Here is a 265,819-nt window from a genome sequence, read left to right as displayed (position 1 = left end):
TGTACGGTTGTGAAGGTAGCTTATTACCTGACTATCAAGTTAACTTTAGCTCGCTAGCTACCAACAAGGCAAAACCCCGGCATCTGAATTCTCGTCCACTTACCGTTATATTACAGTGAATAATTAATAGCTTTTCCCCAGTTACATTAAACTGGCAACTCAGTTCGTCAGGTTTCCAGTCAATTATCCTGAATCGTTCGTGGTTTGGATCAAAAATGGACTCCAAAAACTTCAGTTCGGCCTTCAGCCCCGACACCGACATCTTCCACGCATCTCCGGCTGGGCCGCTGGGGAGGGGGAGAAGTCGGGACTTAGCGTTCAGCTAGCTAAAGAAACAGCGTAAACTGTAGTAAAAGAAAATGCCTATAAAAAGTGGCAAAGAGATGGCGGTCTGCCCCAGCGGATTTAGCTGGATACGCAGTGCCAGCTATAAGTCCCCTCCGGTCAAATTTCACCACAAACGGAGGTATTTGCTAATGAAGCAGCTAGTTAGCTCCTAGCTTTAGTCAACGCCTGAAAACAGCGCAGTGCTTGGCAAGCTGCTAGCGAACGAGTTAGCGAGCTAGTCCGTTGTTGTCTTTCCGTCTATTGTTGTTGTCTGCCTATGATAACAACATTTTAAGGCTCTCGCGGTGTTCTGAGACCGTCTCCTTACAGTCCCATCGTGGTGTTCTTTATTATTTACTTAATCGGAAATCAACTATACACTCTGTACGATCTGACCTAGTATCGAGCTACAGGGGTAGTGTTTTTCATCCCGGTGCACAACTGTAGCTGGCCTCTTGTGGGGTTTAAAGATGGCGTTCCGCAACCTCCCCGCTCCTGCAGAATCCCAGCATTCAGTGCGTCTTTAATTTATTTTCGGTGTGAGAAAATAAAGGTAAGTTCATGATAATAATGTCATTTAGTCAGGCATTTATTTGAGGACAAAACGTTCACTCTGATGTTCATTTCTTTGCAAGTAAAGCTAATTAATTTCCTAATTTTACATATTTTATACAGAGTAAAATTCCATGCACAGAACTTAGAATTTAGTTATTTCTAGTGCTTTGAGCATAATTGCTCAAAAAACACAGTGTTGTACAAGTGTGGGTGTGCAATAATGATTAATGTTGTCTTACAGGGGGTCACATGTTGTTCTTGTTATGTTTCATAGGGGAGCAGTGCCACCCTGTGCCACCCTTTAGACATGCCCCTGGCCAGGGAATGATATCAGCACAGATAAAATGAGGCTTATCTATTTATTTATTTTAAACAGCTAGTAATTGATGTCTGATAAAGCAGTAAGTTATCATTTATGAGGTGAATCCATTTGTTAATATTATATGATGAGTTCTGGCTAGCCTTGAATATGAGCAACCAAACAATTTAACGAAAACGTTTTTTAAATATATCTTCCAAAAGCTAATTATTTATTTGAATTTTCAGTAGCAAGCATGTCAATCTGAACTAAAATGGTCATTAGAGTGTAATACCATGTTTTGATAATATTGACTTGCTGCTTTATTTAAAGTAAAGCAATTGGCCACATTTAGCCTAAGCAAAATATCTGTGTGTGTCTATGTATATAAATCAATGTTTAATTAAAAAATGTGCAGATGAAGCTTCATGAAGCACTGAAGCACTGAAGCTTTTCATCCAATTGGTTCATCCCAGCGCAAAGCTTCTTGAAGCTTCATTTGCTCTAGTAGGACACCTACTGGACGTAAAAATATTAGTTGGCATGAATTTGAAGAGTGTGGCCTTTTGCACACAGCCTGTAAATGTCAACAACAAAAGGAGGGTGTAAAACACGTAGTGATGCAGTATACTGTGTATATTTATACTGGCAGTATGGAAAATGATTATTTGGAAATGCTTAAAATGGAAATGATCATTTACTGTGAGGTGAGGTGTGGTTGGGGTGTGGACAGTAGTTGTGCTTTTGTAACGTTGAGGTATGGACAGCTACACACTGAGGCTTTGAGCCTCAGTCCTGCCTGTTCACATTTTATTCTGTAAAAACTAAATTTTCACTGCTTTTATGACCTTTTTAGTGGGGAGAACATAGCTAGGATTTAATGATTTAACAAATCTTTTGAATCCTTTGTCCTCCACAATGCTAAATGGCTGGGAGTCCTCAATCATCATGCTAACCAGGTCTTCATCTATTTGAGATTGTTCTCCTGAGGAAAGACAATAAAGACAAAGCACAAATATAAATATCACTCACATAACTTATAACAGTTATATAATATTGTTATATCATTTAGTAACATTACTGCATGCTATATTATCATGGCATTTGATGGCTCACCTGGTCTTGCTCTACAATCGGTGTTCCCCTTATTCTCATGCAAAGCTGTAGTGCCTAAGCATGGATGAGGTGTTGTTGTTATATCCCAGCTCCCTGGCACATAGCAAACACTTCACATTGTACAAAAGTAAAGACAGCTTAACATAAATTGTATTGCACCATCAGTATTATGAAAATACATCTTCTGTAGAAATTTACATACCTTGTTGGGAGGAATAAGATCAAAATTAGGGCTGGGTATCGTCACTGATTTCTAGAATCGATTCAATTCCGATTCACAAGGTCCCAAATCGATTCGATCCACGATTCGATTTAATTCGATTCGATTCGATTTAAATCTGGGAAATTTTGACAGTCAGAAGTATAATTCAGATCAGAACATTTACATATTTTTGTATCTATAAAAAGGAAGCTGACACTCGCAAGACTTTATCCAAGGTGTGAGCATCACAGCAGATGCCTTTGTGTCAAAGTAGCTGAGGATAAAACACAGAAAAACATGAAGGTTTTCCTGGCCTGGGATTTTATAAAAATATTCTGCAGTACATCAAAAACGAAAGAAAACCATTAATTAATGAACATTACCTCTGACGTTACAGCGGTTTTATTAGACACACGGCTAAGCATTTTGCATTTTGAATAATATTAAAAAGTTTAAATTTGTTCAGTATTGAACAGCAGAAATGAGGTTTTCTTTTCGGAAGAATGTAAAAGGGAAAAAAACAGCGGCCGACAGCGCTGTAAACAACAGTAGACTTGTGCGTAACAAGCAAGCGAATAATGAAGAAAGCGAAACTGTTCGAGAGAGAGGGGGGGGGAGGGAGAGAGGGAGAGAGAGAGAGCTGCGCATCGCAATGGAAGCAAAACAGAGTGAATTCATGACGATGTTTATGTGAAGCGTTTGGATCTTCTTTTGCTGCTGGTTCGGTCAATATTGTTTGGAGAGAGATCAAACTAACAGCTTTAGAATCAGCGCATAAAGGGCGTGAACACAAAGCGTGGACCCGGATCAGCGAGCTGTGAGAAAGGCTACATCTAACTGATTCTGATCCGCGGGTTGCGCTGTGTGTTTAAGTCTATGTGCAGAATCCCTGTACCTGCTCTCATTTACTGTTTGGTGGTTCTTGAAATTTTGTGAGATGTCACCAGAGATTCTGGCATTTCGGACAAAATAAATTTATATTAAAAAATCGATTCAGGATTTTAATGAATCGATTTTACGTTATCCAAGCCAGAATCGATTTTAATCGATGAATCGATTATAAAAACCCACCCCTAATCAAAATGTTCCCACACAGGGGAGGACATCCTCCTCTTCTTAGCTGGCTCCCTTCTCTCCTGACTTTCTCTCCTCACTCTCATAAACCTCCAAACTGTCTCCAAACTCTCACTAACCGCAACTCTCCATCAAACACCTACATTTTGAATGAAGTCTGAGGGGTTTATATCGCTGTCATATCTCGCGGCAAAGTTCGAACCACTTCATGAACCAGTCACGTGGTACAGCCGGGCAGCGAGGCTTCGGACGTCATCATTTTCAGCTCCTCCCATAAACGAAGCAAGCCTCGATACGCGCATCGCGGAAACGCTCCCTCTATCCGGTTGTTCAGTCTGACGTCACTAGCCGTGTCTGGGTCTAAACTCCGCTGCAGGTCCATATATCAAACGATCACTGTGGCATTACTGAGAGTTGAAAAACTGTCTAAAGTCTTTCATCTTTAATAAAATGATCAGCGTTCTGCTCTACCAGGTGTAACAATTGAGTTTAACATCCAGGCATCCATGAAAACGGAATTTATGACATTTAACGGAGTTAGAAGTTAGCAGGGAGTTAGCTCGCTAGCTTCTATCTAAATACAATATAGCATGTCCTGACTGCGGGGTTTTGGAAACAAATTAAAACATACAGCTTTCTTATCACTTCCAGCATAAATGAAGACAGAAAACTAAACAGCAGTGACGTTTGTAGGGTTACTGAAGTTTGGCTAGCTGGTATATAATGATGTGCTACGTGACCGCTAGCGACATAGCTATGTTAGCATAATATAAACAAGCTAACTTTTTTTCCACTCGATAAAGGTTAACGTGAGTTTTCTCGGTGGTCAGAAACAAATGTAATCGCATGGCAGGATGCTGTAAAAGGACCAAACTTCAGCCAGGAGAACAACTGAGATAATTCATCTACAATACAAAGTTAGTCATTCATATACTGCTGCATGGGCTGGGCTGTAGTTACATCCTAAGGTTTTAAAAACTGAGCTTAAATAAATGATTAGCGGTAATAAAAGCCGAGGGAGGTCAACAGGGATCACTGACTGTTTTAGGAGCTTTTTGAGATCAAATAGAAGAAAATACATAGCATTAAACATGTTAACAACATAAAAGCCATATTAAACGCAGACTACTTTAGACCCGGAAGTAGGATTCGTCGCGTCATCACTGAACAACCGGATTACTCGACACAAGCTTCGAAGCCTCGACATCACTACTGGTCATGTCCATGTTGCTTACGTGTATACGTTTAATAGTTCTTTGTTGTTCAAGTACAGAGTCCTGTTTGTAGTTGTCCCCGTCATATGTATCATTGTCACCCTGTCTTCGCTTTCCCTGCTGTCTGAGTTAAGTGTCAGTTCTTAGTTTTCCCAGTTCAGCTTCTAGTTTAGTTTTGCCTCTGTGCTTTCTGTTGTTTGCCACGTTAATCAGCCCAAATAAAGGCTCGCTTTTCGTTTCAAGTTCAGTACTGTCTCCTCGTCTATGTCTGCACCTGGAACCTCACACTCCCACACACGACCCGCCTGCCGCAGACCGTGACAGGCAAAACATCAGCTGAACTGTAAGCCCAGACTGACCGCACTTCCTGCACTCACTACAAGAAAATTCCCAAAAAAAGAAAAAAAGAAAAACTCAACACGTGGATTTTTGAATGCCTAGAACTGCACAAGATTAATTGGACCCTAAGCTGGACTGAAAGACAGCACAGAGGCACTATGGCAGCACAGGAACAAATTCTAAGTTTAAGTTCCATAGAGACTGACTGGGGTCTACCACACCAGGCAAGACTCCAGGTGCAAGCTGTGCAAAGATGCAGCAGGGTGCAGATGTTAGCAGGCAGGGCATATATGGAACGACATAATCAAGTGGCTGGCAGGAACTCTACAGGAACATCTGTGCCAAGTATCACTTTGAAATCCCGAGGTCAAAATGGGATATGCTCCCCAGCAACGTTCCCTCTAATTTTTCATGTGTCTGAACAAACACACAAACTCCCTGAGTGGTCTCTTGGACCACTGTGAGCAACAGCAGACGTGTGCACTTTGGTCACGCCAGCATCGAATCCATCCAAGTTACATGGTTTATTAAAATAATCAAATTACAGCATTTAGACTACCTTTAATTAACTGCTTTAGCCCACTTACAATTAAAATAAAATAAAAAATTTTGTTCATGACCTGTGTAGTATGTTAACACTATTGGAAGTAAAAATAACTTGAACTCCAATTTTGAAAACACAACTTTCTTTCTTTCTCTGACTTGTATTATGAGTATGAGTCAGTGGTCTGGGAGAGAGTCCTGTAACTCTCTGTCTGCAAAATATAGTATGTAATGACCATTGTTGGGCAATTAATTATATAGTTACTTCCTCAAAAAAGTAACTGAGTTTTGCAAACAATGAAGTTTTTTTGCAGCTGTTTACCTAAAAATGCAGCCAAGGCGTTTTAAAAAAAAAAAACAACAAAAAAACATTTCAAACTATTTACAGAACAATCAGCTGTTTTGCATTAAATTTGATGCCATACAAATTATTTCTGCCACTCCAAAAAATAATTTCTGTCCACTATGAGATAAAGGAGAACATCACAAGCCTGATACCTGCAGGCCTAACAACGAGATGTATCACTCCTGTAACACCTCTGACATTCAGTAGTCGCCTCATTGTTCTGACACACAACAAAACTATAGACTACACTACACACTAACTACACAAGATTTGCGCTAAACGTGGCAAATCTCTCACATCTCAAAACACCGCCATCACTCCTAAAACTTCCCCCTTTCCTAAACAACTAAATGCCATGTTACCATATCATTTTTTGATTGGTCGACATGGTACATTTTTCCACCAATAGGAAAGGGTGGGGTTTTTTTTGGTTTTGTTTTTGCTCACAGGTGGAGAGTGCTTTCAAGCGTTTTCCTTATAAAACGCCATTTTTACTGTTTCTTCCTGCTGTAAATATAAACAACGGTAGTATTCAGGAAGAAAACCAAACATTGCATATATTTTTATCATAACTCTGGTTTTACGTGGCCTATCAACACAATTTAAAAACTGGTATAAAGTCCACACTTTTTACATCAATTGTTCTGTCTGTCCTGCTCACATCTCCAATGGTTGTACACCTTGTCATTAAGTGGCTTCACTCCACATCAGCCACGCCGCTTTGCTAGCTAAAACACCGGTGTCGGCACATAAGGACACTGGTCGTGTCCAAATTCATGGGCTGCATCCTCCTGAGGACCCGGCCTTCGCGGTCTACGTGGGCCGGGTCCTCAGAAGGTCGGGTAGGCCGGAAGTAAACGGCCGTGAAATTGGACGGTCTAGCCTTCAGATTAGCGTCGCCGCTGTCTCGGTGGAGTTTAATAAACTCAGCCGTCTGCTCCTTGCTATCTAAAATATAACAGGACACTGGCGTAAATTCTCGACTGTCTCATACTTATGTTTAATCAGGTTTCTGTTTGACGTTTAGTCAGCTGTGTAAAAACCAAGGAGGAGGGGGATTAATAAAGTTTTATTTTATCTAATCTAATCTAATAACTTTAATCTCAGCCAAACCGATTTACTCACGAACAAACAAAACACTGAAAAAAGCCCAACAATAACATTTTTAGGTTGTCTAAGTGACTTATATATTACGTTTAACCCGAGTAGCGAAAGTCCGCGATGATCTGAAAATGATGTGCCGGGAGTTGTGCCGTTCTTGGCCGCATCAGTAACCCTCGAGCTCCCGGCTAGCTGTCGAGCTGGTGGGTAGCAGACGTCTCCGAAAACGTCGAAGCACTTTGGCAAATATGCGATGTCTTGATAAACCGAGCAGATATTTGATGTTTACACAGCTACTTTCTCGCCTGAAAATATGTTAAACGTTTATTTTGTGACCCAGAAAGATTAGTAAGAGTAATTTTAAAACTTAGTAGCGGCTGCCATTGCTGGAAACTGGAGTTTGGCTGGGCCGCGCTATGAATTCTGGGATATGGTGGGCCACGAAGGACACACCCGACCCATCCTTCAAATTCGGGGAAAAGGAGGACGCATTTGTCGGCTGCATTCGGAACAGTCTATGAATTTGAACAGCCTTCGGCGTGTTGCTGTGACGTAATCGGTCTACAAATGCGGCCTCAGGAGGATGCAGCCCATGAATTTGGACACGACCGCTGTCATAGCCTGTCAACGACGTTGATTAGCTGCGTATATACGAATGTGAATCGCATTATTGGCTGGACTATGGGATAAGGTGACATCGTTCTAATCCCATACGGGAGCAGCCTGTCACTTACTGACTAACACTGCAAGACAGAATTGTTAAAGTATTAATTTTAATTTTAATTCAGACGATGTTTTTTTGTGCGCAACGCAGATTTTCTGTGCGCTGAGACCGTGCCAGCAGGGCGCAATTACGCACGCAGCTTAGAGGGAACATTGCTCCCCAGGGTGGTGGAGAATGACCAAAATAAGGTCCTGTGGGACTTTCTGTTACAGGTGGACAAACTAGTGATGGCTAATCAAGTGGACATAGTATGATAGACAAGCAGAGGAAGGAGAGGGGCCTGAGAAGATGTGGAGTGGGAAGGCAACAATGGTTACTGTGGTAATTGTAGAACCCTGGGCAGTGACCCCCAAACTGGGTGAGTGGCTCCAGCAGATCCCAAGACAGAATGACATCTGAGATCTCTGTCCAGAAGAGCGCAGCCCTAGGAACAGCAAAGATACTGCGTAGGTCCCTCAAGCTCCCAGTCATCTGGCAGAGGTCCTGACCTTGAAGGATAAAGACCACCCACAGGGCAAGGGGGGTTATTAATTTTATATGACTGGTCACAATACACATCAGAATCAGAATCAGAAAGGGTTTTATTGCCAAATGTTGAGCAGGTTTACAACATTAGGAAATTGCTGCGGTGCTTCAGTGCAAACATACTGTCATAAATTACGCTTAAATAGACATGAAAATAAAAATAAGAATAAGAATTAAAAGTGCTAAGTAGATAGATATATACACATGTCTTTACCATTCTATTTTTAGTAACAATAACCTATGAATAGGGAAAATGCACTGACTACACATACAGTCTATCATCAAAATAATCAGAATGCAACAAAGTTTAACCTACATTTTTATCTATTTATATAAAATGAGGTTAGTGGCAGAAAATGGATGGCTTGTTTCATTTATTTATTTGGAAACGTTACTGTTTAATCTACATACAATATGATAATGCCATACTGAAAACTTTGATTGCACATATGTATTTTAATTGTTACTTACAGTTACTTACAGTTTCAAGCACTATATGATACCCACTAGGGTGCAGTGTTGACTCAACATTTGAAAAACAAGGGTTTACGTTTGGAAGGGGCTAAGCTTAAAAACATACCTGCACTTTTGGATATACTTTCTACTAAATGTTTGTTGCTCTGTTACAGATTTACGGTTTAACTAATGGAAGTGCTGTGTTTAAATCTGTCGGTGTGCTGTGTTTAGACTGTACACGCACCTGCAATGCCTTTGATCACATTCTCAAGGAAAATGTAGAGGCTAAAAATATTTTTATCTTTTCGATTTTAGGAAGCAGTCCCTGTAGATCTTGAATTTAATTAGACTAGATAGAGTTGGTTTTGGGGAGCATGCTTAACCTTAAAAGCAAGCTATAAAACCTATTCTCTTTGTAAGTTTCTTATCAGGAGAGATTTGGAAGCAGCAGACTGGCAAACAATAGTGCTGTGCTGTCACCTTTAATTATGCTATCATAAGGTCTTTCTTTCAACAGGGATGACCTTAATTTTGTTTAGCCTTCTTAAAATTAGTATTCCATGATATAGACAGTAGAGGACACAGACAGCTCACACAAACATTACTGACAGAAACTCAGTGGCTAGTATTAATTGTAGCCATATGTGCATATCTCAGTCACCCCAACACTTAAGCCAAGAAATTACTGTGAGCTGTGTTGCATTTTGAGGTTTTATTAGTCTAGAACAACATATGAACAACATATCGCAGACAGCTTGTCCAAACCTGCGTAAGCCACTGGCGATGTGTATGGACCTACAGCAGGATAAGCTTCTGTATCACAAGTTATCCTGACATTAACTTTTTTAATAACGCGTTACTGTACTAAATTTACTAATTACATAAATATATTCTTCCTGCTGCAGTCAGCTGAGCAGAGCTCTCTACACCTTTTCAGGAGTGAAGATATGAAAATTACTTTTTTTGCATAAAAGGACATGAGCGTGATGGTATAGTGCAAAATGCACCCAGGACAAAGACAATAATATTATACTGCTAACACAACTTCAACTCTTTGCAAACGTCTACACAGTCAGCATGCTAACAAAAGGTTTGTTAAGAACCCAGAATGATATTAAAGCCAAGTGTATGTTGAGCCCAGTCCACCAGCCAGATCCTGAATTTTACAGCAGTGGCATGTGGGGACATTTACAGAAATGCGAGCAGAAAAAGTTGCAATAAAGACTATGAAATCCTTAATACAGATAGAACTCTAATATTGGAAAATTGTGCAGAAAATATCAAAAGTAAAAATAATTACTCTACCCCCATCAGTGTTAAATGGATTATCCAGCATAAGATAAATAAATTAATCAGATGCAGCTGATTGAATGTATTACATTTAGTCAACCAGTTATTTCTTAGCAGCTATAGTCCTTTCAGATCTGAAAGGTCTGACTGGGCCTATACCTGGTCAATAAGGCAGTTTTATTAGCCGAGACATGGTCAGATCTGCCATGACCTCTCCGTCATTGCTAATGTACTGAAGAAGTTATTAAGAGTTTTTTTTCTCTCTCGCATGTTATCTTCTCTATGCCACACATGTTGGCTAAGGTGTTCAGCAAGAGGAAACTTATTTTACACTCATTTTACAGCAATGCTAATTGTGATTGCACACACAGCATAGACTGTAACTGATCTCAGAGCAGCTAAAGATAGAACTAGTGGCAATTTGCCTGGCATGCTGATTTTCCATCTGTTTGTTGTTAAAGGGTAGAAGTCAAAGGAGTTTGCAAAGAAAAGCGTCTGGACTTCTTTAAGTTACTTGAGGATGTTTCACCTCTCATCCGAGAAGCTTCTTCAGTTCTAAGGTCAAATGGTGGATCAGAGTCTTCTTTAAGTAACTTAAAGAAGTCCAGACGCTTTTCTTTGCAAGCTCCTTTGACTACGATGACCTGGATGACTGAGAACCTTCACAGACATTTTAAAGGGTAGAAGTTTATTCATGATGTGCATGTGCAAACATGTCTTGATAATGGGTGTTGGACACGTCCCTAAAATGGAGACAGCTGCAGTTTCCTATGAATACATTCCACAGAATACTCCGAGGGATGCAGTCGAACTCAGGACCAACCTCAACCTCGTCCCCAGACTCTGATTCCATTTCAGTGGAATTAAAGAGGTCCTTGAAGCTTCCCTTCCACTGCCTGACAATAGCCTCAGATGAAGCGAAGCATCAGCCTACGGCCCAGGGTGTCCTGGTGCCACGGGCACTTATGGACCCCCTTATGATCGAAGGTGGTGTTTGTTATGGACAACTGTGAAAACTGTGGTTTGCACAGAGTCCAGTAACAGAACACTGCTCGGGTTAAGATCAGGCAGGCCATTCCTCCCAACCACTCCCCTCCAGGTCTCACCTTTGTTGCCCACATAAGCATTGAGGTCTCTCACTAGAACGACGGAGTCCCCAGGTGAAGCACCCTCAAGAATCCTATGAGGGACTCCAAGAAGCACAAGTACTCTGAACAGTAATTCGACAGTTCCCCAATCCGAAGGTGCAGGGAAAACACCCTCTTGTCTCTTGTCCACTCTTGAAAAACTCTGATGTACAGGCTGCAAGTTGAAGGGTAACCAAAATACCCACTCCAGCCCGACACCTCTCACCGGGGCAGAGTCCAGCCCCTCGCCAGGTACCTGGTTCCAGAACTCAAACCACACACTGAGGTAAGCCCGAGTATATCTAGTCAGTGCCTCTCAACCTCACACATTAGCTCAGGCTCCTTCCCCACCAGAAAGGTGATGATCCATATCCCAATAGCCAGCCTCGCTAAATGTGGATTGTCTGCCAGGGTCTTCGCCCTTGGCTGCCACCTGCCGCTCATTGCATCCGACCTCTACAATGTGTCCTGTGGGTGGTGGGCCTACAGAAGGTTCTTTAAAGTTACAGTGTACAAAATCTCACTACTAGATGTCAATAGATTGCATATTTCAGTTATCTGAACTCTATTTTCTTTCTCCCTTTCAATTTAAGTGGATAAACCTGGCTGTGGTGCCCACTGTAGGACAAACAACTTTAACTGCTGTTAACCGAACTTTTCTTTTGGCAAGGTTTTTGGTTGCTTTGTTAGCTACTGTTAGTTGGCATTAGTGAAATGGATGTAACATTATTGGACTCTGACACAATGAATAAACTACCATATAATATGGAAATGTAATCAAACTGTTTATTAGCTGACATTAGTGGGCATAATTTTAGCTTATAACCAGCTGTTGGCCAGTCATTGTCAACTGTCCAAAGTCTGGCCTGCTAACAATAAATAACTATGACAACATTGGAAGTAAATAAGCATGTTTATGCATGTTTTTGTGTGTTAGAGCCCTGACTTCAGTCCAGGCAATGAGGCTTGAGGTGAAGAGGATGAAGTTTTTTTCAGATCCTGGTCACGTTTTCTCTTTCTTTCTCATTTTTGCTTCTTGTGAAGGGGACCCCTTCTCAGATAATACTGCTGGGCCTGAAGGTGCAAACATGAATTAAAACTTGTATGGAAACACTTATAAGTTATTTTCTCCTACACCTTTGGAATATTAGGTATGTGGCTGGTTTCTAACTGCAGACATAAAATGCTATTAGACATAAAGGTAATGTTGATCTCAGCAACGGTATTCAAACTGGTATCCACTCATGTATTTTCAATGAATTAAATCGAAGTTTATTAGAATGCATCAGTTTGGTGGAGTACATTATTACTCAATAATCAGTGTATATTTATGAGTACAATATTCAATAAAACAATAAAAAAATGACTGACTGTACCTTTATTTTTTTCTGTTCTACCCTCACTTGTCTAAATGTCAACATCTTTGTGTGGGTGGCAATTCTTAATTTCATTTTGTAGATTATTGCAAGTGGATGTAATATACTCTCACAATTTACCTGAACTCACTGAGTGTGCAGTGAGGTCAGGGCAATGTTAATGCAATGGTTCCTCAGGAAAGGTCAAGGTTCCACTCTAGCAAACATAATTTATTTTGCAGGTTTTGTGGCAGCTAGACTGGAGGTACTACTTTATGGGCAGGTGTTAGGAACATTCTGACGCCACTCTTTCTTGTTTTGTTTTGTTATTAAAGCACAGGCATTAAAGAGTAATTGTGTGAATAAGTCAGGGGAAATGGCCACCTCCCTTTTGTTCTGTTTGTGCTGCTTTGTTTTTTGAGAAATGATATGATTCTGATGGTAGGGTACTGTTGTAAACCACATTATATAAAAAGCTTCAGGCAAAAAGGGTAGTAAGCTCAGTTTTACCTGCAAATACATTTTTAAAACACATTTTATAATATCTATACCCATTTATATGTCTTAAAAGGTGTAATTTATTTCCATTAAGTATGCGATGAAAGTGTTGTTTTAAAGGTTACTTCTCAACATGTCTTAAACTTAGACCTAGTCAAATGACTTAATTTTTCTAAGTTAATTTTGAAATTATCTAACCTATGCTAACTAAACTCATAACATCAGCATTGGAGAGATTGAACATCACGCATTGTTCAAAAGGAGTATATGAATATAGCCAACAAAGTTGCAAAGTTTATTGAATACTAATAACTTACCCTTAATATAGGAGCAAAAACACTTAAGACAAATAATTCCAAACACAGCAGCCAGAATGGACACAGGTGACCATGATGTGGAGCACACTGACTGGTAAACAGAGTGAGAGACAAGATTTAATAGAGAGATAGATTTATATACAGGGTTAATTAGGCACAGGTGATAAAAAACAGAACCTGAACACATAACAAAACAAAAAGCAAGTCATTAACAAAATGAAACAAGATTTAACTATAAAGAAAAGTTAAATGGGGGAGACACAGGGAGAGAAGCACAGGACATATACACACAAAGCTCCAACTAGAAACATGAAAAGTAAACCAGAGAAAAATTATAAATATGGCAGATCCAAATATTGAATCCAAGCTTTTAGATAAATTACAGTAATTTTTTTCTTCTGTTAAATTTTTATGAATACTAAATTAAAATTTATAGTAAAAGATACAATGCTGTCAATTATTTCAATCGAAAAACATCATGTTTCTGTCTGTTTTTCATGGGTGCAGGGTATTACATCCATTTCACTGGTAAAGAGGACAAACAACTGAAGGAAAAGGTGATGGTCAAATAAGACATGAAATGTTGACCACAGTGTTGTTTAGAAATTGGGCCGAGTGCACATAAAAACAATTTTGGCGGAGCATGCAGTCAAAAAAAAGTCACAAACCAAACACTAAGATTGTCAGGGGTAAACAAACGAAAAAAAAAATGTTTAGCTTAATCCTGATTGTCTTTTCAGCCTTGTTTTATGACTGAGCAGCTGATGTGTGGTTAGTCTGAGCTCGTCTGTGTACGCTCTAATAAAGGGGCAGATTGCTGTTGTCCTCTGTGATTTATCCCACTCTTCTGTCCTCCATCTGCACAAGACGAAAGTTAATTAAAAGCATGCCTTGTCACCTCATTCCACCCCGGACAGCAAAAACAAATCATCTCCCACCATTCACATTTTTTATTATTTCTGTATGAGCAAAACAAGAACTGGTGTCAAAAAGGGCAGCATGAAGTGTCAAAAAATCTACTTTTTTTTAGCTTGGCCTCAGACTTCATTACAAGATGTCAATTAATGACTGTTACCATTTGTTTCCATTTGTTCTCTTACAAATTGTTTTGTGTTGTCAGTTTGTAACATCTTTTTCATTCAAATTTAAATGCCTGGCTTGTCAATAGAACTTCACACAGATTTAAATTGTATATTAAATTGTATATTGTGACATATAATTTAACGTCATTTGTAATCTACATCGTTGCTGAAAGCAGACATCTGCGTCTAAGCCACCATGCTGTTAAAAAGTGTATTGTGGGAAATTGGTGGCGTTTGGATGTTCAGCTTTGGATCACTGATGCAATTCCTCAACCACTTCTGCTGCTGATTCACCACATACGGCAGGGCTGTTTGTCAGAGGAGACAGCACCATTCTCACTGAGGAGGAGCAATATACAATTTTTCTCTGGGGAGCAGAGACTATATGAGCAGGGACTGAGATGGAAGTTCACATCCAGGACGCAGAGTCCTCATAAGTGTTTGTATGTCCTTGCATTATCCTCGCAACTTAGAGACATTCCAATTTAATTGCAGAGAATGATTATTTTTTCCATTCAGTGCTGGACAGCAGCCACCACTGGATTCACTCAGAACGCACATGTCTGATCTCTTTTGCTGGCTTATAGATGTTTCAGAGATTTTATGAAAAAGGGAAGGGTGCTGCTTGTGATTGGCTAAAGAGTATTGTTTTCTATGTCTCAGGTATTGCTCCCTTTGAAGAATTTAATTTCTTGTAGAAGTTTGTATAGTCTAAGTTTAATTAAGGTCAGCATGTTGATGGTAGTCCTGTACAGTGGACTCCTAATAACAACTTTTTCATTTTACAGTCTATATTTTCTGAGATCAACCTGATAGCAGACATTGCTATCTTCTTAATACCTGTTTACACTTCACTTCATTGCTTTTCAATGTTTGTTTAAGTAGAGAAATGTATTTGGAGCACTTAATCATTAGGTTATAACAAGGAACTAGATGGAAGTAGGAATTTAGATTTAGTTTACTGAGGATGTATAGAAAGTACATTCTTAAGAATTCAACAGTAGACCCTGCATTTTATGTACGTAGAATACAGGGCATACTGAAATAGCTCGATCAAACAGCTGCTAACCAAAACATCAAATTAAAAAAAAAGAGGATAAGAACATCAGCTAATTCTCTTTAATAACAGAAGTGATTTGTACTAAAGGCAGGAACTTGTGCAACGCCCTCTAACTTTATTTCCAGTATTTAAAGGAAGTTTTTCTCTGAATCGTGGCAAGTATCTTGAGAAATTGTCCTCTAAGAGGATCATGATAAATTTTCGCAGAGGTTTTTGTAAGACCCTGCAAGAGCACTGCAAAGACTTCCTGTAAAAAAAATTGAAATACTGATTCAAGGAGACAGCAATAAATGTGATATAATATATACTGTAATGCACAAAGGAGAACACTAGAAATCATTTTGGTGAAAAAGCTAAACTCCTTTATTCCATGTTGCACTGAACATCTACTCAACAGTTTTAGCCATGGGGAGAAAGATGAACCACACCTTAAAGAGCATTTCTCCCATGTGATTTTTCTTTTATTGATATGAGGAAATAAAGAAATAAAGATATGTTAGAAGAGGAATTTTGTGTATTTTGTAGATTAACTGTGAAATGTATTATACTAACTCTATCGATTTAAGTTTTACACCAGTATCCTCCAAAACATAATTACTTCCATAGGTCTTAGTCAGTTTAAGTGTCTCTCCAATGAGTCTAGAGAGGGCCATTACTCCCAAATAGTAATGAATAAAGAGCAAATGTCACCTTGAACTGCAGCGGTATCAACAAACGCCTCTGAACAATTCATCAGTGAAAAAGTTTCACCTGTAGTTTACATCGCATGTACAGGTTTGACACAGTAAATGTAATAAAATCAAATGTGGTAATTCATTGATTATGATCACATTTACAAAAAAGGTCACTTTCAAGGAAATTAACAAATATGGTAACAGCATTATCACTGTTTCAATAATATGGCACATAGCAGCTATAATAGTTTGGTGTTCATTTTGAAATCAGGAGAAAAGCTTTCTGTTTTGCATAAATTATTGCAGGGTAAAGCATAATGTGTATGACGTGCCATATGGTTAAGAATTAAAGAGCTTTTTTGAGGTAAACATTGTTGTCAGTCCAGCTAATGCAAAGAAAACTGTTGGCTTTCCTAACATTTTGTAAAGTCAGTTTTACAATGTAATGGATAAATGGAGTGGGTTGTACCAGTCTAATTTGATAAAAACGATCTGTGGAGCATTGCTGCTCAGTGGGGTCTGTTGTTCCTCACATGGTCTAACTAAGTAAACAGCAGCATAATCACATTCAGGCCAAAGTCTGTTTACTTTCTTGGGTACTGCTGCTTTGGCAAGAAGCAAAGGGGTTAGGTGACAGGGGTCTCATGAATGAGTGCACCATTGCTAATTTATCGATCCTAATGCTAATATAGTTTACAAGGCCAGTGAAAGGCCCTATAGATTGACAATGGGGGAAAGAAGCCCAGCTTAAATCAATTAGCTAAGAGTACAAATATCATGTAAATCATATCTCGTCTGGCCCTGGGCAACAGGCCTAAAATGGAAGGCACATGCAGCCAGAGAGCAGCACTTACTTACCAGAGTTGTCCCTCAGGTTCAGTTAAGCCACACTTGCTGTTTCAACTATCCTTCAGCTGAACTGTTACTGAAAAGAGGTCAAAAGTTAAATATCTGGTTATGTCAGTCAGGATGCCTTATTTATTCTGTATTACCAAGAGTGTGATGTTAATCCACCAAGCCTTTCTGATCTTTGTGGAACTAAACCAGGAGTTTTCACTTTTATCTGGATAACATGTCATTGTCTAAACCAGGGGTGGCCAACCAGTCAGAGACCAAGAGCCACTTTTTTTTTACTGTGTTACCGCAAAGAGCCACATCCTACACATGGGCACACATGAACATCACCCATCCTTTCCTCCCTCTCTCTCTCTCTCTCTCTCTCTCTCTCTCTCTCTCTCTCTCTCTCTCTCTCACACACACACACACACACACACACACACACACACACACACACACACACACACACACACACACACACACACACACACACACACACCAATATGATAATGACTCCTACAGTACTAAAACCACAGGCCAGTCATTTTCAACAATGAACATTGTGTGCACTGTCTCACACACACAAACTCTCAGTTCAACCAAGTCCACAAACAAAAATATAATAATCTACAATAGCATTTACTTTTACAATGCATGTTGTTTAATGGGACTTCTGGCATTCCTTGCCTTGTATGTTGACCCAAACATTGACAGTATCTTAAGCGCAGCCCGTTTGACATTGGGGTATTTTTCCATTGGCATACTTTTCCAGAACTCAATGGTCCCTTCCCTTAAAGCAGGTTTCAATTGGTCCTCCTCACAAAGATCGATCATCTCCAACTCAGCCGCAGCTTTATCTGTGACTAGCGAGACTTTCAAACAGCCGGTCTCTGCATTCAATGGGTCGATGAGGAACGTAATCTGTGGCCTTTTCAATTGTAGATCATGGAACCCAGTCACAAAGCTTTCGTGCAAGTTTTCAATCAGCGTTGCATATCTGGCTCTTTGCTTACTCAGGGCAGCGCTGGTGACTTGCCCGCTTGGCTTTTAGCAGAGTGGGAAAATGCGTTAAATCTCCCTTTTGAATATGTGTCTTGAACAGCTTCAGTTTGTTGACAAACGCAAACACACTTTGCACCAGGTCAGGCAGCATTTTTAACTTACCCTGCAGGGTCAGGTTATGTCTGTCCAAGTGACACAGCATGTCGACCAAAAAGGCCAGATCCATAATCCACTTGAGGTCCGAGAGCACGGGATAGTCCTTGTCCTTCTCTTCCATAAACAGTTTCATGGCATCCAAAAGCTCAAAGAAGTGAGAGAGTACCTGGCCTTTTGACAGCCACCTCGCAGTGCAGCGGCAGGTCACCTGGAAGCCCTTGGTCCAGCTCAGCAATGAGATTCTTGAATTGACTGTGGTTAAGCACATGTGTGCGGATATAGTTGACGATTTCCATCACAGGCTTCATGACGTTATCTAAATTCAATGATTTAGACACGAGTTGCTCCATGTGGATGATGCAGTGGAAATTCCAAAAGTCAGGAATAGTTTGGTCAGCTTTGCACAGCCCCACAAGCCCGTTCACAGATCCCATCATGGCTGGTGCTCCATCCGTGGCTATTGCAGTTCATTTCGTTATGGGCAGATTTGCTTTTTCTAATGCAGCCATCATGGTTTCTTTCACATCTGTGCCACGGGTTCTGTCTTTTAATGGCACAATATCCAGGAGTTCTTTGATCACACAATCGTTTGACACAGACTGTGCAAATATTGCCCACTGAGGCTTGTCTTGTATATCACAACTCTCATCCAATGCGACACTAAAATACTCACATGCTTGAAGGTCAGAGTGCAACTGTGTTTCAATAGCCGTGTTAATGTCCGATATTCTGTGTTCAACAGTGTGGCGGGACAGTTGGACGTCTGATACCATGCGTTTTAATTTGTCGTTTTCAGGAGACAAGATTTCAACAACATCACTGAGGCATTTTTTAACGAACTCCCCTTCATCGTATGGCTTTTTAGCCCGTGCAATGTTCCAAGCCAGCTGATAGGATGCGAGTGTTAAGGTCTCTGACCGCTTCGTAAATTTTTGGAAAAACTGTATGTGCTGACTTTTCAAAGTGGCCAACTCGTGCTTGCGAAGTTCAGTCCCTTTTGGGTCGATGGTTCTGGTCGATGTTAGCATGGAGTGAGCTGAAGTGGCGCTGAAGATTTGAAGCTTTGAAATGCGCTAATGACGTCTGACATATAAGGCAGAATGGCTTACCATTGCGTTCAACAAAAAAATATAAACTCTCCCACTCTGTTAAAAACGTCCTGTGTTCATCTTCATATTTTCTTTTTGCTGTGTATTTTTTCCTTGCCATTTTAAGGGCAAACTTGCTCCTACTGGGAAACTTTGCGGTATTTTCATCTCACACACATGGCCATTTAATGAAAATACCGTATTGAACTCAAGCGAAGCGAACGTGCACATTTTAAAACAACAACACAAAAAAACCCCAAAACACAAACTTTGATATGAACGTAAGAGCCGCATGAAACCAGGCAAAGAGCCGCATGCGGCTCGAGAGCCGCGGGTTGGCCACCCCTGGTCTAAACCTTCCTCTCTGAATTGCAGAATTGCAGAACCTTCTGAACCAGATAATCTAGCAGCCACGACCACTTTACTCATAGATTTACCAGCAATGAGGAAATGTATTTATGGGTCTCTTTCAGCATCACATTTGATTTGTCACCTCACCATTTCTACTAATTTTCTTTTCTTCAGCTAGATGCAGCACTTTGAGTGCCTTATTTTATGATGACATTACTTTTCCTTTTGTCACATTGTGTGGATGTGGTTTTGGTCACTTTATATTATTTGTTGTTTCTTTATGCTCTCATTTTTTGTCTTTCCTTTTCCATCATCCCCACCAGTTGAGGCAGATGACCATCTTCTAGGACCTGGCTTCTGATCCAGTTTTCTTACTGCTAAAATTGACTTTTGCTCTTCTCACCATCACCAAATGGAGAATTCCTGGGTTTCCAATTATAATCAGATGTTAAAATGTTGAGATGATTATGGTTATGAATCATTAAATTTATCTAACTAAATTTAAATTGATTTATATCTCACTGAGACAAATAACATCTCACCTTAGAGTCGATTGGCCTCAGTCACCCGTTCATTCCATGCTTGGCTGCTGTAACTGAACAGTGGCACATAACACTGCAATGAGCTATTTAGGCAAAACACTGCAGTTACATTTATTTGGAATCCTAAACTAAACAGTTTACTGGCACAGCTGCCAGTACTATTTACCCACTGGGAGCGAGTGCAATGAGACACAAAACTTATAACTAATGATTTGTGGAAAACACAAACACACAGTGACTGATGGCATAAACCCTGTTGCAACCATATTTTTTTTAAATCTTACTCGGCATGTACAGTATTTCTGCCAGCTTAACTCTGTATGAATAAAGATATGGAGTTTAGTTTTGCAGACTAAAGTAGTATAACTAAAGAACAGTTCAATCTAAAAAGTTTCTATGTATTCCATCTGCTTGCCTATCCTGTGAGTATGGCAGGAGTCATATCATACAATGAGAAAAGGCGGAGACATATGGTGGCTGTGCTGAGAAGCTGTATGTGGCAGATAACATTTTCCACCAATGATTCTGATCACAGTGGAATCCTGAAGAAGTAGAGGGTCTCAAGGGGAGCAACATACCATCTGGATTCTTGTGAGCTGTGACATCCAATTTACCTCTACCTGTGGCCCAGTCAGTAACCTCTCTGTAGTGCTCACCAGTGCAGAGACAATAGCCTGAGAGATTAGATGGAGTCAAAACGGACAAGACCAACTTTTCAGCATTGTCAGGTTGTGTTTGGGTGCACAGAAGATTTTATAGTAAATAAAGAAACCGCTGTAGCTGACTGTATCTAATGTGTATGGAAAACCACAGGACAGTTAACCTATCAAAAATGTTCATTTAATCTGCTTCCACAAATCAACTACCATATTGTACATGAGGAGAAATAAATTATTTAAATTATTACAAATAATTTAAATGTAATTTTAATATTAAGATGCAATGATAGGCTTAAAATGATCAAACTAAGGATAATGTATCTTTGTGCTAAGCTTGCTGGCTTGTGTCTGTAGCCTTATGACGTCCACAGTATGTCTTTTATCCTGTCTTCCTTCTCTCATCCCAACTTTTCTTGGCAGATGGCCCCGCCCCTCCCTGAGCCTGGTTCTGCTGGAGGTTTCTTCCTGTTAAAAGGGAGTTTTTCCTTCCCACTGTCGCCAAAGTGTTTGCTCATATGATTGTTGGGTTTTTCTCTGTTTGTATTATAGTAAGGTCTACCTTACAATATAAAGCTCCTTGAGGCCACTGTTGTTGTGATTTGGTGGTGTATTTGGTGCACTCTGCTGTAAAAAAGATATTGAATTGAATTGAATTATACAATGGTTATCTAATGCAGTAGAAGTTTATAAATGCAAAAAATGAAATATCATTATTGATATTCCGAAAAAGTGTCTTTGATCTTTTATTTTTATAAATACGATTGTGTAAAAATTACACAATCAGTGTTTGCCTTATTTGCAGTGACAAATATCTCTCCATATCCCATTTTCGACAAAAGATGTTTTAGTCCAAAAGTTACAAAATTATAGTGGTGTAATATACAAGACGCACACAGGAGTAAAGCATCTACACTCGAGAGCCAGTCCACCAATAACAATTATCCTCTCCAACCTGAGGGTATTTGCTTTCAGGTAATTGATGGATGGTTGGATTTCCATGTGGGAAATGCACCTTCACATTCAATCTGTTTCACTTATTTTGGAGTTACTACCAGCCATGCTGCCTGTGGTTAGTTGATTATCTCTGCCCTGCCTCATTAGCAGCCAGTCCAGACAGACATGCAGCAATCAGTCACTTCATCATCTGAATCCTGCCCCTTAGGATGAGATCTCTGCAGTGATGAGGGCCTCTGTGGTCTCCTGGGTACCATGGATGACCTGAAGCTGAGAGGCGTCATCCTCTCAGCCCGTCTCCCTGAAGAGTTGATTTGATGGAAACCCAGACACTTAATTGAATCACAGAGACATAATCCTGACCAAATGTACAGACGTCATTAACCCGACATATCCACCGAGTAACGGCTAAAAGGATAAAACTGTGTCACGAAAGCACCAGTCATATACACATCTGTAAAATTAGTCAACTGTTCATTATATAATTACGTTTCCAGGTAGTTCGTATTACTTGAGCTGTCTGTTTTAGTGACTGTGGTGTTTTATGGTGGCTATAGTGATGGATTTACATAGATCCAAATTTTGAGAGTTAAGTGTCCTGAAAGTCATGATTAAAAGTATAATTTTTAATATGCGCAAAAGTCATCTCTCTCTTTTGAGAATTGTATTTTTCCCATTGTGTTTAACTAACTGATAAGGAGTTTTTTTGTTTCTATGTTTGGTTTTTACCTCATCTGACACTGGACTTAATCTTGTCCTCCTAAAATGTATCCTCCCATAGGGACCACTCTCATAGTGGTATATTACCCATCTCACAAGGCGGGTCATTTCCACATCCACCATTGATAGGCACTGATTAAATCTCTGCAACTCTGACCCTACTATGAGCCCCAGGAGATGGCTTTAGCTTCCATGGTCCATAACACTAGTGATGCCCCACTCCATCATAATTATATCTAGTCAGGGCCAATGTCTCCTGTTCTTCCTGTTCAACATAAATTAGTTCAGGTGATTGAATTTTGCATCAGGATTTTTGTATGCTATGACAGGCAGAAATTTTATTTGCAAAACGAGCTAAGAGATTTAAAGAAAACCAGGACTAGGTTTTACTCAAGGACACATTGTTGATTGAGCGGCTGATATTGCTGTTCTTCTCTTTGCTGCATAATTTGGGTCTAAGATTTAAAAAGACAGAATGTTAGCACTAGGTTTTATGTAAATTATGTCCAATATTTGACCTTATTTTATAATTATGTAGTTTCAGATATTTTCTCTCTCCATGACTTTCTAACCACTCATTAAATGCCCGATAACATGTAGTTTATGTGGTAATCACGATTCCTCTGTCAGCTAATGTTATGCAGTGATGACCTTGGTATTTCAGTAAGTCAATCTTTATCAGTTTACAGTATTTCTGATCAGTTTCCTATGCATTTTTTATTCCTAACATGCGACTTTTGTTTGTGAGGAAACAGAAGAAAAGCTTTACCAGCAGTCTTGCAGATTTGCATGACTTTGGTTCGACTGGGCTCTTGTCTGGGAGCTTTCAGACACACCTTTCTAAACGCATTAAGATCTCATCCAGGGCAGAAAGAATTGATTCCAGTCAGCTGTGATTGTAGGGATGCATGTCAGTGAATAGTGCCATCCTATGTGATCTCACACTGACAAATGAGATCAATTTTACAGTTTTCTTAAGAGTGGAGACCCATCTAGGTGTTTTGTCATTTAAATTACAAACAGGGAGACACACAAATATTGACATATTTGTATAGTCAGATAAATATATAATTCTGTATGTTGGGTGAACATGTGATTCTATTACGAGTCTGTGCCTTTTTTTCTCTTTGTTTTTGCTTTTGGTTTTTATATTTTCTGTCTAAAGATCACCAAAAAAAGGCTGTAATTTATTTCAGCTTAACAACCACACATCCACATCTGTCAGGCTCAGTAATAATTTGTGACATACAATTTGTTAAGGAAGCCTTTCAACTTTCATTCCACTTTGGTGAAGGCTAAAACGACCACACAAGCTCCTTGACTGTGGACATCAGGGGAAGGCCACCTCTAAATCAGGGGCACAAGTAGAGATCAGAGATGGCCCAGACCAATCGATCCAGTCAGGATTTGTGGGGCTCTGTGGGAAAAAAAAGACAGCAATGTAGAGTACATATTAAGTCCTGTTCTATCTGTTCGTGTCACCTAAAACCATTTATCTTCTTCTCTCCCGCTGTATGAGTCAGTGGCCATCACAGTGGCCTCATCTTCTAGCCTGTCACTGAGAAGCAGAATAAGTTAATGAACAGGCTAATCTGTCTTCTCCAGAGGCTGTTCATTAATAACTGCTCTGTCTGACAAAATAGATATGGACTGCTGAGATAAGCCCTCATACTTGCCATGTTTTGCATCAATTTCCTCTTTCTTTCAATCTATATTTTTTATTTGCTTTCTTGGAAAAAAGAAAACTAGACATAGGGCATGTGCAAAATATGCACATGCAAAATACCAGAATCAGTACTAAATATAGCATGTTTTACCTAATGTACCATCACCCTCTGATGAACTGACTGTAATTTTTGAAATACCTGCACTAATGATATGATAGCAGGATGTATCAATAAGTAATTAATTTCGTGGTCAGTGAGTGGTAGGTATTTTCTTCCACACAGAATTATTTTGCGGTTTTTCAGTGGTTCAGACCAAGAAAAAATTCTAAACACTAAAGGCATGCCAGTGGCCACTCTCGAATTTTAAAGACTGGCATGTAAAAAAACATAAGGAAACTTGCAGTACTATTTACACAAATATAGGAAGTAAATCTACAGTTAAGCAAAACGAAAGTTCAACCGATTGACCAAAGATTTTAGTAGGTTCCTGTCAAAGTGCTATTTATTTATTAAATGCAAAATTAGTCAAAATCTACTTTCAGTTGTGTCCTACCTACATCGGGTAGCTCTGCATGTTTGAGTTGACAGATTTTTTCACTAGATGCCTTTCCTCACTCATCCTTAGAGGATTTGTGACCTCCTTCAAATGTTTTGTTTGCACTACTTTGATCTGCATGATCATATGTTTTGCATATTAATAAATATTTGGAGAAAATAATATCCAGACTTCAAATGTGAGTATTATTTACTATTATTAGGTTTAATTCCACAAAATTTTACTTAATATACTTCACTTTTTACAACTTTGTTCACTAATAGCCCTTCTACACTAGTACCTACCTGGATTCACTGAACTTGACTTGGTTTTTGGGGTTTTCCATTAGTACCCCATTAGTACCTGTTACAAGCCTCTTTTTTAGTACCTGTTTGGTCCAAGTGAGCTGAGTCGATCTGAAGATGCGATGTCAGCAGACTGCATGCCACCATCGATGGCATCACTCGATGAGTCAGAGAGCGACTCCTTCAGAAAAATCAATACCGCTATTTTTGAAACCAAGCAACAAGGGAAATGGCTACACACAAACCAACACCATGGTTCCCAAGTCTGACAAAAAGCCATAGACTGAGCAGCAGTACGCGGTACTCAGCTGTAATGGAAAACAACTGAAACTAAGTAGAGAAGAGTTGACTCGAGCCGAGTAGCTACTAGTGGAAAAGAGGCTTAAGTACTTTTTGAAGGGGGATTTAGGCTTTCAGTTTAGACTGGAAGTATTCAACACGTTTAATCCAGCAATATTGTGGAATATACACCAAAGATATGGCAAGTGTAATGAAGGATGCATGATAGCGTGATGTCATCCTCTGATACATTTATAAAGATGCTTGTGTATCTACATAAACGCGATGTAGATATCTGCATGCACAAATGCTGACCGCCACAAACAGACAGGCCAAAAACTCAACTTTATTCATAGATTAGCATAACACCAAAACACCTTGCAGATGCAGATGATCTGATCCCTTTGAGGGCAAAGAAAGTGGTCAATCGATATCCTCACATGAAGCTGAGACTCTGGTAGAGGAGCCAAGCACTCCAGGTAATGAACTGCCTGCATGATATATATCCCTTACGGAGTGGGATTGCAGTGGAGCAACATGGTACTGCAACAGCAGCAATTCTTTGATTAGGCATTTCTCTTCCATCACGCTTCCCTGGCACACAGAAAGTCTCTCACTCACATACACTTACTGTTTGCTGATGTGTCAACATATTCACTGTCAACCTGTCGTGGGGCTCACAGAGCTCATATTACATTCTAATATCGCAGAGTCAACTGTGTCAGAGGGAAGCTTTATTTTAATTTACTTGTTTTTATTTTGCATCTTTAATCTGAAATTTTAAATGCTTACCTTCTGTATAACGTTGGGAAAACATGAGGCTGTAGTTATAAAACCAAGTTCAAAGCTTAGGGATTCCTGAGCTCTTTTTCTTTTGATGCAAATGGAGAATTTGCGCCCAAAGCCCATGTAAAATGAGTCAAAAGCTACTTCATCTTTATCTGTTTAATGATTTTCCTACAATGGTTGAACCAGCCATGAATAACCAGTGAAGTGTTAAAAGTGCTGATTACCTGCAAAACTTATTTACTTATTCTACTAATTTCTTTTAAACTCCACACTAATGTAAACCCCTCAGATTTTCTAATCTGTTTAATTACTCCACAGAGAAAGTAATTTGTTACACATTACAGTACTTCCACATTACAACAATTTGTCAGCATGGCCTGAATTGTCACATATTTAACATTTAACACTTATGTAGACCCTAGGCTACAGTCCCACACACTGTCGTTAATTCATATTCTAATGAAGACATACATGCAATACTTCTTTGAGATTTATCATAAATCCAAAGCAAAGTTAAGAACAAATGCATTTCAAAGCAAATGCGCTGTCCAGGTAAAAATGGAGGCTACATAATCCTGCAAGCCTGTGTCTAATTACTGCCTTTATTACCTGTTTAAGATCAGGCTCTAGCAGCTGTGCTGTGATCTGCATTCACAGAGTTTTAGTAACACTCTGTGTTCTTTGTTAGCTTTGGGTTGGCATGCGGTCGATAGGGATGTTTGCAAAGAGATGTTGTTGTCTTGCACTCTTTTGTGCAATAAAAATAAAAGTATTAATTTGTATGTATTTCCAATTTATGTAACTTAAATTAACTTTTGCTTTTTAAATCTTCATTTTGTACACACATGCAAAAATACTGCGAAAAGCAAAAATCTTTAAGAAGTTAAACTAGCATGGGAGTCTGCAGCATCGTTAGGAACTCTTTGGGGTCATTCTGGGCCAGATTGTAACCGGCTCTTCTTGCCAAATATTTTTACCCCTGCTAACAGCAACAATGTTAACATCCTTATGCTGCTGCATTTGTTTACCATATATTTTAGTAGAAAACACAGAAGTACCTCTAGGAATGTTGGTCATAAATTTGAATTTTGGAAAAGTTAAAGTTTTGATGTTTCTTCAAGCTAAAAAGTCAAAACATTCCAAGTTGTAAAAATTCATCCAGAGCCAGATATGGATATTTGTGCCAAAACAATCATTTTGTTAGTTATGAAAATATTTCATTGAAACAATCATGTCACTAGCGTGCCTAAAAAAGAATATGTGAACAAAAAGCTCAGAAGTATACTTTTGTTCAAATGCTAAAGCAGTGAATTGTATAATGGCAAAGCTATTTTCTTTGTGGTTGGGCTTTTACTTAGTGGCATTTAAACCACTGAAATGTTTTAGCTTTCTGAAGTAAAAGAAATCCTTGCACTTAATGACTCACAACCAACCAGAGAGGATTTCCCCCCAGGGCCTCATCATTGGAGTTAGTAAAAAGGAGCTGCCAACATCTCACTTGGTTTCCACATAGTCTATATGCCTGCATCACACAAGGTGTGACATGTGCAAACATATTGTTGTTTAGTAGACCTTCTGAGAAACTGGACCAGGACTGAAATTGACATCAAACAAATTAAAAAGTTGTTACAATTTCTTTTATTTATTCTGACGTGTGACTTCTAAGCTACTTAATGAAACTTGCATATTACGCAGTACATTCATTTTGAACTGAACTCACTCTGTGTACTCAGCAAAATAGTTTCTTTTTTTCTTTTTTTCTTTTCTTGAATTAAAAAGTAAAGAAAACCCTGGAATGGTGCTAAAACCGTGTTACTTTCTGCAAACAATATTTTGGAATGAATTACTTATTTATCTTCTTTTCCATTCAAGTATAATGGATGATATTCTATTATTGATGGGATGCTTGGCTTAAATCCAGTGTCCAAACAGCCTTCCTACTCTCCAATAAGGAATTATATTATCAATATTGAGCATTTCAGAATGTGTCCCAGTAAATTGTCATCACTTTTTAATATAATGAAGTTGTTGGCCATTTGCAAAATGAAATGGCTCGTGGTTCATTTTTGTGACGTGAACGTACTGCAGTCCCTTGCATATTCAAAGTACACTATCAAAGTCTACAGTTGTGTCTAGAGTCAGAGTTCAAATTTAAGTTGTAGTCAAGGTGTTAAATCTATTGACTGTTTAGTTCAGTCTTTGATGCCACAGTGTGAGCTGTAGTAATGAAAAGAGAATGTGTTGGTCAAGGGTATGGCTTGTAAATTTTGCCAGTTCATTTCAACTCCTTTATTTATTCCAGCGTTCTTTTCCTCACTGTGTTTCAGGGCAGCATAGTCCACAGTGAAAGCAAGAGCTAAGAAAAAACGACAAAAATGTGAAAAGATCTCCTGAAGAGTCTGACCTTATCAACATGTTTAACAAAAGGACAAAGATTCACTGAGGTAAAAAGTACAAACTTATATTTTATGCTTGCAAATCAATGCATATTAAACTGTTATATACATACATATATACATATGTACATTTTACATCAGAAATTTTTTATAAGTATTTCCACAAAGACATATCTGCTAATTTAAATATGAACGTAACCTCATCATATAAAAATAAAATATTTAATTTCTATCTCGCAGCCGTTGTTATTTGTTAATTTCGTTAACTATGAAGACAAACTTGCACTTGTACACTTGAAACTTGCTATGGTAGCTATTATATCACAGTGACCGTCATTTATAAGTTTAACATGCTCTCTAGTTTAGTAATTCATCTCTAAGTTCACACTTAGTCAAAAGATCAAGAGTGCATTGTTTCAAGTCTCTGGCTATTGAAACAGTAATGATACAGAGGTAAATGAACACAGAAAAAATAGCAATCTAAAGCACTATTGTGAAACTTCAGAAATGTATCAGTGCAGAGTAAAAAGTGTGATATTTAAGAAAACATTTATTTTCTGCATGTACAGTTGGTGTACCTGGTCTAACATATGATTTATTAAAAACAAGTGAACAAACTGTTCAGTCCATGGCCCTCTCCCCGTCAGCCTGATAAAAACAAGAGAGGGTCAAAACCTAATCAGGCCCTATTGATCTGCTTGCACTGATCCAGTCCAGAAGTCTTTGGACTTTAAATTTATAATCCTCGGAGGGTCCTTGGGGCTGTTCTTCATGCCTGATACAGTTCCTTTGCTGGTCATTATAATGAGGCTTTAAGCAGCTCGGTGACTGTAAATCTGCTACGCTAAGATTGCATTGCTTCAGATCTGACTGGACCTCACCTCGGTAAATCTCACATACAGAACCGGAGAATAATTTACTGCTCTTCCGCACAGTCGCCAGTGCAGCGCGAAGTCAGCAAATGATCCCAAGACACCGACACTGTCAAATTATGTCGCGGGTCTGGAAGAGTATTAAGTCCAAAATATCAACATCTGTACTTGGATGCTTGAGAAAATATTACTGAGACTGGTGCTTGATTAGTGCTGTTAGTCACATAGGTGTGAATGCTGAAATCAGCCTATTTCCCCCTCATGCTGCTGTCTGTGGAAAAGCTTTAATCTTTAAAAGATGAAAAAAAGGTTTCTTTGAGAATGTTTTTCCTGTAGTTCGCGGAGATACTGACTATCATGGAGCCTAATTAGGGCACAGGTGAAACAGAGATTAAATAAATACATTTGGGTCGTTATGCTGACATTACTGGTTCAATATAACTGCCCTCTAATTACCTATTATCTGAAATCGCTCCAGAGCTGGTGTAAACTTGAACTAACTGATCACAGATCGGTTACAGGCAGCGGCACAGGACAGATCTGGATGAGTTGCAAGTGAGAGCAGCAGCGCACTAGAGCAGGTTGCTCCTTTTTGGCGGAGGGCAAAGTCCTGGTTGCCGATGTGGTCCCAAATGGGGGCTTCAGTGGATTTCAAAGCTGGATTGTTACGAAAGAACTTCACTATGTGACAGGAGACACCGCGCTGTGATGATAAAGTGACTAAATCTCACGCTTGTAGAATCCGGCATGTCCGAAAGCTTTGCTACGGAACAGCGCAGCTTTGAGTCTTCATCACTGACGACGGACCAGATGGTACCGTAAACATGAGTCGCGCACTCTCGATCCTCGCTTATCTTCTGCCTTTGATTCACTGTAAGTGTGTTTCCCCTTTCATTTAAGTAGCAATTTAAAATATTTCTAACATTTGGTACTGTGTATGCGTCACCGCCAAATGTATCTCCATGTTGAGGAAACTACAAAAGAATGTATGCTTTTATTGTCCAAAAGTAGAATTTTCAATGCATAAGCTCGTTTAGGCTATTTTCAACTCACCTTTTAATTATTTTTTTAAAAACCAATATTTCTGTAGAAGACATAGATAGCTAAGCTTTTTAAATGTAGCTGAAATATGATATGAATCTATCTATCTATCTATCTATCTATCTATCTATCTATCTATCTATCTATCTATCTATCTATCTATCTATCTATCTATCTATCTATCTATCTATCTATCTATCTATCTATCTATCTGTTTTAAAATATCTGGTTTCGGGTCACAACCAGTACCATCCATGTTTTAAAAAAAACAAACAAAAAACCCCCAAAACAAAATAAAACAACATTTATAACATCAGACAATTTAGGAAACAATTAGTTAGCGAACATTTTTGGTTCACACTTTATGTTACAGGATTTGGCGCCATATTATTGCATTTATGAGATAATTCTTCAAGTGTGTCCAAGAAATAAAATGCCCCCCCCCCCCTTTTTTTTTTGCCATTTATATCATATTAGTATATTATGTCATATCTAATAGTATATAAACCGCAGCTATCTTTGGCTCTCCGTTTTGTTGTTGCTGTAGTTTTTAAACTGATTAGATCAAGGTTCCAACTCCATTACAATGTAAAATAATGGGTTTTAAAGGTGTGCTGCACCAAATGACCTTTATCAACTCCAAAACAGCTTACAAATTTGTTTAACATGCCTGACCTCATTTTCAATCAGTGTAGCGTCAACACTATTAATTTCCCATATTAAACCTGCATGCACATATACACTTTAGATGCTATTCACAGCAGCTGCCTACAGTTGGTCTGGCTCAAGCAGTCTTTAGGTCTGAGGAAGAGGGAACTTGTTTGAGTCTGGCTTCCAAGAACTTTGAACGACATACCATCTGCTCAGTGGTGGTATGGAAGTCCTGCTGTGGTGAATAGGATCTTGGTGAGTGTCTGATAAAGGCACAGTCATGGCATTATTTACTGACCTGTGGGGGATAGACTGATATTACGCCACACCTCGCAAAGCTGCAGGAGTCTGTGAGTTGATGATGACACACACAGCTGGATACTGTTTCTAAAACCGCACACCATCATCACATGTAGCTGCAAGAAAAAGTCTGAAATTATCAGGATTGCTGAACTGGCTACACATAAAGTGCCTAAACTAATAAACCATGTACCCTTGTGCTCTCAGTATCTTTATTAAACACATCATGTAACAACAGCAAGAGACTTTCTGAATTTTCAGGACAAAAGTCAATTAATTTATACTTAATTCTTAGAATAATATTGCATAAGAAAAGTGTAAAAGTGGGCTTATTTATTAGTAATTTTTTACGAGACATATACCTAAATCTTTTCTACAGGTCTATCTGTTTATTTGCAATTTAGGTTAACAAAAATGACCCTAATTAGATGTTCCTATACCTGTTTATGAGACTTTTGAGAGGAATTTTGGACAATATGTCACTACAGTGCTGTTTAGTGCAGCTGTGTTTCTAGGATGTTTTAACAGCCCTTGTTAGGTCAGCCCTCAGCATCTCAGTTGGATTAAGGTCGGGTCAGGGCTTTGATTTTACAATTCCAAAATATGGATTTTTTTCCCCATCATTCTGTTTTAGGCTCATTGTCTTGTTGCATTACCCACACTGAGTTTCAGGTCATGAACTGCTGCCCTGACATTCACCTAAAAATGTTGAACTGGAACAGGATAACAAAGAAATCCCAAATCATGAAGTGTTCCACCATGATGTGGTGCACATTTTTTCCTCCAAAGAAAATTTAAACTTTGTCTCATTGCTCTCATTGGCGACGTTGTGTCAGTTAAATTTCCAGATAAGTGTCTGCCATCTTGTTAAGAGGTGTAAAGTTTTAAAACTGTTTTTTTATTATTTTAAGACTAGTGTGGCAGTCTTTCATTTGAGATTTTATTGATTTTTTTGCTGCTACTGTTTTTTCACATTTGGTGTGATCTTTGCTCCTTAGGATCTCCTAAGGAGAATACCATTTGTAGAGCATTTATCTAACTGTCAATAACTGAATGCTCAGGTCTTTAGAACAGCTTTTGTAGCCTTTCCAGCTTTGTGTATCCCTATAATGCGTCTTCTAAAGTGCTGTGAAAAACCGAACTCCCAATAAGCCTTAGAAGAAGTAATCAGCACAGAAGTGCAAATACTTTTTCTAGCCCTGAATGTTAATGATTAGTCAGTGTGTTCGATGAATTACCAGCCATTGAAAGCTATCAGTTTAGGCAGATATATTTTTGTGGCTTTTATTAATATCTGACTACATTTTATGAAAAATCAATGCAAAGATTTACTATTTGAACCTTGAATTTTGCCCTTGTAGTTAGTGATAAAAGTAACAAGTTTTCTTCAATGAGCACATTAGTACAAGTCTTGCTTTACTAGAGCATTCGCCACACATAAGTCAAGTCAGCAACTCCAAACCTTGTGGGGACATCAATAACCAGCTGCAAGTAAAGGAAATAGACGAGGTAGTATTACACGTATCTGCTCTGCTTCAGAAGAGAACTGACCATCTGTTTTAATCAGCCTTGCCTTCACACTTTACTTAGACATTATTTATCAGGAATAGGAGAGAAGGCTGAGTTCATGTGTTGGAATTCATAGTTTATTTTTACTTAAAATACAGATTTGTGGTTTGCTTTAAGCAAAGCTGTTACAAAAGCACAGTTATTAACATGTTGTGAAAATATCTGCCCTTCTACAAAATGTAATTACCTTTTTGGGAAATGACTTTTTGGGACTTTGTGACATTTTTATGTAATTTCCAGTAACACACAACCTTCCTAGTTTACATATTTGGGTGTTAATAATTGTGCTTTTGCTTCATGTTTGCTTAAAGCAAACCCACAGATGTGTAATTCTACCTTCCTTAAAAACTAAACAAGCAGTGTGACTGAAGCAATCCTCATTTATCTCGCTTAGAATTTCAGAGATTAAGCAAGTACTTAAATCATGTTAATCCAACCCCCCCCCCCCCCCCCAAAAAAAAAAACAACAACAAAAAAACAAAACAACAAAACAAAACAGGAGTATGGTTAGATGAGTATTCTCTTTTACCAAAATTTAGTGTTAAAGCTGGAAGGTATCTAACAGTATATATAGTAAGTGTGTTCATGCCAGGGTGGTAGATTGTGTATTGTGGCACCATCAGTTCAAGCATTTTTACTAAAAACACAAAACCAATCACATCCCTAATCTTCAACTTCCCATTAAATAGTGTAGCTTTCATGTATGAGGTTTTATAGAAACCTAACAAACTTAATAATACAAGCTTTTAACACAGTTTTAAAAGAAATCTTTCGATTTACACTTTTTAAAAAAAAAAAAGTTTTGTTTCTAAATACTGTACACTGAAAGTACAACAATAATAGAGAAAAATGAATCTCTCTTTTCACCTAAAATGCCCATTTCCTACTACCTTGTTTAATGTGGTCTTGATTTTTTTCTGTTGTATTTAAATAAGGTATTTTGTCTTTAACTGATTTGTGTATTACACTGTATATTGTAGATTATTTATAATGTAATATATCTATATAAAATATATGTATTTAAAAAATGTGATCTCATTCATTCCTCTTTATTATTGATCTAAAGCTGTTAAAGATTGTTTTCCAATCTCTGTTTGAGATTATAGTCTCTCCATTTTATTGGGATTAAGTTGTCTGGACAGAGGTGAGGTGGATGTGTGTACATAAATGTTGAAGAAAAGTGTGATGTCACCAGGTAGCAGCAGCGCTGACTCCGAAGAGCGGCTCATGAACTGGCTGCTGGGAAAAGATCGCTACAATCCCCTCATTCGCCCAGCTGTCAACAGAACCGAGAGAGTCACAGTAAAGCTGCAAGTGTCTCTGGCTCAGCTCATCAGTGTGGTAAGTGTGTACTCTTGCCCATTGTTAAGAAGTATGTATACTTATTTACATTTCTATGTATATTTCTATGTTTTTTTGTTAGAGACTTTGTGATGGTGACACAACAGGATATAAAGAGAAATTAAGTGTGAAAGATGGCGGGTAATAGAAAGCACACAGCAAGAGACAAAAAAAAAGAGCTTCGAGGAAGTAGTTAATTAAAGAGCAAGCTCTGCTGAAGAGCCATAGCTCTAAATGGATGGATGAAGCTGAGGATAGATCTGGTCAGCCGTGATCTCTGCCTCTGTCATGTCCAGATTGAAACTTCAGCACATTGGATTAAAAGGGGCCATAAAACTGTTTTGGCCACAGTGATAGAGGCTCTTCTCTGAATTACAGTGGAGGGTCCTCCCAGCTGCAGACTAAAGTAGCAAGGCTCGTTCACAGCTTCTGTTTATGAGTTTGCATTGTACCCCTTGGGGTAATTACCATTTGGTGTCACTTTATTGGAAGTGTATGTCACGGCAGTTTGATGACAGTGCAATCAAAAACATGTTAACAAGCAATCTGAGATGAAAGGAGTGTTCTTGTGCAGTGCAGTTCTTTTTTTAAAGGTTACTTTTAACCAGAGTAAACATGACAGTAAACAGGAAGGTCCAACCATGACTCAAATCAGTATAGGACTTATTTTTATTTTTTAAATAAAATTGCAGAAGCATATAATTTCCAGTTTTTGTTTAAACATTAATATACCCCAATAGGTCTTCAGCTCTTCATGTTTTAATTAACTAGAACAAAAATATAAAAAGAGTAAATGTCAGACACGAGTTCCTACTTCTCTAGGGCCAGTGTCTGGGTCTTAAACTTGTATTACCAATATAGGTAATTTCCCCCTAATATTTCATTTTCAGAATGAAAGGGAACAGATCATGACCACAAATGTTTGGCTCACTCAGGTAGGTGTGATGAAGCATTTTGTTTTGTACTGAGTGAGAATGTGTGTTAAATGTCCTTCATCTTGAACTTGAATCGTATCCGTATCCATTCTTCCTCTCTCTATGTGGAACAAACCGCTTCTGTAATTGTGCCCCAAACATAATTTACAGATAATGTAGCATGTAATTATAAATGAACTGCTATTGGGAAAGTGCACTGAATGGTTGGGTCCCTCTGTCTCTCCAGCACTGGGTGGACTACAGGTTGTCATGGGATCCTGCACAGTATGAAGGTATTGTCAAACTGCGCATTCCCTCCAGACATGTGTGGCTTCCGGATATTGTCCTGTACAACAAGTAAGCTCGGCTGACTTCTCAGTTTGTATTTTGAAGAGAGTTTCTGTCTGCACATTGCTGGTGTTAAATAAAAAAGATATTATTAATTTGTAAAATATTTGTAAATATCCTCTGATGCCCTTATCAAACATTTTGGATGGAACTGTAACAGCGTTATTGTAAAATGAATAAATAAAATGAAAAAAAGTGAAAAGTCAGTCATATCATAGAGTAAGTTATATTTCATGTTTTCACCCTCCTGGTTTCTGTCCTCTATCAATATATTTACCAGCTGTCTGCATTAATGAATGTCTATGCATTTGCTTTAGTGATTAACTGAATCTTTAACAATTATCTTCTTATTAAAAATAATTAATGCCACTATTACACATTATTAAAAATAGCTTTACCGTAAATTTCTATAATTTTGATAATGATAGCTTTAAAGGCCAATTTATATGCTGTTTTATTTCTATTTCCTCTCTTTCTCATAGTGCTGACGGAACCTATGAGGTAACGGTGTTCACTAATGTCATCGTCCTTTTCAACGGCAGCATCGAATGGCTTCCTCCGGCTATCTATAAAAGCGCCTGTAAAATCGAAGTCAAACATTTTCCCTTTGACCAGCAGAACTGCACTCTCAAGTTCAGATCTTGGACATATGACCATACAGAGATTGACCTGATCTTAAAGTCTGAGATGGCTAGTATGGATGATTTTACTCCCAGTGGAGAGTGGGATATCTTAGCTCTGCCAGGGAGACGGACTGTCAACCCTCTGGATCCCACTTATGTGGATCTGACATATGACTTTATCATTAAGAGGAAGCCTCTTTTTTACACCATAAACCTCATCATTCCATGTGTTTTGATCACCTCTTTGGCCATTCTAGTCTTCTACTTGCCTTCAGACTGTGGTGAGAAGATGACCCTGTGCATTTCTGTACTTCTGGCCCTCACCGTGTTCCTGCTTTTAATCTCAAAGATTGTTCCTCCAACATCATTAGATGTTCCCCTGATTGGCAAGTACCTGATGTTCACCATGGTCCTGGTGACCTTCTCCATCATCACCAGTGTGTGCGTGCTCAACGTGCACCACCGCTCTCCTAGCACCCATACCATGCCTTCTTGGGTCAAGCTGATATTTCTTGAGAAATTGCCTGCTTTACTCTTCATGAGGCGCCCTCATAACAAATCTGCACGCCAAAGATTGCGTCAGCATCGATGCTTAAGAGCTAAAAGAACCATTTTGGGCTTGGGATATCCAGTTGCATCCAAGGCAGATATCACCATGTCAGCTTCTGCGCTGCTGTCTTCAGACTCTGCCTTCTCTACACCAGGACACAAAAATATAACTCCTCCAGCAGGATACAGTCACTCCTATAGGAAGGGAGACCAGCGCTCTACTGATTTCCTTCCCACTAGTTTCACATCCACCCAGGACTTCCAACACAGGGACAACTCAGACTGGGCTGCTGATATCCAGGAGGCAGTGAATGGGGTGTGCTTTGTGGCTGAACACATGATGGGAGATGATGATGATCAGAGTGTATGTATACTTTTTGTAGCACATATTTCACCTGGCTATTATTTCATATTCTATATAGTGACTGTAGCTATTTTAATATTTGTTACTATAGCAGTACGTATACAGTATAACTCGTTTGGGTTTTGAGTGTGTATTGTGCAGTCCCCTGTGAGCCTTAAAATATTAAGCATAAGCATGCTTAGTACTTGCCAGTTCTACAGCTGTCTTACCATTTATATAAAAAGATATTTTCCTTGTACAATTAAGAGTCATGATAGTGTAATTAAAAAAGGATCAACAAGGCTCTAACACAAAAGATCAAGTTCAATGTCTCAGCTTAACTCAGGTGAAGCCTAGCAGACGTCTGCTGTCAGTTACTGTATGTATTGGCAATCCAACTGTTACTCAAAGGCCTCCCCCATTAGAATGCAAACTTTATAAACTTAACCTGATGAATTATTAAAAAAAATACAGAAAATACTTTGTCATGGACTCATAACTTAGCCAGCGACAGAGACCAATTATTTTGGGTCCAGACTGTAAGCATAGTTTTTGCTCTAAACTTGTGCATTTGGGATCTTATTAGATTTTTCTTTAAAATCCCCAGAGTTTAACATTTGGGCTGGACCCAGAAGGCAATTAGCTTAGCTTACCATGTGTGGCAGCAGAAGTAAACAACTTGGGCCCTAAAGTTTAAATATCTACCTGCAAAGAAATTTACTAATAAGGTGCAGTTTTTAAGTTTACTCTGGTTGCATATGTTAATATCATAAAAGAGACAATCGGTTATAAGCTGTGTGCTGTAAAGATGTCACGAGCAACAACAGTGCAACACAGTGACAAGGCAACCTGTGGAGAAACTTGACAGATGTGGGTGCTCAACGGAATGTGATGTTTTTAACTGAGTTGAGTTTTTGTTTCGAGTCTGCTAATATTTCAGCATTTAATAACCAGCTGAGCGTCTTTGTTGTCGGCATCTAGAAGAGCTTTATATTGTCCTTTTTTCAAAACATTCTTAATCAAGAGAGTAAAAAGGTGAAAAAACATGCACCATAAATCATAATGCAGGCGTAGACCTCACAAATCCAATTGCTGACTAACTAAGCTAACCTATCTAGATATTGATCTGTTCACAGAATGGGTTTATAATGCTAACAAAAAGAGTGATATAAAGGTGACATTTCTGACAGTCCACATATGCGTGTTACTTTTGAAACAAATGACACAGAATTTACATGCAGATAAATATAACTTTATAAGTTTAGTTTATACTAATCTGTGTATGTGAAGTGGATGCTTAGATTTCATGTGATAGAAAGACTCATGCATTTGTTATTCTCTTTATTGGAATAATATGATGGTCCTGATGGGCCTCTGTTGTGGGAATAGCATCACCATCAATCTGTCTACAGTGCCATTATTGCTATCACCAGTTTTGCCTAGGGAAATAACGTTAGTTCAACCACATTTATTATGAAGTTAATTGCAGTCTACCTCCACTTCATTCATTAGGTGAGGTAAACAGAATATGGAACTATTTTTGTTGTTGTTGTTATATATAATATATCAGGTGTCAGATGCCAGCACGTAGCCTGGTCACAATAAACTGGGTCACAGCCATTTGTACTCAAATTATAACATTTTCCTCACACTCCAGGGCGCTTGAGGTGTAGGAGGGAAAACTACTAACCCTAAGTAGTGGCTGTAACTCACCAAACTGAAGGCAGATTTTGATTTTATCATTCACTTTCTCCCTTCAAATCAATAGATACCAGCAAATCAATAACAGATCAATAGGGAGGAAACCAGGAATGAGAAATAGCTCGTTTCAAGAACCACTACAGACAGCACTGATGATGAGGTGAAAGGGTCAATAGATATTCCAATGTACAGAATGCAGCACTATGGAGACCGATCCTTTAAGGGTTTTGCCTTGTTCCATGAAATGCATGAAGAAACGTTTTATAGAATATTATGTGTTCCCATTAAAACTAACAAGCATTTGCTTTTTTATTTATTGTCTTCATTTGGTTTCTATATTTCAACACGTTCTAACAGTATTAATTAATCTTACTGCTCTGCAATATTATACTTTGAAAAAAATATCAGCATGAAGAACCATGTACATTGACTAACTGAAATTATTTTATTGATTTCTGTGTTTTTGCAGGTTATAGAGGACTGGAAGTATGTGGCCATGGTAGTGGATCGTCTGTTTCTGTGGATCTTTGTGATAGTGTGTGTGGTGGGAACCCTGGGCCTGTTTCTCCAGCCTCTTTTCCAGAGTCAGATTGTTGCCAACCATGTGCCCAGTTCGGACATTCCTCGCATTTGATCCTCATACAGAAAGACTGAGCTACTTCAGGGTTTTCATAAGAAACTGTGCTATTAGGACAATATTATGTATGAGGGTATAGAGGCTTGTAAAAGTTTTGATGTCTTTTTAGTTTTTGCTTAGCACTGTGCTGGCAGGTAACAGAATCACTGATACAATGTCGTCTGTGCCAAATCGTACCCAGAGGGTTTGATAAAGTACTTGTAAACATGTAAGGTATGGTACAAAATAAATAAAAGCCACTTATTATCATATAGTATTTAAAACAATATGCCCTAAAACAGTAAATCACCCAATATGTTAAGGAATAGTTACATTTGCATATGTTAAAATGCAGCATCATTCACTGAGGCTGCTGTTTCTTCAAAGGATGGGTGTAGCTTTCACTGCACTGAAGTATGCTGAACTGTTGCAGTAATATACATAATGTGATAAATATACTGTATGACTGCTCTCAGATGTAGTGTGACCTGTCATCTGTGTTACTGTGTCACTGAAATACAATGAAGAGCTGTGTGCTCTTTTAGTTTGATTAAATGCATGAAATTGCCTATAAAGTCTTAAAGATGTCAGGGTTTTGCCAATGTGCTTATTTAATCTGTACTGCTGGTGATAAAGATCAGAGCCAATGTGTTCATTTAGGGTGAGCCAGTTAGGATGGTTTATCATATAGATAAAACAGTTGTTCACTCTCAGTGCAAAAAAAAAAAAAAGCAAGACAACGCAAAAAATACTGACACAACAAAACTTTTAGAGCTGGTCTTTATTGCGGTGTTTTAAGGTTGAGTACTTTCCATAGCCATTCCATATCACTGACATGTAACTGTTAGTAACTATTTCTCCTAAATTTATATATATATCAAGGGTCTAAATAAACAAAACAAAAAAAAAAAAAGAAAAGAAAAAAAGAGATACTCTAGAATTTGTTTGTTTCATGCTGCAGTAATATGAAGGCTCATTTGTGCATTGACACTAAAAGCACCAAATCTTTGATAAGTGCTCATTTTTTACAGATGGGCAATTGTAAGCACACACATAAATGGAATAAAACAAAGCAGACAAACGCAACCTACACTAACACACAAATGAAACGACACAATGCTTACAGCTCACTAAACAGTGCTGAGTGTGCTCATTAAAGGTTCTGCAGACTTTGGGTATTTTGTGAGCCATGCATGTAAATCAAGAGATAGCAATAAACATCTGTGTTTATGGATCGACTGGCTTTATTTTAATCTTAGTTTACAGTTTTTCCAAATGGTTAACTGTTTTTTTCATGCGCCTGTTAACTTCCATTTATTATTGAAGCAGGATGTTGCAATTCCACGGCACATATCCATAAAAAATATTTCTTCTGGTTCAGACCAAAAGGAGTTTTGTTTTCAACAATCATTCCCAAGCCTTATGTCAGCAGTTTTTTGTCATTAGGATACATATGCAAATATATTTAGCAGAGTATTTATTTTAATGCTTGTGTCTCCCAAGAGGATTTAATACACTGCAGTCCACTCATGGAATAAATAAATACACATATTTCCAGAGAGATAATTTCAGTTTTATCTGTTATATAGCTGTTTGGGGTGATGTGACTGTGTGTCAGATATGAAGGACAATGGCTGTTAAGTCTTGGGAAGCTGACCATCCAATGGTGTGACTGGAGGTGAAAGATTTGCACCACTCAACATTTTACCCCCGTTTACCCGATTAAGTCGCCATATTCTGCATATTTTGTATTATTATTTTTGCAGTGCATGGCTCCTGACTGTGACTGGTTGTATGCCTCAGTGTGGCTCTGCCTCCCTCACTCGCTCGCTCCCTCTGCTCGCTCGTTCTGTCGGGTGATGCGGACGAGCTCTTATTCCTCCACTTTCCTCCTGTGTGCTCCGTGGATCGTTGCTGCAGCTGACCCTGGAATTATCTGGCATTTGTCAATTTGAACAGGATGAAAACCAGGTTTCACTTCTTATCTGGTCCCTGTGCTTTCTTTCTGTGTCTTCTGTCTGGTGAGTAAGAAGCTGGTAGCATGAAATCTACTTGTTGCTTTAGGGAAATGTAAAAAAAAAAAAAAAAGCAATAGATCTAATTATTTTTGAAGGCTACGTCTATTGGGTTATGTAAAATTTAATGCAGTGCATCAAGGAATCATGCATGTGTTCAAATCCTTAATCTTATACAATCAGGATAACAGTAATATGTTGATGTAGTTGCTGTTCTCTATAAGAGACATACTGTGTTAAGAATGATGCCAAATCACTCAAGTTAGAAAGAAAAGAACTTGAAATTAAAAAATGACAAAAAAGGTTGTGAAACTGTCAAATTTAGAGTTCTACTTTGGGTGGTAAATGGTAAAGCAGAAAAAAAATAGATCACAGTTAAACTGTATAATCATTTAAATATGCAGTGAGATTCCCATGGCTGACATTGTGCTCCTGTCCAGGAGGCACATGTTCAGATGCAGAGCATAAGCTCTTCTCTGGGATATTTTCCAACTACAACCAGTATATACGGCCGGTGGAAAATGTATCTGATCCAGTCATTGTGCAGTTTGAGGTGTCCATGTCACAGCTGGTCAAAGTGGTAAGTAGCAAGAAAATGTTTTTCCTCAGTGTCGGAGCTGATGCCCGGAGTGTTTGTGATTTATGGGGCAGCTATTTCACCTCTATAAAACAAATATCACTCTGCTTAATAAACATGACCTTAGATTACTCTTGCCTATAAAGAGTAGAAATTGTAGAAGATCTGTGTGTATACAAGGCTTAAAACTTGTGTTTTTACATCTCAAAGATATAGTTTGTGTGCTGCTTTGCAGACTTTTACTGAAACAAAATTTACATGGAGAAACCTTTGGAATGCAAGCATGCTGATCCACACAGGTATGCACACATGGGTATTCACAGACACGGACTAAAGCTTTCTTGGCTGCTGCCTCAAAGCACACTGTGCGCTGTCTATCTTGCGTGCTGCACAATATCGTTTATTATTTAGTAAATACTGATATCTATGACTAGCTAGTTTATTGTGATGGTGCTTTGTTTTCTCTATTATTATGTTGCTCTTTGTTGTTTGCTGTCTCCTCTGTTTGTTTTTTTTGTTTGTTTGTTTTTTTTTTTTTCTCCATACAGGTGACCCAGGAGTTCTTTTTTTTTTTCTCTCTCTTCCCCCCCCTTCTCACCGTCTCTTCTCCTCTTTGGTTTTCTTTCTTTCTCTCCCCCTCTCTCTCTCATTCATTCCCCCTGTCCTATTTATTAAAAAAAAAAAAAAAATGACAAAGGATGAACTGAAGCTCTGCCATCACGTAATGTCGCATACTGCTGTTTCTGATGTCATTTAAAAAAAAAAAAAAAAAAAAAAAAAAAGAAACAAAATTTAGGGGAAGGTGGTAATTTAGACACCGTATCATAAGCTTGAGATACCCTCTCACGTTACACAGTAGCTCCTGGGACCTAGATGAAAGGGCGGACAATTGGGCTGTTTTTCTGGCCAAGACAAGATGGGAAATGTCAGCTGTCTGAGTACCTCTCAGGCACCCCCTATCACTCAGTCACTGCCACTTCAGATGGGCACTCCTAGATTTCTCTGCTAGAGTTTGTTGACTGCAGACTGCCGTTCCAGACAGACGACTGTGTCACTTGACGCAGACAGGTTGAGCGCAGGTGGTGTTAATAAGCATAGCAAAGGACTGTTTGGCAAGCAATACAGCTTCATTCACACAATAAATTGTTTGGAAATACAGAATGTACTATTTATTTGCTTTTTTAAGGAATATGTTTTTTTAGTGTTTGCCTCTTTTTTCTTTTATTGTTACCCTTATTGCACCATTGCTCTCTTTTAACCCTTTATGTCAAACAATACTTTGGTGCTATAATGGTCTAACAGAAAGAAAATGCCGGTCAAAAACAGGTAACAGTATTTCACTGTGTATAAACTAGTAACCATCAGGTGACACCTTATGCATCTTCTTTTGCCTCTGTGCAAACAAGGTGTTTTTATTTTTTCAAAGGATCTAAATAAATATTAAAGATCTGTCTGATCAGACAATGATGATATGGAGAGAGAGATATTTTGTTATATGATCCTTAACTCATTTAAAGTAGCAAGCCAAGCTAGAGTGCTGATGGATGACTGTTATTCCCTCTGCACACCTGGTGCTCCAAACTCAGAAGCATTTGGTTCACCTTCAACAACTCCAACATGGCTATATGAGCTAATTTAGAGCATCAATACCTTATGGGCTGGGCAAACTAACATTATCTCACAATCAGGGATCAAACCACATGATCACTTGGTAATGGCAATGTGCATTTTGGTCTCAGAGGCTGTTCTGCTAAAGATAGTAGATGTAGTATATGATCTACAGCCAACATTCAGTTCTGCATCCTTGTTAAAACAAAATCTGCAAATATTAATTTAATCATCTGATTTTGACTACAAAAAATTATTTTGCGTCTTTTAGGATTTTGAGTGATTTAATTATGAACCACAGAGTGTGTGTCTTATCTATCCAAGTGACATGAAATAACTGTTCTCCCAAAGATATTCAGAAGAGGTTAAACTAAAGCCTTCTGTCAACCATTGAATCTAAGAGCTATTCTGGATACAAGATGGTCACATGAATGGTTAATGTTTGCGCTCAGTCATGAGATTGGTTCATTCACGGTCTAAGTCACACAGAAATCTGACCCTCAGTTGTTTTGTCTCCCATCTTTAGTCCCTCTGTTCCAGCTGTATCACTGAATTGCTAGTAAAAAAAAAAAAAGTTAAAGGCTGCGACCTACAAGCCCCAGCTGTCATGTGTATTATGCTCCAGGCATGCAGGACTCAGGTGCAGATCTCTGAAACCTTTTGCGCTGATGCTACAGAAGCACAGACAAAAATCTCAGCAGTGAATTGGATGATTGCCTGTGACAGTTATTATTACTGTTTTAACTTTATTAATAACATGTACTTAGTTTTCTTTGCTTCAGTGTCCTCATTATCTATTATCTTCTACCCTCTTCTCAGGATGAAGTCAATCAGATCATGGAGACCAATTTGTGGCTGAGACATGTAAGTTTATTGTTCAAGACTGTGCAAACAGACCTTGAGCAAGGACACCAAGTCTAGATCCAACCTTCTGTCATGCGTGATTCTTTGGAGCTAGACTGACAGGTTGAATTATTCATAGGAGGAAGCTTTTTAAACACATTGATCCGTGTGATCATATTTTCTTTCAAAAAAAATCAAATAAACTGAATGCACTTACATTTCATAACCAATTTGCATTTTAATGCAATGACAGTAGTTAAGAAATCTAGAATATCCGAATATGGAATATTCATCCATTATGGGTTCGTACAGTTAAAGTGAATCTGGAAGAGAAAGTTCAGTGATTATCCGCTATTTTTCTTTTTTTGCAATGCTGCATAGTGCAATGAACTAGTAATGAGTCAGATGAGGTAGGGCGGGTCTCCTGTTCCAATTTTACATGTACTGAGCAAGCACACATCTGTGACAGAGCCAGTCTTCTACTAAATGTTGAGCTTTAATTGTTCTTAGGAGTTCAGGGCTGGAGCATTGCTTCTCTTATGTTAATCTCATCTGTTGTTTTTAGCATATCTCTGGGAAATACTCATCAGGGGCGAGACACATTTCTCCTGCTCTCCATCCCATCTTGCAATACACTCTGGATACATGCTGTTTTTGTAATTAAGTCAAATTTTTTACAGCTCTCTGGGGTTGCTTTGATGTACTGGTTTCATGAGCCTCATGAGGATCACTGGTCGTCCTGATGAGCAGTGTTCAAAAGATCCATAAAACACGCTATAAAGTGTGATTCAAGTCACACGTGTACTATATATCCTTGTGTTTATGTGCTACCTTTGGAGATAGTGACATTATTTCTTTATTTTATGTGGAGCATTTTACAAGCAAATGCATATAAAAACGGACAAGAGATAATTACCAGGAGGAAGCATTTTCGGACTCATTATATTAACTTTTTTTAACTTTTCAGCACGCACCTCCATGGCTAACACTGTGGTTTTTCACTATAGTTTATCACAAAGATAGGCTATAATACTTATTATGATACATGCTGGCTTACTGACATTTCCATTCATGCCAAAATCCTACTGTGACACAACTATAGACTAGTTCTTTTGATATACCGCCAACTGTTGCTTTGTATTAGTTGTTTCTTTAACATACCGATGTTTTTGTAACTAATATGTTCTAGCGATTAAATATGTTTAAAAACATTTTTGAATGAACAGGGTGGAAGGTAATTATTGAACTGTCACATTCTGTTTCAAGCTTTAATCTAACCAAACAGATCTCCAGAAAACTGATTTAAAACCCCTTTACACATGCATCAAATTGACTCTGAAACTCATACCTGTTAATTCTCAGACTTTTTTTTATGTAAAAGAAATTTTTCTGCTTTGTTTCTCAGATCTGGAATGACTATAAACTTAAATGGAACCCAAAAGATTTCGGAGGCGTCGAGTTTATCCGAGTGCCGTCCAACAGGATTTGGAAGCCAGACATTGTGCTGTACAACAAGTGAGCATAATAACAAAAACCTGGCACAGAGTCTTCATTGATTGTTTATTGCTGCAAAGGATGTCTGTACAGTAACAAAATGTTATCGATCTACATTGTTCATTCAGCATGGGTCATTTCTTCTTTTGAAGATTCTTAGGGAAGCTATACATAACATCACATGGTGCATTTACTGAAACCCCAGGGCATCTTTTTAATTGATATTTTCATAACTCAATAGTTGCTTATATCTATCTGGTTAGTATTCAGTGGCTCAGTTGTTTTTTACTGTCCTTCCTTTCAATGTTCCATTCTCACTCTTCTTTTGTCTTTTTCTACAGCGCAGTTGGAGATTTCCAGGTTGATGACAAAACAAAGGCCCTGCTTCGCTACAATGGCGATGTCACCTGGATCCCTCCAGCTATCTTCAAGAGCTCCTGCAAGATTGATGTCACATATTTCCCATTTGATTACCAAAACTGCACAATGAAATTTGGTTCATGGACCTATGACAAAGCCAAGATCGACTTGGTGCTGATTGGCTCAACTATTAACCTCAAGGACTTCTGGGAGACAGGCGAGTGGATGATCATTGATGCACCTGGTTACAAACATGATATTAAGTACAACTGCTGCGAGGAGATCTACACTGATATCACATACTCTTTGTACATCCGTCGTCTCCCTCTTTTCTATACAATCAATATGATCATCCCATGCCTCCTCATCTCCTTCCTCACAGTGCTCGTCTTCTACTTGCCCTCTGACTGTGGTGAGAAAGTAACACTGTGCATCTCTGTCCTGCTGTCTTTGACCGTCTTCCTCCTCGTCATCACAGAGACCATCCCTTCCACCTCACTAGTGATACCCTTGATTGGCGAGTACCTCCTCTTCACCATGATTTTTGTCACTCTCTCTATTGTCATTACTGTTTTTGTGTTGAACGTCCACTACCGCACCCCGAAGACACATACAATGCCCTGCTGGGTAAAGCGTGTGTTTCTTGAACTGCTGCCCAGGGTGATGTTCATGACCAGGCCAGAGAGAGATCCTGAGAAGGTGACTGTGGCTGGCAGTGTTCAGACGATGCATTCGAAATCCTGCGCCACTCATTCATTAGGTACTCTACAAAAGCAGCACAAACCTCAGGCCCTTGCCAACAGCTTGGTGTCAAGTTTAACAAACCGGCAAAGACTTTTTAATAACACAGAGCTTTCCAATCTCAATAACTTGGGTGGAGACTCGATCAAATGTCCTAGCTCTGGGTTCTTGTGCTGTGAGGGCCGCTGCAACTGCTGCTGGCAGAAGAGAACTGGCAAGTTGCCTGCAGATTCTGGAGGAGGGAGTGGAGGACTGAGCAGCCTAGGACCATTGAGTGGAGGCAGTGCTGTGGGTGTTGGAGTGGGGAGTCAATGCTCCAGCTCAGAGTCTTTGGATGGAGGAATAATGCCTCTTCTGTGTCTTTCTCCTGAGGTCAGGGAAGCTATTGAGAGTGTCAAATACATAGCAGAAAATATGAGACTACAGAATGAAGCAAAGGAGGTGAGTACTCAAAAAAGCAAGGCTAAAACCATTTAATGTCATACAGCTTTCAAATAAAGAATTACAATATTGCTGTAACATTGAACATGTTTTTGTCTTGATCCTCTCATAGGTTCAAGATGACTGGAAATATGTTGCCATGGTTATCGACAGGATCTTCCTATGGGTTTTTGTGCTCGTGTGCATCCTAGGAACAGCTGGCCTTTTCCTCCAGCCTCTATTACTTGGGGAAGATATTTGATTCAGTTTGACAAAACTAATACTAATACTGCAGACTGCTGAATTCCGAGCATATGTTTCACAGATGCTTAGAAAAAGTTTCAAAGCCAAGTCGAAATCATGACAAATGTTGATGGTATTTCAATAGAAGTGTTTCGTTTTCTTCATAGATTCATAAATCCTAAGGACATGGCTGCATTTAGGGTGATTTTAACTGAAAATGTTTAAGTGTCTTTAAAAATGCTAAATGTTTCCCAAAGCCAAAGCCAACACAGACTCAGATACTCTGATCATTCAACAGGTAAGCTTCACTAGAAGTGAAGACTGGGGCACATTATTACATGAAAATGACATAACCTTTCTATAGCTGTGATATTTTGTTTTGATTGGCTGTTTTACTTAATAGTCTCACTAAAGTGATGTATAATATCATGTGTGACAGACTTCTGTGGTTGTGTATCCTTCTGTATTTATCTTCTGTATGTAGTTAAGCTCTGCTAATGTTTGTGACTATTATAAAACCAGCTACAAGAAGTCAAGACAAGCCAAATGGCTTTATGACTTGTGGAATGCTTCAGTCTCAGAATGAGACTTGAATGGGATGCAGCACTTCATAAGGTACTGTCTACAGAACTGTTTTGCAATCGACCTGTGATTTTTGTTTGGATTGATAAATAGTGAGTAATTATACCTGAAATATGTCTATATAGATAGACATATTTCAGGTACTTGCTTTGAGCTTTTTAACAATAAAAATCAACTTTAAACAAACCTTTTTTTTTTTACTTCATACAAAGGTTAGTACAGTAGAGTGGGAGGGGAAAAAATCAAATTCACCACTGCGGCAGTATACTTGGAATAATTGTCATCAATATTGGGTAAAACCATTTGCAGGGTATCACATATAAGATGGTCTTCTTAGCGTGATGGTCCAGGGTCACCTGGCACAAGACGATAGTGGGAGTTGAGCCACCTGAGAAGAGATCTCAAAACTTCCCTGTAGGTAGCCGACAGTTGGTGTTGTAAGCCACCCCCTGTGTTGTGGGCCTCTTTCACTGCTCTTTCAGACCATCTGTCTTCTCTGCAGGGGCGGAGCGTGAGGGTGGCTTACTGGGCTTAAGCCCGGGTTGTTTTGTCAGAAGCCCGGGGTCTTTTGGAGTGCAATTTTTTCATAGTTAGATGCCTGGCTGACAACTGTATAAAACAAAAAGTACACACAATATTCGAAGCACATAGTGCACACTGAGGGAATTTACGACTGTGCGTGAATCCCCCCTGATATTGGTATGATCCGAGCTCAGGCACTAAGCGACTGAGCGAGAGGGCGGGGCAGCTGCTGCCTGTGTGCGCTGTTGGAGAAACGGAGCTAGCCATACTAAGGAGAGCTTAAGTTTGACCAGGTACCAAAGCAAATCATTCGTACCGTACAAATAATGTAAATATGACGGTGAACCACGAAAGATTGATATCAAACTGATCACTTGACCAATATTACGTTACTTGCTCTTCAAGTGAATCAACAAATGGCGAAATGAAAAGCAGAACAAATGCTATTTTTTTAGAGTCTTAGCTTACGTGTGTTTATTTCATATTTTCAGTTCTTACCCTCCCCGACTAAATCGGTTTCAGTTATGTACTGAAACATAAGAATGGACATTAGAGGCTTCTTTCAAAGAAAAAAACTCAGGTAAATGTTATTTTATATATTATGCTTACTATGTTGTTCAGTATATTTCTATGCAAAACCAGAGGAATTTCAATACACAGCAGTATATTCACAGTTTAAACCAGATATTTACATACACTTTATGGAAAACACAAGAACATTTTTTTACTGTACAACATCAATTTAGAGTAAACTTGTTTTGTTTTGGATAAATATTGAAATATCTTTTGAATTAGTTAAATGTCAGAATAAAGAGAGACAGAGCTGTCTATTTTTTATCACTTTCATCAAATTTAGGAGTACATATACACTAAGTTTATTGTTAATTAATAAGAAAACTCCAGACGATTCCATTCTGAGCTGAAGAAGCTTCTGATAGGTTAGTAGAGTCCATGTGAGTAAACTGGTGGCACACCTGTGGATGCATATAAGGCAAAACACAGAGCCTGTTTCTTTGAAATGGGAAAATCAAGAGATGTCAACCAAAACACCAGGAAAAGAACTGTGGAGCTCCATAAGTGTGGCTCAATTTTGAATACAATTTGGTGCCATTTGCAATTAAGAAATACAGACAGTTTATCTCTTTACTCTTAAAATTAACAAATGTTTTTTATATTTATCAATCTAAAAAAATAAACATTTAGTCTGATTTGATGTTACAATTAAAAAAGTGTTTTTATCTGAAGAGTGTGTAAATATCTGGTTTCAACTGTATATTTGATGATTGTCAGCACAAAGAGAGAGAGAGAGGAACAGAGAGGGAGATGGAGAATGAGGACAGAACAGAGATGGAACAAGAGCAGGTGAGACACACATGTTAGTCAAATGGTTGTTTACCAAAAGTATCACCGTATCATAGGTACTCATGTATCTTGTACCTAGTGTTTCTTTTTAGGTTTGTTATTTTTCAAATTCTATATTAAGTTATGCAGGCTTGTTTGCACAACAAGGCTAAATAATTACATAAACTTTTCTCAGTCTAAATAGTGGACTTTGGTAGAATTAAAAAATAAGTGTAGTGCAGGTCTATGATGATTTTTAGTGCTACTATCATCTAGTTCTGATTCTGGTTCTGTCTTGGTTAAGTCCTCAGTAGTCCTGATTTTGAACTGTTGTAGTCCTGTTTTAATTCCAGATCAGTTCTTGGTCTGGTTGAATTGGGGTTTAGTCCTCGTGTCTTGATACAGGCCCGACTTTGTTCTGCCTTGCTGCTTAATTAAAAAACTAGTTTATGGTGTCCTGCATATGTGATATATTTTTTTCCTATATGAAGTCATTCTTTTTTGAACAAAACTCAAAACAGAGCCTATCAATCTTTCAGTCTTTCAGTCATTTCTAAAATAATAATCCCACATGCATACTACCCTTTAGGGCTAAGCCCCGGGTGTTTCAAATGTCTGGCTCCGCCTCTGCTTCTCTGTACAAAAATTTGAACATTGGCTGGGTTTGAAGTGCACCGGGATGACGTGCTCGGGAAAAACAAAACAAAACAAAACAAAACACCTCCTCAGTTTCTCCGACAAAGCTGCTATATAAGGGATGACAATATTGTTCTGTTTGTCATTCTGTTTCTCCCTAGTTGGTGTCCGACATTCTTTCCTGTGTATCTTTGCTGATTTAATGAAAGCCCAGTCAGGATAACTACATGTTTTAAGATAAGGGGCAGGTGCCACTGGGATTTAAATGCCTGGGACTCTCCACCATTTAAAGAAAGATTGTAGGCTAATTCTTACTTCTTTCTTAAAGTAAGTATATCGAATCAGGCCACAGACAATTCTAAGTTGCTTCCAGATATCACATCGAACTGTCAAACATTATAAAATTTAATGGAGATGTTCAGGTTTGAAAATCAAGCAGTGCAGTCTGTGTTTAAAGACTGCCACCCTGTGGTAAATCTTTGTTACTACAAATTACTTCCTGTTCGTTTTATAAAGGGATATATATTTGTTCTGATTGTTGCTATAAAATATCTTTATTTGATCACACATCTGAAGTCACTACAAACAGCTGCTGCTTACCTTTAAAATGGTTGCTATTCAGAAAGTGTAAAACCTATGAAAATGTCATTTATGAATTGTGAGGATACTGGAACCATATGACCACACCATACACACACACATACAAACACACAACTTTAGGTTGCATTTGTAGGAAATAAGTGGCATTGACAAACATTTACATGCAATTAAAAGCAAAGAGAAATATTCTTTGAGTTTATTCTCTATTTATCTACCTCTGAATTATTGTCTGTAAATCCAGAGGTAAAGATTTGGTCAAAGTTAGTTTGGTCAGCTGGATCAGAATCTTTCTTTAGTCAGTGTCAACCAGTGCACTCTTCAGAAAAGCTAACGTGTGTGTCTCTGTGTGTGGTTGCTTTTTAGTTTGCTTAATTTGTGGATTAAATTTTTATGGAGATTGTATTGCATTTGAATCGCTATAGTTATTTTCACTTTTCATTGTATATATATGTCCTCCATTGTGCCATAGTCAAAGACATACAGTTAGTGGAGGTTAGCTGGTGATCCTAAATTGCCCAGAGGTGTGAGTGTAAATTGCCACCTGTTTGTCTGTGTTAGCCCCGTGACAGACTGTTGACCTGTCCAGGGTGTACCCTGCCATTGCCTCCACCCCCCACTACACTCCCACCCAAACCAAATTGCATAAGCAGAGGAAAATGGACGGGTGCATTTCCTCAGTGCAAAGTGAAAAGTGAAAGAAGATAAGTATCCTGTATTAGGTATAGTTGTCAGTACGTCAGACTGACTTATTATACAGAATCAGAGTAAGGTAAGATAACTGAAGAAGCAAATTATCTGACAAAAAGAGAGAAATAGAGTGTTAGCAAAAGCTAAATGGGTATATAATGTATATGAGAGTAAAATAGTATAACAGTACAGTGTGGTAAGTATTATTTGTTTGTAGATATTATTTTTAATCCTAACAAGTAAATATCTCTTGCTACCATACAAGGAGCAGGTAGGGGTATGTTATAATTGCATGTTTGCATATGGTTATTTACTCTTTAACCACTCTGTGGTTTTTGGACTTTGAGAAGCTTTCAGAAGATATGCTGCAGAGGGTCTGTAAGGGTGGCTCATTTTCTATAATGATGAACATAATAATCGCTCTTCTGTGTGAGTACACTAACAGATAACATCTACATCTTTAAGTGAAACTGTTTTCTATCTATTTAATCTGAAAGGATTCATTTAATTTTTCACTTCTTTTCTTCAAGGTGTTCTGGCAAACCAAGTCATAAGCCAAACCGAAGGTAAGTTCAGTTTCCTTCATTACAAGATATGTCTCTTCTGTATTCCTAAATGTTACTAGGTTGCGCTCATCATTACCTATATTGCTCACTATGATGTCACGCAGATATTTTTCCTGCAAAGATCCTGGCGCAGCAGACGATTATAAGTGAAAACAGTGACCTTTATGTAACATGCAGCACATTTGGGAAAAAGAAAGACTCCATGGTTTTTATTTATTTGTTAATAAATGGGTGCGGAATCCAGTATCTCGCCCAGAAGAAAGATCGAAGTGACACCCTGTTCACCATATCCAGAGCTAGTCTTAATCACAGTGGAAATTACAGCTGTGTTTATTCCCCGAATCATTATACACTTTCTGAAGTAGCCAAGAAAGGAGACAACATCATTCAGATTCTGGTCATAGGTAAGTGTTTTGACTCCTGAACATATGATGTCATTGTTATTTCTTTCCACTCATTTTCTCCTGTTTCCATGCAGCCAATTTTCTCCCAGCAGATATTTCAATAGTTGGGCCATCCACTCTTCATGAGGGAAACTATCTTGAATTCCAGTGCACAGTGTCTCAACATATTCAAACTCTTGGTGGATGTAAATTCATCTACGCTTACCTGAGGAAGAATGACACGATTCTGCTAGTGCAAGTCTTTAATGTCTCTCAGATGCTGACAACTTTCATCATCGATGGTGCAGTTTTGAGGGATTCAGGTCATTACAGCTGCATAGTGCTGCCATCAAAATGCATCTATGAGCATGAGTACACAGTTCATGGAACAAACAAAGTATTTCTTCAGGTCAAAGGTAAGAATGTCTGTATGCTTCAAAAATCTTTCAAATAGATAATTTTTACATTTTTAAATTTTAGTTTATTCTGTCTTTTTGTGCTTTCCAGTGAATTTAATCTCTTCAAGGTTACTACGTTATGGAGTGATAACCTTGATGGTATTACTGGTGGTGTGCCTTTGGTGGATCATACAACAAACAGGCAAATGCGCACATGCTGGAGGAACGGCAGGATGAGAGAGGGGGACGATCTAGATCAGGAGTGTCAAACTGATTTTATGTTGCAGGCCACACACAGCCCACTAGTTAAGTGGTGAAACTCCCCTTTCTGTCAGTGGAAAGAAGTTATATATTTAACTGTTTTTCTAAATGATAAAGAAAAAGCTGCTGTAATGAAGAAATAAATCCCCCAGGACAACTCTTTGGACTTATGGTCTCTGTGATGACGAGAAGAAAAACAGTCAAAGACAGCAGGACAGAGATACACAGTGTTACTTTCTCACCACAGTTAGAGGGCAAATATTTATATTTATATTGTAAGATATAAATAGCTCATTTTTGTATATTTAATATTAAATTTCATTTTTTTAATTTGAGAAGAATTTTCTAGCAATTCTTTCAAGGTTTTACAGCAATAATACATTTTGACAGTCATTGAGGTGACTTTGATTTCTAACACACAAATAAGAGATCTTATGAAGATCATGATCAGCAGTGTGCCAAATAACATGTTTTTTTAACACTAAAGGCACTGTAAAATATGGGTAACTAATTGGTTTTCTTATCTTGATCTGTAGAATAAAAAGGCTGGATTGATCACATCATTCACAAGAATAATAAAACTAACATTTTCAGCTTATTATCACGATGTTTTTGTTCTTTTGCACCAGCAGGGTTGTATCTGTTAGTTCACTGAGTGTCACCGGAAGACCACAGGGTATATATGGTGTGTGTTTCATGCTGTCTGAATTAGAATAGTTAATTCTGTCATGAAAAATGGTGAACAGAAAAGAGGCAAGCTTATGAGTGTCTAAACAGAGATGGCCATGGCTGCTACTTAACTTCAAACTGTCAAACCACAGATGATCTGCCTGCAAGATCAAGCCCACAGTTTTCTTCCCCTATTTGCCCTTCAGTCCACATTCCAGCTAATTCATGACCGAAGCGAATGCTAATGCAATTAAAAATGAAAGGGATACTTTTCATTCTGACTTATAGCATCAAGTCAAATACATTTCTGGGATGTTGATTTGGTTAATTGATTAGCAGACCGGTGTTGTCGGCTTTAGCTACGCTGGATGGGCAACAATAAGATAACCCCCAAAGCACAAAAGGTTTCACAGGTGCAGGCCACTTACCTAGCCATTTTATTCTACAGCAGTAGGGTTACCACATACAAAGCTGTGAAAGAGGTTTTTTGCTTTTGCTTTTTTGCAAAAACTGCCTAAAAAGTCTGATGTCAGTAGCTATTCCCCGGTACAAACTTCTGTTCCCAAATTCAAACAGACTCTGTGGCACCACTGAGAGTTTAAAAGAGCCCAGAAATTTAGATCTCCAATAAAATGATTGTAGTGGCTTCTCTCCCATGTGTTACAATAAGGTTTAACATACATGCATCCATAGAAAAAAAGATTTTCAATGTTCAACAGAGTTAGAAGTTGAAGAAGCAGGAAGTTAGCTCGCTATCATTTCTATCTAAAGATGATTTGCCATGTACTGACCCAGAGATTTCTAAAAAACTAAAACGTATGGCTTGTCAGACATTAATAAAGACAGAAAGAAATTAAGTAGTGTCAGTGTTTGTATTGAAGTTGGGCTGGCATGTAATGATATGCTACCTGATGGCTAGCTACAATGCTATGGTTAGAATAATGAAATAATAGAACATAAATAAATCAGCACAGTGAAGATGGGGGATGAAGGTAATTTTTTTTTTTACCCAATGGGCAGAAAAAAATGCAATCGTATGGCAGGGCAAAGATACTGAAAACAGACCAAACCTCAGTCAAAATATCACCTGAGATGATCCATCCAAAACATGTGTTCAGTCACTAATATGACAGATTATGGCCACTCTTGGTAGGTTTATCATTTTTATTTCTTTTAAAATAATAAAAAAGGATATGCAATGTAGATTTTCAGCATGATTTTGTCTGTGATTGTCTTTTGATCTATGACCAAGCTCAAATTGATTTGGTGCTGATAGGGGCTCCTATTAACCTGAAAAACTTCTGGAGGAAAGGTGAATGAATTATTAATGATGCACCTAAACGTGATAATAAATACAAGTGCTGTGAAGAGATCTAAACAGATATCACATACTTTTTATACATTTGCAGTTTTCCTCTTTTCTATGCAGTCACCATGATTAGTCCTTGCCTCCTCATCTCCTTTCTCACTGTGCTTATCTTCCAGTGTTGGGGAGTAATGGAATACATGTACCAGCGTTAAGTATTTAAAATACAAATTATTTGTTAATTACCAGGGCAGAGAGTGATCCTGAGAAGGTGACTGCTGGCAGTGTTCAGACGATGCATTTGATAACCTGTTGCTATAAAATCAACCTAAAGAGAAGTTGGAAGTTAATTTATTTTTAGTTTCCAGAAACCACATCAAACTGTTCCACTTTTTAAAAAATTTTTTTAGTTTCATGTGAGACTCTTTGACACTTTGCTCAAAGGCTGACATCCTGTGGTAAATCTTTGTTACTACAAGTTACTTCCTAGTTGTTTTAAAGAGATATGTAACTTAATTTGTTCAGCTTGCTGCAATACATGCGCCCTTATTTGATTGGACATTAAAAGTTACAATTGCATTATAAGAGGTCCTGCCTAACTCTGAAGCAGTTACTTTCTGGAACATGTAATAATTAAGAAAATGTAATTTGTGAATTTTGAGGATATTTAAACACTGTGTACAAAGACAAAAAGGACCTTTGGAAAAAGTAGTGTAACCATGTGACCCACTCCTGGATACACGTTAATCTAGAATTGTAAGAAGATAGATTTGAGTGCACATCTGTAAATTAGAGTATATTCATAGAACACGCACACACACACACACACACACACACACCTTGCGCAAGTTCAGTAAATTGCAAGTTGCATTTTTCTGAAACTTTTTATGAACACCCCACCACTCCCAGAGGAAAAACTGAAATTGTCAAGCATTTGAATAAAACAACACTGGATCCTTTACAAAAATGCAAAGCAAATAATATTGTTCTTTTTCTGGATATCCAGAGGAAAAGGTTTGGCCCAAGTCAGTATAATCTGTTGAAGTCAGCCGGATCAGAATCAGTCAAAGTGCACTTTTAAATCGGTGTTCAGCTTTGTGTTATGGTCAAAGCCTCACTTTTATGAGTGTATATGTGTGTGTTTGAAAATCTATGGAAATCTTTTACATATATTTACGGTGGCCCTGAGAGGCCAAACAGACTGCAACTTCAGAAGTATTATATATTTCCTCAGTGAGCGCGAGTGAAAGAAGATAAGCATCCTGTATTGGGTATAATTGTCTGTATGTCAGAATGACTTATTATACAACTAAAGAAACATCAGTGGAAATCAATTTGTGATATGAGGTATTTGACAGTAAAATGGTTTAAGGGTTAATTTTATTTTTTGTAGATATTATTTTTTATCCAGTCAAAAATGTTGAACGTGTCACCTTACAAATAACAGGAAGTGGTTCAATATAGTTTCTCCATATTTACTCTCTGTGGTTTGAGCAAGACTTTTGAGAAGCTTTCAGAAGATACGCTGCAGAGAGTCTGTAAGGGCGGCTCATTGTCTATAATGATGAACATAATAATTGCTCTTCTGTGTGAGTGCACTAACAGATAACATCTATGTCTTTCAGTCAAACTGTTTTCTATTTAAGCTGACAGGATTCATTAGATTTTTCACTTCTTTTCTTCAAGGTGTTCTGACAAATCAGGTCATAAGCCAAACCGAAGGTAAGTTCAGTTTCCTTCATTACAAGATATGTCTCTTCTGTATTCCTAAATGTTACTGAGCTGCATTCATCATTACATATATTGCTCACTATGATGTCTCACAGATATTTTTCCTGCAAAGATCCTGGCCCAGCAGACAATTATAAGTGAAAACAGTGACCTTTATGTAACATGCACCACACTTGGGAGAAAGAAAGACTCAAGTGTCCATGTTTATTTGTTAGTAAATGGGTGCGGAATCCAGAATCTCACCCAGAAACAAGATCAAAGTGACACCCTGTTCACCATATCCAGAGCTAGTCTTAATCACAGTGGAAATTACAGCTGTGTTTATTCCCCGAATCATTATACACTTTCTGAAGTAGCCAAGAAAGGAGACGACATCATTGAGATTCTGGTCATAGGTAAGTGTTTTGACTCCTGAACACATGATGTCATTGTTATTTCTTTCCACTCATTTTCTCCTGTTTCCATGCAGCCAATTTTCTCCCAGCAGATATTTCAATAGTTGGGTCATCCACTGTTCATGAGGGAAACTATCTTGAATTCCAGTGCACAGTGTCTCAACACCTACATACACTTGGTGGATGTAAATTCATCCACTCTTACCTGAGGAAGAATGTCACGATTCTCCAAGTGCAAGTCTTTAATGTCTCTCAGATGCTGACAACATTCATCATCGATGGTGCAGTTTTGAGGGATTCAGGTCATTACAGCTGCATAGTGCTGCCATCAAAATGCTTCTATGAGCATGAGTACACAGTTCATGGAACAAACAATGTATTTCTTCAGGTCAAAGGTAAGGCTCTCTGAATGTTTCAAAAATGCTTTTTTAAATTCTTGTTTATGCTGTCTTTTTGTGCTTTCCAGTGGATTTCATCTCTCTGGGGTTACTGCGTTATGGAGTGATAACCTTGATGGTATTACTGGTGGCGTCCCTTTGTGGATCAAACAACAAACAGGCAAATGCACACATGCTGAGGAAATGACGGGATGAGAGAGGGGGACGATCTAGATCAGGAGTGTCAAACTGATTTTATGTTGCAGGCCACACACAGCCCACTAGTTAAGTGGTGCACTGGCGTAAGTTTGTGCTGGGGGGGGGGTCGTCAATATCTCTGACTAAATAAATCTGGGTATATTCCCAGATGATTAAACATGCAACTATTTTGCTGGTAATACCCGAAGTGAGTAAAGAAAATCAACAGCCTATTTATGCAAAATAATTCATAATTTTATGGGGAGGTGGGGTGGGGTGGGGGGGTATATTGGTTGAGTCTGATTATTGGAGGGGGGGGGGGTCATAAACCCTCTGGAAATTACGCCCCTGAAGTGATGAAACTCCCCTTCCTTTCATTGTAAAGAAGTTACGTATTTAACTGTTTCTCTACGTGATAAAGGAAAATAAATATATCAGCACAACTCTTTAAATTGTAAAATATAAATATGTAAAATTACAGAAAAAGTTCTGGTAGCTCATTGCCCAGATTGTCAAGTTCTGGATTTTTGTTGTTGTTGTTTTAAACTGTAATCCTCAAAAATAGAAATTTCAATAGTAGAAGATTTATAAAAGAAATCTGTCTTCTTCTTTTTTTTTTGCCTTATTACTTTGTATATTTAATATTAAATTTCTCTTTTTTTTAATTTCAGAAGATTTTTCTGGCAATTATTTCATGGTTGAAGGCTTTACAGGAGGTGTGGGGACCTCCAGGCCTCAAGGCCCGGTGTCCTGCAGGTTTTAGATATCATTCTGGGTCAATACATCTGAATCAAATGTTTAGTTCATTACCAGGCCTCTGGAGAACTTCAAGACATGTTGAGAAGGTAATTTAGCCATTTAAAGCAGCTGTGTTGGATCAAGGACACATCTACAACCTGCAGGATACCGACCCTTCAAGTCTGGAGTTCCCCCACCCCTGCTTTACAGCATTAATGCCTTTTGACAGTCATTGAGTTTTCTAACAATAACCTAATAAGAGGTCATGAGTTTGCATACCAAATAACATATTTTTAACACTAAACACTGTAAAATATGGTTATCATTATAATACAATATACAAATACATGAGAATATGAGAAGTCCCCTTGCTTATCAAATGCAAAATGTTGCTCATTATAATGCTGTTTTTGCTGTTTCACACCAGCAGGGTTGTGTCTGTTAGCTCACTGAGTGTTACAGAAAGACCACAGGATAGATGTGGCGTGTCTTTCATGCTGCCTGAATTAGAATAGTTAATTCTGTCTTGAAAAACAGAAAAGAGTCAAGCTCATACGTGTATAAACAGAGATAGCTGCTGATGACTGCTACCTTTCTTCAATGAATACAGAAAGACAGAAACAAGGTTGTGTCAATGTTTGTAGGGTTAATGAAGTTGTGCTATCTGGCATATAATGCTGTGCTACCTGATGGCTACCTACAATACTATTGTTAGAATAATGAAATAATAATACATAAATAAATCAGCACAATGAAGATGGCAGGTGAATGTAAACATTTTTCCCCGATGGGGGGAAAAAATGCAATCATATGACAGGGCAAAGACACTGAAAACAGACCAAACTTCAGTCAAGATGTCACCTAAGATGATCCATCCAAAACATGTGTTTAGTCATTAAACAGTATGCACACTATGCTGCTGTGTGGTTTGGATTACTCACTATGACAGATTTCCACCCTCTGTAGGTTTATCATTTTCATTTACATCAAATATTTGAAAAAGTATATATAAAATATGTAGATTTTCAGCATGATTTTGGGATTTTTTTTTTTCTGATGTGTTTTCATGGATCTACGACAAAGCCCAAATTGATTTGGTGCTTACAGGGGATCCTATCAACCTCAAATACTTCTGGGAGAAAGGCGAACGGATTATTATTGTAGGTGCCAGACATCTGCTTTATATTTTTGTTTACAATTGAGTTCGTGTTCGTTTCATAATTCATAGATTCATTACATAAGTCATCTTTACAGGATTAATTATGTGTTTACATAAAGTAATGTTATGTCACTGTTTGGGATTGGAACCTAAAAAGGGGTACCTCTCACTTTAAGTATGTAAGTGCAATAGTAGCATGAAACCCTGTGTGAGGGGGAAGGGGAGGAGCATGGACAGAGAGGTTAGGAGTCACATGGTTTTTCTGACCGTGTGCACAGGTAGTTCTGGATAACTGCTTATTTTTTGGAACTTTCATGCTTACTTAGGAAGGAGTTCATTGTTATATCTTCAGTTTGCAATAAATAAACAGTCTTCACATCATAATGCAACTGGAAGCATTTCTTTTGGAAACCAGGAACACGCGTCAGCCATAGACTCTCTTCTTGAACTTGGTTTATTGGAAATTACCCTACAATTATTGACACACCTGCTTATAAACGTGATAACAAGTAAAAGTGCTGTGAAGAGATCTGAACAGATCTATCACATACTTTTTATGGATTTGCAGTTTCCCTCTTTTCTATGCAGTCAGCACGATTAGTCCTTGCCTCCTCATCTCCTTTCTCCCTGTGCTTGTCTTCTACTTGCCCTCTGACTGGGGTGAAAAAGTAACACCATGTATATATGAGAGACCATGACACCAAAGATGTATAACCATGCAAGTGGGTTTCTTGAAATGCTGCCCAGAGTGATTTTCATGACCAGGCCAGAGAGAGAAGGTGACTGTTAACAGTGTTCAGACTATTAGATAAAAAGTCTGTACCATTCATTAAGTCCCATGCAAAACCAGGACAAAACATCAGGCCCCGAACAACAGAATGATATCAAGTCTCTGTTGGTTGGTTTCTTCTGTGTTTCCAGATACCACATTACACTCTTCATTTAGAAAAAACTTGATTTAGATGTTCGTGTTTGGAAATCAAGCGGCACAAACTGTGTTCAAAGTATGAAAGTACCATCCAACGGTAAATCTCTGTTACTTTAAGCCACTCCCAGGTTGTTTTTATAAAGGGATATGTAACGCAGTTTCTTCAGATTGATGAAATAAAATGTCTTGTAAAGACATTTGAAAAAACATGTAAAATTTCTGTAGAGATTATTTTACATTTGAATAGCTATAGCTGTTGTCAATTTTGATTTCCTATATAATTTCCCAGAACAGTGAGAGTGAATGAAGATAGGATCCTATATTGGGTACTACTGTCGGTATGTCAGACTGAGTTACTGTACAGCAATAGAATCAGAGCACTTGAAGAGGCTGAGTCAACTCTGGGTCCAGGGTTAGGGTTACAAGGTCAAGTGTAATCAAATACCTAATAATCAAAAAAATTTTGGTTCCATATTTTTTCTATATGGCGTTCCAGGGTAATAAGACAGATCACATATTGTACTTCAGTAAACCTGCATGTTTTATTTTCTTTTAAAATCTTATGTTTTAAAACAGTTCATTCAGTTTTGTGCACACCACGGTGAGCTTTAATTTAGTCTGATGTTTTTAAATACTTATGTATCGTGTGTACATGGACATTTTAGTAGAAAAATTATTTGTTATGACTGTTGAAGTGTGTGTTAATGTGTTAGTGTGCCTATAAACACCCAATGCAAAAGTGAATGTACCACTGAAATGTGTTTTCTTACAGTGCAATGAGTCAGCAGGCAATGCAGACATATTGGAGGAACAGCAAGAGCAGATAGAGGGAAGCACAGGAAGGTATAGTGAAAATAGAATTACAGTAAAGACATAGTCTGGGGAATTCTTAATAGAATTACACACGATGACTGAAATAGAAAACCTATCTATCCGAGATCTGTTCTTTTTCAAATCCAAAGAAAGACAACAGTCTTATTCCACTAACATTCATACGCTCAGTGCTTAAGAAAACATTTAAAACTATTACTCCTGATAATATCTGTTTCCCAAAGCTTTAATGAAATTTCATTTAAGGTAGCTACTGTATATACAGCTGTTAGGCTGGTTTAAAGTTTGTGAGTACAAGAAAATTATGATTAGAATAAAATGTGCTCAAGTTTGTTTAGATGGTAGGGTGCAGCTGTCATCAGATCAGAGGAATGGGAAAGGATTTGGGTGTGTGTAATTGTAGAGAGAGAGGAATTTATTGACAGTGGGGGTCTGCCTGTCATAAAAGGAAATATGAAGAATAGTATGCACAGAATAGGGTAAAAGCAGACAGATGTCATGAGTATACAATCTTTCAGTAAGATGTTGGTTACATGAATGGTTTTTCTCATGACTAACCGTGCGTCCAACATCCACTCTGCACATGCTTACGTAGCACATATATATACACACATACTCAAGTATCAGCACAGGCTGGTACCACACAGACACACACACACACACCCACACACACCACTCTGGCCATGAGTTGCTGTTGTTGCCATATAAGGGAATCCCCAGGGTTTTATAGCATATTTTAAAGCTCATGGGGACCCTCCCCCAAAGTGTGAGGCTAAATGTATATATGTGTAGGACTGAGGGATTGACCCTCAGATCTGCTGGTTACAATTGCATTAGTTCCCTCTGTGCAGAGGTTCGGTTTAAATAAATGCAAATAAATACAAGTGTTTGTGATTTCAGAGTGTTTCTTTACAGCTGGGTGACAAATGGACCAGAAGTATAGAGTGATTTATATCATTTATATCACTCCATACTTCTATACCAGAAGTATAGAGTGATTTATATCATTTATATCACTCCATACTTCTATACCAGAAGTATAGAGTGATTTATAACAGGTATTACCAGTAACAGGTATTAAAAGTATTACCAGTATAAAAATACTGGTAATACTTTTATGTACACTTTACAAAACTCAAATAAAAAAGTATCAAAACAATATGGAAAGGTGAGTGCTCAACATATTTTGGCAGTCGTGAATCTGTGTATACTATGATTGCATGGCGTTTGACTTCCTTATACTGTAAAACTCATGGTTATGATATCTTTTAAAAATTACATAGGTGACTTCACTGCTAACATGCATAAATTGGCAGTATGAGGAATGCAGTTGTCAAATCCAACATTTATCACCTGTCACTAGCTGTTTTGTCATTTTGAGTTTTACAGCTCAATAAGGTTAGATTGAGGACAAGTTTGATAAGAATAACAAAAACAAACACGAGCAGCTTATTATAAACCTTTTTTGTCCCTTCAAACCAGCAAGTTTGTCTGTGTTACTTCACTGAGTCTTACAGGAAGACCACAGAACAGGTGTGCTTCTTGAATTAGAATAGTTAATTCTGTCATGAAAAACGGTAACCAGAAATGAGGGGAGAGGCAACCTCACAAGTGTCTAAATAGAGATGACCGTTTCCAACCACAGACAATCTGCCTGTAAGCTGCCAGCATGCCTGTGTGCCGCCTCCTTCAAACATTAAAATAAAGGCAACAGCTTTGTCAGCCCCATATTTTCTTTAATCCATGTTCCAGTTAATGTTAGTCCATTCACCAATTTGATCAACTAAACTGCACAATGAAGAAAAGTTTGATTCTTGGACAAACAACAAAGCCAAGGCCAACTTGGGGCTGATTAGTTCAACTACAAGCCTCAAGGACTTCTGTGAGACAGACAAATGGGTTATTGTTGATGAACCTGGTTATAAACACAACATTAAGTAGAACTAGTGAAAGGAGATCTACAAAGATATAACACACTTTTTGTGCATCCGTCATCTCCCTCCTTTCTTTGCAATTAACATGATCATCCCATGAATCCTAATCTCCTTTCTCACAGTGCTTGTCTTCTGCCTGCCCTCTGACTGTGGTGAAAAAGTTACACTGTGTATCTGTCTATCACGATGTGTATGACTCTCCTACCCTTTGCCATCAGATATACCTCGTCATCTACTGCTTTCTGTTGAACATCCGCTACCATGCATTGCTGATTAAAGCATGCGTCTTAACCTCCAACTGTTGCCAGGCTGATATTAATAACCTAGCAGAGAGTGATCCTGAGAAGGTGACTGCTGGCAGTGTTCAGACGATGCATTTGATAACCTGTTGCTTTCATTCGTTAGATACTCTGCAAAAACAGCAACACCCCCCATTTGAAAAAAGAAAATGCAATTTCATATTGAAGTTAGGATTCTGAAATCAGGCCTTTGCCATAAGCTCTCTTTTATGATATTCTTGTCACTAAATTGCCCCCTGTGGCTTTTTGTGTGGAATCACTGGCCTCAATAGTGGCTAAAACATTTGCCCAGTACCACATGCAAAGTGGTTAGCACTATTCTTCACATTGAGACAGTCCTGGGCTTAAACCCAGGCAGGCTGAGCTTACATGAGTTTTATCTGGGATCTTTAAATTATCCTGTAAATGAGATGACGAGATGAGTTAAAGTTCCCTGTCTTGACCTAAGACACACTTGGAAAAAAGATGCTAAATCAGATCTACTGCACTAACAAAGAAAGACTGTGACTCTTTCTCCTTGCTTAAATTAAATATATAAAATCAACCTAGAAAGATGGTGTAAGTTAATTTATTTTTAGTTTCCAGAAACCACATCAAACGATTCCACTTTTTTTTAAATTTAGAGTTTCATGTGAGACTCTTTGACACTTTGCTCAAAGGCTGACATCCCATGGTAAATCTTTGTTACTACAAGTTACTTCCTAGTCATTTTAAAGAGATATGTAACTTAATTTGTTCAGATTGCTGCAATACATGCGCCCTTATTTGATTGGACATTAAAAGTTACAAATGCATTATAAGAGGTCCTGCCTAACTCTGAAGCAGTTACTTTCTGGAACATGTAATAATTTAAGAAAATGTAATTTGTGAATTTTGAGGATATTTAAACATTGTGTACAAAGACAAAAAGGACCTTTGGAAAAAGTAGTGTAACCATGTGACCCACTCCTGGATACACGTTTCTGTGACGTTTACAGATATTTTATTTCGAAAAGGTCGAATGTAAGCCGGAAAGGGGGTTAGGAAAAAGGAAGGAAAACATTAGAGCAACAAGTTAGTGCTGCAGATTATGTTGCCGCTGCAAGCCTGAGAATTAAAGAATGGAACTGATAAATACTGAAGTTGTTATCATTAATGTTTGAGGCATGCAAACGTAAGCATGTGACCCACTCCTGAATACACGTTGATCTAGAATTGTAAGAAGATAGGTTTGAGTGAATCTGTAAATAATATTATATTTATGAAACACACACACACACACCGCAAGTTTCATTTTTCTGAAACTGTTCATAAATCTTTTATGAACACCCCAGCATGCCTGGGGTAAAAGCTGTAATTGTCAAGCATACAGACACACTGGACACTGGATCCTTTACAAAACTGCAAAGCAAATAATATTGTACTTTTTCTGGATATCCAGAAAAAGAACCAGTCAGTCTAATCTGTTAAAGTCAGCTGAATCAGAATCAGTCAAAGTGCACTTTTAAATCAGTGTTCAGCTTTGTGTTATGGTGAAAGCCTCACTTTTGTGAGTGTATATATGTGTGTTTAAATATGTGTGAAAATCTATTATGTATATTTCCTCAGTGAGCGCGAGTGAAAGAAGATAAGCATCCTGTATTGGGTATAATTGTCTGTATGTCAGAATGACTTATTATACAACTAAAGAAACATCAGTGGAAATCAATTTGTGATATGAGGTATTTGACAGTAAAATGGTTTAAGGGTTAATTTTATTTTTTGTAGATATTATTTTTTATCCAGTCAAAAATGTTGAACGTGTCACCTTACAAATAACAGGAAGTGGTTCAATATAGTTTCTCCATATTTACTCTCTGTGGTTTGAGCAAGACTTTTGAGAAGCTTTCAGAAGATACGCTGCAGAGAGTCTGTAAGGGCGGCTCATTGTCTATAACGATGAACATAATAATTACTCTTCTGTGTGAGTGCACTAACAGATAACATCTATGTTTTTCAGTCAAACTGTTTTCTATTTAAGCTGACAGGATTCATTAGATTTTTCACTTCTTTTCTTCAAGGTGTTCTGACAAATCAGGTCATAAGCCAAACCGAAGGTAAGTTCAGTTTCCCTCAATACAAGATATGTCTCTTCTGTATTCCCATATGTTACTGAGCTGCACTTATCTTTACATATGTTAATCACTATGATGTCTCACAGATATTTTTCCTGCAAAGATCCTGGCCCAGCAGACAATTATAAGTGAAAACAGTGACCTTTATGTAACATGCAGCACATTTGGAAAAAAGAAAGACTCAAGTGTCCATGTTTATTTGTTAGTAAATGGGTGCGGAATCCAGAATCGCACCCAGAAACAAGATCAAAGTGACACCCTGTTCACCATATCCAGAGCTAGTCTTAATCACAGTGGAAATTACAGCTGTGTTTATTCCCCGAATCATTATACACTTTCTGAAGTAGCCAAGAAAGGAGACGACATCATTGAGATTCTGGTCATAGGTAAGTGTTTTGACTCCTGAACACATGATGTCATTGTTATTTCTTTCCACTCATTTTCTCCTGTTTCCATGCAGCCAATTTTCTCCCAGCAGACATTTCAATAGTTGGGTCATCCACTGTTCATGAGGGACACCATATTGAATTCCAGTGCACAGTGTCTCAACATATTCAAACTCTTGGTGGATGTAAATTCATCTACGCTTACCTGAGGAAGAATGACACGATTCTGCTAGTGCAAGTCTTTAATGTCTCTCAGATGCTGACAACTTTCATCATCGATGGTGCGGTTTTGAGGGATTCAGGTCATTACAGCTGCATAGTGCTGCCATCAAAATGCTTCTATGAGCATGAGCACACAGTTCATGGAACAAACAAAGTATTTCTTCAGGTCAAAGGTAAGGCTCTCTGAATGTTTCAAAAATGCTTTAAATAGACGTATTTTTTATAATAATGTATTATTTTTATACTGAAATATATTTTTAAATAAATTAATCATCTTATTTTACTTTCCAGTTGATTTGGTGTCTACAGTATTACTCCATGTTGGAGTAATAACCTTGATGCTATCACTCGGGGCATGTCTTTGGTGGATTTGCAACAAAATAGGTCAAATAAGTATAATTAAAAATAATTTTAGGCTTCACATTTTTTTCACAAGTCATTGTTTATTGTATGGATTAATCAAACCAACCACATAATATAGCCGAATATACCTGCATGCAATATTTTGCTTTAAAATTATATTTGTTTTGCGTTTCAACAGTTCGCTCAACTTCTTGCAGACCACGGTGAGCTTTAATTCAATATGCATAATTTTTTGGACACTTCTGTGATTTTTATTATTAGGAAAATTATTTTTTTATGTTTTGTCTTTGTGTGTAAAGTTCTATATACTGAATGCACTATATCACTGAAAAAGTGAATGTACCACTGAAATATGTTTCGTTTGTTTTGTTTTACAGTGCAACGACTCAGCAGGCAAATTCAGACATGTTGGAGGAACAGCAGGAGCAGGAAGAGTGGGAAGACGGTATGGTCAAAATGGAGTTACAGTCAAGACATACTGTAGGGAATTTTTGATAAAGTTACATATGATGACTTAGAATGAAAACCTTATCTGTGTTCTGCTCTTTTCTAATCCAAGAAAGGATTTCTGTGTAATTTCACAAACAGTTATACATTCATATTCTTTCAAACAAAAAAACTATTTAAAACTATTCAAATCACATCTGTTTCATTAACGACTAAATTTTTCAAAGCTTTCAAAAGTGAGCTATATACAGCTGTTATAAATAGAAATTGCTATGAACTTTAATTTTTCTCTGTATTTCACTGTGTTTTTGTGTGTGTGTTTTTATCAGAAAAAGAAGACTCTTTCAGCATAGAGTATGATGACGCGTAAGAATATATTTTTATTTTCAACATCTGTACACTTAAAAAATGTGTAATAACAACAAAAGCATGAGCAGTAATGAAATCTGATCATTAACAACATTTTATCATCAGGTGTCCAAACAATCTGGCAGCTGAGGTTTCATTGCCTTCTGAAAATTTTGAAGACGCGTACACTGTTGTAGGTAAGCGATCACATTGTGTTTCATTGTGCTATAATAGACATAGTTTTGATGCCTTTTAACAGTCATTCAGGTGACTTTATTGCCTAACATGAACATAAAAGAGATGATAAGTCCCATAACATTAATCAGCAGCATGCCAAGTAATACATTTTACTAAAGTACGGTACTAAAAGTACTTTAAAATTAATATATTCAGTGAATCACAATTGGCAATGTAAGATGAATGCAACATGATGACATGTTGCATTATCAAATACAACATGTATTACCTAAGAGTAGTTATTATGTCTTCTAGTCTTGAGCTGGATTGAGCATGAAGTTATTAGAATAAGAAAACATATTGTTGGGAACTTATTACAAATGGTGTTTTAATACTTGAAACCAGAAGGTTTGTCTTTGTTGCTTTACTCAGTCTTACAGGAAGACCACAGGAAATGTGTGAAAGAGTGTTTCATGCTGCCTGAATTAGAATAGTTAATTCTGTCAGTAAAGATGGTTACCGGAAAAGAGGCGAAAGGCAAGACCATGAGTGTTGAAACTCATTAAACACATGTCTAAATAACACTTGCGACCACTATTTAACTGAAACTTTCCAACCACAGATGATGTGCCTGCAGATTCAAGGCCAGAATGCCTATATAGTTCATCAATGAAACGTAAAAAGAAAGACAACAGCGTCCCCACCCCCAGTTCCTCTTCATTCTATGTTTCAGCTAATTAATGACTGCAGGCAATGATCATGTTCAGAATGAGTGGCAATGTTTTCTGAAAGTGTAGTGGCTGCGAAGCATCGGCATTCACAGATGTTTATCAGCAACACAGCGGAATTGAAAGACTTGCTCCAACTTGCTGTTTCTTGTTTCTTCATAAAACATTTTGATCAAAGGCATAGATGTACTTACCATGCTTTATAAAATAGTCTGCATTTTGCTTTCACTCTAGAGCATGCAGACATTAGTGTTTTATATTTTTCCTAGAGATGTGTTCACATTTTTGTGACCCCTTATTTCCATCAATCCATCATAAAAATGTATATAATATGTATATAATACAATAAAAAATACTCACTGTGTATAGCTTTCAAATTTACAATTATTATGTTTTTATTGTGGTAATTAGATGTATTTGTATTCAATAAATTGTTTCTAATCCATACAGAACATGTTTAATAAATTTGAGGTTGGGGTTTGGGAAGGCTATCACATTATCCTGCATAATTAAATAATTAAAATAGAAAAAGCACATTCTACTGTTCACCATGGGGACATAGACTGTGGACACAGGGATCAGGGTTTTATGGTTGTAATTTTTATTCAGTTGAATGAACTTTCACATTTGACAGTAGCTTTGATTTGTAACATAACTGGGGAAAACTACACTGAAATCTGCAAAATAACACAAACCATGTCTTATCATTTCTTATTCAACCTATTAGTTTTAATTTTTAGGCATTTTTCAAGACATACCAGCCTAAAGAACACAAGAGATTTAAAAAAAAAAAGTAATTAATGCACCAGCAGCTAAAAAAGATAGTACTACATCTACAGAGTGGTAGGAATACCGGGACATTCTGTAGGACTCTGCTTTCAGGTGAGCTGCTCCTTTGTGCCTCATGACAAACTCTATCAAGAAGAGAGCGTTATCCAGTGACATTACTGGTTTATCTCTGTGTAGCCTGGAAAGTCTCTGCATGTTCGCCCTGTAGGAGGGATCATTCATGACTTCATGTAAGGCCTTCAGAAAATTATCATCTTTATCCACAATGGCTAATGTAAGAATTTTAGCTGCTCCTTTTTCTTTCAAGCGAAGCAGGTTATCATACTGGTCAAAAAACACAGGTAGGCCCACAATGGGAACTCCATGATAAATAGCTTCCTGGACTCTGTTTGTTCCTCCATGTGACACAAATAATTTTATTTTAGGGTGTCCTAAAAGGTCATTCTGTGGCATCCAATCAACAAATAAAGTGTTATTACCCAGACCAATTGGCCTGTCACCTTTATACTTCCAGATGACTTTCTGTGGTAGTTTAGCAAAAGCTGCAGCGATCTCATTTGTTATATCAGCAGGAAGTTCAGTCACAAAAGTCCCCAGAGACATGAGGATGAAGCCATGCTCTCCAGAACTCTGCACAAAGTCCTCCAAGTGTTCAGGAAGTGGTTCTGAAGGTTTACACTGAAATCCTCCTATATAGATAACATTAGGCATGGTCGGTCGAGGGAACTCAAACACAAAGTCCACTCTCATGAGCCACAGGTCTGCTCCTTGTAATAAGCCACAATATGTAACATCTGAGCCAAAGAATTTATTGAAAACAGCTTGATACTGAGGATGGATTAAAAATATGTCCTGTGCTTACCAGATGACATAGCAAATTAGATTTTTGACTGTCTGTATGAAAGTCATGCTGTCTGTCAGCCCAGAACCAGTTATTGGGATATACGATAATGGTGAAGGTGCAATGGCCAAGTGTCCCTCCCCACTAGTTGCGAATTGTACATTATAGATCAGAGGTAATTTCAGGCGATTAATATGCCTGCACCCCATGCTGGGTCAGTGAGGACTAGGTCATATTTGTGCACCTTTAAATTACTCATCAAATTCTCATCTTCAAGCATGATAGCCATTTTGCATATGATTCCATCATATCATTAAACATTTCAACCTGCAAACTCAAAAAGCTAAAAACCTAGCTTTGTGCTAATTAATCCTTTTTCACCTGCATTTTTAGCTGTCCTTATTCCTAACATCCTTTACCCCCCTCCAACTATGTTTATTATTTCAACTTATAGTCTCTGTATTTTAGTGGTGTAGTGGAAAATCAAATGTCACTCATCAATACGCTCACATAGCTGTAATGTGAAAATAAGGCCATGCGGGGGCAGTGCAGGCTCAACTAAAGGCCGGAGACAAAAGCAGTCTTCCTGGTTTTTCAAACGTTTCCAGAAGTGAAGTAAACCTCCCCACCATTTTTTCCACTTAGAAAGAATTATCTGAGGTATGAAAAATCAGTCATACAACAAAACAATCTGGCGAGACATCCTCAAATAGCTTTTAATTCTGTAATAAATTTCAGTGAAATAAAAACATCCCGTCCCTGAAGCGTCTTTTGTGCTGCGACCATGGACTGTCTTACAGTCTCCACAAAGTATGCAGTAAATGTCCTCAAGGTGAAAGGAAGTGCTGTGAAATTCAAGTCCTGGCAAGAGAGTCTGCTCTTTCTCAAAGAGGGCGAGGGAGAATGAATAAAGAAACTATTTAAATGACAATGTTTCCATATAAGAACATAACTGACACACATGCAGTCAGCATAATAATAATTGTATCTATTGTGGTCATATAACTGTAGCCTTCTAAAAGGCAAAGGAATTCAAGGAAATTGTGGAGAAATGCTGATCTTTTATTTACCAAGACCAGCTGTTCTCTTTCACAATTGTGCACCTTGTCAGATTTTGTGTTTACCTGCAAGAATAGTCTATTTTTAAACTACTAATGAATCTGACATTGCTGATAGGGCATACTGTGTAAAAGTGAGAATCATGATTATGTTCTACAGTTCAAAAGATCATCAAAAACTAGTACATAAAGCTTAAAACGTGTCCTAGTGCCTTCATGGGGTATGCTTTTCCTCATGTCCTCATGAAGGGATTTATGGGAATCTCTGGGATTTGTTCTTGCCATATTGTATTGTGCTTTTTCCAGAACCAACAATAAATCCACTCAATGATGCCAGTAAACAGACAAGGCCAAATACATGTATCATATTGTACTGTTATTTATTTATATGTGAAATGTGGACAGAAATGCAGATGATCTTTTCTAAGTAATATTTAATCTCAAATGCAGAATTTAGATTAAAATCAAGTTCATCCTATAGTGATTATGTACTCTGCTACACACTAAGTCTCATATTATACCCTTTCCCTAAAGATTTTTAAGGGTTTTTATGTTTCAGTTGTGCTTTGTTGAAAAATATTGTTTATCATAGACACATTTACAAATTGGTAGTATTCAGTACATATGTCTACTCTGAGTACATGTTTGTTCATTATTCCAGTATCAATCAACTATATGCTGAAAGCCTACATAAGAACAGTACATGTTATGGATTTGAGACAAAGCCTGTTTCTCTCCACTCTGCAAACAAGGCACCCAAAGCTGTAGCTGTGCAGCTCTGGCACACCTATAGCAAACAGAATAACCCCGAGCAGGACTATAATCATATCTCAAATATGACTAGAAGTAGCTGTTTATGTGCTTTGCTTCAATTTTTGGTTAGTCTAACTGTGGTTATTAGAGGATACTTCCAGCATGGCTAGGGACAATGATACTGGCCCATTTGTAAATAACTGGGATGAAGAGGAGAGCAGAACCAAGGACTGACACCAAGAGGAAGGCCCACAAAAACATTCGATCCAGAACCTGGGCTACAAACTTCCAGTCTTGAACAACCTGTAACAGAAGAAGCACATGGCAGTCTCTATATTCTTAATGGTTATGGGGAGACACATATATAAGCTAACTCAGGGTAATGAATCCGTAATTTTTCCAAGTTTACTGTCTTTGTTGTAATTTGCGATTTTGTTTTACAAATGAAAAAACCCTCAAAACTCACCTCTCTGACCTGATTTTCTTTAACCACATGCATGGTAATGTAGCGAATAGACTCCAAAGCAGCTTCTAGGTTGTGTCGAGTGTAGAGGAGCTGAGTGAGCTCAGGTGTCGAGCTCTTTATCCCTTCCAGTCCCACCGCTTCTCTAGCCCTGGCTACTCCAGCTGTGGCATAACGATCCACATGGCTGCGCATGCATAACAATTTAGGAAGTCGATGCAGGAAAATTTTCCTCACCCAGGGTGCCATACTGTGATGTGTAGAAGAAGAGCGGTGGTGGATGTTGATGGCAAAGACAGTAATAATGATGGAAAGTGTGACAAAGATCATGGTAAAGACCAGGTACTCCCCAATGAGTGGGATTGCTTTTGAAGAGGAGGGGATGATCTCCTCAATGACCAGGAGGAAGACGGTAAGCGACACCAACACTGAGGTGCAGAGAGAGATCTTCTCACCACCATTTGAAGGCAGATAGAAAACAAGAATGGTAAGAAAGGACAAGCCAATGCAGGGAATGATGAGAAAGAGGGTGTAGAAAAGAGGCAACCTGCGGATAATGAAGAAGTAGGTAATGGTGGGATAGGAAGAACTGCCATCAGTCCTCAGACCACGGCTGCCTGTGGCTTTTACTATCTCCCATTCACCATTGTCAAAATAGTCCTGCTTGTCTACGTGGAAGTCCTCCAGAATTATGTCCACCTGTTAAATCAAAAAGGGAATCTAATTAATCAGTGTTTATTACAATATTAATGTACTGCAGATGCTGTTATATAATAGAAATTCACCTGGGAGCCATCATAGGTCCAGGAGCCAAACTTCATTGAGCAGTTCTGGAGGTCAAAAGGAAAGAAGGTGACATCAATGGTGCAGGCTGACTTGTAGTTGGCTGGTGGTGTCCACAATATTGTACCATTGTACTTCACAACGGCCTTGGTGATAGTTCCCTCAAAGCGTCCATCAGAACTATTAAGAAAAATATGCCCACATTTTAGCTAACAGCTTCTTTAAGAGTACTCCTACAACATCCAGAACAACAACTTCCTTTACTTCATTTTAATCTCCCCACTTTTTTTCTTTGCTTTATATACTATGAAAATCATTTGGAAAATTAGGAAAATGTAAGAAAAAAAGAAAAAGCTTTTCATTATATCTTTTAATAACCTATTTATATACAGTACAGTGACATACTTATCATACAGTACAACATCCGGCAGCCATAGCCTGTCTGAGGGGACACGGATCGATGTGATGCCCAGGTATTCATCAGGATTCCATCTGAGTTTCATGTCAGTCCATTCCTACGTGAGGGAAAAGAGTCCATTTAACAATTAAAACCACAACTAATCTATCAATGGGTTGCTAAAATACATATTAAACTTATTTGAAAAGTCATATCCTTTCTTGAAAGTCAGTTTTTGTAATAATTTCATGGCACCTGAGCTAGTAGCTGGTTGACTTAGCGCAGAGACTGGGAACAAGGAGGAACCGCTAGTTAGAAGTGACAACAACTTATTCTTTAGACTAGAGAAATTTGGTAGTGGTGGCAAAGAAAATGGAAAGTGATAAGGACTGTAACAAGATGACTGGATAGAAGAAAAAAGGACGGTTACGAACATCTGGTTTCCCTCAAGCTATCATAATGGAGGGAGATGACAGCACAACAAATCCTGTCTTTAGGTAATTGGTATTTGGCTGGTAAGAGGTTCTGAGAAGATAGTTTGGTGGTAGAAATACGATCCAAGCCATAAGTCATTGCCAGTTATTATTTAACCAGTTAAGAGATAAAACAAGGAACCATGAATACACTGGGAACATGGCTCCATACAATGAACAGCTATGTCAGTTTTATCTGGCAATGTACCAGACTATGATAAAAATAGAATAGAATAGAATTCAACTTTATTTTCATTGCACATGTCACAGGTACAAGGCAATGAAATGCAGTTTGCATCCATCTAGAAGTGCTTTAGCCATGACTGTCAATATAGATATGTAAATATATTACAGAAATGGGTCTATTATGGTATGTTATAATGTACACGGTATGAAGGTATGTTATGAATATGCTATAACTATAAGTATGTACAGGCTGTAGTGAGTACGAACTATGTATGAACAGGATATAAATATGAAAAACTATGAAATAAAAAAACTATAGAGAAATATGAGATATACAGCTATACAGAAATGTGAACTATGCAAGTTATAAACAGTGTTGAATTAAAAATTATCGTATTGTACAGAATGATTATTTACACAGAAGCAGGCGTGTATTCAGCCTCCCCTTACGAAATCAGGTTTATAGGGTGTTAGTATAGCTTGCTGGATTGAGAGTGTGACTCATATGCCTCAAGGCTATTGCAGTAGTCTAGATTCAAATCTCCTTTGGGGCATTTCCCACTTAACTTTCCTGGCTCTCTATCCCAGCTTTCCTGTCCAGTCTATGCTCTTCTGTTATAATACATCCTAAAAAGCCAAAGCAGCCATTCCCAGAGTGAAGACTGCTACTTCTATCCAGTTAATACAAAGTGTTAAGGCCCATGTGTGACCCACCTGTTACTGGCAAACAAACTTCAATACAAGACCACTAAAACTTAGGCCAGAGTAATATCACAACTTAACCACTAACCACCACCCATTCCTCCTGACTATATTCCTAATAGTGTAATTTCCTGCTGTTGGACAACAAAATCCTGAGACTATTAACCCTTCAATCTTAATCTCTACAGATTATAAATATTGCCAAGGTCAGACAGAATATAATAATATAATTGAATGCTGCTACTCATTTAACAATGCAGCAGTTTTCCATCTACATTTAGTACGAAACACGGCAGCAACGCTATTCACAAACACTCAATGCAAGAAACATTTTACTTCAGCTCTTGCAGAGCTACACTGGCTTCACAATTCCTGCAGAATCCAATTTAAGACTGTATTGATTACTTTTAAATCACTACATGATAGAGCTCCACTTTATATCTCAAAATACTTAACTCTTCATTAAGCAAGCAGATCTCTCAGATAAGAGAATCAATTGCTGTCACAGCTTCCACATTCAAGCCTTAACACAAAGCCGGTGAGTACCTTTACTGTTTTGGCCCAAAGACTGTGGAATAAGCATCCTCCTATTATTATATGCCCTCTTTTTATTCAAGTGCTTTATGTATTTTTTAATATTTCTTGTAAGTTTAGATTAGAAAGGTGCTATAGAAATATTAATGGCGCAACATGATGTTACATCATTTTGTAAGTACAGATATAGAGGTACTTGCCTGTTTCATCCAAACATTAGTTGTCATTAACTGATTTTTCTCATCCTAGAATTGTAAAACAACACATTTTGTACAAAAAACATTCACATTTTATATTAAGTGATACATTATATTTTTAGAGAGCAGAGAACAGAGCAGTGATTTAAATGGCATTTAATCTTTGAACAAACTATTTTATGTCCTTTATATGATTTCTTGGTAACAAATAGATAAACATTATCACAGTAATAATCAGTGCTGATTTATACTCACCACGTCAACAAGCTGTGAAATAGCTAGTCCAAACCTTACACGGATTGTCTGGTTTAGGTATTCCACTGGACGAACCCATTTCTGGTAGTTTTTAAAGAGATATTTGAATAGTTTGTCTTCTGCTTTTGCGTAGGAGGAGAGTTTTGGAATACCTAAGAGATGGAAAAGACATGATTTTTAAAATATCTATATCTATCTGTCTATCTAGCTATACTGGTTTATTTTAAGGTAATTCAGAAAATATAGCATTACTTATTAACAGGGTAGTCATGTTAAAAAAAGTTAAACCATTCCCTGTATGTTTTCAAACAGCACTGCATTTACCTTTCTGAACTTATATTAGTTTTATGTGTAGCGCTTCTGGCTATGACCTCTGCAAACCAAAGTTAGGAACCAAACTCATACTGAATATATAATTAAGATTACTACATCAAAAGAGAATGTATGAAGCCTTTACAATGAGTGCCAAGCATGGTAGCGAATATTTTCTACTTAGCCTTTGCTAATGGAGTGATCAAAAAGAAATGTATTTTTGAATATAGCATTCAAAATACATTTTAGTGTTTAGCTGGGATGTTCTGGGTGATGATGGGTTAGCTAGAGACAAATTTAAGCAATAGTTTTTTTTCTTTTAGGTTCCCAGTCTGTAAGATGCCATCAGTTAATATTTGCAGAGTATAGCCTCAGAACGATATCCAAATAAAACACTGCAGTTAGACTGTGCTTCATGCACGTGTACTGATGAAATGTATGTCTGCAATTTAAAATGTAATCAGAGGAAGCACTGCAGCGATTTGGCTCAGTTCCTATTTACTTTGTACCATTCCTTCACTAGTGTGAGTACCTGATATGTCTATACACCTTTCTCATCACATCACTGCACTGTGGGTCATATGCAGCAACGATTGTAAATAATGCGGACATTCTCATTCGAAGGATAATCCTATTCAATAAAAGTCACTGCTTTCTAATGTATCCTGCCATCTTTACTGCATATGTAACAAAAGTAAACATAAGATGTGAACTTTTAAACATGACTTGAACTTGGACTGTTCACGGTGAATTGTGGAATTGCTGTTGATGCCAAATTTTAGGAAAATAGTTTTAGGCAAGAATATCTTTAGGCATGAAGTTTTTCTTCAGCTGACTTGTTAAAACACAAACAACTACAGGGTGCTAAAATACACTGAGTGTTTAACAACCATTTTAATTAATCTAATCCTAGTTTGTTCACTATATAAACTAAATTTCTTTATAATCAAAGCACTTATAGAGTAGGTGGCATAGATTGTGGTCATGGCATTAAACCAATTCCACCACATTAAGGGTTCAACTGTTTTACAACTGCTGCATCGCTTTGCTGTATCAGAATACCAGTACAAACAAGAAGCAACTGATTCTTCACTTCCATGGTAATAAACTCAATTTATGGATAGTGAATGTGGCTCCAAATCTACCTCAAGACTGACCACAAATATGTGGTGTCACTCTCAGGCTGCGTGGATCAATAAAGACAAGGCTTCAAACAGCCTCAATCAATGACTGTGTGATCAGCAAATTCATCATCTCTCAGAGCTTCTTCTGCACTGTCACCAGCATCCTGCTCGGGTGAAAAACAGGCAGGAGAATCTTCTGGATTCTACATTCATCACTGATGACTTATTGGTAACCTGGGAATGTGCTCAGTCATAAATGATGTAGTAAAAAGTTGGTGTTTAGTATATGAGAAAAACCTGGAGCTCATTCATTATCAGTGTCAGCAAATGTTGAATTCTATCAGCAAATGATATTTACACATAAATACTGCGTAAAAAAATTTCATGTTAAATCATTTACTCAAATGAATGCTAGCTTCTGCTTGTTCAGTGCAATAGGAAGCATCTCAAAACACTAAGCATGTAATGCAATAAACATGGAATATATAATGTGAGTTGCTGAGGATTCCAGTGATAAATTCTCTAAAGATCACATGCTGCCACAGTCAGGCAAATATGTAAAACATTAATAACAAGAGATCACAAAATAATGGACAAATAAAGTATATTTGTATATACGTTAATGATGGCAGCAGATCTTTCTTCCCTCCCGTTGGTATAGTTTATATTATTATTCCTGTCCTTTCTCACTTTCTACTGTTCCTCACCTGCCCACCAATAACCTCTACTAAGTTAATTCTCCAAGAGTGACTTCAGTTATTCTTTTGTCATAACCAAAGGTTATCTTTTCCATCCACTTATCCACACAGACCCTCTGTTTTCAGTCAATGATAACGAATGAAAACAGAGTGTTAATTATTGATGTAGGTGAAAATCGTGTGTCATAGTAAAAAGTAAGCACTCTGTTTCTTCAGAGGAAGTCTATTTAAAATTGAACAGTCTTTTAGTTACTAGCTTTAGAATTTTTTACATATTTGATCAGTAAGAGGATAGCTAACTTGTTTTTCTAAACTCACAGCAAATGCACAAATTATAAAATGTTATATTAACATGCTGACACAAGTCACTCCTTGTAGCTGAACTCTTGCAATTTTTTTTCAATATTCTGTAGAAAACTCTGCTACTCTGTCATCAGGCATCCCCAGGTCATAAAACACTCACGTAGTGAGTGGCACAGGTAGCACCAGCACACCAATGGCAGCAGCAGTGTGAGAGAGGTGGCTGCCCCTCCTGCTCTCCACATCATATCAGAGGTGGCACTCGATCCACACAGCTGGTACCTTGGGCATCCCAGAGCTGGAAAATAAAATATTCAAAACAATAGTTATTAAAAACCGTGGCTTCTTTATACATCTGGGTAAATAAATCTTGCCTTGGGTAAACGCTCAAATCCCAAGTTATTCGTCTTTATTAAAGCCGAATAAAATCTTATTTAGGGATTTCAGGGGAAAGGCTGTGAAAAACAAATAAGCATCATCTACACTAAATAATAAACTGCAACCACACTTATAACATCCAGAACAACATCTGCATAAGTCAAGAATATGTTCTACCTTCACCTTGCTAAGATGACCCTCTCCAAGATAAAAATTACATTTTAATATGTGAGCATGCAGCTGCTGTATCCATACCTGCTCTGAGGTTGTCCCATTAAGAGTGATTAACAGTGGATGTGAAGGTAGTTAGTGTCCAAACAACAGCGGCAGTGCTGCTGTACTGCTCCTCCATTACATGCAGGTTCTTTCTCTCGCCTTACACAGATGCTGCTTCACTCCCTGCTGCCTCCAATTGTGAACAGGCAACGCATGCTCATCCCCTCCTCCTCCTGTTCCTTAGGAGAGTCCGCCCCCAGCACCATCACCGTTTTCCATCCTTCCCGTTTCTCTAACATTCTCGTGGTCACTAATAACAGGCAAGAATAATTGCACCCTCCATGCAGCCACCTCATTGCCTCTCCACAGCAGCTAATGGTAAGCTCTGCCACTGCCACTCTGCTTTGCATCTAACCAACAGTTTCCAGATCATTACCTGGTGCCCACTGCCACACATGATGATGTATTTTGTGATACTTGTCCCCCCCCCCACAATTCTGTGTCAATATGTTTGCTTCCATGGTGACAGCATATTGTGGGATGCAGAAATGTTAACATGCAAGGGGAAGATAAATATTAACCAAATTCTGTTGGAAAACCATTTTCCAAAGTCAGTGCAGCACATTTACATTTTACTGTCTTATCTTTTGTTTTATAAAATACTAAATACATAACAAAACACAATTTTGTGTGAGTATGCAGGGCTTATGTGTGTAAAAGCAGTCTTGTTATTTAGTATTAAAACCTGTTAAATATAATCTATTATACTTTTCATAGCATCTGTGAAACGGTAATGGGAGACCTTTCTGAAAAATATCAGAATTATCTGTTACATGCAAATCTTTACAAAAAAAAATCAAATCCTGGAAAAAACATTTCAGGATTTGCAGATGAGCAGAAGACATTCATCTCTTGCAGTTATTTCACAGCCAAAGTTTTAGTATGTGCAATAAACCACCATAGATGCACCGACATGCATCTACATAGGCTATATATCGACATATGAAACTCTTATATATTATAAACCAATAAATTTAGAATGGTTGCAAATTTAGAAACGATCAAACCTCATTAGGGTCGCATAACATTTACATGACATTACACAGAAACAAATATAAAGCTAAGAATTAAGAATCATTCAAACAAAATTACAAAATGAATACAGAATGACTTATCCATTAAGAAATGCAGCTTCAATATAAACCTTTCAATGCATAACAAAAAGAATCTTTATAATGGTTAACGCCTACAGACTGTGCTGACAAAACACTGGAATTTAATTCCTTATTCAGTGAAAATGAAAGTGTACAATTTCAGTTAATTCATAAATGACGCACTAACTTTGATCCAGAGTACATAAACACACCTTTGCTTTCCAAGTATCCCCGTCACCTTTGAACACAGATAGATAGGGTTATTACTTCCTGCCTTCCAGGCTTCAACGTGCATCCTGGATTGTGATTCAGTTCTTCTCTATCCTGCATAGCAACATTAATTGAACAGATTTCGTTCATTGGCGCTCTGGAAAACAGGCTCTTTACATTTCTTGTGTGGAGAAACCAAACGTCCAGCAGTAAGTAGAAACGCTCTGTGTTAATGTGACTGTATATACGGGAAATTAACTTAACCTTGCTACTCCACGTAAAAGCTCTGCTCAAATTGCGACTGGAGTTAGTGGCCTACTCTTAAGCTTTGTGGGTTTTTGTGGAACCCCCGCCCAAAAAACGGTGTTGAAAACCACCGAGGGTCTCTGCTCCAGTCCCCGGGTAGTTGGGGCTTCCTGTTTAGCTGCAGAGAGGGTTTATTGTCCTTGGAAGCAGTGTCAAAAATATGTGGTACAACTGGTGTGTGGGCTACGCATGCTTATGCTATTGTTGATCCATCAGTCAGACACGGAGAAGAGCAGAGTTATAGCATACAAAGAGCCGAAGCAGAACGTTGAAAACAATGAAAAGTATGGATTGCAGCCACCGTCTGCACTTTCAATACTGCAGTTTTTAATCTTTATTGTTTGTTTCGTGCTTCTTCCGTTCCCGGTAGTGATGGGTCGTTCGCGAACGAAATGGCTCTTAGAGCCGGCTCTTTGACGTGAACGACGCGAGCCGGCTCCTTATCGCGAGCCGTCACGTGGGTTTTGTTTTTTTTTTTTTTTTCTCTCAGCCTCTCTCTCGCACTTTTTTTCCGCTTCACTCTGCACGCGAGCCTTGTGCTTTACGCTGGGCAGAGGGGGGAGGGGCGGTAGTTACACTCAGTAGCACAGGAACAGAGCCAGAGAGAGAGAGAAAGAGAGGCAGGGACAACAACGTCACATTAGAAAGGTATAGTAATCATCCACAACTATTTTCGGTTGCAGATGATAAAGGATTGAGAAAGTTTATTCATGCAGGTCCATATGACAGAGAATATGCATGTTCTTTTAGTTTTCATATTATAATTTATATTTAATTGTGTTGTGGTTTGCAGTGTTTTGTGTTCTTTTCACTTTAAATTTGTGAAAGGAAAAAGCTGAAAATTTAAATAGTTAAAACTTGAAATGTGAATAGTTGATTTTTGTATTATATGATTTATTTATTACATTTTATGTGGAGTGAATAAATAAAAGTATATTTACGGTGGCCCCTAGAGACAAAGCACATACAAACTTCAAATCACGTACGAACTCTGAAGCATGTACAAACTCCAAAACACGTAAAAACACGTACAAACTCCAAAACACGTACAAACTCCAAAACACGTAAAAACACGTACAAACTCCGAAGCACATAAAAACTCAAAACACGTACAAAAGACAACAGAAGTGCTCCAGGATGCTGGGCGCAGTGTTGAGCCTTTGTTATCTTGTGGCTACACAAGCCAGCAAGTACCAACGACCGGATTTGGTGTGTGGTAATAACAGGTAAATGAACTTTTTTTAAATTATTTGAATATATATATGAGTGCCTGTGTATAAATACACAAACAATACACACATGCTTTCAATTGTGTAATTTAAGTGATCTAGTAGCTCTGCTTTGGAAGTTCAGTTCATGCTAGAAATGTGTTTTGGAGTTTGTACGTGTTTTGTCTCTAGGGGCCACCGCATATATTTATATATAAACATATATAAATAAAACCACTTTTTTTTACGTTAGTAATTCCTTTTGTGCATAATTTTATATTATTGTTAATAATAAATTAATTAAAGCAACAAAACAACCTGAAGAGCCGGTTCGGAGCCGAAAGAGCCGGCTCTTTTTAGTGAGCCGAACCGAAAGAGCCGGATCTCTAAAAAGAGCCGGAAATCCCATCACTAGTTCCCGGTGAACTCTGTCGTAGCTCCGTTCTCTACATTCAGTGGCTCTGCTTCTCTATTTTGTCAAACAATCAACATTCGGTAGACTCTTACGTCATCCGCTTTCAGCAGCTCGCTGTCAGTATCTTTTTATTAATTAAATAAAAAATAAAATAAAAAAGCTCCCAATTATGCAGTTACACGCCTAATTTTTAAAACGTGCAACCTACCTCAAGCTAATAAATTATCTGCACCAATGACAAAACGTGTACCAACTTCAAATATGTTATTATAAATATTATTACAAATTCAAAAATTTCAGTGATGAAACAGAAAGTTGCTTAATAAATCATGAAAGTGCAAGAGCATATATGGATGGCTTGTGATTGCATCACTCTCAAACTTTCATTGACAAAGTAAAAAAATGTAGTTTGAAATTTTCATAGTCCGTTTCCACTGTGAACATCTTTTTCATGTCAGTAAATTCATTTTTTTTTCTTCATTTCAGATGAGGGTGATCTATTGCTGCACTGCTTTGCTGCTGCTCATTTCTATTCCCAGAGCCTGTGAAGGAGGTAACATCTTAGTGTTTCCTTCAGAAGGCAGCCACTGGGTAAATATGGATATTCTACTAAAGGCTTTGCACTCTAGAGGACACAGCATAACAATTCTGTGTTCCAGTAAAAGCTGGTACATCAAGGATATTTCCTCTAGTTATAATATTTTAACAGTTCCGGTGGAAAACCCTGTGACTCAGGAGATTATGTCAAAAATGGTGGCTAAGCTCATAGAATCTGAACAAGGTGCTCTTTCCTTGTCAGGTTTTATCCACATGGGTGTAGAGATGTTCAGCAAATTTGTTGACATTCACAGAACTATAGGTGAACTTGTAACAGCAATAGTAGATGACAAACTGTTGATGAGAAACTTAAATGAAAGCAAGTTTGACGTGATACTCGCTGACCCCTGCTGGGGTGGTGGAGTCATTCTGGCCAAATATCTCAACCTTCCTTTGGTTTATAATGTTCGCTGGGTAATAACTGCAGATGCTCATTTTTCCATAGCTCCATCACCATTATCTTACATTCCTGTGACTGGAACTGGGTATACTGACAAGATGACCTTTTCTCAGAGAGTTACAAACATGGTTTTACACATCATAACACAAACACAGAACAGCCTGGTGGCTAAACTAGCATACCAGAAAATAACTGACAAATATCTTGGGCCTGGTTATGATTTTAAAGAGTTAATGATCAATGCAGACATTTGGCTCATGAGAGTGGACTTTGTGTTTGAGTACCCACGGCCCACAATGCCTAATGTTGTTTATATCGGAGGGTTCCAGTGCAAACCTGCTAAACCTCTGCCTCAGCACTTGGAGGACTTTGTGCAGAGTTCTGGAGACCATGGCTTCATCCTCATGTCTTTGGGGACTTTTGTGACTGAACTTCCTTCTGACATGGCAAATGAGATCGCTGCAGCTTTTTCTAAACTACCACAGAAAGTGATCTGGAAGTATAAAGGTGACAGACCAGCCAATCTGGGCAATAACACTTTACTGGTGGACTGGATGCCACAGAATGACCTTTTAGGACATCCAAAATCAAAACTGTTTGTGGCACATGGAGGAACAAACGGAGTCCAAGAAGCTATTTATCATGGAGTCCCAGTTGTGGGAATACCTGTGTTTTTTGATCAGTATGACAACCTGCTACGTCTGAAAGACAGAGGAGGAGCTAAGATACTTACATTAACTACAGTGGACAAAGACAACAACTTCCTGAAGGCCATAGAGGAAGTCCTGAATGATCCCTCGTACAGGACGAACATGCAGAGACTTTCCAGGCTACACAGAGATAAGCCAGTAAAGCCACTGGATAACGCCCTCTTCTGGATAGAGTTTGTCATGAGGCACAAAGGAGCAGCTCACCTGAAAGCACAGTCCTACAGAATGCCCTGGTATTCCTACCACTCTGTAGATGTAGTTTTGTTCCTGGCTGGAGCTATGCTGCTTGTGCTTTTAACCACTTTCTACCTTATTAGGTGTATATACACTGGGATGTGTAAACGTAAAGTGAAACGTGAGTGATGGAGGATTTCAGTAATGCAGCACTTTGACAAAAACCCCATTGTATTTCTATTGTATTTTATTGAGATTTTATTCAGAATTATATTTTCATAAAATATTTCTGAATGCATATTGTGATTTCATAATAATGAGCACAAATAAAACACTTGAAATGACTTTCCAACCACAAGATTTACTTTTTTGGTAATAAATACTTACTAAATGGAAGCCAGTGCCCTCAGCTTTGCATGTGCCTGCATGGGAGTGGGATCACTGACTGCTGATGCAGATGGTGCATAAAAGTCAACAACACTCTGCTGACTATGTAACTGCAGGCTTCCAAACCTCCTCTGACATTAGTATGAGCACAAAACTGTAAGCTGGAATGGGTTTCATGGCTGAGAAGCTCATGTAAATATAATATGTAAGCAGCCTGGTATTTTTTCCATATAATATATAACACAAAAGGTGGAGCTGAGAAGGAGGTGGAGTGTAAAGTGAATTCCACATATGCCAGCAACTCTAGGCAGAGTAAAGCAGTTTCAATAGTGTAAAGTGTGTACTCTGCATGAGATTTCACAATGAGATATTTCCTGGGTCATCAGCTACTATAATGGACTTGATATCAGCTATTTTCATTTTACCCAGTGACAGGTGTGATTCTAGGTTCAAGCTTTTAGGGGGCTCAGCTCACAATCATAATGTCATGCATGCCTTGTAATTGATATTAAGGGAATATGCTGATTGAAAATTGAAAAGTCATATTTAAAATTGTATAACCATAATAATGTTACCTTCCAAAGCAACCTAATTAGTTGGATGGCCTATTGTAGTTTCTAAGAATAATTCTGAGTGAATAATCAGAGATTCCAATCTATTCCTGTCACGGTTTGCGGGGCAAGCCGTGTGGATTTGTAGTAAGGACCAAAAGGGCGGCAGTTCTGGTGCAGGTGAGTGTTTATTTATGATAGTGGGTCAATACAAACAGCAAGGGTGGCAAAACATGAAACTAGAAACCTAAACTGGGTAAACTAATAAGACAAACCAGAAACGAAGATGCAGGGAGGTCTGGGGAAATACATACGGAGAGACGCAGGGAGACCGAGGGGAAACAACACAGACGAACCAGCAATTACTAAGACAGAAAATACAACTTAAATACACTCAGAGAACACAGGGAGATTACACACAGGTGGGAGACACAGCTGGGAGTGATTAACATGACGAGACCAGGAAGGCAAACTGAAAACACTCACATAAGACGCAGACCTTCACAATAAAACAGGAACACACGGGGGGGAACAGGGTAAACACCAATTAGAGGAGAACAGAACCAAAATCGCGAAGAGAAAACACAAAACGCTGGGTCAAAAGGACCCAGGATCATGACAATTCCATCAGTTTTAGTGTGGAGCCTTTAGTTATCAAACCCAAGGCAAAGGCTCAGTTGTGAAAGAAGTTAAATCAAAATTTGTGGCAAAGCAGACAAGAATAAAAACATGCACAACACTATTTCAGTCTCTTGATCACACAGTTCACCAACTCATCAAGCACTTCAAGTAGCATTATTCAGCACAAACACTGGAAAATCACCCTGCCATTCCGTAGACATATACACAGAGCAAACTGGTAATAGAGTTGTTTTCATATTAAAATTTTTGAATTCATAAAACACCCTCTCTTTATTATGCAAGAGGCATCACAGAGCATCATGTACACCAATGTTGAGAGTGGAGAAAAGATTCTGTCACATCAATATAGTGGCAGCCATCGTGTTCAAGCCATGTTTAGAGTGGTATGAATCCTGTAAAATGCTACAATTATTACCAATATTTTTTAAGTTTGTTACTGGAAAAGCATGCAAAGCACAGATGAAATACATGAAAAATTACTTTGTTAAAAATGCAGGGCTTTTTTTCAGCTAGCTTCATTATTTGTTCACTTGTTCTTTTGGTTCGTGTACAACCTCTCGGGCCTCTCTCTCTGTCTCCATCTTCCTCAGTCGACTTGAATTGTAATTGCTGGTGTTACGGATTCAAATATTGGGGATGGATACAAGAGGAAAAACCACAATAACAACACTGGTCCGGCCGGGTTGAGTCAAACGAGGATTTTAATAATCACACGCGTGGGAGATGGACACCGTACGCAGACATCATCAGATCTCAAAATGGTCGAGCATTGATCAAACTCTTATAGCCTCTAGTGGCCCCCACCTAATCATAAAAGCCTAAACATTCACATTCTTTCTCTCACACGGCGCCTAAGCTACGACCTTGGCTCTCTGTTTATCTGCTCCTGCTGAGATGGGGCAGAAAACTCCAGCATGTTCTGTTCTCTTCTAATCAGACAAATAAGGCGATGACTTTCTGCGAACAGTATTTCTTACAACTCAGCAGTATAATGCATCATAAAACAATATCATTCATTCACAATAAATCAGCAGTCTAATGTAATGCAAATCAGTTTAACAAAAGCAATAGTTATCACCTTCTTCTAATTCAGGAGCATAATGCAAACTAGAACTACATAATAATTCACAGTCTTTAATTAGGGGTCTAACATGGCATAAAATAATATTATAATCCCACACTGGAAAATATCAAAAATATAATCATATAATAATTATTATACGAGCAGGTCTGGGGTTTTAAAACTGTTCAGCACACTGCTAAATTATGCAAAATCATCATCAGTGAATGTGGGTAAAACAGAAGCTACAGCTTTATAATTTTTTGGTGAATTTGACTACATGTCACATATTAATGATAAAGGAACTGACCTCCCAGCCCATTCTTCATTCAGTGCTGCTAGTTTCAGTCATTGTGCAATGTACTGTTTATAAAAATGAGGAAACCTGCAGTCAGCTGAGACTGAAGATGTCACTTGGATGAGTGACGAAACGTTTCTCCCACTGAAAACGCTACGTCCAGATGAACAGAATCAACCTTTTGGGATTGACTACATGTCCACTCTTTGCTTCTGTTTGTTCTCTCTTTTTGCATTCTTGATCCTGCTTTCTCCCTTTCTCTCCTCCTCTTTCAATCTTTGTGGCATCACCCAAAAGTTAAATATTGCAGTAAATAAAAGGCATAAACTGATCCATAAACTTCATCCATCAGGCTGTCAGGAAGCTTAACTCCCTCCCGATTCTGCCCCCTCTCCCCTCCACAGTCTCACTGAACTCTGTCACACACACACACACACACACACACACACACACACACACACACACACACACACACACACACTCTCTCTCTCTCTCTCTGACTCACTCACTGGCCTGCACCAATTACCAGTCACTTTGTGGAGCATTGGACTGCCATTACCTCATAAGACTTTGTTGTTACACTATCTCTTACCGCATACTACTAAATCTCCATTTGCACTATTTGCCTATTTGCACTACTATGCCTCCTTACTTGAATATTGTATATTGCATAGCTTTTTTTTTTTTGTTATACGTAAAATTGTATTGTATTTATTTAAATTTTTACTTTTTAATTATTTTATTTGCATTTTTTAATCACTAGGGTTTGAGAGTAACGAAATTTCTATTCTCTGTATGTCCTGTACATGTGGCAGAATTGACAAATAAAGTTGACTTGACTTGACTTGATATCAGTCTTTAGCAATATTCAAACTGATTACAGCCTGCTGCTGGACATAGACAGGAACCATCATTTTGACTTACTGTCACCTGGATTTGGAGCTGTACTATAAACAAACACTGAAACCTAATTCCTAACCAGAATAGGAATAGAAAATTTTAAAAAACTAAAATAACAGCGCACATCAGCTAATAATTAACTAATAATCCCTAGTGATTTAAGTTACAACAACTAACACTTTTGATGTTATCTAGAGATAAATAAAAATAGGCATATACTTTATAAGATACAGCAATGTCCCTGCATTATTAGAATAGTTTGAACTTTTGCTATAGTTCAGTAAAAGCCTGTTTCAAAACTGCATCACTGATTTGTCTCATGAGATTACCTCTTAATCTTCTGTCTGCCAGCACAACAAAAGTATAATTAGTCTACTGATGACAGACCACGCTGCTGAAACAGCAACATCATGACATAGGACAGAAAACCTGTTTTCATGCTGCCCTGTAATGTTGTTAACTTGAATGAGTTTGGGATTGTGTTTAAAAAAATGCTTAATGACAATGCATTGAGCCATAAAGCCTAGTAGACAAAGTACTCACATAAGCAGATGTAATTGTCAACATGCACTTCGATCTAGGTATAAAAGTCAATAAGTAACTTCATTATCACGAACAAATTACCTGTTGCTTCCGGAAACTCACAGATACTGGGCTTTAGTGCATCTTGCATCGGATGCATCGAGGTTTAGCTCCTCCGCTACGGACTACATAATTACATACAGCTCGGTTTGTCGCTACACAAAGCAGCCCTCTTAACACTGACCTTTCCAAGAGAAAGAATGATATGATCACAGTAAGTAAACCTGGGTTAATGTGTTACTGGCTTTATGTTGGCTGAGGAATGTTGCTGGAATTTACAAGTTAACTTTGCAGAAAATGGTGCTCAGAACGTGGATAGTCTGGGAATCACATTTAAACTTAATAACTAACAGGCTGCATTAATCAAAGTAATAATAATTATCAAGGACACGAACTGTTAGTGTGTTTTAGGGACTAGTCCTTTTAATAAGTGTTTTTAATGCGCTACTATTTGCATAATTTTAAAGCTCGGATACTCCTTTTGGCAAGGACATCCCCTTTCGAAATCGGAAAATTTACAACGGGGAAAAATGAAGAAGTAATTTTATCTATTTAATGATATAATGAAATTGCAGCCAAGTTAGAGGAAAAAAAACCCTATTTGAAAAATTATTGAAAATTATTTTGTGAAAAATACAGGGGTTTTTTTTAGCCAACTTCACTATTTGCTCACTTGTTATTCCTGTTCTTGTACAACCCTCAGTCCTCTTTCTCTGTCTCCATCCTCCTCAGTCAACTTAAATTGCAGTTGCTGGAAAATATCAAAAATATAATCTTATAATAATTATTATAAGAGCTGGGGTTTTATAACTGATAACAGTATAGCACAAGTTATGTGAAATTACCATCAATGAAAGTAGGTAAAACAGAAGCTACAGTTTTATAATTTTTTGATGAATTTGACTACATGTCCACTCTTGTTTCTTTTTCTTCTCTCTCTTTGCTGTCTTCATCCTGCTTTCTCCCTTTCTCTCCCCCTCTATCCTCCTCTCTCAAGATTTAAATATTACAATGAATATAAGTTATAAACTGATCCATATCAGTCTATAGCTATGTTCAAACCAAATATAAGCTGCTGCAGGAAATAGACAGGTACAACTAATTAGTCTACTGATGACAAACCACGCTGCTGAAGCAGCAACATCATGGCATCGCAACAGGACAGAAAACCTGTTTTGATGCTGTCCTGTACTGTTGTTAACTTGAATAAGTTTGGGAATGTATTAAATAAAGGCTAAAGAGATAAAGACTCGTAGAGAAAGTTTTCACATAAGCAGACGTAAATGCTTAGCATGCACCTCGAACTCAGTCAATAAGAAACATCAGTATCACGAACAAAGTACCCGTTGCGTTCGAGTACCTCAGAAATATTGTTTTTTACTACGTCTTGCGTTGAGGTTTAGGTCCTCCCGTACAGACTACATACACCTCGGTTTTACTGGTGTCAAGCCAGCCTCCAATTCCAGCATTGCAGTCAAGCTAGCCTCCACTTTGTTTTACATTCCCTGTGTATTCTGATGGCAAAAGATGTGAAAACCTGATTTCAAAATAAAAGCTCAATTAAAGCCATCTCCTTTTGGATTTCAAAGTAAAAGCCCTCTGAATGTTTATTTTTGAACTACTGTTTTAATTAATTCAGAATGGAAAACTCACGTTTCCACAGACTAGTTGCAGTCTATATTGACAGTATACAACCCCATAATGATATCATGTCAATATTAATCATTCTTGTTTTGCCTTTCAAAATAATGGCCCTTTCAAATTGACCATATATCAGTGTGCATTTTCCATGAATTCAGAAAGCTCTAAAATGGAAAATTGCTGTTTCCACAGAATAATTACTGTCTATATTGACAGTATTCCATCCCACAGTGATACCATGTTGATCTCAAGTCATTCTGATTTTGCCTTTCAAAATAATAGCCCTTTCAAATTGTCCATACGGGAAATAATCTTTCAATGAATTCTGATTTCTCTAAAAAGATAAATTCTTGTTTCCATATCATAATTTCACTCTAGATCAAGAGTATGCAACCCCACAATGATACCATGTCAATATCAAGTCAGTCTGGTTTTGTGTTTCAAATTAATGGCTCGTTGAAATTGCCCATTTAAGACCTACCTTTCAGTGATTTCAGAATGCTCTGAAAAGGAAAATTCCTGTTTCCACAAGATAATTCAACTTTAGATCAACAGTATACAACCCCACAGTGATACCATATCAAAATCAAGTCAGTCTGATTTTGCCTTCCAAAATAAAGGCCTTTTTAAATTGCCCATATACGACCTACTCTTTTAACGATTTGAAAATGCTCTAAAAAGAAAGATTTCTGTTTCCACAGGATAATTCCACTTTAGATCAACAGTATACAACTCCACGGTTATACCATATAAATTTTGAGTCAGGCTGATTTTGCCTTTCAAAGTAATAGCACTTTCAAATTGACCACATTTGACTTACTCTTACGATTTCGAAATGCTCTAAAATGGAAGATTCCTGTTTTCACAGGGCAATTACACTTTCGATCAAAATTGTCCAACCCCGCAGTGATACCATATCTATATAATATCATTCTGATTTTGCCTTCCAAAATAAAAGCCTTATCAAATTGCCAATATCTGACTCACTTTTGTAATGATTTCAAAATGCTCTAAAAAGAAAAATTCTTGTTTCCACAGGATAATTTCACTCTGTATTGACAGTATACAACCCCACAAAAATGAAAATTGCTGTTTCCACAGGATAATTTCACTTTAGATCAACAGAATCCAACCATGCGTTGTTACCATGTCAATTTCAAGTCATTCTGATTTTGCTTTCCAAAATAAAGGCCTTTTTAAATTGCCCATATACGACCTACTCGTTTAACGATTTCAAAATGGTCTAAAATGGAAAATTCCTATTTCCACAAGATAATTTCACTTTAGAATTATTCTGAACTGTTTTTTTTTTCTTTCTGTTATCCACATATATGTTTTGATGTGCAATGGTATTAGTTTGAATGACATCTCCAAGGCCCTTTAATTTATAATTTTCTTTTTTGTTTTTTTTCTTTTTACTTTGTTTGTCAAGCATTTACCACATTTAAAACACACAAAAAAAGACAATAGTTAACTTTAAAATTAGTACAGAGGTGGAGAATAAACTCAACCGTGGTGTCGTTTGTCTTATGTAGTCAGAGAGATTATTGAATGTTTGGGTGGATGTATTTTCCTCTGTGGTAGGTTAGGATGTGCGCCCGCTACCCCAGGCTCTGTGGGGCTTGGTGGTGGTGCTAATGTAGGCCCCTATCCAGATGGGCCTTTGTGGCTTCCTGTGGTGCCTACTGGGGTCTGCGGGGGACCTGACCCCACGAGGGAGTACTTTGCCTTCACTTCCCTCTCCTCCTCATCCCCACTCCATCACATCGCCACAGATGCAGGGCTTTGGGGTACAGTTGTTTCACTGAGGTGGGGGTGAGGCATTCCTCCTGTGTCCCCTTCTGACCACCTGTACCTCAATTTTATTCCACAACCTATACATCAACATCACTTGTGCTGGGCATGCTGAATGGCGTCCAAGGGATGGTCTGTGTATTCAACCTCTCCTAAGTTGCCGGTGCCCACATCTCAATTTTAAATACATGTAGTGGATAAGGTTTCTCGGCAGGGGCCATGCTGACACCAATATTTATTATTTACTGTTACTTATACTTATCTAGGTTGTGGCTGTGGTCTCCCTACTGTGTTATATTTTTTCTTGTTTTCTTTTCTGTTTTTTTTTCCAGTAGGTAATCCAATGGAATTTACTGTCTTGTCTCACCGTCCCTCATCCCCTCTGTATTTTCCTCTCTTTTGAACGTCTCTTGTCTAAGTCTTAATCTTTCTTATCAACCAATTATGTGTGTTCCTTTGATAATAACTGCAAATTTAAATTTGCATTTCGTCAGGTTAGTTCTTTTCACTTAAATTTTTTTTTAAAATATATTGTATTAAATTATGTCGTTAAAATGAAATTTATTAAAAATGTATGCTGTTCTCTACAGAACTTGTCTATACCAGTCAAAGGGGATTCAGATAACGGACAAAAGCCACCAGAGCAGGTTCCATAAATAAAATTCTATGTGTTTGCTATTAAATATGTTGATATACCACATTTTAGTCAATCTATTACTGTTGAAATTATCCCTAAACTGAATATTGTTACGGGTAATGTCATTTTCAACAGGAAGAACTATCAGCTGCCACTTCTCTGACACCGGACATCTCCGTCTCCTGAGCAGGTCAGTCTGTCTGTACTATCATAATTTCTCTTTAACATTTACATGTAATTACACTAAAGTTACACCCCTCAACTCATGTAATAGCAACCAGAAAAACTATCAGCTGCCGCTTTCCTGACACCGGACATCTCCTTGCAGGAGGACGGACAGCTGTCTCCTGAGCAGGTCAGTCATTAAAAATGATTTCAAATAAGTTATGATTGGTGCTAGTATCATTGTTTAAATGACCACGTTATATTACATAAAAATATTTGTAAAAACACAATATACAATTAAATAAAGAATTTTTATCAAATGTTGTAACATAGAATGCAATTTCTATTTAATGACACTTCTCGACATGAATTTTTGCTATATATTCCAAAATTAAAAACACTGGCTGTTAATATACTTAAAATACACGAGTATTTCAAGTATATTTACAGATATTACAGTAGTTATGTAACATGGAACAAAACTTTTTCTCACTAAATGAATTTTTTCTCTTTTGTAGCCTAACAGCAACTCATCTGATGATGGATTCATAAGAATCAGGGTTCCACTTGAACCAACTTTTTTTTTTCTTGAAAAGAAAAGAATGGGCTAATCTAAAAAATAAGAGATCCCAAAGAAGATACAAGGGACTACAGTGGACAAATCTGATTTCAGACAGACTACGGACAGTGTTTCCATATTGTTCCTTTGCTTTCAAAGGGCACAGAGTCCAGGCTTTGGACCCTTTCTTCAGGTGTCTGGGTTACTACAGTTTCGAGGATTGTCCAGTGACTGTCAATGTCACTGTAGATAAAGAAGACGATCTAAAGGCGAAAGTAAATTTTCAAGATCTCGAGTGTGTGCACAACCACTATGAACTGAAAAGAAGACCAGTAAGAGCTCATAAGAGAGATAAAATTGCCATGAATTGGAAAAACAATTACCCAGAGCCATGTATCTGGAAAAAATGAGCAAAATGGATGATGATGTTGTGCAATCGGGGTGTAGAGATGAAGTTCCAACTCCTCAAGTGTTGAGAAACATAGCATTGGAAATCCGAAAGAAAAGTCGTCTTCATCATAATGAGATTATGAGTCTCCAGTTAATGGTGGCAAACAAGAAGAACAACCCAGAGGATGTATTGCAGAAAGTGATGTTACATCCAAAAGGTGTTTTTTTATGGTCTTCCAAGAGCATTGAAATTTTCCAGAGCCGCTGTCGGGAGGACTTAGTTTATTTGGATGCTACAGGAAGTATCATGAAAAAAAGAAAGTGTTTGCCTCCTTTCTGTATTTACGAACTTGTAGTAAGGAATCCATGGAAAACATGCTCTCCCCTACCAGTGGCTACATATTTAACATGTGACCATACCACTGCCTCGGTCACATATTTTCTGGAAGCATTTCTGACTGATGTTGCAAGGGCCTTTGGGCGCAAAGCCATGCATTCAGCTGTAATGCTTACGTGTGATGGATCTATGGTCCTAATGCAAGCTGTCTGTTTAGCTTTAGCAAAAAAAAATCTGTCGGACACAATAAATCATAATTATAACATCACTTCGGGGAAAGGAAACAAGGAAGACTTCGAGGTTCCAATTCTTCACAAATGCCTTAGTTATGTTATGAAGAATGCCAAGGAGATCTGTAAAAAGTAGTAAGTGTAGTCGTTTTAATACAGTATTCACTTGTTTGTTTGTTTGTTTTTTATTGTGACATGTGACATGGCATTTCATTTTTCACATGGCATTTCATTTTTCAATTTGGGAAAACTGTTTATTACTGTTTTGGAAACACTTAAAGATAATTTCTTCTTAAACTGCAGTGCACCAAAGAACTACCATCTTGCAATGCACACTGTTGGAGTCTTCACTACTGCAACTTCCTTAAAAGACCTCAGTGACATGGTTCAAAGTGCTGCAGTTGCTTTTGGGAGTCCTTGTAGTGGTGAGAATGTCGAAAAACATTTTCACAACCTGCAGTTATGGATGCAGAAAGCCAATGTTGATGTTGATGGTAATGCTAGAAACTCAAAAGCTGATGAGGACCTAAAGGTAAACTGAAGTCAATTTTTATTAAAGCTAAAGGCTACACTTTTGTCTCTTATACTTCTTTTTAAATACTTTGGAATAGCATAATAATCACAAGTCACAAGTAATTTGAAATGTTTTATACAGGTTTGATTCAGGTGGCGCCAGCGGGATAGCCGCATGAGTGAAGATGGTGAATGTTTGGGTTTAGTGCGAACAACTGCATCCAATTTTTGCAGTTGGTATAATGTCCATCACTGGTCACCAATTATCTCAGTTCCCATTGTTCTTCTCCAAGATGTTATCCATATTGCAGAGCCATGAGCTTCTCCAAGATCTTATCCATACTGTGTTCAAAACACAGTCTGAGTACTCACAGCCCTGCCAATCGTCTATCAAGTCGGCCAGCCTTATGGGATTTTGAACAGCTGTAGCAGCTTCTTGTTCTTCGACAAGCCAGGTTCAAGCCAGCTCCAATCAGCCCGAACTCTGTTATCGTGGTTCCTAATACATAGGTAGATGTCGTTCAATGTCCTCCATCGAGTGTCGTCAGACACACGATGCAACCGACCATCGAGTATCTGGCAGCAAACGTCTCTACAGGACAATTGGATGAAATCCATATTTCTTTAGGCTTTAGAGGACAAGACTGAGAAACTCTTTGAGGGTTAGAGTTAGACGAGACTAGACAAACACACAGAAGCAGCAGGGAAGCCAAGGAAGGGAGAGGGGGAAAGATGCGTCCGCCTCCTCTGAGAGCCAAAATAGATGAAATGTATGTCTGCAATTTAAAATGTAATCAGAGGAAGCACTGCAGCGATTTGGCTCAGTTCCTATTTACTTTGTACCATTCCTTCACTAGTGTGAGTACCTGATATGTCTATACACCTTTCTCATCACATCACTGCACTGTGGGTCATATGCAGCAACGATTGTAAATAATGCGGACATTCTCATTTGAAGGATAATCCTATTCAATAAAAGTCACTGCTTTCTAATGTATCCCGCCATCTTTACTACATATGTAACAAAAGTAAACATAAGATGTGAACTTTTAAACATGACTTGAACTTGGACTGTTCACGGTGAATTGTGGAATTGCTGTTGATGCCAAATTTTAGGAAAAATGGTTTTAGGCAAGAATATCTTTAGGCATGAAGTTTTTCTTCAGCTGACTTGTTAAAACATAAACAACTACAGGGTGCTAAAATACACTGAGTGTTTAACAACCATTTTAATTCATCTAATCCTAGTTTGTTCACTATATAAACTAAATTTCTTTATAATCAAAGCACTTATAGAGTAGGTGGCATAGATTGTGGTCATGGCATTAAACCAATTCCACCACATTAAGGGTTCAACTGTTTTACAATTGCTGCATCGCTTTGCTGTATCAGAATACCAGTAAAAACAAGAAGCTACTGATTCTTCACCTCCATGGTAATAAACTCAATTTATGGATAGTGAATGTGGCTCCAAAGCTACCACAAGACTGACCACAAATATGTGGTGTCACTCTCAGGCTGCGTGGATCAATAAAGACAAGGCTTCAAACAGCCTCAATCAATGACTGTGTGATCAGCAAATTCATCATCTCTCAGAGCTTCTTCTGCACTGTCACCAGCATCCTGCTCAGGTGAAAAACAAGCAGGAGAATCTTCTGGATTCTACATTCATCACTGATAATTTATTGGTAACCTGGGAATGTGCTCAGTCATAAATGATGTAGTAAAAAGTTGGTGTTTAGTATATGAGAAAAACCTGGAGCTCATTCATTATCAGTGTCAGTAGAAAAGATACTTACACCTAAATACTAGGGGTGCAACGATGCACAAAATTCACGGTTCGGTTCAATACTTTGGTGTCACGGTTCGATATTTTTTTGATACAAAAAAATGTTCATGCTTTTTTAATGTCATTTATTAAAATTATAAATAGATATTTTAACTCAAAAGTACAGTTTTTAAATTTAATGTTGCTGAAACATCAAAATAATACAAAAATAAATCTATCTGATCGAGGAATCACTCATCTTTGGAAAAGAGAGTTTATTACAGAGAAATGGCTCTTTCCAAAATAAAAGCTATACTACACGCTTCTTCTGGGCTATATTCTCAGCAGCATATTAAACATATCAGGTCCCCATAAGGAGAATCATGTGCTAACGGCTGTCTAAATGACTCGGGTAAAGTTTGTAGTGTTACGTCTGGTTCAGTTTGGGTAAGAAGGAAAAACAGCCGAGTCCGTGTAGGTGACAAACATAGTGATTTTATTGCACACTTCTAAGACAGAAGCATGGGAAGACAAGCGTACAGCCACAGATCTCCAAAGAGTGGACCGTTCCCCATCCTTATATAAACCCATGATGACATCACACAGTTAGACCTTACTGGAAATGATAACAGTCTCCCCATAGTCCAAAGTTCTCCTTATACAAACATCAGATGATACTTTAGAGAAATAGAAGTGTATGACATGTCATGTTGTGCAGTTCTATGAGCCTGTGTGTCCAACTAGAGAATGTCCTGACATGACCTCCCTGTGTAAATAAGGGTGAACGTGCGTGTTTACATAACTCTCTATGTGCATGTTCTGATGTAGGCCTGCAAATGAATTAGAACAAGGTCCTGCTGGACCCTCCACACAGTAAAAATCGGAGTGTTAAAATAACACTTAAAGAGTTAAATTTAACACTGGTCCCGAGTCTATTTGGTCCCATTCGGAATTGGTGTTAAATCAACTCTTTCTATAGTGTTAAAATTTTAGAGTAAAATTAACTCTAAATAGAGTAAAAATTTAACACTGAGTAACACCGCAGAGTGTTAAATGAACCTAACACTACTAGTAGTGTCATATTATTTACTCTAACATAGTGATAAATTAACTCTATTTGAGTAAAATTCCACTGATTTCTAACACTGAATTGAGTTATTTCAAGTTAACACTGGGGGTTCAAATAACTCTGATGAGAGTTGATGTTACTCTATACTGTGTTATTCATACACTTTTTCTTGTGAAAAATTAGCTCTCATAGAGTAAAATTTTAAATTAATTTTACACCAAGTAGTGTTACTAAAACTCTTCCTCTTCCAGCATGAAAACCTGGTTTCTAATAATGCTTTAAAATATAAAACAAGTAAGCAAAAACCACAACTAGATAATACGTTTAACGGCTTTATTTTGATGTCAGGCTCAAAATATTAAAACATCTCATGTAGTGTACATAAAACACTACACACACAAAAACAGTCATAAAACACTTTAAAACAATGAATTTAGTTCGGCATAAAATGACAATATGGAACCACATACAGGGAGGAATCAGAAGTGCCATACTTCATTTGAAGATCAAATGGTTTGAAGTAACACAGCTCTTTTATGTTCAACACCTTCAGCACCATATTGGGGTGCATTCTGACCTTAAATGCATGATAATGGTCATCAAAACACAGGGTTTCCATCAGTTTTCCACAGAGCAATGCAATGTCATCTTTCACAACAATACTTTTGATCTTATAAAACACTGGAATCTCAGACACTACCTCTGTACAGATGATAAAGTCAGGGCGGTACTCTGTACCATGATGTTTTATCCACTTAGCTGAAAAAACACTGGTAGACAACGCAGCTCCAAATTTTAAAGCAATTTCTGGACCTTCTTTCAGCTCTCCAAGTGTCACCATCTTTCCTGGTCCTAAAGCTAATCTTTCGAGGCTAAAAGACTCCCAATACATGGCCATACAACTTTGGTGTTTCTTGGCCAATGTCATTGTAATGTTTTTAAAGCTTTTTAATTGCTTCTTAAAGAAGTTATGTTTGGCTTCGTAACGCATGCACCACATGTGCAGAATTGGGCCAATATTTCGTATACTGCGAGGGTAATGTATCATGAAGTGATGCTTTGGTAGGAGACTGAGTGTAGGAAATAACTGCTTAAAGAGCTGATGATGATCAATAATTAAATGTTTGAGGTAGATGGTCATACCTTCTGACAGCACTGGTGAAAACACAATATTGACAATTTGTAGAAGCAGAAGTAGAAGATGCCAGTAGCTATCACCCACCTGTACCAAATCGCCAAACATCAAAGGTACATTACGCAATAAGCACCAAGATTGAATTGCATTTAGTCCTAAATCATTACTGCCATCAAACAACTTTACCCTTGGTGGGCGATTTCGCTGCTGATTGAAGCCATAGTCAAAGGCATGTATTCTACCAGCAAGTTGTTCAGCACTTAGGAAGTTCTCCTGAATGTACTGCAGCACAAGTTTCACCTCTAACTGAGCAACTCCCTCCAAAATGTCATGCATGATATCTACAGAAAAATTGTTGGCTGTGTTGAAATATTTAAGTGAATTCAAGAGACAAGTGCGTTTCACACCACATACATGAGGTAGCGTAGGATCTCTTTGTACACTTTCACAGTGCTGCTTATGCATATCAAGAGTTCTTAGTGCAACACCAGAATCATCTTCACAGAACACACTTTGAAAACAATCCTTCTCAAGCAGACAAAAACGACAACAATATCGAGCTGCAAATGACTCCACGAACCCAAACAGACTATGCAAGCCAAGATTGTCCCCAGTGACCTGGATTACAGTGCCATGAACCAAGTGTTTAAACATGGGAAGTTTCAGTCCCTCTGTCTCAAGAACTTTCAGATCATTGACAAGTGGCTCAAGGATTGAATTAAAGCCATAACGCTTTGAGTCTTGTGCATGAAAAAGAGCACACAAATGAATATTGACCAACAACGAATTAAAGATTGGAGGAAAATTCCTTAGTGTAAAGTATATTGCACCTAATTTATGTACACCCTTTTTAGAGCCCAGGGGATTTGCAGTTTCAAAGTCATCATAAAACAGTTGAATTTGTAAGGCATCTTTTTCTGCAGAAAATAGGGGACATCTTTTAACATAGGCAGCATCGATTAAGTCTGCATACACACCTTCTCTGGACATATTCCTCGACTTGAACATGTCGACAACATGGTGGTTTTGAAAGATAGTTTTCAGTGTTTCCAAAATAGGAACATATGCAAACCTATCGGTTACAATGACTTGATCAAAAGTCCCTGTGATCTTGTTTCTTCTACTGTCAAATCTTGTGCCAAGCACCATTTCAACAGGTTCAACAGTTGCCCATTTTTGTTTAAAGTGCCTATTTCGTTTAGCTTCTGAATTTAACAGTGTGAATGGGTTTTCAAAGTTTTTGAATGACTGCTCTAATTTCTTTTTACTTGAAGTGTCCTGTGAAGGTAAGCTCTGTAAAGCTGCATCTTTAGCCTGAGTATGAATCTCAAAAAACACTTCCTCCATTGAGGAGACAAAACTATTCACAGTAGATTGGCTTAATCCAGCTGCCCTGAGCTGTGCAACAGTAGAGGCACACATATCCAAAGTGCTCTTATTTGAACTTTTCAACATTTCAGATGTTGTGGGTGTTTCTTCTACATTAGTTGACACCACCTGCCCTGTAGTGATAACTTCTTTAATTGCCACATCAGGCTGTAAATTAACATCAGTGTCAGCCTGTTGGTCGAAATAGTTAAGGTGTTTGGTATTTAAATGTTTTCTAAAACCTGAAAAAGTGCCAAACACACAGCCACAGTCACGCTGGGCACATTTAAGGCGAAGATTTCTTCCGGGTAAGTAACCATGGACTAACCGTAAATGCCTAACAAGCATGTTTGAACCAGTAAACTCAGCCTGACAGACAAAACACTTCATGATGGAGAATTAACCTTCAAGCCCTAACGAAGCAACCTTGTCCTTATTTCAGCAACTCTGGGACTTTCTTTGATTTTGCCAACATCTATATTGTACACAGTGGTTTGGATGAATGTGTACATGTTGTGAAGCATGGTGTTGTAAGATGTGCCAAACACAAAATGTGCTTTAAACAGTTCATCAAAAGCACCAAGTGAAGAGGTAGACTTGCATGGTATGGCATTCTTGTCAAGAATAATGAAGAACTGGTGGATGTCATGCTTTTTCACCCCAACAGCCAGGAGGTAGGGTTGAGTGCTGGTAGTGATGGCATCAAGGTGCTCTTGGATATTTGTTCCAGTCTGAAAAGACAAATACAGACAGGCAATAAGAATCAAGTGTTTCTTAAACTGGTAATTCATACCATAAAAATAGAAAAGAAACAAACCTTCTTGAAGACCACAAGATGCCTTTCTGCTTGAGAAGCTGACACCTTTCCTGGTCTCTTCCGACCCTGACCAGATGGTGGAATCAAATGTAATAGCAATAGAATCGCTGAGAGGTCACTGTCCCAGCCTGAAAAAAAAAAAAAAGGTTTTATAATAAAGTTGAATCATCCTCATCAATAACAAATTTCAATGCATCTGCATTGACAAAATGTTTGAGTAGACCCAAAATACAAAAGGACAGCTGTTCTGTGACAAACATTATATATCCTGTGAATGTTCTAATTAAAGAAATAACAGCTCACCAATGTCAGCATTAACTTCAGTGGCATCCTCAGGAGAGTCAGCTGCCAGCAAGAGTTCTTCCAGGTCACTGGTAGAAGGAAGCTTTCTGCCTTGTTGGATAATCTTTCTTTTGAATGTTGTTGGCCACCTCTCCAGCAACCTGCCTGATACATCCTCACCAAACATCAGTACAAAATCCTGTTCGATCTGTAACAGGGATAGAGAACAGAGAATTATATCTGCTATCTGCAAAAAATAAAATGTGTTTACATTGTCAACGTAATGAAAAATATTCACCAAGCCTTTGATATCTTTGAAACGTGGAAACACAGACAGTATGTTGCTTGACAGCAGGGGGTCAAGGACCATGTTGTGTCGATAAACAAATGTCAACTTCATCTTCTTCTTGACTGTGTCTTCATCAGCTGAATGTTTCATCAGAGAGATTGCTTCCTTGCACTCATCCTCACTCAGCACGTTCTCTGTAACAAACTGCAACTCTCGTCTGACAGTTGGTCCACCACACTGGTCTTCACCCGATGATCCATCTCCTGGTGCTAGACAATATGAAATACAACTTTATCAAAACTAATAATAACATTTGATAACCATTATTAATACAGAACCACAATTTGGAACTGTATTATACGTTTCCACTGAATTATAAGTGTTACCTCCAGATGTTAATCGCCTCTCTTTAGCAGTGCATCTCTGTATGGTTTTAATCCTCCAGGCCAAGTACCCAGTGCCACTCTCGCCATCATAATAATGTTCCTTGGAGAGTGACATATACAGACATTTTGTTTATTAATTTATCAGTAAGTTATGTGACCATGAACAGTTGATAAGGACATACATTTTGGCAGGATTTAAAATTTTGATTTTAGTTGTATCAGTTATTGCTGTTAGCTACTTACATAGCCATTTTTTGAGTACGGGTCACTGAGGTAAGGGAAAAAGGTTACAATTCCTCTGGCATACATTTCTTTTACCTGCCGTGGTGGTGATGTACTGCAAGATCAAAAGGAAAAGAACTAGTCAGCTTCGCTGGAATTAATAGAGATTTAAAATAATTTGAAAATGATAGTAAAAATCACAGGGCCAGAAATAAATTACCCATTTTTTTCTGTCATGTCAGCTACCAGTATGTTGACCATTTTTCTTCTGGTTTCATCCACCAGGGACTTGGTCCAATTGTACTCATTTATTATACGTTCTCCACCAGGTTTGCTTGTGAGAATGGATTCCACCAACTGGAAAACACAATAAAAACATTCTACATGTTGATATAACCACTACAGTTCAGAACACTTAAACTACAAACAAAAAAGACACTATTAGAAGAATGTGGAAATCTGTTAACTCTTACTTGCTTAGCTTCTGCATCCAGCTTCTGACGTTTCCTCAAAGGGCTGTCTGAAAGGATGACCGTATCCTGTGAATCTGATGAATGTGGCGATGATAACTGGAACTGCTCAGGAGACACTTCTGCAACAGATGTTTCCAGACCTTAAAAATAGGAGCAAAACAAATCAGTTTACATGGTCCCTCCATAGACTCATTTTATACACTCTTTGATTAAACAATGTAATAATGACACCAAAAAAAAAAAAAAAAGACATCCAATGAAACACAAATCACTCAAACAAACCTGTTTCATATTTGATGGTTAGTACCCCGGTTGAGGGATCTGTTACTATATCCTCAAAAACATCCTCATCCAACTCAGTCCCTGAACTATCAAAAACTTTCACTCCTTCTGTTACGGCTGGCGCACCAAACTTTGCAAATGCTGGAAACAAGCACACAAGTTTGTGTAAACAAAAAGACATGACATTTAATGTTTTGTAGCTTAAAATGAAGATCATTTCAAGATACTCTTTCAAAAATGAGTCAGATAAACAAAGCCTAAATTATTAAGCGCCTCTAACATGCTTGATAAGTGGTAGATTAAAAGGAGTGACACTCACATTATGCAGTTTTCCCCCCCACTAAATATACATTCATAACTAAGATGCTTCCAAAACACAGATCATTTTCAATTAATCATAAAATGCAGTTTGAAGAGACTAAATAACAAAAAGAACTTAAAGCCTCTTGTACACCTTTTTAATACAATGTTGGTTTCTTACCGGCAATCAAAAACTCCTTAAGGCTTGGCTCAGATACTCTAACAAATTTCTGCACACCTCCAAGTTTTGCTTTAAGCAGCATGCTTCCTGTAGACAGTAATTTCTTATAGTCAGTGCTCTTCATTGAACTACAGTAAACAGAAAATGTGAATATTAAAACAGTCCCATAAACAGCCTTGCAATGTGATTTCTTACACTGTATGTTACTTTTATGTCAGTGTAACAAGGTGTCAAGATATAATCCTCAATACAAAACTAAAATAATAACTACTACTTTTTACCATTTGTCTGACCTAACTTAGCACTAGCATTTTGTTCATCTTTAGTTTAACATACTGAACAGTCTGGTAACCAAAATGGAAAAAGCAGCAGGGTAACTTTTGTCAATACCATCAACTCACAATAAATACAAACGCTGTCATCTTAAATTCAAACTACTAAAAAAATGCATTAAAAACTGAATCCTGGACATTTTGGATATTTTATCAAGCTTATAACACCTGCTGGTTGTAATCCTGTAACTGTAAAATCGCTGAAGACAGCCGAGTTAAAATAAGACAATAACCTTACTAAAAACGACCTCTATATCTGGTACCTAGGTATCAAAAAAAAAGAAAAAAAGAAAGATGTAACATTTAGTGTACAATTTTAATTAGTTAATGCTTGAGTTAGGTAATTTAAAATTTAACGCTAACTAGCGAATTGCCCGCGCACTGAGGTTAGCCAAAATGCTAGTTAGCTAGCTAATGTTAATATATAGATCCCAACACATGGAGGGTTTCATTTAATGGAATTTCGAACATGCTAGAACACAACACAATCACCACTACACACTGAAATAAATTTTGATAACAAGCCTTACAGTCCAACACTGATATCAGTCAACTTTTTTAGCTAATTAACAACCTTACATTAGCATACAGATAGTGTCACATTTGCTTCTGGTACAAAATGAAATATATAATAAACATGGACAAAAGGAATGTAACCTTATTTTAACGTGCTACCTGTGCTTAAAATGTCGAATTGTTGGTTTAATAAGTAAATATGAACAACTTACCCTGCAACTGATGTGAAGAAAATGGCGTAGTGAAAAATCCTCTTGGTTTGAAAACCAGTCTGTGGTGGGAGGAGCTTTCTAGAGTAACGTTGACACTGTCTCTTTTAACTCCAGGAATCATCACCCACACTGGGGGGCGTTTTGCTCCAGCTGTTGTTATAATGACTCTATTAGAGTAAATACACTTTAACACTGCTGATTTAACACTGGGAAATTTACTGTGCAGTTATGGACGGTGAATACAATGCTGTGGGTACCATTTGAGACTTGATTACAATGATGATAACATGCATACATTAATCTTTACTCAGATTACCATAGATATAAAACAAAGATTATACTGTCATCAGATTCCACAATGGTAAATGATTAATGATTGATACTTCTAATTATAACTGTGATCATAAGAATACAAAATAAAATATCTCCTGGTCACAGTAGCATGCGTGCTTGTTGTTTTTGTCTGCTTCCACTTGTCTTTGCACTAGGATGATGTCAGCGTGAATGTGCAGTCATATTCGTTGTGTTCCCACTAGTGCTGTCAGCGTTAATCTGAAATGAGGTTAATGCCGCAACACAGCAAATCTCCGTTAACGAGCTACCGGCGGATTGCCCCATGCGTGGGGCTGGACGGTGTCAACACGTTAACGAGCTAACTGCACTAACGCACTAGTTCCCACCCATGTAATTGAGCATTGCGTGGCACATCCGACATACTGTTTTACTTTTGTCCATGACGCGCTTACCTTCAGGGTCATACTTCACATGAAGACTAAAATAGTTCCAAAGGCCAGATCTGAATGAGGGTGGGGGAGGTTCAATTTGCCATGTTGCAACGAGTTTAGCTTCTGTCTTGCTAGCTTGCGCTGCGCTCAGTGGATCTGCGCTCAACAGTGCAGCCTAGGCGGAGTAGTCGAACGCAGATCCACTGAGCTCTCAACACAGACAGCATCGTCAGAAGAAAAGTTGATAAAATAAATTTAAAATTTTGTATTGTTCGATACATATGCGTACCGAACCGAAAGCACTGTATCGAACGGTTCAATATCGATATGAGTATCGTTGCACCCCTACTAAATACTGTGTAAAAAATATTTCATGTTACTCAAATCAATGCTAGTTTCTGCTTGTTCAATGCAATGGGAAGTATCTCAAAACACTAGTGATGGGTCGTTCGCGAACGAAATGGCTCTTAGAGCCGGGTCTTTGAAGTGAACGACGTGAGCCTCACCCTCTCTCTCGCCCTTTTTTCCACTAAACTCCGCACGCGCGGCCTGTACTTTTCGCTGGGCAGAGGGGGGAGGGGCGTTAGTTACACTCGCAGTAGCACAGGAACAGAGCCGGAGAGAAAAAGAGCGAGGAACAACGACGTCACATTAGAAAGGTATAGTAATCATCCACTATTTTCAGTTGCAGATTATAAAGGATTCAGATATCATGCAGGCCCATATGACAGAGAATGTGCATCTTCTTTTTGTTTTAATATTTTAATTTATATTTAATTGTGTTGTGGTTTGCAGTGTTTTGTGTTGTTTCACGTTAAATTTGTTTAAATAGTTAAAAGTTTAAAATGTAAATAGTTAAAAGTTTAAAATGTAAATAGTTGTTTTTTGTATTATATGATTTATTTATTACATTTTATGTGGAGTGAATAAATAAAGTATATTTATAGTGGCCCTTAGAGACAAAGCATGTACAAACTCCAAAACACGTACAAACTCCTAAGCATGTACAAACTCCAAAACGCGTAAAAACTCAGACGCACTTACAAACCCCGAAGCATGTACAAACTCCAAAACACGTAAAAACTCAGAAGCACGTACAAACTCCAAAACACGTAAAAACTCAGAAGCACGTACAAACTCAGAATCACGTACAAAAGACAACAGAAGTGCTCCAGGATGCTAGGGCGCAGTGTTGAGCTTTTGTTACCTAGTGGCTACACAAGCCAGGAAGTATCAACAACCGGATTTGGTGTGTGGTAGTAACAGGTAAATGAACTTGTTTTTTTAAATTATTTGAATAAATATGAGTGCTTGTCTATAAATACACAAACAATACACACATGCTTTCAATTGTGTAATTTAAGTGATCTGGGTAGCTCTGTTTTGGAAGTTCAGTTAACGCTAGAAATGTGTTTTGGAGTTTGTACGTGCTTTTTGGAGTTTGTATATGCTTTAGAGTTTGTATGTGTCATGATCCTGGGCCATGTTGGCCCAGCAGTCTTAGTATTCATGTCTTTTTGTATTTTGTTCCTTATTTGATTTCCCCTTGTGACTTTTATCCCCTGTGTGCCCCTCTATGTATCTGTGAGCCCTCGTCTCCCCTCATGTTTCATTCCATGTTTCCCCAGCCCACTATGCCCGTGCTCTCTCTCTCCTCCTGTCTGCACCTCTGTGTACTTCCTGTTTTACTTTGACAGTCTCTCGTCAGTATGCGTCATGTTGTGTTCACTCCTGCCCTGTCCCGTTACGATTATCTGTGTCAGCTGTGTTCCCCGTGTGCTCCCACTTCCCTTGTTAACCCTCTGTGTATTTATGTGCATGTCTCCCTCAGTTCAGTGTCGCGTCGTCAATGTCTCCTCCCCGAACCTGTGTGTCTTTCTGTGTTCCCTCGGTCTTCTGTTAGTATTCCCAGTTTAGTTCTGTTTCGTTTTTAAGGCCTGCAATAAAGCAGTGATTTTGAGTTCAGTTCCTGTCTCCGTGAGTTTTGCATTTGGGTCCTCATCTGCCTCCACACAGCCAGTTCATGACAGTATGTGCTTTGTCTCTAGGGGCCATATATAAACATACATAAATAAAACCACTTTTTTTACATTAGTAATTCCTTTTCTGCATAATTTTATATTATTGTTAATGATAAATTAATTAAAGCAACAAAACAACCTGAAGAGCCGGTTCGGAGCCGAAAGAGCCAGCTCTTTTTAGTGATCCGAGCCGAAAGAGCCGGATCTCTAAACAGAGCAGGAAATCCCATCACTACTGCTTACTCCTAATGTGAGGAGTGATAAAAAACCTAATAAGACATTTCCAATTAAATTCCCGCCACTGTAGGGAATTTGTAGACGTTTGAAGTGAACCACATAACTGGTACCATGTTTCATCTGTAATTGATAGTTTTAGTTCCTGTTCCCATTTTGTCTTTACATATAAAGAGGTAAATCTTTGATTCTTCATCAAATTAGAGTATAATTTGGATGCTAGTTTAGTAGTTTTCTGCTGGTAGGCGTCGCACATTGTTTCAATTAGAGGGTTAATCATCTCAGCTTCAGCTATCTCTTTATTGTAATAATCTCGAAGTTGTAGATATCGAAAAAAAATCCTGGTTTTCCAATTCAAACATGTCCCTAAGCTCTTGAAAGCTCCTAACTTTGTCCTTTTTGGTAATTAAACAGAGAGCAGTTCGGCCCCTGTTGGTCCACTCTTTGAAAGCCTTGTCATATTGTCCTGGTTTAAAACTCTTGTCCAAGGCTATCCATCTCAACTTCCTCTGGCCATTTTGCAGTTTTAAATGTTTGACAGTAGAGTACTACATTTGTAATGAAAACTGGGATATGGGATCGAGTTTTGACTTAAACCCTTGTGCTCCCCTTCGGGGCAGCCCCAGACCCCGGGGGTCCCAAAGTACCCCACCCTCAGTAGAGACAGATGAATGAAAATGAAAAAAAAAAAACAGAACGATCATTTGGGGTCGAAGAGTGCCCCAGAGCGATTCTAATGGGTTCGTCAGGGGATCGGGAAAGAAAACGTAGCACTTGGGGGCCACGCACAGAAGCTGCTGCGGCAGTGTGGGGGTCATTGATACCCCAGTACATAAAAATGAAGCATAATCACAATAATGCTAATAATAATAAGAAGATGAAGAAGAAGATGAAGAACAAGAAAAAGAAGAATACAACACACAGACGCTTCTGAGTTTTATTTTATTTTATTTGAAATTACACATATGATACAACTGAGGCAATCTGGAAGGCCATACCTTTTAGGGACATGCGCAATAGGGAGGGTGCGTTTTTAAAATGCCCCCCTCCCCCCCTGGGGCTGTATTTTTGATTACAATATCAACAAACTGTCCGTGTTTCAGGTGCTCGGTGCTGTACAGCGCCTTCGGTGGTTGTGAATACATGATCAGGAGACGTTGAATGGAAGGAATGAAACGCGGCGTGAGGAGTCTTTTCCTGATGCTGTAATAATGTTCAGCGTAAAAGTCATCCTCCAAGTGTCACAGCGGGATGGAACGGACACACGCACAGGCTCTGAGTTGGGAAACACAAGAATCTTTATTACAGCACACCAGGTGATCTATTTACAGAGGTGAGGGGGAAGCCGGGCTCCGGGGGTCCACACACAAAGGGAAAAGACGCTGAAAGTCCACACGCACTCCGTCCACTCCTCACGCTCCTCTCCACACTCCACAGAAAACACGATGACGTACTCCACTCCTCGCACACTCAATCACTCAGGAAACACAGGGGTTGGTCCAGGGAAGGCGGGTCGGCAACGGTCCAGCGACGAGAAACACAGAGCTGCCGTCTTATAAAGGAGCTGGAACACTCTCATAATGAGCCACAGGTGCGTGATGGCGACCGGGTGTGTGGACCAAGGGCAGAAGCCCACAGGTGAGCTCCGCCCTGGCAGAGGGAGGAGGGAAAGAGAGGAAGGGAGAGAGCAGGAACAAAATGAAAAACATATGTAGCCATACTGAGCCGACCGGGTAGGCACAGGGACCCTGACACCAAGACTCACAGACACTCGTGTTGTCTCTGGCTGGGGTGATTGGTCTTGCACCCGTTGCATGCTTCGGTGCGGTACTCGTTGATCACTAGGTTGAGTAGGTGATACACCTACGCAGTTTTCACGGTATCGACGAGTAAAGAAGACGCCCAACCGTCAAGCTCGGCGTCTTTAACTGAGAATATCCAAGGGCTCCACCAAGCCCCATGAGAACATAAGATGTAAAGTACGCTCCTGTGCCAAATAATCCCAGGGAAGCGAGGCGGAAGAATTCACACCGCTCCTTCAATTCGATCCTCTCCTCTTCTTCCTTTTTTCTTTGTTCTTCCTCCTTTCTCCTCTTCAGCCTTTCTCCTTCGAGCTTCTTCTGGGCCGCCTTATACATCTCGTTGGTGTAGTGGTTTCCTCCATTGAAATCCACCATTTCATCCAAAAGACAGCCCCAGAGTGTCGATCACAGCGATATTTCTACCGCCTTCGCCCTCTGCCTCTTTTCTGAGACAGCCGTCGGTGACAGACTCAGGCGAAACGTCTTCTTTGAAAGCGTTCGCATCCCCCAGGATGGTGTTTCCGGATGCACTCTTTCCCGATCCTGTTTTACCGACCAGAAGGAGTCTCAGTTCTTCACGGGTCGCAGAGCCTGCGGGGTTGGGGAAATGATAGTAACATTTGAATTATTCTAGAAAAAAAAAAAAAACATAAAACACTACGTTACACTAGGCTATTCTTTTGTTATCTTTGTATTGATGTTGACAGCAAGCAGTTTGTCCACATAAAGCGAGTACCACAAGCAGCACACAACCCTGGGATTGCACTTTACCTTTGTATCGATGTTGACAGCGAGCAGTTTGCCCACATAACGCCAGTAGCACAAGCAGCACACATCCCTGGATCTGGCCTTTGGTCGCCAACATTTTCAGTAAGCTAAGAAAAGAAGAAAGAAAAAAGGGGTGAAATTAAGGCACATTCAAGGAAAGTATTTCAGATCAGATTAGCAAGTTAAACCACACTGAAAATACACGTTGAATAAACCATGGCCCCAAACTGGTCGGTTGTCCCATGTGTTTCCCCCGTAGCTGCTCCAGACGCACACACAATGAGCCCTGGTTTCGCGACACAGGCGTAGCAACAACCTCCTTCTACTCCTCACTGCCTCCTGTATGTGTGTGTGTGTGTGTGTGTGTGTGTGTGTGTGTAGGAGGTACTGGGCTCCTCACAGACGGTGGTGTTCGCGAAACCCACTAGGGGTGGGTTTTGATAATCGATTTATCGATTAAAATCGATTCTGGCTTGGATAACGTGATATCGATTCATTAAAATCCTGAATCGATTTTTTAATATAATATAATATAATATGTTTCGGGCATATAATATAATATGCCCGAAACGCCAGAATCTCAGGTTAAACCTCACAAAATTTCAAGAACCACCAAACAGCTAAAACAGTAAATGAGAGCAGGTACACAGATTCTGCACAAAGATGTACAATTTGTACGTCAATTTTGTACTTTTTTTTTACATTAGTAATTCCTTTTGTGCATAATTTTATATTATTGTTAATAATAAATTAATTAAAGCAACAAAACAACCTGAAGAGCCGGTTCGGAGCCGAAAGAGCTGGGTCTTTTTAGTGAGCCGAGCCGAAAGAGCCGGTTCTCTAAAAAGAGCCGAAAATCCCATCACTACTACATAGGCTATATATCGACATATGAAAGTCTTATATATTATAAACCAATAAATTTAGAATGGTTGCAAATTTAGAAACGATCAAACCTCATTAAGGTCGCATAACATTTACATGACATTACACAGAAACAAATATAAAGCTAAGAATTAAGAATCATTCAAACAAAATTACAAAATGAATACAGAATGACTTATCCATTAAGAAATGCAGCTTCAATATAAACCTTTAAATGTATAACAAAAAGAATCTGCATAACTAATGCTTAATAGCATGTAAAGTATAAAAACATCTTTCCAGATTATGCAGATTATTTTTCATAAAACACACCAACACTACATCTGAAGACAACAAGGATTAACGCCTACAGACTGTGCTGACAAAACACTGGAATTTAATTCCTTATTCAGTGAAAATGAAAGTGTACAATTTCAGTTAATTCATAAATGACGCACTAACTTTGATCCAGAATACATAAACACACCTTTGCTTTCCAAGTATCCCCGTCACCTTTGAACACAGATAGATAGGGTTATTACTTCCTGCCTTCCAGGCTTCAACGTGCATCCTGGATTGTGATTCAGTTCTTCTCTATCCTGCATAGCAACATTAATTGAACAGATTTCGTTCATTGGCGCTCTGGAAAACAGGCTCTTTACATTTCTTGTGTGGAGAAACTAGGGTTGCCAACCGTCCCTTAAAATACGGAATCGTCCCGTATTTAGAAACAAAAGTACACGTCCCGTATTGAGCTAATAAGGGACGCACTTTGTCCCGTAATACAGTGAGAATCAAAAGTAGTCTATAAATGTTAATGGAATTAACGCTTTGTTTGAAAACATAATTCCCAGCCCCTCTCCTGCTTTGTGACCAATGCGCTGACAGCACACTTATGACAATTCGAGTATGACAAGTCAGATTATCGCTTATCTCATTGGTCGAGGAAAGGTCGCTTACGGAGAAAATACCGGAAGACAACAGATGACCACAACAAGAAGCATGGCCAACAGGGGAACAAACGCCGTCACTGCGGTGCAAGTCTCGGACGACAGTACACCTAAAGCTGGGCAGACACTGTGCGATTTTTTCAGTCGCGTTATTCAGCTCCTGCTCAAACTGCACGATTGACTCGCAGGGGTTAGAAGTTGGTAGGTCACGATGCAGGTCTCACACTATACCGCCCGATGCTCTGATGCGACCTGAGTGCTCACACTGTGCGTCCATAAAATTAAGGTTATAACAGAAAATCTGTCGCTCGCTCTCTCTGTCTCTCACTCACACAGACACACCACCACCATCAACTTTGCTAAATTGCTAATGAAAAACATGATCAGGCAGCTGTGATTTAGCAGCGATGTAGATCCAACTATTTTCACGGTTGTTGTGGTCGTGATAATTTTGTGAGGCCACATCGAAAAGGCTCGGATGAGCTTTTCAAAGTTCTACAAGTTGTGCCTCCATCGCTTGTGTCCAGATCACACGCTGCACAGCCGTGCTGCTCCGTCTTTTTCACGGCGTTTACGTGTTTGCGCGCGAGCAGTGTGAGCGGCTCACGAGCGATTGATGATCGGGAGCTGGTCGTGAGGTGTTAATCACTTCTCGTTACCCCACGTATACTACACGACGCACGATGAAGGCCAAAATCGGTCCGATCACTCAAAAATCGGCTCAAAATGGGCCTAAAACCGCACAGTGTGAGCCCAGCATTAGAGCAGCAATGTTTGTTCCCCTCAGAGAAAGGGAAGAATGGGAAAAGGAAAACACCTGGCTGGAAAACGTTAATATGGGCATGTGCAGTGAATATCAGCGCTATGTGGCCAGAAGTGTGATAATATAATTTATTTTGTGTAATAAACGACTGCAAGGATAGATGATTACAACAAATAGATGACTAATACATAAAAGTAATACATAGATGAATAATGATGATGAGTTAAGATGCGTAATCATGGGAACAAGCGGGTTTTCAAACGGGAGCAGCTGATTAGCATTAGAAAAGCTGAAATAATACCTCAGCTGAAGCCAATTGTACTAAATGCACTAAATGTGCACTGTTACAAGAATATTTTTCTTTCTATTGTTTTCTATTATTTTAAGTTAAGCAGGACAGAGTTCTTTTAAAGAAAGATTTACTTATATTCTCAAAAGTTAAGCATGACAGGCTTCTGTTTAAGAAAGAGACCTGTTTTACTGTGTTAATGTTGTCATTTTGAGCTAAAAATAAATGGCTAAATGATCATTTGTTTCACATGTGTTCATATCACAAAGAATACACATCTACTTAAATCAAATTCAAGTCAAAGGGTTAAAAAAAATAATTTCACACACAAAAAAAGAGCTAGAAAATTCACCACACTGGGAAGGGTGAAGACAACTGGGTCGCCCGGCCCTGGCCACGAGGTGTCCCTTATTTATTTTTCAGGGAGTTGGCAACCCTAGGAGAAACCAAACGTCCAGCAGTAAGTAGAAACGCTCTGTGTTAATGTGACAGTATATACGGGAAATTAACTTAACCTTGCTACTCCACGTAAAAGCTCTGCTCAAATTGCGATTTGAGTTAGTGGCCTACTCTTAAGCTTTGTGAGTTTTTGTGGAGAACACCGAGGCTCTCTGCTCTAGTCCCCGGGTCGTTGGGGCTTCCTGTTTAGCTGCAGAGTTGTTTACAGCGCTGTCGGCCGCTGTTTTTCCCCCTTTTATTTACTTCCGTGTGTGTGAGTGTGTGGTTATAAGTAGTTTTAAACCTTGTGATCCACAAAACAGCATAACAGTAAAAGGAGAACTGACTGCCTTACAGTCAGTGCAGGAGCAGCGGATTTGCAGTTTGGACGCATAGGTGTTAACGTCTTCTGCCCTGATAGCAGCTGGGGAAGGACTATCCTCCGCCTGTGAGCGCCTTGGCACGGGTGAGGTGCCCACGGCAGTACCGCTGCTTATTGAGAGTAAGAGCGATACGCGTTTTCACGTCAAAAAGTCGTCATAAATAAGTCTCCAATAATACCAGGAAAAGTCGCCAGATTTGTCGCTAGTCGCTTTTTAGAAAAAAGTCGCTAAGGGGGTCTAAAAACTCCCAAAATATAGAGACAAAGTCGCTAAATTGTTAACACTGCGCAGGCTTGCTGCTGCTAAAATTAAACAGAGCTCCCTGAAAGGCACAGCCAATCACATTGGCCATATTTGTCACGTGACGTAGGACTCCAGTAGCGAGCGTAATTTAACTTTTTCTGCACCGCTGGGTGAATGAGACGTTGACAGATCGTTTTTTCTTTCTACCGGTTTTCTTTTTATTTACTCGAAGAGATCAAATTATTGGTGGGGACAATTCAATCATCGCTGGATATTGGTGGGGACATGTCCCTTCCGTCCATGCCAAATCTACGCCCTTGCTTTGAATACACAGGGAAAAGAAAACAAACTTGGCTGCAAGTCTCGAATTGGAGGCTGGCTTGACACAAGTCGGTTTTGCGCTATACAAATCAGCCCTCTTAACACTGTGACCTTTCCAGGTGAAAGAAACGATAGTGATCACAGTGAGTAGAAAACCTGGGTGAATGTGGCTGGCTTTATGTCGGTTGAGGAATGTTGCTGAAATGTACAAGTTAACTTTGCGGAAAATGGTGCTCAGAACGCGGATAGTCTGGGAATCACATTTAAACTTAATAACTAACAGACCGCATTAATTAAAATAATGATAATTACGAAACACCGTAAATGTTAGTCTGTTTTAACGACTGGTCATCCTCAATAAATATTTTTAATGCGATGCATTTTTGTCAAGCACACTGACTTTCGAAGTTTACAATGGTGAAAAATGAGGAAGTAATATTGTCTCTTTAACGATGGAATGAAATTGCAACTGAATTAGAGAAGAAAAAAACCCGAAGACGCTATTTGAAATCAAAACAGTGCATTTCCACTGCTAAAAAAAATGAAAGAAACATATTACAATATATTAATTTCGTGACAGAAGTCATGCCGGTAACTTTTTTGTTTGTTTGTGTTTTTTCAGATGAGGGTGTTCTGCTGCTGTACTGCTTTCCTGCTGCTCATCCTTATTCCCACAGCCTGTGAAGGAGGCAACATTTTAGTCTTTCCCTCTGAAGGCAGCCACTGGGTAAACATGAACATTCTACTAAAAGCTTTACACTCCAGAGGACACAACATCACTGTTTTACGTCCCAGCAACAGCTGGTACATAAAAGATGACTCATCCTATAATACCATTACAGTTCTAGTGGAGAATCTCTTGGATCAGAAGTTCATCACAAGACTTGTGTCTGACTCCATACAATTTGAACGAGGGGCCCTCCCCTTGACGAGTTTTCTTCAAATGAGTGGAGGGATGATCAGCTTAATTCTTGATGTTCATAAAGCTGTAGCTAATTTTGTATCTGCAATACTAGATGACAATGACTTGATAAGAAAACTAAAAGACAGCAAGTTTGACCTGTTGCTTGCTGACCCCTGCTGGGGTGGTGGAGTCATTGTGGCCAAATATTTGAACCTTCCTTTGGTTTATAATGTTCGCTGGGTATTAGGTACAGAGGCTCATTTTTCCATAGCTCCATCACCATTATCTTACATTCCTGTGACTGGAACTGGCAATACTGTCGAGATGACCTTTTTTCAGAGAGTTAAAAACATGCTTTTACACATCATAACTCAAACACAGAACAGCCTGGCGTTTAAACTAGTATACCAGAAAACAGCTGACAAATATCTTGGGCCTGGTCATGATTTTAATGAGTTAATGACTGATGCAGACATTTGGCTGATGAGAGTGGACTTTGTGTTTGAGTACCCACGGCCCACAATGCCTAATGTTGTTTATATTGGAGGGTTCCAGTGCAAACCTGCTAAACCTCTGCCTCAGCACTTGGAGGACTTTGTGCAGAGTTCTGGAGACCATGGCTTCATCCTCATGTCTCTGGGAACATTTGTGACTGAACTTCCTTCTGACATGGCAAATGAGATCGCTGCAGCTTTTGCTAAACTACCACAGAAAGTCATCTGGAAGTATAAAGGTGACAGACCAGCCAATCTGGGTAATAACACTTTACTGGTGGACTGGATGCCACAGAATGACCTTTTGGGACATCCAAAAATAAAACTGTTTGTGGCACATGGAGGAACAAATGGAGTCCAAGAAGCTATTTATCATGGAGTCCCAGTTGTGGGCATATCCTTTTTTTTTGATCAATATGACAACCTGCTACGTCTGAAAGAGAGGGGGGGCGCTAAGATACTTACATTAACTACAGTGGACAAAGACAACTTCCTGAAGGCCATAGAGGAAGTCCTGAGTGATCCCTCGTACAGGGCGAACATGCAGAGACTTTCCAGGCTACACAGAGATAAGCCAGTAAAGCCACTGGATAACGCCCTCTTCTGGATAGAGTTTGTCATGAGGCACAAAGGAGCAGCTCACCTGAAAGCACAGTCCTACAGAATGCCCTGGTATTCCTACCACTCTGTAGATGTAGTTTTGTTCCTGGCTGGAACTATGCTGCTTGTGCTTTTAGCAGTTTTTTTCTTTATTAAATGTTTATACGCTGCAGTGTGTAAATATAAAGTGAAACGTGAGTGATAACGTGAGGTATTTTAGTGGGGTCGTGGGTTGATCTTGACTTCCTGGTTTGCCTGAACTAATGCCATGTTCAGCTTTTTTGTAAATGATCATTAGCCATAATTATGATATAAAATGCAGCTGCATCTTTCTTTTTTGCGTCTTCTGCAATTTATTCTAACCTCAGCTCAACAGTATTGCAATAACAAGTTGTATTTGTCAGTTTCGGAAAGGCTCATTTTCTCTCATCACTCAATGAGTAAAGACAAGAAGGATTAATCCATACTGTAAGGCACCATTTTGTCTTAAGCTGAATAAAGGCAGAACAAAAACTGATATTAGTGCAATTTAAATTCCATTTCATATGCATTCATGAGTTAAACCAAAAAAATCCCCCAAACAAAGTTCCACATATCATAGGGATCACTGTAAATAAACTGCTCACCTCTGGGAATTTAAAATATCTCCTGAGTTTGGTTACCTACTGCTTTCTTTGATGCTTGAGCAAAACTACTTTAAACCCTCTTAAAGGATAACATGGAGAGATTTACAAAGCTACAAGATAAGAATACAAGAAAGCCACTGGATAGCTCAGTCTTCTGGATATAGTTTTACCTGAAAGCAGAGTCCTAACATACCCTGGTGTTCTTACCACTTTGTAGATATAGTTTTGTTTCTAGTTGGAATCATGCTGCTTGTGCTTTTAACTGTTGTTTATCTTGTAATGTGATGAAACACTGCATTATGTACAAATAAAAAGAAATATGAGTAATCAGAAAGTAAGGATTTTCTTAACTTTTTCAATTTTATATCATCATTTCATTTTCTTATGATATTTCAGCAAATTTAATAATAAATAAAACACTTAAAATTATTCATGGCTAAACCACAAAATTGAGCTTTTTTTTAATGCAAACTCACCAGTGCACTCACCTGCCATCGTCTGTTACTGCTGTTTGGCTTACTGAATCTAATCCATTGTACAGATAGAAATGTGTTTCGTTATAGGAAGGACCCAAAGGTTTATTTTTTGTGTAATAAATACATTTAAGTCAGATTCACTGTAGTCAAAAGAACATTTCACACTGCAGTAATTAATGTGAAGTGTTGTGGTTCTGTTGTGCTCTGACCTACCTGCCCCTCCATGTAGAAACATGGAAAGCCTGAGGCAGGGAGATGGAACAGGTATCAACAACAGATGTGACCCTGATCAAGTTAGAAGGCATGAAAAGAAACAGCTGGGAAGGTGGTGGGCTGTAAAGTGGTCAGCACATGTGCCAGAAACTGTAGGCAAGATAAATCAGCTTGAATAGAACAACCTATGTGTAATTATCAGTAAGATCATTAGAAAGATACTTGGTATGGCAATGGGGAGGAATTGATGTCAGCTGTTATCATCTAGCCTAATGGGATTGTGGGTTAAGCCTGTCTTCGTGGGCTGAAGTAGTGGTATGATAAATTTGTTGTTCTAAAATAATTTCGGCTCAGAGAGACGAAATGTGTGCGGAGCTGGCGGCACCAAAACACTACTTGGTTTTCTGAGAGGCTCCATTTGATTACCATCATAAAACATAATAGTGGCATAAAATGCAGTTGCGTCTTTCCAATTTGCTACTTCTCCAACACATTCTAACTATAGCTGTACAGCATCGCAGTCACCAGTTGCATTTGAATGAAGAAAAGAAGGATTAGTCCATAAAATGCCACCAGCACACCGACAAGTTCTTTTTGTGTTCAGTGAAATAAAGCCACATTAATTTTAATCAGAACTGAAATGGCATCTCATGTGTTGCTTGTTCTGTATTCCATTATTCATTGCTAATAAATAAGGAGATGAATTTATTGTCTTCTTATAAGGAGTTTTGGGTAATATTTTTTAAAAATGGGGTAACTGTGATCAAGAGTTAGAGAACAAAACACACACAGTCACATCTAAATTTCATTGTAATGATTCAGTCAATGTATAACCTCATTATCGTATCACTGCTCTTTGCACACAGATTGATACCGTTATGCACTTTGCCTTACAAGGGTCTACTGAGGCAATGGGCAATAGTGCCTTTTGCATGGTGGCTCAGCTCCTCCCCTCTGGAGAGTACAAATACACACATGTCACGTTCAACATACTGGTGCTTTGAACAACAGTTCTCTTATCACCGTGACCTTTGCTGGATAAAGAAACTATTCATATTACAGTAAGTAGAAAATCTTTCAGACTCAATAAACTGTTTAAATGCAGCACTATGCATACATTTAAACATATTAACCCTTTTATGTGGGGGACTGACTTTCAATACAAATAGTATTCTGTTGTTAAAAAGTAAAAAAAAAAAAGTAACATTTGCTATAATAAAGTGAAAGCATACCATGTTTTTAGCAGCAATTTAAAAAATATAGATTTTATTTTTTATTTCTTGGAATGTTCATTTTAAAGGTAGGAAAATGCTCTCTAAAACATCTTAAACAATTAATAACAACCGTTTTACAATGCCTAGCAATAACATTGTTTGGACACGGATTTAAAGTTAAATTTTTCTTTATTTTTTGACATTTTTTTGGCCTTTTTTGGGTTGGGGCTTCTACTACACTTGAATTTGAATGAGACCAGGAATACACACTGGGCATATAGTCTACCCACAGAGATAACACAGAGAGACAGATAAACATTCACACTCACATTCTCACCTACAGCCAATCTAGAATTTCAAAATAAGCCCTTTGTTGTACCCAGAGAACCTATAGAGGCACAGTTAGAATTTTTCAAACATTTTTAAAAAAAGATTAGGACATTATAATCTGTTTTTCTGTTTGAAAACTTAATTCGAACTTGCAGATAGTGTTTGCAAATTGTGTGAGAACATCCCTGTCTAGCTATCTTTATTTTTAGGTAGGTAGGGTAACATATCACTACATTTACACTCTGATTTTACAAATGACCTTCTTTATGCCAGTAAGTTGATTTTGAATTTCAGATGAGGGTCGTCTGCTGCTGCACTGCTTTCCTGCTGCTCATCCTAATTCCCAAAGCCTGTGAAGGAGGCAACATCTTGGTCTATCCTTCTGAAGGCAGCCACTGGATAAACATGGAAATTCTACTAAAGGCTTTGCACTCTAGAGGACACAATATCACCATTCTGCGTTCTAGTAAAAGCTGGTACATAAAAGATAACTCATCTTATTACAGTGCCTTTACAGTTCCAGTGGAAAACACCTTGGATCAGACATTCATCACAAGGATTGTAGCTGAGATCATAGAATTTGAACGAGGAGCCCTCCCCTTGATTGGTTTTCTCCACATGAGTGTGGGAATGTTTGGCACATTTATTGATGCCCACAAAGGCGTAGGTGCAGTAGTAACAGCAATGATGGATGACAGTGAGTTGATGAGAAAAATGAAAGACAGCAAGTTTGACCTGCTACTTGCTGACCCCTGCTGGGGTGGTGGAGTCATTCTGGCCAAATATTTGAACCTTCCTTTGGTTTATAATGTTCGCTGGCTTATAGCTGCAGAGTCACATTTTTCCATAGCTCCTTCACCATTGTCTTATATTCCTATAACAGGAGCAGGGAATACTGACAAGATGACCTTTTTGCAGAGAGTTACAAACATGCTTTTGCACATTATAACCCAAATAAAAAATGACCTCTTAGTTAGACTAGTATACCAGAAATTAACTGACAAATATCTTGGGCCTGGTCATGATTTTAATGAGTTAATGATTGCTGCAGACATTTGGCTGATGAGAGTGGACTTTGTGTTTGAGTACCCACGGCCCACAATGCCTAATGTTGTTTATATTGGAGGGTTCCAGTGCAAACCTGCTAAACCTCTGCCTCAGCACTTGGAGGACTTTGTGCAGAGTTCTGGAGACCATGGCTTCATCCTCATGTCTCTGGGAACATTTGTGACTGAACTTCCTTCTGATATAACAAATGAGATCGCTGCAGCTTTTGCTAAACTACCACAGAAAGTCATCTGGAAGTATAAAGGTAATAGACCAGCCAATCTGGGTAATAACACTTTACTGGTGGACTGGATGCCACAGAATGACCTTTTAGGACATCCAAAAATAAAACTGTTTGTGGCACATGGAGGAACAAACGGAGTCCAAGAAGCTATTTATCATGGAGTCCCATTTGTGGGTATACCTGTGTTTTTTGACCAACATGACAACCTGCTACGTCTGAAAGAGAGAGGAGGAGGCAAAATACTTACATTAGCTACAGTGGACAAAGACAACTTCCTGAAGGCCATAGAGGAAGTCCTGAGTGATCCCTCGTACAGGGCGAACATGCAGAGACTTTCTAGGCTACACAGAGATAAGCCAGTAAAGCCACTGGATAACGCCCTCTTCTGGATAGAGTTTGTCATGAGGCACAAAGGAGCAGCTCACCTGAAAGCAGAGTCCTACAGAATGCCCTGGTACTCCTACCACTCTGTAGATGTAGTTTTGTTCCTGGCTGGAGCTATGCTGCTTGTGCTTTTAACCACTTTCTACCTTATTAGGTGTATATACACTGGGATGTGTAAACGTAAAGTGAAACATGAATAATGATCAGTGCACAGATGGATTTGATAATGCATTGTGTCATTTTAACTTCTCATTCTTGTTTGAGTACCTCATTCATATGAGGTTGTTATAAAAAAAACTTCATCATTATTAAAAGTCTGTGTTTCAAAATAATTCTGAGTGGATTAACTCTAACAAGATAAACATAATCAATGAAAAAAAATCCATTTTGTATCTTTACTTGAATATATGTAGTTTTGTTATATTTTGCCTTTGTTTAAAAGGGAAAACAACTGCCTCTATGTTTGACAAACAATACATATCTTCTTAATGAAGAGATTTGAGAGGAATTCTCCGTTGATGGGACTTTAAATGATAATCTCATGCCAGGCAAATCTGAGTAATGATCCCATTTGAATTACAGAAAATGTTCTATTTAATTTGTAAACGCTGTCAGATCAGTCGCTTATTAATGCCAAGAATGACAGAATGGCACTGGCATAATGCTCTGGACACGCGTGTTTTTAGTCTTAAGAGAAAATGAATCAATGAATGAACAACTGAATGGTTGTCAGTTTTACTTTAATCGAATGCAGCATTCAGTTGAAATACAAAAAATGTCGGTGTAAATGTAACTTAAAATTGAATCAAGACCGGTCATGTCACATTGCAGAGTAACGCATTCCTCTCGTCACATTGCATTTTTGTCATAACTCATTAACGTGACGCGTTACAGTACTAAATTCGGTAATCACATCGGTTAACATTTAGGCCTTACTTTGGTTACAATGATTATTCAGTACGCCGAGCGAATAAAAAGTGCAACAAAAAGCACAAAACGTGTCTTCTTCCTGCCCGTTGACACTACGATTTTGGTTCCTGTGTAGGGAGGAGGAAATGGTGGAGCCATAGACATACATAAATGTATGTCCATGGGTGGAGTAGTCTACAACTTTTGAGGAGTGGAGGTTTGGACAATATGTTTCATTTTTAGTTAAAGGACAAGCACGTGATTATTAAGAGCAACAGGACGACATAAAACACTTGTATTAGATTGTCAACACAACATCGGCTCGTTCCAAGCATCTGCAGTGACAGCATGCTGGCTCAGAACTAGCGAAGATCTTCAACAGGCAACAAAGGTAGTAAGGAGCACTCTGTAGCCTCCATTTCTACGTCTTTTTAATAGTAGCTTTGAGGTTTCTTTAGGCTGGTATTCAGCTTTGTGTTGTCGGTTTTGTGGTCATGCAATCAGTAAAGAAAGCGTGTCTCTCTCCCTCTCTCTGTGCGCGTTTGTGTGTGTGTACAAATAAGGAGCAATGTGTAACGCTTTACTTTTTATGAGTAACGATCCCTGCACTGGTCAGGAGTGTGCACACACATGAAGCCTATCAGCTTCAGTATGAAAACATCGAATCGCGGAAGAATAGTAACAATAAAGCTAAACAATAAAGCGAGACTCGGGTTTGGATTACACAATGTATTAGTGACACAAAGAAAGCGCAACATAGGAAAATGTAATCACTACGGCCAAGGCGAGAACACTGATCAGAAGAATAAAAAAATTAATTATTTCTTAAATAATTATATGACCTTATATATTTTGCAAAAGAACTAAAGAAATTACATTACTGAGTATTACCGAGTATTCAGTATCAGTACCCGACTCAAATGTTTTTGAGTCGGGTTTGTTTTCCCACAGCTGGTGGCGGTAATGCACCAATTCATAGTTTTCTAACCAAGACGAATTTCAAGTAAGTTTAAAAAGAAGAAGTGCTGTATGAAACTTGTGCAAAGCTTAGTGGAACGCTTGTAGTAACTGCAAGGCTGTTGTCACGCAGTAAGGCTTGTTAAATTGAAACTGAAGCGCTTATACCCATTCTTATTAAAGTTAAAGCTGATTAAAGTTAATTGGATAGATGGGTTGGTGATTTGATAGATTGCGCTCAGGCTAAGTGGTTAGACATAGTGATAATGACCTTTTTGACTTTATAAGCGTGACTTATTGAATACAATAAACATGCTTCACAAGTGGAAGAGTCTCTATTTACAACCGTGCACAGGTCTATATGAACACATAATTCTTGGATCAGTGCCTGCCTTTTATTCTAGAGCCAAATTCAAGATAGTCATTTTAGAGATAATTGTTTATTTTTTAGTGTTAATGTGTTAATATTTTGCAGACTGGTTAAAATCTCATCGTTTCAGATCAGCATAGTTATTAATATAATATATTTTGGGTTGAAATGTCCAAAATGCAACTTCCTTTTAAACAGACAAGAACTTAACCGTCACAGGCTTTGCACAACTGCAGGGGTGCGGCCAAAAAAAGACAAAAAACACAAAACAAAAAAAAAACAGAAAGTCTTGTTTTTTTCTTCCACCTTCACTTGTTTCAACTTAACCCACTCCAACTGTGCCTTGTCAGTTTGAAGGAGACGTACAACAAAACTAAGAGCATTTAACTGTAAGTTAAGTTGTTATTCATGCTATTATTTGGCTGTGTTTGTTTTTTGTTGTACTGATTGAGTAGGTTTATATAACACATGCAACATGACTCGCATTATATATCAAACACACAGCACTAACTGCCGAGAACATTTTAGTGAGTGTCTGTATGTGTGTGTTCACACAACTGTCATTGCTAAGATATGCTTGACAAGTGTCAACAGTTACCCTTTTTTATATGCTTTGTTGGTTAATCTGCTATCTAAATTCTTCAATCTTTGTCAATATTTCAGTGTCATTTTTAGAGACATGCATGTAAAGGAATCACTTTTTAAGTGATTCCTTTACATGCATGTACTGGGGGTTCTAGTGCACATGGGCCCATTGGGTTTTATGAGACACTGTTCACTTGCTGTGAGAGAGACAAAAATACCTAACCATATCTACATAGCTACTGTAAGTCTTTTTTTCAGTTCAGAACACTGTATCTCTGGCTCATTGCATACTTATCTGGTTAAACAGGAACATCTGAAACCAAAAAATCATCAGTCATCTTCAATGACTTGCATTCAGTGCTTTTATCTGGGTCACAGCACTTTAAAGAGACTTCTTTGTTGACATGCCAACTAAGTTTGTGATGTAACCATAACATTTATAGCTTTTGTTTTTGGGTTGACACAAAATAAAGTGTGGAAAACTACCCTTACCAGTTTTTTTTGTTTTGTTTTGTGTGTGTGTTTTCTTTTTTTTCTTTTTTTTGTGCTCCACTGCCAGATAGTGCCGTGACAGGTAGTGGCGAGATTATAAATCTCCTAAACTAAATCCAAACATTTTAAAATATATAAGAAAACAGATGCATTTGATCTGTTAAACATGCAGAGATTACTTAATTTCTTAAGAGGACGATGCCAAACATAGTCACGCTTACAAAATAATTTCTGTTCAGGGACACTGGGATCTGACACAGAATGCACGCAGAGCTCTTGGCACCACACAGCACTCTAATTTCCTGAGAGGGCTCCATGTGCTACATACACGTGAGGGCTGTCAGAAGGAATTTTCTCATGCAAATAAAGAGACAATTGAATATAAAATCACTGCAGCTCTCTGTTATCCTGATATATCATTGGCCACTGTGCACACATTTGCTGTGATATCATTGTAACAACTCTCTGATATGTGTGTCCTGTTTTTCACCTCTGTTTCTATTTCAGAACACAGCGCTTATGAAGATTTGAAGATGTTTTTGTCACTGGCTTCCATCCTCTCTTTTTTGACTGTTTTTATTCCTGTCGCACATTCTGGAAAAATTCTGGTATTTCCACATGATGGAAGCCACTGGGTGAACATGAGAGTACTTGTTGAAGAGCTCCATTTGCAGGGACACAATGTGACAGTGATTCGGAATGCAGACAGCTGGTACATCAGTAAAACGTCTCCACATTACAATGTAATCACAGTGGATGTTGATGGTGGTGGAAATGAAGATTTTTTTCGTGCATTTGTCTCTGAGGTTATTAAAATTAAGCGAAGCATGGGGTCTGCATGGTCTCACTTTGCTTTACAAATGGAGTTAAAAGACAAATTCTATGAACTGCACAAAAAAGTCTGTGAAGTGATTGTGTTCATCTTTGAAAATGAAGATTTAATGAAGTCCTTAAAAGATGCCAAGTATGATGTGGTTTTGACAGATCCTGCTAATGGCGGAGGAGTGTTGCTGGCACATTACCTTGGCGTGCCATTGGTGTTCAATGCTCGATGGACTGTTCATGGTGAGGCCCACTTTGCTATTGCGCCCTCTCCACTTTCCTATGTTCCACTATCACCTTCAGAGTTAACGGATCACATGACCTTCTTTGGGAGGGGCCAGAACATGTTATTTTACATCACGAGAATGCATCTGTACAAGCAAATAGTTGAACCACATTATTCTGTATTGTCAAATCGCTACATTGGACCAGGTGTGCATTATTTCTCCCTTTTTCAAGCTGCAGATTTGTGGCTAATGAGAGTGGACTTTGTTTTTGAGTTTCCACGACCCACCATGCCTAATGTTGTTTATATGGGAGGTTTCCAGTGTAAACCTGCAAAACCTCTTCCACAACACTTAGAGGAGTTTGTGCAGAGTTCTGGAGATCATGGAGTTATCATTATGTCACTAGGGTCTTTGATTGGAGAACTTCCCTCTGACTTAGCTGAAGAGATTGCTGCAGCTTTTGGCGAGTTACCTCAGAAAGTGATCTGGAGGTATAAAGGTAACAAACCAGCCCTTCTAGGCAACAATACATTATTAGTCGACTGGATGCCACAAAATGACCTGCTAGGACATCCAAGTATTAAACTATTTGTAAGTCATGGGGGAACTAATGGGATTTATGAGGCTATATATCATGGGATTCCAATAGTTGGCATTCCCATTATTTTTGATCAAGCTGACAACTTATCCCGAATGAGAGCAAAAGGTGTTGCGAAGGTTTTGGATGTTTCAGATTTCGACAGGAAAATATTTAAAAATGCAATACAGGAAGTGCTTAATGAACCATCCTACACAATAAACATGCAGAGGCTCTCCAGGCTACACAGAGATCAGCCAATGAAGCCACTGGATCGTGCTATCTTTTGGATTGAGTTTGTCATGAGACATAAAGGTGCAGCTCATCTAAGGACTGAGTCCTACAAACTGCCCTGGTATTTCTACTACTCTCTAGATGTCATATTATTTTTACTAACAAGTGCACTACTTACATTGTTTTTTTTTGTCATGTTACTATGGTTTTGCTTTAGATTGTGCTTGAAAAGAAAAGCAAAATCTGACTAAAAGTCATTTTCATATGTTGATACATTGTTACAGCACAGTCAGATTGGCTGTGGTTAGTAAAACTGATTTCTTTCTCAGTCATTCCCAGTTTGCCAGAAGTACTGTCTCAGCCAGTCCCAGTGTTCATACTGCTGCACCCAAAATCTTCTCTAGCCCATCTTTACTTGAGTTGATCATCATATACAGTGGGGCAAAAAAGTATTTAGTCAGCCACCGATTGTGCAAGTTCCCCCACTTAAAATGATGACAGAGGTCAGTAATTTGCACCAGAGGTACACTTCAACTGTGAGAGACAGAATGTGAAAAAAAAATCCATGAATCCACATGGTAGGATTTGTAAAGAATTTATTCGTAAATTAGGGTGGAAAATAAGTATTTGGTCACCTCAAACAAGGAAAATCTCTGGCTCTCACAGACCTGTAACGTCTTCTGTAAGAAGCTTTTCTGTCCCCCACTCGTTACCTGTATGAATGGCACCTGTTTGAACTCATCATCTGTATAAAAGACACCTGTCCACAGCCTCAAACAGTCAGACTCCAAACTCCGCCATGGCCAAAACCAAAGAGCTTTCGAAGGACACCAGGAAAAGTATTGTAGACCTGCACCAGACTGGGAAGAGTGAATCTACAATAGGCAAGCAGCTTGGTGTGAAAAAATCAACTGTGGGAGCAATCATCAGAAAATGGAAGACATACAAGACCACTGATAATCTCCCTCGATCTGGGGCTCCACGCAAGATCTCATCCCGTGGGGTCAAAATGATCATGAGAACGGTGAGCAAAGATCCCAGAACCACACGGGGGGACCTGGTGAATGACCTGCAGAGAGCTGGGACCAAAGTAACAAAGGTCACCATCAGTAACACACTACAACGGCAGGGAATCAAATCCCGCAGTGCCAGACGTGTTCCGCTGCTGAAGCCAGTGCATGTCCAGGCCCGTCTGAAGTTTGCCAGAGAGCACATGGATGATACAGCAGAGGATTGGGAGAATGTCATGTGGTCAGATGAAACCAAAGTAGAACTTTTTGGTATAAACTCAACTCGTCGTGTTTGGAGGAAGAAGAATACTGAGTTGCATCCCAAGAACACCATACCTACTGTGAAGCATGGGGGTGGAAACATCATGCTATGGGGCTGTTTTTCTGCCAAGGGGACAGGACGACTGATCCGTGTTAAGGACAGAATGAATGGGGCCATGTATCGTGAGATTTTGAGCCAAAACCTCCTTCCATCAGTGAGAACTTTGAAGATGAAACGAGGCTGGGTCTTCCAACATGACAATGATCCAAAACACACTGCCCGGGCAACAAAGGAGTGGCTCCATAAGAAGCATTTGAAAGTCCTGGAGTGGCCTAGCCAGTCTCCAGACCTCAACCCCATAGAAAATCTGTGGCGGGAGTTGAAAGTCCGTGTTGCTCGGCGACAGCCCCAAAACATCACTGCTCTCGAGAAGATCTGCATGGAGGAATGGGCCAAAATACCAGCTACTGTGTGTGCAAACCTGGTAAAGACCTATAGTAAACGTTTGACCTCTGTTATTGCCAACAAAGGTTATGTTACAAAGTATTGAGTTGTATTTTTGTTATTGACCAAATACTTATTTTCCACCCTGATTTACGAATAAATTCTTTACAAATCCTACCATGTGGATTCATGGATTTTTTTTTCACATTCTGTCTCTCACAGTTGAAGTGTACCTCTGGTGCAAATTACTGACCTCTGTCATCATTTTAGGTGGGGGAACTTGCACAATTGGTGGCTGACTAAATACTTTTTTGCCCCACTGTAAGTCATCATATAAGTTAACTGTTTTTCATATTTCTTTATTATAAAGATCAGTAGTGGTTTGCACATTTGTCTAAAACACGATCCCTGGTTCAAGAGCGGTAGGAGATACATCCGGCATAAAAATCTGCCAAATCAAATATGTGCAAATATGTATGCAAATATACATATCCTGTATGTTTATTTTACATGACCTCCTGTAGTCTTCTGAAGTACCTTCGTGGGCCATCAGGTGGTGCTGGCTACACTTTGGGAATAACTAAGAAAAAAATCTACTTATCTGTATGTTTTTCTGATAGGATTATTTATAACATGTATGGATTTTCCAAATCAGAAAAAAAACATATTTGAGGACTGTGGACCACAAAACTAGTTACCTTCGTTTTTGTATGAATTTAAATTACAGAATTGCAATAAAACAAAAGCTTATTGCACCATGTATGTGTTATGGTATATGTTCCTCTGTAGCATTAAACATCTGTAACCCTTCAGTTTTGAAAACAAGGTTTTCCTTATTCAGTCTTAATTTGGTAACTGATGGGCATACGACAAACATCAAATACTGCGTTACCTCCCCTTTGCACTTTCTTATCACCTGTGCTTAAAAGAACATGATACTGCAGTACCAAAGTCCTGCTTAGGTTTAAAACTCTAATGGTTGGTGCATGTTGGTCTCTCTGGCAAAACTGAATTTGAAATTACACAGTCTGCTAAAAAAGGTAACAATATATTTTTACCTACTTTTACCTACAAAAACGTAATAGCTTTTGGGACTGGTAGTTATATGTATTTTCAAGTTAATTGTTAATTGTACCACAATGTTCTTCCTGTGGTTTGGATTCTCTTCAGGGACACAGGTTACTTAACTTAATAGCTTATATATGCAAAAACCTAAGTTACTTTATAGACTTCACAGGCTACTTGAAAACATTCAAAGTTTTATTTTAAAGCTTATTGATCTTTACATTTTTGTTATTAAGCTGATTGGAGAAGGCTGCACATACTACAGCAAACGCACAGTCATAAAACTTATTAACATAAAATGAAAATAACAATTGTTTAATTGTGTAATTGTTTAATAAAACAGAAGACTATAATGAGCTTTTTTCCAACCTTTAGAATTAAAATGCACTGGACCTGCATTCTGATTAGTTTCTGCTGGCTCTGCCCAACGTTGGTTCATGCTGGGAAAGTGCTTGTTTTTCCAGTGGATGGGAGCCACTGGGTAAATATGAATGTCATTATTCAGGAGCTACATCTAAGGGGCCACCAGGTTTCCGTTGTGCGTTCAACAGACAGCTGGTACATCAAGGAATCCTCCCCATTCTATACTTCAATTACGCTCGATATGGAGTCAGGGTTTGATGAAGACTTTTTAACAGCATTTATTGCGGAACTGTTGGACATCCAGAAGGGAGGGGTGTCTGTCTGGAAACGCTTTAAACTGGAAATGGAACTAGCAAAAAAAAACTCTGAAGTGCAAAAGAAACAAAGCAAATTGATTGAAGGGCTTTTTGAAAACAAAGAGCTTATACAGTCACTAAAGGATGCAGAATATGATCTTGTCCTGACAGATCCTGCCACACCAACAGGTGCCATACTTGCCCAATACCTCAAGTTGCCTCTTGTTTTTAATGTTAGATGGACTAGTCAGGGTGAAGGCCATTTTTCAATTGCACCATCTCCTCTCTCTTATGTTCCCATAGTAGGGAGTGAGCTATCTGATAAAATGAGCTTTTTTGAGAGGCTGCTAAATGTCCTAATTTTTGGTTTCGCAGAACATCAGATTGCCCAGTATTTGCTACCACATTATGAGAACCTCATTGAAAAATATTTTGGTCCAGACACAGACTACTTATCCATGTTTCAAGCTGACCTGTGGCTAATGAGAGTGGATTTTGTGTTTGAGTTTCCACGCCCCACCATGCCTAATGTTATCTATATGGGAGGGTTCCAGTGCAAACCAGCAAAACCGCTTCCACAACATTTGGAGGACTTTGTGCAGAGTTCTGGAGAACATGGTGTGATCCTCATGTCTCTAGGAACTTTGATTGGAGAACTACCCCCTGACCTAGCTGAAGCGATCACTGCAGCTTTTGCAAAATTACCCCAGAAAGTCATTTGGCGGTATAAAGGTGACAGGCCAGGCACTCTGGGTAACAACACTTTGCTGGTGGACTGGATGCCACAGAGTGACCTATTAGGGCATCCTAAAATGAAACTTTTTGTGGCTCATGGGGGAACAAATGGTGTTCAAGAAGCTATTTATCATGGAGTCCCTATTTTAGGACTTCCTCTGGTTTTTGATCAACATGATAATTTACTTAGAATCAAAGAAAGAGAAGCAGGGAAAGTCATAGATGTTTTTACTATGAATGAAGACATTTTCTTTCAAGGTATTATGGAAGTCCTGACTGATCCCTCCTACGGCGTGAACATGCAGAGACTTTCCAGGCTGCACAGAGATCAGCCAATAAAGCCACTGGACAATGCCCTCTTCTGGATAGAGTTTGTCATGAGACACAAAGGTGCAGCTCACTTAAGAACTGAATCCTACAAACTGCCCTGGTATTCCTACCACTCTATAGATGTGATACTTTTCTTAGCTGCAGTTGTGCTGGTTATTCTGAGCACCTTTGCTCTCTTAATAAAATGCCTATGCTCTATGTTCCTGAGGACAAAGCATAAATGTGATTAAAAAGAAATAAAATGGCAATTAATGTAAAACTTTAAACACGTAAATCATGAAATATTGTATTGTCTTGTGGTACTGTGATTTGATGGGAATGATAGATGTCTAAAAATTAAGAAAAAGAAGATACAAATAATTAATTCTTTTAAAATTGTGCATTTTATTAGTAAAGAAATAACTTAGTTAAGGCTGACCATACTACTTTAAATTATATCCTGTCAGTATATTTCAGTGTCTTTCAGGTTTTATAGGGCTTTGATATACTGTGTTGTATGTAAAGTCAAATCACAGTCTATATGGGTTTTACTTTAACCCTTAAGTGAAACAAACAAATAGTTGTTGTTACTATAGAATTAAATAAAAGTGTGACCAAAGCATATTTGTACTGTTCATTAATTTCTGTGCTGTGGAGAATCTGCTCTCATTTTCTTCTAATCATCTGACTTTACGAGTTTAGTGACTCCATGTGACTTCACTCTGTTCAGCTATCTTTGAAAGGTTTTCTTAATTGCAGTGTTTTCCCCTGCTGTGGTCTGGAATCCTATGCACACTACAACTATTACTAATGGGAATATCTGGAAAAACACGCATGCATCCATTTTCTGAACATGGATGCATGTTAAGGAAATCATCACTTCAAGTTGAAGGGATGTTGGAGCCTATCCTAGCTTACATATTGCGAAGGCAGGGTACACCCTTGACAAGTCACCAGGGTGTACCCAGGGTAAGCGCTTAGAGACAAACAACCTTACAATCACATCTATAGCCAATTTAATCACCAATTAACCTAACAAGCATGACTTTGGATCATGGGAGGAAGCTGCACCTGGAGGGAGCCCACACAGGCTCAGAGGAGAACATGCAAACTATGCACAGAAAGGCCCCAGTGAACCAGAAAAGTTCTTGCAGTACTAACCAGTGCATCACGGCACTGCTCTTGTAGGTGAGGTTTCATAACAAACAGCTACACCATTTGCCATTTTATCACTGAAATTACTAGACGTTACAAACCATTCATCCTGTGTAAGGCAAATTTACCACTCGTTTCAACAAAAATAAGACGGAAAGAAATGAAGTAGTTTGAGATTCTTAGTTGTGTGACTACATTAGTTGGCCAATGAATATGACATCCTGCTGTGTCTAAGAATGAGGGGAGTGGATTAGATAAAGGCAACAACGTCCTCAGGGCCAAACAGGAAGTTTTGAATAAGCCATCCCTCAGGATGAACATGCTACATTTTCAACACTTAATAGGTTTAACTGCCACTTGGGGAACATTTCAAAGCGAAAGAAAATACAATTCGCAGCTAAACTACTGCTATTACCATCAGCTTTGTGAGACCTGGCTAGATCTTCACGCTGCAGAGGTGCACCAGTCTTTAGGATAACAATTTTCCAATTGCTTAATTATTCATTAAATTTGACTAAAGTCCTAAAGAGTAATTTTACAACAGCATTTTTTAATTCAAATAATATATTTTATCTAGCACTACATAATTTTTGTAATGCAAGCTCGAGAGATGCTACGTTTTATCTTCAAGAGCCAATCAAACTGAAAGACAACTCAAATTCTCAAGACCGCAGGTTTATAAGGGCTATGACAAATGACCATACAGAGTATTTTACTTCAATAAATAAATTTTTTATTACAAAAAGATTAAAAAACATACAGGAAGTATTGTTATAGAAAGTATGTAAATGGGAAACAGGTGAAACATTAAGAATTTCACTTAAGTCTGAATTTTTACTGTTACCAAAAAGTAAACATAACGGGGGTCTAACATCTTTTGCTACAGGAGGGAAAACAAGAAGTGAAGTTTCAGTTTAGAGAAGTGAAATTTTCACATTCTTCTTTTAGCAATCACACATTAAAAAAACAATAGTACAAGTCAACTAATGTTAGTCGGATCAATATTAGCTGCCTGGTGGATTTCACTTGTGTTAAGATAAAAACACAAACAAAAAAAAATTTAAAAACTTGATTACATGACAAAGTGAAATATCAGTTTTAAGGGCAAAAACAAACATGCTAAAAATTAAATGCACATACGTGTGCAGTAAAATAAGACTGGGGTTAAGAACTAGCTAGCTAAGGACAAAAATTCAAAAAACAAAGAGACGTTTTATTGAAAGTAACGACGCTTAACAGTTTCTCTTCCTCCTGGCTCCTGCCTTGTCATCAAGTAGTCTAATAAAACAGATGAATCAGCTGAATTGGCGATCGATGTACTAATCCATTACTTTATGTAGCTTTTGCAGACAAGACACGAAAAGAGAACCATATTTCTCAAAACACACCACAAAGTTTAGGTAAAACAAACACCCCCCCCCCCCCCCCCCCCCCCCCCCCCCCACACACACACACACACACACACACACGCACACAATACATTACAGGACAATAAGAGTTTTCACTAATATTGATATTATATGCATATTTATGAGGCTTCATTTGGCAGCATCAGTGGCTATTCAAAGGCACTGTATATCCCGCTTCCATGAGGAAAATACTCAAATGGTACAGCAGTTACAAAAACTTATAGTAAATGTCTGTTCCAAGTATTTACAAGTATCCGTGCCAGCAGGGCAGGTGTGGTGGGCGGTGTGTGTCCCCTCAAGATGTCCGGGTCCTTAGAGAGCTCATCCTGAGCACAGTGAGCTCAGCTACATTTGCATCCTGCATCTCCACATCTTGTTGGCAGCTTTCTCTGATTACATACACTATGAGACCCATACAGATGAAAATGAGGAGGACTATGCCTATAACCTAGGGTACAGAGGAGCACCACTTTGTTTAGTAAATATCAACATAAAAGGCATCATGTTGGTCAATAATCTCTATTAACAAAGCTATAAGAATGTTCACAGATGTAACAGCAATTAATATGTTCTATAGAGTGCATACTCAGAGATAAGTGCTCTCATTGTGTTCATCATATGCAGTGGTTTATTAACAAAAAAGTAATCTACTCACCTGAGAAAACACAAACAGCTGTTGTGAGCGGAGCATTAGTTCTTGTGTGGTGACATCTCCCTCTCTAATTGGCTCACACCATTTCTGTGGAGCTGCCTTGTCAACTAGTACAAATCTACCCTCCCAGTCTGTCATAGCACAAGCAAAGTATTGGCCATCGAGGAACAATAAAATCAGCCACACGATAGCGGGAACAAAACTGGAGAGGGACACAGTTTTCCTGCACCACATATCACATCTGCATCCTTGAATGATCAGCATCAAAGTGAAGGCCATGACGGCAGGAATGATGAAGAATGCTGATGAAAACAATCCGTTCCATTTAGGACTGCAAGGACACTCAAACTCCAGCTCCACCAGCTTCTCTAGTCCCATGAGGATAAAGCCAAAAGCCACATTTGATACCAGAGGACTGTTACTAAGTTCATTTTTCAGCCTGGTAAGCCATTGTTGTCTACTTTCCATACTAGATTGACCAAAGAATGAAGACAGTCGTTGTAAAAAACCCAAAAGAGGATCCTCCGTTGTGAACACATTGGCAACAGCTAAGTGATGCGTAATTAACGCATCCAGGGGTAAGTTTTCCCCTCAGGCAAAATGCCACACTTCCACTCTGATTGGTTTTGAACAAAAGAGGGTGTGCCGTCTGCTCTGACATTTCTATAGCTGATTGGGCTTTGTGAAGTTTCAGGTGGGGTTACTTTTTAAATGTGGTCTTCCATGGACAAACTGGAGGGAGGGCTGTAAAGTGGAGGGAAGTTTGTTCTGCAATTGAGCAAAGATTGGCATTTTCCAACAAAACACCCATGAAGGGGTAGCCATATATCCAAGGGCAGGCTTTTACATTGAAGAATCAATTTGCAATCCCCAATTCACACTGCAACAAAACAAAAAGGAAGGGATTTCAAAATGAAAATCATATTCAGCTAAATAAAGGACACATAATTTACCACACATAGCTACAGTTGTTAGTGCTTGAAGTCCTCAAGCGTTTCCCCCATTTGCTACAAGTGTTTGGAATTACAAAAATGGATGCAAGTTGACACTTTTCTCTTTACCTCTACTGACCACGGGAGGTCGCCCATGCAGCGGGACAGCGCAGATTAAGGATAGAAGAGGATTACAGGAGGCCATGTTGAACTTTCAAGGGGATGTGGTACATACAGCTCCAGAGCACCCAGGCTAGGGATGTGATGACATAATTTATAAATGACCTCAGTGAGCTCAAGAGCATCACCATAATCTCCTCACGTTAAAACCTGGCAGTATTTAGGCGCAATGAATAAAGGTCAGGAAAAACACCACTGATAAAAACTAAATTGCTTTCAGCTGATCTTCATATACACCTCAACTTATTTATAAAAAATCAATTATTCATACTCGTGTTATGGCAAGCACTTGACTACTGACCTGTCACTTTATAGGAGACGTTAATTTTGCAAGAGTTGTGGAACAGAGTTAGGGAATCGTTTAGATTCAGACTGTAAAACAGTTATAGAAATAACTCTGAGAGGGACAAACATCCATTTCTAATGAGACACTATGAACACGAGCACCTGTCATCTCATAGAAATAATAATAATAATAAACTGTAATGGCTAAAGAGGCACATAATTACTGTCTGAGTTGCCAACACCATCAATTAGCTACATAGGATGTGATTTTGTGTATTCGTTCACGGTCATAAGCGCACTGGGCACGCGCAGCCTGTCGTTGCTGCCGTCGGTGTCCTACCAGCATCTGTTCCTCTTTTGGTATTAAAAATAGACCGGTGCTGATAACAGACTTATGTTTCGACTGCATCATTTGCCGTCGGGAATCTTTTGTGCGCTACTTTCATTTTAATCACCGAGCCGTGACCGCGAGAGCGCAAATGCGCATCGGTCTGCGCATCTTTGAATCTTCAGAACCACACTGTGGACAATCTCCCTGACATCCAAAGACCTCTCCCCCGCAATCCTACGAGGCTTCTTCGCCGTTTATGGCCGCACATCGGCATCCCTGAGCCGCCGGCCTCGTTCCGGACCTTTCACTCATCGCTGCTCTCAAAAGCTCTCAGAATCAGGGAGACATTTCTACACCAAATTGAAACCGTCCTCGGCTGGCTATTTTTAAAGAACCCGGTGCGATGCTGGGCCCGTCTCTCTAGATCTTGTGATCACTAGCCTGCACGATCTCTCCTCCCACATTCGTCCGATCAAGACCCCGGTACTCTGATCGAGCCCCAACGATGCATCGTAACGCAGTGATGCTGGCTGTGGTCCTTTTGGGGAACTTGATGCTACCTTTCATCTCTGCTCAAAACGGTAAGCAAACAGCTGTGACCATGACATTACTGTTACCATCGCATTGAGGGAAAGTGACTTGGCTTGTGTGAGGACGCGGAGGGAATTGTTTCTAAAGAGGATTTTGAGACCGCGTTAAAGCCATAGTTTCACACCAAGACTGCAATTAGACAGCAACATATATAATTTACTTAATGCCACGTTAACAAACACAAATACGACTGTGTTGACGTTTTTACAATGTTATTTATTGCTGTATTGAGTTTTGTTGGCGTGTTTGTAGGAATAATTTACTGTCGCAGATTATGCTGTGGAATACTAGTAAGTTTTTTTTTAGTTTTTTTTTTTTACTAAGGTCTAAGATTTGCAGTTTACCTTCACTGCCCACATGAGGTAGTAACCTATGGCTGTCAGTTTTAAGTTTGTTTAGTCAAAGGGGGAATTGGTAGTAAGAGTATGTCAGGCAAGACTAACATGCTCTGGATGCTGATCAAGTGACATTGTCAGCAGCAAACACAGGCAAAAGATTCACCTGATGTGTCTTGTAAACACTACAAATACCAGGCCCTTCAGTGTCAAAGATGTGACTGAGCTTCTGATTGACTGAAACTGTTCTGTGTTATTCCACATTTTTTTTGCCATGCCAGCATAAATGATCATTTCTTGTGCAAATAATTCTGTCTGTGGGAAATTCTATAGTAAAACAAATAACAGTCCCATTTTTTAACATCAGATCTCCTACCAGATAGCCACAGTAAAATAAATAAATAAAAGTATTTGGCTGATAAGTATCATTTACGAAGAGATGAAAGGATACTTATTTGGCAGTTTTTGAAAAAATCAGTGTCTGTTAATCATAATAAAACTAGCATGACTTGGTTTAAACAAATGTCAGCAACATGCTGTTGGGTGTTCCAGGCTGTCGTCCTCTGATGCAGCATGTCCTGACTCCAAATTCTGTTGAATCACATCACCCAGAGGGTCTCACATATCAGCAGCCATTCATGAAATCAAGGTGGAGTCTTTATATTTTTAATGTTTTTAATGTTTAAGTATTTCTTTAGTAAGCGTGATTATGAAGACAGCATTAAGATGATATACTTCTGGAAACAAAGTGTTTAATCTCATAACTGACTCTTTTACGAATCTGATGTAGCCACATGTCAGAACCCACGTGCTCACAAACGAGTGACACTTAATCTGCTATCACAGAAAACTGTGGCAGAGAATTATGATGCATACTCATAATTTTAATGCTTAACGTCCACCTCGGCTTTGCTGCGGGGGATAATCGAACACCCACTATGCAAGAATTAATATAACATGTGTTTAGATGGTTGTTTGAGAACACTGTGAAAATTCCAGCTCTGTGGTTGCTAATTTTGCAAGTATTTCAGATCGAACATTTTCAACATTAGCTTAGTCTAATCAACATGGGAATAACAGCTTGCACTATTTTTATATAATACAAACAACAAAAATGCTAAAATAAATAAAGTGCTGCAACAAAAATCATGATAGTTTAAAAAAGTGCAAAAACAACCTATGTTTATTTAGCTTGGGGTGGACAGGAGACTCAAATACCAACATAGTTATATAACAAAATTATTACTCAAATTCTTGTCTTTCTTTATTGTTAATTTCTTTGAAGTGCCTGAAGTGAGTGTGCATACTGTGAGGCATTCTCTCATCTCGCTATCTGGAAAATCAAATACACAATAATTCCTCTATTGTTTGACAAAGCTCAAGTAATGTCTTTCCAGACACTTCCTCTGGTCTCTGCCCAGTTTTATTACCCACTCACTGAGGTCCAGTTCACACTACAGAAACACTCACACACACAATAACATCCAGTGGTCAGTGAGAGGCAGAGCTATGCCACTCAGGCTGTCTGTTTCATCTGTATTATGTAGAAATCACAGGTTTGGTAAGTGCAGTGATAAACTACTGTTAATACCAAAGGTAATATTTGCTCACATTGCATGCAAAGGCCATTTAATTTCTCTCACACAGTTCAGATTTAGGGTAATCGGTGCATGGCTTCTTATGCAATCCGAAATTTTCCTGTGATATTACAGAGTTCAGACAGTGATGTGGGGACAATAATAATTATAAGTGCATGAGATGTAATCACTGTATCTAGGAAGCAGAGGGAATTCAAGTCATTTCCTCATTCCCTGGGAAAAGTAGGCCCACATAGGTGCACAGTTTCTGTGACAGAAATTTGGAGGGACTGTAAATAGCATCCGTCCATTCTGCCTCGTTTCTATTTTTACCACCGAGACACAGCACTGAGAACTGTGGCTTTAAGGTCCTTTTGTGAAAGTGAATCCATTAACTCTTAATGGATGGCCTCCTTGTGCACAGCTGCCCGGCCCTCTAAAGAATCACTAGGTGGCTGTGGACTATTTAAGCTGAGAGATGATGTGATCTTGATGCAAAGAAGGTACTGGCTGTTGAGAAGGTAACTAGAGCTGACCTAAGGAAATGCCTTTGCCTCTTACATAATTTCCCCCTACGAATCACGTAGTCTACTCTTTTTTTGTTTTGTTTTTGCATCATCTGTGTTTGCATGAATCAAAACGTGGAGAAGGCATACTAAGATATTTTAAATAATGAACTGATATTATCACTTACATGTTCAAATGTAAACACTGTTTTCTGTCATTGAGGGGCTCAGTTAAGACTGAGCATATATGGCATCGAAGATGGCTTCTTCTTTGGGGTTTACTATCTACGTACAAAGATAGGAATGCTGACAAGCCACACCTAAATGCATTCCAACATGTAAGCAACAACCCTCTCAAAAAATGTAATAATAGTTTTCTTTGTCAATAAGTGACCTTCTTTTTCTGCTTTATGTCACTTAGGCATTATCTTCATCTGAAGCAAACAAAGCATTTTAAGATGGTTCATTTGTGAGTCTGGAAAATATGCTGTGGGACGGAAGCCAAACTCGTACACTGAGTCATGCCTGCCCACTGTGAAATGTGATATGGCCTGTAGTGATTAGGAGCACCATTGCACTTTATTAAACACATTGCAGGCATACAAAATAATGATGCACATCTGTAACACACACTGTGATTAAAAAAGAACAAAACAAAAAAAAACCCCAACATATATATATATATATATATATATATATATATATATATATATATATATATATATATATATATATATATATATATATATATATATATATATATATGTATACCACCCTGCTGTGCATTCAGATTCACTCCTGGCATTTCCGCAGTTTAGCTTCTGGCCTCTGATACTTACTGGTCTCGTAGCTGGGAACAACCCCAGCTATGTGTGCTGCACAAGGACTCAGGGTCAGAGAGAATATTCAATTAGGATGTTACTTTGATTTATGTGGAGCCAAACTTTCTAATGGGCATGAGTGTTTTTCAAGTGATATAGCACAACAGAAAACCTATTAGCTGATTTTCAGCTCACATTTATCGTGACAATAGTTCTAACTAAAAGTACAGTAGGAGACTTGGGAATAGCATTTGTCACCTTGTGTGGTAGACAGTACTTTGAGCACACTAGTGTAGTTCTTATTTCTGGAATTATTGTATTGTTACATCAAATAATTTAAACTCCCTTGCTTTCACTTTTGAGCAGAAGTAGGAAGTGTTTAGTGGTTTTATGGGATTAAAGAATTTTTACCCCCCGCACAAGGTTTATTGGGATTTAAATCTCATTAAACTGTTGCCTCTCGTCTGTGATCCCAATATCAGATTCAAGTGTTACCAGTAGAACTGAAATGGTGAGCCTGAGGCCTACCTTTTCTGAAAACCTAGCTTGCAAGTTTTAATTACAATTATATGTGAGTCAGAAAACATGTATTCTATAACTTGTATACTTTTTACTCAGAAATATGTGAACACTGAAAGAATTTTATTAGCATTTATACATCTTTTTATTCCAGATGTTAGTCCTGACCCTCTAGTAGCTATATACATTTCATGCATATATTCATTTTGGCATATATTAATATTTTAGAGACTCTGAAGCTTTAGTGAAGTGGTTTTAAGAGTAATTCTGTTTACTCTACTGAAGCATCCACAACCAATTAGCAATAGATTTCATATGTAGTAGTTATTTTACCAGACTCGATGTACAGAATTAATATTTGGGTTTTAGCTTTGATTTTCTAACAACCAAGCTTTTTAATGCCATATATTTGCAACAATGATAAAAACAGTTAAGTTTCAGTACTGCTCTTTTCTCAAACATGCTTCTAGCGTTTTAAAGATGAGTTTCATACATACACCACTTCGTGTTTGGTAGGTATTTAAAGCAGGACAACTTTTAGAAGTGGTTACTAGTGATGTAATATGCTGGTCATTTGGTAGGCGTTAGTGTTCAGAAACATGGAATTAGGGTTAATTAAAGTTTTAATGATCTCAGTGAAAAAATACATTCATAAAACCGATCCCATATGTATGTGGAGTCCTCAAATGTAAAGACACTGTTGCTGATCTAGGCATATGGAACTTACGCAATATCATGAGTCCATCTGCTAAGCTGTTATTAATGTTATATCTACAGCAGTCAAGAATAGCCTCTGTGCTGCAAATTTTAGTACCAGGGGATACTATCATTATCAGCTTTTACAATAAAACTGACTACAAGGCATTTCTTTGCTCCACTGAACTTAGGTGAAGTGTTGAAATATGCACCAACGTGAACTGGTGACTTAATTTCAGTTGGGGCCTGAATGGGATACTTCCCGTTTGTCTTGTTAAATGATTTATTCTAAATAGTGACTTTATCTAAATATGCACAAACTCACAGACCTGTATTTGATGTTTTTTTTAAATATATTTCTCCATTGCTTATGCTCCATGTTGTGTCCTGCACTTTATTTTAGCTCTGCGTTTTGTAAAACAGTTTTTTTCATTCATCCTACTAGATACCCAAAGCACATAGAAGCTCTTACTTAAGCCTAATCTGATGATCTCTGATGATTGCCTACAGAATTTGCTTGACAAATAGATTCCTGATCTTCCTCACTTGTTTTGTGGCACCTGTGAGGGCAGAACATGTTACAGTTTTATGATTATTTTTGATATTTGGAGATTGGTGACCTTAGCTCACTCTGAGGACGGCTAATCCTCAAATCACCCTGAAATCATATCTAGATTTTCTTTAAAAACTGGTGTTTAGATGATATATTCACACAGTTTTTTAAAATGAAAAAGTGAAAATCAAAATAAGTTATAATGTGACAAACCCAAGAAGTTTCCTGAACTTTAAAAATCCCCTTTTAGGCCACTATTGTGAAAGTTTTCAAGTATAACTGACAGGGGATTTCTAAAAATCACCCCGCAGTTCTTCAGCTGAGACACCTGAGTTAGAAAACACAAACACTGCAGTTGTCTTTACTCGCGAGGACGGTCATAGAGCGCTCGTACTCCAGACTCGCGCTGTATTACTGTCTGCGTTTTTTATTTATACAAGCTTGTGTGTGTGTACAAAGATCACAAAGTTATTCTAAGAACTCAGAGCTGAGGTTCCCCTTTTCTAAGTCTGCATGTTCTTATAAAAGAGGAAGGTGTTAGTTGCTTATCACACAAGAGTTCATGTCAAAAGTCACATAGACATTTGCCTAGTCATCAATAAAAGAACACATTTCATGAAGCTGATCACACTATATACAATTTTCTTTTAACAATAACAAAGACAACCAAATACAAACACTGGGCAAAACTATGACACATTTCAAATGACCTGTATGTATGTATATATATATATATATATGTGTATATATATATATATATATATATATATATATATATTTGTCACAGCATCAATCATGTAAAACAAAGTGCTCTCACATTCACAAACTTAAACGCTTGCAAATACACACACGCACACACATTATACATAACTAGTTCATTGGCCCTAGGGGGTTTCCTACCCTGTGCTTTCTCTGTCTGTGTTGTGGGACTGTGGACGGGGATCCAGGTTGTAGGCAGGCAGCTGACTCACTCTCAGGCTGCATGGCGGTGGTGTGGGGCTTGTTGTCAGTTCTCAGGGGAGCTTTCTTCTCTACCTGCATGAAAAGAGCATGTAGGCTTTAATAACTGTGACTTCCATTCAGCTTTAGACAGAGCGTGTTACAGACGACTGTAGGTTATTTTGCGATAGTACTGTACAAATGTCAAATGGAGGTTAAGTAAGCTAAAACATTTGACACTGTAGTTCTATGACATGACGGGTTTCATTATTTTTTTAGTTTGGGATCATTTAAACCATTCAATCATATAAGATTTTGACTTTCCTGATTAAATGAGTAGAATTTGAGGTAATAAAGGTTGTCACAATAACAAACTTTATTTTCCCTGAAGGAAAAAAAAGAATATTTCGACATAGTATCAATTCATATTATTGCCCTGGTCATCCATGCCCACCTGCAGTGGTTCCACTCCCCATCAGTGAGCCCATTCCACAGTTTGAGTCCCACTGCTCATATTTGTTTCATTTAATGTAGTTTTCCTTTGAGGGTATAGCATATAAAAACATCCACAGCTGACTTTGCTGCTGAAAAGCAGACAGCTTAGGTTGTAGCCAGTTATGTCAGTTCAGCCATTTTGTTGGCTTTATAATTTGCAAAAAAGAAAAGAAATTGCAGGTACTGTTATAATGCACAACAACCTGATAAGACATTGGTGTGGGTAAGGGGAGATTGACTGAAATTAGTCACATTTAGCAACAGAGCACGTGAAAATGTACTGTGGTACATGAAAGTATAACTGTGACACAGATACCATCTCAGTTTTCGGAGCTATCTTTAAAACCTACAGACAGAATGTAAATGATACTCTAAAGATTTTTGGAGTAAACATTTCTGCAGTCTCTGCAGACCTTTCAAGTGCTTGAAATATAAGCAGAGCCTTTATTTGCATGCCTTCAGTAGCTGATGAGCAGCATACAGGATCTCTCCTCACAGACGAGTCTACTTCTTGTTAGACTTTTTTGATAGATCATTCCAGATGTCAGGCTGTTATCTACACCATGTTATATTCTGTTTTTTATTTGCATACACTGTGCACAAACAGCAAATCTGACTTTCTAATGTGATGCAAGTTCACCAAGTCCCTTGCACCAAAGTTTGTTTTCAATATTGTGTATTTTGAGGAATTAGACCACACCCAACCTCAGGCAGTATTTGTGTATAATGCATAAAATTAATTTAGACTTATTTTATTCATAAGTTTTGCAATTCTAATGTTGTTTGACTTAACATTAATAAATAACGGTTAAAAAGTTAAGTCATTTCCACATAACTGCAGTTCACACTCTCAGTTTTATATTGTTGGAACTTTAATGTATGTGCATTTTACTTTTAGTTGTGGACAGGCAGAAGTATAAATTTGAAATCGTATCCCCCCAGGCTCTCAGCACCTACTTAGTAATATAAATACTGGTTATTATTACATGACTACAACAAAAATGGAATCAGCTTTGCAAAATGTGTTTATCACCAAGCTATCACCAAGCTGCTGAGATCATTCCACCAGTCATACCACCATTCTCTGTCACTTCTCGTCTCCCAACATGATTTGAAATGAATAAGTACCAGCTGGCTGCTTTGCGTTTTGTTTTCACTGCCAGTGTAAGCTCCTTGTTTAAACAACTTGAAAATTGGTCTGCTCATTGGCCTGGTGTTTGTGTAGTTTGTTTCTATGAGTATTTCTCCAGAGTCTCCCTGGGCTTGAATTTAAATTGAGTCGTCAGTTTCTTTACACCTTGGAGGACATTCATTATGTTTTTTTGGTTTTTTTGAGTAGTTATACTGTAATTTTGTGATCTCATGCATGGATGACTCTAGTTGTATGTGTCATGTGACACAGCCGGTTACTGAGAGTGAGATAGTAAGTGTTCAGTTATACTGAAATATTGCTTTAAATGTGTAGGTGGAAAGGCTAGGATTCACCCTGTGGGATAATGTGGTGAGCTTGATGGGCCCAGATGTTTCCAGAGAAAAGAAACAAATGCTAATTACTCTGCATATCTCTAGGCATTGCACATAGTTGTTGCACCTAATATCCCCAGACACATCTCTAGCAGGAAGACTGCATTTTTTTAAAGATTTTTGCTAAATTCTCTTCAAAAATTGTATTTTCTATTAGAAATGTTATTTTCGCTTGGCTTTATGTAACCAGGGAGTTGTTGGGTAGCACCCTTGAAATCATTTCATTAAATTAAATTAATAATTTCTTAAAACATTGATAATTTTTCCTTTAAACTAACAGCCCTGAAAAATGCTTTGTGTTTTGGCATTATACAAATGGACTTTTTACTCATTCACCTGTTAGTTAAACCTTAAATCAAATATTTTAAATGAAATATTAGTAGATTTATTGTGGGGGTGAATACTGCAGTTACACTCCTTCCTTGGGCTTCTACAAGCTTATCTGTTCGTGCGCCTAAGATACATAACTTTGAGGAGGACAGACAGATCTAGGAGGGCCTGTAAGCCGTTGTATTTAGACACAACAAACAGTCTAGCACTCGGGAGACCTAAGGCTTTTCATTCCCATTTCCTGTACCAGAATTGAGGGCAGTGTTAAGGCAGCGTATTTTTCTAATGATTTAAGCACGTGTGGTTTACAGCTGACAAAGCTATAGGGCCAGCAGAGAACAGTGTCTGTGGCCCAGGTGATTTGTCATTAAATCGGGTTCATTAAGTCTGCCAGTGTTTTGCTGGGCTAACTACTGACATGGAACAGGGTTGTGAATCAGGCACAGATCCATGCCTATGGATGCCATGGGTGGATTATGGAATTTTTTGTGAAATTCACCATATTTCATGTTTCGTATATAACACACAAAGACAGTCAGGCAGTCTGTCTGAGCGGCAGACTTGGGAGATCGCATACCAGTATTGGAGAGATGAGGGCATATTCAAGTTTCACATTACGATGGAAAAGCTAGTTGAACTCAGACTGTGTTATACCACTGTGACCATATGTGAATTTTGAAAACCTGCTCTTAAAGTCTAGCTTATCCAAAATGTAAGCAGCCTGACCTAATTTCTAGCATTAGCAGGAAGAGCTGATATGGATGAAAAGAGATTATAATGCATACATACAGTTACATTTATTTAGGACAATTTTGGTGAAGTACTTTACATAGGCAATATGAAAATTGACAAAGGCAGATCTTTTATTTATTACTTTCCATGCTAAATGTTTACAAAATACAAAAAAAAAATCATTTCATTTACAAGCATTAGTGCTTGTTGCATTGCTAAGAGTGGAGCACACACAATCTGACGTATATTCAATTTCCTCCTACAGTTCAGTGGCATACATGTTTTGTGAACTGGTGTAAATACCCTCTGAGTGTGAAAGGGGGTGTGAATATGTTTGTCTGTCTCTATGTGTTAGCCCTGTGACAGACTGGCTGCACCTCACCTCTCAGCCAACATGTGCTGGGATAGACTCCAGCAACCTATGATCCTAAAAAAAAGATCAGTGATTTTGGAAAACAAATCGATGGTTATAGGAAACTGATATTTTTATTTATTCATGATACTTGTCTAACTAACAAGCTAAAATCTTTGTTGGAGGTAATAACTGCATGCAACGGTTAAATCTCCAATATTTTGTTATTTCGTTTGAGAGTTCAACAGTTAAATATCATTTCTTCCTCTGACAGGGTGGCATGAAAAGTGAGTTCAAGGTAAACCTTTCTTGATCATTGCGTTTGAAAAATCTGTTTTGGATTTGTTACAGTGTTTGCATTCAGTAGTACCAAATACATATAACATGATATTTTCACCTTAATGTTGTCAAATAGGTGTGATGCCCTGACTACTAGGACACAATAGCTGAAAATAGAGTTAGGTCATTGTTCAATTGGCAAACAAGCCATTAAAAAAACGATTAAGGTACATGGCACTAGGTGAACAGTTCCCCTTCTCTATATTCTTGTGTCTATGGACTGCATTTAATGTACTGATGTTGTCTTTTTGTTCAAGAATATACACATGAAAGGTACATCCCATATCTTCGTATGGTTACGTGTGAAAGAGACAAAAAGAAAAGGCAAACAAGATATCAAGCACTATTTGCAGCTGGCACTGTTTTGCGACTGGTTGACTATGACTTTGTATGACAGTTGGCCTTAAGTGGGCCAGGGAACCTTGACGTTGAATGGACTGGATTTACAGAATCATTAACCTTTTTTTTAACCTATCAATAATTTCAGGCTTGCTGCTTTTTGATTTGCCTTTAATCATCCTCTCTTTTGTTTATATGTTCTCTGATCCTATTAATTTCCTTCTCTTTTCCTTGGCCTTTCCATGCCTTCCTTCTGCTCTAACCCTCTTCTACCCTTTCCTTCCCTGCCATCCTGATACACTTTTCCTCTCTAGCTGGGTTTGTCAAGTCTCCACTCTCAGAGACTAAGCTTACAGGAGACACCTTTGAGCTGTACTGCGAGGTGGTCGGTTACCCCACTCCAGAGATCCAGTGGTGGTATGCTGAGGTCAACCGAGCTGACTCCTTCAAGCAGCTGTGGGACGGAGCCCGCAAACGTCGGGTATCTATCAACACAGCCTACGGCACCAATGGAGTCAGTGTGCTCGGTATCACACGCCTCACACTGGAGGACTCTGGGACCTATGAATGTCGGGCAAGCAACGACCCCAGGCGCAATGACCTCCGACAAAACCCAGCCATCACTTGGATCCGCGCCCAGGCCACCATTTCGGTGCTACAGAGTGAGTGGTCTATGTCCCATAGTATCTAGATGGTCAACAAACTACAAATCCCCACTCCCAACCACTCAAGGCTGTTAAAACCTCTCAAGAGCTCACCCTCACTGCAACAGTCACTGGCCAGGCTTGAAAAAAATGAAAAAAAACCCCAACATTATTCAAATTCCTTTCTTAACTTGATTTATAACTTTCTAACTCTTAACAGACAAAAAAATTTCAAATTGTATAAATGGCTTTCTTTTTGTGTTTTGTTTTCATTAATATTAAATTAGATTTGGTAAATATTTCTGTTCTCTTTCTGTTCACTAGATTCCCTGTCTTTCCAAAATCCATTGAGCATCTTGTTGTAAATAACCACAAACCCAGGAACTTTACCCAGTCTCAATCTGCATTTTCTTCTTTCTACCCGCAGCAAACCTTTGTTCTTACTGTCTCATTTGTCCTTTTACAATATTTTGATCATTATCTATTTCTCTGTATCCTAATTCCGACCCATTTCCTATTCCTAAATTTATTTGTGATACTTATTGCTTTAACATTAAGCTGTGTCTCTTACATTGTGTGGCTTGTTTTGTTTACTTCAAAGACCTGCCTGCTAAATGCAGTGGAAATCTAGCGGTGCTTTGAAGTAATGGTGCTTTTCTTTTGGCTTTCTCACTCTGGGCACGGTGCAAATGGGACTGAAAGAAGACACAAGGAGGGCTCTGCTAAGGTGTAAAACAGTGATTCCTGCTGTCAACTCCTTCCTGATAAAAGCAAACATTTTCTGCTTTCAAATTTGTGTGTGGTAATCCAATAAAGGATGGAAATGTAAGGGAGCTGTGCATGTCTCTCTCCAGATGAGACAGACTTAACTTGTACACAATAGCCCCTCTGGACCTCCCTGTGCAATGTGTTACCTTGTGCCTTCTCAGCCATGAAGAGTGTGACTGTGAATCAGTAATGACATTATATCCTTTAACCCTCTACTCAATTCACTCAAACAGTCATACAAACTGAGTTTTAACTGGACCCTTCTATCCTGTGCATGCTTCAGTGCTCTGCCCACTAGAGCACAGGGACATGTGGAATGTTGTTAGTCACAGTGAAGCTATCGGAAAAGTTTAGATGAGTCTGATTTTTGCTGGCTCTTCTGATTGGACTGACATATTTTGATTCACGTGTGAGTGCTATTTGTTAGGATTGGGGCTGATTTAATTTACGCCCTCATTCAAAATGGTGAAAAGGGCACTAGGGTTGTGGTTAGCAGTTCACTTGGGTTATTTGCATGTTATTTTGTCTCCAAATCCTTCAGGTCCTAAATATATTCTGTCATTACTGAGGAGTAAATGTTTTATCCATATACATGTAGTATGCAAATATTACATGTATATTACAGGCTATACATTATAGCCTAGCAATAGTTTGTCACTCAGGAAATGTGCAACAGTCTGGTTGTCTTGTTTATTTTGGTCCCTTTTTCCCTTAATTTACTTTGTTAATGTGCATCACTCCAGAGAATATGCCAAAAAGATCTAAATATGTAAATATATATGCAGTATTTGATTTCAGCTACAAGGCTTTTTGTAATTACTGAAAAAAACGAAATCTACTGCAGATACATTTGTTATTGTGTATGTGCCTAATTAACATGTGTTTAAAGTGATACTGTACCCAAAGCTATGAAACACTCAAATATTTTTTGGGTTCATAACAAATGAATAGCCATTTGGGAAATATTGATGCCACCCATGTGACTATGATGAATGCTACAGCCAGTTAGCTTAGCTTCAAATGGAAACAAAAGCAGAAAGGCTAAAGCTGACACCTGCTTCCAAGTTCACATAAAAAGGCAGTAACTGCAACCTCATCAATTAACTGAGTGTGTTTACAAAACTAGTTATTGGTAGATAATCTTTATGCTTGGCAGCTGTCTGTAGCTTCATATATTTTACACCAACATGAAAGTGGTTTGTATGTTCTCATTTGATTCTCAATGAGAAAGCGAATGAGTATATATCCCAAAATGCTGTTCTTTAACTGTGACTTACATTGCAATTCATGTAACTTACAAACCCAATAGTAAAGTTTGTCACATTGGGAAAAATATCAGAATATCTGGAACCCCCCCCCCCCCCCGCACACACACACACACCAAAATATGGCTAAATACATCAGTTTTGCATTATAAAGGACTTACTCTGCTGGAGTGGCTTGAGCATAAAAGCTGCATAAAAATACTTTTTTGTTTTTATAATTTTGACCACTACCAATTCAAATTAAAGTTTTTTTTTTCCTCTAAAAAAACAAAACAAAATACAAAACATAAATCTTTTCCATAGCATTTCAACGGTTGAGTGTTTCATACTCAGATAGCTTCACATAGATCTTGTGTGGAGTATCACTAAAGCTAACTACACACAACAAATCTCACTGGATTTTGAGCGCAGACATACTGTACACCCAGAAAGCAAGGTAGCATCCTAACTGTCATAATGGTACGAATTGCAAAGAGATATTATTATTGTTATTATTATTATTATTATTGTTATTGAGTTCTTAAGAGCATTTAGCTCCACCACATGCTCAGAATGTGGTTTTCCTTGACGGTGCACCTTTCCTGTTTTAATATGCTACAAAGAAGTTATGAGGCCTGCCCTGCTCTTTAAAATGACACAACACAACTGTGACACAGCCACTGCTAAGTTGATTAGTATGTCTAAGCTGTTAAGATTATTTGATTTAATAAATCTTGGCAAACTCCAAAGCTACTTAAAAATTAAAACAGATCTGTCAAGTATCTGCCAATCAGTTTGATCTAACCATCCAACCTCAAAGTAGCACTGTATTAGCTGCCAGAGGAAAAGACTAGGTTTTGTGATTTGGTTACATTCTGGTATGACAATATATTATCCAGTAGTTACCAGATTTTAAGTAGTGACAAGGTGTCCTACAAACAACCTCTGGTTAAATTGCCTGTGGACCATTGTGCTGTGTTTGCTAAATGTTAATTTATGTACCTCATGTTGTGCGTTTGTACGCATGACTCGAACATACTATTAATAGTTCATGTGGCTCTGCTTGGTGGGGGAGAGAGAGAGATAAGGGGGGAGGGGAGAGACTTCCCCTTAGCTATTGAGTGTACAGGATTACAGCAAGAGGGTACCACAAATGCTAACAGAAGTCAATTGCTAGTCTCAGTAGCCCTTCTTTCCCCTCTCTCTCCTTTTGCCTTGCTAGTGGCCTTGCAGAAGCAGCCAGTAGTAGGATTATGATGCTTCTCCTCTCTGCTCCTCCCCTCGGGGGCTCCATTGTTGCCATGGTTGGCCAGCCCGGGAGGAGGAGGAGGAGGGGCAGTGGAGAGGAAGCTTCTCGCTCACTACTCAAGGCAGAGCAAAGGGCACCTCGCTCTCAGATGACACCTTCCCTGATTGTCCTTGAAGAATTGACCCTGGTATTGTTTGGTAACCAGTGTGGTTAGCTATTTAAACGTCTACATATACATTCAGCTCCATAATGTCAAAAGGTCTGTTCACTTATGTAAATTATTATCTCCGATGTCTCATTTGTAAGACTGTAGATCACAATTAACTGAAAAATGTGGCCTCATGTCATATGTTACACTTCCATAATTAAGCATATATGGTTAATGCAAACCATCTAATTATGTATATATTTTTTCCTGTGGATATGGGTTAGGTTACAAGCTCAGCAAAGTTTAAGAGGCTAATAGCTGCAACAGCTCTTAAAAAAACAGTCATACTAAGGGTTACCTCTAGAAAAAGTCAAGTTTAAGAATAGGTTAATCATGAAGCACAAACAGTTTATAACACTACTGGCCCGAGAACACTCACTGTCGATCATTAATCTGATTTTTTTTTTTCAGTGATGAAGTGTCTAAACTTTTGTGCAATGCACAAGTTATGTTTTGTGATTACATGCTGGTTATGATTGAGGCCCCTGATCATCAGGTACATATAATGTGATGATGTTTTCAGACAAGTTGGCAGTAGTTTAATCAGGAATTTGGGTGGTACACCATCCAGCTTTATAATTAACCTTACTGCAGATGTCAGTTAAAACGTGTCCGTGTTAGTAGAACACAGTGTGAGAGCCACAATTCAAATTTTACCTTGGTAGATCAGTTAAGCCTTCATTTTACTGCTTAAAACAAATGAAACATTCAGGTAGTACTGTGGATAATTGCTATACACAAGATTAATATTATACGCAGAGCATCCTGGTGGTTTCATGTCCTATTATGCTTTTTGTTTATTTGTTATGTGAACTTCACTTCATAGACACCCTCCTACACAGATCATATAAAAACAGAATACAGCCTACAGCAAGTACAGCATGGGAGGAAGGATAGAAACAGATTTGAGCCTTATGTTCTGGGATAAGGTTTGACTCTCTGTCTTCCAGAACCAAAGATCAATGCCTCTGATCAGACCATCTTAACAGCAGACACCTCTAGTAAACAAGTTATCCTGCAGTGTAACCTCACCACTGCCCATACACGCCACAAGGAAAGCTTCTGGATGAAAAATGGACAGGATATCCCCAACACACGGACGGAACAGAAGGACACAATATACAGGTGACACAAAGATTTTCCTCCTAGTTCCAAGTTGGACGTGCAGCGTAGGAGAGAATAGGTAATGAGATTAAGTGATTTCGTTAATGTAAAGTAAATGAGAATTCACCTACAAATTATCTAAATGATTCATGTAACCTGAAGGTTATTATTCCAGTAAAAACAGTGCCAAGTTAATCTCGCCTTGTCATATTTGTCTCTGTAGGGGACTTGAGCAGTGCTTGAAGAGCAGCACCTTGCAAAGCCAAAGTCTTACGCTAATTAGGGTCTAAGCCTGAAAGGTGACTGTTGTACAGAGTTTCAGTTGTAAACCACAGTGTAGTGACATTTCCTGTCCTACAAAAAACAGTCAGTGTGACTGTTTGTGATGAGTTTCTGTGGAAAAAGAAGAGACAGGAACTACATTAAAATTAAAATGTACATACAGTCTTACTCAAAAATACAAAGAGACAGTATTAATTATTCTCAATTTAACTTGAGAATCCAGGTAATTCAGACTTCTGTATGTGCTTGTTTTCAAATATTTTACAATTACTTATTGAAACCTGGGTTGAAATTCATTTCTGACTTCCCATTTAAAGCTTATCACTGCGTTAAATCAATCTTAAATCATATCTCTGCGTTTATTTAGAAATGAAAAAGTGAAACCTTTATTATAGCCTAAAGTACCAACTAGTTGTTGCTTCCTGTTGTCACACAGTATAATCATTGGAGCACAAAGCTACTGTCGCCCCCAAAGACATACCACAGACTCTCTCTAGCCACAAGATAAGACCAATTGGTCACTTCCTTGTCACATTACATCAGTAATACACTGAAGAGTACAGCTAAAATGCCTATGGTGCCCTTCTCTGCAGTATGCAGAGCTGCTGTTCCGTAATATAACAGCATAATGCCAACATTTGTCTCCAATGGCCTTCTGGGCTTTTACTGCTGGAGTTCAGTAAACTAATTATTAAAGTTAACCTGGAATTATTTTACATTACTTGACTGCTTAAAGTGTAAGTTACTGGTAAGTGACTGGTGGTATGGAATAATTGGTTTTGTTATATTTTTGTTGCAGAATCAACAAGCCGCGTGCTGACGATTCTGGGGAATACATGTGTGTTTACACATTTGACACGGCACCAAATGCCAACGCTACGATTGAAGTAAAAGGTATGATTTCTACATGTCATAAAACAAGTCAGTAAGACAAGAATAAGATTGCTTGATGTTAGCAAACATGATATGATTGAATAATGTTAGCTGACTTCCTCCCTGGTGTATTCAGATTTTGAGAAAGCACTGACATTTTAGCTCACTGCATGATGACATGGTAATGCCATTTGTGGTTTCCCATTGAGAGATGGGGGAGTGAATGTAACCTAAAAACATTAACCACCTAAAGCTCTGTAAAGAGAGCCCAAGTTTACGAAGGTGTTTGCATTCATCCAGTGCAGTCGTGATGACAGGGAGTATTCCTGAGGCTGCTGTCAGTCTTGGCTTTCACTGAGACAACACTCTAGCAAAATGGACAGGCACTGCACATGCTCTCCAAAACATGCAAATCACAAAGCCCACTTGGAGGCATCCTTATATACAGTTCACTAAAAAAATGGTTAATATTATTGTTTTTTTTTTGTTTGTTTTGAGGGTTTTTTTTTGGATGGAATCAACAGTAGAGAAAATTATGAAAATGAACTAGGTCATTAGACGTAACAGCAGGAAAGCTAACCAGAGAACAACTGTGTTGCTTTCATTCAAGCTGACAGTGAAGCCATCAACTTGAATAAAGGATTGAGTAAGGGCAAGTGAAACCCTCTTCAAGAGAAGCTTGCCTGTGTGTAGTGCTTAAGCCAATTTGCTGTGGCATGGCTATGGTGCATACTGAGCATGCCCTGCCTCTTGCTCTGTGGCTGTCTTAAAGCGCTGCCTGATTGCATAACATGGATGATGACCGTGTGTGTTCTGCTTGCACTGGATCGTGAGATGATGGGACACATCACTATTCAAACTGAAGTGTCCTAGCCATCACTGGACTGCAGGCCTCTGACTTTTGAAGCTTGCTATCTGTCCTGGAAGAAAAATCAGTGGGCTGATGAAAAGACTTCATCATATGCTCATTATTATTATTTTTTCCATTCAATTTTCAGATATATCTTAAACAGCCAAACATTTTGGTGTCCAGTGTGAGTACCATTGCTGGATAAAGAATTTTCTTCAGTTCTTAACTGTTTTTGTGATTTTCTAGAGGTGTTTGAGATCTCTTGTGACCCAGGTAGCAAGCCCACTGTTAAGCAAGCCAGCTTTGCACTGCACTACTGGCAGCAGTTCACTGAGATCCCTCGCCTACAGTGTCCTTGGCACACTCATCCGTGCAGGACTCAGCTCAGAGGCAACAGATGGAGGGTTCTGTGATGTTGTAGGATTAAGGCTCTGAATCCGGTCCCAGCCATCTCTGTGGCAGGAGTAGAGTTTATTGTCTGTGACACTAAGCTTACCACAGATACATATTTGGTACCTCGTATTTCACAAATTTCCTTAAATTCTAAGCACATTTCTCCTATGAAATGTCTTAATTTGAATCCTGATCCCTTTCCTCAAGAGAAATTGACAATGCAGAAATCGAGAGTCACAATCTGTGCTGTAGGTAAAATTATAATTAGAAAGCGAACTAAAGAAAGATTTAAAACTATTTAACATCTACTATCCTGACCAACTTTTAACATTTTTCTATGACCTTGCTCTTTCTAACACAGACCTCTCGCGTTCATGTGTTACCTGTGTCTAGCACACAGAGATTAATAATCACAGTCAGGAGTGTGAAATGGAGGTTTCTGTCTGTTTTTGCACCACTCCGAGGGCTGTCTCTGTGCTGTCAGTCACTGACATAATACAGTCAGGATAAGGCACAAATGAGCATAACCACTCCCCTGCTGAGGGAGCACGTGTGCTCCATAATTAGAGTGGGATGATGTCACAGAAGAGCTCAGACCCCTCCTGCTCCATCCATGCGCAGCTGAAAAATGCTCACTCCAGGCCTCTCTTATCCTGCTTAATTGCATGGAAGGAATCATTGTAATTTTTGAGGATTAGTGAAAGAAAAAAAAGGAACAGCTATTTTCTTGATGCTGTGGAGAGTTAAAAGGAGAGTTCATGTTTCACCTTTTAGAAAGACTTCTTTTCATATATCAGTATGACTTGGCACGTGTTGCAGTGCTTTATGGCATATGCCTGAATTTATTAAGCTCATAACCCCTGTTTAATTTTCATTATCAGTTAATTCATTAGTCAGAGCCAATTTGCACATTTTTTTGTGGAATTCACTGAAGAGTTTTTTGAATGGAAACATCTGGAGGCACTCATATCATACTGATAACCCTGTTCCTTTATGAATTATATCCTACTGCTTTTTATCTGCTCCAATGTGATATTCTCTAATGCGTGTTTGGGAGTAGAGTACATGCTTACAAAATAACTAAACATCAAAAATGGCACTTCTTGATAAAAGCTGTATTTCTTTGCAAACCTCTATTCTACTGAGTGAAATGCTATTTTGCACATAGGGTTTATTTTATTGCAATGTTTGCCCAGCTGAAGAGTCACAGGTGGTTAGTTTGTTTCCATATTTAGGCTGAAAGGGTGTGAGATACATTTTCCAGTGTCTTAACAACATTTTTAATCATAAAAAAATCTAAATCCACAACGTTTTGATTGCATGGCAATGTTGTGTATGAAAAAAAAAAAAGAGTAATCAAAAGAGTTAACTGGCAAATATATTGCAGATAACCATTTACCTTAGCATACCAGATCAACCGCTACTTAAGGAGAAAAATGCAAGCTTGAAATGTAAAATACAAAGTGATGTAAGACTTTTTTTCCCCAAATGTCTTCCTGTAATCTTTCAGAAAATTTCAGAAGAAACTGAAGGAATTAATCCAATCTTAGAGTACACTAGCCTCTAAATACCCAAATAGGAATCTATGTAATCCTCATTTATGCCATCTGGTAGAGGTTTAAATGTTGCATTGAATGTCTTACATCAATATTGTTTTTTAATTTATATGACCTTTTCAGCAAAACCGGATATCACTGGCCACAAGCGAAGTGAAAACAAAAATGAGGGGGAGAATGCAACGCTTTACTGCAAGTCTGTCGGTTACCCACATCCCACCTGGACATGGCGTAAGATGGATGGAAAATCCCCAATGGTATATAAATATATGTATACATATATATTGCATCTTTATAAAAATGATATATTTTTTGGACAGAGAGAGGGAAGGGACGTGTAGCAAAGGGTCCCAGGTCGGATTTCAACCCAGGCCGCCGCTCTCCAGCCATGGAGCGTGTGGTTGCCTGCGGACCCACTGAGCTAAACTGGCATCGCTATATATTGCATAATTTTTAAAATGATAAAAATTGACTGAGAAACAGACCGACAGGTTTAAGAACGATGAGAAAGTTATTATAAATATAATATAAATGCAAATATATAAAGGTACAACAGGTATGCACGATAGGTAGGTTTTTGGACATGCTTGCAGTTCAACTAAATTAAATGGTCATTATGTTTCAATGCAGGAGCTTGACAACTCGACTGGGCGAATCTTCATCACCAATAGAGACAATTACACAGAGCTCAACATACTAAACCTGGATATTAACACGGATCCTGGAATATATGAATGCAATGCCACTAATGCAATTGGAAATAATGCTCAGACTACAATTCTTCGAGTCCGCAGCCATCTTGCACCACTTTGGCCTTTTCTGGGTGTTCTGGCAGAAATTATAATCCTAGTAGTCATCATCGTTGTGTATGAGAAACGCAAGAGGCCAGACGACATCATCGATGGTAAGACAACATTTGCTTTTCTAATGGCAGTAAGAATCCATAAGTAACTAGTAATATAGATACCGCATTATTTACATTCACAGTGCAACTCTGCAATTTAAAACCTGTGAGACATTTGTGTTGTTGCTTTAAAAATACCAGTAAATCAGAAGATCAGTAAAATTTCCCCATATATTTTAAGAAATGTAAAATAGTTCAAATTTTTTCAAATTCAAATTTTATTTGTCACACACACACAACCACACACAGTATGACATGGGGGTGAAATGCTTGTAGCTGTACAATGCCCGACCATTAAATGACAGAAGAAAAGTTTTACAATATTTACAATTTACTACAAAATTTACAAATTAACTTAGGAATTTACAGTAAAGAATGTGCAAATAGTAGAAGAGATTATGAATTATAGGATTATAGGAAATGTGTGGTGGCGCGTGTGGTGATGTGTGTGAGAGTCCAGTCTTATAGTGACGTGTGTGGGAGAGTCCAGTCCTACACCTGGTTCAGGGCCCGAATAGCCTGGGGGAAGAAGCTCCTCCTCATTCTCTCTGTTTTGGCCTTAAGGGAGCGGAAGTGCTTCCCAGACCTCAACAGTGAGAAGAGTCCATTGTTGGGATGGGAGAGGTCCATCATAATCTTCCTAGCTTTGGACTTGCACCGCTTGGTGCAAATGGACAGCAGGTCAGGGATCTCTGATTGAATGATGCGTGAATGATTGAATGAGTTGCAATAGGGTCAAAAGTCATCGACAATGGATTGCACCCAATTTTAAGTTACTGGAACAAGGAGACTTTCAAACATGATGTTGCATTTGCTGTCAGATGGGATCTAGAGTGGCCAGCTGATTTGCCTCCTTGCTCTTGAGTGGTGTAACAAACGGAGAATGGAAGAACATATAAGGATTATATTAAGTTGGCACATGGAAATATGGCATAAATCCACATGTAAACAACAGAGGGGGGGGGCAGAGGGAGGGCACAACTCACTTCAGATAGTTGGCTATTAGTGTACTGTTCTCATGGCAAACATTTGCTTGTGAAGGCAGAATACAGGAGTTCATAAACATGTAAGGTAATCAATCCATTATCAGTCCCACAGTATATCTTAACTGGTTAATTCTTGTCCCCTTCCCCTTCTTTCCAAATGGCAACATAATCTAAATGGGTGGTAAGTGAGAGATCCTGCATGACATTTTTTTTCTGTCATTTTGAATGTTTTTACAAGCCTACTGTCCATCCCAAAATATCATGATGCTTGATGCAGTTTTGAAATTTTACCACAGTCAGTGAAGTTGAACTTATACAAAGTCATGGTAAAATAAAATAAACAGATAAATAAGTCTTATCCATTTCCATTAGGCTTATTAGTTCGACAGGCAACAATTCTTTTTTAATGGATATGGAATCTGTTTTGTATGTCTCTAAAGAGCAATTATTTGTAATCAAAGTAAAAGCCCAATCAGAATGATTGGAATCATACAATGTACATTACAAGCATATCTAAACAATTTATATATAGCCAAGTTTGAATGTTGTATTATCAAACAAAAGACTATTATGCGTATGTCTGGTGTGGTGTGGAAAATTTAATTCCACACCATATATATATATATATATATATATATATATATATATATAGTACCCATAAATAAGATAATTTGAAATAAAAAAAAGCTTCTCCTGTTTCAGCTGACAGGCAGAACTGCTTGATAATAATTTGTCAAGATGACAAAGTCTGCAAAGCTCAAAGGGATCTTCAGTCACCACGGGTTCTGTCTGACCTCTACTCATGTAGATTTGTCTTCTTTTCATTTTTAAATAAGGCAAGAACACAAAAAAAGTTCAATGCCTCAACAGTTTCCCTGTTTATGTGAATCAAACCAGCTGGGTACCCCAGTTCTATGTTACACACAGACTAAACAAATATTGCTTCTGGGTACATCCCACTTTTTATTGACATAGTATGAACAAAATTAGATTTACCAAATAAAATGTGCAAGCAATAGTTAGAAAATAAGCCAACTTGATTAAATTTACATATATTAAAGTGTTTTTCAAAGTCTTGATTCTGTGAAGACAAAGTCACATAGAAAGTGTTGTGTGACAGGCTTATGTATTAATCCTTAGATGGGGTCCAAAACAGTATTTGTTGATGCATTTAAGAATATTTTTTTATGTCTCAGTTGCATATATAAAAATAACCAAATGTTTTAAAATGACATACTATTAGGAGTTTATTTCTTTAACAAACTAGAATCTGTTATATTGTGCTTAGTAATTAGAGAAGTAGAAAAAGCACGAAAATATTTCATTTTCCTAAAGTACAAACTCATAGCACATAAGAGATATGCAACTAAACCACAAGTCTAAGTAAGCTCTGTGCACAGCCTCTAGTTTGGTTTCATCTACTGGAAAATGAAGCGATTAAGGTAGATTATATTTGCCATGTTTATGCCATTCAAATCAGGAATGAGGACTTCCAGCTCACGATACACAGCCTTTTCTAAAATCTCCTTTTAGCATCCCATATTCCCAGAGGTTGCACACAGACAGGTTTTGGCCCCTGTCTGTGTGCATTATGAATTCTGGTCTCTTGATGGCTGAGCTGTTTGAACACTTTTTTCACTACACAGCCAAAGGCTCTGATGCAGGCTGACATTTCTATCCTATGTTTCGAAACCAGCTGCTAAAATTACAGATTATGCTGTGTGATTATTTGCTAAATAACAGCCCACTTTATGTCACGAAACAAATGTTGTGATATGAACCCATATCTATTTTCTTAGGTTTAAAAATGACACTTCAACTTCCACTTCAACAGACTTGATGTGTTACCATGATTATTAATCTCACACAGTAAAAATCTGTCATTTGTTATTGCATTTGTGCTTGCAAAGCTGTAATAGTAAACATAGCTTTTGTGGTGTATACATATGAGATGTTAAAACAGTGTTATATGCTGGCAGTTGTTCCTCCTTTAAGTACTCCCAGAACCATGTTGTTGTCTAACATTAGATCTGCCATAATTTGCTCCATTTTAATGCCATGGAATGTTGCTAATGCTGCTAATCTCAGACTTATAACTGCATGGAAAATCTCTCACTGTGACTGGCTACTTACCTGTTAACACATTTCATCTGAATGCAAAGCACCAACCCCAAGGCTGTGGAACTAACTTTTCACTCAACCCAAATTATTTTTCACAAGTTCCTCTTCTTTTGGTATTTTTTATTGTTACAATGTGGTCTACTTTACTATGTTTTACTGCACTGCCTTAAAATGAATTTTGGCAATTTTGTATGACTGACACAATTATTTTACAAAAATATATACTGCCATAAAATCTATGTTCTACTTCTTGGATTGGATAGACTCTCTATATGCTGACAGACGGGTTAAAGAAGGCGCATGATTTTTCTTTTTGCCAAATCAGCTACACTATCACGCTCATGTACCAGGCCCCTTCAAAATCACTATGAAATCGCTGAGTGTAATTAAAAGATGGCTTTAAGTGAGCCATCTGCAATCCTCCTACACATATGCTCAGCCTGAGATGAACAGGAACCCCATGAGATTCAGATGGCGTGTGAGGTTAAGTTTACAGTGTTGGGTGTTAAAGATGCTCTTTAAGGGGCAATTCCTTGGTTTTAATTCACATTTCAGTTTTGCTACTTCAATTATGTCATTGCTGACCAAGCACACATTAATGTCCAGAAACACTTTTAATGTAAGAAGCTACTTATTGCACAAAGCATATACATGCATATGAAATTCAAGCAGTTAAGCAGGTGATGCCCATATCTAACTTTCAGTGTCTTATCAGTGCATGATTCTGTCATAAAGGCTTTTAGCTGTCTTCCTGCATTTTCTGAACTTTTAACATTTTTTTTTTACTATAGCGATATGAAGAAACATGCCAGTTTTTTTGTTTTTGTTTTGATCTCGCATTTAACTTCTCTGTGCCATTTTTGTCTTCTTCTCTCCTCTACCCCTCAAAGATGATGAACCAGTTGGGCAAATGTAAGTAAACAAGTATCTTTATTGCCACAAATATAATTCATATGGGGATACTGTGATCTGCATGCCCATTACCTTTATGCCACTAAATTGTAAGTGCTTCTTTCCTAGGAAAACAAATTCAACAAACAACCACAAGGACAAAAACATTCGCCAGAGGAATACAAAATAAGCAATTTACTCAAGTAAGACACTGTTGTAGAGGATTGGGGCTAAATATAGAACCCACTGTGAGGATTATCCATAGTCACGCCTTCTCTTGAATTTCTCTCCGCAGATGAGATGGCTAAACTGCATTTTTTTGACTACGTGAAGGTGTCAGAGGTGGATGGAGCTCTGGGCAGTTTTGAAAAAAGCATATCTTGTCTCATTTTATGAGAAACAATATCAGCATAACACTGGCAACAAAAAGAACATAATGGCTGTCTTAAGCATGCCTTATTCAGTCTTAAGTGGAGATTTCAGGATGAAGAATAATGACTAAAACCACCACAGAGGTGTACACATTTTTAATGTGCTGTTGATGTCTCCTTTCTTGATTTTATCATGTCCTCAAATGAGGTGATCCCTTTTGTATTACATATCATGTACAATGCATGCAAGATAATTACAACGCAATAGGATACTCAGAATAGACATTTTCTGTTGTTATCCCTCGTGTGGCTTTTTTGCATCCAAAATTACCTTTTTTATGGAGTCATCCTTGCATATACATATACACATATATGTATATATATATATATATATATACACACATATACACATACATATATATATATATATGTATGTGTATATGTACATATATGTATATATATATATATATATATATATATATATATACACACATATACACATACATATATATATATATATATATATATATATATACATATTTTATTCTTGAAAATTTGTACAGCATATCATGGTCATTTAACTATATTTGATTTGTGACAAGATGTCTACTTTTAACAGAACTTTTATTGTGAAGCAAGGGCTTCAATGTCTGAAGCAATGACTTCAATGACTGGCAGTATTTAAATTTAAATGAGAGTGCTTACAGAAAATGACTACTGTGTGTCTAACTATCTTAACAAAAATAATATACGTATTATTTTTATTTCCTTTCCAGAGTAACTTAGGTGTCTTGTATATGTTGAAGTATGAGTGTTCAAATGATAGGAAAGGTGTAAAAAAAATATTTTTTTTATAATTCCCAATTTCATTAACTGATTTTTATTTTGTTCCTCTCTTTAACTGTATAGCATGGCTATAATCCTATGCAATATGTATTCTTAAATAGATATATGGAGGGCAGTTTGTTTTACTCAGTGAAGCTTTAATATTGTGGGATCACTTGGAAGCTGGCATAGCAAAATTCACTGCTGTAGCTGCATGACTCCTCTTTCAATACAATGTATCCATGTGTGGTGCAGTGGAAATGGACCTGCATTAAGGTGGGAACGAGGGACCAGAGTACATAGCCACGATCAAACATATAAGTGAGACCAATAGTTTTTTTTTCTTCTTTTTTTTAAATAAAAAATGTAAAAATGAATGTTTGTTTTGCAAATTCTTTAATCAACAAATGTAATGATATTCAAAGCATCCTCTTTGGCCCATGTAACATAACAACTAATGTGTAATATAATTTCAAAGAACACTGGCACCAAAGCAACAAAACACTCCTCCACCAACAGGCACTGCCTACACGAACAAGTAAAAGAAAAAGAAAAAAACACAAACATGTACGTACACACACACGCACACACGCACACGCACACATGCACACACGCAAACTTGACCTTTCTGCCTTGAGCTCTTGTTAAGATTCTTTACTCTTCAACCAGTTTCCTCAGCTCCCCTTCCACCTTCTCTACAAATCCATAAAAGGTGGGATCCAGCAGACAAACACGCAGGAAATGCTCTAAGTCACCTTGTCCAAAAGAACTGTGTTGATATACTCGAGGTAGAGTCACAGCAGTGTCTCCCAAGCAGTGCTGTGGGAGGTCCAGAAAATATTTAAGTAAAATTGGAAAAAAAGAACTGATTGCGAACCCTGTGCCAGCCTTTATAATTTAAAAGAAAAGCCACTCAACAATCATTTTGCATTTCCAAATTAAGCCTACTGCAAAATTACAACTAACATGTTGCATAGTTGAAGCTTCATTTTAATAGCAGTTAGCTTTACTGCCTCTTATGTCACAATCAATACCTGGGTAAGACGTTTGATGGACACAGTTCCTCGGACAACCTCAGGTTTAACTCCCACAGCTTTTTCCTGACAAGTCTGCTGGCACATGATGAAACACAAAAGAAGAAAAGAAGATTTGATATGCACAGCTTGACACCAGAGGGTTAAGAGACCAATCAATGGCCTTATTACTAATTGAAAGTTTTCCACCCCTCAAATCCTTTCATCTCAGCTCCTTCATTCTGTCTGTTTTCTAAAGGTCAAATTCAACCCCATAGTGGAGTCCGTTCCTTTCCCAGTCCTTCATGTTAAATGCTCTGAAGACCAGAAGCAGAAGAATTTGGTTTGCAGTTAATCATATGTTATGAACGATTTCAAGTTTAAAAATAAAGAAAGAAACGATGACTGGCTTACTGCTATGAAGGACAATGAGTATGATTGTTAAAGAAATAGTCTCACCCCTACAATAGTTCAGTATGTTTATAGAGTTTAACTTACAACTGCTGAAAGGTTTTCAGAGCATGTTTTTTGTTTTTGTGTTTTATAAATGCTGGTTTGTTTTCTTAATCAGCAATTTCAATACTAAAGGCATTATCAAGAAGTACTTTTATCAGGGCTTAAGGGTCGTGCATTTCAAACTGTTAAATTCATAAACTATTTAAAATCCTTTCCTGCATTATAGTATATGAATCTGTTTAAATTGCTGTATTCTAAACCTTATCTTTTACTGTTATTGGCTAATGATTGATATATATTTCATAGTCTTTCTCACATACTGTAGTTGCAGTGTGACCTCTAAGAATAAGACAGTATTGTCAATAGCACCATCTAGTGAGTGCAATCTGGGGTTTTTATATAGATGGAGCTGACTACACCCTTGTGATACCACTATTTAAAATGCACAGAGTAATGCCTAGGTAACAACTTTAATTATGGCAATTTACATTATGTTGATATACTTTTTAAATTTACACAATAAAGGATGCTCCTTTTCCAGTTCCATAAAAGACTATCCCAGAAAAAAGTAAAGTCACATATTATCTCTATGTTGTGGACATCCTGGTAAAATATTTTAAATGCATGGACATAAACTAGTTCTGTTTTTGATGTTGAAATTGTATTAAATGAAATAGAAGCTGGGCGACCTGTACTGCTGGTGCAGGTACCGCAGCAGGGGGCTGATTAGGCTGTGGTGGGGCGTAATCCTGAGTGGTGACAGGTATGTACTCCATCAGTTTTTCCACAGCACTTGAGCACTCATTTATAGCCTCTGCCATGCTGCATCCATCAAACTGCATCCTTATCATGCGGCTCTCACCCTGCAGAAATCCACAAACTCAGTCTGTATCTGTCAGTCAAAACTGCGCCAAGAAAAACACAATCTGTGGAAAACGAGCTCGGGTATTTAGACACTTAAATGTAATCTTCAAGCAACAAAAGAACAAGGCAGCCGTCACAGGCAAAAAAAAAACAAGAAACAAAAAAAAAACACCTAATCATTAAAATCTGTTGCTTTGTAAGTATTCCCCTTCAATTTGTTATGATGTTGTGAATGTAATGATCTTGAGCTTGTTAGGGGTTTAAGATATTGCCATGGACGTTGAGATAAATTCTGTGGGATTGAAATGCATCTCACCACTCACCTTCACAATAAATCGAATCATCAGATTATCAGATTTCTGGTGTACTTTAATAGAATCTGAGCCACACAGCAAAGGAATTGTATCCTGAGAAAAGATAAGAGAACAAAGCAGAGGCATAAAACAGTTCGATCATTTTGACATGTTAATATATAAAGAAAAATATACACGAATACAATTTGAAATACTCTTATTTTGTAGCCAAATGCTTGAATTATTTAGAAAACCCAAAGTACAAAAAAAGAGCATTACAATTTAATAAACCTGTTAAAAAAAATTGCTACCAAAAACTGTCTGCAGGGGTCTCTATTTGCTCAATAACCCTAAAGCTTCCGCTCTGAGGCTCTTGTTAAGATTTTTCACAAAAGCAGATAAACACGCTATAAGGAAACATTAGCCTGGTATTACTTAAAAACCCTGTAAACATACATTTGCTTTGACTTAAAAAAAAACAAAAACAATGTAGGTTAGTCAATTAAGGTTGACTTAGAACAACTGCACTATATTATGGAGCAAGCGCTCTGTAGTCCTATAATGTCATCATTCTGCATTATGTAAAATCACACATGGCAAGCAATAGGAGAACTATCATCCTCAAATGTCCATGAAAAAGCATCAAGTTTTAAAAAACTGCACTCTGTTATATTAAAGGAAAACTTGAAGAAACTGAAGAAAATACTTTTTCTTAAAATGATAAAAAGCCTTTAGTTCTTTTTAGAATAGTAGTAATAGTATAGAAACATTATTAAGGTAATTTTGAACTTGCATTTAGAAGCTCAGAGTGATATTTGGCTTCATGCATCCAAAACAAGTCAGTCAAATCCCCTCACATTTGGGCAGAAATGTCAAGCTCTTCAACAGAATATTTCATATGGCCTTCATTGAACCCTTTTGTCTGGAAAACAGAATACTTTCTCAGATCTCAAAAAAATCTGCAGAGGAAATTCCACACATTTTCTCTTATTATTATGCTTAAAGTTTATTTAGAATGACATTTATACTACATCGACTATGTTATGTAAACATTTTCATCCTTGTCCATTTTAACTAAAAAAAAATATCAAAACAAAGTATTATACATATATGGAAATGTATGTAGAAATATGTACATATGCTAACCAACCACTTCATTACAGCTTGCCAGTACTGGAATTGGACCCTTTTTTCATGGCCTATTATATTCATTAAGGTGTAAAAAGTGCATATTGGTCCATATTTGGTTGAAAAATCATGGATTTTGTTCCATACTGGCACAATAGCATCACACAGAGTCTGCATATTTGTCAGCTGGACATCCATGATGTTAATCTACTGTTCAACCACATCCCAAAATTCCTCTATTAGATTTAGATCTTGTGATTATGGACTCCATTTGAGTACAGTAAACTCAATGTCATCTTCAAGAAACCAGTTTGAGACTATCTAACCGTTGCAAACATCGTCATGCTGGAAGCAGCCACCAGAGAATATATGTAGGTACACTGTAGGGCTGCCACAAACCATTATTTTGATAGTCGACTAGTCACCGATTATTTTTGCAATTAGTCGACTAATCAGATCATGCATCCATTGGAAGTAAAACGTAACGCTTATTGCACCAGCATGCATCTGCTCTTACATAACTACCATTAGCTTACAGCTTTAAGTGTTTAAGGTATGTGCTAACTAAAAATGAAGACAAGATGATAGTTTATTAAATTTTAATGAAATCTGCAGACTGTTTCGGTGGAGTTTAATAAACTCAGCCGTCTGCTCCTTGCTATCTAAAATATAACAGGACACCGGAGTATATTCTCGAGCATCTCACACTTCTGATAATCAGTTGTCTGCTTGACGATTATTAACCTGAGTAGCAAAAGACGGCGGTGGGTTTGAAAACGATTTGCCGGGAATCCAGTGTTCTTACCGGCTCTAGTGAGCCTTGAACCCCGGCTAGCTATCGAGCTGGTGGGTAACAGACGTCTCCGAAAATGTCGGAGCGCTTTTGAAAATATGTGGTGTCTTGATAAATTGAGCAAATATTTGAAGTTTACACAGCTACATTCTCGCCTGAAAATATGTTAAATGTTTATTGACCCAGAAGATAGATCCATGTTTTCATGTTGTTTTATGCCAAATTATGACCCTCCCATCTAAATATTGTGGAAGAATTCAAGAGTCATCAGACTAGGAAACATTTTTTCGATCTTCTAATGTCCAATTTTGGTGAGTTTGTGTGGACTGTAGCCTCAGTTTCCTGTTCTAAGCTGATGGGAGTGGCAACTAGTGTGGTCTTCTGCTGCTGCTATCTACTTCAAGGTTTATGTGTTGTGTATTCAGAGACACTTTGGAGCACACTTTGGTTGGCATTTATGCCCAGAGAACTGCCACTAACTGGATACTTCCTCTTTTCACACCATTTTCTGCAAGCCTTAGAGATGGTCATATTAGAAAATCCTAGCAGCAGTTTCTTAAATACTAAGTCCAACCCATCTAACACCAAAGTAACTTAAATCTGCTTTCTTCCCCATTCTGATGTATGGCTTGAACTTCAGCAGGTTAATAGACCATTAACTATTGATTGACCATCACAGGCCTAAATGTGATGAGTTGCTACCATGCAATTAGCTGATTAGACATTTGTGTTAACAAGTTGAACATGCTTGCATCCTTGCAATAATTTGGGGGTAGGACAAACAACAAATAAATAAGCTGTGATCTAATACAAACAACTATAATTTCAACAACTGTAAGTGTAATCATTTTTTGATTAACATAATTTGATAAAAAGGTACACCACAATAAACATTAGTTGCTAAACGAGAACTAGCATATTTAAACATGCAAACAACACAATAAACAACACAAGCAGATTACATTTTCTCTCATTTAGTATATTTTAATCTGTGATAAGAAATCTTCCAGATAAAACACTATTTGAACACAACCAAAGTCTTAATTCTTTAGGGGAAAAAATTTAAAGGAAGTCAAAATTCAAACCTTTTTTTTTATTAGACATATCTGATTTTTTAATTATTTTATTTCAACCAATTATGAATCACAACCACAAAATATATGGTGTACCGGGATCTAAAAACTAATGTGTAATCTTTGTTGTATGTTGTGTTCACACAGAGAAATCTATGAGAAAAAAACAGTAACCTACTCTACTTACCAAGCTTTCTTGTCCCTGCAAGACCAGCAAGTGTCCAGATTCCACAATTGTGAGGACAATTTCAGGTTTGTTGTCCTTTGCCTCAAGTACCTGATGAAGAGAAAAATATTGAATTAGTCATTGCTTTTCCTAGAAGTAACTAGATATATGCATTTCTAAAGGATGCTTTTTTAAAATCAATAACATTGTTATTTTTTACTGATTAAGATAAATAATGTAGCTTATTAATATAACAATGACAGTAATGTTTTTTTGTTTCTGCTACATTTTAAGTCTTGGTTCAACAGCCCAAAGGTATGTGTACCTGATACAATTTCATGAAAATTAAAAATGTTCTTAAAAGAGATGCACTACCCAATATGGCTCATGAGTATCTGGAATAGCTTATTATTATTATTATTATAAAGTTAGTCAGATAAACTCTTGTAATTCAATGTTCACAACTTGCCTTTTCACTGAATTTTACAATTTGCAATTGCAATCTTGTGTGATCAATGTAAATGCGACTTAGCTCAGTTTAAATAACATGCTTTGACTCAATGTCTCTGAGCTGCCCTATGATATAGATGTACTTTGGTTTCATTCATTGGTGTCATTAAGAAATACACAGCTCTAGCTTGCCATCTAGAGTCTGGTGCAGTTAATGAAAGAAAACAGCACAAGGAATGGAGTTTTTCAAACATGAAAAAACAAAAACAAATGCAGAAACAGAAACAGAAACAAAAAGATAATTATACAACCAGTAGGTACAACCAGTGAAATACTTTTATACTTTGAATAGAATTATTTTTAAAAATGCAGTAATTATCTAAATAAATAGGCTTTTTCTACCATCAGCTGTTTGTTACTTCATTTTCATGTTTAATACCGAAAGCATAAACAGCCCAAGTACATGCTCTATTTGATTGGGAATCTGGAGAGTCTGGAGTCTGGGTCAATGCCTTGGGCTATTAGTTATGCTCCTTGAGTTCTTCTTCAGCAGTTTTTGGAGTGTGGCAATAGGCACTGCCAGGCTGCAAACAGGAGGGTCTATTGCCAAGAGGGGTTGCTTGGTCTTTCGGTAGGTGGTTCCTGTCAAGTAACATCCATGAATTGCAGCACCCCTTGTTTCCTTGCAGAAACACTGATTTTAATGTTGCGGCTAATATGTCTATATTCCTACAGAGACAACATTAGAGCAAAAAGAAAATTAATGTAAGATATGGTGCAGTTGTAGTGTCTCTGTGCCTCAGCACTGCAAGACGTAACCCAAAGTACCTCCTGCTACTAGATAGCATAATGAAGGTAGTTTTAATGTTGTTTTATGCTGCAACTCATAGAAATTAAGGAAAGGAACTTTGAGTTAAGTTATTGTTCTATTTTTAATCTGTTCCCATAGATCTGATTTTATGTCTTGAAGGACATGTGACTAAGTTTTTATACCACACAATTATATGAATATCAAAACTGAATTTAAATTAGGGAAGAACTAAGTAAACCATCAAACAAAGGTGCTCCCAGTCAGCACATATTCCATCTGCTATAAAGTGGAAAGCCAAATACTGTAAATCATTTTTTTCCCTAGTTCAAAAAAGATCTTTGATGGTCGACTATGTAAAATATGTACAGAGCCCTAAATCAAAGCAGTATATAAAAACTTTTCAAAGTTGCTTTTTCAAATATGTAATCTCATTTATATTCATACAAAACAATAAAAATATATTTATCCATAAATTCATGTTAGTATATACAATGCTGTTAAAAAGTATTTTTTCCCACCTCCAGATATTTATTTACTTAGTGTTTGTCACACTGACATGTTTCAGGTATTCAAAGACATTTTAATATTAGAAAAACATAACCAGAGAAAATGCAAGACATACTTTTTAAATAGTAATTTTATAAATCAGGAAAAACCCTCCAATGTCATTTTTTACGCATTTATGCATCTGAATCAAATCAAAATCTGGATTCTGACAAGCCCACTCCAAAGCCATTCAGTGGTAAACTTGCTGGTGTGTTTCGGACCATTGTCCTGCTGCATAACCCAAGTGCCCTTGAGCTTCAGGGCACAAACTGATGGACCGAGGGGTTTCTGGTAGAAAACAGAATTCATGGTTCCATCAACTAGACGAGCCTTTATGGTCTTTATGGTCCGCAGTGATTTTTTTTTCCACCTTGGAAGCTTAACTACGGTAAGTGAAGCCTGCAGTTCTTTAGATGTTCTTATGGGTTCTTTTCTGACCTGGATGAGTCTTCAGTGCACTCTTGGAGTCATTTTGGTAGCCCAACAATTGTGGATAATGACTCTCACTGTGGTTTGCTAGAGTACCACAACCTTAGAAAACACCACCTGGGTCTGGGTGCAGTTCCCCCTCCAGGGGCAAGGGTACCTAGACCCGGTTCGTAGAGTACGCTTGGGGAGTGTGATTGTGTGTACAGTGTCTCTTTATGTCTGTCTCCACGTTGGTTGAGTGTGGAGTAAGTGCATATGAGAGCATGAGGGTGGGAATGGATGTTTGTATCTGTGTGTGCCTGTATGTCTGTGTCTATATGTCAGGTTGGGTATCAGATGCCACCTCTCTGGGGACATCTCAGGCCCTCCAAGGTTTGGAGGCCTATCTCCCCCCACCACCACTTCCCCTGCCAGTGGCGGACTCCCTCAGACATCGGTGCGTTGGTGGTTCTTTGTGTCTGGGGATGGGCGTCCAGGTACACACCGGCTCACTCCTTGGCGGCCGCTTATCGGGGCCTGGAGCCTGGGGCTCGCTTGGGCCACTTCGGAGGTGGGGTGCCCCCGGCCTCTCGGCCTGGGGCTCGGTCACTCAGGCACAGCTGGCTGCCGGCGGAGCTCATGGGCGCGTCACTGCAACTCCCCCTGGCTTCTGCTCCGCGGCTGCTGAGTGAGCCCTCATCTGGGACTCTCCTCAGCTCTTTCTGGGACAGTGGCGCGGCTGCCCCTCTGTTGGTCTTCCTTGGTCTCTTGTGTTCTGAGGGCCTCTGGATGTCTGGAGTTTTGATCTCCTCCATACCTGCTTCATGCCCTGGAGGACGGGGCTGTGGCCCCCCACACCCTCTAGCAGATCATTACATGAAGGACCCTTTTAAAAAAACAAGCGCGTCCATGCTCACAGGTGTACACACGGGTGATCACACCCACAAACTACACCCTTTTTGGCTCCTACCTCAAAGCACACTTTTCTGTTGATCTTATGTGCTGCACAATAATGTTTAATATTTAGTATTTACTGTCATATTCCCATATATCATTGTGATGTTGTTTATTCTATTACTCTTGTTCTCTTCTGCTTGTTTTCTTTTTTCTTTCTCAGCAGGTGATTGATATATGCATTTTTTTTCTCTTTTTTTTTCTGCCCGTTCTGTTGGTTTATGTTTTTTGCCCTTCTCCCCCGTCCCTCTTCTCAGCTGTTTCTCTTTCCCTCTTTCTTTCTCCCCTTCTTTCCCCCAGTCAAGTCTGTCCCGTATTCAGTAAGTGAAAATAAAATAAACAATAAAAGGTGAATCAAATGGACCATTATGGCAAGGCTGGGATGGTCAATTTGGTAAAGTAAATCCGTTGGGCATCTTTCTTTGCCTTTAGACAATAATTCTGATGGCAAAAGAGCCAAATGGGACAGGCAAAAAAGAAAAAAAAAAAAAAAGAAAAAGCTTTTTAATACTTTTCAGACTTATGGATGTCAATGATTTTGTTTCTCATTTACTCTGGAGTATCTTTAGATTGTGGCATGATGTGTGGCTTTTTAAGATCTTTCAGCCTGCTTCACTTTTTCAGACAGGTTCTATTTAAGTCTATTTTTTTTTTATTCAGCAAGTCTGACAGTAATCAGACAGTAATCAGACCTGGCTAGTGAAATTGAATTCAGCATAAAAATTAAATCATTATTTAAAAACTGCATTTCCTATTTACTCTGGTTACCTTTGTCTAATACTAAAGTTTGTCAGACTATCTGAAACATGTCCCGCAAATATTAAAAATTAACAATACCCCCCCCCCCCCCCCCCCCCCCCCCCCAAAAAAAAGAAAGAAGGGGGGGGGGGGGGGCTTTTTCACAATTTTGTAGGTATTATACTATAGCTTAACTAAGGCTGGCAGATAACTTAAAATGTTCGTAGTAAATGGTTGTTATTAGAGATAATTAACACCACTCTGGGGTTTCATCAACAGTTATGGTGCTAAGGGAAAGCTACTCTTTATGAGTCACAAAATTAGACACGTTTCCTTAACTAGGAGGTGGGTTCTAAATAAAAATCCTAATGAACAATATATTAAGTACGTTTTTTTATTCGTGTGTGTATTTGGCCAATACGCTGCACTGACTAAAGTTATTGTCAGGCAGAAAGCTAATACAGCTAGGCTAGCTTAGGAAAGTTTGGCTAGCTAGGGCAAGGTTTTTTAGTAATACGTAAATGAAGGTCAGTTACCTTCCACGGTGTTACACCTGTTTCCTTGGAGCCAGGGATGAAACGCCCATAGCGTTTTAACTTCCAAATACGAGTGGAGATCATTTCCAGCAGCGGAGTAGTTTTGTTTTGATATTTTCTGTCAAACCCAACCAGCTATAGCAGAATCCAGTGCCAGCAGAAGAGCCTGAACGAAACATGGACCGCGCGCGAAAATTAACGTCAGCGTCAACTGAGAGGCTTTTTTTTTTTTTTAAATAGTCAGAGGTGACAGTAACATTAAAGAGACATGACACTCAGTGCTGATTTGGATTACGTTAAAACACTTTGCCCCAAACCTTTGCCCAATACTTGTGTAATGTCAGTATTACAGTGCAATATATACAGTGGTAAGAAAATGTGGGTTTGCAGGGAGCTGTTCTGAAACATGTGACAGTGTATGTTACAAACCCAAGGTTCAGCATCACTTCCTCAGCAGGAAGCTGGCTCATGTCTCCACATGTGACCCAGCAAGTTTGGAACACTTGATGCTGTATGGGTGTACAGTAGGAGTGTGACTCCAGTTTCAGATGCAGGTGGACTGAACTGCTGAAATGTTCCATTATTAATAGTTAAATGTGTGGTTATAATGATAGCTAAATACTAACTATAATGCATTAGTTCAAGTGCTCCAGTATTGTTGAATGCTGGCTCAGTGACATTGTTCACTGGGATAAGAGCTGGCAATATGTCCTACTGGACTACACATTAAGACAACAGTGCATGTAGCAGTTTCTATTTTAATTTTGTTTTCTGTTCTCAGAGCAGAATTTCAAAATGGCCATCCTAGCTTGAAAGTAACTCACAGTTTGTGTCTCTTAGATATATAGATACAGTTGTGTTTAGAAGTTTACAAACACTGATCATAGCCATGTGTGTCATGGTAATTATGGGTGTTTAATGATTCCTTTGAACTGCTCTTTTTCCTGGGAACAATGATTGTACAGCATGCATCTTTAATTACCTTAAAAGACAGGATTTGGTTACACAAGATTTTAGTTTGGATTTTCTCTCATTTACACAGGGTCAAAAGTATATATACAGACTGAAATATCCGCATACACCAGTGACCACACCCAAGCTAAGGTATGATGTGAGACAGAAGATGAAAAACACAGGTAGGGTTAATAAGATTTGTATTATTGCAAATATTGCATTATTTAAAAATATTTAGAGTTTAGAGGCAGCACGGTGGCACGGTGGTTAGCACTGTTGCCGCACAGCAAGAAGGTCCTGAGTTCAATTCCACCATCAGGCCGGGGTCTTTCTGTGTGGAGTTTGCATGTTCTCCCCGTGTTTGCATGGGTTCCCTCCGGGTACTCCGGCTTCCTCCCACCGTCCAAAGACATGCAACTTGTGGGGATAGGTTAATTGGATAATCCAGATTGCCACTAGGTGTGAATGTGTGAGTGAAAGTGAGTGCGAATGGTTGTCTGTCCCTGTGTGTTGGCCCTGCGACAGACTGGCGACCTGTCCAGGGTGTACCCCGCCTCTCGCCCTATGACAGCTGGGATAGGCTCCAGCGCCCCCCGCGACCCTGAAAAGGATAAGCGGAAGCGAATGGATGGATGGATGGATGGATGGATATTTAGAGTTCTAAGTAATGCAGACAGGTTGTGGTAGATTTAAGTTCTGCCCTAGAGTCGGTGTGTAAAGAAGGGGTGCCAAACTCTTAGTTTTGGGCCACAGCCCCATTTGAGCTTAAGTGGGCCGGCTTGAACTTTACCTAATATCTATAAAATAAACACCTACCTACAAACCACCTGATGTGTTTTACCTCTTTCAGCGAGTCAAATCTAATTACAAAAAATTGTGCTGTACTACATCAATGAATCCATCAGCATGAGTTAATGGACTTGCACTCTTAAGAAATCTATCCATCCATTCTCTTCAGGCTGGAGCCTGTCCCAGCTATCATAGAGGAGTGTTGGGGACAGTTGCCAATCTGACACAGAGAGAGAGAGAGAGACAACCATTCACACTTACACCTATAGGCAATTTAGAATAAGTAATTAACCTAACCCAACAAATTACATACAGTTGGACTATTGGAGGAAGCAGGATACCCAAGAGAACCAGCACAAACACATGGAGAACATGCAAACTCCACACAGAAAGGCTCTTGTGCAGTTAAACTCACAACCTTCTTGCTGTGAAACAACAGTGGTAACCACTGCACTGCCCAGCTTTTAAGAAATAAAACTGTAAAATTTGTAAAGAAAGTGACAACAAACTTGGACTTTGTTCTAATGTTACTTCACAGAAAATCAAAAAGGAAGTCGTTGTTCATCAATAATAATAAAAAGAACTTTTCTGTCATTTAATGGAAATCCTTTTCTTTTATTTAATGGTTTGTGTTTGTCGTCTTTGTCTTTATCAGTCAGGAAGCTGTAAAACTATTTCAGATGAAATGACTCAGATGAAATCATCAGTTCAGTCTTTCATGATGTGATTTATTCTTAAGGACAAAAAGCAGTGAAAAGTCCAGAATTGTACCTGCTCTGTAATTTTCACAGTTTGCAAACCCACCCATTGGGTCGGCGGGAAGTTTGACATCACAGGTGTAGAGGGAAGCGTTTCTTACACACTTTACAAATTGATAATTTATTCTTTTGTTTGCTACAAATTGTATTATTCATCTTTGCATTTTCTTGCATTTTTAGTTAAGTTGGGTAATTAATTTGCAACCCATATAACTCACAGCCATTATTATTCAAAGGACATAATTGTTCCAATATGGATGATTTTTGAAAGTTAAAGTTCTTAAAAATAGTGACCTAGTAAATGGTCTTGTTAATAGAATTGCAGAAAGGCACTGCTTTGTATTAGTGTGTCAATTAGGGGGCTTTCACCAAATGCTGTAGGTATTTGTGGCTAGGATTCATTTCATTTCATTTTATTTATTTATTTATTTTGGGTATTGGAAGTTACATTATGTAAATCCAGCATAGTAAAAGAGATTCCCTAAATTATAATGTGGCTGTTTTGCATTAGCAAATTGCCTTCTATTTTTCAGTGTCTGCAGTTCTGCAATATCCACTAGAATAGTTGATAAAAGTTTTTTGTCTAAATTTGAATATATAACCTTTCTTCAGAAACTGCTGGCATTGATGTTTCTCAGTTTAGACATTGGGGAAGTGACACAAGATAAGATAATTTGTTAATAGTGAAAAAAGGCTTGTTTAATTAATGTTTTAATCATCTACAAAATATTGCTGATAAAATTTGCTTTAGCTTTAAAAGGCTTTTGTAAGGATGCTGCACACAGCTATCCTGGGTTTGTTTAAGCTATTACAGTAACAATGTAGCTTTTGTAAAGCTGTACCGAAGACATGAGCGAAAGATGTCCTTGCAATGAAACTGTCATACTTGTGCTGCAGGCACTGAAAATGAATGAAATGAGACAGAAAAAAGGAAAACACACACAAAACGGAACACAAAAACAAAAGGACATTCATAATGAAGGCACTGATGAAATTAAAGAATCATAAGGCTTCGTTCACAAGACAAAATCCCTTAGACTATTTTTCTTTCTTTATCATCCTAGGCTGAAAATAAAAAGAACAATAAGCACAAAAGGGTGTGACATCCTACGTGTTATAAATACACGGAATTGGAAAAATAATCTTGAATTAGGAGATCACAGATTTGTTTATTTCCATCTGAGAATCCACCCGTATACCAATAATTTTATACAAGAGCTTCTTACCAAATTATAGACGAGTCTATTCTAGCTTCGTTTGTATTAGTGTGCGCAAATTACGCAGTAGATCAGACTGATTACAGCGATGGCAAGCAGGGTCCTTGGTCTCTTCCAACAGAAGACAACATCATGTTTTAACAATGGGCATGTTGGCTACCTGTAGCCTTAACTTAAAAGAACGGGAGAACATTTTAAGAATGGAGAGAGCTTTCCCCTTTAAACAAGGTGGGCTGAGCTTATTTGCAGTTCTCGCTCCTATGGCAACCCAATAGATCAGCATCATGAATATTCACAATTCACCAAAACGCACCCTGACTATGGAACAGTGATGTCAGCGGTCCCTGGAATGCTTTACTGTATTTTTGCACGATTGTGTTGCGTTGTTTTATGAAAGCTGACAAGACGTCTTGTGAAAAGAGCATCCTTCGTCGTGCATGACCTTTCTCTGGTCTCTGTATCACCGTCCGTCGGCACGTCTCTCACATGCCACGCTAAGGTGACTTTCAGGCAGTTTTTCCACTTTTGCGCACAATGTCGGAACGGCACAAAGATGTACATCGAGGACGCAGTGGCCAAGCGGACCGCCCAGGCTGTGTGTGAGGACATATGCAAACTGTCAGGTAGTCTGATTATGAAAAAGAATATCCCTCATCTGTTTCAGCAGAGCCACGGCGGTCCGTGTCATGTGTAGCAGGCTTTCAGGGATTCAGATTAGCTCCAGACTGATCGCTCTCACAAACAGATAGGGAGCGCGGGGCTTGTGGCAATAACCAGTACAATACAGGCTAACAATCTGGATTTATTTAATATTTCCTGCGTGTTTCAATGTCATAATGGACAGGTTGCACTCCTCCATGCGTAAAAGGCTCTACAGTTTGCCACAGCACATTGGACAGAAAGCATCTATAATGGGTGAAGGAGAAGACGCAGACAAGGACACCCGGAGGAAGAGCATTAGGATGAAGCCTTTACCGTCACCGTCGCCGACCTCTGGAGGAAGCTGCAAAGGCATCGGCGAGACCAAAAGTGGGGAATCTGTGATCATGGAGACGGACATAGGGAGACCTATGAAGACCAGCTCAAATGGAGATTGTCGGAGATTTCGAGGCAGCCTTTCGTCCATCACAAGTCGACATGTGCACGACTCAGACTCTGCGGAGGAGAGACGCCTCATCACTGAAGGGGATGTTACCCCGAGCGAAGAGAGCCCCCCTGGAGCAATCGGTGACGGGCAGCCGGATCAAGGTGCGCAGGAGGCCAGCAGTGGCGCTGGCGGTGGTGCCCAAAATGATTCTCCAGACCAGCAGTCAGGGTTTATAAAGTTGGATGGCATTGATCAAATTCTGCCGGACGACGAGAGATTATATCAGGCTGGGTTCATACACAGACAGTTAGGAGCAATGCTTCAACCAGGGGTCAACAAGTTCTCCCTGAGGATGTTTGGAAGTGAGAAGGCGGTTGAACGAGAACAAGAGCGGGTTAAATCCGCCGGATTTTGGATAATTCACCCCTACAGTGATTTCAGGTAAATTTAGTCACATCACACTTGCTTATTTCAAAAGGGAAACGGTTCACAAAAACATGATGTTACTGTGATAGGCCCAGATGTTTTTCATGGTATGTCTCATTTACTGGGGCATTCCTCAGCTCAGAAGCCCATTTTTTTCCCTTTTTGCTAAATTTTCTACTAACCACCTTTCCACCTTACTCTTTCACATTTAAAGACTGTATCTCCAGTCCAAAACATTCACTTTTAAAAAATAGAATTCTTAGAATGAACCAATTTCACAGAGTAAATCAGATTTTTTTTTTCCGCATTCATTAGTTTTAGTGTATCGATATTGCTACAGAGGCCTGCCGACACATTTAGTTCTTACAGAAAAACCCATCACATGACACAACCCAGTCCCAATTAGGATTAAACCCTTCTTATATAATAAATTCTATATAGTATGAAATATTCATTCTTTTTGGAGGTTTCTTCAGCAGTTAGAGAAAATCTCAGCATGGAGGACATTTTTGCTTAAAATTCATGATTAGGTCTTCATTTAAATAATTTCTAAATTATTGTAATGCACTTTTCTTTGTACTTTAATTTAAAAATAGGGTTATTTTATTTTATTTACAGTTAATGTAAATCATATTTCAAGAGTAGTTTAGAAATGATCATGTTTGATTCCTCCTTCAGTGACAGCAAACATGAATGGAGGGAGACAGCACTCTCTTTCAGGCCTGCAGTTTACTCTGTGGTTTTATTGCCATTTTTTTTCATTTTTTTTTATTAGCCAAGTATCCCTGATTTATGGCTACACAGAGGCTGTTAACTAACAAGTAAGACTGGCTTCAATAGCCTTTTAAACCAAACTACATTCATGTATACTAAATGATACTGTAGCGTACAGGTGTGTATGTGAGTATTGGGTGGGCTTGGTAATGTGTTCAGTCACACACGTGCGCACACATGTGTGCACGCACACACACACATACATACAATAAAACACCCAGCACGCCCATGCGGGCGGTTTTATCCTTCAAGCTCGGGTCCTCTACCAGAGGCCTGGGAGCTTGAGGGTCCTGCGCAGTATCTTAGCTGTTCCCAGGACTGCGCTCTTCTGGACAGAGATCTCCGATATATATATATATATATATATATATATATATATATATATATATATATATATATATATATTTATTTATTTATTTATTTGCAGGTATACTCTACACTGTTGATGACTTTGTGTAAATCCAAACACACTTAGGACATGCCATCAGGATGATGTGAGATATGTATTAGACAGTTTGCCATTTTTGTTATGCTCCTCCCAGCTGGTTGTGTTTTCTCTGACCCCTCTGCTCTCTTACTCACCATGTTAAATGTCAGGTGAAGGGTGATTTAGTGCTTGGGGAGACTGTCCTGATACTGAAAGGTCAGAGATTTGGCCACTGGTTCTGAAGTGTCTTTGAGCAAGATCCTAAAACAAGATTACAAGTACTTATAAAACAAGTACTTGTTTGACTCTGTCATTGAGATCTGTCAAAATAAACAGATGCACTGAGAGAGAAGTAATTAAAAAAAAAAAAAAGAGGTCGCCACCCACTTGTTTGGGCTGTGATGATGGATACTGTATATTATCATAATTAAACATTTTGGTGATCTGAGAACCATTTGCTTGTGCCACGAGCACTCAGCACTATGATTTTGCAATCACTCAACTGTACAATTAAAACCACAGATGTGGCACGCAATCAGGACAGGGAAAAGCTAAGGCTATGCTTTATTTAACTCTGCATGGAGTGTTGCATATTTTGCTGTGACTAACATGAAAAAGACAAAGGACACATTTCATTTCTTTCATTTCATTTTGCTAAATTGTTTAATGGAGTCAATATCAAGAGAACCTTTTGTTTGTTTTTTTAAAACCAGTAGTCACATTTCTCAAAAAGCATTTCAGACCAATTTGGAAGCAATATGGGAAAACATAGCACATTAGGCCAGAAAGTCTGTTGCCACTGAGTCAGAGCTAGTATTTAATTTTTGACAAAGTGAAGCTGAAAGAAGACACATGAATGCCTACAACCTCAAAATCAGGAAAAAGGACAGTGCAAGATGACTGTAATTAAAGTACACAAGGAGATATCTGGGACCTTTTAATGGGCCTGGAGAGGAGAAGGGTCTCTGTGACTAAAAGTTTTATTCCCATGTCTGCATCAAAGCTTTGGCTGTATAAGCTCAAATTAGAGTGTCACAAGGAATCACAGTCATCACTGTAGCGGAATTCAGCAAAATCTCCTCTTGTCAAGTTTTGTATAACACTAAGAAGCAGGGGAGGAGCAATATCCTGCAAGGGAAAAAGGCAGATTAAAAATGGCATCATAATCCAATCTACAGCCTAATTTCCAGATCCAAAGCTGAACAGCCTCCTTCGATTCTGAGCAAGCAACTCACAGTGAGCAGATGCAGTCAGTTTCCCAGAGGGTGACCGAAAAAAATAAGACCGGTTTATCAATGTACCTTTTATATAAGGAAAAATATTAATGTTGTGATGGCTGTAAAATATATGTGGGAGTTTTATAGGTTATTTGAACAATACACATGATTGGTGCTGAGATTATTGCCTTTTATGTTCCAGTTCAGACTGGATTTTTTTTAGATATCCCTTCTGCAAGTTTTTTTCTTGTCTCAATCATGAAAAAGCGATAGAGCTGACACCTATCAATACAGCATGTCCTTGAAATAAAGAGCAATAAAAGTCATAGAATATTATAGACAGGATATTTTGGTGCTTGACTGACAGAACGACATCCCTCTCACAGAATGGCTCTTCTGTCTTCTTCTTATGATGGAAACCAGATGATTATTATTTTCTTACCTGTTTGCATAGAGCCTTTTGAAAAGAGTCTGTCAATGGAACAGCATTGTGGAGACTTCTACACAACTGATGAGGTGCAATATTAGTATGCAACCTTCTGATCAAGAAGAGCCTTTTAATTATCTAGCAATTCAGGGCCCACAGGACACATCTGTTGGAAACTCTTCTACAATTCCCTGGAGAAATCGAAAAGAAGATGTCATGCATTCAAACTTTATTTCTATTATTATTATTAAGCTTTGGAACTTTACCGCCATCGCATCCTCAGAATCAGGTCGGCTGTCCTGCAGTTTCTGTCAATCAGTTAAATCCCTTTGGAACAGTAAGGCAAATCTCTTCTGCAAGGTCCACTTTTGCAACAGCCTTTTATTCCTCATGTGCATTCAGTTGTGTTGTAGACAGCAGGAATAATAAATCTGAACTGACATGTTTTACAACTTTGCTTCTGATATTCTTTTGCAAAGAACATATAAGAGAGAGTAACCACCGTGCATATTAATGCAGAAATAAAGGTAAAGGGAGTCAACTTTTAGGCAATTTACAGCCTAGATAAAATTATACTCGTTGTTGCTGAAGGCATTTGCTGTATCTTACCATTTGCTATTTGTTAACTGGTTTTGGATTCAATGCTTGAGTGAGAATTTATTGCCACCCAATACCTCAAACTGATGACAGTAGAAAATTTCGCATATTATCATCATAGCTACAGTTAAACTGGCAACTAAGAACTCAGTGTACTTGATATGAGTAAAGCTGGTAGCTGTGCTGCCTCTACAGAAACTGTCTTTACACTTTGCAAGATATCAATGGAATAAGTATTTTCATCACTGTTCACTTCATGAATTCAGAGATATTTTTAAACGTTGTGCAGTTTAGCTTTACAGGTCTTATCAAGAATTAGCAGCCTTATCAAGCACTAGCAGCCACTAACAGCTGCTGGCTTTCTGTTGAGGATACAGCATGCTTACTGTACCAGTCTGAGTGCTCACATGCATTTCTGTGTGTACTATGTTTGTGTGTTGAGCGTAAGGGATCTGATTGAATAACAGCATTCTCTATTTCAGTCAGGTTCACTACAGTTAATTTGAGACTACATTTTGCCATTGATTTGTTTGGGTCTCATGGGACCTTCAGCTTTCCATCATTGGATGTATTGAAAAATGAGATGGAGCAACATACAGTACATGATTGGAACAACGATGACTCTCCTCCTTGTGGTGAGCGGGAGTCACACTCTTGGTGCCAGTTGCCTAAGGCCTGCATTTTTGTAGCCCAGTTTAATATGTTTTTGACATTCAGAGAGCAAAGTGTAAGCATAATATGTCACCAACCATTTCTTATTTTCTTATAGTGGTAATCTACATAGAAAGGTGGGGGGAAATGTCTGCTTCAGAAAGCATAGGATAATGACACCATTTCTCTTTCAGTCTCCATTAAATAATTCCTTCTTTAATGTAGTGATGGTAAAACATGGGGATTACAGATGGTTCTGGCTTGGCCTGAAAGTGGGGTAATCAAAATAGGCTTCTGTGCTCAGCCACCAATATTGGGAGCCAAGAGATTATTACAGCACAATTTATTTAATGGAGGGAGCCCAGGGAGGATGTGCGTGGCCGGTGGGTGGAAGGTTGCCTGTCATAGTGGCAGAATGATTGAACGGTGCTGCATGACCTCGCCAGGCACACTTGTGTGGGAGTGTTTAATCAGGACACATGACCACAACTGTGGAAGAATGGCCCTTTTTTTTCGCATTGCATTTTTTCTGCACCTGATATGGCATTTAATTCAGCTTTATGTATTAGTCAGAGTTTAATCTTGGCAAAGTGATGGTATTGTTGTTGAGGTGAGATTATATCGATTGTCTGGACATCACGTGCATTTTGAAAATGGGAAAGCTTGTTGGAAATAGTATTTGCTTAGTACCACATGTGACCCAGCTGGTATGCTTGACGTGGGCCCTTCCTGGTTCACCATCCTTCAATGCAGCATCAGTTTATAATCTCTCCAGGTGGATGCACAAATCTAGCCAGCCAAGGCACACTTTTCTCTTTTAACATTTCAGTGTTGTTTTTCTTGACTTGACAATTGTGATTGTTGTCCTACTGACCAGAGGTAAATACAGTCCCCGACCGCCATATTAAGCGCACCTATTCTACTGGTTGTTAATAGAAATGTTTGGAAAATAATAAACATATGTAGTGTCACTGACCTATAAGTGCATTTTGCTAAAGTTCAAATTAAGCATCAGAATGGGAAAGGAAGGTGATTTAAGTGACTGTGAACAAAGCATGGTTCTTTGTGCCAGATGGGCTGGTCTGAGTACTTCAGAAACTGCAGATCTACTGGGCTTTTCCTACATAACCATCTCTAGGGTTTACAGAGAATGGTCTGAAAAAGAGAAAATATCCAGTGTGTGGCATGTCAGAGGAAAATGGCCACACTGCTTTGAGCTGATAAGACAGCAAAAGTGACTCAAATAATCATATGCTATATTCATAAGAACTTCTATATAAGAGCTTCTCTGAATGCACAACACGTTGAATCTTGAAGCAAGTCGGCTATACCAGCAGAAGACCACACTGGGTGACACGCCTCTCTGCTAAAAACAGGAAGCCAAGGCTCCAATTTGCACCTGGTCTGATGAGTCTTGATTTCTGCTGCAACATTTAGATGGTAAAATCAAAAATTGGCATAAATAACATGAAAGCGAGGCTACATCTTGCTATGTATTAGCAAGTGGTGGTGGTGTAATACTGTGGGGGATATTTTCTTGGAACACTTTGGGTCCCTTTAACACTTGACCACACAGCCTATCTGAGTGTTGTTGTTGTTGACCATGTCCATCCTTTTGTGAACACGGTGTATCCATCTGAACACGGCTTCCAGCAGGATAATTCATCAGATCACAAAGTTCAAATAGTCTCCACCTAGCATCTTGAATATGACAGTGAGTTCACTTAACTCAGAATGCCTTCACAGTCACCAATTCTCAATACAATAGAGCACCTTTGGGATGTAGTCAAACAGGAGATTGGCATCATGGATGCCAACAAATCTGGAGCAACTGGATGATGCTATCATATCAAGATGGACCAAAATCTCGGAGGAATATTTGACGAATTGAGGAAGTTCTAAAGGCAAAGAAGAGTTCAACCTGGTGCTAGCAAGGGGTAACAAATAAAAACCTAATAAAGTGTCAGGTGAATGTAAAACATTTTTGCTTTTCACCATAGAGAGAATATGTTCTTAAATGGGTGTTTTACACAAGCTTTCCAAATGCCTACCTTCTATGTAACGTATGAATTATGTTCAAGGGGTGAAAGTCAATATTTAGGAAGTGATAGTAACTCTGATGATTTACAGTGACAGTTTACTATAGTCTTCATTATTTTTATCATTCTTTGTTTTGAACGTGGCAGATTGACAGTTATTATTCAAACAGTTGTGCTCATGATGCAATCAGTGCTGTTCAAAAAAGCAGTCACCAAAAAAAAAACACATTAGGTACTGTAGGTGTAATCTTCAAAGGAAACCCAACAGGGCATTCTTTACTTTGATTATAGGTAATGCAGTGACACAGCCTTGAAAAATGAAAACTCTAAAAACAAGAAATCACTTGGTTTCTAGCAATCAAGCAGACACAGCACAGTGTATTTTATGGGAAATGTCAGCATGTTTGGAATTGCTAATTAAGACTTCTTGGATTTAAACACTTCCTGTAGGCTATCACTTCTCTCTGATGTCTCCTATTGAGCATTCAGGGACACTTTTTATACAGACCTGAGTAAAATACTGTTTGCAACTGCATTTCTTAGTCTGTGCTTTTCTATTTAAGTGCCATGTGTTTCGGATTCATTAATTTTACAATGCAATGAGGTTTCAAGGGGAAAAGAAAGCCATCCTTTTGTACCCCAAGCTCAATGACTTCCTGGTGTTTTATTTTATCCCTGAAATTACCCAAAGACTTTATTTATCATTTTACATATAATGGCAACTAAAACATGAACAGTGTATTCATGTTGAAGCACCAACCCTCTCATTTCTCCTCACAGAGATTCTGTTATTTGTAGTACATACAGATTGACCTTTTAAGCCCTGCCTGCGTCCCAGGTGGATCCACCCCTCGCCATCCTTCTGAAATTGAATTGAAACAGTCATCAATGCAGTACTCTGGGGGATGGACGCAATAAAAATAATGATTAATAATTTAATCAGAGATGCTAGTCATTAGAGAATCAACTACACAGATAAATTCTGTTAACTTCAGACTTAATTAGTAGAATATGCAAAATAAAACAGTAGGTTTAGGTGGATCAGGAGAATGACCATGTAAAGGTGACAGTTATACCATAATACAACATATTATAGGGACATTCAATACGTTTTATGTCACAGAAGATGAGGGTTTGTGTCTTACAAGATCAAATATCGAGATCACCTGCGATTGGCATTATCCCATTGCTAACATAACTCATTCACTTCAAGTTACCACTATATAGTTGAAGCTTCACAAATGTATAGAAGGCTAAAGTGCTTATGAATCAGTAGAGAGGAAATACTTACCTGGATCAATGTGCTTGGCCTGGCCCTGCCACATGCTGGGTGTCTCAAAGACTTTGACAAATGGCTGGATTATGAGACAGGCACTGGTGAGAGACAGATTGCTCACTCCGCTCTGCTATAGGGTGATTTATCTGCACCATCTCACAGAAGATATCACATCCCCTTTTTCTCCACACCAGTTTTGGCCATAACAAGTTACTCAGTTTTCAATCGCACAGAGGCTCCAGCAAAGTTAGCAGGTATAAAGCTAAGTCCTGACCATGTCTGGCATCTAGAAATTACAGAGCTAAGAAAAAAACAAAAAAACAACAACAAAAAAAGGATAAATCCTGCACATAAGCCTTTGCTTACTCACGCAAACCAGTGAAAATCAGATACAATGTAGCCTCTGAGATTTAGTTTCATTTCATGCTGAGGAGTTTCCAACAGCTTTAAAGCTTTATTGACTTTGGTCTTATTTACCTCTACTTTTTATGTTTCCAGAAACAAGAGCTTTAAAAAATAAAGATAAGGTGATCAATTTGCATCTATATTATGTCCTGAAGACTTGGATGTTTCCTAAAACTGCTCCATTCCCTGGTTAATCTATCTTGTTGGTTGTCCAACTGCTTATTTTCTGTCACTGTTTTTACATCTTATCTCTACTGTGTTTTTTTTGGGGGGGGGGGGTTTCATGCTCCTATCCTCTCACCCTTTGACCTCCGAATGGAGTTAGATACTAATGTTTTTTTGTTTTGATTTTTTGTGCGAGTTTTTCTTACGCCATGTTTGAGTAGCAGCTTGCAAAGTGATGAAAACTTTGGCCCAGCACTGGTGCAATCCTGCAGTAAGGTCATGAAGTAATGGTGTACACAGTGACCAGTTACAGGTATTATAGTCACTCGATTATCGTAGCATCTCATCTGTGGTGAGAGAAAACCCATTGCTCCATCTCTCTCCAAGTCCCACTTCTTTATTGATGTTAGGTTCTTGCTTGTAGTGAAAAGAGGTTTTGAATTCATTTAAGGGGACACTGGCCAATGTTTACTCTGTGTCTGGCTGTCAGGAGACTCCTTTGACATGACATTAAGGACCCTATGGGAGATAACAAGGCATCATGATAAAACACAGACGCAATTAGTGGCAGGATGACAGTCTACAAAGGAGATAGTGGCACATGCTAGTAGGATAAATGCATGCTCATGACACAGCTCATACTCATAGAGTGCTCTCTGTCCTCTCTTTGCCATTTACATCCCTGTCACTCTCTCCATTTTCTCCCATTGAAGGTCTACTTTTTTGTTGACTTTAGACCACCCATGTATAGTTCTTCTTCTTTCAGAGAACAGGTTGCACTTTTTGAGCTTGGGAAGACTCTGATCCCAGTGACACCGAAAGATAGTATAAAAGACAGACTTGGCTAAATCAGAGCAGATGTATGAAATATCTTGACTGAGCATTTTTCTCAGTGGGCTATCTGATTACATCTGGTCAGTTTGCAAAGTGGATCTGGTGATTCTGTGATTTAGTCAGAGCTTTCAAGAGTATACTTTAGAGCTATTGAAACATCACAGCAAATTTAGGCTGGACATATCTCAGTGAGTGGCTCTGGGGCATATTCTTAAATGTCTGGAACTGACACTGCAGCATTTATAAAGTTTCCCTAAGATGCTTAGCCAGGTTAGGGGCTTTGGAATTTGAATGGAGAAGAAGTGAAACGAAACAGGAATTATTGCATTACTGAAGTGTTTAAATTCCTTTTGAGCTATTTACAGAGAATGATCGATATATATGCTGTTTTTGACTGAGGTAACCTACATTATTATAGTGCCTCTTTTAATTATCTCCCAAATAATGCATTGCATACTTTAAGATAATAAACTGAGCAAATGAAATATCTTAACATACCTAAACAGAGTTTGACCTATAAATGAAAAAGTCCGCACCGAGTTTGGGAGCTGATGATTGCTGGTAATGTTGATCAATACAGGGTGCGTTTCCTCATATAAAGCTAATAAATGATATCCAAGTGTTGTGAAGTGCTATTGAAAGTGTTTATCAATTTCTGAGAGCAGGCTATATTCCATTGATTAGAATTTGGGAAGTCGAGGTTACATTTGCCTGTGTCTACTCGTAAAGGGCTATAGTTCTTCTCTTTTAAGAGTTGTTTACTGCAGCAGTTATGACATTGTCTAAAGCATAATCTTTCTTATGTGTGTTCAGTAACAGTCCCAGATAGTTTTAGAGCTGAATGAAAAAATCACCCCCTGTACCCTTAGCTTGATGTCCCACCAGAAACACTACTAGCAATCTTATTTATGGATCTCTTTTAGTGGCGTAATGCTGACCCCTTTTAGTTGATTTTACTTCTCCTCTACCCTTTGTAGGCATTTAGTAAATCCCTGTTTTCTCTTAGCCTAAGTTTGGGGAGATTTGCTTCTACCTCTGATGGAATCTTCTTAGCATAGGTCTGATAAAACTGCGTACCTCACCTAAATATAGCCTCTTTTAACTGCACAGCCCCAGTGTCAATGATGTGCTTGCAGTATGCCTACTGGCTGTGCTTAGCAAAGACAGCACCGTTATGACAGTTCATTGGAGCGGGTGACAACAAAAAATAGGTTTAACCCTTTTAACCTGATTTTTTTTCTCCTAAACACTTAAATCTTGCTGTGTTTGCCAACTGGCTTGTTTAAGACCAGTGGACTATGCCTTTATGGGCAGTAAACAGGCCTTTTTTGTTGCTGATGTTGTTCTCCTGTTATTTGTGAAAGGCTTTACCATAGATTGCATTTCCCTTTGGCTAAGCATAGCTTATGATTTTTTTCTGTTTCACAAGAGCTTTTCATGCTTAATTTCCATTCACACTCCGTGTTCACTAATTCACAACTGGCAGTGGACTAAGAGAAGCTGTTGCTCTGTCAGTTATCATGTGAGTTTAAGTTTAATATATAACTGTTCTGTTAAGTTGGTCCTATGACATTTAATCACACCTAAAATACAGCTCCCCTGCTATGAAACACCTGCATTTCTTTTGTTCAGGAGAGAAATATATATATTGTTTTTCATTATTTTCAAAACCAGAAAAAAAAAATCTGTCATAGTACACTGCATTACGTTTACATTTACCAAGATTAAAACACATTAAGGACCATAGGATTTAGGGTGATCTATTTCCAGAAATTTATTTGAAGAGTTTTCTATAACTAAGGTCCCAGGTTTCTACAGTTACTCAGAACTGCCATATCAAATATTGGTCCACAAAGGCTTTTTTCATGTTTAAGCGACAGTCATTTTTCTGTATTTCTGGAAAAGGGAGAAGTGAATGAAAGACTTTCAGTGTGTTACAATCTGTAATTAAATCCTTCACACTACACCTCAAATGCTTCCTTTATCAGACGACACTGTAGCACAAACACAATTTATTTTGGTATGTGCCCTACAAAATTATAAATTAAACATTAAGTAAGTGGATAGAAAAAAAAGTGCTCCAATGTCTAGTCTGTAGAAATTGAGAAAAGGTTTTTAGATAGCAAGTCTTGTTTCAGACTAACTATACAGAAATAAGCTTTCCCTCAACAAAATCATGGCAGTAATGAATGTTCAGACTCATGGTCATTTAAATAATAATGTTTTTCATGACCTCCAGAAGGACAATTTTTACAGTCAGAAAAATAGGTTAGAGTGGGTGGTTTGGTGGTTAAGTGGTGAGGATTAGATGATGAACACCGTGATTAAACTCTCCTTCTTACATACATTCAACGCTTCTCACCAACACAGTGATAATCTCTCACCTTAGCCAAGTAATCTTAATGGTTATATGGGTCAACAAACCAGTTTTAATATATATACTGTGGGATTAGTGGGTTTAAACTGCTTAGCTAATGACAGATTAACAGCTTCAGTGAAATAACTCATACTGTATATGAAAACATACAAACTGACATTTCCACATGGAAGAAAAATCTTCATGTTGTCTTACACACCTGAAGTTTGTATTGAAAGAGTGTATAGCTCTGCAGTAATCAGATTGGACTGATATAGGGACTGACATTTAAAGCTAGTTCCTTTTCCAGCACTTGTCTTGTCTTTACTGACCACTCAAAGTGCTTTACAGCACAAGCCACATTCACATTCACAAACTGTAGAGCCATTTATCTATCACACTCACTCTCACTGGAGTAGCTGGGGATCAAAAGCCTTCCGATTCTGACACGACAGTCAATCCGATTGTATGGGATCCATCATTTTCTCAGCATGGTAGCCAGCAGATAGATATTTCTACAATCAAAATGTAAACAGGTGCGCAGACGTGCACACATACAAAATTATGAACATTTGCTCCCTGTATATTCAATCCCATACTGTATATACTCCATTTTCGTATCCTAGCCTTGTGCCTCCTCAATTTAGATATAAGCTACTCTGAAAGGTAAGCGTGTGTACTGTAAGGCTGTTTGTGGTGGCTCTCATAGTCCCTTTCAGGTAGCCTGGCTGGCAGGGTGAGGAGAATGAGAAAGGCTTATTGTGTAGTCAGATGCACTCTAAGGGTGACAACATGTTCCTGCTGTCCCTGGTCACCCCACCGGAGAGCATAGTGGTCTGTGACTCTGTCCCTGCAGACAGCAAAATGTCAGGGCTCCCTTCATCGGTACAGTGAACTCTGAGCATCATAACAAGCTAGGTGTGAGCTATCCCACGGCTATATTTTTTAGTTTTTAAAAAAATGCTTTTCTAGACTAATTAATAAAAAATATACATATATGTTTTACACACACCCATCAGACCTGCCTTCCTGTTATTTACATTTTTTGTCATGCAATCTCTGATACTCCTCAGCGGTCATGTAATTGCTCATAAAATGTGATCGCTGGCCACATATTTCCATAATTTGCTATAAACTTATAAGGCACTTTGTCACTGTTTTATTCTTTGTGTTTTACAAAAGACTAATTCATGTAGAACTGATGTAATGGACTCAGATCCAGACATAGAAGTAGTATTTCTTTACTGAATAAAACTTTTAATTTTTTGACATTTAGAATGGATTTCACACCTTGCTAGTTTTACATTTTTGTTTGTGCTTACGTGTCCATAATAGCCGCAGCATCAATCGGGAGCACCTTAACAATCATGTAACAAAATAAAAGCACTGCTAACCTAGCAATACTAGCTGACTTCCTTTTGCTTTTATTTTAAAACAGGTGGTATCCCATCACACAGGTGAAAATTCTGATTTTCTGTGCACATACAGATATGAGATTGTTTAATGCCTTTGAAATGTCCGTCTAACATCCCAGGCTCACCCAACTATATTTATAGAACAATGTCTCCTATGTCAGGGTCCTAGTGCATAATAAAACACAGTAAATGGATCCTTGCTATGTTTAGGTGGCCTGACCTCCATTAGAAGGCAGCTACAAGACTGAAAAAGAGAAATCATGAGCATTCATTCATGCATGCATGAACAAACATGCACATAAACATAGTCTATTGATAGAGACACACTGAGATCATGGAGATTTTTACACTGCTCTTTAAAAGTAACTGCTTATCCCAAAATATTGTATTGGGGCAAAATCAATAATTATCAGAGTCAAGATTTGCTTTTTATTTGTATTTTCTTTAATCAATGATTGTATCAATAGTGATAAGTGAGGTTTGATCAGACAGGTGTCAGCAGTACTTGGACAATTATCAAGTCTATATCTCTATAGCTTGCTTTCTCCTTTTCTCTGTAGCTAAAAGATACCCAGTTAAAATTCTGAGTGCATTTACAAAGCGCCTGCTTTGTCTGGTCAAAGTCCATTGTCCATTTGCCTCATATTTAGATTTATTTATTGTGCAGCAATATTTGCTCTTAAATCTGCTTAAGCATGTTATTATTGACATTGTACAGGCAAAGCACCACTCTGGCTGAATCCAGCTTCACAGACTTATTAGTATGGCTATAGACCTTTAGGCTCAGTTTCCCAGACATGGACTAATCTTAGTCCAAGGCCTTAAACATTTTAAACAGAGGTGTTCACTGAATTTATTTGTTAGATGGTACTAATTCAAAAAGTTGTCGTAAATGTTGTTATTATGGCATGAAAACCAGTTTTCATGCATGTTTTACAAACATGGAAAAAAGAAAAAACATTTCCTTTAAGCTTTCATTCATTGATTTTTATTTTTTCCTCAAAATTATAATGTTTGATCAGTTATAATAAAAACAGTCTTGCCTTTGTCGAGGAAATGAACTCAATCTTGAATTTTAAGAAAAATTTGTGTGTCTTGCTGCACCTTCATGACAAATATAAGTAGTAAAATGAAAGTTACAAATACTGTAAGACAAAAGGAAAACTTTATTTCATGTAAATAATATTTAAATTGTTTGATATTGGGGAAACATGGCAGTATGAAGCACAAATGCCTTTACCAATGTTTGCATTTCTTCCTTCAAAGTTTTACTTGTCCTTCTGGGTTTCAGTCTTAATGTGAGCACACAGTGGTGGCAGGGTCGGTCTAAATATAACTCCACTTGACAACAATCTGGAAAAGTAGATACCCTTTTACTTTGAAGAATTCCAATTACTGTCACTGTTTCCTCAGTGAATGTGTCTGTGTGCGCAATGCACATAAAACTGAGATGTAGTGTACATATCTGCATGGCGTAGAACTGTCTAAACACATTACAAACCTCATAACTGCTTGTGCTATTTTTGAAGAAACATTTTAACATTTTCACCCAGACTGATGTAAATTCTATCCATAGATGTGTGCATCAGAGATTGTGGGCTCAGACATAACAATGAGAATAAGAAATAGGGATACTATATTGCAAACAGCAGTGATTTCCAATGTTTGCTTTTCTGCTGCATCAATAAAAGTTTTTTGACTTGTGTACAGTTAAAAGGACTCAAACTGCTGCAATGTGAAAGATCAGTGAATATATTACAGGTGTGTAATGACAATATGTGCTTAATCACACATATGTCTCATATTTCTTAGAGAAATTGTTGTTTTAGTTGTAACTGTTTATCAAAAGAAATACAGAAACAAATAACAGGACAAATCTTACATTTTTGATATTGGTATATCTAACTTAACATGATTTGGACAAGGGATGTTTTTTGGATGTGACTGTGTGATTCTGTGGAGCAGCAATTCACTGTAAACACTGGATATATTTACTGAAACATACTGAGAATAAATCATGAAATCTACCGATTTTAGCTCCAACAAAGAAGTCAAACAGCAGTAATTTATTGTTGTAATTTAGCGAGCTTTCAGTAAAAATCTCTATCCTATCTTGTTTATATATGTAGCATCCATTCTTCTTCATTTTTATAGCCTTGCTCTTGGTGTAAGTTTTGTCCAAAGACAAATTTTTATGGCCCAGTTAGAAGTGGGTGGGTAAATCACCAATCACTGCATCAATGCACAATGATTCAATTACTGAGCCAGCAGAGTGCGCAATTTATATCCAAACTCTCTGGTTTGGAAGATTGACGAGGTCACAGTACAGTTTTTAATTAACAGTTAACCTCCGCTGACCTTTGAGGTGTGATTTAGAGGCATGCCTACACACATGTTTTCATATCAGGCCCCCTTTTTGTCATGGATACATATTGGCTACGTTCATAAGTGCAGAGTTTATTAAACCATTATTACACCATGTTCATGTAAGCTTGCTAAACACTACATACATAGTAATAAAAGCTTAAAATAGGTCAGTGATGAGAGAGAAGGAAAGGCAGGGACTCTGACAGGTAAAGGGAACTGGGTGATGTTAAATGCTGTCAGTGTGTATGCCCCACAGGTTTAATATCAGAAAGAGGAATTCTAATAAGTAAGTTGGATGAAGCAGTTGAGTGTTCCAAAGGGAGAGAGAATGGTGATTGGACCATTCAGTTTCCTTTCACATGTAGGTTAAGGAAACAGAGGTGAGGAGATGCTGGCTGTTTGTGAACAGTTAGTGAATCAGAAAGTGCAGAGGTTTAAGGGGAGTGACGGAGAAGTATGTATGGTTGTTATAGGACAGGTATCAGGGCAATAGAGGAGATCCAAGACGTAGAGATATATTGATAGTGGATACACTGAACAATAAATATGGAATGAAATATGGAGCTGCCAGATGGAAGAAAAAGAGGCCACACATTCCTTTTCTTAAAGTTTTATCTAACACAGAACAAATGTTGGTCTCCTCAGTTCATCAAACATGCATATTTTATTTGACTATGCCTTTTGCTGTATATGTATATGTCAGCCCACTTTAATACTCACACTATAAGTTAAAAGAAAATGACACTATCGATATGTACAAAATGTTGTCGTCTTTTATTTTGTTTGCAGGCAGTTAAATTGTGCAGTTTATAGAACATTCACTCTGTGAAAGACAAACACAACAAAGTTACCTCATATTTTTATATTCTGACTTTGTTATTCATTATATTTCTGCATTTCTCCATGTCTCTCACCAACAAGGTTTTACTGGGATTTGACCATGCTGCTGCTGATGGTTGGAAACCTCATCATCATCCCTGTGGGCATCACCTTTTTCAAGGATGAGCACACCCCCCCGTGGATTGTGTTCAACGTTGTCTCCGACACCTTCTTCCTCATGGACCTGGTTCTTAATTTCAGGACGGGTATCGTCAAGGAAGATAACACAGAAATCATCTTAGATCCGCAACAGATCAAGATCAAGTACTTGCGGAGCTGGTTTGTGGTCGACTTCATATCCTCCATCCCCGTAGACTACATCTTCCTCATTGTGGAGACGCGCATTGACTCGGATTTCTACAAGACGGCACGCGCCTTACGCATTGTCCGTTTTACCAAGATACTAAGCTTGCTGCGCCTCCTGCGCCTCTCTAGACTCATTCGCTACATCCACCAGTGGGAGGAGGTAAGAAATCATTTTCAGGCTGTTAAACTGTATGTGAACAGGTCTGAAGAAAGTTTAGTTTATAATGTGTATCTTGTGAACTGCTTTATATTGTTACTGAGAAAACAGTATTCTTCATGGAGTAAAATTTTTTTAGCATACTACATCATTTGCAGTGATCATCATACAAGCATATTAGTTCATGAAGATAGTTAAACAGACAGGGATTCATTTCCCTAAGTCCGATTGCAATTCAGATTCTATTTCTGTCCTGGGGAGCTACTGCAAAGATGTTTGCTTCCCCTTTTCTTTCAGGAAAGAAATATGGATGGGTGCTGCGTCTGATTGCATCCACCCTTGAAAAGAGAAAAGAGACTCTTTGCTGTGTACCAGTCACCAATAAGTTGATGAAGGCAGGATGTTGATTAGCATTTTCCCACTGTGTGCCCGTCCTAGCAGTGGAACCCCAGAGTCCAAAGAGGCAGTGCTGCAGTACAAGCATGATTATGATTGTGGCAATAATTAGAAAAGTTCCAATTACTCTCACTGGATGAATCTTCTTGTTTAGTCTCATAGGTAAAAGGTGCAAAGTGAAGCATCAGAATCTCAGCATGGAGTCAACAGAAAGACACTCTATGCTGCTGCTCTGCATCATTGAGGAATTAGCCATGCAAAGGAATATTTCAGCTACAAGTCAGACCGTGAAATTCTAGGAACAACAACACTTAACAGATGTGTCGTCTAAATGAAATTATCTCCACAGAACTGAAGTGTGTCTCTTTGTTTAGTTTGGGGAAATTACTTTTGTGTCCAGGTACTTTCCACTTGATCAAAGAATTATTATTATTTATTTATTTTTTTAATTTAAAGTAAAGAAAAGTTGATAAGGCATTTTCACTGATTTAAACTCTAAATTTAGCTTGTTATGTTTAGGTTTTAAAAGTACAATTGCTGTGAGAAGTTTACATCTACTCATCATCTGCATCATTGTCATGGTAATTTAATTAAGTTGTTAATTAAATTAAGTCGTTTAATGGTTTCTTTGAACTATTCTTTATCCAGGATGGAATGAGTGTACAGCATGTATCTTTAATAACAAGAATCACAAGTTTGAATTTATTTTGGATCTTTTAAATATTTTGCTGTTACCACGACAACCATGCCCGTGATGAATATATATACGCAAGTTACTGGGAACATTCTTTTTACATATACATAAAAATTAATGCCAAAACTTAAAAATAATTAAAATAAATCTGCTCGAGAAAAGTTAATAAAAGAACATCTTATCTTTAAGAGTTTGAATAAAAGGGAAATCCCAGCATAGTGTTTTAGTTAGGGCTACAGCGTGCCATTGGAGCAGCTTGGCAAGTTGTGGCGTCACTTCTCCAAGTTTCTAGAGCTGGAGGAAATACTGTAGCTTGTGATTACTATAATTTTCATATTCATCAAAACATTCAGCAACCGCTTGTGCTCTATGTATGGGACCAACTCCACTAGTACTCTGTTTAGCTCGAATTCATTCAGAAATATCTGCATTTGGGCTTCAATATAAATCAATAAACAACAACAACGAGAATAATAATCATAATCAACTAACTAGTGAACTAACTAGTAAATCAAAGAATGTTTCAGAAATCACCTTCTTATCCAAGATAAAATCTTGAGATCATAATTTTTATTTTTGTTTATCGCTTTTTGTTTTATTGTGCATCTTTTTTTCATATTCAACTTTATCCAATACAATATTACAAATAAACACTATTAGCTTATTTGCATAGATTGTAAAATTCACCACTGGAGTGTTACTTGTTGGGTATGTTCAGCTGACTGTGTAGCAATTGGAAACGCTGAAAATGCTCACATCAATCTATATCCAGACCTTTCACCATGAATTGGGAAGTTCCTGGTTTTCAAATATTTAGCTGGATAGAGCAGCTGGATAGAACAGTGTATATAAGTGTGATGACATTAATCATGCAGAGCCTCTGTGATGCCATTTCAAAGGGAGGAAAAGTTCAAATAAATCACTGGGGGAGGATTCCTTTGTCACCCTGTGTCTCTATGCATGCCTACTGCTGTGCTTCTGAACTTAAAATGAAGGCAGGAATACATGTATTACAAGCTAACCTTGATTTGAATAGCTCGGACAGTGGGCTGTTACATGTTCAGCCTATGCAATGAGATAACAGAGAAAACATGGGGTAAGAAAGGGAGGGAAGAGGGAAAAGAATAAGGAATAAAGGAGGATTGAATAAAACATCCTTCTACCTGCAGAACTTGCTTTTAGCCATGGGCCACTGATGTAATGCACCACAATCTCAATCTAGGAATTTTGCATTACTGGAAGTATTGGAAAACAGACTAATGGGAGAAAAAATATCCATAATGATGTGAATGGGAAAAACTTACAAGGACACTGCAAGTTACTGATGACTGCAGAATCTAAAACCATTGAAACAATACAACAACAAAAGGGGGCATTACACTCACAGAGCCAGTTGCCATTTAGATTTTCTGTTCCTGTGTAGGTGGTGTATGTGTGCGGATATTGTGTGTGAGCGTTTGCTGATGAATGCTAGTTAGGCAGACAGAGTGAAAGGCCAGCTTTGCCTCAGCGCCAGAGTACTCCAGATGAAATCTCACTGAAATGTCATCTGTCACTGCAGAATAACTTGTCGCCGAGATCTCACCACCCAACTGACTTTTTGACTTTTCCTATTGGCAGCTACATTCCAAACAAGGTGTATGTATTTTATCACCATTTGAATATTTTGGTAAACATCGCACTGACCTTATTCCCCCTTTGTCTATTTACCTACATATTGAACTTTGAAAGACTATAAAAGTGGAAAGAAGCACACTCAAACACTAACAAAACAACCACAAAAAAGGTAATATTTGTCCTTGTTTACAGAATCGAGGCAGAATCCTTTTGATCCATGAAAATGTGCAATTTTTGCCAATAAGTGCAATAAATGCAATTCAGCATTGCTCGGCACTCTAAATGTGGCACGATGAGATGTGTAGTAACATAGCAGAAGCTGCAGACCTGTGATGCCCCAATGTCCTCCGAAAGGCAAAGCTGATTTATTTCACTCATATTTCACAAGTGTCTGCAAGCTAGAAATAGTTCCACACAAATTCATTTGGTTTGTTATTGTTTGAGTTTCATTTCCTCTTCTGTAAGAAGTCACGCAGAGGACATTTCTTCTGGGAAGTGCTGGATACAGCTCAGTGAACTCTACTGCATGGTTTAATGCCTTGAAGAGTGATACTGTGGGGAACAAGTTTTTAAAATTAGAATCTTTTTTCCATGTACTGAATTGCAGTGGATGATGCTTTTTTAGGAATCAGAAGAAGACAAAGGAATATAATCATACCAAAGGACATAAACAGAGGTATGGTTCAGGGTGCAGCAAAATTTTTTTTTTTAAGTGTATTAAAAGTAAGGTGTTTTTAAGACATAAAAAATAAATGGATAAAATCTTATTCCCAGAGCTATCAGATTACTTCCAGACAAATTGCATAAAGGGACTAACTTAACTAAGTCATTTATTGCTTCACATCACCCCTTTAGAAAAACCGATTTGCTTTATTGTGACCTACACATTCTCAGCAATAGAATAAACGTCATAAGTTTGTTTCATAATCCTTTGGGGACAGTTAACTATATATGGCTCAATATCATTTGTCACAGAATCATCATTTTATAGGTGACATGGTTTCAACTCAGAGATTTAAAGAGACCAAATCTAACTGACGGTTCTTATGTGGGAAAAAATGTAATTTGTAAAGTCATCTTAGCTTTGGTTTAATTAAATTCTTGACAATTCAGGGAAATAGTTCTAACTTGCACATTCATGCATGCATGTGCAAATACATATTTGGTTTAGTATGGTGCAGTCAGTATACATAATCTGTCTATTGTGAACTCCTAAACTACCCCACATAGAGAGAGAAAAGGCTTTGCTTTAGGCTTCTTTGTTTGTTTTAGTTGATTTTATTTTTAAAGGGATTTAAATTATTTGTCAATAAGTCACATTATATATATAAGTAATAAACCATGGATCGATATAATATTGACAATAAACTATGACTGTGTGAAATGATGTATTTCACACAGTTGCTGGTTTGTATGTAGATTTTCCTGTTGTTCTTTGAAATAATGTGAAATACATGCTTTGCACTCATCAATGGAATAATTAAACTGTGAAGGAACCTGCTATACTAATTTCCTCCATTATTGTGGTCGTATTCCTGGAACATTTATGTTGCATGGTTGTGCAAAACTTCATCCACTGTCCTGAAAAAGCCATTTAAACTATTTGTCCATCACCGTAAGCCCACTTTCATCTGATTGGCTTCCCATCATCTTCTTCAGAATTCTGCAGCATGATTACTAACAGGGACTAGATAGAAAGAGCATATTTCTTGTAAATTAGCTGCGCTTCATTGCTTCCCTGTTAAATCCAGAATCCAATTTAAAATTATTATTTTCACATAAAAGATCTTGAATAATGAGGCCCGATCTGATGTTAAAGATCTCACAGTACCCCAGTAGAGCGCTTCGCTCTCGGACTACAGGCTTACTTGTGGTTTAAAGGGTATTAAAAAGTAGAATGGGAGGCAGAGCCTTCAGTTTTCAGCCCCCTCTTCTCTGTAACCAGTTCCCAGTTTGTATTTTTTTTCTCTTTGGAAATGCTTGTAGTTAGGGCTGGATCAGGTGACCCTGAGTCTTTTCAGTGGTGTTCATGCACCACTTTGCATTTAAGCAATAGTTGTTATTATCAGTTATTAAACTCTCTCTCCTCATCCCCAACGGGTCTTTTTCCTTCTCAGTGCCAACAAACGCTTGCTCACAGGATGCTGTCTGATTCTGTATTATTACACTTTCATCATACTGTAAAGGTGATATTACAATTACCATGTTGACAGAATACATTTTACAAACAAAAAGGTGGCTACATGCCGGTGTTCAATATTCAATACAGTATGCAGATATTCATCAGACTTACACAGACACAGACAGAGCAGAGTGTCATTATTCGTCTCTCCTGTCCTCATCTGGTCAGCTTCCTCTCGTCACTTTTCATTGGGATAAAAATAAGACTGTGACCGGATATTCTCTTCATTGGAGTTGTCTCCTGTTGACGAACCACTGACTTGGATGAGATTAGTCATCCTGTTAAATCAGATTCAAGGCAGCGCACTAATGATAAAGCTCCACGGGCTTCCTCTCACGATGCCTGATGCCTACAGCAAAACCGTTTCAATAGGGCAACCCAGCAAATGTTGCTTTCAGTGTGGATCAAGATACAATTGTTTGTCAAAGAGGGTTTTTTTAATTGATCATTTATTTATTTATTTAGTCATCCGAGTGGAAAGCAAAAAATAATTTAAAGTAATAGAGTGTGGGAAGTGAAGTTTATCAGTTGCATCAAATGCAAGATAAATTGTTGGTATATGGTAGAGCTTCAAATCAAATCAAATCAAATCACTTTTTATTGTCACATCACATGTGCAGGCACACTGGCACAGCACATGCGAGTGAAATTCTTGTGTGCGAGCCCCGCAAGCAACAGAGATGTGCAAACACAACAACACAAACGAGCAAAATACAAGAATGGCCAACCTGAAACTAATAAATATATGTACAATATATAATAGTGTATGCATTTCTGGATGTGTATACTAAATATTTTCCTACGTGTGTGTGTGTGTGTGTGTGTGTGTGTGTGTGTGTGTGTATACACATTTTTACAAATTAAATAGTAAAAAAATAAAATAAAATAATAATAATAATAATAATAATAATAATAAAATATATAAAATATACAGAGTTGAATATGTGCAAAACAAGTGGCATTTATATACAGTGTGGAGTGCATAATGTTGAAGTTCCAGTAGTGAAGCTGAGGTGTCTATGACGTGTTCAGCAGTCTGATGGCCTGATGGAAAAAGCTGTCTCTCAGTCTGCTGGTACGGGACCGGATGCTGCAGAACCTCCTTCCTGATGGAAGCAGTCTGAACAGTTTATGGCTGGGGTGACTGGAGTCCTTGATGATCCTCCCCGCTTTCCTCAGGCACCGCTTCCTGTAGATGTCTTGGAGGGAGGGAAGCTCACCTCCAATTATCCGTTCAGAGCACCGCACTACTCGCTGGAGAGCTTTGCAGTTGTAGGCGGTGCTGTTGCCATACCAGGTGGTGATGCATCCAGTGAGGATGCTCTCAATGGCACAGTGATAGAAGGTCCTGAGGATGCGGGGGCTCATGCCGAATCTTTTCAGTCTCCTGAGAAAGAAGAGGCGCTGCTGGGCCTTCTTCACTGTTTTGTTTGTGTGTACTGACCACGTAAGATCCTCAGCCAGGTGTACGCCAAGGAACCGGAAGCTGCTCACTCTCTCCACAGCAGCGCCGTTGATGGTGATGGGGGTGTGTACTTCTCTGCACCTCCGGAAGTCCACTATCAACTCCTTTGTCTTTGCGACGTTGAGGGTGAGATGGTTGTCTTGACACCAGTGGGTCAGGGCGCTGACCTCCTCCCTGTAAGCCGTCTCATCACCGTTGGTGATAAGACCCACCACTGTAGTGTCGTCCGCAAACTTCACAATGATGTTGGAGCTGTTAGTGGCTGTGCAGTCGTAGGTGTAGAGTGAGTACAGGAGAGGGCTCAGTACACACCCCTGTGGAGCACCAGTGTTCAGTGTGATGGGGGATGAGGTGATGCTGCCCAGTCTGACCACCTGGCGTCTGTCAGACAGGAAGCTAAGGATCCAGCTGCAGAGGGAGCTGCTCAGTCCTAGATCCTGCAGTTTCCTGTCCAGCTTCGAGGGAACGATGGTATTGAATGCTGAGCTGTAATCTACAAACAGCATCCTCATCCTTCAGCTTTGCTAAATGTGTAGGTTTGTGTGAAATGTGTGTGTGTGTGTGTGTGTGTGTGTCTATTTAGAGAGAGAGAGAAAGAGGGACCGACTTTTTAAAAAAGGTCAAAAAGTGTCAGAAATTGAGTTTCTTTTACTATTTACTGCTTGGATTATTAAGATTTACAGCCCTGTGGTGGCTTTGTGCTGCAGTTTCCAAGAAACAAAGCAATACGTCAGGCATTGTGATGGAAGTCAGTTGTGTGGCTTTCCCATGGGTCTGGTGATGGAACGAAGCACCTTTCATTTCCACTCAGTAGATCTATACAAAAATATTTAAATAAGTGAAATCAACTAATCAGCTCCCTGCTCACTGACCCATTACCTTAGCCAAGGACTGGTCTTTCAGAGATAAGAAAAGCAGGAAGAATAGATTTAATGGGCTATTATTGAGTGCACAATGAGGCTTGCCAGCAACAGTGACAGGTCCTCAACACTCTGAATGAGTCTTTTGCGATATGAATACCCACAGTGGGTTTGCTTAAAAAACTATTACAGTGAAATGTGTAATTCAGCGCAAACCCAAAGGCGCACCTTGGTACAGAGCATAGTCAGGGTGTTTTTTGTGATCTGAGCCCTCCAGGCCTGTTTAGACAGATGATGGAAGGGTGTTCCCTGTGGTCCACTACCAGGCCTACTTTGCATTCTCCTCATGCTCTTTGTCCACCATGACAGTATGCATGAGCATGACATTTTGGTCGAGGCATTTACAGTGAGAAATCTAACCCCTGCCCACAGCCTGTTCCCCCGAATCTGCCATCATGCTGGATGATTAAAAATAATACAGGAGTGCAGGGGTTGATCTAGTTCATAAACTGTGCTACTCATCATGGGGAAATCATATCTCAGTCTAACACAGGGAAATGTGGCATGCTGCAATTAGCACAATGAAGGTACTGAACTGTTAACATCCAGTAGGCTACTTGGACACAATTAGAACAATTTGCAGGGACAAGACAGATTGCACTAAAACAGTGTGTTTTCACCAAATATCTGCTATCTATAGAGCATTTTTTTTATGTGTAGCTAAAACTGTGTGCCTTTCAATTGGTCTATGGCAGGGCTGCCCAATCCCAGTCCTCGAGAGCTACTATCCTGCAGCTTTTAGATGCATCCCTACTCCAACACAGCTGAATCAAATGGTTTGATTACCTCTTCAGCATGCCATCGTGTTTGGCAAAGGCCTGATAACAAGCCATTCATTTGATTCGGGTGTGTGGGAACAAGGATGCATCTAAAAGCTGCAGGACGGTAGCTCTCGAGGACCGGGATTGGGCACCCCTGGTCTATGGCATACAAGGCATGTTTTTCTGATGCCATGTCTGCAACATGGCTTCCGAAAAACAATATGAGTGAAGGATTGTGTTTTTTCTCGTGTGTCAAGATACAATCATGCCAAACATTCATCATCATTAGCAGTATGAGCAGCGAACAACAGATGCTTCAGTATAGTGCTACAATGACTGTGTCTGGACAGCTACCATCAGCACCATGGGACAAATGCATCTATTCTCTCACCTGGATCACACTCCTCTCACTCCATCTGTTTGAGATGACTCTGCAGCTGCCTTCATTTTCTCCCTGCCTGTCTGGGCCTGATGCTGTTTGTGACTGTAGTGCCATATTTGATCCTTGTGTTTATTACTTGTTATATTTGTACGTATACAAGCATATGTGCTCAGTAAATAAGTGCCATTTTCTGTAGCGATAAAATGTGCTGATAGTTTGTACTTAACAGTGGTGGTCTTCAGCAGGATTATGGATTTCAGCAATCAAAAAAAATAATTGGTTATAATTGACTAACGGTGTTAGTATTGTTTCTATTGTGAGTATTTAACTTGTTCATTTTGTGCCTTGAAACACTGGCTTTGGTTAAAGTGGCTTTTCCCAGACAATTACAGCCTCCATTTCAGAGTACTTACAACCTTTTATACCAAGATCTAGATGAATAGTCAATTATATCTGGCTGCAGGGTGGACATTAATTCCTGATAAAGGATACCTTCTAAGTAGTTCCAGTGAAACGATGTTTTTATCATTCTAAATCAATTTACTTACATAGCCTGTATCGAAAGTAGTTAACCAAAGAAACCACGGAGTACTGAAAGCCTCTGTTTACAATTTATTGCAACACATTAAGCTAACTACTAATTAAATACGAAAAATGAGTGGCTTCGTCATTTCTATTAACCTTTTTGGGGAATATGACAAATTTGATGAATGGGATGGATGCAGCTGAAGAAAAAGAAATTGAATAAATGACACTGTACACTGAGAGATTCTAAAAACTAATGTTCTTAAAGTTTGAAACTACACCACTAATGCTTTGAATGCTCCCCGCAGGGGCCTTAAGCTGTTGTTCAATCCACCAAAGCAGCAGGAGTATAAACAACGAAAGCTTAAACAGTCTGGCGGCCATTGTTAACTGTCATTTAACTGAATTCATGACTACCAGCCTCGACTATTCTCATAACTCTGATTGGACCTTGAACTCAGTGTTTCATGATATGCCACTTAATCTAGTAAGAAAATACTGTTCCACATTCAACTCTGTTTGACAGCTTTGCATGCAGGGGAACTGGTAGCTCACCATAGCATTTTTTTTATGCTCCAGAGGATGTCAGCCTGATGCGTAATCCACCGACTACTAATCGTGAGGACCCAAATGACTCACACACTGAAAAATGAAGGCTTCTTACAATGGCAAGGCCCAAGGACCCTCAATGTCTAGTTGCAAGTTTTAGGAATTATAATTCAAAATGTTCATTAGACCTTAGAGCACTTTACCTCAACCCAGGGAGTACTATGCAGTCCTAGGCTATGCTGGACTTGTAGCTATATTTCAGTTGCTGTGTGTATTTGTTTTGTTGGATGAAAAATGATTCAGTTTTTTATTTTTGTTGATACTATTTAGACTTTTTGGAATTCAGTAATAGTAGTTATGTTTGGAGGAAGGGAAATTGTGAGGATGACCCAAAGATCACCATCCTCATAGTCGGTATGGAAGTGGAAAGATTATTCTTAGGTGATGCTTTTCTGGTACAGGACAACTTCATCACATTGAGAGGCCAGTGGACCGAACTGTGTACTGTAAAATCTTGGATGACAAACTTCTTCTCTTAACTAGCTACAAGAAACATCTTACAGCTGTCCTTTGCAACAAGGGTTTATCCACCAAGTCATATTTTGCTTGAGTATCACATACTTTTTTCACCCAATGACATGTTGTGGATTTTTGGTTGATATCCTGTGTCTCCAAAATGAAACTACCACTAAAATTAGAGAGTGTTTATATCTTTATAAGTGAGCAAACTTACTAAATCAGCAGGGGCTCAAATAATTGTTTCACCCACTGTACCTGCCATATTGATGAGTGCCTGTAGCACCAGCTGTTGGGCCATGCAGTACTATCTTTCTAATTTGCAAATCTTATCTCACTGTCAGGAAACCTACATTTTTATTTATTTATTTATTTATTTTGGGGGGTGGGGGGGGGGGTGGGGGGGGGTGGGGTGTTGTCAGTTCATTTTCCTGTATTTTTGAAGGTGTTCAGGTTGACCTTCTATAGGTTATGTATTGCATTAGCTAAAAAAAATACAAAAAAATATGAATTTAGAGTATTCTAATGAGGATTGTGAAAACTGAAAAAAGAATGGGATGAAACTGTTGGGTTGTATTTTTTTGCCCTAATCAATCAAAGCACTCTTGCTTATGCAGATGATGCTGATGCTAATGGTGCCAGGCTCACTCTGTGTTCCTATCAATTAAAAGGAAGTGGTCAGCAATTCATCATCCTCCATGTAACATGCCATGTTGTGTAATGCTCTGTATGCAGAGTGTGTGCGTGCAGATTTGTGTTTGCTTTAAATCCTGAAAATGTACATGATTTATTTTGTACAATTACGCAAAACACAGAGTAGACTTGCTTAACTATGTGCTGTTTTAATCTAGAAAAACCATTAGAAGTAAAGAGAGGATATATACACAGACCTCCCTCTCGCGCCTGAGAATAATGATTTTTTTAACCACCTTCTAACAGAACCAATCTTGGGAATAATTTTTGTCATAACTGGAAAGTCTATTCCGTGCTTGGCAGGGGTATATTTGAATTGATTACAGCTGTGGAGGGAGATAGGGGAATCACCTTCCTCCACTGACAGTACAGTTTGGGTTACAAACCGGAGATTTGCATTGCATTATCCGTCACAGTTTCCATAGGCTTTATTCTGTTAAAGTGCCAGGGGTCTTTTGAGGACATATCTACAGTAGGAAAGTAGCAGGAGTTATTGTTGAACAGTAATAAGTCATTCAGGCTGTGGCACAAGATACTGAAGGGAATCTGTCATGCTTTAGAAACATGCTGACATTGCTGAGTTTGATAGTATTCAGTATATTGACAGGTTCAAGGACAGCCTGTATAATAATAAGAGATTTGTCCCAAGAGGAAGTGGTATTGTGCACCAATTTAGATGCTTGCAGTAACAGCTGCTTATCAAGGTTATAATGATGCATTTACATGTAGTTTTTAAAGGGAACACCATAAAAATGTGGCATTATTGGTCATCAGAATTGGGGACTTAGAAGAGGTAGAAATGTGTTGAGGCTTGGATAACCTGAGGGCAACACAAACTATACATAGAGAACTGGCTGTACTGTATATTTTCAATGTAAAATTATGAAAATGATTACATTGTAAATGTTATGTCTCTATAGTATTTCAGTTCAACTTCAGTACAGTTCAAATATGGTGGAAAATCTTTCATATGACAATCTAGTTTCCCTTCATTCTAAATATCTGCTACTATAGTGTATCTTTTTTTCCAAAATGTGTCATTTGACCAAAATGTGCTTTTCTTTCACAATTACTCTGAAGGTAAAGAAGCCTGATCATATCAGACATGACAATTCTAGTCTAAGTCTAAGCAGTTCATATGCTTGTAAGCTTCATATCTCTGTCAGTCCTTCATGTCCTAGGAATAGCATGCTCCGTGTTTGAATTTGCATATGACTTTGCGAGTTTTTATAGATTTAAAAGCATCCTGTGTTTTATGAATCATCCTTTTCCTGTCTGGAATACCATTTCACAAATGAAAAATATATCAGACTCAATGCAGAAGATGGAAAGGGCTCCTCATGATTTATTCGTTCACACAGAGTGAATTTAACACTTTTAATGTTACGGAAAGCCATTACAGCTCCAGCAGGAAATTTGACATCACACAACACAGCATATTAACTAACGTAACTTATTTATGGCTGTCAGCAACCTTTAACACCGAAAGAGCCATTTGGACCCGGTTTCCATGCAAAAGAAAACACTGGGAGCCGCAAATACTTTTTGACATCTAAAATGAAGATAACACTGTATATATTGTTTTTTACCTTTATGCTTTTTGTGAACAACTAAGGTGTGTTGCTTATGAAATCCATGAAGTGCTACAGAGAAAGTTACATTTTATTTATGTAATTAACACATTTTGAACTCTTAAAGAAATATAACAAAAGGAAAGACACCCAGCTGAACTAAAATGATCCATGTAGCAAACAAAAACAGTTGTGAGCCGCCACCCTTATATCGCCTTTGGGCTTTTGGAGCCTTGACCTGACTTTTAAAAAATAATTGGAAAAAAAGCACTATGCTGCTAAAAAAGGGAAAAATAGATATTTGCAAAATTCTGTCTAAATATGTATTTTACCAGGTTAAGGTGAGTGGCGGGGCGTGGTCTGCAGCGCTGCTGCAGGGGAGGCGAACGCACCTGAGCGGCACCCGCAATCACGCCTCGCCGCCTTGTCGCCTGTGCTATCTGTGCTGTTGTGTTGGTGTGTGTCGGGCTGTGAGCTGAAAAGCTACAGCCGGCTGTGTGCGTACAACAACCGTGTGTGAAACGTGGTCAATAAAGAGAATCTGAAAAGCATGTTCATGCAAACATCGTCGGGTCTGCCGTGATGTTTACAATGGGACTTCTGCTCCTGAACCTCTGCGCATATCCCATATGAGCACAGCGTCTGCAAATCGGGGCTGTATGAAGTCACTTTCATCTTTACGCAGGACTATAAGCTGTCATCTGTGAGGCGTGAGCGGTGTTTGTTTGTGACACAGTGGAGAATAGCCGCTGACATAATGTGGATCCGAAGATCCATAGTTGGCCTACCTGGGGTTGAAAGTCTCGATAAATGCACGTTTCGGCGGGTATACCGGCTTCCACGAGTGTGACGCTTATTTTGAGCGATGAAAAAATAATAAAATATAATTTTATTTTTATATTTCAATATCACAATAATCTTCCAATTTAGAAGTGCAAGTTTAAAAAGAAAGAAGAACTAACATAAATAAAACACACTTCAGCTAAATACTTCTAATTTATTTTCCCAAACCACGAGGACCGCACTATAAGGACTAAAGAGCCGCATGCGGCTCCGGAGCTAGGTAAATGATTTGGCTTTACTCATGTATAAGTGCATGAGCTTAAGAAATCCAAAGCAGAACAAAAACAAAGATGAGACAGGGTTTGAGAGGAGAGGAGTTTCACTGTGTATCTGCATGTGGACAGACAGAGTGCGTGAGTGAGGATGTCTCCATCCACTTTGAGAGGTACAATTTTCTGGGCATACCTCTGGCTTCATGCTATCTTGTTGACAGAACTAAATTGATGTGATTTGATGGTGCAGCAGCACCCACACTGACAAACATAACACCACTCCCTGCCAGTTTCTTCCTTAACAAAGCAGAGATAAAATACCCAGATACACTTACATTTCGTATGCCTTCGAATGAAAACAGAAAAATAAACAAACAAAGTGCTTTAGGATCGAATGACTCAGATTAAACTTTCGCTGACATGACATGTCTTAGCTTCATTTCACATTTTTACCTATTGCTAAACAAGAAAGTAAAAATGAAATATCCCCTCTTAAACACAACCCCTTTAAAGGCACCAAGTGTATTTTAATAAGGAGCCAAGTGGTTAGCAATGCACATAGTCTTCAGTGGGATTAAGAGGCTTTGAATGGTTGAGGCCATTAAAATCTACACCAGCCCAGAAGTCCTGGAGCGCCTTATGAGTATCATTAGGATTAACAAACCCAGCCTGTGAAAGCTCTCACCCCAGGAGCATAGCCACCTCTACCCTTGCACCATTATTGTGTTTGGCTGAGTGCCTGATAAGAGTGATTCAGCAGCACACGATAAAGCTCTGGTCCCAGTTTATCTGTTTAAGCTTTCATTTCACTAGCCATCCCCAGTGAAATGTGACAACAGCAAGATCTGCATCCACCAACTCATCTGTGTAAAATAAAAAGCTATGGTTTCTATAGGCTGAGTACAATGGCCTTTAAATCTAATACTGCAAACACATTGCATGGCATGAGCGAAGAATAGAGCCAGAAATCTTTGAAATGCTTGTGGAGGAAGAAAATCTTCTTTGTGCATGTGTGTGTGCTTTGCGTTCTAGAGAGATTTCAGGGATTTGACCATCAGCATGTTGAGTCATCATTCACTAACTCATTTCCTGCTTCCTTCCTCTTCAACTCCTCAGATCTTCCACATGACCTATGACCTAGCCAGCGCCATGGTACGAATAGTCAATCTAATCGGCATGATGCTGCTGCTCTGTCACTGGGATGGCTGCCTGCAGTTCCTGGTGCCCATGCTCCAGGACTTCCCTGCTGACTGCTGGGTGTCCAAAAATAAGATGGTGGTAAGTGCTTCTCCTGCACACAGTCCTCCTGCCTGTTCAAATCAGATTATGCTCTGTCTTATCTTGTCTGTCAGCCTCAGTAATTACTGTTCTAAAACTCTTCAGCTTCCTGGGTAAGACTGCCTTCCATATCTGTCATTTTAAACCCTAAGTCAAATATGTTTATCTGCTACATTTGTCCACATTTATTCAATTTACTGATCATTTTTATTTATTTGGAGCTCTTGACATTTGTCATTATTGTGAAAGGAGGATGTGCATGGAACATTGACTTTCTGAGGGAGACAGCTATCCCTTATCCAATATTGGCTGGATATTGACAGTTTCCAGTGAGCACACATGCTGAGCTTTAATTTTGTTGTTTTGCTGAAACAGCTGCCAGAATAGTGGGTCACCGGAGATCTCTTTTTTATTAGCTCAAGGGAGGGGGCTGCATCACCGTGGATATTCTGTTCACCCAAAACTGATGGTCTCATGTCAACTTGTGACGTTATAAAGTCATTCAGATATTGTCAGATTTTGGGGGTGAGAAGTGGTCTGATTTCAGTGAATATTCATTACCACACTGGAGCTTGACCAATATCTCAATCAGCTGATATAATTGCTTGGTATTAGCCTACGGCAACATCAATACTGACTCCAAAAATTCACAATTAGTGCGCTCAAGTCTTCTACAGCACCTTACTAAGGAATCTGATTTCACAATTAGCAATACCACCTACCCCATATAGGTACACTAGTGAATTCTAGTAGATTATGTACTCACTAAATTCTCAGACTGTGAGACTGCAGTGAAATTTAGACACAAAGGTTTTTACTGCAGCACTTACGACTCACTTGCTGAACAAAGCAAGTGAGTAATACTGCGTGACATACCATTTGATTATTTAGCAGTTAGCATTAGCTCTGTTCCCCTGGCTCATTGAAGTGTTTTGTGGTTTTTAGTACTGACAGATATACTGTATGTTCAGTCAGTGAGCTAATCCTGGGTGTCTTTTTAAACCAATTGTCTGTCTTTTCAGCATTTACAATTTTTTTAGTATTACAATTATAATAAATTGCAGCATCTACCTATCGTTGGCTTACACTCTTACCAAACAGCCCCAGTAATGAATCAATAGTGAGAGTTTAAACTGATTTCAAGTTTCAGCAGGCTAAAGTTTAATGTGTAAGGAAATATATGTTTTCTAGACAGAATAAGTTAAATTGGTTTGACATATATATTATTTTCAGCAGAATTTGATAAATATTTACTACTTATTTATTTACTTCAATAGTTACTAATAAAGTAAACAAAAAAGGAAATATTGAATAATCATACATTTAAGGACTAACAAAAAAAATCATACACAAAATCTCAGTTTGAAATATATATATAAAGCTGCTTCAGTTCAACTGTAAGTTCAGCTCTCTATGCCGGAACAAATGTCACATAGTTGCATTGCTCAAGGTATGATCTATTTGGTTAAGCATGCCTCGCTGCCTCCCTGACATGCTCACTTGTTTCACTGAATCTGCCTCACTTAGGCTACGTTCACACTGCAGGCGAAAGCGCATCAAATCCGATTTTTTTGACCCTATGCGACCCATATCCGATCATGCTATGACAGTGTGAACGGCGCAAATCCGATATTTTCAAATCCGATCTGGGTCACTTTCGTATGTGGTACTGAATCCGATACATATCCGATGTTTTAGAAAGCGACTGCTGTTTGAACGGTCAAGTCGCATTAAATCCGCCTTTTACGTCACCGACACAAGACTGAAGCCAATTATCAGCGCCCGAGAAGACATCGCGAACGCTTCCTAGCCATCCAGTGTAGATGTCAGTGAAACTGTTGGGAAGACAACGTAAACATTTTATTTGTACTGTATAATCTGCAGATTCTGACAGAAATCTGCAGCTATCCTTTGAAGCACCGCTCCTCTCTTAAACAGCAATAAGGATCATTATTAGGTTATTTACATTATTATGTAAATAACAAAATAACTTAAAGCAAAAATTGGGAAACGTAAAGTCCGAAGTCTTTATATTAACGGCCATCAGTCAAACAATACTGTTTGTTCTTGGTCTAAACAGAGCGCGTTGTGTGTGACATCTTCTTTTGCGCATGCGGGCCGCTTTGAGCGTTCACACTAGAGCGCGTTTGCTGTCGCATTTTATTTGTAGTGTGGACGAGGAGACAAAAAAATCGGATTTGATCAAAAAATCGGAATTGAGCATTAAGACCTGCAGTGTGAACGTAGCCTTATATTTAAGCATAAGAAACAGCAGATGTTGAAAACTACTGTCCCTTGAGATGTTTCACGCTTAAGATAATTTTAGCTCGTTTTCTACATGTGTCTCATTGCAGAGATGCACACTCAAAACAGTGGCTCCATTTCGTGGACAGTGTGAAAAAAAACCTTTAATCAAGCTCCCAATCTAATCAAACTCTGTGTTTAATTATCTTTTCGAGAAAAGATTGAGATTTCTGTTGCATTGTTCTCTTCCAGTTCTATAGTTTTTTTTAGCCCCTCTTTGCTACAATTATAAATACATTTCACCCCCACTTTGATATTTGATACATTAAGCAAATGTGCAAGCGGATTATTTTAAGTTACATAAGGCTGAGCTGTCAGGATACATAATGTAAACTGTGGCTCGTGATTAAGGTTCAAAAAGAATGCATGCATTAAGATACAATTTAATGTCTTGCTTTGCGGCACAGAAAACTAGGATATGATTGCTGTGCTAATCTCTTTGTTTTGTTCTGAAAAACATATTTGAACTGTGTATACATAGAAAAATCCGATATAACATCACAGGCTACATAAAAACGCAACAAAGCAAAGCAGATTTAAAAGTCATGTAAAACAAACCAATCAAATTTTCCTGCTATGTGTGAGTATTTTTAGATAAATGTTATTTATTATACTTAATACCAAAGCTTACTTTTACCCAAATCTAATTTAGATGTAAGTCAAATGATTTTCAAATGTAGTAGTACCATTATCTCTCCATCTCAGTGACTCTAGCATATGACCTGCCAAATTCCTTGTCGCTAGTTGATTTGATGCAGTTCTGACTAGATTATTTTTGGGCATTTACTCTTTGTCATGTTGTTACAGCTCAGAGTTCTGTATCCATAACTTCAACTGGCTGCTTCCTAAGAAGCAGCCAGTTGCTCTGGGAGCATCAAGAGCATTACACTGGATGCTCCCAAATGCATCCAGTGTAAAGAGGCCCGGAGATGTGAAGGAAAAAGATTCATAATGTACTTACTTTAAATCCCTGTGTGAGGGATGTAGCCTCTTATTAACATCAAAATGGAGTTTGTTTTGTTTCACACAGTAAACACTGTCTAATTAATTGCATTACGTACAACGGTTTTCAATGTGACAGAATAACAAATATATTTTTTTCTGAATTAATTTAAGCCTCAGGGCAGGCATTTCTCTGTTGGAAAGCACCTCGTGTTTTTGCTCACATTACCTGGTAGAAGAAGAGGTTGTTAGTATTGATAACTGTGATTCAGTCGTGGTTGGTTTGACTCTCATTCGAATGATTACAGATTTTTTTTTTCCTTTTTTTGTTTTTTACAGTAGCTGTCCTATTATCTTGCTAGGTTATCACTCCTTACCTTTCCAGGAGGGCACTAATAAAATTGCTATCAGTCCCGGCTTTTCCACTGTGGAAATGAGTTTGAAAGCAATTTGGACATGTCACCCCCAGGAGAGAGTTGATATTGATTTGCCATGAACCACCACCGGGAACTAAAGGAAAAGGGGCAATTTATCTACAAATTAGAAAACTCACAGAGAAATCACATTTTTCTAAATAGCTGACCTACTTTATGTCATGCAAGCCTCCAGTGTCTCACGCTCTTTCTGCTGATTCCCAGGGCTCTGTTTTAGGCAGCTACCCAAATGTCTGCTTGCTCCAAATGTTTGCATACTGAAAAGTATATTTTACCCTGCCAGCTGCTCTGTACTGGACAGAGAGAGTTTGAAATGGACATCTGCCATTAGTTTTGTCTTAAGTAATTGCATGTGTCTGTGAATGTTCATGGGCTGCCAGGGTGTTCTTTGACCTGAAATGTGCCATCAGCAGCCGTGTTGAGATTGCAAGAGAGCAAGCGAGGAAGTGTTCAGATGTTCTCACCCTAACTCACCCTGTCTCCTCTGTTTCATCTAGAATGACACATGGGGACAGCAGTACTCCTACGCACTTTTCAAAGCTATGAGCCACATGTTGTGTATTGGGTATGGCATGTACCCCCCAGTGGGCATGACAGACGTGTGGCTGACCATCCTCAGCATGATTGTGGGTGCTACTTGCTACGCCATGTTTGTGGGCCACGCCACTGCGCTAATCCAATCTCTGGACTCATCTCGACGGCAGTACCAGGAGAAGGTGAGTCAAGATGACATGCTATTGATGGTTGTGTTGTCTTGATTTACTTCAAAGAGAGGACAGTGGTGTGGATGCAGGATGCTGGCTTGTGCTCAGTTTAATACTCGTTTTTAGCTTTTAATGTAGCAAGTTTAATTTGATTGATATTTACATATGGCCCTAAACTGACTCACAGACAAATACAGTATGACAGTATGGTTCTGCTGAACTGGGGGTTTAACAGTCTAACACTGTGGGCCACAACCCTTCATAGTTAATATAAAAAAATATAGATACTGAAAAGTATGAATTTACATCAGATCTAAAGTATATATGTTTGTCTTTCTGCTTTCTTGTCTGCTCTTTCTCTCACTGTGTGGAAGTGTGCACCCTAGTCAAAAACCTATTTTTAACAACTCTGATGAAACATAATTCAAATTTTATTGGAACATATGACAAGGCTTTACTCTCAATACTAATATGTCATAGATCAGTGATAATGAGCGTCGTCTCATCATCTTTTCATTACAGAAACAGCCTTTTATTCAGGTGAGCTTTAATGGGGTTTTAAATCATTTATCACCCTAAATAAGTATATTTTAGAAAGGCACTAGATATATATTGTGTTTTTTTTCTTTGCCAGCAAAAGTGCAAAAAGCAAATTGGTTAAAAATTTGTCCTCATTTTCTACATAATGTATAGACACAGAAACCCAGATTTCCCTGGTTTAGGGAAAGGAAAGCCCTGATGGCTGCCTATGAAGCCCGAGACATGTTCCACACTGCCATGCCCTCTGTGGGCCCAGCGTGGGCGATAATGAGCTGAACTGCTCGCCTGCCACATTACCCACCGTCTGTAGCGAGTAAGAGACAGGAGAGAACGACCTCCAGGGAATGGAGGCACAGGTTCGAGAGATCGCACCTAAATGGAAGAGGGAAAATGAAAGTGAAAGATTTCAGAGAAAACAGGACCAGGCACACAAGGCAGAGGAACAGCTTAGCTAATGTAATGTGTGAGCAGGACTTCTTCAAAAGGAGAGAAACTGCACTGGATAAATTAACACTTTGTGATTCTAGGGAATGAGTAACGAATAGATTAATTTCCCAGTTAAAAAGTTGAAAAATCCAAAAAAGTTCAGCTTGTAAGTTCATGACTAATACTGATCTGAGAAGCTGTTTAATGAAACGGGGGCAAACCAGCTCCCACCACGACATGTCTGCTCCTCTGTTTTTGAGATGCCATGCTGCCAAGTAGACTGAACAGCTGGTCTGCCTCAGCACCAGTCAGCATGTGCTACAGAAGCCCTTGGCTGCCATTTCTAGGATCGCCCCCTAAGGCGCCTTAAGAATCCCCCAGCCACTTGAAAAGTTTCCCCTGTGTTCCCACCGGTTCCCACAGTGCCTGTGTGCAGAAGCGTTATTACTGCCAACTGCAATTAATTTTTAAGAGTCCAGATTCTCTCATTTTATCTTTCCACAAGGCTCAGTGATAACGCATGCTCAGAGTACACTGTCACTGTGTGCTCATTTGGCTCTGGGAGCAAGATAGTAGTGATTTCTACTACACAGCACTGGACCCATTTCTCATTTCTTCTTATCAGAGTTAGTTCATTCAAAGACATAAACCTTTTTCTCATATCCTGTTGCATCAATTGTGTGACAATGGGATCTGCTTGCTGCAGATTTTCCTTTTCCCTTTAATACCATAATCCACACGCTCAAGAAGCTGGAGATCCATTGGCAATCCATAGAGGTTTGAGAAGTCTGGTGGCTGTTGGGCTGCCATGACAGGGACAGCTGTTCTTGTCTGTGGGGACTCAGACTTCATATAAATCTCCTAGCAGAGCTGCCATCACCAAAGCCAACTGCCAGCCTGCCATCATACAGGAAGTTATTCTAAACATTTTGGTTTGACTGGGTGAGTCAGTGCTGTCCCATAAGCTTGGTTGCATCCCTTTAAATAATCAGGTCAGGGTGTGATGAAAGGTATTTGCATTTTCAGTAAAATTAGTTGACCTTTAAAAACTGTTCACAGTGTGAGGCTTTGAATATGACAAAGATGAGGTTCAACTTAATAATTACAAATAGTGTTAGCCCTACATATTTGCATATGACATGGCAATATAAAATAAAAAGTGGTTGTTCAGGTGTTAGGTATGACATGATAAATAAGAGGAATTAAGGGAAAGAAAGAAATAGGCAACATAAATTAGAAAATATAATGGAAGCTTGGAAATATGCAGCTGTAATATATATGAGGCAAGATCTACAAAAACGTCAACACAATAATCATAACATTCATGTTCTAATTTGAATTTGTTTTAATCACATATTCTGTAATTATAACCTGAATAAAAAAATTGGACATCATAGGCATAAAATATATTGCCATGCATGCACATCTTTGTTAACTCATCAGAAATCAAAAAAAGGACCTCTTTTACTCAAGTGTTTCGAAAACGTAATTGAAACACATTTTTTTATCACTCAGTTTATTCAAAAACTGGCAGCGTGGTGGTGTGCTAGCTGTGGCCTGAGATGAGATTATATTAAATGATGATCCTAAAGTGGCCATAACATTGAGTCTATCTCTCAATGTTATCTCTGTGAGAGATTGGCGACCTGTGCAGGGTGTATCCTGCCTCTCGCCCAGAGCTGGGATAGACTCCAGCCCAACTGTGACCTTGAATTGGTGTAAAGTAAAGTGACACTTTACAGTCTTCTGTTATGATTTATGATAGTTTACAAAAATCTTTCCTTCAGTCTGATTCACAGGCTTTGCCAATTTTTACAGAAGCCATTTCTGTTGTTTTATGAAATCTCTATCTACATATCTATTTATGGAATGGGATTTCTAAAGCCTTTGAGTATAACACATTTAAGAGGGCTGAAAAACAAACTCTGTTACAGATATGTAGGTATGTATTGTTGGTCTCTTGTAAAAATCACACTGTTCTATACCTAGTTTGGTGTGCTGATTTAAGCGTTGGATAGCTGATTTTGGACCTAAAAACTAAAAGATAATACATTTGGATTCAGTAGAAAATGTTGCCAGTAACTTGTGTTGATTGTTTGAAAGCTGAAAAGGCCCTCTAGTATTTTTCTTTTCTTTTTATTGCTTGGAAGCCTGACACCAATATACCAGCGATGTTGTAAACTACACTGCAAAACTGCATAATTTACATGCACCAACAGTGCAAAGTACTTTGAATTATGACTTATCTCTAATGCAGACACTATGCAGTCCCATTAATCATAATGTGCTTTATGCTTCCTATTATGCAGTTGTACTATCACGAAAAGCTGGATACATGCTCTAGTAAGCAGATATATTGTACTATATAGCTATTGTGATTGTGCTGCAGATGACACTGGACCTGAGCCATCCAGCAAACAACCACATGGCAACAGCACAAATATTGCTCTCACAGTGGGGCCGAAGTAGATAGATACTGACCACTGTTTAATGATTGAAAGAAATGCAATAATGGATCAGTGTCAAGCTGAGCAGCACTGATACCACATTTACCACATGTGCTCTATTTATCAGCTGCTAATCAGTTGTAAAAAAAACAACAACAAAAAAAAAACAACAAAAAAACAACCAAAACCAAAAAAATAAAATAAAATAAAAATCAGACTCTTGTTCATATAGCTATATGTCCAAGATGAGAGGCCACCTGTCCAGTTGGCATGCAGGCATGATATCCAAGTAACTGGTCAGATGGACAATGATTAAAAAAAAATACTTTATGCAGGATTCTCAGAAGTGTACACATGGGAAAGAGGAAAGGATGATGAGGGGAGCTCTGCTTGCAAAGATGGTGAAAATTACCATCAGAAAGCTGGGGTATAATCTTTTCTGAATAGAATTCTATTAAATGTGGCACCATGTGATAAATGGCTGGGCTGTCAGATGCTAGCAAGCAGACTCAAATGAGCTCTTATGAAGCAGGCAGCATGTTAACTGTTACACCAAGTAGAGAGCACAGCAATTACACTACATATTCTGGGAGTTGGGGGAGCTGAATTGTAGTTTCAACTGAGACAAAAATGAATAAATAAATAAATAAATAAATAAAATAAAATATATTCTTGTCGCCAGCTGTTAACTGTGTATAAACAGATTAAGTAGTTTACATTCATTATGTGTTTGCTACTCAGCAGACACACCATATATCACATGTCAGTGGAAAAGAGATAGATTGCAGCCAACTGGAGCTGAAATTGGGACAATCTTTATCATTTCAAGTCAGCACCTGAAGGATGGTCACTGAGTGGTTTCTTCTGGATATGCATTCTGTGGTGTCTTTATTTGAACTCTACCCTCCCTGGTACAACAGTGAGTTTCAATATTGCTTGTTTTTCAGATCAAAACATGAATAATTTGCTTTATGTTAAGTTTTACAAAATTATTATTATTATTATTATTATTATTATTATTATTATTATTATTATTATTATTAATAATAATAATAATAAATGGGACAGCTTTTTAATATTTTTTTTACCAGCAATTTTATGTCATTAACCTAACTGTTGTTTACTCAGTGGGTTATAAAGAAGGAGAGTGCTCCACAACTGTATATCTAACTGTACTTGTTATTTTATACATTGACCAGCTATGTTATACCACACTGTAAAACAACATGCGCTGGAATCAACCAGCCAGTTCATTTTTTTTTTAAAGTGCAGTATCACCATGCAGTGTAATCACATTACATTTTACACTTAAAGAAAATTCATGGCAAAAAATAAACTGCAAGTTTATATTTTTAATCAAATAAAACAAACTGCATTAAACATCAGTGTTAAGAGGATGTTGGAATCGGAGGGGTTAAGCATCAACCAGAATCCCACAAGAACTCTCCTCTCGTGTCTCAGGCATGTTGAGAATCATTATCACACAAAGAGAATTACATCTCTCCAGATTTGGGGCACAAGATGGCTGCACATGTGACTGTGCATACAGGGTATGCCTGCCACTCCAGCTCTCTGTAAGCTGCTGCTTATCTGTCACTTTGGCTCTCTACTGTGGTAAATTATATAGTACACAGAGACGGAGATGGAGACAGCAAACAAAAGAGATAATCGTGTTCATTTGTAGGTGGCTTGTGATCTTTGTTGTCTCACTTACCATACGTAAACTTTCTGATGTTCTCATCCTTGTGAGTCTTTATACGAAAAGTTTTTGTTTGTTTGTTTGTTTTTTTTAAATATTAACTGACTGACTGATGCTCTGTTTGCTGTTGGCAGTTGGTGATGAAATTAGGGATGCCCAGGAGATAGCATGTTGTGGCATGCCAGTCCCAAATGGCTTTAGAAGCAAATGGCAATGGGGTATTTCAGCCCCTCCTTTTTTAAATCTCTAATTAACACTTGGCAAATAAACATAGCTCTTTGGGGAATAGTTAATAAGAGACCCAAAGCTGATTATTTGTGTGTATAGAGGCTCTAGAGATCCCCCCCAGTCAAGACCATTGGAAATACAGAAAACAGTCATCAGTGGTAGACTGTGTCTGTACTTGATAGAGTTGTCCAATTCCTTGGGAGGAAGGAGGAACGAGAGCAATAGCATCAGAGAAGTAGTTAAAAAAATGACAGTTTTACAGATTTTTTATATTTAAGCTATCATCCTAGCATTAACGTGGTCTTGTCCTGTATAGGTTAAGTCATGAGTTTCCCATACAGCTCAATCAAGGACAAAACTGCCAAAAGGATGGGGGGCTTAAGTCTAATTCTGCCTTACAGTAAGAGCTGTTCCCATTAGTTGGGACCTGACTGATGGCATTAATCTGAACTCTGTTACATTCCTTTTCCTCTGTCTGCCACACAGCCTTTACTGCTGAGTCAAGGAGTGTTGACATGCCTCAGAGGCGCTCTAATTTTTATTTTTTATTTATTTTTTTATTGCATAACCAAAATCAAAACTCCAACCAGTGTCAATTTACTATATATTTTATGTCACATGAAATGTATGCTTTCTGCTTTCGGATTGTGTTGTCAAGGCTGTCATTTATCTTGATGCACCACTCTTAATCACTATGTATTCCTAATATAAATAACTATTAAGAAATCATACTCTCCTGACTATGTCCCTATCAGAGGTGTTACTGGCCTCTTGGTTCCTTTTGTGTGATAGAGAGTGTGTTGATTCCAGCACAGTCATGCATTTAATCTTGGTGATTTGAATCATTTTGACATGGTGTTTACAAATGGACTGCTCTTATTCACAGAAAAGAAAAATTGAAATTTCTTAATCATTATCATGGAATTCAAAGGTATATTGATCATAAAATATAATTACCCAATCCTCCAGATTTTGAATTTCTATGTTAGTTATCTCTTAAATAAAATAGTGATTTTAGAGCATTCCTGTAGCATTAATCTCTAATTTCTCTGTTACCCGTTTTTCATCATTATATTAGTCAGTGAACATTTTTGCCTAAATGTGTGGCAGATATCTTTTGACTACACAACTCTAGGTTAGGAAGAAGGCAGGAGAGCACAGTGGAAATAAATACATTTTTAAAAAGTATAATTAAGTAACCAATATCTCTTTGGGGGAATAAATTATTCATGATTTCTTTGGTAAGAATTTGCATCTGCTTAGCTACATGAGAGAGAAAGGACTCTGGAAAATAATTTGAATGTTTATATCAGAGAAAAGGCACAGACAGAAAAAGAATATTTTGAATGGGACCTAGAAGAAATAATAACCACATTATTTTGTCTGCATCGAGAGATTTAACATAGAGCTGGGCGATATGAGATTTTTTCATATCACGATATGTTTTTTTCATTTCAGGCGATAACGATATCTATCACGATATAAGCCAAATAACTATATTTGTAAGATTTAAATGTGCCGTTGCTCACAAGTAAAATGTGAAATAATCAGCAGCTTGTTTTTAAATATTTATTTCCCATAATAAGTTCAACAGGGTAGATGTACTTAAGGAACATGAGACTTTTTCAGCTAAATAAAGGCAAATATTGCAAACTACACAAAAGGCAGCCACTAAAGCGTTTAAGTTTCAAAATAGAACAAATGAAACAGACTAAATTGTCAATTCCACTTAGAAATAAAGTATTCATTCTAAAAATAAATCTTAGTTTGTTTTACAGAAGAACAGACAAAACTGACTAACCTTTGTCAATATCAAATAAACTGAGAACTAAAAGGAAATTCTCAATCTCTCCTTGTTGTATAGCTGAGCTTTTCAAACAGTTTTAACAGTTACTTTAGTCTGACAAAAGCCGAATGACGAATCAGCGCTTCCAGTCAGAGACTGAGGCTACGTCCACACGTACACGGGTATTTTTGAAAACGGAGATTTTCCGTTTTCGTTTTGAAAAATAATCCTGTCCACACATAAAGGCAGAAATGAAGGAAAACGCTGCTATGAACATGCCAAAGCAGCAGGTGGCGCTAGATTCCTAACCGTGCAGAAATGTTGGCCAATCAGAAGTCTAGAAGCCTCGGTGGGAAAAAGTAAACAAAGCTGGGGCATAGAAGCAGAACCGAGTCGTATGTGTGGAGGGACAGTAACTGTGTGTATATGTAAGCATTTAAACACTGCAGAGAGTAGAATTAACAGTAACAGTATTGTAGAAATTCATTTCACTGAAACAATAACGTGGCGCACAGTGTGACGCATGCACCAGTTTATTGTATTTCCAGACTTGCTTTCGGCACATTTACAGTGCACGCTACTCTGTTTTTTGTCAGACTTGAAATAGCCGAAATACCTTCACCCTACGGAACTTCTATGGCTCTTCCGTTCGACAATCTCTCCGGCATTGGAACCATCATCTGTTTTCTCTTCGGTCACGCTCGGTTGATTTTTCTAGTCGGCACACTCATTTCCTCCATTACGCGCTGGCTCCATTACCCGCTGGCTGCTTCCCAAACAAACACACGTGCGGCTTGGCACTTGTGCTGTACGTAACAAGTCACGCGACGTGACGCTGCGGCTGTGATTGGTTCGGCTCTGCGCTACTGAATTTGGATCGGCTGACCTTTTTTTTTTTTTTTTTTTTTAAGAGGACAAGAGCGGCGAGGTCTATCGCGATAGCTTAATTTCTCTATCGAGTAAAAGTTATATCGCGATACATATCGTTATCGTTCTATCGCCCAGCTCTAATTTAACAATATAGGCAGCTTTAAACTTTTGGTTTTAAACTGCAGGAATTAGAAAACCTCAAAAATATGTCTCCCATACTACATGTCCACAATCAAAAACACAGACAATCAGGGAGACAGACAGATAAAAGCTGTATACAAATAGCTCAATTAAAACAGAACTGAAAATCAGTGTAAGTCTCTTTCAATTAGATTCAACCAGTGATGGAAGAAAACACACAACTATTAAGCATAAGCTTAATGACTCTATAAAAAACATGTCTGTAGAATTGTTTACTACAAGATGTTGACATGTTAGATGGTTTATGCTAGCTTCTAATTAGCTTCTAATAGCTAATACAGTGAGAATAGAAGCTACAGAATGGCATTTATACATTGAAATGTAGTATGTTCATACTGTGTGTGCCTTTTTAGATACAGCTGTGTGCTACTGTATGTGGTTAGTAGTTAAACTTATTTGAACAAGCCTATTAAAAGCAGAGATTGTTACAATTATAGCAATCAGGCTACATAAGTGCAGGCAGTTGCACTTGCGGTCAAGCTGAGGTGGTGTGTGGATACAGTGTGTGTGGATACATCCCAAATCACTAAAACACTGACTGTGGCTCCAAAAATGGAAGCTCAACTTCCCTATGTTAGAATTGTGGCTTCACTTTTTTACAGTGGTAAGGAAAAAATACTCAGATCATTCATCTTTTATTCAGTCGATGTATTCATTTATTTGGGTGAAATAGAAAATACATCAAAAGTATGCACCAACCAGGAAAAGATAAAAAGTGTTTTAAATCCATCAATGAAAGCTAGCACATCAACTGTCAGTTGTTCACTCCTGTGTCAGTAAAGCAGCTGTTAAAGCTGCTATGATGATGTGTTGCAATGTGAAAAACAGAGGAATCTGAGGAGGAAGTCAAAACCACAGTTTTTAAACCACAACGTGGTTTGAAAACTGCAAGCGCCCTAAACAGTTGATTTACAGATCTGTGTTTTTTGTGTGTGTCTATGTGTCGGTTTCTAGTGATAAAATGTCATAAAAGCAAATTTCTGTTTTTACAAACACTTGTTAATTTATATTAGATCTCAGTAGGTCTTTTAGACGCTACTCCTCTCACTCAGCTACCTATAGATCAAGCACGTAAATTTGCTGACTCTGAAAATGACATAATTTCTACTTTTTTGGTGATAAATTGAAGACTATAGAGTAAATAAAGTAAGCTCAGCTGCAGGTTAGAGATAAATATTTCCAAAGAATTTTCTGCTTCTTCCACTCTGACAGTTAACTCTGAACATTCAACCCCAAAATGAAACGTTTTGGTTTGTTTGTTTGTTTTTTTGCAATAAATCTTCATATATTTCAGAAACTGTAACGTGTACATCCAAGAAGAGTAATAACACGCAGCAAATGAGCTGCTCGTCTCAGTGTTTCTTCAACAAACAGTGCAGGACTAATTAGGTGCCAAACGTCTGGAATTTCTTTTCCTGTAAAACAAGAAGAGACAAACGCTACAGTCACTGCATCTTTAAAACAACTAAAGCTGAGTAAAATTGTCAAAAGAAACAAGTTAGATCAGGACATGGATACTCTTTTCTTTAATTCTCAATAAAGAGTTACTATAAACAACCAAAAACATAAGGAGCTTGCCAGAACAAAAAAGGTAGCAATCTTTATTAAAGGTCAACATAGAAACAACACCACAAATAATCACTAATTAATCCACTATACCTGTACCACAGTTAAAACATATTTTATTTGGGCCACATCACCTTAGACTTTTGTCATCATCCTGGACTTACCAGAGTAAAGGAAGGTGGGAGGAAAGCTAAGAAACATGAAATAATCATTATAGACATTATAAGAGATCCATATTACAGCCAGAATCTTTCTAGCGTTCAGATAGAAGCAAGGAAATCTGATGGTGAAATAATTACCACCTAAATGCAGACTGATTTGATTTGTTCAAGTAGATCAGGAGAGCAGGGATCTTTGAGCAATAGAATAATTTCCCTCCCAGAGGGGATTTTACCAGCCCATCATATCATCGGGAAAAGAATGCCTTCCCTGCCCTATCCCTCAATGCCCCCCTGCGCCCCTGATGATCAGTGTCTTTGCATCCAGCACAGTGATTAGTAAATTTGAAATGCTTTCAAGTGTGATGCCGAGTTACTCCGTGTAATACAGTTATTCATCAAAACTGCAGAAGCAATAAGACATTATCTTGCATTTGTTCACTTGACTAATACTCTTTTGTGCTGGGAGAACCAGACTGCAATATGCTACAAAGCTGTACATAAATTAGATGTTGAAAGTTCAAATAAGTTTCTCAAAGTGTTAATACTTCATGCACAAAAAAACTAATTAAAGAAATACACTGTACTGAAACATGTCTAAAGCAGAAGACAACAGTGTTAGACTAATTCATAATTTGAGATACCTCTCATCTTCACCCTGCATCACATATAGAAATGCCACCTTTGGTGCAATACTCAGCAGCGACTGCTACTGCACCTAAAGATGTCTACGTTGGAAACATCTTGATCATCACCTACAGCATTTCTGTGAAATAAGTATTATCATTGGATCAGTACATTTCTTAATTTTATGCTAAAGGGATAGTGTGGATAAAGATTCAAACTCTTACTGTCACCCACAACATTTCTTATTCATATTCATACCCTGACATTGACAGAGAGACTGGATTAATATAAGCTCCAAATCTTGTTTATGCTTTTTCAAGTATTTGACCTTCCACATCAAATTACACAGTGTTGCTACACAAAAAAAAATATAATTTACTTTGTTTGACATTCCTACAAAAGTTGTTAAATAGAATAAACTATAAACTATTTAATATGATGGAACTGGTGTAAAACATATTTCAAGCAGTTTACCTAATCTGTAATCAGTTTTTTGTCCAGGATTGAGAGTGGAGCCATGTAATAGTTCATAACTAGCTGTTCACAGTCAAAGGAGCCATTCATTCTAGATTGCTTCTCCGTCTGTGAGGGATTCAAGGGCCTGGTCAAATAACTCTTCTAAATATGGCAATAGGAGGAAAGAGAGAAAGTGGTAGAAAGTGAGGAATGTAGGTGTCAAAAGCCAGTGCAGAGATAAAAGATGTCACAGTCAGAAATTAAAATCAAGCAAACTAAGGTCTTAAAATATCCTGCACATTTTATGTGGGCAGAAATATTATTGAATAACATAAATTTTAGTTTAATTAAGTTTTGGATTTTTATAGCACTCTTTTAAAATTGTTGCACTTGTTTTCCTGTACAAATATAATCATTTTACTACTGTGTGTGGTAAAGAAAAGCATCAAGTTCTTTATTGTATGGATTACTAAACAGTTCAATACTTGTATACCTGCTTGTTTATGAAAACCTGAATATAATTTAACTGTGATTTTTTTTCTTAGGTTTTATTTGTAAAGGACTCAATGAAGGTTTAAAAGAGCTCTTAAAAATTTAGTTTATTTTTAAAATAGTGCAGGAGCCCTGGATGTTACTAGTAGGCACATTTTGTCCCATGGTCAAGCCTCGTGCACCATATTTTGTCTTGCTCGATATTCTATACTGCGAAACTCGATTTGTTTCACCTGTATGTGTTTCTTGTAAATTGTAGAAAACAGTTCTTATTTATTTTAACAAAGCAGGAGCTTTGATGAATTCCTTTAAGATTAGCGCCAACAAGAGTAGTAGTATTGTGAGAAAACAAAGAAGAAGGCTTCTGAGGTCAGCTGTGTTAGTCAGCGGTAAGTCTTCTGGCAGCTTAGTCATTGTGATCAAAGAGCACCACCAGCGTCACCCTCTGAATGGTTAATTTCTTCTTTTTTTCTTTTTCCTTATTTTCCTTCACAGCGGGTTAAGGATTCAGCCCATTATTATCTCCAAGGTGCTCCCAGTGTGCTTTGATCTACATCTCTGCTGCTACTGCTACAGAATCAGTCAAAGGCTTTTTGACACACACACTTAAATAGTTATTTCTTTCAACAACAGAGGATATTAATCCACAAGTCTGTACTGTAAAAACAGAAACACTTTGATTGTTTCAACTGAACAACATACACTCTAATCTATTCTTCTCTGCATGAACAAAATGAATATGTATTTAATAATTTAAGATCTACATTTACTTCATATTCACATTAGCTGCTGTAGCGCACTTTTAAAGGTCAGTTTGACTTTGTACTTCATGACTGTAGCGTTCCTTTCTCTCACCCTTATCTTTTAGAAGTTAGTACATTCAGTGAACAAATATTCAGGACAGTGTGACTTCCGAGAGAGAAAGAGAGACTTTAAGAGACCTGATCAAAGACTGGAAAAGTGCTCTCTTTTTGGGTGAAATTTGAAAGGGCACGGATAGCCATCCTGAATCTGTCTCCATTTCCTTGTGTGTCTGACCTCAGTACCAGCTAGGGCTGCTCAATTAATCGAATTTTAATCACGATTACGATCTGGGCTTTCAACGATCATTAAAAATGACTGAGCCGATTATTAGCCCCTCCCTCATTTATCCGCGACACCTTAAAGGCCGGTCCGTGAAAATATTGTCGGGCATAAACCGGTCCGTGGCGCAAAAAAGGTTGGAGACCGCTGATTAAGAGGACCCGAGGGAAGCTCGGAAAGCTAAGCAGAAGTTATTTGGAGAGTGACTGCCGTTGGTTGAAAAGAGAGTTTAAAAAAAAAAAACTTCAGTGGTGTTGCACACCATTTTATATTATTTTTTAAAGTCATTGTTAACCCTTTAAAGCCGGTCAGAGCAGCACGCTCCGTTTTGCGTAACTATTTTTAAATCCCTGTAGAACCTGAACCGCGTAAGCTAGCGCAATAATTTGTTTTGCATATGAAACCGGAGGAGTTGTACTTACATCTTATGCCATCAGCTTGTCCTCGGTCACGGTTTCGTTCCACATATAGCTTTGCAAAAACTGCATAAAAAGCGCTTGCAGGAACAAAAACATAATATTCCAGAAACACGCTTTGCCGTTCCTATCAGCTGTTCGTAACACTTCCCACAGTGAAATGATGCACATGCTGTTTTCTTTGCAAATTTGCATCATAGGATTGTTTTTTGTTTTTCCTGCAGTATATAAAAATTGCTGTATCTCCAAAATAAAACTATGAAGACACTCAAAATAAATTTCCTGTGGTGGGAAACTATTTTTTGCAACTTTATTGTATTTAAAGTTTTGAGGGATAAACCTCTTAAATTTCTCCAAGTAGAAATATATGTAAACAAAACAAAAGCGATTTTAAATTTTTTTTGTAGTTTATTGCACTTTTTTGCAATTTATGTAATTACTATGGACTTAATGCATACATATTATTAAAATATGGGCTATAACAGTTGTATTGATGTATAGCAACTTGAAATGCTCCCACAAATGGCACTACAGCATGTAAAAAAAATAATATAAGCTCTGGTGGACTTGGTTCTATAGTAGGTCTTAAAGGGTTAAATAAATATCGTCAAATAATCGTGATCTCAATTTCAGTGAAAATAATCGTGATTATCATTTTTGCCATAATCGAGCAGCCCTAGTACCAGCTACTCCCTGTAGCAGTGTTTTTGTGCTACAGCCCTATGGCCTTTAGATAACCTGATTGTTGTGTGTCTCTATGTCCCTGCAGTACAAACAGGTGGAACAGTACATGTCCTTCCACAAGCTGCCTGCAGATATGAGGCAGAGAATCCACGACTACTATGAGCACCGCTACCAGGGCAAGATGTTTGACGAGGAGAGCATCCTGGGAGAGCTGAATGAGCCGCTCCGAGAGGTGGGACAAGTGTTTCTGTCTTGCTTTAAAACAGCTGCACATGCAGCTCTGATGCATTCGACAGCTTATGCACTTTTCGACATTCCCTTCATTTCAATTCACATTCACTGACATTTTAGCCTTACACAAGAGCACAGTGTGTATAAATAATCTCTTTTTTTTCTTAGAAAAAGAAAACTGGTGGGGGGGGGGGGGGCTTAGAGAAAGAAGAAAACAGTAAATGATGTCTACACAGTTGGCATTTTTCCTGTTGTTACTCTAATATCCCTCATGTCCAATACTTTAAAAAGTCACTGCATTTTGTAAAGCCACGGCTCTGCTGTGCTGCTGTCACTAACCACTGTTTTTAATGTCTTTCTTTTCAAACAGGAAATTATCAACTTTAACTGTCGAAAGCTGGTGGCATCTATGCCGCTATTTGCCAATGCTGACCCAAACTTTGTCACCTCTATGCTCACCAAATTGAGGTTTGAGGTGTTCCAACCTGGGGATTACATCATAAGAGAAGGCACCATCGGAAAGAAAATGTACTTCATACAACATGGGGTTGTCAGTGTTCTAACAAAAGGCAACAAAGAAACCAAGCTTTCAGATGGCTCCTACTTCGGGGGTAAGATAAGCTGCTTCTGGTACAGTCAACCAAAATCAAAGGTCACCTGCCTTAATGCACACCTTTCTGTGGAGCTTAAGTCTACTTTGTTTTGATGATAATAATAATGATATCCTTAAGCACTTTAAGAGGTTGGCCTGGGATTTAATTTTTATTTGTGATGCAGTAGCATTTGAATAGAGCTATTCTGGGTCTAATGCTAGCACATTGTGAGCTTGAAGTAGTATATTATGCACCACTTGACACCTAACTTGAATATTCAGCTTCATGGTTTATGCAGGACCTTTCCCTTAATTCACATCATGAGCTGCCTCTTAAATTTAGGGCATATCCAAATTATAAAAACCGTGCTTGCTGTAGTGCAACTTAAAAAATATGCACCCTAACGTCAAAGAGGTCAGGAATCTGTGAAATTACACACTATCAACGCCGAATGCTTAGGGCTGCTATAACCCATAGTTGTTATGCACTTAACTCAGTGTTATGTTCTTAATCAGGGTCAGATAATGCTTAGCCTTCTCTTGGTCCCAAAGAGCCTATGACACATGTAGGAGACAATGCTGCCATACTGCCCTCACCAAATACCAATTAATTTGCCCAGTGACAGCATATCATTTAGACTATACTGTTAAGTAATTAGAAGTGGTGGCAAAGCATTAACAGCACATGACCTGCCTGTGGAAGTTTAATTATGCCTTGCCTGCTCAAGTCCATCTCCATGCCCTCTCTCCAGGGGGTTCTACAGAAATAATGAAAAGATGGCAGGCAATCTGTCTCTGCACATGCCAAAACTAATCAACATTTTCAACAACATGGCCCCAGCTCTCTCCAGGGCCATTTTGTCTCAAATGTTGTCCAAAATGTTCCAGCCTTTGGGCCCTCTTCAGCGAGACTCAGATTCAGAGAAATGTTCAGTCTGCTTAAAGGCTTTTTTCCCAGCACATGTATCCCAGTAATGGCACAGTTTGGGCGAAAGCTTGGCCACTTGAAGATGCTGAGTCAAAGCTACTCAAGAGGACAATTTCACTGAAATGCATTAGAGTAAATGCATCTACATTTAGGTTCTTTCGTCCTTAAGTAAACATAAGTATCACAAGTCTAAGGAGCTTGGAAAGAAAAGCGTCTGGACTTCTTTAAGTTGCTTGAAGATGTTTCACCTCTCAGCCGAGAAGCTTCTTCAGTTCTAAGCTCAAAAGGTGGAGAGTCCCAGATTTAAACCCAGTGGGAGTTTCCCCCCAAAGAGGGACAAAGGACCCCCTGATGATCCTCTACCTAATCACATGAGCCTCATGTGATTAGGTAGAGGTATCAGCTTCTCGGATGAGAGGGGAAACGTCTTCAAGCAACTCAAAGAAGTCCAGACGCTTTTCTTTCCAAGCTCCTTAGACTACAATGACGTGGATGACTGAGAACCTTCACAGACATATTGCCGTACATTTTGGGAGGAACACCCTTCAACTGATGCGGGAGTATGAAAGGGAATCAAGAAAAATAGCAGATTATAGGAACCATCTCCGTTTCAACCTGAGATGCAGACAAAGCAGAGTTGTTCCTAAGAGCCTGCAACTTGGATCCACTGTCAGGGGATACAGAGCAGACTTGATTCTACGGAGAGCACAAAATCAGCTTCTAAGTGAAAGGATAAGACAGGTCCATTTCAGTATAGATGCCCTCCAGAGCAAGATTAGCCAGACTCTGCAGGAACTGGAAACCCTTCTACCCTCTCCAATTTTAGAACAAGTTTGTGGACAAGGCTCAGCGGGCCCAACACTCTAAAGGAAAAGAAAGACAATGCAGGAAATTCCACACCTTGCTTTCAAAAACACTCACTCCTCAGTCTGAATCTACACAACTCAGAGAAGAACACACACCTGAGGACAGTCAAGAAAAATGGGTGAAGAACTTTTCAGACCGGAATCTTACTGAACCTGAAAAGAAAGTATTAGCCAAAGGACTCAATTTTGCCATTGTTCCGCAACAGTTGCCCATAGTGGACCTCATCACAGCCACAGAAACTGCCATACGGATTAACAAATTATCACAGACAGAAGCAGAACAAATCAGGATGAAAGTCTCAGCCACCCTCTCCAGTGCCAAAGTCCCCCCGTCTAACCTCACATTACAAGAAAAGAAGGCCGTTGCTTCCCTGAGCAAAGACCACAACATCACTATATTACCAGCTGATAAGGGAAGGTACACCATGGTCCTAAACACAACGGATTACCACACAAAGATCACTACTCTCTACTCTCTCTCTCTTCAAGACCTTGAAAGGGACAAAATCATTGACCGCCTTTACCCAGTGGATGCCATACCCTGCATTTACTGACTTCCTAAGATCCACAAGGAAGGTGTCCCACTCAGACCCATTGTCAGTAGCATAAACTCAGCCACTTACGACATCTCGAAACACCTTGCTACCATCCTAGCACCTCTTGTGGGGAACACCCCACATCACATCAAGAACTCCACCGACTTCACCGACAAGGTCCAGAAACTTACCCTGGACCCAGATGAAACCATGGTGTCCTTTGATGTAGTCTCCCTCTTCACTTGCATACCCACCACGGAGGCAGTGGAGACTGTCAGAAAACAACTACAAGAAGACGGCTCCTTGGAAGACAGGACCAACTTCACACCCGATCAGATTTGCACACTGTTAGACCTCTGCCTCACCACTACATATTTCAAATACAACGAGGGTTTCTACAGACAAAAACATGGCTGTGCCTATTGTAGCCAACCTTTACATGGAGGAAGTGGAAAGCAAGGCTCTTGGCTCTTTTAAAGGGAGAGTACCCAGCCACTGGTACAGATATGTAGACGACACCTGGGTCAAAATCAAAAGACAAGAAGTGGAATCTTTCACTGCACACATTAACGCCGTGGATAAAAACATCAAGTTCACCAGGGAAGACACAAAGGATAACTGTTTGCCTTTCCTGGACTGCGCTGTGCACATTGAAGAGAATGGCAACCTCAACATTGAAGTTTACCGGAAGCCCACACACACGGACCAGTATCTCCTCTTTGACTCCCATCACCCTCTGGAACACAAACTTGGGGTAATCAGGACCCTACACCACCGGGCAGAACATGTTCCCTCTAAGCCTGAAGGGAAAAAGAAGGAACACACACACATGTAAAGGAAGCACTTAAAACATGCGGTTATCCTAAATGGGCGTTCTTAAAGTCAGCAAAGATGCACAGAAAAGAAGATCAGACACCAGCGAGGGAGGATAAGAAGGACAGACGCAACAACATTGTCATCCCCTATGTAACCGGTGTATCAGAGAAACTTAGGAGAATTTTTTCCAAGCACAACATCCCAGTTTACTTCAGACCCAGCAACACACTCAGACAAAAACTGGTTCACCCGAAAGACAAAACTCCTAAACACAAACTTAACAATGTGGTGTATGCTGTACAGTACAGCATGGAATGCCCAGACTTCTACATCGGAGAGACCAAACAGCCACTTCACAAGCGCATGGCACAACATAGAAGAGCCACCTCCACGGGACAAGACTCAACAGTTCATCTGCATCTAAAGAACAAAGTTCACTCTTTCGAGGATGCCAATGTTCACATTTTGGACAGAGAGCACAGATGTTTTGAAAGAGGAGTGAAAGAAGCCATCTATGTCCACTGTGAGCGACCATCTTTGAACAGAGGCGGTGGTTTACGACACCAACTGTCTGCCATCTATAATCCAGTTTTCAGTTCCCTTCCCAGACACCTTAACGCCCACTCACATCCTGGGCCATCTGACCTCAGGAAATCACATGATAGGGTGGGGCCAGGTTTCACAATGAGCTCACCCGAAACCCTGGCTGATTGGGACCCACACCCGCATTCACACCTTGGCTCATGTGATTAGGTAGAGGACTATCAGGGGGTCCTTTTGTCCCTCTTTGGGGGGAAACTCCCACTGGGTTTAAATCTGAGACTCTCCACCTTTTGAGCTTAGAACTGAAGAAGCTTCTCGGCTGAGAGGTGAAACATCTTCAAGCAACTCAAAGAAGTCCAGACGCTTTTCTTTCCAAGCTTCTTAGACTACGATGACCTGGATGATTGAGAACCTTCACAGACATAAGTATCACAACACACAAAAGTGCGAAAGCACTGATTCTGAAACCAAAATTGGCTTGCTTGCTTTAATCTTAAGCCTTGGATCCGTAATTATTTTCCCTTTCGTGTAATATAGGCACAAGGCTTTTGACTCCATTATCCTGTGAGTATTGCTGGCAGTGCCACTTCTCCTGGGGTGTAAGGGTGGGGGCTAGTGAGGTAAGCCTAGAGCTACTGGGAGTTTGTTACCAAACATGAGTTAGTCATTCATGAAATTAATTGGTGCAGGATCAGCACAGAGAGTGTGCGGCACATGTGGATTTCAGTGTGGCTGTCAGTATCAGCAAGCAGAAGTCTGAAAGCAGTGAGTGTTTTTTTTCTGAACAAAAATATGGAGATCCACCCTGCATAGATTGTAATGTTTTGTGACTGTGTGAGCAAATGAATGAGAAACAGAAACCGTCCAGTCTTCTGTCTGTCTTCTTATTGTCAAACTGTGTCATTATCAGTGGATCCCAGTTTGCAATTCAGTTAATTGTGTATGTATTTGCTCTTCTGCATCTCAACAAAATTACATACCCTAACTCATTCACTTATGGACAATCTGAATTATTTACACAATTATTTACTCAGCAGTCTACTCCAATTTGTTAGCTGTTGGATTAGCTCAAGCCAGAGAGCCTAAAGTCTAAAGTGGACACGACATGCCCTGGATGGGAGCGTCTGCTGGGCACACAGCGATCCAGATGAGAGGGGAAATGTAATGTGACTGCAGTACTAACGCCAAGGGACACATGGATCGGTGCCAAGGCTGCTCTCTGGACGCTGCGCTGGGCTCAAAAAGAAAACATGCGCCCAGCACCACAATCCTCCACTTGCCTATTTCTCTCCTTATAGTACAATATTGAATCGCTTAGTATCCAAATAGCATCTCTGCTACCCACTTAGCGACCAGACTGAGGAGGTTATTGTGTTGTTATAGTTCATCCTTTGTTGGCTGCAGTGTTGGCAGTGCAGACTGTGGTCTCACTTGGTTAGAGTAAAGATCAGTAACCTTGTGGTGGCTGTGCATGCCAGTCAGAGGTGCTTATCAAAAACTGCCTTTGATTGTGCCTCTAAGATGGCTCACTTTGACTCTCAGTGAGTGGCTTGTAGTATCTCTAAGTTGGTTGAAAAAAAGAAAGAAAAAAAGACAGAGTCAGAGGGAGGGAGGGGACTGAAGAAGAGAGATGAGTTGACTGCACACTTTTCAATCTCCTGTGTCATCTTTTGGCTGTACTCACTCTGAGTGGTTCTCTGTAAATTGTGCTCTCTAAATCCCTAGTCTTGTGAAATCCTAGGTTAAGGAATTAATACTTCTCCCATTTATTCTCACTCTCAATTCTTTCCCTCACCCCCAATCCCACTATCAGTGTTCAGAGTGGCTGTGCTATATAGCTGCCAAATGGCCACCTCGACCGAGTGAGTCAGTGCAAGGGGCTTGCAGGAGCAAAGGCCCAGGTAATCCTTCAGTCCATAACCCAGCTAACACCTCTGCAGCTCTTCTGCTGGAGAAGTTATTTGACTGAATGACAGAATGGTTGATATTATATATAGAATAACAGGTTGGATAGGATGATATATTTCTGTGTTTTCACACAGTGGAAGATTTGATACAACATAATATGTTGTGACACATGGTTGGGCTGCATCGTCCAAACACTAAAGGTGCCATGCTGTCAGCTGTGAATATGATGTAATGCTGCAATGTTATGTGTACAACTGATCAGTCACAGCATTTACACCACTGACAGGTGAGGTGTGTAACACTGATTAACTCATTATAATGCAGTGTTTCGCTGGGAAACCATGGATCCCAAAATTCGCATTCACATTACTGTGATACCAGACCAAGCAGAAAAAAAGCCATAGCGACAGCACCCCCAACAGCATTGGCCTCACCTAGTGGGACAATATGCCCCACCACATTACAAAGATTACCCTGGAAAGGCTTGAGGACTGCAACAAAGAATCCAAGGCACTGACCCAGCGTTCTAAGTCCCCCGATCCCAATCTAATAGAGCATTCATAAGAGATGCCAGATATGCCAACCCACAGGATCCAAAAGATCTACTGCCAACATCACTAGGTTGCCCTGTTGTGTCTGGCACTGCAGAACAACCAAAGAGGTCCTCTGTTTGGGGACGGGAATTGAGAACCGATTCTTGTAGAAATTCTCAGTAGAATGGAAATGTTAGTTTGCCTGCCTATCAATCCTGCTTATCAGTTCTTGCACTCGCACATTATGGATCAAAGTGTTTTTTTTAATGATTTTGTTATATTGTGGTTAAGGAGTATACACTGTATACACTAAGTAGTGCTTGCAGAGTAAAATATATGCATTATTAATCCAATTGTATTATTTCCTGGTCAGTAGCAAACGATATGTCATTGCTTTCAGCAGTTCCTGCACTAGATTTCTTTAAAGGATTTGTATTTAGTACTTTATTTACCAGGCTTTTTTGAGCCAAAACAGCTGTAGATTTGAATATTTTCTACAGTACTGTACAAAAAGCCTTGAGACAGTCCTCATTTCTTTATATTTTACTTGTAAAATGGAAAATATGTAAATTCATTTACTGATGCGTGCAGACATGCATGGGAATACATTGTATATAAGGCAAAAAAGGATTTTGCACAATTCTAAGGAGCTTGAAAGTCAGTACTTTGTAGGACCACTTTTGTTTTTCAACACAGTTTAAACTCTCTCAGGTTTTTCCCTGTTTCTAAAGAACATGACTTTCAGATATTATTCATCTGCTGTAGATCTTTTGTAGGTCTGCCACTTCTTTTGTCCTCCATTTGTCCAGTTTCTTCTGATTTCTTAAGGACATTGCCTGCATATAGAAATATGTCAAGTTGACTTATTGCAAATAGGTGCAAAACATTCTTCTTTGCCTGCCAAAGTGCATTATCTTCAGCATATCTTGTAGATTCTTCTAACGAAATGGGAACAAATTATACGACTTGCATAAGGTTCCTACTAACAAAGTGCCTAAAGATACAATTTCTTAAGTTGTATGTTATGTGTAAACACACTAACTGTTCATCCCCTAATTAGGTGGTCTTTTTTATGCTTAAATGGTTTAGTGTTTAGTCTAAAACAAACAAAATAATACAAACAAGCAAGCAAACAAAAAAAACAACAACATTCTTCTAAAAATGGCCAACAACAGGCACAATAACTGGACTGAAAATAAGTTAACAGTCAGCCAGTGTCCACAGAAAAAGACCTTTAGAAAGCCTGGAGGACTATCATTACAACAAGTCTGGTTCCTTAGAACTATAATCAAAAGGAAAGAGGGGTGGCTCAAGACTTTTGCACAGTGTTGTAAAAATCATGCAGCTGAAGTTCAAGATGGTGAAAAAGAGATGATGAGATGTGACAGGACCTCGGCATCAGCCACGATACTGAAAAGAAAAAATTCCAGAAATGTTTTACCTGTCTGTGGTTGCTAGCAAACAGAAGGTGTTCGTGTGGCTATGCTAATGCTGTGAGGGAGCGAACATTGCATGTCACTGGGAATCAGTGAGCCCGTTGTGGATGTTCCAAAGGTTAGAGAGTGTCCGCTCTGTAGGCTGGGGGCTCTGTCGGGAAGGGAGATGGGACCTGACAGCAGGACTCAGAGTCCAGGTGAGCTTTGCCACACCAGGCTGCAGGACACAAATTCTTTATCGCAGACCAAGGCGGCCTGCTCATATTTATTAATTCACACTCATACACACGTACTCACACACACACTTGTAACCACAGAGAAAGACGGGTACAACCACACACATGTAAACATCATGCAGATAGATGCATACTAAGACAAACACATTCAAAGGGCAGCATTTGTATTCACCTACATTCATTAAGTAGCTTTCCTGTACCTCATGTATTACACTGGTTCATCCCTTAAATGATTTTTATGCTTAAGTGATTTGAGGTTAAGCAGCTTAACAAATAAACACAGAACAAATTTCATGTTAAAATAAACCTTTGTTAGTTTAAATATGAAACCTATTCACTTACATGCATTGACTATTTTTTTTAATCTCATCTGAACATGTTATTGTCTTGACTTGTATCAGTCTTATCTAAAAGGTTTTTTCCCCCTAATTGACTGCATTTTATCCAGCTTCCTGCATCCCTGTAAGGATGGGAAAATTATAAAATCTCACAGAGAACATAATTAGTGGACCTCTACAATGTGTATACATGTTATGGACCATGGAATATTTTTCTTATAACAATTTTTTTAATTAAGCTGGAGATGATGAGAAGCCTGATTTCAAATAAATTTGAGATAAAAAAAAAGAAAAAAGGACGATACGCTGACAAAAACCTCACAAACTGCCACATGAGTAAAACCTGAACCGCTCCACAGGAATGCCTTTATTGCCAACACCATGCTTCAGACAAAGGATAAGGACACTGTGGTCCAGTGTTTTGAAAGCATTTGTGAGAACAAAAAGCATAATCATAGAATTCCTTTAGTTAATAAATAAAAAATTAAATACTTTTAAAAGTGTCAGCATTAGAGGGCTAACTTAGACAACATTTTAAGAATTTTAATACGCAGCCAGCAAAAGTAGGGAAGATTGAAGAGCTCTAAAGATCAGAGAGCTCTAAAATCAGAGGCATGCAGAGTGGGAGGAGAAGCTGCAGGAAGTTAATGAGCCAATAGGTGAGCAGGAGGAGAAGGGAGCTTGCATTGGCAGCAGGGAGTGACCAGGCAGCTTGGCATTTTGGTGATGAAGTGAGCAGTGAGCAGAATGGAGTGGAACTTAATGAGAAATGTGGCTGGAGGTGGTGAAGCCTGGCAAATAGGTGACTGGGAGCAAAGAAGGCTGGCTGGTACACAAGGCACAGTCTAATGTACCAACCTGACCGTACACCTGTGGGTTACAGAACATTCTGGCAAAGACCAGCAGGAAAGTTTGGTTTGATATAATACAGAAGTTTATAAAATAACAATGAGCATGCGTGTCAGCAGCTGAAAGGAGCAGCTACGCCCAAGAAAGAAAAAAAAACATGCACATAGACAGACAGGGAGCTGCAGGAGTCAAGATAAAAGGGGTTGGATATTTGTTGGAAATCACAGGGACATATGTTGTCCAGGTTGGTGTTTTTTTTCTCTAGTTGTGTAGCAATCATTATGACAAGCATGCCGGGTATATTAAAAACATCATTAATGATTCCAAAAACAAGACTTGTCTTTAGAGAAAAAATATATTCCCTTTCTAGTTTTGCCAACATTTTTATACAACAGCTGTCCTGTAAAATGTCAAAAGACAGCTGGATTCTAGATTCTTCCTTTCTTATTATTTTTCCCACACACACAATTTACTCTCCTCTTTGCCTCTTTGAGAGCTGGTGGAGGGGCTCAGGGGAGCCATCGTTCCTGTACTAAGAGCCTGGGACACATGGGCTGCATCATCCAACAGAAGGCTATATGTATCCTGACCTTGGTGAACACACATGGGCTTCCACTGGGTGATGTCTTCATCCTCTTTTAGCAGAGAAACATCCAATTTTAATTAGGCTCATTCTTTTTTAATGAATGCATTGTCAGTTAAGTGTGAAAAAGGAGTGTATCATGGTAATGGTAAAATGTTGTGTCTTCAGCACTGGCATGCCCAAATACAGTACTGGAAACAAGAATGACAAAAGAATACTATCACCATGTCATATATTGATCACAACCAGTCAGCTGTTTTGTATGTTGATAATATTATAGCTTTGTTCATTATGAATAACAAAGCCCAGAAATTGAACCGATAAAGAACTGTCTCAGTGTTAGTAAAGACCAAACAGTAAAGGGTAATTGTAGAAGCAGAAGTCAGTTTGAGGAGAAAACACACACCCCTCAGAGAACACAGGCAGAGCGACACCATCTAAGCTTGTTCTATGCTTTCATGCAGGATTTGGGGAGCACTGCGATGAGTCAGAGATGTGAGTAAGCAATGGGAATAGAACATTCATAAATAAATTGAATGTAACTTATGAACCATCAACAAAAGCAGCCTCAATTTGAAATGGAGTGCAGAAGTGCTCATCAGTGTAGCATAGTTTGTGTTTTACATTTTAGAGTAGGCTCCAATAGAGACCCAAAGCATTCAAATTATATAAAATGAATACAAAATATATGCATAGAGAACAAAACATAAATACAGCAATACTATAATGCAGAATTATTCAAGTTTGTATTTAATGTGAAATTTCTGACTTGTCATCACAGAGAAGTCATATGGCCGAACTGTTAGGCTATGTTGGCTATTCTTTTGCTCTTCGTGGAGTTCTTTTGCAATCAAGTTGCTACCACCATTAACAATAGATCACAATTAGATAAGATAAGATAAGATAAGATAAGATAAGATAAGATAAGATAACTCTTTATTGTCATTGCACAGTCATACATAGTACAGTAGTACAATGAAATTGGAAAAACTGTCCTACGTCGGCACTACATATAACACAACACGACACGATATGACACATCACAACGTAACAAACAACACAACACAGTATATTAACTTAGTATAAAAAAGAAGAATAAGTGTATGTGTATTGCACACTGTTATTATTGCACATTAATTATTATTGCACCTTGTTATAAATATAAATATTATTGTTATCGTTTTAAACATTGTTACCTCCCCCTAAAAAGTCCAGGGAGGTATCCAGTCAGGTCAGCTATTTACATTGATCAGGGCTATTGCCCTGTTGTAAAAGCTGTCCTTGAGTCTATTTGTTCGGGACCTCAGCAGCCTGAACCTCCGGCCAGACGGCAGCAGCTTAAACACCCGGTGTCCTGGGTGTGTGCAGTCCCGTAGGATGCTGCGTGCCCTCTTGAGACAGCGAGTGCTGTATAGGTCCTTCAGGGAGGGAAGAGGATGTCCAATGATTTTTTGGGCCATGTTGATGACCCTCTGGAGTGCCTTTCTGTGTGCTGTGGTGCAGCTGGAGAACCACACACCGATGCAATATGTCAGCACACTTTCAATGGAGCAGCGGTAGAAGACGGTCAGCAGCTCCTTCTTCAGGTCCATTTTTCTGAGGATTCTCAGAAAGTGGAGACGCTGTTGGGCCTTCTTTAAGACCGCAGAGGTGTTAGAGCTCCATTGGAGGTCTGTGTCTATGTGCACACCCAGAAACTTGAAACTGGAGACCCTTTCCACGCACTCCCCGTTGATGCTGACAGGCTGCAGCTCGGACTTCCTCCTTCTGAAGTCAACTACCAGTTCTTTTGTTTTGGTGGTATTGAGGTCCAGGTTGTTGTCTGCACACCAATCTGACAGCCTCTGAACTTCAGCTCTGTATGCAGTCTCATCTCCCCCTGAGATGAGCCCCACCACAGTGGTATCATCTGCAAACTTGATGACTGTGTTGTCTGGGTGGGAACTAACACAGTCATGTGTGTACAGAGTGTACAGTAGGGGACTCAGTACACAGCCTTGTGGAGAGCCGGTGTTGAGGCTGAGGGCTGAGGAAAGATGAGGCCCCACTCTAACTCTCTGTACACGGTCTGAGAGGAAGTCTCTGATCCAGCGGCAGGTGGTGGAAGGAAGTCCAATTTCCAGCAGTTTATCTATTAGTCTGTCCGGGAGTATCGTATTGAAAGCAGAGCTAAAGTCAACAAAGAGCAGCCTGGCGTAACGGCCCTGCACTTCCAGGTGAGAGATGGTGGTGTGGAGCGTTGTAGCAATGGCATCTTCAGTTGATCTGTTAGCTTTGTATGCAAACTGGAGCGGGTCGAGTGTGGGTGGCAGGCAGGACATGATGTGACGTCGGACCAGTTTCTCAAAGCACTTCATTATAACAGGTGTTAGAGCAACTGGTCGGTAGTCGTTGAGGCTGCTAATGTTAGTACGCTTTGGCAGTGGGACAATTGTGGCTGACTTTAGGCACGGCGGGATGCAGGACTGGGACAGTGAAGTGTTGAAGATCTTAGTGAAGACCCCAGCCAGCTGGTCTGCACACTCTTTTAGGACCTTTGCGGTTACCCCATCTGGTCCGGTGGCCTTCCTGGGGTTCACTGCCCTCAGTGTGCGCCTCACCTCATATTCCTGCACTATGAGGCTTGGGCTGCTGCTGTCCGATGTTTTTGCTGCTGCTGCCTCTGGTCCCTTCACCTCAAAGCGTGCGAAGAAGTGGTTCAGCTCCTCTGCAAGCTCCGCGTTACCCTCAGTCAACGTGGTATTGCCAGGTTTGTAGTTGGTTAAGTGCTGAACTCCCTGCCATACCTGTCGTGAGTTGTTGGTGGTGAAGTGGTCTTCGATCCTTCTCTTGTACGCTGCCTTGGCCTCTCTGATGCCTCTTTTCAACTGAGATCTGGCTGCCCTGTACTGCATACCATCACCGGATCTAAAAGCGGCGTCACGTTGCTTCAGCAGGACCTGGACCTCTTTAGTCATCCAGGGTTTCTGGTTGGAATACACCCGGAGACGTTTGTCCACAGTGACACTGTTGACACAGATATATATTAGTCCATGACTTTGATAAAGTCATATCTCAAAAAACAGCTCCTCAGTGGCCCAAGACGCTTCTAACATATAAATATTTAATACTGACCATCAAGGTACCGTATATGCTTTTAGCATACTAATTTTGTGGCTATTACATGTATATATTTATTGAGTTATTTTTATAACACTTGGAGTTCAGATGAACCTGTGTTTGGCTTCCCTTTCTTTCGGCAAACTCAGTTACAGGCCTGATAGCTAACTGTGCCTCAATACCTGACTTCCTGCAGAAACCCACAGAACAAGAGGATTTAATACAGAGCTGTGACACTCCTCTCCAAAGGGGATTACTGGAGCAGTGCTGTGAGAAATGGACCCCCCTTCCCCAGCACAGCTATAGCCAGGGCTACCCTGCCAGCACACACTCGCAACACATCTGCAAACAAGCATTGCAAATTTGTATATAGACTGTTGTTTTACTCAGTCGTTCACATCCACTCACCTCTCTTGCTAACTTAGGTATTGTCCATTCAGGCTCTCACACACAAACAGTAAAACACTGCATATGAGGTTATTTTTACGTTTCATATATAGTACACAGTAGGGCTGCTCAATTAATCGAATTTTAATCACGATTACGATCTGGGCTTTCAACGATCATTAAAAATGACTGAGCCGATTATTAGCCCCTCCCTCATTTATCCGCGACACCTTAAAGGCCGGTCCGTGAAAATATTGTCGGGCATAAACCGTCCGTGGCGCAAAAAAGGTTGGAGACCGCTGATTAAGAGGACCCGAGGGAAGCTCGGAAAGCTAAGCAGAAGTTATTTGGAGAGTGACTGCCGTTGGTTGAAAAGAGAGGTAAAAAAAACTTCAGTGGTGTTGCACACTATTTTATATTATTTTTTAAAGTCATTGTTAACCCTTTAAAGCCGATCAGAGCAGCACGCTCCGTTTTGTGTAACTATTTTTAAATCCCTGTAGAACCGGAACCGTGTAAGCTAGCGCAATAATTTGTTTTGCATATTAAACCGGAGGAGTTGTACTTACATCTGATGCCATCAGCTTGTCCTCGGTCACGGTTTCCTTCCACATAAAGCTTTGCAAAAACTGCATAAAAAGAGCTTGCAGCAACAAAAACATAATATTCCAGAAACACGCTTTGCCGATCCGATCAGCTGTTCGTAACACTTCCCACAGCGAAACAGACGTCAGACGAACTGTCACATGTCCGCCATTTGCTGGCCGAAACCGGAAGTGACGTCATTTCGCGGAAATTGTAGTTTTTTTTACTTGTAGGCCTTAAAAACCTATACTGGTCATGTTTGACTTTTCTGAATAGTTGCTGGGATGCTTAGAACTCGAATTGCACTGCTGGAAATAGTTTATTTTGATGCACATGCTGTTTTCTTTGCAAATTTGCATCATAGGATTGTTTTTTTTCGCTTTTCCTGCAGTATATAAAAATTGGTGTATCTCCAAAATAAAACTATGAAGACACTCAAAATAAATTTCCTGTTGTTGTAAACTATTTTTTGCAACTTTTTTTGTATTTAAAGTTTTGAAGGATAAACCTCTTAAATTTCTCCAAGTAGTAATATATGTAAAAAAAACAAAACAAAACCATTTTCAATTTTTTTTTTTTTGTAGTTTATTGCACTTTTTTGCAATTAATGTAGTTACTATGGACTTAATGCATACATATTATTAAATATGGGCTATAACAGTTGCATAGCAAATTGAAATGCTCCCACAAATGGCACTACAACATGTAAAAATATAATATAAGCTCTGGCGGACTTGGTTCTATAGTAGGTCTTAAAGGGTTAAATAAATATCGTCAAATAATCGAGATCTCAATTTCAGTGAAAATAATCGTGATTATCATTTTTGCCATAATCGAGCAGCCCTAGTACACAGTGTATTTCTTACTTGCTTCGCTGCCAAATCATGCATTCTCTCTTCATCAGTTCCCTTGTCTCAATTTTCAAACCACTGCACACAATCATAGCCACTTCACACTCAGTGACCAGAAGAATACAAGGGCTTGTTTAGCCTAATGGAAGCCAGGGCAGTCTCTGCGCAGTAGTTTGTGAAACTCATTGTCATCTTACGTTGTTTTTTTGTTTGTTTTTGTCATATAAAAGCCAAAATTGCTCTGTTCACTCATATATTTTTTATTTCTTTATTTTGCTAACAAATGGATAATGTCACAGTGGCTACATTTTTCTCTCTATAGTGCTATATGTCTTATATATAGTCTATATGTGCTTACCAATATCTGTCACTGACAACTGCTACACCATGAAGACTTTCATTTTAGGTTAATGAGTTCCTTTTGCAGATCGTGATAAGAATAATGTTTTTGTATCTGCAGTATGCAGTATAAGAGGGTTGGGCAGGGTAAAGGAAAATAAAATCTCCCCCAAAGAACATTAGGCTCTTATGTACACCAAGGTCATGGTCAATAAAATGAACTGAAGTTCAAAGTGTTAATGCTATGGTGATCTAACACCCTGTTTCTTACTGCCATTTTTGTATTGACAATATATAAGCATAAAGGGAATAATATATAGGCATTCTAAGCTAAATTATGTTGATCTTCTGACCTGTTCTTCAAGGCTACACGAGGTCATACTTTCATAAAATATCTTTTCTTTTTAAAATTGTGATAAAATTCTACTGCCCTTGTTTGAACAGGCAACATTTAGGAAAGTATACTGATATAGGGGATTCTAGATATCACATTATAGATTGCATTCAAATACCATGACCAATGATCTCACTTTTACACTTCACAGCTGCATTTCTTTTAAGTTGAATAGTGGCATTGTAAAGCGCTTTGGGTGCCTTGAAAAGCGCTGTATAAATCCAATCGATTATTATTATTAAAATATGTTAAAGAAAATAGGTTTAAAGAAAGTATTGTCCAGAGAATGAGCTCCCTAACAAGCTGTAGTTTAACATTCTGTTTAAGTTTCAGTTATTCATGTTATTTAAAATTAATATATACTATCCATTACTACTACTCCTGCATAATGTTTGTGTAATCATGGTAAACAGCCAACATGCTACCCTTGCTCCATGCTACTGCACCCCAACCTTCCTCAAGTAACTTTAAAATAAATAAATAAATAATATATATATATATATATATATATATATATATATATATATATATATATATATATATATATATATATATATATATATATTGCACTTATGATAATGTAATAACAATAATGTAACATGGTTAACACTATCTGACTTTACCTGTGTCTTTACTGCTCCATAAGCAATGCATGAAGGTGAGCAGATGCAGGAAGATGAAACTAATGCAACTATAAGACAGCAGCAGACAGTAGCCTAAAGAGCCTAGCGCAGATAAGTTTAAATGAATAACGACATTACATTTGTTTATTTTCTAATTTGGTTTATCTTGGTCTGTCCTCATGTGATTGGTAGAAATATTAGATATTATATATATATATAATATACATATTATAGCTTTGTTGATATTTTGATATGAGCACTAATTTTAACAGGATGAAAGAAACTGATGTGATTAGCTTTGATTGTGTCTAGCCTCTAACAAGCCCTGGATCATTGACAGCATCCATTTTACATCATGCGCCCACACACAGCTCACTTTCAATGGAGCCACATATGAAAACTTGCACAACAGAGAAATTTACATGTTTTTTTGTTTGTTTTCTTTTCTCTGTCATGTCTCCATGTTGATGAAAGAGGCTTTTGATATGTGCAAAAAGAAAATCTAACACATTAATAGATAAAATAAAAGCACATGAAAAGTGAGATTTTACATTTGAGAGTCAAACTATTCTAGTGGGATTTTTTAAACAATTTGATCTCATATAAAGAAAGTGTATAGTGTGGCATTATTGAGAGGATAAGTGTCAGAATGAGCTGGATCCTGGGTTTATAAGAAACAGGCAGTGCGATACAGACCACAGGAAGGGAGATGACAGCTTGATGTGATGATATAAATGTTAAACAGACAGGATATTAATAAACTATTAATCCCATGGTATAAATGACTATTATTAATATATATGTACACAAGTCAAAGTTAATGTAATATAAAGTTATAGAATATACTATATTTTACTTATGTATACATCATTTTTATATAAGCATATTTATATGCACATAGTGTATCTTGTCTTCATATATTGCCTTACTGTCATGATCAAACACACATATAGCACGCTATATTAACATGCGTTTGTGCAGCCCAGATGCACATATATGATTATTTGCAAATTCAAACTCTTCCACAGCAATATTCCACTTAAATAAACAGGACCTGCATGCAGCAGAGACATAGTTGTACCCACACACGGGACTGTGAATTAGAACTGTACAGTAGTAAATGAAGCATTCGTTTTCCTGAGTACTTCTGGCAGATAAGGGCTGGCAGACGTGAAAAAAATAAGTATTGCACTGCTGCACAAAATGATTTTTGCTAAAACAGGAAAATATTTTCTGTTAAATTATATGTTACAGTTTACATGCTGTATTATCAGGTAAAAAACATGAAAGTCATGAAATTATATACTTCAGAAAATAATAAATATCTGTTTGTTTGTTTTTTAAAAACTAAGAATACCTTTTTGTTTACTTTTTTAAATACGTGTATTTTATGTAGAGAGGATGGCTTGTAAAAAAAAAAAGATAAAATCTATAAATATATTTAAACTTGAACATACATTGACTCATTTTGATGATGGTGGTGGAGAGAGCTGTGAAATACGCTGGATCAGAATCTCTTCAGAAAGGTTTTATTTAGTTGAAATTGTGTTTGTAATTTGATAATAATTAAACATCTGGCACCGTTCCTAGTTTAGCCTTTAGTAAAAAGTACTACTTCCACGGGTATACATTTTTTAAAAATTCTGGTTATATTGCAGGTGACCTCCGGCTTTAAACACCAGAAAACACTCATGTCTTATCTGTTGTGTTTTCTTACAGAGATTTGTTTGCTAACACGGGGCAGAAGGACAGCCAGCGTCCGAGCTGACACGTACTGCCGCTTGTACTCATTGTCTGTTGACAACTTCAATGAGGTACTGGAGGAATATCCTATGATGAGAAGGGCCTTTGAGACTGTTGCTCTGGACCGGCTGGACCGTATTGGTGAGAAAATCACATCCAGTCTCATCCATTTAAGCCAAAGTGCAAACCAGTACTACATATTTTCATTTAGTGAGTTTTGATAGCATTTTCCATCAAGAGAGCAAACACTTTCAAACCAGAACTGGAGCTCTTAGACAAAACTTAGGGGGTTTAAAACTGTTCTCAGTGATACTCAGTGACTGAAATTACTATCAAAGTCATCTGCATATAAACATGCAGATAGAGCTCCGGTTTTAAAATCCCTGTGTGACTTCTCTTACTCATACAATTGATATTCTCTCCATATCCATCACTGTTCCCAGGCTCAGCCTAGGCAGATGAAAAATTCACAATGAAACGCATGCCTGTATCATCACTCAGCCTTCGCTGCATGCTGTTTTATCCTCAGCTATGTTTAGAATGGTAGATAGCGAAAATGCTTTAGGGGGTCTCTTTGTAGAAAATGGCTGCTTTGAAAAAGATGTGGTGGGCTGATAGGAATGTTTCTGTGAAATGGTCTCTTGTGTCCATCCCTTCTCCTGGGCTTGATGCCTATGTACACCATGTTTCCTAATAAAGTAACTGAAACAGGTGAAATCTGCAAATTAATTACTCTCTTGATGGACTTGGCACAATCTGATTTGAAGTGTGCAGGTGATAAAAGGTCAAGAGGTGCAAGGTCAGGCTGGCTAAAATAGTTCCAATACGTCACAGAAAAAGCTCAAGTAATCTGACACCAGTCATAACAGAAAATTGGACAGATTGATCTGGGGCTTATAGCGTTTGCAGTATCATCAGATTTCACAGCCTTTTGTTAACACCAAATTGAAAATGGCAGTCATGTGAATTAACCCCATCACTGCTAGCGCAGCCACTGAACAATGACTAATGGACTCTAGCATCCAGACTGTGCACATTTTGTTAAGAGGGTAGTTTAGCAGTTGATATGCCTGCCATAATGACGCTCACCTTATTTCTTTGACCTTGTGCACACCTCACAGGTACTTCAAAGTACATACATTACCAGAGTGAAAACGTGACGGAGCACAAAAAGCTTTAGTAAGCAATAGTTAAATGAACAAATGAACACAGGATAATTGTTATTCTAAAATGGAATTTCAGATTTAGTATTAATATTTTTTCCACATAAATTTTTTTGTTGCATAGATGTTGCATTTTAGAACAAGAGCACTCAGAGAGCACAACTCCCTCCGAAGGACAAGGACTTTAATAAAGGCTATATAGTTAGCCTGTTATGGCATCATTGTGATGCCTTAGGACATAATATTTAAAAAAAATAAAATATGTGTTCTCCTCATGCTCTTTCATACAGTTCCGATCAAAAGACCACTTGAAAAATGGCAAAAAAAATCATATTTTGCGTGTTTGGATCTTAACAAGGTTCCAAGTAGAGCTTCAACATGCAACAAGAAGAAATGTGAGACAAAACGTTTTTTTAAACATGCAATTTATTGAAAACAGCGCTTAAACTGAAACAGGCTGAAACATGCAAAATATGATGTTTTGCCATTTTTCAAGTGGTCTTAAAATTTTGATCAGGATTGTATGATATATAACCTGGTATGGTTTCTGGAGAAAAAGTTTCAAGGTCAACTTTGACCTTGGCTCTAACAATGAAGGTCAAGGTCAAATGCTTAGCCAACCTAGGCACTCATGTCCCCCAAGGCCTAGTATGTTATTGTGAAGTTTTAAGGGAATCCATTAAAAAAATTTTTTTAAGTTTTTATTAATTTTCACATTTGGTGTGACCTTGACTTTGACCTGATTTTCATCACAGTTAACTCAGTTCGAGCTGCTATTGGTATCTACCGTCACACAAAATTTGAAAATGATATCTTGAAAACTATGGACAAGAATGCTAACAAACTGAAAAACAAAAACGAATCAATTACACACTCCCTCTGAGAGGGATACCTCCAGGTTTATTGTCTTTTTTTCTTTTTTCTTTTTTACAGTGTTTATTTTGTATCAAGCATGTCACCAAAATATTGTTCACCAAAATATTATGACACAATGGTTGTTTTACGATTTCCCCTTTTTACTTATGGAATCACACTAAAAGCTAATCTAATGTTTATCCTTTTCGTTCATACCTGTTATTATGCTAGCTTCTTCTTTTAGAAAGGGTTTTTGGAATATTCTTTCTTCTCTTACTTTTCACTCTTGTTTTCTGTGTGTCTGTCTTTGTGTGTGCATGGACATGCGCTCTTAAAGGCAAGAAAAACTCCATCCTGCAGCACAAGGTGCAACACGACCTCAGCTCTGGTGTACTCAACTACCAGGAGAATGAGATCATCCAGCAGATTGTGCAGCATGACAGGGACATGGCCCACTGTGCCCACCTCATGCAGAACGCTCCACCACAGACACCGCCCTCACCTACCCCTGTCATCTGGGCCCCACTCATCCAAGCACCTCTCCAGGCAGCAGCTGCCACCACCTCTGTAGCCATAGCCCTGACACACCATCCCCACCTCCCATCAACGCTCTTCAGACCTCCAGTTTCTGTCCTCGGTTCCCTGAAGGACCCTCCTAGCCGACTTAAAAAGTTTCACACATTTGTTCCTTCATCCACATCACCTGGCTCTGCTGGGGACTCTCCTTCTAGCACACCTTCTAAGCTGCAAACTGGGATAGACATGCCATTGCTGGCGTCTTTCCGGGCCCAGCAAATTACATCAGGTTCAGGGGCAACTAGTTCAAGCCAGCATGCTTCAGGTAGCGGAATACAACGCGGACCTTGCAGGTCTGGGCCTGTGTCCAGTGGAGGAGCAACATCCGTGTTCCCGTTTGGTCAGTTTTCATCTTCTGGTTCACCTTCATCTAGTACGGCCCAGCTGCACCCTCAACCACAAAATCAAAAATCCTTCCGCTCTGGTACACCACCTCTCTCAAACCTCTTTCACCAAGGATCTATAGGTGGAAGCACAGGGTCAGGACTAAGTGGAAGTTTAGCTGGAGCTTGTGGTGGTGCTACGGGATGGACTTTAGGTGGAGCAGTTGGAGGTTTTGTGGAAGGGGCCACTGGTGGGGACACTTCCTGGGCGGGAGAGGACTATACAACTGGGTTGTTAGAAGTGACTTCTGGTGGGCACTCTGGGTTGGGAGGAGCTAATGGTGGATCAGTAGGAGGGATCTCAGGGGAAACCAAGGTAGGAGTATCTGAGGGAGCAGTGGAAACTGTTTGTAGCAGGTTATCAGGTGGATTGGTGGTACCCAATACATGTGGGCCCATAACTGATACGGCAAAGAGATCAATTGGGGGGACTTCCAGAGGATCACTGGTAATAGCTTCCGGGGGGTCAGTCAGTGGAACTTCTGGAGAATCACTGGCAGTGACTACCACTGGAGGATCCCTGGGACGGGCTTCTGATGGATCAGTGGGACTGGTTTATGGTGGAGCCTCAGGGGGAACATTTGGAGGATTTTCTTGTGATTCAACACAAGGAAATTCTGGCGGTTCAATGGGGAGGACTTCTGGTGGATCAACAACTAGCCATTTAGGTGGAGGTTCAAGTGGGACAGTTGGAGGAGTGACTGGAGGACATATAGGCAGAGCAGTAAGTGGCACAATTGGAAGCCATATAGCAGGATCTACAGCTTGTTCTCTTGGAGGAATTACTTCTGGGCTTATTAGTTCCTCTCGCTGTCAGAGCCCTATATCTAATAATTCTCTATCTGGTCAGCTTCCCCAAAACCAACCACCTGCCAAGCCTCCTCAGGTGGCTCCTCTGCAGCAGTTTGCTGGAGGAGGCAGGACTACCAGTGGATTAAACCTTTTCCAGTCCCCTCCACAAGGTTCCCCATCCTCTGGTAGAGGACAGCACAGTCAGCAGCCTGCTGAGGGCTCCCCATCTTCCCTCAGCCATTCTAGCCTGGCAGGCCTCCAGTCTGGCTGCTTACCTCACCAGATGTCACTGGAAAGGTCTGCATTGGCTTCTCTGGCCCAGTATGGTTCAGCAAACGCCTCACCCTGCCTTACTCCAGTCGCACCCAGTCCCACTGTTCAAAGCCCTGTGGCAGGCAGGACTTTCCACTACAGTGACCCTTCTAGTGTCACAGGATCCCACAGTTCTTTGCTCATGCCTCAAACTTGTTTTCCTTCACAGCTTCCAAGCCAGCCACAAAGTACAGGAAGAGATTCCCCTCTGGGACGTTTTTCTGAGGACCTAAAGCTTTTATCTAGCTCCCATTCATCCCTGCCCCAGGAGGTGGCCCAGGTCTTAAGCCACCAAACTCCTTGCTCTTCAATAGAAACTGGGTATTACCCTTCTCCATTTTCCTCTCCTACTCTTGTACCCAAACCCTGTAGCTCAGTGCCAGGGCACATGACTCCTCCAATCCAGATGTCTCCGGGGCACCCTCACCAGACTTATTCCTCCGGGGCCTCACCAGCCTTGTCTTTACGGAGGGACTCTGCTGCCTTTTCATCTGATCTAGAACCTCAGTCTGTCCGCTCTAAACTCCCTTCAAATTTGTGAGGATTGATCACACCCTCCTGTGCTCCTTTGAACTAAAACACAAATGATCTCCATTTGTGGCATTCTTTTCTGTCTTCAGACTATTTTTCACTTTATTTTTACCAAGATTTTACATTTACTGTGATTTAAAAGACACTTCATAGGGCAACTCAGAGCTCTATAGTACACTTTGTTTGATTTATGCTTTTTCCTTTTATTATTCATTGATACTGTGTATATAGATAGAGTTATATTTAAATGATAAGTTAATCAAGGGACTAGGAGGGTGTGAAAATGATCTCCATTTAAAAGACAGTCATTTTATTTATTTCTATAACTATGCCAAATTCATGTTGTGATGTTTAGGTGATTCAATGGACTACCCAATAATACTCGTTTTCTGCAGGAACCTATGCACTAACACCTGCATGTATCAATGTTTTTGTCTTTCTTTCTTTTTTTTGCGTGTGTGTGTTTAAAAATTATCTACATTTTTAGCGAAAAAACATGCTTTGAGACAGACTGACTCTTGTATTATCTCATTTAGGATCACATATTGTTGATCCTTAAATGTATCTATTAGATTGTACTTATTTATTCTCTGTATAATCTTTTCAAAACCTTGAGGGATGGAGAAGAGATTTTAGGAAACCAAAAAGACTTTTCCTGTGGGATAATACTTCACCACTTCTTGACCCATTATCCTTGCTTTCTACCACTTTCTCAAATTACTACTGTTTTTGAAGCAGGGGTACAGGGGTTCAGCGAGCTCCCCTCCGTCTAAATATTGAGACGTAACAGTATGTGAGTGACTGGCTTTCTGCAGAGTCCTCAATCATGTCCTAACAAGCTCACTTTGTCTTCCAAGCTCATGTTGCTAATGTGTGTAGAAAGCATGTGAAAGCATATTTTTTCCCCTGACTGTGAGCAACTGTTAATGTGTGAGTGTTAGTGCTAATATGTGTGAATCAGTGGAACAGTCAGATGCAAAGCAAAACTTTTTCCTAGAATGATCATCAGAGCCTTTTTACACAAAAACTAGGACTTCCATTAGCGTGTATGATGCACTGTGTAGCACGCAAACAATTTAAAGTAAAAAATAGCCAGATGTTTAATATCCCACAAACTAGACTTTCATGTAGGAAAAACAGTATATTCAGTACACAATCTGAAGTATTTGAAAAATGCTGGAAACTAGAATACACCTTGATATTTAATTACTTCTATTTTAGTTGTTATATGCTGTCAACAAAGACATTTTTGAAAGCTACTGCTGAGTTGGAGATGAAGTTGAATGTAAGTAAGTACTTTTGCTATTGTAGATTAACTGAAGGCACAATGCTCCAGGGGGTTAAGAGACTGTTCCACCACTGAAAAGGTCATGGATTCAATATCTTTGACAGATGTTTCCAGCAGCAGCAGCAGCAGCAGCCATTTCTACTGCCAAAGTGTCCTTTACCAAGACACAGAATAAGTACTTGCTAAATTGTTTGTGAGGTTATTGGATGTGTTACTCAGTTAGGTTCTCTAAAACAGATTACTCCTCTGCATGTGTTCCTTAAAATATTGATGCATAACTACATTGCCAAAGTAAACCTGAGAAAAATTGTACAATTGCAATATAATCTCCAATACATAGATTACTTAACAAGTAAAGATAAGAGAGATTTTGACACACACACACACACATATATATATATATATATATATATATATATATATATATATATATATATATAAAGTGAAAACGAGTACACTCAATGATTTAATAGCTTGTGGAATCAGCAGCTTTTATCAGCAACTTCAAGTAATCATTTTCCACATGAATTTATTGGTCTCTCACTTCGTTATAGAGGAAATTTGGCCCACTCCTCTTTGCAATGTTGCTACAGTTCATTAAGGTTTGTGAGCATTCATCCTAAGATCTTAAGACACAGCATTTCAACCAGGTTGAAGTATGGATTTTGACCACACCATTGCAACACCTTGATTCTTTTGTTTTTCGGTCATTCTGTTGTAGATTCGCTGCTGTGTTTGAGATTATTGTCCTGTTACATGACCCAGTTTTAGCCAAGTTTTAGCTGTTGGACAGATGGTTTCACATTTGACTCTAAAATACTTTGGTCCACAGAGGAGTTCATAGTCAATTCAATAACTGCAAGGTGCCCAGGTCTGCTGTAGGTAGCAAAACAAATGCAAGTCACCCCTCCACTACTATGCTTGACAGTTGGTATGACATGTTTGAGCTGATATGCTGTGTTTGGTTTTCACCAAACGTGGTGCTGTGCATTATAGGTAAACATCTCCACTGTGGTGTTTTTTGTTCTTCAAGGACATTGTTCCAGAAGTCTTACGTTTTGTGTTGCCATGTTCTTTGTAGAGAGAAGAGGCTTTCTCCTGGCAACCCTTCCAATTGTACTGTCATAAACTTTGACATTTGACATGCTAACTGAGGCCTGTAGAGTCTGAGCTGCAGCTCTTGTTTTATTTTTGTATTTTTTGTCAGCTTCTCTGAACATTCCAAGGCCTGTCCTTGGGGTGAATTTAATAGGACATCCATTCCTGTGAAGACTGTAGCATTGTGTTAACACACACCTGAATGAAGACCAGGAAACTGCTAAAACTTGTGCTGTTGTAAAGGTGGTCATACTTATATGATGCATTAATCAAATACATTTGATTAACAGGACCTGGCTCTTAGTGCATCAAATAGGATCAAAAGTATGCTTATGTACGTTTGCAATTATTTATTCAACAAATGTGTCAGTTGATGTAATAGTCTTGTGGAAAAAGTAACTACAATTCTAAAGCCATTTTGCACTTTTTTAAAGTAATTTTAAGCATAAATAACATAAAATTCTATTAATTTCAAGATGTTTGATGTTTTTCTTCTATGTGCTTCCTATTTCACTCCCAATCTTTCAACAGGATTCAAATCTGAGCTACGACTAAGCCATTCCATAACTACCCCTTTTTCTTTATTTGAGCCATTCCTTGTTGCATCTCCTAATGTGTATACTACTAGTGTGAAACTTCAGACAGCCTTTCATTGTCTTTAGGCACTCTTCAATATAATGCAGAATTCATAGTGGGATGAATGACTGTAAAATCTGCAGTCAGGCAGCAAATTCCCTCTAAACACACAATTTGGTGATTCATTCACTGACAATAAGGTTTTTTTGCTCCTGAAAACTTGATTCTGATCTGTGTCAAACATGCGTATTAATATTATTACAAAAAGAATAATATTTGATTTCTCTTTTCCTGAGCACATTATTCCAAAAGGCCTGGTCTTTGCATATACAGACAATAACATTGTGACATACTGACAGGTGAAGTGAATTAGTGGGTGGGCTATATTAGGGAGCAAATGAAAATGTTGTCCTCAAAGTTCAGAAGCAGGAAAAAATCAGCAAGCATGAGGATTTGACTGAGTTTGACAAAGGACAAATTATGGTAAATGGGAAATAAATAATTTTTTTGTATTCAGTGTTTCTACTCCAGCTGAGCTTTATACAACATGTCTCATTCCCCCATTCACACACAAGCACTTTACAAGCAAGATGATCGATGTATCAGAGAGCAACTTGGGTTTCGTATCTTACTTAGTGGCTTCCGGTTGAGCAGACACCAGCAGATAACAAAGCTAACTGCAGATCCTTTGATGAGATCTCATCAAATGATCTGCTGATTGGCTGAATTCTCTGGGGAACAATTAATAGACAAATTAGTAGTCATTTAAAGTATATTATTACTTATAAGTAATTTAGCTTACAGTGGAATTATTTATTTCAGATTGTTTTGGAAATATTTTTACAATATTTCTTAGAGCTCTTAGAGAGCTTTTCACATATTGATACAACAACACTACACACATGGAAAGTAAATGAAGACCGGATCTTATGTCACAGGTTTAAGTGAGACAATTTCAACCTGTCACTTCCTAAAGAGTTTGTAATTATCAGAGTATCCTGAACACCTGATTCCCATTTCATGGATTTGAAGGGTACATAAATGATGTACTTACTTTTTTCAAAATTTTGATTTTGGTATTCTTATTTTTCTTTGTTTATTTTATTTAAATGAAATGGCTGAGAAAATGGCAATTAAATGCCTCAATTTTATTTTATTTACTAGAATTATTATTAAGCAGCGTCTCAAAAAGCAACAGTTTTTTGCTTGTTGAAAACTTTTTTAAAAAGTATAATGGGATATTGTTACTTTTCACATGATCATCTATGATAAGTAACGTTTAGATAATTTAGATTTTTTTTTACTAGTGTTCAGTCAAAAAGCACGTATCAGAGTCTGTTTGAATAAAAGTATGCTTTCAAAATCTGTTGGCACTAAAGGGAGCCTTCAAGTGGTTAAAAAACGATATACACAGCAGAGTAAGGTATCATGAAACTCTCAAAGGGGAGGATCAGTGATATGTTTCTACATGTTTGTCTGTAGCTCATCACAAAGGCAGACCCAGGTTCCACCGAGACAGCTGAGTCCTTAACTAAGTCACAGCAGTCAGCCACTGCAGTCTAATTTAACAAGACATGTCTGTAATCCCTTGACCCTCAAATACTATCCAGGAGTCACGCACATACAAAGCTACCATGCCCTCCCCTCATTACAGTCATGTAAAGTTATACTCATAATGTATAGCAGTACACATGGCATGACACGCAGTTGCACAAATGCACATTTACTGACATGCTCATGTCCATTAGATCGTATTCTCATTTTCCAAAAAAATTAACTATTTTGGATTTCCAATTTAAAAAAAATTACATTTCATGTTGTTGAAAATGTTGAGCAAATTTTACGACCAACCTGCCCAGCCACAGCAGTTTTAACCACTTTTATAATTAGGAATTAAGCACATTTCTTTTTGTGTTTGACTCACAATATTAGAACAAGTTATTGTTATTATTATTTTATTATTTTGCAAGTATGCATTCACTGAGTATGTATGTGTTTCACTTATCTATAACCTCTTAAGAATTATGGGAAACACTATGACTAATGAATATTTTTCCATCATCAGCCCAAAGGGACTTTGGGGCTAGTAAATGTGGAATATAATCGAGTGATATTGTGTTAGATAGAGACAGACTGGGGAGGGGCATCACAGAGAACGTAGCGTTAATCATTACAGCAATGTATTTAAACCAATATAATGAATTTTTTTAATGTTTAAAAATAAGAGTCTTCTTGCTCTAGACAGACAGACTGGGTTACTAATGGTTATAGCAGTGCTTTGTTCACCTCTCCCACATCTAACACCTTTTTTCATTAGCAGTAAACAGCTATCTGAATGGCTCTAAAACATTTATATTGGCTTCATGGCTCAAGGAGAAGGAAACAGAGCTCTGGAACAAAATCACAATAATAAAGACACAGAAATGTTTCACATCGGGGATATTGATTATCTGATTGTGTAGGCATTTAAAACCACAATTGTTCTGTACCTGTTTCCATCATAAAGTCAGACAGGCTACTGTGCCTCCAACATCAGGAAAAAGTTCCCCATTTTTTCTCACAATATGACCTTATTAAGGTATAGAGTTGGAGGATAGTTTGAAGCCTGCCTGCAAGACAAAGGTGTAGATGTGAGGCGGCATTGATGCACTGCAGGAATGACATAGTTGGACACTTAGCCACAGGGAAGACAAGTAGTCCGACAGGCACCCCATGTGGTACTCATGTTGATGGGTTACTTGCCCCCACTTTGTGATTGTAGAGCGCTAGTGGATGTTTTTCAACATTGATTAGGAGAAAATGAGAGAAAGTTTTGAGCGGTGTGAGTGAGTGCACATGCAAGACAGTGTGCCCCTCAGTTACAAGGCAGAGTTGATAGCCAGAGGTGCTGTCAGACATGAGTGGGACATGGGTCCTAGATTGTATGGAGAGGTAAACACTGTGGAGGGACTGACAAATTGGCTAACTCAGTCTGTTCCATTATCACAGATAACTGGTTAAAGAAGAGTCTGGGTTTGTTTTTAACTGAGTCTATTAAAGTTGGTTTGAAAACTGCTGATTACTGTGAAGTAAAAGAAAATTAGCTATTGATTAATCATCTTCTGGCTTGAATTATGTAATGTAAATGACGAGGAGGTTCATTATCCTTATGGTCACAAAATATGTTTAGCTTCATTCATCTAATCCTTCATTCAGACTAAAGGTATGAAAATAGCCAAAACTAGAGTAACAAGATTTTCACCTGACAGCGATGTTTATTCTTCAAGGGGATTTTCTGTTTCCATCCTGCTAGACTTTTTGCTGCATCTGTAGCATAGTGTAGTATAGAGGCAGTGTTTTTTTTTTCTTAGAGGAATCGTCTGGGAATTAGATTAGAAGGCTTTGAAACTTTGTGTCGTTTGAGGCGAATAAAGAAAAACAACGGTGACTCACTCGCTCATGCAGAGACCTATTTTCATTATGTCTCCCTGTGTCACCCATCCAAACATGGGAAGAAAATGGCTGTTTGAGAGCAATAGAGAAAACAGCAATGAAGGGGCAGATGAAGCGTCACAACATCTGCCATCTTTCTGTACAAACTCTTGGAGCTAGTTTTTCAGAAATCTGTATAGAGGAAACCAAGGCTGGACTGGGACAAAAAATCGGCCCGGGCATTTTGACTGGAGACCGGCCCACCAGGATAAAGATTGAAAATGTGACGTCATTCAGGGGTAAAACCGCAAAGGGTTCTGGGAACTTGTGGCAAGAGGTACTAGCGCACGCAGGCTTTCAATTGAACTCAGTTACAAACCCAAAAAATGGCAAGAAGCTGTTGTATTATTAACTGCAATAGCCGGTCGCATGACAGCCACGGGAAGCCGACGGGTAAAGAGATCGTTTTTTTTTTATCGGATTATGTTGTTGAAGAGAAATTTTTTAAGCCATGTTTCCGAAGTAAGAGCCACGGATGGTCTGGATATACCAAATATAACGTCTCAGAACACTCCAGCTCACATGTTAGTCTGCTCCAAGCATTCCCACAAAGGTCAGAGTTTTGTAGTAGTTAATACGTCATTTTTCTTAACATAATTGGTGATATAGGTTACAAGCAAGTCTGGCGCTGAACAGAAATTGTCGCGCTATGCTCCTTTATTTATTGTGCATAAATAGTGAATTGTCCTGACACAATATTGCGCTTCGCTTCTGTTATTACCATGGTACATTGACAAAAACATATACTTTTATTCACAGGATAAAACAGTTGTTTTGTATCACTAATTGTCCAGTGCGATTACAGCATACAATATTATTGTCACTGCTACATTTCTGTAATGAACCAGAAATTATTTCCACTACTAATTAATTACCGTTGAGCTCAAAGGTCCTATTAATAAACGGTTAACGAATGTGTATTTCTGACGACGATTTGTGAGACTGGTAAACTTACCTTTGTTCGTACGATGGTCTTTCGTTCTACACGGTGCATTTCAAGATCCTGCACCCATCCGTCGGTAAACTGTACCTGGGCTTGTTGCAGTGACCTGAAGTTACTAAACTTCATGAGTGTGCACTCACTCCAAGAACCGTATAATTATAAATCTGAGCGTGGTGAAAGTTGGGCAACACGCTAACGTCTTTTGTCCACTCTGTGTGCTCGTAAGGGTCTGACCCTTTCACTCCTTTGATTTTTTCCTCGTATCTTTTCTTTGTCTTTTCGTCGAGTCTGTCTTTGTACGGACCGGCATTGTTCTCCTTTTGTTTTGTACATTCCTTTTTTGTGCGTCAAAGAAAAAACAAGAAGGCATTGGAACCGGAGAATGAACGTTTTGCGGTGCTGCAAATGCTTGCATTTGATGCGGTACTTGGATTGTTTTGCCACGAGTTCCCGGCATGCAATGCGCAAAAATCACGTGATTGCTAAACAAGGGGGAGGGTCCATCCGGCCTCCTCGGCTGTAATTGGTCCAGCCCAGAGTCGATCATGACCAATTGGCCAATCCAACACCTTTCATTATATATACCCTTCCTAAAAAAAAAAAAAAAAAAAAAAAAAAAAAAAAATCCATCGGCCCATAACAACAAAAAATCGCCAGCGGCCCACCGGGCAAATGCCCGGTATGCCCGATGGCCAGTCCAGCTATGGAGGAAACAGTACAAAAGCGCCTGACATGTCTGTTTTCATGCTGAATAACTTAATCAAATCTAGGTCAGGGATACCTGGTCTTTATAGGGAGGGTTTCATGAAAAATGTTTTTCTGTAGCATAATGTACAAATGCATAATGCACAAAAATAGTCTCATAGGAGAAGAGTGGAATTGCATCAGATTTAACCACTAGCTAATTTCCATCTACACTATTTGGGCAGGTCAACACAATAATAAATATAAAATAGCACAAACATGTTTAATACTTTATTGACACAAAAATGTTCATAACTTTTGGCCTGCTTATTTACAGTAGATGTGCTGTGAAATGGCCAGCAGATTTGTAAGTTGCGCCTCTCTTACCTCCAGCTTTGGTGGAGTTCCACACGGCATCTCTGTACCATTTACAATTCATATTTGCTTCTGTTCAGCAGCAACCTCAGATTCTGTTTGGTGGATTTCCAATTCCACTGGTTAATCTCAGCCTCCTTCTCCCTTTGTGCTGCCCATGAATATGGGTTGGTGAATAAGCAATGCACACTAATGAAATCATTTGCTGTGATTGAGGATTAGATGTAGCAGCAGCAGAATTGAACCTGCAATTTCTCGAGGGAAAGAAAGGAACTTTTTTTTTTTTCCAAGGCCCTCGTTATTCATTCATGACTGCAGATTCCTTCTACCTTTCCATAAATGCTCATCATATTGCACACACCAGCACCAGAATCAGGTGTTTGAAAGGACAGGGTAGCACGGAGTCATTTGATATGATAACAAGATGGCTATATATGATGCTTTATATATATATATATAAAGTTGTTTATTGTAGCATCTAATAAAACTGACCTCATTTGCTGCTTCTCTAGTGAGAAGAAATAAAGGAACTATAAGGTTATTCTGACCACAAAGCAGGCTGTTAGACAGTATAACCTGTACATGAACCATTTTAGGAACAGCAGGGTGCGTATAGGTTAACACACCTACAGATTACCTGAAAGATTCTGTAGGGTAATGCCGCAGTACAGCGACGTGGCAGGAGACCTTCTTTGTAGCTGTCGGTACAAAAACACTCTTTCAGGCAGTTTTAAAAGTGATTCATCTGCAAAATATGACTTGTTTCTGTAATGCAACAATATACAAATTAGAAGCTTAGATTTGGAAAATATGTGTCGCATATGTTTCTCTGTTAGTTGCAGCTCATCAGAAAATCCTGTGTTGAAGCCAAAAGTGAGCCTGCTCCTCCCTGGATTAATGTGGGCAAAACAGAAAAGGGCACATTTATATTCTATTTGGAGAGACGAGGGTTTAGATTTAAGAAAGAAAGAAAGAAAGAAAGAAAGAAAGAAAGAAAGAAAGAAAGAAAGAAAGAAAGAAAAGAAAAATCTGCCTCTTAAAGCTGTCTTTCATTTGTGGAAGTACTATAACTCCATTTAATCTAATGTTGGCATCATGACGTTGACAAGTTACTTAGTTATACAGCTATTTCCATAGGACCTATTTATATTTCTGTATTTATTTTAGACTACTTAATAAGTAATGTCAACTCCATGCCAGATTATGATAAGCAATGTTCACCAAATTGTGTGTTTGTACAGAGTTCATAACCTGTCCATGATTTTTAAGGAATTTTGCATTGTATAAGCTCTACACTTTGGTACAGCGCAGGAGTGGGACATTTTCGTTACACGACGCTGCAGACGAAGTCTTTCTATCTGAAGGCTAAACCTTTTTGTTTCACGAAGGCAGTGACTGATTCAACACTTCTTATGAGGACTAACAACCTTTTGAGGAGGACAGTATTTTGATCGCTTTGCTATTGATCAAGGGATATCTTTTTTGTTCTGCATTTAACATGGGAACTATGAAAAAAAGCAATAAGGGAACTGGGAACTGTAAATGTATGGTGTGAAAGGTAGCTACGGGACATTGCGCTGACCCACACAGCAAGCACACGTACAGTAGCCGTGGCTTGCAGATTGTGTGGCGGTGAAAGGAGTGAACTGTTGATAAGCACATATACTGGATGAAATAAAACGGTATAGAATAAAATATAAGGAACACCTGCTTTGAGTGTTTTTTTTCTCTCTGTATATCTCTTTTTGTATATTACATGCAGCATGCTCCCAATTGTAATTCGCAAAATCCCTTAGCAGCTATTTTTTCCCTCCCTCTTGTGAGATGTGTCAATAAGCAAAAGCCTTTCACACACACACACACACACACACACACACACACACACACACACACACACACACACACACACACACACACACACACACACACTTTCACTCAGATGAACACAAAGAACGGTCAGGAGACAGGTGAAGCTCCTCAGAATCCTGAAAATGTTGGCAGACTGTAAAAAGGAGGGCAGTCGGCGTCTGCCCCTGTGAGCTCTCAGCCATCTGCTTCATTAGAATTCCCCCTTGAGGTAACCTTCCCTTCTAGAAGAGGAACTCATCGAAAGTGAAGGGCTTTGTTTTAGAGTGTCTATTGTAATTACACATTATTCTCCTCTTCTGATGCCTGCCTGGTGAGAGGAAAGAGCTGGCTTATGGTTGCCTGCTTGGCATCCAACGGAGACAAAAACGCACACTTTTGCTGGGTGTAAATGCCGCATAGCTGCCGTTGCCACGTGAGCCCACTGTATGCTATCGCTGTGTGATTTTGTGCAATGGCCCAAATCAGTGAGGGCATAGTGGCATCCAAGCGGTTGAGGTGGCTGTCACTCTGCTATCATGGAGGGAAGAGACAACGCTAAAGCCTTCCTCTGCGGTATCTGGGATAATCTGCTCTAGTTCTCCTTGGGTCAAACTCAACAGTAATTAATCCTACCATTACCCTGCAAGCCTGAGGGTTAAAGCAATGTATACAAATCTGTCTTGAGTTCTTTTCCTCTTTTGCCAGATAGCCCTTTTCAAATTGACATTGGTGCTGAAATAGAGAGAACACATATCTTGATTTTTACATAAATTAAAACATTTTAATAGTGGCATGTGTGAAAGACATGGGGATTAGGGTCGATATCAGATGGTCATAAGGATGAAACTTGAGCGCCCTGAACATCTAGAGTCTGTGCAACCACATTTAATCTAAAACTCACTTTCTATATCACAAGAACTCTGTTATCATTTAAAGATCCTTTTTTAAAGTTTTTCCAAACCCAACAAACTTTTTTGTTTGTTTCTGAGAAGGAGAACAGTTTTACTTTCCATATCTTCTCACACTCATGCTGTACTGCGGCATTATGCTCAAGCATGCTGGCTTGGGGCTATAGCTTTTGGCAGCCCAGGACTCACAGCACTCAAAAACACACACAGTAACTACAGCATATCCGTATTAGTGCTTTTCCCCCCGCTAAAACCCTACCGTCAAAGCCTTTTGACATCTGCCAGTTTGTTCGCAAATACTGTCCAAATGCCAACTTTGCAATGCTCCAGCTTTTGATGCGCATGGCTGAAAGTTTTCTTTTTGTGTCAGTGCTGATGTGTGTACTCATGCACGTGCGTGACTCTGTGTATCTGTGTGTGTGTGCTTGTTTGTGCCTCGTGGGATTAGGTTCATGAAAGCATATGCATGGATAACATCAGAAGGATGGCCACAGGTTGCCAACCTGATGTCCTCTCTCAGCCTCTTGCTCTGCCAATTATGCCCCCACCACCACAATCACAACCCCTGACCCCCATCACCCAACTTAAAAAAAACCCCAGTCTGCTGCTTACTCCTTCATTATGCTCCTACAATATCATTATGGTCAGAAATGGGATATATGTGCCCTACTTAAAGGTGGAGAAAGGTGTTGAGAAAAGTCTGCGTGTGTTTGTATTAAAAATAAAAAGGTGATAATATGATCTCTCTATGTCAGCTATTGCTTTTCATCATCAGAAGAAGACATGTGAAACTTAATTAGCACCACGGTGAATGTTGAGATGAATTATTGACTCACAGACTTTGATAACTTTCTATCCAAACGATGGAAAAAAGTAAACTGCATTTCTAAATTAGCTGCAAGAAAGCTCGTTAGGTAACAATAGCTTTAAAATATATTAATTCTTCAGTATTAAGACTCTATTAGGGTATTAGCTACTTTTAAGTAAAGATATACTTTTAGTTTTCACTTTGTAACAATGGTATTCTTGTATTGTGTTAAACACAATTTTATTTTTCCTAGCTTTTAATGTTCCATGCATAAATTACACTGGAATATATAAAATAATATTCACGTGCTTTTAACATTTTCCAGGTCATCTGATGAGTGTTAATCGAAACTGAGAGAGTTGGACTTTGATGTGATGATGTGCTGCCTTGAGCCATGTCAACACAAGAACCATTAGCTCAAGTTGTCACCCTGCCATCTGCTAACCGTCTGTCCTAAATGTCTGTTTCTAAGCACAGCCAATCCCCTCTCTAGACACTCTCAGAGTTAGCTGCCTATTTCTGACTACGAGGGCTTAAGTCCATCTTGCAATGCTCATAAATTGTTTAAATACTGTTTATTGAATCAGTCCTTGAGATTGAATTGCAGAGATTAATTCCAAAATGTGGTATCTCTTATTTCCAAAATATGACCCCTACCCCGCTTAACTGATTGCTCGCATGACAGTAAAATATTTTAGTAGATATTTTTGGCTTTCAATTTAAAGGAGAGGGATGCTTAGCAGTGGTTTTTGAAATGTGGAACAATAAGCTGATATTTCAACTCGACAACACACACAGGATTTAACAAAGAAACCAGAGAAATCTGGTTATATTAGCATGCAATGTTGTTCAGTGGATGACTCTTGCATATTTTATAAATCCCCTGTCTATTCTAAAAATAATGGTTTAAAAAGAAACCCAGAGGAACTCATTTGAAAGAGAGGAAAATACTATTTCCTTATATTTATCATTTATAATCCTCCATGACTGGTGATCTCTGCAACACTATCCTCCTCCTCCACCTCCTCCTCATCTGTCTCCTTATACCCCAGTGAAACTTGATGGGGGTGGGGGACTTCCTTCCTCACGTCCCTCTTCCTCCCCTTGGCTATGTAGACGAACCATCCCTTGCTTTGCCATTGCTCACTTTTCATAGGGCAAGGGCAAACTGTAAAAAGCAGAGAGCCCAACCCCCAAGCCTGCAAACCACTGTTCCCTGTTTATCATATTAGCCTGTGCCCTTGAGCATTTCGCTGCCAGGTTCAAGCTTTGAACTAAGGAGAAAAAAAAGACCACAGTAACTATACTATTGGCTATGTGTTTAAATTGAAACTGTAAATGGCCAGGTACTAAACCATTTTCAGGCTTCAGAATAGAACATCTCGACTCTTGCATGCTTTGGTAGGTTTGTGTTGTGCAATGGCTCCCATTCCACCCTTGAGAGAAATCTTAAAAACGTGGCCCTTGTGTATGCGTATAGAGTTTATTTTCTTGTTACCATGGAAACCAAAATGTCGTCTGATAAATTTTAGCAGAACAACATATTGTGTCTCAAAGTCATCTTGATGTGAGACTCAAGTAGAACAGTTGGGGAAGCCAGGATCAAATTATCCACCATATGTATTTAGAAAGGCTTAATTACACCAGTTCATGACTTGCCATTGTTCAGAATAATTATGATAGTTTGAAGTGTCATTACTGACAGCCATAATTATAATTTTGCAGAAGAGCCGGTTTGTCAAATCACTCCTTGAGAGGAACACAGAAGAGGAGCAATTTCAAGCAAGTGAATGTTCTAAATGTCACACTGACCCTACTGACCTCCATCCTTCATCTCACCTGCAAATGAATGTCTTGGCTATTGGTGGTAGTGGTGGGGGTGGTGGGGGTCTATCCTCTCGTGAGGTAGCCATGTTATAGGGACAAGCTACAGATTCATGAACAAAATGTTTCTCATTTGTCAGGTAACAGATGGGACACACATGATGAATGCAATCATCCTCCTTTTGTTAAGTGGCCTGTATTGTTATGTCATACAACCCAGGAGAGCTGTTACATATACCAGCACTCTCTGATATCTAAATCAACTGTGATTGCTACCTTTAGTATCACTGAAGCCTGAAAGGCCTTGTGTTGAATGAGTTCTTTTTTGTTATGAAACTTTAAAAAAAAACTCTGTCACTGGCCACCCATGGTGTGTTTAAGAATCAGAAATAGATCTCACTGCGAGACTTAAAAGACTGCTGAACAATTGATGGCACATTCACAAAAAGAGGGCCGTGATGGCGAAAGAAAATGGGCCGGTGAGAAAAAAGCAACGGAGGCAAGACAAAAGAATGAGGGGTGGGTAAAAATTCTGTGCACAAAGTTAACCAAATTTATTACAATGGCTTCAGAGTCAAATTATTATGCCTACTTATTAATTGACATTCCTATCGACCAGCTCTGGTCCTCTTTTGGCTGCCGTCTGCAAAGGGCACTTTGAAATGATTTCTGTGCTATTGCCAATATGGCTTCAGAAAGAATCAAGTCACATGCCGCTCTAGGAGATGAGAGGATCATTCAGGCATTTGGTGATTCTCTCCTTCTGCCTGTCAGCACTGCAAAGTTGTGCCATTTATGTCAGTCTGTTGTCAACAGAGAAGAGCTACACTTCAAAAAAGCTGAGGAAAGCGCAACAGCTTTCACTCATTTAAAACAAAAAAAGTGCTGTAAATATGCACTTTTAGGATCTTATATGAATTGGTTAGTTTTAACAACACAAACAATTTGATAAGGTGTCTTTATATGACATGAAGGAGGCAAATACCAGCTGTGTAAAGGATGACTCACTTTCATTAAAAGAAAAGGATCCTTCTGAGCTTTGATGTTTCCTCCTCAGGTGTGTCACAGGGAATCATTTTTATTTGCAAAATGTGCAAGATTTATATTGCCTGAATTTGTCTGTGTAGGTTTGTAACCACATAGCTCACAGCAGTGGGTTCAATCGACAGTTACAGTATGGCGCCAACTCACCCAGAGCAAAATAGAGCACAAATAACAGGAGGGAGGAGTGGGGGAAATTATCTTGTGTGTGTTTGTGTGTGTGCTTAAATGTGTGACTGCGCCTCTCTGGCTGTGTCTATGAGTGTGTGCATTCTTGTCTGCCAGGACACAAAGGCTGTATATATGCCAGTATGTGCAAATGTGTGTGCTTTGTGGGTGATAAGAGGGCTACAGGAGGGGGTGATGGAGAGAACCCAGAGCAGAGATAGAGCAGGAAGGAGGAGGACGTGAGGTGGAAAGAAAAGACTTGGTGAGGCGATGGGTGATCAATGGAGTCAATGGAGTGTATCTGCGCCCAGGGTGACTACTTCAGGTTTATATGATACAGACAAGGAGACAAAAAATGTTTTGTCTACTACAGAACAGCCTTGTTTAATCCAATTTTTTCTTCTCTTTTTAAATTTTTTTAACCCGTCAACCAAAACACATCTAGACAGTTATCTAGATAATTAGTGATGATTGTTAAAGTCACAAGTCTTAAATGTTTTTCTTTCTTGACCTCTAGTTTTCCTCTTTCCTAGCTATTACCTCATTTATGATTCAATATCAACTGAATAAAATGGGAAGCCCTGAGATTATAGGTTACCATCCATCCATTTTCTTCCACTTATCCAATTCAGGCTCAGGGGGAACCTGCACCGTATGACAGGGCAAGCGGCAGGGTCCACCCTGGACAGCTTACCAATCTGTTACAGAGATAACAAAATAGAGACAGACAGCCAGTCATACCAACAAATAATTTAGAATCAACAGTTAACCTAACCCCGTGAATGTCATTGGATTGCTAAGGGCATTCTGTTTAATATAGGGCCAGGATTTGTTGCCTGTGAGTGAGTTTGGTTTTCAGAGAATGAAGTCTTGAGAACTATCTGTGATGAAACACGTTTGAAGCTGCGGTGGTCACTGAGCAAACTGTTATTCAACATTTGCACCACTTTACCGGCTGATTCAGCTAAGCTGTGACAAGAACAGATACAAGAAACGCTTTATACCTCATGCAACAATACATCTGCCATTATGCATCTATTTAATTTTAACAGTGTATTTTCACAACACTTGACACTAACCCGTGTTGTTGCACCACACTTTCTACTGATATTTTTAATGCTGTTTTTACAACACTTATTAAGCCATTTAACTTTGTTTTTGTTTTCATTTTGAAATTCTTTATTTTGTTCTACATCACATTATTACTTCATTTTTTATTTAAATTGATTAACCTATTTCACACATTTGTTTGGTCAAACTGTATTCTGTTTTGCTGAGCTACATACCATTCTGCTTTACCATTCTGCTGCTTTAAGCTATTTGTTACATGTTTCTTGTGTTTAACTTAATTTTTAACTGCTGTAATAAAGTAATTTTCCCAACGTTGAAAGAAATGGATCATATCTTGATAAAATGAACCACACAACTGTCACGGATTGCCGGGGCAAGCCGTGTGGAATGTAGAAAAGGACCCAAAGGGCAGCAGCTCTGGAGCAGGTGAGTGTTTATTTAACAAAAGAAAATACAAACAGCAATGGCGTGGGTGAAGGTGAAACAGGAA

General features: G+C 38.6%; 15 protein-coding genes and 5 pseudogenes across 26 annotated transcripts in view; 13 read left to right on the top strand and 7 right to left on the bottom strand.

Annotated features, from left to right (window-relative positions):
* Positions 1–807, bottom strand: part of LOC146678318 (ubiquitin-conjugating enzyme E2 Q2-like) — a 15,284-nt gene extending 14,477 nt beyond the window's left edge. The window contains exon 1 of one of the 2 annotated variants that reach the window (XM_085382015.1): positions 104–807. In XM_085382015.1, the coding sequence (XP_085238141.1) occupies positions 104–262 (159 nt within the window). In that variant the 5' untranslated portion in view covers positions 263–807. The remainder of the gene's footprint in view (positions 1–103) is intronic. The other variant, XM_085382089.1, reaches the window with a different exon arrangement.
* Positions 808–29,939: 29,132 nt separating this feature from the next.
* On the top strand, positions 29,940–40,708 carry chrnb4 (cholinergic receptor, nicotinic, beta 4 (neuronal)). 2 transcript variants are annotated; one of them, XM_085381680.1, is made up of 6 exons: positions 29,940–30,248; positions 34,132–34,277; positions 35,168–35,212; positions 35,439–35,548; positions 36,022–37,075; positions 39,225–40,708. In XM_085381680.1, exons 1-6 carry the CDS (start codon positions 30,200–30,202, stop codon positions 39,387–39,389), a joined length of 1,569 nt encoding a protein of 522 aa, XP_085237806.1. In that variant the 5' UTR covers positions 29,940–30,199; the 3' UTR covers positions 39,390–40,708. The 2 variants fall into 2 exon arrangements, with proteins under 2 accessions (XP_085237806.1, XP_085237885.1); XM_085381759.1 differs by lacking the exon at positions 35,168–35,212.
* Positions 40,709–41,105: 397 nt separating this feature from the next.
* Positions 41,106–48,292, top strand: chrna3 (cholinergic receptor, nicotinic, alpha 3). The gene is made up of 6 exons (XM_085410932.1): positions 41,106–41,392; positions 41,827–41,966; positions 44,391–44,435; positions 45,820–45,929; positions 46,250–47,450; positions 47,563–48,292. The coding sequence occupies exons 1-6, from the start codon at positions 41,332–41,334 to the stop codon at positions 47,689–47,691; spliced, it is 1,686 nt and encodes a 561-aa protein (XP_085267058.1). The 5' UTR covers positions 41,106–41,331; the 3' UTR covers positions 47,692–48,292.
* Positions 48,293–52,444: 4,152 nt separating this feature from the next.
* LOC146678315 (uncharacterized) lies at positions 52,445–53,624 on the top strand. Its single transcript, XM_085413238.1, has 5 exons — positions 52,445–52,469; positions 52,571–52,606; positions 52,711–53,010; positions 53,085–53,405; positions 53,497–53,624. The coding sequence occupies exons 1-5, from the start codon at positions 52,445–52,447 to the stop codon at positions 53,622–53,624; spliced, it is 810 nt and encodes a 269-aa protein (XP_085269364.1).
* Positions 53,625–57,187: 3,563 nt separating this feature from the next.
* On the top strand, positions 57,188–58,334 carry LOC146678314 (uncharacterized). Its single transcript, XM_085413224.1, has 5 exons — positions 57,188–57,212; positions 57,310–57,345; positions 57,450–57,749; positions 57,824–58,144; positions 58,216–58,334. The coding sequence occupies exons 1-5, from the start codon at positions 57,188–57,190 to the stop codon at positions 58,332–58,334; spliced, it is 801 nt and encodes a 266-aa protein (XP_085269350.1).
* Positions 58,335–66,130: 7,796 nt separating this feature from the next.
* LOC146678313 (uncharacterized) lies at positions 66,131–69,248 on the top strand. The gene is made up of 10 exons (XM_085410931.1): positions 66,131–66,155; positions 66,253–66,288; positions 66,393–66,692; positions 66,767–67,087; positions 67,206–67,298; positions 67,456–67,480; positions 67,655–67,722; positions 68,054–68,090; positions 68,199–68,269; positions 68,872–69,248. The coding sequence occupies exons 1-10, from the start codon at positions 66,131–66,133 to the stop codon at positions 68,988–68,990; spliced, it is 1,095 nt and encodes a 364-aa protein (XP_085267057.1). The 3' UTR covers positions 68,991–69,248.
* Positions 69,249–69,757: 509 nt separating this feature from the next.
* Positions 69,758–70,896, bottom strand: LOC146678312 (UDP-glucuronosyltransferase 2A1 pseudogene; annotated as a pseudogene).
* A 1,123-nt stretch (positions 70,897–72,019) lies between these two features.
* On the bottom strand, positions 72,020–79,616 carry chrna5 (cholinergic receptor, nicotinic, alpha 5). Its single transcript, XM_085381565.1, has 8 exons — positions 79,476–79,616; positions 79,006–79,140; positions 76,409–76,560; positions 76,157–76,201; positions 74,070–74,179; positions 73,667–73,844; positions 72,885–73,580; positions 72,020–72,721 (listed from the first exon to the last, which is right to left on the bottom strand). Exons 2-8 carry the CDS (start codon positions 79,088–79,090, stop codon positions 72,563–72,565), a joined length of 1,425 nt encoding a protein of 474 aa, XP_085237691.1. The 5' UTR covers positions 79,091–79,140; positions 79,476–79,616; the 3' UTR covers positions 72,020–72,562.
* A 1,258-nt stretch (positions 79,617–80,874) lies between these two features.
* On the top strand, positions 80,875–86,477 carry LOC146678310 (UDP-glucuronosyltransferase 2C1 pseudogene; annotated as a pseudogene). Its single transcript, XR_014907505.1, has 2 exons — positions 80,875–81,009; positions 83,216–86,477. The product of XR_014907505.1 is annotated as a UDP-glucuronosyltransferase 2C1 pseudogene (transcript).
* A 4,705-nt stretch (positions 86,478–91,182) lies between these two features.
* LOC146678309 (uncharacterized) lies at positions 91,183–96,293 on the top strand. Its single transcript, XM_085381449.1, has 4 exons — positions 91,183–93,112; positions 93,238–93,292; positions 93,377–93,457; positions 93,786–96,293. Exon 4 carries the CDS (start codon positions 94,218–94,220, stop codon positions 94,917–94,919), a length of 702 nt encoding a protein of 233 aa, XP_085237575.1. The 5' UTR covers positions 91,183–93,112; positions 93,238–93,292; positions 93,377–93,457; positions 93,786–94,217; the 3' UTR covers positions 94,920–96,293.
* Positions 96,294–101,049: 4,756 nt separating this feature from the next.
* On the bottom strand, positions 101,050–105,121 carry LOC146678308 (uncharacterized). Its single transcript, XM_085381241.1, has 11 exons — positions 104,929–105,121; positions 103,869–103,955; positions 103,388–103,528; positions 103,106–103,245; positions 102,853–102,989; positions 102,654–102,747; positions 102,411–102,510; positions 102,034–102,293; positions 101,757–101,943; positions 101,454–101,581; positions 101,050–101,367 (listed from the first exon to the last, which is right to left on the bottom strand). Exons 1-11 carry the CDS (start codon positions 105,047–105,049, stop codon positions 101,050–101,052), a joined length of 1,713 nt encoding a protein of 570 aa, XP_085237367.1. The 5' UTR covers positions 105,050–105,121.
* Positions 105,122–108,844: 3,723 nt separating this feature from the next.
* Positions 108,845–114,302, bottom strand: LOC146678307 (GTPase IMAP family member 2-like). Its single transcript, XM_085381163.1, has 4 exons — positions 114,138–114,302; positions 111,830–111,941; positions 110,482–110,585; positions 108,845–110,301 (listed from the first exon to the last, which is right to left on the bottom strand). Exons 2-4 carry the CDS (start codon positions 111,910–111,912, stop codon positions 110,087–110,089), a joined length of 402 nt encoding a protein of 133 aa, XP_085237289.1. The 5' UTR covers positions 111,913–111,941; positions 114,138–114,302; the 3' UTR covers positions 108,845–110,086.
* LOC146678306 (UDP-glucuronosyltransferase 2C1 pseudogene) lies at positions 112,293–117,782 on the top strand (annotated as a pseudogene). 4 transcript variants are annotated; one of them, XR_014907380.1, is made up of 2 exons: positions 112,293–112,493; positions 115,352–117,782. The product of XR_014907380.1 is annotated as a UDP-glucuronosyltransferase 2C1 pseudogene, transcript variant X3 (transcript). The 4 variants fall into 4 exon arrangements; XR_014907340.1 differs by lacking the exon at positions 112,293–112,493 and adding an exon at positions 113,365–113,804; XR_014907433.1 differs by lacking the exon at positions 112,293–112,493 and adding an exon at positions 114,063–114,284.
* Positions 117,783–119,040: 1,258 nt separating this feature from the next.
* On the top strand, positions 119,041–121,472 carry LOC146678305 (UDP-glucuronosyltransferase 2C1 pseudogene; annotated as a pseudogene). The gene is made up of 2 exons (XR_014912329.1): positions 119,041–119,103; positions 119,881–121,472. The product of XR_014912329.1 is annotated as a UDP-glucuronosyltransferase 2C1 pseudogene (transcript).
* Positions 121,473–122,209: 737 nt separating this feature from the next.
* On the top strand, positions 122,210–126,967 carry LOC146678304 (UDP-glucuronosyltransferase 2C1 pseudogene; annotated as a pseudogene). 2 transcript variants are annotated; one of them, XR_014907303.1, is made up of 2 exons: positions 122,210–122,561; positions 125,082–126,967. The product of XR_014907303.1 is annotated as a UDP-glucuronosyltransferase 2C1 pseudogene, transcript variant X1 (transcript). The 2 variants fall into 2 exon arrangements; XR_014907311.1 differs by lacking the exon at positions 122,210–122,561 and adding an exon at positions 122,576–123,886.
* A 2,145-nt stretch (positions 126,968–129,112) lies between these two features.
* On the top strand, positions 129,113–131,260 carry LOC146678303 (UDP-glucuronosyltransferase 2B17-like). The gene is made up of 2 exons (XM_085380685.1): positions 129,113–129,190; positions 129,591–131,260. The coding sequence occupies exon 2, from the start codon at positions 129,598–129,600 to the stop codon at positions 131,167–131,169; it is 1,572 nt and encodes a 523-aa protein (XP_085236811.1). The 5' UTR covers positions 129,113–129,190; positions 129,591–129,597; the 3' UTR covers positions 131,170–131,260.
* A 2,261-nt stretch (positions 131,261–133,521) lies between these two features.
* LOC146678302 (calcium homeostasis modulator protein 6) lies at positions 133,522–134,799 on the bottom strand. The gene is made up of 2 exons (XM_085410930.1): positions 134,138–134,799; positions 133,522–133,930 (listed from the first exon to the last, which is right to left on the bottom strand). The coding sequence occupies exons 1-2, from the start codon at positions 134,600–134,602 to the stop codon at positions 133,778–133,780; spliced, it is 618 nt and encodes a 205-aa protein (XP_085267056.1). The 5' UTR covers positions 134,603–134,799; the 3' UTR covers positions 133,522–133,777.
* Positions 134,800–135,845: 1,046 nt separating this feature from the next.
* On the top strand, positions 135,846–161,357 carry nptnb (neuroplastin b). Of its 2 annotated transcripts, XM_085380432.1 has the most exons (9): positions 135,846–136,443; positions 146,825–147,172; positions 151,574–151,748; positions 152,809–152,903; positions 155,805–155,938; positions 156,312–156,585; positions 160,583–160,604; positions 160,713–160,786; positions 160,879–161,357. In XM_085380432.1, the coding sequence occupies exons 1-8, from the start codon at positions 136,368–136,370 to the stop codon at positions 160,771–160,773; spliced, it is 1,185 nt and encodes a 394-aa protein (XP_085236558.1). In that variant the 5' UTR covers positions 135,846–136,367; the 3' UTR covers positions 160,774–160,786; positions 160,879–161,357. The 2 variants fall into 2 exon arrangements, with proteins under 2 accessions (XP_085236558.1, XP_085236633.1); XM_085380507.1 differs by lacking the exon at positions 146,825–147,172 and having other exon boundaries at positions 135,848–136,443.
* Positions 161,358–161,956: 599 nt separating this feature from the next.
* rec114 (REC114 meiotic recombination protein) lies at positions 161,957–172,135 on the bottom strand. The gene is made up of 6 exons (XM_085380599.1): positions 172,009–172,135; positions 167,587–167,676; positions 164,436–164,519; positions 163,938–164,111; positions 162,814–162,888; positions 161,957–162,598 (listed from the first exon to the last, which is right to left on the bottom strand). The coding sequence occupies exons 1-6, from the start codon at positions 172,090–172,092 to the stop codon at positions 162,434–162,436; spliced, it is 672 nt and encodes a 223-aa protein (XP_085236725.1). The 5' UTR covers positions 172,093–172,135; the 3' UTR covers positions 161,957–162,433.
* A 3,609-nt stretch (positions 172,136–175,744) lies between these two features.
* hcn4 (hyperpolarization activated cyclic nucleotide-gated potassium channel 4) lies at positions 175,745–250,922 on the top strand. Its single transcript, XM_085381889.1, has 8 exons — positions 175,745–177,254; positions 193,111–193,534; positions 207,974–208,135; positions 212,313–212,531; positions 226,284–226,430; positions 226,800–227,040; positions 244,591–244,755; positions 246,970–250,922. The coding sequence occupies exons 1-8, from the start codon at positions 176,563–176,565 to the stop codon at positions 249,234–249,236; spliced, it is 4,317 nt and encodes a 1,438-aa protein (XP_085238015.1). The 5' UTR covers positions 175,745–176,562; the 3' UTR covers positions 249,237–250,922.
* Positions 250,923–265,819: the final 14,897 nt, after the last annotated feature.

The sequence above is a fragment of the Rhamphochromis longiceps genome, linkage group LG1 (assembly GCF_057381845.1).
Source record: "Rhamphochromis longiceps isolate RC_006_pf linkage group LG1, R_longiceps_female_GT1.1, whole genome shotgun sequence".
NCBI classification, from domain to species: Eukaryota; Metazoa; Chordata; class Actinopteri; order Cichliformes; family Cichlidae; genus Rhamphochromis; species Rhamphochromis longiceps.
This window is presented reverse-complemented; position numbering and strand designations above follow the sequence as displayed.

What these genes read in the sequence shown, in the direction of transcription:
- LOC146678315 (XM_085413238.1), top strand. Translation starts at nt 52,445, where the DNA reads ATGAACATAATAATCGCTCTTCTGT. An exon ending in CATAATAATCGCTCTTCTGT is followed by an intron (nt 52,470 to 52,570) that starts GTGAGTACACTA and finishes CTTTTCTTCAAG; the next exon opens with GTGTTCTGGCAAACCAAGTC. An exon ending in AGTCATAAGCCAAACCGAAG is followed by an intron (nt 52,607 to 52,710) that starts GTAAGTTCAGTT and finishes GATGTCACGCAG; the next exon opens with ATATTTTTCCTGCAAAGATC.
- LOC146678309 (XM_085381449.1), top strand. Translation starts at nt 94,218, where the DNA reads ATGTATCTGGAAAAAATGAGCAAAATGGATGATGATGTTGTGCAATCG.
- rec114 (XM_085380599.1), bottom strand. Translation starts at nt 172,092, where the DNA reads ATGATCTCCACTCGTATTTGGAAGTTAAAACGCTATGGGCGTTTCATC. An exon ending in TGCAGGGACAAGAAAGCTTG is followed by an intron (nt 164,520 to 167,586) that starts GTAAGTAGAGTA and finishes ATCTTTTCTCAG; the next exon opens with GATACAATTCCTTTGCTGTG. An exon ending in TGATTCGATTTATTGTGAAG is followed by an intron (nt 164,112 to 164,435) that starts GTGAGTGGTGAG and finishes GGATTTCTGCAG; the next exon opens with GGTGAGAGCCGCATGATAAG.
- chrna3 (XM_085410932.1), top strand. Translation starts at nt 41,332, where the DNA reads ATGAAAACCAGGTTTCACTTCTTATCTGGTCCCTGTGCTTTCTTTCTG. An exon ending in CTTTCTGTGTCTTCTGTCTG is followed by an intron (nt 41,393 to 41,826) that starts GTGAGTAAGAAG and finishes GCTCCTGTCCAG; the next exon opens with GAGGCACATGTTCAGATGCA. An exon ending in GACATTGTGCTGTACAACAA is followed by an intron (nt 45,930 to 46,249) that starts GTGAGCATAATA and finishes CTTTTTCTACAG; the next exon opens with CGCAGTTGGAGATTTCCAGG.
- LOC146678314 (XM_085413224.1), top strand. Translation starts at nt 57,188, where the DNA reads ATGAACATAATAATTGCTCTTCTGT. An exon ending in CATTGAGATTCTGGTCATAG is followed by an intron (nt 57,750 to 57,823) that starts GTAAGTGTTTTG and finishes GTTTCCATGCAG; the next exon opens with CCAATTTTCTCCCAGCAGAT. An exon ending in TGTATTTCTTCAGGTCAAAG is followed by an intron (nt 58,145 to 58,215) that starts GTAAGGCTCTCT and finishes TGTGCTTTCCAG; the next exon opens with TGGATTTCATCTCTCTGGGG.
- hcn4 (XM_085381889.1), top strand. Translation starts at nt 176,563, where the DNA reads ATGGACAGGTTGCACTCCTCCATGCGTAAAAGGCTCTACAGTTTGCCA. An exon ending in TGAATGAGCCGCTCCGAGAG is followed by an intron (nt 226,431 to 226,799) that starts GTGGGACAAGTG and finishes CTTTTCAAACAG; the next exon opens with GAAATTATCAACTTTAACTG. An exon ending in AGATGGCTCCTACTTCGGGG is followed by an intron (nt 227,041 to 244,590) that starts GTAAGATAAGCT and finishes GTTTTCTTACAG; the next exon opens with AGATTTGTTTGCTAACACGG.
- LOC146678303 (XM_085380685.1), top strand. Translation starts at nt 129,598, where the DNA reads ATGCACTGGACCTGCATTCTGATTAGTTTCTGCTGGCTCTGCCCAACG.
- nptnb (XM_085380432.1), top strand. Translation starts at nt 136,368, where the DNA reads ATGCATCGTAACGCAGTGATGCTGGCTGTGGTCCTTTTGGGGAACTTG. An exon ending in CACCATTTCGGTGCTACAGA is followed by an intron (nt 147,173 to 151,573) that starts GTGAGTGGTCTA and finishes TCTGTCTTCCAG; the next exon opens with AACCAAAGATCAATGCCTCT. An exon ending in GCCAGACGACATCATCGATG is followed by an intron (nt 156,586 to 160,582) that starts GTAAGACAACAT and finishes TACCCCTCAAAG; the next exon opens with ATGATGAACCAGTTGGGCAA.
- LOC146678308 (XM_085381241.1), bottom strand. Translation starts at nt 105,049, where the DNA reads ATGATTCCTGGAGTTAAAAGAGACAGTGTCAACGTTACTCTAGAAAGC. An exon ending in TTCTTCACATCAGTTGCAGG is followed by an intron (nt 103,956 to 104,928) that starts GTAAGTTGTTCA and finishes TACTGTCTACAG; the next exon opens with GAAGCATGCTGCTTAAAGCA. An exon ending in TCAAAGATATCAAAGGCTTG is followed by an intron (nt 101,944 to 102,033) that starts GTGAATATTTTT and finishes TCCCTGTTACAG; the next exon opens with ATCGAACAGGATTTTGTACT.
- chrna5 (XM_085381565.1), bottom strand. Translation starts at nt 79,090, where the DNA reads ATGATGTGGAGAGCAGGAGGGGCAGCCACCTCTCTCACACTGCTGCTG. An exon ending in CTACCTGTGCCACTCACTAC is followed by an intron (nt 76,561 to 79,005) that starts GTGAGTGTTTTA and finishes TCCATCTCTTAG; the next exon opens with GTATTCCAAAACTCTCCTCC. An exon ending in CTAATGTTTGGATGAAACAG is followed by an intron (nt 74,180 to 76,156) that starts GCAAGTACCTCT and finishes TCCCTCACGTAG; the next exon opens with GAATGGACTGACATGAAACT.
- chrnb4 (XM_085381680.1), top strand. Translation starts at nt 30,200, where the DNA reads ATGAGTCGCGCACTCTCGATCCTCGCTTATCTTCTGCCTTTGATTCAC. An exon ending in TGGCTCAGCTCATCAGTGTG is followed by an intron (nt 34,278 to 35,167) that starts GTAAGTGTGTAC and finishes TTTCATTTTCAG; the next exon opens with AATGAAAGGGAACAGATCAT. An exon ending in GAGATGATGATGATCAGAGT is followed by an intron (nt 37,076 to 39,224) that starts GTATGTATACTT and finishes GTGTTTTTGCAG; the next exon opens with GTTATAGAGGACTGGAAGTA.
- LOC146678313 (XM_085410931.1), top strand. Translation starts at nt 66,131, where the DNA reads ATGAACATAATAATTACTCTTCTGT. An exon ending in CATTGAGATTCTGGTCATAG is followed by an intron (nt 66,693 to 66,766) that starts GTAAGTGTTTTG and finishes GTTTCCATGCAG; the next exon opens with CCAATTTTCTCCCAGCAGAC. An exon ending in GTGGATTTGCAACAAAATAG is followed by an intron (nt 67,299 to 67,455) that starts GTCAAATAAGTA and finishes GCGTTTCAACAG; the next exon opens with TTCGCTCAACTTCTTGCAGA.
- LOC146678302 (XM_085410930.1), bottom strand. Translation starts at nt 134,602, where the DNA reads ATGGAAAGTAGACAACAATGGCTTACCAGGCTGAAAAATGAACTTAGT. An exon ending in AGCTGTTTGTGTTTTCTCAG is followed by an intron (nt 133,931 to 134,137) that starts GTGAGTAGATTA and finishes TCTGTACCCTAG; the next exon opens with GTTATAGGCATAGTCCTCCT.
- LOC146678307 (XM_085381163.1), bottom strand. Translation starts at nt 111,912, where the DNA reads ATGCACGTTGAAGCCTGGAAGGCAGGAAGTAATAACCCTATCTATCTG. An exon ending in GGGATACTTGGAAAGCAAAG is followed by an intron (nt 110,586 to 111,829) that starts GTGTGTTTATGT and finishes TTCTTTTCTTAG; the next exon opens with CTTACTGAAAATGTTGGCGA. An exon ending in CTGTCAACATCGATACAAAG is followed by an intron (nt 110,302 to 110,481) that starts GTAAAGTGCAAT and finishes CCAACCCCGCAG; the next exon opens with GCTCTGCGACCCGTGAAGAA.